The sequence below is a fragment of the Chelonia mydas genome, chromosome 3 (genome assembly GCF_015237465.2).
Source record: "Chelonia mydas isolate rCheMyd1 chromosome 3, rCheMyd1.pri.v2, whole genome shotgun sequence".
Classification (NCBI taxonomy): domain Eukaryota; kingdom Metazoa; phylum Chordata; order Testudines; family Cheloniidae; genus Chelonia; species Chelonia mydas.
Window position 1 is genome coordinate 152760943 of NC_057851.1, and position 250882 is coordinate 153011824.

Below are 250882 nucleotides of genomic sequence, written 5' to 3' on the forward strand. Positions count from 1 at the left end.
GAAAGCTTCACTCAGGGCTGGACTGCTGAGGCTCAGTGCCCGGAAGCTGAATTTGAATAGCCAGAGACTAGGGCTATTAGAGGGGCTGAGCGTGGGGCCATAAGGATCAGGGATGCCTTGAGGCAGCAATTTGAAGCTGAAAGCCACTGATATTTGTTGCTATGCTCAGGAGTGCAGTGCTTGTAATGCTAGGAGGTGATTGTGCTTGGTGCAGACGATGCACTGTGAAGGTTTAAGAAAATTGCTTGTTGCTTTGCAGGGCTCTGTTTGCTTTCAATGAATGGAATAAAGATTGCTTTCAACCCAAAACAATTCTTTTATTAAAAAACAACAACCGGAGGAGAGAGACCAAAAAAACCCAAAAAACCAAATCAGCACTGTGGGGGATGGGGGAAGGAACGGTCCCAGGAGGAGGTGGGGTCCTGGGATGGTTAAAGGTATCATATGCAACCTTGTCCTTTGGAGTACAGTGCAGCAGGTACTGTACTTCAGCAGAGCTAAACTGCAGAGGGATGGGTGTTCAGTGCAGTGGGTACTGGGCGTCTGCAGGGCTCGACTGTGATGGGGCAGGAGTGGAATGCAGCAGGTACAGACTGGAACCAGGAGGTTGATAAGAGTGTGTTGGCCATGAATGGGGGGCACATGGGAAAGAGTTTTACGACAGCGGCTGCAGGGGAGAGCAGGCGCGGAGCTGCTCAGTTTGCAGTGCTAGTAGCGCCTGGAGCGTGTCTGCTTGGCGCTCCGTAACATTTAAGAGCCGTTCGGTGGCTTCATTCTGGCATGCCACGTTCTCTTTTTGGTCCCTCTTCTCGCTGTCCCACCACTCCTTCGATTCTTGTTTTTCGGCCACAGAGTGCATCATGACATCATGCAGAAAGTCCTCTTTAGTTTTTCGTGGTCGCTTTCTAATTCTGCGCAGCCATTCAGCCTGCGATAACAAAGAGGGAGGCTGGGCTCCCAAGGTCATATCTATGAAGCCAAAATGCAACATTTTACAGAAGCAGTGTTGTTTGCAATACACAGACCACTGATTCAGTGATTTAAAAGACAGTCACTATTCACATACCTGTCACTAACTGGCTGACCCCGGGCAAGCACATATGAACCACAAGACCCCCAAAATAGGGGCAGGGGAAATCAGTGTTCCAGGACTGTACTATACACTGGGCACGTGGCTCTTGGGGAGAGCCAGCACTGTAGGTGAGGTCTTATAATCATTACTGTCCCCACATTTTCCACAGGTTGTGTTCATTCTGGAAGATATCTCACTGCTGAGGGTGAGCAGGGAATCAAGGGAGGATCTTCTCCAAGACTGCAGCTTCTGCCCTGGACCTTTTGCGGCTCGCCTGTGTGCAGCAGTGGTCCCTTCCCCCTGCCCCATGACGACAGAGTGGTACGGGAAAGTTACCATTAATTGGGCAAGAAACAAAGCAGCTCTGCCAAAGAATCTGCAGCAGCGGATTGCCCAGTATCTCCATGAGAGTTTCTGTTCTGCCGCTAGACTAGGCATGTGGTGGTAGGTGCATCATCCAGACACAAGCCTGCTTTCTGCAACTCTCCTGCCCCCAACAACTTGCTTTAGCTATTCCCAAAATCAAAGCCACTTACCAGGGGCCTCCTCTCCTGTTTGCGCTTTGGCAAGCTCCGATAGCTGTGACTGGCTAGCCTCCTCCGGGGTAGAGAATAGCTCCTGGCTGCATGCATCTCTGACCTCTGAGTCCCCCTCCACATCCTTGTCCAAGATTTCCTCCTCCTGGCTCAGTCCACTCTCAACTGGCACGTGAGCCACCGAAGTATCCACAGTGGCCTTCTCAGTGGAGGTGGGGTCGCCACCGAGTATCACGTGCAGTTCTTTGTAGAACCGGCAGCTCGTTGGTGCAGCACTAGAGCGGTGGTTTGCCTCCCGCGCCCTGTGGTTGGCATTCTGTAGCTCCTTCACTTTGACCCTGTACTGCAATGTGTTTCAGTCATGGCCCCTTTCTGTCATGCATTGTGAAATCTGTCTGTAGGTATCATAATTCCTAAGTCTGGAGCGCAGCTGGGATTGGACAGCCTCCTCTCCCCAAATGGTGATGAGGTCCAGCGGGGGATCGCCTGGTACATGGAGCAGGCATGGTCACCCGGAAAGATGTGCTGAGACCACTGCATGCCTCACCAAGCAAACAGGAAGAGGACTTTCAAAATTCCCAAGGAATTTAAGGGGTGGGACTCACGGTTGGTCACCTGAGGGCAGGGCAGTAGAGTTCAAACTGATGACCAGAGAGGCAAGAACAGGCATTGTGGGACACTTCCCAGAGGCCAATTGTAGCGGTGTAATCCACCAGGGTGTCTACACTGGCACCACGGCGCTGTAGCCCCAGCGCAGAGAGCTGTACGCCTCTCGTCGGGGTGTTGTTTTTTTTTTTTTTACAGCACTGCAACTGCGCAGTTTCTGCACACTACGTGGCTTGGCAGTATGTACACCTCGGGAATTACACCACAAAAAGCTGCTTTACTATGCAGAAACTTGCCAGTGTAGACAAGGCCTTAGAGTGGTAAAACCAAAGTGATATAGTTATATGGTCTTGCCTGTGTAGACAAGCCTAGGCTGACCCCCCAAGGTTGAGCAGGGCCAGCTCATATTTTCAGACATGACTTGCCCTTTGTAGACTGGGTGCAAAGTCCTGTTTAACCTGTTTTAACTAATATGATTTTAATTGATCCTGGTCAACACTGAAGGGAGTCAGATGGGCATGTTAACTAATGTTTTAAAACATGCCCCTTTTTCCTAATCTCCACATGCTCACAGTCTCACGCACACATTCTCTGAAACCCACCCACATAGCCTCCTGCATGTCCATCTACACTCACAGACATCCGCACACTGACATACACCTCGTCATGTATGCACATTACCTACCTGTGGCTCTCTTTGGCCTGGTCTACACTTAAAAATTAGATCCACTTATCTACGTTGCTCAGGGCTGTGAAAACCTAACCTACACCACCACCACCGATGTGGCTAGGTCCATAGAAGCCTAGCTACTATGAACCTAGCTACCACCTCTCAGAGAGGTGGATTAGGTGTATTGGTGGAAACCCCCCTTTCATCAGTGCAGGAAGCATCTATGCTATCGTGCTACAGCAGCACAGCTGCACCACCCTACCTGTGCTGCTGTAGTGTAGACATACCCTTACACTTCTACAACTCACTCTGTCTCTCATACACAGAGAGAGAGAGAGAGAAAGCGCTTCTACCAGCATAAACCAAGAGTAATTCCAGTGAAATCAATAGAGCCACACTGGTGTGAAATGGCTCGTGGTGAGAAAAGCAGGCCCGCTGTCACACATGCTCTCCCCCAATCTCAAATATATGCTGCACATACAGAAACGCTTAGAGACTGTCTCTCAGACGCTGCACAGCTGGCAAATGGAGATAAGAGAAAGGCAGGGCAGAAAGGTATTTGATTTAATCATTCTGAGGGGGAAATCCATTGCAAAAAAGCACAAAACCACAAAAATAACAAAAACTGATAGCTTTTCATATTAGAAAAAAATTGTTCTTGGGGATGCAGGTAGAGCTGAAAGTTAAACCCACTCATATACTCATTTATTGTCTGCAAAATGTTGCTTTAGGGGGAAAAAAGTGATTCTGAAAATGTAAAAAAAACCTAAATATATGCCCCTTAGAAGTTAATCTGGGTTTCAAAAGGAGTGAAAATATATCTTAGTTTATATCATTAGCATAAGGCCTTTTGTATGGCTGGTGATTACCATTCAGTATGCAGTTTGATGGATGAACTGGTAATAGAAATTGAAGGTATCTGTTGTTGGAAGTGATGACAATGCTGATCATTGCAGACAGTCTTGAGTGAAGACACCAGGGGAAATATCAGCGGCAATAATCACAGTACAAAGTGTAAACGTGACATGCATGTTATATTTCTATGGCAATGATCAATAGAGAATAACCTTTGTGCCACTATACAGTTCAAAGCTGCATTTGCCTTAAGGGTTCTTAAGAATTTTAACCATGACAGCAAAGCTTAAGTGGTTTGTATGTGTAATCGGAACCCTATCTAATGTAAACATACAGTTTAACGATATGATGAGGATCACAGAAATGAGTATGGAGAAGACTGTTAATCTAAATAATCCCATTGCCAGAGCAGGATTATTCCCTACACTGTATTTTCTAGTAACTGTGTAAATTTCAAGTTTGGGTGTTATTTTTCAACTACATGGGCAACAATCCCCCAAAATGTAGACATCCAATGTAAACTCTGACATTATAACCACGTTTGTTAGCTCTTGCTTCGGGAAGTGTATTTGATCTGCAAATTTCTCTCATTTCTTTTGATTAAGTAGCTAATCTGGACATTTTTCTGGACTACAGTAATTGACATTCTTTAGGCATCTAGAATACTTATGGTGACATCATTTATTCGTATCACAGTAGAGCTTGACACCCCACAGGACTTTAAATGCTGTAGATTAGAAGGCTATCTCAGGTATGCACCTGTTTTTAGAAGGATCTACTGGAAATGATTTTTGGATCTATCAATCTCTCCAGTGTCTGGGCAAAAAGATTACATTTACACTGTAAGATCCTCAGGCCAAGAAGATTGTCTAGCTAGGTTGTACACTAGGCTAAGTGCATTCTTGGAACTCAGTCAATAATAATAATAATTAATAATAGTAGTATCATTCTCTTCATTCTCAACCAAGTGATAAACTGCTAACATTTCTGGTATTTGTGGGAGGGTGAGTTTACATTATGTAGACTAAAAATAGGCAAATAGTAAACCATTGTGTTTCATGAAAGAGACTAGATAAAATACAACAACAGGAGCAGAGATCAATTTAAAAAATATTTTATTAATAATATGTTTGTGCTTCTATGGAAGATTTCCTTGGAGAGTCTTGAAGTGCTTTACAAACAGAAATTAATTAAATTTCATAATATTCCTTTGAGATGGGTAAGGAATCTGTAGGGATTACTTTACACACCATTGAAATGCAGCCACTTCTGGAGTGGAATGAATCATTAATTTAGTAGCACCCAGCAACACTACACAACAGATTATTTATTCATGTAGCACCAGTGTGTAGGTGCTTTATGGATGTTTAGGAAAAAAGCTCCCTGCCCTGAAGGGTTTAAAATGAGGAAGGACACAGTATTCAACTGAAAACCTACAGCAGGAATCTAAGAAGAGTGTAATTATTAGAGCTGGAATTTGGCCAGGATAATGGGGGAACATTCTTACTCAGACAAAAGGTGGGATTTTTAATCACCAAAAATTTTACTCAGATTAATAATAAATAGAAGTCTCACTTCATCCTCTCAGCATGGAAACAGCCCTCAGATTTGGTTTAGTTACACACAAAACCATTGCACTATAATCACAAACAGACTGGAGGTGGAAACAGGCCCGTGTTTCAAAGGGGCCCCCAGCTGACAGCACTACCTCCATTGTGCATTGCAGCACAAACATCCCTGTATCAGTGTAGATCTCTTAATCTGTCCCTGACTGGGACTACATCTTCCCTAAACCCTCCCCATCCCCAGACTTTACGGCAGCAGTGCTGTAGAAGGCAAACAATCGAAAATGAAGGTCAGGATTATAGCTTTACTAGAGGGCATGACTTAGCAGTCTAAGCATCAGTCTTAAGATACCTGTTCTCTGTGTTCTTCTTGAATTCTGTTTGTGTGGGCAGACAGTTGTTAAAGGCACTAGGCCGGGTTGGTAGTGGTGCTGGGCCTAAAATGAGACCAAGAGGAGCCAGAGACAAGGCTTCTGTAGTGGTAGGGCCTACTGCAAATTGGGCGGGTGGAGACATGCACTACAGTGGGTCACAAGCTTGTACTTCTACACTCAGACAAGCCAGCAAGCGCATGTTCTGAGGACATACAGGCACATGTCCGAGGGTTTTATGTGTGGATGGGGTATATGTTGGCAGCGGGGCAGGGGAGGGAGATGTCGGGCTTAAGCATGTGGAGACCTGCAGGTGTAGCCATACCTTTGCTTCTGTGTCCTTGATGAGCACAGCAGTCTCAAAGGGCTGTGAATGGAGAGACCATCCCTAAGGGTAGCTTGGTCTGAGTCCATTAAGCGTTTTAAGGATTAAGATTTGAATTGGACTTGCTGGTAGACAGGGAGGCAGCGCAGGGCACAGAGCATTGCAGTGATCTTTTTGTGGTTAGTCCCATTTGTTCCAGTGGCAAGCTGGAGCTTGTGGTTGACCTTGATCAACAACCTAAGGACTGTGCATTAATCATGTCTTGAGGTGTCAGACTGCAATAATGATCCACATGTCAGTAGTCTCCTAGGTAAGTGAAGGCAGGAGAAGGCATTAATTGTTACAGTCATTACCTGGCTCTCAAGGAGCGATGATGAGTCTAGAATTTCTACAGGGCTTTGCACTACTCTGACAACTGGTTTTTTTTTCCCCCCTCTTTCCCATCCTTTTGAGACTCGGAAAGGAAGATAAACTGAACCCCATACATTGTACTGCATGGACCTTTTCAGTGAGACCTCAATTTAAAAAATGGTCCTTTCAGCCTGGGATGGACTTTAAAGATCTAATAGCTGAAGTGCAGGTGTTTGCCCTATCGTTTTTGGCCAAATGTTTTCCATTCCACCCTTGTGCTACCTTCCACCACAGTGATTGCTCTAGTTCAGATGTACCTATGCAGCCAGTCCGTGAAGCATTCTGGGATCCTTGAGAATGAAAGGCACTGTATGTTATACTATTATTAATAGTGAAAGTAGTGCAGTTTGTCTTCTCCTTCTAAGTCAAGGCAAGTGTCAAATCCTAATACCCGTAACTGCTAAGCAAATCTGAAGTGAACAGGGCACTGTTCCTTTAAAATACACCCCCCACACACCACAGAGCTTGAATTCTTTCCACGTCAGTCTTACATACTATAGAAACATTTTTAAGGGAGAGATACAAAAATAGGCCCAAAGACAAATCAAAAGAAGAATGTTATTAACAGGGACACGAAGGGACCCAGCAGAATTCCTGCTCACTAACAAACCCCTGGGGGCAGGAAAACAGCCACAACCCCATTCCGCCCTCAGTTACACTGCCAAAAATCCAGAGTTACTCCATGGATTTGAATAGTTTCTCTGGATTTACACCAGTGTGGCTGAGGGCAGAATTTGGCACCAGGAGTCCAGTTTGCTCCTAATATAAAAAGTCAATTAATTACTACAATGGAGGGGATTATATTCATAGTACACAAACATTACAGTATTGTCAGATAATCAGGCTGGTCAACAGAGAAACTAAGCATAGGGCCCCCAATTTGCCCTGACTTACACAGGTGTTATTCTCCTTGTGCCAAAACCTGCCTCACTCCTGTGCAGACAACCAGCCTCCGGCCTAAGCACCACTTCAGCTCTATGTAAACTTGACTTAAATGGGGCCTAGATGTGAGCTGTCTGCACAGGGGTGAATCTCGCCCAGTCACCCCAGTGTAAGACTAGAGCCTTTCCACTGACACCCATGGGCGCACCATGGTGCAGCTGAAAACAGGAGTTGGCCCACTGACTTCAATACAGGGGCAAATCCTGGTCATTGTGGAGTCCATGTAATAAACAGCAATGGGAGTCGTACATAAAAAACTTCTGGCAGAACTTGGACCAAATCTTGGTCTCCCCAAAGTTATCAGCAAGACCTCCATTGACTTCAAGTGGGGCCAGGATTTGGCCCTATATTTGTAACGTGCTCTTATGTCACATGGTTTGTTTCCATCATTATGACAGAAAACACTGGTTTCCGCCTCAGTTCCAGCTGGCCTACGTGATTTAATGGTGGCATTTGTGGATGTGTTCATCTCTGTTCTAAGAGTGAATGGTGCGAGTGCCACTAAGCTTCAGATTTCTGCTGTCTGTTCTCAGCCAGTTAAATCCTCAGGTCTACGATTTTGAATTATCACTTCACCTTCACTTCCTGTACATATCCAAGCAGTTAAAGGAAGCTGTAGGCTGTTGTCACAAGGCAGGTCCTAGGTTTAATGGGGTCTTCCTGAATTCATGCATCTAGCTGTCCTCCGTACCTGTGACAGGGTCCTGCCATCTCTGGGTATCCACTTCTCCCTCTTACCCACAACAGCTTCTGGCTGTGGCAAATCCCCTCTTCATCTGTTTGTCAGGCTCTGTGGCCTGTTATGTCCCCCTATGTGGACCAGAAAGCCCAGAGAGAAAGGGAGACAAAGCAAAACTGTCCAAGCAGGGAATAGGAGAGGACAGCTAGGAAATTCAGTCTCTTCTGACCTTGGCACCATGGAGGGAGAATCAGAGATGCTATTCTAGCTGGCAGGTCAGGTGTCACAGTGGAGAACTATGCAGATAATAGTTCACATGTAGGCACACTGCTCAGCAATCTCTCCTAGCACAAACCTCTGTGGCTATGCCCGCCCCTAGTTATTGGGGGTGATCCACACTTGCCTTGAAAGATGAACCCACAGTGACAAGCACCCCAGTAACCACCACTCTGATTCCCCACCTAACTGCCCAAATGACATTGCATCCTACAAACATGTGAGGTGAGCCAGTGATGGTTTCCCGGGCCCATCCTGCCTTTCTTCACTTTGCACAGATTCTAGTACCAGCCCTAGGCAGTTCATCTCATATAAGAATTTTACACATGTCAAGCATTCTTTGGGATGAAGAACACCTTCATATTAGTGATAGCTGAAGGTCAAGAGGTTCAGAGTTTGAGGTGAGAGATAAGCACAAGCCAGAGCATTTGGATCAGGTTCTAGATTTTAAACTCTACGGACCGGAGCTGTTCAGACCTAGGGTTTTGGTTTAGTCAAAGGATAAGAGTCCCTTTGTGAAACACAGGTGCAGATCAGGGTTCAGATTCTGGTTCCCTCACCCACAGTCCAGACGTGCTTAAATCCCAGGCTGTCTCTAGTTCAAACACTTTTCTGACTTACCCACAAATCACAAGTTCAGGCTATTGAGATACACAGAGACTTGTTGACAGCCTGTGCTACTCTAAATGACCGATTTAGTGCATTTAGCCTGATCTCCAAATACTCAAACAGATCCACTCTATAATTTACCTGTCACTGTTACAGACTAACAAAGAGGTTAGCTAATGAAACCTACATAAGTGTCAGGGAGAAGAATCACTCAGAATAGAGAGAATAACCTGCACTGGATATCTATCTTTACCGATGTTGTCTACTCATTGCTCTTGCTTGCCAAACAGCCACCTCTAAGGGTATGTCCACACTGCAGTTGGGAGATGTGATTGCAGCACGTGTATACAGATCCAGAACAGCTTTGATCTAGCTAAATCAAAGCTAGCTTGAGAGGAACAATAGCAGTAAAGCTGTGGTAACACAGGCAGCAGCATGGGTTAGCCACTCACGTGGTACCGAGAGTCCCGGGTGGCTGGGTCGAGCCTGTACCACCCCCTGTGCAGCTGCGGCTTCACTGATATTAGTACTAGAGATGTTTGTGACAATGCTGTCAGTGTGAGCCATCCGACACCAGCACAGCCTCTGCCCACAGGATTAAGATCCTGGTTCTCTACTCCTTTTGTTCTCCCTTTTCAGGCAGCTTTTTATTAGAGATGAGCCTGAGTCAAAAAATTCAGTGCTGCTCTTGATCCAGTTCTAAACTACTCCAAACTCAGGTTCAGCAACCCGGCAGTTTGAGTCCATTTCTACTGCAGCTGCAAAAGTCTGCAATTTCACCCTACCCAGATCTCTTCTGCGTTCCCGTGTAACTATCACTATATCACACACAATGTCTGACTTCTTTCAAGAGCACATGGGGAATATCACTGGGATTAAAGATTTTTGTATGTGACACATGCAGCTGCCACTGCCTTGCACAAAGATTCTTGTCTGCACAGCTGATCACTGGGTTCTGTTGAGGTATGGGTCATTCTCATTGCCACTTGCTTATTTTCCAGTAGCCTTGGACATCTTCATCCCTTATTAGGACTCTTGCCATCTGATGCTTGGATGACAATGGAGTGTAGAGGGAGTGATTTAGATATTCTTGTTGACAGTGTTGAAAAGGCCCTTTAACCCTTTTCCCTGCACCTAACCACCTCCTGTCCCCTCTAATTGCCTGCACTGTTCAGGGAAGTGTACCTATTACAGCACTTCACAAACCATTTTGTCCCTCAGCTGACATTCCTATATTCTCTTTTCATGCCACTTGCTTTAAGCAATCTTCTCCTTTCTGCCAAGGCTAGTATGAATCCTTCTGAGATCACAGACCGTATTATATGGTCCTCCCAAGTATTCATTTGCTTGGAAGTATGGAATATACCAGGGTACTAGGGGCTAGATGCTTTAATTATTTGTTTCCTGAATCATTTAGTTCTCTTTACACCACAGTTTGGTTGGGGTTTTTCTTCAGGAAAAGCAGCTGCTGTATTTGGAAGTGTCCTGAGACTCTCTTTCTCTAAACAGTTTGTTTCTTACAGGAGCTTCCCATCAAATCTGTCTTGCTGCTTTCCCAACCTCTTTCCCACCACCCCGTGGTTCCTACTCTCCCTTTCCAGCCAGTCCCAGTCTCCCGTAACCCCACCCCCCAGTCAATTTTCCTCTCTCCTTCCTATCAGCCTCCAGTTCAGTCTCCGGCCCACCTCCCTGGCTCCTTGTCCCAGTCTCTTTTCCCCTCCCATGCCTGGCTCTTGTCCCCTCTGAATTTGATTCAGGCAGCTTCCTCCTCCACACAGCCTGGCCCCAGCAGGATGAGCTTTAAGAGCACACAAGACACAGTCTCCCTTCTCGCATTTCAGGTGCCTGGACCTGGCACAGCTCATAGCAGCCCAGAGCTGCAAGTACAAAGAAAGTCCTGCTCAGACCCAGGCTGGAGCATGCCCATTGCTGATGGAATCTACAGGGGATTAAGCTGTGAAGCTCTAGCTAGTCTCTACTCAGTATGTGTGTACTGCAATTTTTCAAAGGTTTATACCTTGGCCAAATTTGGGCAGATTTTCAGAAGGATGGCAAAAGGCATGACACTGACACAAAGGCCACCCTCACCCCCACAAAATTGCAAGTTCCCACCCCAAAACATGAGGACACTAGAGCTTCTCAAAGAATAGGTCACATAACATCATTTTCCCTAGCCTTGTCCTTGGAAACGGCTGATCTGTTATGGCTGAAATTTTCCAAAAACCTCAGTGTGAAGAAAACACCTGACATGTAAAATTTCAGCCAGAACAGAGAGTTTGGCAAAGTTATAAGCACCCGAAAACACGGTCTTATAATGGGATGTGTCAGATAACACCACCTATTATTAAGGTTATCAGCTTTGCCTATAAATAATAGTCTATAGGCATATTAGTCTTGTGGGTAGGATGCTGGCCTGCTGGGACTCCATCTCAGCCACTGTTTGACTGTGACACCATGGGCAAGTCACTTCATTTCTCTGTCCTGCTGCTCTCCCCTCATCTTTTGTCTGCCTTGCATAGATTGCAAATTCTTTAGGTAAGCCAGAGATTATCCCTTACTATGCATTTGTATTCTGTTTAGCACGGTGGGGCCCAATCTCAGTTGGAGCCCTCTACCATTATTGCACTACATTCTTAGCCTCTTTGCCAGTGAGAGAACCAACTATTGACAGTTGTGACATGAGCACCTGTCCACTACAAACTAAACTGAGATCCCAAACTCATTTCACATCAGACACCAAAAAGGCATCACAGGTTCACAACTATTAATTGTTCACTCCTTAGGCTGAAATCAAGCAGGTGTCTTTTAGATAAATGGCTGTATGTCCCATTACCAATTTCCTCAGCCATTCACTCCTTCACAAGAGCTAGTTCTTAACTGTTTTGTTAATAATGATTTGTAGATTTAGGATGATCCACTGAAGAATGTTGTTGTGCTAGGAGCTGCTGGCTATCTGGTTTCAGATGTGACTATAAGGTGAAATGGAAACCTTTCAAAATTACATTATGAGCCATTTCTCTCAGGATCACATCTGAATTAGCCAAGATACAGGCTGTGGCTTGCACGGCCAGCCCTAGACCAAATGGTGCCCCTGGCAAGGAGCATCTTCAGTGCCCTGCTGCCCATTTGTTAAACTTTTGAATACCTTATTTTTTATTGCATTTGTAGACCATTTCACAACTTTGATGCACGATTTGCACGCATGATTTATCCCTGTCATATCAGGCAATAAATTTGCACACTAGGATCTGTAAATCTTTATTGATTCATGCCATATATAATCAAATAAGCTTACAGAAACTTCTTAAATTTAAGAATAACTGAAATGTACTAACATCAAGAAATTGAACCGTGCACCAACATTGGGTGGTGCAGTATTAAATAGTGTTACGGTAGGTGACAGCCTTAGAATGTTAACACTAGTTCTTTAATTCAAAAGGTTGCTTTTCTCGCCTTTGCCCTTGCGAGCTGAAGCACAGCGTCAAAGAAAGGTCTATAAAGGTCCAGAACATTCTAGGCGGTTGTGCAAAATGAACCCATATACAGAATACCTGAAACATTTTACTTCAAACATTCTATTTTTCCTTTTGCCGCTAACAACAAAAACAGCACCCCACGCTCGGTGCCCTCCAAGCCTGGCACCCCAGGTGGTCGCCTGAGTCACCTGCCCCTAAATCCAGCCCTGGTGGCTTGATAGCAACAGAACCGAGGTCTAGCTGTGAGGTACATTATTAGAGAGCCTTATACCCTACATTAAATGAAACTGTTTCAGTCCAAATTGATTGCCACTTACAAATTACGTGCTCAATATACCAAGTTCCAGACAAGACAAAATGTTTTATTTTATATGGCAGCTCTCTCAGAAAGCTGGGAAACTGAAAAAAGAATGTGTTGCTCTCTTTTTGAACTTGAACCACAGTTCAGTCATTGTCTGTAGATGTGAATGTGTAATGCTGGTGGAAGCTGCCAGTCTGAATGCCTGGTAGGGGGACTGAAGTCCTCTGTTTATCACCACAGGAACTGCCGCAGCGCCCATTTCCCTTATGCTGCTTCACCCCTAATCTGGAGGGACTGGTCTAAGGAATGAGGGAGATGTTTAATAACCAGGAATCAATCCGCGTTTCTCTGCTGAGGCTGCCTACAGGTTTGTAGGGCCTGTTGGACTGTGACCACCAGCTAATTTTATATAAGGTGCTGAACAGGCTTCAATTGGTGGCATTTGGTCACAAACAACCTGGGCTGGATTTCACCCGGCTACCTAGAAATAAAAGTACCTGTAGTGCATTAGCAATCTTCTGAGCCATCTCGTCCCCGTCAGTAAGGAGCCTGAGTAACCTGCTTGTATGTCTTTCTAATCTTAAAAAAAAAAAAAATGGGCAAACGCTCTGACATATTTCACCCACAGGCAGAAGAGCTAAAACCTCTCCGTTCAGTCCCTGCTGCTGTAATCCACAATGATAGAATATGCTCTACTGTGTTCAAACCAGTAGGGTAGATCCTGCAGAATTATGTACTACCAGCAAGGATACCCTTAAATCTAAATATTAAACACTGCAAGGGGGGCTGGATGTCTCAGGGGATTCAAACTGGGATATGGAGCCTTTTCACTGTATTGTAACTGGCTGGGATCTAGCCCAACGGCTGTTTACTGATGTCAGTGACATAGGTTGCTGGATCTCTGTTCCTAGGGACAGGGACTCCACATGACAAATAGAATCGTCTCGACTGGTACCTCTATGGGCATGTTTAGTAGAGATACTAAGGAAGGATGAAGGCTCTTGCCTGAAAGGTGGCTTCTACAAGTCGCTGACAACACAGTGTGTGGAATGATTTCACAGCCACCTATGCTGTGGCCCAATGGACTTGATGGTTTTCAGTCTGAATAAAACTCAGGAACCTTTTGCCCCGTGAACTAAAGGAGCATGTCAGTTGGGTGTGGTAGTAAGACTTGTATGCTCAGCCTCCAGTTAGTAGAGGGCAACATGGTCACAACTGCTAGAGGAAGTCTAACACTTCATTAGAATATTTTCTTGGTATTTCAGCCCCTGTTGCCCCATATCCATTTTTAATTTAAGTTTCCTACCATTTAGATCCATGCTTCTGGTCTGCTGAGGATATAGTCCCTAGAAATATGCACTCATTGTCATCTGATGATTACACTCCCTCTTGGAGTGTTTCCACTGCTCTTGGTGACCAGCATGCTATTGTAAAATGTCATATTTTCTGCCATCTCCTACATTCTGCCTCTTTTGCTGGTCTTGGTGTCTTAGTGTCTTGACACATCTTCCGCAGCTTTTCCAACCTTCTTTCCAACTCAGGTTCTTTGGTCTCCCACTCTCTAGTTGTGCAGTGTTATGTTGTAAATTTGGTCTGACTGATCCTTTCATATTGGTGTTTTTTCTCTTTGCTACTGTGTCAGTATTGTTTGAGGAGGTCTCCCCTGTGCTGCAAGCATGCAAGTCACACAGTTACATTTTTTCTTTTGCTAGTGTTAGATCTGGTCTAGCTGAAGCTATACAGATAAATTCTCTTATACCAACAACTAATCTGTCTCTTATTAGTTCTTCTTTTAACATTCCATATTTGCAATGTTCAGCAAGACTATGAACTGCAGTAATAAAAGTCTCGGCTGTTTCCTCTTGTTCTTGGAATCTCTTATTAAATTTGGCCCTTTTATGTATAATATTCTGTCTGCCTGTGAAATGGGCATTAGCAGTCTCTTTCACTTTGGAGTATTCTTTCTTTTCCGCATCAGTGAGGGGTAGGGCACATACAATATCATCAGCAGCATCACCAGTGACAAATATCAGGGCATTTATCTGCTATTCTTGTGCATTCTCTGCTAAATCAAAAGCCATCTAGAACTGCTCAAATCTATGGATCCAGCAAGGTCAGCTGCCTGAGCTGCCAAAACCAAACTTCTCTAACAGAGCCGTTTGCACTGTGGGCTCCATTGCCTTGCTAAGACAGGGCTGGGCACCTCCTTCCTGCTGTTGCTTTCACAGGTCTCCTCCCTGATTTTCCACTTTGTCCACTCACTTACCAGTCTTGCAGTCTGGGGGTCTCTTTCCTTTCCTTTCCTCCTTCTTTAGGGAGAGGGAGTCACTCACATCACTTCTGACCCTGTGTAGTGTGAGGACATGAACACAAAGGGCCATGCTTTCAGCAGCAACTAAAGAACTCCCTAACCAGGAAATTCCCCCATTTATTAAGCTCCCAGCTTGCCACAGAACCTGGCCCTCTCTGGTAATTGTGCGGGAACAGGAACTCTATAACCACTGCACACTGGCCCTTTTAAAACAAATACCCATGCCCAAAGAGGCTTTTCCTGTGCTAAAAAGCACCTCCTGTGGGCTGTGGAACTGGATTTCTCACAGGGGATCTGTGCTGGACTTGGTACCACAGAAGCGGTCACTCCAGCATACACTTCCACGCTGCCTCACTGGCATCCAGCCTAAGCCAGCTGGAATTCTTCCTGCGACTGCCACCAATGACCTGCTCGTAAAGGCCGTGCTGCCCTGCTCAAGCTGACCGCCAGGGACAGAAAGCCTCAATCTCACCCAAAGCATTAGTGATTTATCTCCTGAAGTTGCTTACAGTTCTCACAATTCCTCTTCTCCTGTATCCAAACCCATTTGCTAGCCCATTGAGCAACACTCAGACCCCTGCCAGGCTTATCTTATGGCATAACCTTTTTATATTAGACTATGTGCATTTGAAAAAGCTTCCCTAAAGTCCAATTAAATTGGAAAATCCATTGTCATCAGATTTGTTAGGTATAATTCTCCAACTATTCATTATCCTTAATGAAGTCATAATTTCCTGAGTGATACTTATTTACCTCTTCTACGCATCTACCCCCTCATTGTGGAAGTCAAGCTGTGGCTTTCTGGTTCTTTTTTAGATCCCTTCATAAATCTAGGCATAACACTAACTTCTCTCCGGCCCGTTAACTTCTCTTCTCCCCTGTTTCCTTTGGGAGTTTTTAAACTGCTCTTGCCACTGAGATATCAAAAACCCTCTTATGAGGCTTCAAGAGGTAATAGGCAATATTGTGGACAGCGGACACCAGTGTTCCCATGGAGTATACATGAGATTAGATTGGGGTGGGCCTGAGGACCACATTGGCATTGCAAAACTGTATGGAGGGCCGGGTAGGGAAGGCTGTGCATCCCCAAACAGCCTGGCCCCTGCCCCCTATCCGCCCCCTTCCATTTCCCATCCCCTGACTACCCCCCTCAGAACTCCCGACCCATCCAACCCCCCTGCTCCTTGTCCCCTGATGACCCCCTCCCAGGACCCCGCCCCTAATCACCTCCCCGCAGGACCCCCCCAGGACAGTGGGGGAGGGGCCAGGAGCTCAGAGGCTGGGCAGGACGGTCCCGTGGGCCAGATGTGAGCTGTAATTTGTCCACCTCTGGATTAGATCCTTTCTTCTTCTTCTTTTTTCTTTCTTTTCTTTCTTTTTTTTATGGTGACTAGCTCACATGCACAGGTTTCAGCTAACTGCCAGACTTAGTCAAAAGTTTTTCCCTGAGATATATTACCAGGAACTTTGGGAGTTTTACCTGCTTCTGAAACATTGATCAGAGTCATTACTCTGATCAGGTAGGGTGTGCAATCATCAGGGTTAGGAATGGGTGAACTTTGGTCTTTCTGGTCTCCTGAGTTCCTTTGCTTAACCATCTGCTGTAATTTTTTAGTTAATTGCTTGATTTTTCTGAGATAGATCCCACCTGGTCCTGATGTTGTGTCAGCTTTGTGACATTCTGAATTTCTTGATCATTACTTCTGGCATGAGCTCAACTACTGACAGTATTTCTACTGTCTCCCTTAGAAAAAGTATGGCTGTTTTTGGCATGGCCTCCATCCCTCCTTGTAAACACAAGGCAAATGATGTTTTACTAAGTAGTCTGCTTCTTCTTTGTCTATTATAATTGACCCATTTATCTCCTGCCTGTCTCCTTAAATGAACTCTTGTTCTCTGTGTAACTGGAACCTTTCTCCTCCATTTAGATTGTTTGCACATTCTTTTGGTTAGTTTCCACCCTTGCTTCTCTCATCATCCTTTCAATCACTTTCAGTTTCTTTGTCTTTCTTGCAGTCTTCTCTTGCCTTTCACGTTTTCTGCAGTACCTCATATGACAGATATGGCAATTTCCTGCGATATCTTTGGGAGTTCTTACTGTGTTAAGTTTATGTATCATTGTGGGCCTGGGGTAGTATGTAATTACATGGGGATATGGTGACCACAGCCCTCCAGGAACCAAGAACAGTGGGAAGTGATTAGACAAATTCACTCAGGTTGTAACACTTCTAGAGAACTACCCTCATCTGGAGAGGTCACATATACTAGTTCAGGCTGGATTCACTAGAGACCAACTGACAAAAAAAGGACATTTGAATAAGTAGCTGGAGTTTAAATAGACTCAAGACCTTCCTTCTGATCCAGCCAACAGACAGAACCTTCTGTCCACAGGGAGGCCCCAATCTTTAGGGAAGGGTTGAAAAGACCAACACCTACCAGAGCCTGAGGCTGGAGTTGAGATGACCTCTGGTAAGCTTTTTAGCATGTGTGTAGATTTTTATTGTTTTTAATATGTTTTCTCTGTAATGCTTTCACCTTAAGAATACATGTGCTTGCTTAGAAAGAGCTGTGTGGTAACTTAACTGTAGAATTACGCTGTTTATAGACTCTGAGGAGAAAGCAAAGCATAGGTGCCGGTTGTCTAGGCAGTCTGGCATAATGGGGAACTCACAATGTACTGGGTAGCCTGGAGAAACCCTGGTCAGGAGGGAGAGAGACGTGGGTCAGCCAAGAGTGGTTATGGTTTGGAGCCAGAAGTCTAATGGTTTGGAGCCAGAAGCCTAAAAGTGGGTGTCCCACAGAGGGAGAATACAGATGCAGTTGTCTTGAACTGTGACACTTCCCATAGGCCCAGATTACCTGCTGTCACATGAAAAGTGGAGAGGTGGGCTAGTGGTTTCTAGTTTTGCAATAACTAGTCTTCCTATGATACCAACTCTAGCATGGTGGATTTACTCCTTAATGCATCTAGGGGCTAGCCTACACGGGCAACGCTAGCACTGCTGCGGTAGCGCTTTAATGTGGCTTGTGTGGTCACAGCAGAGTGCTGGGAGAGAGTTCTTCCAGCGCTTTTAAAAACAAAAAACAAAAAAAACACCTCCATGACGGGCGTAGCTACTGGCGCTGGTGCACTGTCTATCCTGGCGCTTTACAGCGCTGAAACTTGCTGCGCTCAGGGGCGTGTTTTTTCACACCCCTGAGCAAGAAAGTTGCAGTGCTGTAAAGTGCCAGTGTAGATGAGCCCTAGGTTGGAAAGATTCTCAGGCAATTTCATGTTGTCCGCTGAGGCTTCAAGACCTGAGGTTCTGTGGGGACATTAAACTACCTCCTGTTATTGTGCCATATGACATATGCTGTTCGGATTCTGCCCTTCAAACCACAGATGCGGCATCTCTGAAGTGAAGCCATATGTATCCGTGAAGAGCTCTGGGATAAGAGGCCCTATGTGGGCCAATCCTATGAGGTACTGAGCTCCCTCAGCTCCTAGGATCAGGCCCTGTGAAGGTAAGATAGGGCTGTTCGCTCAGACTGGTATTTATTTTATAGCATTTGTTGCCTGCGCATTCATTACATTATCTCCCCACTTCTTCCGGCTGTTTGTCCTCTCAGCCAGCTCATGGCAGGACTAGTTGTATTGCTGACACGGCCTGCATTTTTAAAGCACAGCCATGATTCACTTTGGATTTCAGTTCTAGTGTATTATTGTCATCTGTGGAGCAATTCATTTTGGTCTGTTCCCCTTATTCACCCTCCGGAAAGGCAAAATCAACATAGATGCTCTATTTTACTCACAAAGTTTTAGGCCACAGTGCATAGGATTGCCGATTTTGATTGGAAGTATTCCTGGAGGTTTCATCATGTGACATAAACCCTAATTTAAGATTAATCTTTAACTCCTGGAGACTCCAGGACAATCCTAGAGGGTTGGCAACCCTAATTGCAGCAGCTGTGCCACTGAACCTTTTAAAGTGTAGACACTCACCATAGCAACAGGAGGGGTTCCTTCTGTCACTGTGGTTAATCCATCAACCTAGCACTGTCTACACCGGGTGCTGGATTAGCACAACTATGTTTATCAGGGATGAGGATTTTTCACACTCCTGAGAGACGTAGCCATGCTGATGTAAGTTTTCAGTGTAGACCAGCCCTAACTTTCAGGCATATCTCTGACCCTTAAAACCTGCCAGTGCATGATTCCAGTAGTGTATGACAAATGACCAAAGTGTGGTATTTTGTGCATAATGAACTACAGACAGGAGAGTGTTTTTTTTAATTATTAAACCTGTTTTAAAGGATGTTTTCTTGTTGTGTGAATTAAATAAATCCCCTTTTTCTTTAAAAAGAAAGCAGTGAAAACAAATAAGATCACATGCAACTATGGTTTGAATTGCAAATACACCCAGAGTCTTTTTTTATGCAGAAACAGTAATATTCTTCCTTCGCAATATGATTCTCATAACATCCACTGACACATTCCTCCACTTTCTTTCTTGAGGATTAAGATGAGCTACTATTAGAATCAGCATTCCAATCTATTTAACTTCTGCTTACTTGCAGTACATCAGTATCTGCTTTCATGCAGCTTCTATTATTTCACAGAATGCTCTGGGCACATTTAGGCTCATTTGATCATACTCTACAAGCTATTTGCCTCACGTATTCTCTGGGATTTATACTCAGGCCTGGAGATTTTCTTTTCTCAGTGTTGTTCTCTTTTGTAATCCTTGGCCCTTCCTGAGATCATGCCAAAGTCCTCTCTGCCCCTTCACATTTATTGTCCACCTGGTTTCAATCAGCTGGTTATATCCTACCAGCCTGGTGAAGATTTCAGCAAGGTCTTGGTGGGACTAAACTCCTATGTGTGTATGGGATTGGTGAGGGAAGTGGAAAGGAATGGATATGAGGCCTGAAGGGCTGATCCACTCAAAGGGATGGAGCTGAAATAAAATCATAATTATTTGACAGGGCCTCTAGAGTACAGTAATAGATCTCTTATTCCATCCCCCTACAAGTCGGGACTTGTAACAAACAGATTCTAGGCCCTGCTTTCCAGGTATACTTGTATGAATGTTACAGTTGGCCCATGCCAGGCCTGCTAGTTTTGTGCCAAGATCCTCTGTCTTTTCTGACTCTACTGATTTCTCACAGAAGGGAGAATTATTCAGAAGTGGGTCACCAATATTCACCTAGTGACATATCCACTATTGTAGTGCTTGCCACATGCCAAGGCTTATCACTAGAGCTGACCAGGAAGGGATTCTCACACACACACACATAATTTGGGTTTTCATAAGGGAGGGGGAAAAGTTGGAGGTTTTCAACAAAAAGCTGAATATTTTAATTGAAGATTGATTCTTCACAGAAAATCATTTTGCTGAAATCCTATTTTTCAACAACAGCAAATCTTTCATCAAAAATATTCTGAACAGTTTTTTCTTACAAGGAAAGCCTTCTTCAGTGTCTGAAATGATCTAGGACCAGTATAGCCCTTACCCAATCCCTATGGGATAATTTGTTAGTATTTGTTCATAGGCATCCATTTTTATGGGGGAAGAGAGGTAAGGTTTTTTTTAAATGGCTTTTACAGCTGCATGCCCAGCATCTCATCCCATTTCCAACCAATAGTGTCTCAGCATCACAGACTCACTGAAGTTAAAGATGGAAAAGCCCTTATAAGTTGCTATCATGTACTTGTACACGGTAGGTTGCAAGGCTGCTACTAGCAGGTCAAGCTTCTGCATCAGATATGGACTGACTACAGAGCACACTTCTCAGAGAGAGACACACCAGATGTGTTCACTTTAACAAGGGTTCTCAAACTGGGGGTCGCAAGGTTATTACATTGGGGGTCGTGAACTTTCAGCCTCCACCCCAAACCGCGCTTTGCTTCCAGCATTTATAATGGTGTTAAATATATTAAAAAGTGTTTTAATTTATAAGGGGGAGGTCACACTCAGAGACTTGATATGTGAAAGGGATTACCAGTACAAAAGTTTGAGAACCACTGCACTATAAGATCCTTTAATGCTCTGCCTGGAATGGCTGTTAGCTTATTAGATACAGTATTTATACCTAGTGCCACCTAGCGGCTGAACAGTATAATACAGCTTAACATTCCATTACAGTCACATCTATCCATCCTTTTGCCAAGACAGGATGAAGTGAGCTGTAGCTCACAAAAGCTTATGGTCAAATAAATTGGTTAGTCTCTAAGGTGCCACAAGTCCTCCTTTCCCTACAGTATATTATTCAGAAATTTGTCCAGTTCACTTTTAAATGATCCTAAACATGCAGCTTCAGCCCCTGGTGTGATGGAGAACATATTTAAGATTTGTCTACAGAGCAATCAGAGGTGCAGTTGCAGCTCAGGGAGACATACCAGCACTAGTTTTTAATCAAGCTAGCATTGCTAAAAATCGCAACCAAGATGTGGGGGCACAGACCTGAGGGTGGGTTAGGTTCATGAACACATACTCAGAGTTCTAGGTGGGTTTGTACAGCCCGCACTGAAGCCAGTGCCACTGCGTCTTCTCTGCAATCTGTAGCCATGCTAGCTAGATTAAATCTACCGCAGGTAAGTCTAAACAAGCTGCAATCACACCTTTGATTGCAGTGTAGACACACCCTTAGACTGAAAAAAAACAACATTTACTGTTTTTTTCCTGGCTCTCCCCGGGTTTTATTATTATTATTTATTAACTTGTTAGTGCCACAGTGCCAGGCACTCTAGTGACAAGAATAAAAACAAGATCCCTGCCCGGCAGAGTTTACAATCTAAACCGTATACAAGCATAAGAAGGGGGAATGGGAGGCCATGAACAAACAGTGTAACTGAATAATGAAGAAGGCAGCACTTACATCCAGATCTGAATTAGATTTTGAATAAAGTTTAAGGTTGATTCAGAGCTAAAATTTGGATTTGATGGTGCCAGAACTGCATGATCTGCTCAACCAAGCGAGATCTGGAAGTACCAATGTCAGGAATTTGTTAGGGAAGCGGTGGGGTGGGGGAGAGAAGGAACCATGATGGACAGGGTCTTTCTGTCTTAGCAGCAATTGTGACAGATGGGTATAAAACTACTGAATGTGTACAACTCCTCATTATGAGACAAGAAAGAGATTAAGGGGAAGGGAAAAGTTAACAAACCCATGAACCTTTAACTCAGGAACAGAGTCCCAGGGGAAAAGTCCAAAGGCAGTTACAAAAGATGTTTTTCTTAATCCACAATGACAAATTATTTTATTAGCTGTGGGATGCATTTTAGAAAAGAAATCGTAGGCTTTCTTGAGGAAATATATGTGTGCAATATACTGGTTGCCTCTCTATGGGAAAGGTTCCCAACCTTTCCTATTGCTTCCAACTAAGACTTTTGCCATAGGTAGAGATCATTAATTAATATCAAAGCCACTATTTAACTGGCCCCAGAAACACAGTGCTTGGCCCAGCTGAGATCATGCACCCTGTACTCTGATTAGTGTGCTTTGGGTTTGTTTAACTTTTTTTAGTGAATTTAGTGCTGGTGAAAGTTGCCAGATTAACAGCCCTAGTGATACAAGTCTCCCATTTAACCATAGAACAGGTACAGGATGGGCAATGGCAGTGTACAGAATGGCAAGCTTCCCACATCTACTGCCCTGCCAATGTGCCATAATCCTGATATAGAGCATGTTTTAATGAACTGAGCCCAGCTTTTTTACTGGTTGCTTGTGGGACAGAGCAGGTAATTTCATCTCTGTGTGCCTCAGTTTCTGTAGCAACCATCACCCTGAGTGCGAAGTGTTCTGACTACAGTTGTGACTTTTGTGATGCCATCACGGCTGCTAGAAAATGTACTGAGGCTCACGTTTGCAGAGCACCATCAGCCACTTCCAACCTCTATCTGTTTGCTAAGAAATTGTAACATAGTTAAACATTCTGTCTAACAAGTAGATTGTTTTTCCCCTTCACCTGTTTACAAAGTCCAGAAATCTCAAAGGTAAATTGAGCTGAAAAAAATAGATGAGAGATGTGAGTTAAAAGGTTCTGCTTAAACTCTTTCCTCTAACTGGAATAAATTGGCGTGTTCTTGCCTCTTGATATGTGCCATGTGAATCTTTATAGCTGGTAAGGCATTGTGTTAAGCCATTATGAAACATTACAAATGATGATGGCACAAAAGCAGCACCGTGCGGCTGAGGAGCATCTATTTCACAACAGCCAGGCTGACAATAAATTAAAGCATCTTCGTAATGGAAGGTCTTATTCCCCACCATGTTTTCAAAGCTCTTTCTTCTACTGCTACATTAACACGTAGAATAGGGGGGGAAAAGTATTCTTGATGTCTTCTAATACATCACTAGACTCAGCAACTGACTCTCCCATTAGGAGTAATGGTATGTAAAGTGTTAGGTGAGCCAAAACCAGAACCTTGAAGTCGATTCCTTTTTGAATTTCAAAAAGCTGGGTTCAATTCTTGCTCATATAATTTGGCACTGTCAAACCCAAACCTTAGCTTTGATTCAGACTTGAGCCTTGAACTCTCTCCTAGATCTAATCCAGTTCTAGATCTGAGCTCTCCCTCTCTTGCCATCAGATTTCTTATTCAACATGTTGATGCTTATCTTAGGACCAAAGTTAGTATATGACCATCCCCTGTCCTCACCACTCCCCCTTTCCCCCACCCCAAATTCCCTAAAACATTTTTTCAGTGACGGGATAATGCACTTAGTATAAGACTATAGGGAATAATTCTGCTCTCGCTGGTCAGTGGAGAGGATGAGTAATGATACGATTCCGTCACAGATCCCATGACTTTAATGAACCTCCGTGACTTCTTCAGCCGGAGCTGTCAGCCCCTGGGCGGCAGGGCTGGAGCTGTCAGTCCTTCCCCTCCCATCCCCATGGCAGGGCTCAAGTTTCAGCCTCCCCGCTGCAGTCAGTTCCCCTCCTGCCCACAGATAGGTTGCGGGCTCTTGTGAATTTTTGTTTATTGCCCTGTCTGTGACTTTTTATTGAAAATAACCATAACAAAATTTTACCCTTAACAATGAGCTAGATGACTTAGTACATGAAGGCTGTGTACACACTATAGCTTAAGATGGTATAACTTATGTCACCTCTGGGGGGTGAATAAGCCAGCCCCTGAGCGACATAAGTTATACTCAAAAAGACAAGGAGTACTTGTGGCACCTTAGAGACTAACCAATTTATTTGAGCATGAGCTTTCATGAGCTACAGCTCACTTTATCGGATGCATACTGTGGAAACTGCAGAAGACATTATATACACAGAGACCATGAAACAATACCTCCTCCCACCCCACTCTCCTGCTGGTAATAGCTTATCTAAAGTGATCATCAAGTTGGGCCATTTCCAGCACAAATCCAGGTTTTCTCACCCTCCGCTCCCCCACACACAAACTCACTCTCCTGCTGGTAATAGCCCATCCAAAGTGACCACTCTCTTCACAATGTGTATGATAATCAAGGTGGGCCATTTCCTGCACAAATCCAGGTTCTCTCACCCCCTCACCCCCCTCCAAAAACCACACACACAAACTCACTCTCCTGCTGGTAATAGTCACTTTGGATAGGCTATTACCAGCAGGAGAGTGAGTTTGTGTGTGTATGGGGGTTGGGGGGTGAGAAAACCTGGATTTGTGCTGGAAATGGCCCACCTTGATTATCATGCACATTGTAGGGAGAGTGGTCACTTTGGATAAGCTATTACCAGCAGGAGAGTGAGTTTGTGTGTGTGGTTTTTGGAGGCGGGTGAGAGACCCTGGATTTGTGCAGGAAATGGCCCACCTTGATTATCATACACATTGTGAAGAGAGTGGTCACTTTGGATGGGCTATTACCAGCAGGAGAGTGAGTTTGTGTGTGGGGGAGTGGAGGGTGAGAAAACCTGGATTTGTGCTGGAAATGGCCCAACTTGATGATCACTTTAGATAAGCTATTACCAGCAGGAGAGTGGGGTGGGAGGAGGTATTGTTTCATGGTCTCTGTGTATATAATGTCTTCTGCAGTTTCCACAGTATGCATCCGATGAAGTGAGCTGTAGCTCACGAAAGCTCATGCTCAAATAAATTGGTTAGTCTCTAAGGTGCCACAAGTACTCCTTTTCTTTTTGCGAATACAGACTAACACGGCTGTTACTCTGAAATAAGTTATACTGACCTACATGCCAGTGTGGATGGTGCTATGTTGGCAGGAGAGCATCTGCCGCCGACACAGCTACCACCACTCGCAGGGGCTGGCGTAATTAAGTCGACAGGAGAGCTCTGTCCCATTGACTTGGAGCTTCTGTACTAGCAGCGCTACAGTGGGGCAGCTGTATTGGGGCAGCTGCACCCCACTGTCAGCTCTGTCGTGTAGCCATAGCCTAAGCCTTTCCCAAATCAGTGTCTATGGGATACATTCTCCATTGCTCACCATCTGTGTCTGCAGCCACCACTGACATTAGTGGGAATTGTTTCAGTGTAACTGAGGGTAGAATCTGGCCGACTGAAATGAGATGGGAAAAGACCTATTGTATTAGGTCCTCTAATCCAGGCTCTCCCTGAGCAGTGGTGGATCAGTCCTTGCAGTAAAATCCCAAATGCATTGGCCAGTTCATAATCCAGTGATGAAGCTTTCACTGCTCCCCTGGGTAGCTTGTGCCAGCCGAATAGAGCTCACTACCAGGTTTCAGGTTTAAATTTTCCTTTGGTCAGTTGATCCTGTGATTTACAGCACTGTCAGAGAATGGCGGGGCAAGCGGAACTCTGGGTAATAGTAGGAGTGATGATAAGTCAGGCTAAGATTTTCTCACCGATATCTTTAGTAAAAGAAAAATTCAGATGCTTGTGATCTGTCCCTAATTTTTACTAAATATATCCATGACAAAATGGGGAGCTGCAGAGTCCCCACACAAACCATGGCGGCTGGGCAGCTATGGGGGCCTGGCTGAGAGCTCCAAGGCCCCCACTATCCAAGGTGGCTTGGAGCTCTAGGGTCCCCCCGCTGCCCAGAGTTCCAGGTTCCCACCGCAGCTTGGAGCTCCAGGGGCCCTCACTGCTCGCAGCAGCTGGGAGCTGTGAGGAGGCTCTGCAGTGGGCAAGAGCTGTGGGGTACCCCTGCCATCCACAGCCGCTCAGAGTCCCCCACAGTCATGGGGGGACCCTGCAGCTCCCAGCCACTGCGGGCTGAAGTCACAGAGTTCTCCTGGAAGTCACAGATTCCATGACTTCCACGACCTCCGTGACAAAATCGTAGCCTTAATGATAAGCATGCTACAAAGAAGCAAAAGGATTTCTTTGCATCAGTCTTCACAAGAAAGGATGTTTGGGAGATAGGTATTCTTTTCAGGCAACAAAGGTGAGCCACGATCAGAGGCTGTATCCGATGCATCCGATGAAGTGAGCTGTAGCTCACGAAAGCTTATGCTCAAATAAATTGGTTAGTCTCTAAGGTGCCACAAGTACTCCTTTTCTTTTTGGTCAGAGGCTGGGGTGTCAAAAGAAGTCACAGAAACAAAATGATAAATTTAAAGAGCAACAAGTCACCAGGACAAAGGAGTATTCATGCAAGAGGCTGAGCTGCTAACAAGATGTGCAGCCTGTCATTAAAATCAGCTACTGTGCTGAAAAACAGCAAATGTAGTACCTGTCCTTTTAAAGGCTCTCGGGGTGATCCTGGGAATTACACACCCATAAGGCTTACTTCACTAACAGACAAACTGGTTGAGATACTAATTAAATACTGAATGACAAAACACTGAGCTGAACAAGATATGAGAGTGGGAAAACAGCAAGGAGGAAAGAATCCTGCTTCTAACTCATTGTAAATTGGTGCAGCTCCAAATTACATCAGCAGAGAATTTGGCTCTGATAGAAGCCTGAAGCTCTGACAGTTTAACAAAATGTTGTAAATTGAGAACCTGATCTGAAAACCGCTGTGAGGGAAGGAATATGGAGCCTCACAATTTTTGTTTTGCAGACACTATTCAGAGCATAACTGCACTTTAATGCTTCCTCTGCAACCTGAAGTCAATGGGGCTGTGTCAGTTTACACAACAGAGAATTTGGTCCACAGCCTCAACTCACTTTCTGAGAATCCAGCTGCGTTCTGCCTCTTACACCACCACTTGTAAGAGAGAATCTGCAACTAGAGCTTAAGCAACAATTGTACTGATGATTCATGAGAGAGAATAGAATCTACCTCTCTCTCCTGCAGCTTATCTTTTGTTGGTAGCAGAGATAGTAGAGATGATTAAAAGAAACACATGGAGCATGTATTTTGCGTTAAATTGTTTTAATATTCTCAGATTTCTGACTTGCACTTTACAGGAACTCTAGTGAGCTCTCAGTAGTTACAGTAGCTTTTAGTAGTTACAAGTATTGTGCAGGAAACAGAGAAAAGGTTCTCTATATTGCTTCCATGAGCAAAGGGGAATTTCTCTGATGTAATACAATCTATTCATAAGAGAATGTGAGATCTAACTAATACCTAATGAATATAAAGTAAATTAATACCAAGAGGGAGAATGACCTTTTATTTAAATTCAACACCCACTGGGTCTAACCCTGGAGTCCACACTCGGGCAGAATTCTTACTGAAGTCTGAGTAAGGACTGCTGCAAGGAACACAAAGGACCTCTCTTCACAGTGATGTAACTTTCCATAGACCAGCTTCAGACCCTAAGCCGAGTTTCCTTATCACAGCTAGAGTTGCAATTTTCACATTGTGATGCACTGAAATGATCTGAGATGGTCCCCTTTAAATTAGGCATGGGTCTGAACCAGAACTCTGAATCTTTCTGCACACCCCAGAAATTTGAAGAGGTGTAAAATCCAAACCTGGATTCAGCTCTGCACGTTGCATCTGACATTCCTTCATAGTACACCTTCATTAGCTTCTAAGGTCACAAAGTGGGTGCAACTACATAATGTACAGCTGTGTTTCTCATCTTCTTTCCAGCCTTGGCCATAGATTCAGCCTGGCAACATCTCCAAAACCGTCTGTTGCCATGTAATACATTGCTAAGAAATGCAAGGAGTCCTTTGTATTGTCTCCTCTTACACATAGTGCTCTGTCTGTCTGCATTATTATTGTCAAGCTGGAAGCCTTGAGTTGCTCCTAATTTTGTTCTCCTTTAAAAAAGGTAATTTTAACATAGCATTTCCTCCTTTAAATGAGGAACACAACAATTTGACTTAGTCTCTTTTTAAATACAACAAAAACACTTTTTACCCTTTAAAATACCAACACTGCAGCAGTGTTTAATCTAGATAGCAGCAGTATGTTAACACCCACAGTGCTGGTAGGCATTTGCTCAAACACTGTACATACAAGGTACATTAAAAGGACCACGCTGAGACCAATCTGCTTTTTAAACACTCTTTGGCTCACTCCCCAAAACCCAGAAGATTAAAGGACAGCAGTGGCTTATGATTCTCTACTATGAGGTTTCACAAGACTAGTTTATTTTTTCTTTTTAACTCAACAGCAGTATCTTGCATGGTCTCAGACCTGTCCTGAAATGAACACTTCATCAAGTGAATGCAATTTGTCTGGGAAGTATTTTAAAATAAAATTGATAATGGTGGGGAAAATATGACTGCAGGCTCTGAAGACTCCATGGATTTCATATGGAAGGGAGCCTGCAGCTGAGGAAGGGGAGAATTCTGCCACTTTGGCACGAGCCTTTTTTTGCCCCAACCTGCTCCCATTCATGGGGACTCCATATCTGTTCTATGGAGCTGGAGGAGGTTGCTGCTGGAAGAGGTTGCTCCAGAACCACTCCCCCAGAGCCAAGGAGGGGAAGGAGCACAAGTTAACACAAGTGGCATTCGGTGGCACAAGTGCCCTTTATGCAGATCTCCAGGCATCTAGGTTAGTGGAGAGGACTTTGTGCTGCTTCTGAAGGGGAGACAAATTATCCTAATGGCAAAAGGAGTAGGAAGTTCTAAGAGATGATACAACATTTCCTCTCCCCAATACAGATTGTTTCTTCTCTGTATCCTTCTGGAGGAAATCAGCAGGGATGTAAAAGTGTTACATTTGGTATTTTTGCAACAAAGTTGGAAAGATCTCATTTCATCAGGACATATCTCTGCATGCATGAGGAGATGACAAGCAATACTGGGTATGTTTAGAAGCTGTGCACAAGACAAATGTTAGTGTTCAAGTGCTGTTGTAACAAATTGTCATTGTTTCGCCTGTAGTGAGCACACACCCTGTGAGTAGGGTCTTATCCGATAGGGAACGAGTTACATGGGTTGTGCTGACTTACTGAGGCAGGTAACTCATTACCTCACCTGGATAGAAAGGGGAGCAGGAACTGGGCTATGAGCAGAGCAATACAGCTGGTTGAAATTTTTCCATCAGAACATTTTTTTGATTGAAAAAATGGCTTTTTTGACCAAACTGAAAACTTTTTTGTGACATTTTCATTTTGATTTTTTTTTTAAATCTATTTTATTTTGAAAATGGAAGCTGAAATTTTTCAGCAAATTTTTTTTGGATTTTGGTAAAAATGTTGTTTATTGGCTATTGGAAAAACTAAAACTTTTACCAAAAATACTTTTTAAAAACCAAAACATGTTCCATGTACAGTTTGGGGATTTGGCTTTTCATGAGAAATTTAGGAAGGAATTAAAAAAAAAAATCATTGGTATATTTCAATGGAATCTAGTGAGCAGTCCCAAGGGCCACACCGTAGGAATGTGTGTGCCTAGCTGAGAAGTCTTGAGCTGAATTTAACACCATTTATTGTTAATTTTCTTGTTAATGAAATCAAGTCTCATTGTGACAAACCTGTCTAGCACAGAATTATGTTCTCTACTTATGCATATATGTTGAAAACCTGACCCTATTGAAGTCAATGGGAGTTTTGCCTTGACTTCAATGGGCTCAGGGTCTTACCCATAATCTTTATTATAGGTGACACAGGTAGCATGCAGGCAATAGAGCTTCTCACTGAAAGGGCTGTAAAAAAAAATGTTACATGGACAAAACAATGTATCTTTCTCTAATCTCATTCTTGGAAATGTCTGAACCATATTAGCTGAAACTTTTCAAAAAAATTCAGCTGCAGGCAGACACCTGGCATAGAAAACTCCAGCCTAAACACTTAAAAGTTTGACAAAGTTATAAGCAACTGAAAACAGGGTCTTACAATGGAAAGTGTCAGGCAACCCCAACTATACTATTCCTGTACCCACATGAATGTTCCTCAGCGTTGTCATTCCCTGAATCACACACAGAGATGGGGTGAATTTATTGAAGTTTCAGCAACTCTTTCATCAGTGAAACAGGCTGTGGTTTTCCCAGTTAGTTGATTCTGATCTGAGGAACTGGCAGCTACTGGATCATTGCCTGAAACATGATTTTAAATACGCATGGTTGGAATGACAGAAGTAGCATGCAATATTGTTGTAGTCATGTTGGTCCGAGGATATTAGAGAGAGAATGTGGGACCAAACGCCAGGATCCTGACACCTGGTCACCACACTCCCTTTCTTCTAAATACCCAAGTTAAACAAAGCATAATTTGTCCTTGCACTCTGAGCCAATGACTAGGCTACTGGTGAAAGTGAAGTAGCCTGTACAACAATAAAAAGAACAAGGAGTACTTGTGGCACCTTAGAGACTAACAAATTTATTTGAGCATAAGCCTTCATGGGCTAAACCCCACTTCATCGGATGGATGCAGTGGAAAATACAGTAGGAAGATATATATATACACACAGAGAACATGAAAAAATGGGTGTTGCCATACCCACTATAATGAGAGTGATCAGTTAAGGTGAGCTATTATCAACAGGAGAGAAAAAACAACAACAAAATACCTTTTGTAGTGATAATCAGGATGGCCCATTTCCAACAGTTGACAACAAGGTGTGAGTAACAGTTTGGGGGGGCGGGGGAAATAAGCACGAGGAAATAGTTTTACTTTGTGTAATGACCCATCCACTCCCAGTCTTTATTCAAGCCTAATTTAATGGTGTCCAGTTTGCAAATTAATTCCAATTCAGCAGTTTCTCGTTGGAGTCTGTTTTTGAAGTTTTTTTGTTCTAGTATTGTGACTTTTAGATCTGTAATTGAGTGACCAGGCAGATTGACGTGTTCTCCAACTGGTTTTTGGATGTTGTAATTCTTGATGTCTGATCTGTGTCCATTTATTCTTTTACGTAGAGACTGTCCGGTTTGGCCAATGTACACGGCAGAGGGGCATTGCTGGCACATGATGGCATATATCACATTGGTAGATGTGCAGGTGAACGAGCCTCTGATAGTGTGGCTGATGTGATTAGGTCCTATGATGGTGTCCCCTGAATAGATATGTGGACACAGTTGGCAATGGGCTTTGTTGCAAGAATAGGTTCCTGGGTTAGTGTTTTTGTTGTGTGGTCTGTGGTTGCTGGTGAGTATTTGCTTCAGGTTGGGGGGCTGTCTGTAAGCAAGGACTGGCCTCTCTCCCAAGATCTGTAAGAGTGATGGGTCGTCCTTCAGGACAGGTTGTAGATCCCTGATGATGCACTGGAGAGGTTTTAGTTGGGGGCTGAAGGTGACGGCTAGTGGCGTTCTGTTACTTTCTTTGTTAGGCCTGTCCTGTAGTAGGTACTCTTCTGGCTCTGTCAATCTGTTTCTTCACTTCAGCAGGTGGGTACTGTAGTTGTAAGAATGCTTGATAGAGATCTTGTAGGTGTTTGTCTCTGTCTGAGGGGTTGGAGCAAATGTGGTTGTATCGTAGAGCTTGGCTGTAGACGATGGATCGTGTGGTGTGATCTGGGTGAAAGCTGGAGGCATGTAAGTAAGTATAGCGGTCAGTAGGTTTCCGGTATAGGGTGGTGTTTATGTGACCATCGCTTATTAGCACCGTAGTGTCCAGGAAGTGGATCTCTTGTGTGGACTGGTCCAGGCTGAGGCTGATGGTGGGATGGAAATTGTTGAAATCATGGTGGAATTCCTCAAGAGCTTCTTTTCAATGGATCCAGATGATGAAGATGTCATCAATGTAGCACAAGTAGAGTAGGGGCGTTAGGGGACGAGCGCCAAGGAACCATTGTTTTAAGTCAGCCATAAAAATGTTGGCATACTGTGGGGCCATGCGGGTACCCATAGCAGTGCCGCTGATTTGAAGGTATACATTGTCCCCAAACATGAAATAGTTATGGGTGAGGACAAAGTCACAAAGTTCAGTCACCAGGTTTGCCATGACATTATCGGAGATACTGTTCCTGATGGCTTGTAGTCCATCTTTGTGTGGAATGTTGGTGTAGAGGGCTTCTACATCCATAGTGGCCAGGATGGTGTTTTCTGGAAGATCACCGATGGATTGTAGTTTCCCTCAGGAAGTCAGTGGTGTCGTGAAGATAGCTAGGAATGCTGGCAGCGTAGGACCTGAGGAGGGAGTCTACATAGCCAGACAATCCTGCTGTCAGGGTGCCAATGCCTGAGATGATGGGGCGTCCAGGATTTCCAGGTTTATGGATCTTGGGTAGCAGATAGAATACCCCAGGTCGGGGCTCCAGGGGTGTGTCTGTACGGATTTGTTCTTGTGCTTTTTCAGGGAGTTTCTTGAGCAAATGCTGTAGTTTCTTTTGGTAACCCTCAGTGGGATCAGAGGGTAATGGCTTGTAGAAAGTGGTGTTGGAGAGCTGCCTAGCAGCCTCTTGTTCATATTCTGACCTATTCATGATGACGACAGCACCTCCTCTGTCAGCGTTTTTGATTATGATATCAGAGTTGTTTCTGAGGCTGTGGATGGCATTGTGTTCTGTACGGCTGAGGTTATGGGGCAAGTGATGCTGCTTTTCCACAATTTCAGCCTGTGCACGTCGGCGGAAGTACTCTATGTAGAAGTCCAGTCTGTTTTGACCTTCAGGAGGAGTCCACCCAGAATCTTTCTTTTTGTAGTGTTGGAAGGAAGGTCTCTGTGGGTTAGTATGCTATTCAGAGGTGTGTTGGAAATATTCCGACTCATGCTTATGCTCAAATAAATTTGTTAGTCTCTAAGGTGCCACAAATACTCCTTTTCTTTTTGCTGATACAGACTAACACGGCTATCCCTCTGAAACCTGTACAACCATCATCTTTGTGTTGGTTCATATTCCTGAGCACATGGAATGCCAATACTTGCCTACAATTAGACTTGCCACACTTTCTCATATGAAAGTCTATGAACCATAGAGGGAAGACGGTTAACTCCAGTTTTGTCTTGTTTAACTTGCTCCATTAGATGGAAAACCTATTTTGTAACTCTTCATTCTTCTGTACTATTAAACATCACCCTTTTAGACACTGACCTTTTCTTTGTCTGACTTGGCTGTTTGCCCATGTCAAATTATTTTGATTAGGCATCGTTTTCTTTTGAAGGTGTAATGCCAAAAGAAAAGCAACTTTTTCTAAACATAAAAACATGGCTCCATCAGCATTTGGACCTTCAGTCTTCACTCGGCAGCTTTTGACTATACAGGATTCTGTTACTGTAAGGATTTCAGCCAAACACCAACCAGAAAAGTCAAACTCTATTTCCCTACCAATAATAACACCCTATTGACATTAATTGGTGTGGTAAATCCAGTACTTCATTGGAGTCACACCTCTGGCTTATTGTGTCCAGTCGCCTTATTGCTCTGCATAGGCCCCTCCTTCACACAATTAATTCTACCCGCACCCTCAAATTATAACTTGCCTTTTGCTGTCACAGGCTAGTTATTATAATCATGAATACCACTCCATTTGTACTGCTATAAGGCCTTTCATCTGAGGCTCAGACGACTCTCTAGGAACTTTAATTAATTAAACTTGAAAGTACCTATGTGAGGTGAGTACGTGGATATAGGGAACATTTATCTTGGGTAGAATTCAACAGCTGTTCAATAGCTTTCAGCAATGCTATGCAGGTATGCTACAATGCTATGTAGAACGGGAAGTGAAAAAAATCCTATGTTCACTTGGAACGTCTGGGTGGATTCTTATGCAGAATATCCCATTTATTATAGGTACATCATTAAGGACTGGATCCTACCAACCCATATTCTCATGAATAGTCCCCATTCATAGGAATAGTCCCACTGACTGCTTTCTCAACTATTCATCTATCCAGGTATTTATATGGCCACTATAGAATCTGAACCTTCACAAGTATTTTAAAAAAGAACTAGTCAATAGTTCAATTATTCAGTACTCCTTCAGGGACCATTAACGTCACTAAGGGGTTTGCAAAGTCAAGAATCAAAGACTTGGGGCTTTAATTGGGGAAGGAATTTAGCTTTAGATTTAAGAGTCATCAGTAGACGATCAAACATAAATAATGCACAGCTGAATATTTTGCTTTTCATTGGGTTTGCATAAAAATATATGCACATATTTGATAGGAATTCCAAGAGGGTCAATGAACTGGAAATGGATTCATAATTTTTTTTTTTTTAACAGTAGTGGGCTGAGATGCTCTGCAATTCTTTGCCACTGCCAGTTTGCCTGACTTGGTTCCCTGTCCTTTTGCAAAATGGTTGCAGTGCATTTGACATGCTTTTTCTAAGCTGCTTAGAATCCTAATTTTTTGTCCCAAGGAAAGAAGGGCATACGTAGCGCAGGGGACCTTGCAGAACGTGAGGACATGTCTACTGGCTATTGTACATGGAGTGCCCAAAGGAGGACAAGCTGTTCTGATTTGTCAAGTACAGACACAAAAACGTGCTTTCCTTAACAAGTTAGTGTAATAAACCAAAGGCAGCACTAGCTTCAGACTACATAAGTGCTGCTACTTAAGTGTACATCTTCCTAGTCAAATATTCTTTGACCCTTTGTATAGAAAGCATCATATAGCTGGGTGAGATCTGTGGTGCTGGTCTCCTCTCACTCTCTCCTCCTTCCTACTCCCTTCCCCTCCCCAATTTCTACCTCCTCCCCTTCCTCCGCAAAGATTGTCCTCTGAACAGGCACAGATGAACCATTTTTTTCCTTTACTGAAAATTCTTCTGCACTAGCACAATGGGAAGTGGAAGAACCCAAATCCCAAGAGAGAGGCTGTGATAAATGAAGGAGAGGAGGGAGGATCGTTCCCTTTTATGGACAGCCAGTTGGCTATAAAATCCCTGTTAGTAGCTGTTCTCTACTTGCTTTACCTGTAAAGGGTTAACAAGCCCACAGGTAAAAGGAAGGGAGTGGGCACCTGACCAAAAGAGCCAATGAGAGGGCTAGAACTTTTTAAAATTGGAGGGGGGGGACTTTCCCTTTGTCTGTCTGTGGTGGTTCTCCGGAGAGAGGAGACACATTGCAGCAATGTTATAAGAAGCTTTAAGCCAGGTTTGGAAAATCATCAGATCATATCTAGAACTACTTATTTGAAACCCCAGATATGTAAGTAAATCAGGGAATGTCTAGAAACATGCAATTAGGGTTATTTCTTTTATTTCTTATTAGCTTGTGGACTCCTTGTGCTAACCCCCGAATGCTTTTGTTTTGCTTGTAACCATTAAGCTGGACCTCAAGAAAACCATTCTTGATGCTTATTTTTATATTTGCTCTTTTTATATCTAGCAATAGCCTAAGTTCCAAATGCATTTTCTTTCTTTCTTGTTTTTAATAAAATTTACCTTTTTTAAGAACAGGACTGGGTTTTTGTATCCTAAGAGGTTTGTGCACATGTTGTTTAATTAGCTGGTGGCAACAGCTGATTTCCTTTGTTTTCTTTCTCAGCTCTTCCCGGGAGGGCGGGGGGGGGGGGGGAGGTAAAAGGCTTGAGGGTACCCCACAGGGAGGAACTCCCAAGTACGCCTTCCTGGGTCCAAAGGGGTTTTTTTGCACTTAGGCAGTGGTAACATCTACCCATCTAAGGTCAGAGAGAAGCTTTGACCTTGGGAGTTTAATACCAGCCTGGAGTGGCCAGTATTCATTTTTAGAATCTTTGTGGCCCCCACCTTCTGCACTCAAAGTGCCAGAGTGGGGAATCTGCCTTGACAGAGGCCATCTTTGCTCTATTTCCAGCATGATCAGAAGCAGGAAGCATCAGAATTCACAGGAGAGCCTGTTCCCAGAAGCTGTCCAGCTCAATTTTGAAGGCTCAGTTCAGAGGTTCAGGACTGAGGTTCTGAAACTCAAGAACCTGTGAAACTGAGCTGGAGAGTTTGGATGCTTAGTCAGGGGCAGATCTCAGAAGTTCCAGTTGTTTAATATCTGTGTGGGGCTTCTGAGCTTTTCTGACCTAATTCACTAAGCAGACCAATCCAGCAAGTTGCAAGGGCAGAGGCAGTTAATATCGTTCCAGCTCTAAAGACAAAACCACATTAGAAAAGTATAGGGGGAGTGGGCAGGTAAAACACCCAATCAGTATATAAAATTATATGCTTGGAAGGCATAACCTTTGGTGTGTTTTAAATTTAACAGCCACTTTGCTGTTTCCATAGAAACACTGAGGCGATTTAATAACAATTTGCTGTACAGTCGATAAATCCATGAAGCCCTGAATACAGGCCCCCTGACAGAGTTAGATTTGAAGGTAGAAGGTTGTTTGACTTATTTTAATTTGGGTTTAATTTGTGTCCAAGAGTGGAAGTTTGTACAGCTCTCACATGGAGCAGGGGAGCATTAAATTGGAGCAGGAAAATGCATTTAGCAGAGTGACTCTCAGTTTTTGTGTTACTAGGTCCTTCAGGATGGAATCATTTGCTACAGAGCTTGTCTTCCAATGTCTCAGCATGGCTCAATTAAGACAGGCATAAAGTGTGTCCATTCGGAGCCCCGGATAATTTCCTTACCATTGCAGGCAGGTCATACTTAATCTAGAATATTTAGACCCTCCAAATCATTATTATTATTATTTGTATAGCGTCAGGGGGAAAGGGCTTTGACAGGTTTAATAATAAGATTGTTGCCCGAAAAAGCTTGCGGCCTACACAGATGATAATTCACAAATTCAGAAGAGGGGTGAGAAGCAACAAACGCAATAAAGTTCTGTATGCATTTAGCCTGTGTCAAATCAGTCCTCGCTATCTCTGCTGCGACTGCTGACAAGAGTGCCTATGTGTGATGGTGTTTTTTTGTGATGTGGACATATGTCCACTAGGAACTGGACTGAGATCCCCAAGCTATTTCATATTGACCATTGAACAGATGGGTCTGACATTATTATGATTTATGATGGTAGTGCATAGGGACCGACTAAGATCAGGGCCCCATGGCGCTAGGCACTGAGAATGGTAGATAGTCCTGGCCGCTAAGAGCTTGCAAGCTAAATAGTTACTGACCTGGGCTTGATTTAAACCAGTGATGAAGAAACAAAAGGTTCTCCATCTCTTTATGGCATTGACAACCCTTTGAGTCCTCCAGTCCCCCACTTTCCACCCTACCTTCCCTCTCACAGTATATTTAAGGGACAGCAGTCATGTCAGATGAGTAGAGAAGACAGTAAATATCCTTGGTGAGCAATTTAAAATGCTCAAGCGAAGCTGAGGAACCCAATACCACAAATATTATTCCTGTCAGACAGCAAGATGGAGTCAACAAACAGTTAATATATAAATAAGAAATAATATTTGCCTAGTCTCACAAGGCTTTGATGATGCAGTGCTGCTGCTTCTTCTGGCTTTTCATTCTCTGGCTTTGAGGGTTTGTAGGAAAAAAGTGATAGTCACTTTTTCAGCTGTGTGTTTGATCACCACTGTTTTCCAGGAAAGGCTTGTGCTATATCTCAGCACTGATAAACTATTCTACTAGCAATCAGCCAAACAGCTGTATAAATCCATGTCACAAGCCTATGTCCCCAATGGGTAAGAAACAAACAAAACCCATTATATCTGTGGATGAGAAGAGAGACCAGGGTTGACTTTCATGGCTACAGTAATAGCCAAGTAATGAAGCTGTTAGATATTTTCTCTCAGCCATTGTTTTATCCTAATCCCACTGAAATATTACATTACAGGAGCTGCAAGAGCAGGCTCCCCAGACAAAACTGAGTCATACGTACAAATTAAAGAATAAATTATAAATGCACCATACAGGAACAATGTAATACTTCCCATCAAAGCATTGAATGAACATAGGACAGAATAGTTCCTATGGCTTACATGGATACTTAAAAAGTGAAGGTTAACATTTGTCTGGCTGAAGCAGTAACAAGGGAATATTTCTAGCTGAATTAAGCTTTACTGGTTGACAAGAAGGAACAGCAACCTTGCCTCTTTACACTAGTAATGTGGAAAAATAGAAACAGCCCTTATTTAAAATCCTGAATCCAAAAGCACCTGAACTTCAGATGGCAGCTTTTAGATCCAGCTGTGGACCCACCTATTTCAGCTCAATGGGAATCCTACAGGGCCAGATTTACAAAGGGGCTCACCCTGGTCTCCAAAGGTGGGCATTTAGAAGCGTATGGCTGTGCTTTTGTACACCCACTCTTGGCACCTCTTATGTTCACGCTGGAGCTTGGCTGTGGGTATGGGACTTGTCTGGCTGTGTGTTAGACACCAAAGCCTACATTTAGGTGCCAAAAAGTGAATGCACAAACATAAGCGGACCACTATACGTGTGCAAATTGGAAGGCCACTTCTGAGAATTAGTCCCACACCACGGGCCTGCTTCCAATCCTGCTGATCTCACTGCACGTATTAGGAGCAGAAGGTTCTGTGAATGTTGTAAGAGGCACTCAGCAACTTCCAACACTAGCTCACCTGTGAGCCAAATCAAAAGATGTGTTGGGCCTCTGTATCTCCCATTGTATACTATGGAAGTGGCAGGAGCTCATCAGGTGTTGAGAATTTGGCCCTATGTTAATAATCATCCTTCCAGAATAGCTGGGAGAAATGAAACCTTTAACAGTACACAACAGTTCGGGGCAGGCAGTGGACAAGAATATGGTAGGCCAGTGAAACCACCCTCAGAATGTAATTAGCTCAAAATGGAGCTAATTACATGGGCAAGAGACCAGAGTTAATGCTCCTGCTCTTGTGGGGGGGGAAACAAACCCACAGGCTCTTTAGTGACCACCGACAGTAAGAGCTGCAGCTTAACATCTTTTAAACGTTAACCATTAGCAACATGATCCTGAACACCCAGCTAGGCCACTGCTTCAGAAAGGATTTGGGAGAAGAGTGGGGATTCAGTAGGCAAAAGATTATGTCACACAGCATGTAGACATTCTTCTAAGGCCTCCATCCAGGGATTGCCCTTGCCTAGCTTCTAAGATCTGGCAGCCCTAGGCTGTAAAAATAAATAAATAAAAAGTATGGCATTTATTCACATTTGCCAGACCTCCCACTCCAAATAAAATATACCGGCAATATTCAGATTTCTTACTAACCCTTTGGCTTTTTCAACAATATAATGTAAGTAGGAGAGGGGGGGAATAAATCCAGATTGTATGTTAAAAGTATGCTTGAAAACATCCCCGAAAATTATAATCCAAGGGCAATTTTAGCAAAACCTGAGTTGTTATCGTAATAATTAATAATTCATACTTCCATATATAGCATCCCTCTCTGAGAATGTCAATGCACTTCACAAATTTTAGTTAAGCCTCCCAACCAACACTCCTCTGAAGCAGATAAAATATATTACCCCCATTTTACAGATGGATAAACCAAACCACCAAGAGACAGAAGTGATTTGACCAAGGTCACACAGTTAGGAAGTAGCAGGCGCAGGAACAGAACCCGGGAGTCCTGACAGTCTTTGTGTAGCTGGTCATTTATGGAGAGATTTTTCTATGGTGTCTATTACCACTAATTAATTTAGCCTCACAATACCTTTGTGAGGTAGGGTTATATTATTATGCCCATGTTACTGTTGGGGAAACTGAAGTACACCAATTAAGCGATTTGCCCAGGATCACACAGCAAGTCTGTGGCAGAGGCAGGAATAGAAACTAGTCCACCTGAATGCTAGTCCAGTGGCTTAATGTAATCACAAGACTGTCCTTCCTCTCTGTAATCCATCTAAATACTATAGACGGACTGATTCAGCTCTACTTTTTTCCCCTACCAGTGAAGATTTCCTTCCAGAGTTGCAGTAAGAAATCTCCAGGTGGGGTCACCCTCCTAACATTATGAAACAGAGGTTGTAGATGGACCCAGCTGCCACCAGGTTATAATTTCATGATAACTACTGCCATATCTAAACCCTTTCTTCCCAGTCTATCTGGCTAAAACAAGCTGTTTTGGATAAACACTGTGAAAACCCAGTTCCAGGAGATGAAAGTCTCTGATGGAAACACACAGCTTATAAATGAATGTACTTTTGTGGCACCGAGGGCGCCTATAGAAATTCTAATAGCAAGTTTTTAACAGCCATTACAATACCAGTGTGCGAACAATTTAACTTCAATAATAACAAGGTGACTTCTCAAAAGAACAAATTGTCTCTGCAGCAAGCTATGCCTTACACAAATAACATATTTGCAGAAACCTCACAAACAATTACTTGTCAGAGGAGTAACCCCGTTAGCAAGTACATATGGAGCCCAATGACCCAAAAGCTGAGACATGCACAAATAGGTTTCCTGTTCTTTCTAATTCCTACCTCAATGACTTTTTCCTTTGAGGGAAAAAAATTGGTTCTGAGGAAACTGAGATTATTTGTGATTGGTTATTACACTGCAAAATGGATTTTCTCTAAGCATCTGGTCTAGTTCTCTTTCAAACTAACCATCTAATGGGGATTAGTAATGGGATTTGAATTCCTTCACCGCCAGGCTGCCAGCTAGGATGGCAGTCACTGAATGTTACCTTCTGATGGTGGTTGGGTGGCTTTTGTGAAAGGAGTTGGAGTCTCTCAGCCCAGCTGATGAGTGATGAGTCTATAACAAAATGATGTCCCTAATGTATAGGCATAGAAAGGTAAAGCCTACCGAGTCCTGTACTTCACAGGTGTCAGGTACCATACTGTAATGACGGGCACTCATGTACTTGGCTGATCCATTTTAGCCCAGTGATTTTCTTCTTAAAATGTATTAACTGTTAGTTGTGACTTTTACCCAGATATACAAAATGTGACGGGGGGAAATAAGGGGACAAAATGATAAAATTGTGCAGTCTGCAAATATGCACATTTCTGCTCTCCTTTTCTCTCCCAGTGATTATTGTGCAGCTGCATGAATTTTGATTGCAGTTATAATTTTAAATAACAGAAAGATATGGGTTGTAGTTGTGGGGTTACAGGTTGTTGGAAAACAAAGTTTAACTGAAGGCTATACCAGTTCAGAGCAGATTATAGTATATAGCTATACCTTGTAATAAGGCAGGTCTCACATTTTGGATCAAAATTTCTTTTTCCCTACACATAAGGCTGGTGTTTTCTTCCTGTTTACTTCTGTAAACTATTGACATCAGGAATATTGAATTAGCAAGAGCCAAGTAAATCACTGAAAGTGAATAATTTGTCTGATGTTTTGCCTCTTTTTTGTTCATGAATTGAACAACAATTACATTTGAGAAAAGTGGTGGGGAGGTTCTTGCGACTTATTCACTCATTATTTCTTAGAATGATTCTTGGTATAGAGATTGCTTGTAAGCAATTCTTAGCAAGTATTCAATATTTTAAATTCAGATGAGCTAGTTAGCTCTGACAGGATGCAGAGGTCACATAGCATTTTTGTTCCCTATCTAGATAAGCATAATACTAGGAATCAGGATTCTGGTGCAAGTTATTTCATTTACTGATTCAAAATTCATTTTACTGTAAATATTCTCTAATAATTTAAAATTTCTGTTTCCATGAAAACACCAGACAGGAAGCTTGTTTCCTAGAATATTTATGGTAAAAGAATGAGTCATGAATGCAACCAAATCTAATTTACATTTGTATTCAAGCATATATTTGGGTAATGTTTTAAGCAATTCTCCAAGCGCTCGAATTAAGGATTTACACAGGGTCTAATATTCATTGGCTGTATTCCTGGTCTGTACAGTGCCTAGCATGGTATTGGTGCTCAATAAACGATGAATTGCCTGGGATTGGTACTGGATATATAATTAAAATAGTATGACTGCAACTCTATCAGCCACTGCAGATGGTGTCAGCAACAATTTTATGTGTTTAAATAAGTGGGGAAACGGCTTTCAGACTCTAAAGCAAGAAGGAGCAAACTCATTTTGCTACCCCCACCACTGTAATGGTCCAACCAATTCTTCAGACCCAAATATCCCTAAAACTTTGCTGAAGTTTGGATTTTGAGTTGCATCTAGCTCTGTCTCCAAACTTGAGCCTCTGTCTAGTTTAAACACACCAGTGTAAATCCATTGAGTTGCTCTGGCATAAAGGAGAACAGAATCTGGCCCCATGGCATTACAATGTATAGAAATGAACTGTGATCTTTCACTTACTATAATAGCAATCAAATGATTTCACAGCTTCATATTTGCCATTGTTTTACACTGCGAGTGTTAGATACAAAGGGTAGGTAAGGGTTTATTTAGGGCACTAGTGTAGCATTTGGAAGACCTAGGTTCAAGTCCTTGCTCCGGTGTGGACTTCCTGTGTGACCTTGAGCAAGTCACTTAACTTCTCTGTGCCTCAGTTCCTCATCTGTAACATGGGGATAATAGCTCTGCCCTACCTCATAGGGCGATTGAGGATAAATACATTAAAAACTCTGAGGTGCTCAGACATTGTTATAATGGGTGCAATATAAGTACCTTAGGCCTTGTCTTCATCTTCACTACAGTGTTAACTCAAAGTATAACTCACATTTTGCCTCAACATGACTCCCATCCACACACAAAAATCTCTAGTTTGAGTTATATGGTGCTGCAAGCTCGAGCTGGCTGGCCTATCGAGGAGGTAGGGGGGAGTTGAAGTGCAAGTGTTGCAAATAATGCAGTGGGGATTCTGACGTTTTCTCAGGCCGGTGAGTCACTTTGTTACTCACCCTGCCTCCAGCAAGAATAAGACTTGCTGATGCTTAACTGGGTGGTCATCTCCCTGACGCCGTCAGTCTGTTTACTACCCAGACAACCTCCTAAGGGCTCTGCCAACCCTTACTTTGCCTTGCAGGTTAACAGTCAGTGCACCCCAATCCCACAGTCCTGTTGAAGTGTTCCCCTGAAGTGTCCAGTTACTGGACAGTCACAAAAATTACCAAGTTCACAAATCCCAAGGAGATGATGTACACACAAGTTTGTTTGATTCAACTGAGGGCAGCGCCTATGTAAAAACACAGCACTGAGATATATTTATAGTGAAAACAATCAGAAGTTTATTATCAAAGATTAAGATTTAAAAACTAGTGAGTAAGGATAATTACAAACAAAATGGTTACATATAAATCAAAATATTAAAACACAAACCTGGGTCTACACGAACCAGCAGCTATCTTTCCTATACAATAAAAACAACAAGGAGCCCCTGTGGCACCTTAGATGCCAACACATTTATTTGGGCATAAGCTTTCGTGGGCTATAACCCACTTCAGATGCATGGAGTGGAAAATACTGTAAGCAGGTATAAATATACAACACACAAAAAGATGGGAGTTGTCTTAAGTGGGAGGTTGGGGCTAATGAGGCGAATTCAGTTAGGGTGGATGTGGCCCATTCCCAACAATTGACAAGAAGGTGTGAGTATCAACAGAGGGAAAATTATTTTTTGTAGTGACCCAGCCACTCCCAGTCTTTATTCAGGCCTAATTTGATGGTGTCAAGTTTGCAAATTAATTCCAGTTCTGCAGTTTCTCATTGAAGTCTGTTTTTGAGGGGTTTTTTTGTTGAAGAATGACCACTTTTAAGTCTGTTATTGAGTGCCCAGGGAGATTAAAGTGTTCTCCTACTGTTTTTTTAAATGTTACAATTCTTGATGTCTGATTTGTTTCCATTTATTCTTTTGTGTAGAGACTGTCCAGTTTGGCTAATGTACATGGCAGAAGGGCATTGCTGATGCATGATGGCATATATTACATTGGTAGATGTGCAGGTGAATGAGCCCCTGATGGTGTGGATGATGTGGTTAGGTCCTATGATGGTGTTCCTTGAATAGATATGAATAGATACCACACTGTCCCCACAGCTGGTACCCCTGTTGGTGGTCTCTGCCAAAAGCAGAACAGCCTCAGAAGAGGTCAAAACACTGAACTAAATACTCTGATGGCAACCGGAGCTTTGTCTACACTAAGGCTCCCATCATTTTTGCCACCTGGCGACCCACAATTGTGGAGATTTTGTTTGTTTTGTTTTTGCAAAAATATCCCTTGTGTGGACAAGGCTAAGGAGACTGGCCTATTCTCTCCCCACTAGAAGGGAGTGCAGACTGTATGCAGTGCAGCTCAGGATTTCCCAGAGTGCCTTGCCAATGTGCCTTAATCCTGATCTGGTGGACAGTTTTTAATTTAACAGCAGCCTCTGCACGGCCCATTCAATCCTTGGCCTTTCTTCAACAAAAAGGGTGCCGACTGCAATAATGGTTGTGAGCTATGGATACCTGGCCACTGGAATCCAGACTGAGATCATGCTCCCTTTTCACATCAGCCTGTAGGTGTCAACCTTCCAATCTGAGCCAGATTCAGACATACCCTATGAAATCTTTCACCTCTATGTCTACACGACCACTTCTGTCAGTATAACTTGTCACCGCTTGTTGGGGGTGGATTAATTAAGTCGACCGGAGAGCCCCCTCCAACTGGAATAGAGTGGCTACACCAGAGAGCTTATAGTGGTGCAACTACATTGGTAGTGTAGCCATAGTCCATTCCTGGTTCCCTGAGAGCTGGCTAGTGCCCCGAGTATTATAATTTATCCTCAGCATTTAGGAGTGCTTTATGAAGAAAAATATATTTTTGGCACATTATTCTATCAGCCTAACCATAGGATACAACAGCACTTGTGGTCTGGACATAACTAATGTCTAGTTAAATCTTAGATATGCCTTGGTTACAGCTTTATCCAGCTCATATTAAAATAAAGGCCACTTTTCCTTTCATGCTTTCCTCAAATTAATGAATAAATAAATCTTCCATTTGCCTATTTGCTAGAAACTTTCACTTAAGCAGCTCGTTTAGGAGCATTCAGTTTTATTCTCAGTTAGCACTGGCCAAGAATAAATCAAACCGCATTATGCAGCTCGAGATTGTGCCTTTCATCCAGGCTTTTCCCAGCATACCCTTCCATTTACTAAAAGCACATAATCGCTTGAATAAATCAGAGTTTCACCTTGCTGGTGAGACACACACCCTCTACCAGCAGCAGCAAGCTCCTGCAGAGGCCTTTCGGCAAAAAGCCACATACAAATCCTACCTGGGGATTTTCTTGGCAGCCTCTCCAGGCTCAGTCCTGCAGGAGGCCTTGTTACTCATGATCCAGTAGAGGGAATGTTAGTTGTGGGGAGCTGACACTCCAGACTGAAGGTGCTGCCAAGAATGTGGTGCTCGGCATGTGCCATGCTGCACTGTGTAGCTGGCAGAGAGGGATGCTGTTTCACGGGGAGCATTTCTGTGTCTGGGACAGCCTGTGCTGTCCTTGTCCCCGAAGGGCAGCATTTCTGCACTCTCAAGTAAAGCAGCCTGGAAGGTGTCGGGGAGTTACTTGTGTCAGGCAGCAAGGGAACAGAATACTTGGGGGGCAGCAGGAATATCTTGCAGTGATGGGCATGGTGGCCATTTTCACGTCCAGGATTACAACCCATTGTACCCTGACCACACCCTACCTCTTCCCACCCAGCACCTTCCCACCTCATTCCCTCTGCTGCCCAGTCTCAGCTCAGGGTGGGCTGAGAGGCTGGCTCGTACCCCTCAGCGCTGCACACAGCTCTGCACCGCGCAGCAGCGTCTCTGCAGGGAAATGGTGCGCGCGTGGCTTTGTCTCTCCCAACCTCTTTCCTCACCCCAGTTGTGCTCAGCAGCAGCTAGGTGTTCAGCAATTTCTTCTACCCAGGGCCGGCTCCAGGCGCCAGTGAACCAAGCAGGTGCCTGGGGCGGCAAATGTAAAGGGGCAGCAGGAGGTCGGGCTCTGGGGTGGCAATTCGCCCCCCACGGCGGCGGGAATTCTTTGGTCGCTGGCGGCAATTCGGTGGCCGCACCATTACTCCGCCTCCGTGTTCAGTGGCAAGGTTTTTTGTTTTGTCTTTTTTGCCACTGGGGGCGGCAAAAATGCTGGAGCCGGCACTGCTTCTCCCTCCGGCCAGGGGCAGTGCTGAGAAGCTGCATGTAGAGAGAGCTGAAAACAGGGCCAGTCATCAACACAGAAATGTGTGAAGATTCTGAGGAAAGGGGATCCCTCTTGCCACGTGCTGGGCACAGCGTTCCGGCCAGCCCGTCAGTGTGAAGTGCCCACTCCCTTCAGCTTGCTGTGACTTGACTGAGTGTAACAAATCTCTGGGCTCAGCAGCCTTCCTGCCAGCCACACCCCTGCAGGATCAAGGCCTCACATAGGAGTTGCACCCTCACTCCTGTGGTATCCTAGCAGAGACTGTGGAGATGTTTTCCTACTTGTGGTGCACTGAAGCAGGGATCACCTGTTTAAACTGTTTAGGATAGCCTAGGCTATCAAAGAGTCTATTTCCTCTAATTGCAGTGTGTTGGGGTGGGGAATAAGGTGTGGGTGACTCCGGTCCTTCCAGTATTTCTATCCGAGAAAGCCTGACCAAACCATCTAGATGTATGCGAGCACTCCCAGATTTGGGGGGGGGGGGGGGTTGGATCTGAATTCAGATCTGGAGTCAGACTTGACCCTTAGTAAATCATGACAGAACATCCAGTTGCATAGGTGCTGGAAGCAGGGGTGGTGGGGGTGCTGCCCCACCCCCTGCCTTGAAGTGGTTTCCATTATATACAGCGTTTACAGTTTGGTTCAATGGCTCTCAGCACCCCCGCTATACAAATTGTTCCAGCCCCCCTGTCCAATTCTGCCGCCTTTGTACTGATTATGTTCCTGGCAGCCCTGTGGTCGGGGTTTCTACCAATTATCTGGTGTCTGATCCCAGTGCTTTAGTGCTGCTTCCATGTGGTTTCTCTTTTCCCTCCTCCATGTATGTGGTGCACTATACACTCAGACTGTGGCTGGGGAGCCACAAGTGGCTTTTTAATGTGTCTCCTGCGGCTCTTTGCAGCACATGATATTAAAACAGTGTGTGATTTAATTATTAACCAATCAGGATGCTTTTAGTATTTTATTAACCAATTGTAACTGATATAATAATACTTGGTCAGTCATTTTGCTGTGAGAAAAATATAAACTAAATATTTCCCCATCATAGTTTAAATTTAAATATATAGTGCTATACTAAATGAAACAATGTGTTCACACTACTGTGGCTCTTATAGGTGATGTCAATCACTAATTTGGCTCCTGAACCACTGAGGTCTGAGTATCACTGCTCTAATATCTGTTTAGCATGGCCTGTCATTCTCACTGGTAGTAATGCCTGGTACCATCCCATGCTTTCTCTCTCTTGGACCCCAGCACTCTGCAAACAGTGACACCACAGCTCTGACTGCAGGTTCAAGATCTATGATCTTCAAGCACAAAAAGCTGGATCCTCTTCTTCCTACTGTATTTACTTATGTACATCTACAAGGAGCTGTCTCATGTGTCACAGCCCAAAACAGCTACACAAGATAATGATTTTCACATAAACAAGTGCATCTTTCCTGAAGAGCTTTGCCAAAAAAAAAAAATCGTGTTTCTAGAAATTATAAAGCAGCGGAAAACCCACAGATATTAGAGATTAGCTCATAGGAAAGAAACTTTTGCCCAGATTTCTAAAGATATTTCGATGTTGCTGCACCTAGTGTCACAAGCCCTAACTGGTTGAAAATGAGATTTAGGCTCTTAAAAAGGGATTTAGGCACTTAAGAGTCTAAATCCCATTGACGGTCCTCTTGTTTTAAAATCTCAGGACTGGCTTGCCCCAGAGTTTATCAGGAGCAGCTCAGTAGGATTGAATAGTTCCAATAGTAAAGGGAAAAGAAGACTCAAGCACTCACCTCCTCTGTGGCCCTGTCTCCTCTACCCAAGATAGATTGGAGGAAAGGAGACTAGAAGAGGAGTCAGTTTGTTAGGGTGAGACTGCTCCTTTCTGACTCTCACCATGGCCAGTGGAAGTTTCATGTGTAGAATAACAGCAGAACACACAATAGCAAGGCAGGTAAGAGAAGAGAATTTTGTCCTCAGCCCTAGGACACTGAATACCTTGCGCCAAGTACCCTCTACTGCAGCTTTTCTCCCCAACATAAAATCCACATTCCTCTCCACTGCCAGTCCCTTCTGAGCACCTAGAGGCTACTCATACCTCCACAGCCCCTTAGCCTAGCTCATCCTGTAAGCACCAGAGGACTTCTCTATTTTTGGACCATGTTTAAATAATCGGGTTTGAAGAGCCAGTTTGAAGAGCACATCCCATGGGCTGCTACAAGCCCACCCTTGACAACATACAGATATTCATGGAATGTTCATTCAACACCAAGGGAAAATTTAACCAACTTTTGGGTGCAACATTAAATTAGTGTTAAACCTCAATAACTTCATTAAAACTAGAGCTGGATCTGAACCACACTAGAAAGGAAACCATGCTTGCCTGTAAAGGGGCATGACCAATGCAGATAGGACATGCTGAATCATGCATTCTGGTGGCTTGTGAACCCCAGTGGAACTTACAACTGCCCTTCCTCACTGTGAAAGATAAGGGAGAGCTGCAGTGGAAATACCACCTGTCTTCCCCCAAGGACAGTTTCCTCCCTGGGGTATAGCAGCCCTCACTAGTGCAGGGAGGTGCAAACTATACTCTGTACCAGTGAGGTGAGTCTGTCCTCTGGTTTTAACCTGGGAGATGCAAAGTATAGAAGGGCTGTGACTAAAATCCCTGTGTAGTTGTGAATGCCCACAGTAATTCCCAAATACCTGGCCAACCTGCATGAGCACACTGAACTGGCAGGCTCGCTGGCATCTGGCAGTGGGCAGTCCTCAACCCATCTGTCTCCAACCAGACCTCATGCCAGGATGCCTCTCCTCTCCTTCTAGTACAGAATTGATTCATTTGGCCTCCCAAATGCAGCCGAGCACTATAATCCCTGATTTCATTCTAATAACAAAAGTGGCCTCCTCCTGACTTGGAACAAATCACCAAAGTCAGAAGCATTAACGTGAGTCAGTTCCCTGCTTGTCATAACTATGCCACCTGCGTAGCAAGCCGGCAACTGCGCTCACCCTTAGTTTTGACCTTGTTCTTGAAATGGTGATTAGTGCCAGCTTGTCTCTTTCAGAGGGGAATGAGATCCAGGGAAGAAAGATTCTTCCACCTTCTCTTTGCATTGTTTTTCTTAGCTACGTAGGTACAGTCTGGGGGGTGTATTGCTTGAAACCCGTTCCCTTCCCAAACAGCCATAGATTTAAGGCCAGAAGGGTCTATTATGATCATGTAGTCTGATCTCCTGCATAACACAGGCCATAGAGTCTCACCCAATAATTTCTGCATCGTGGCATTTTGGGTTGCCTTCTGTGACAGGTTTAGCAATTTTCCAATATCCAGGACAAACCTTATTGAATTAATTTTAAATATCTTACTAGTTCATTGTATAAAAAGGAAAATGTTCATGTGGGATTGTATGTAAGGTCTCAGGGAAGGTGGGCGACATGACAGATGTAAACCCTGGTAAGTGGTATGAGTATCAAAGGACTATTTGAAACAATTGGCCAGACAACAATGAACTTTTAAAGTTAAGTGGGTTTCCCAGGAAATCTCTAGAAGAGGCATATGCAAATGTTTCCCTTCCAGTTATGCAAGAGCTCAGCCTTTGGAAGCTTTGCCCTGAGGAGGGGACCTTTGTTCCATGAGGAAGCTTGTTCTGAGTCAAGGATGTTATGACCTTGTGACCACAGAAAAAACCCTGGGTGGGGTTTGAAGGACTGATCACCTTCCAGAGCCCTTGTTACAGTTTGGGGTGATCTCTAGTAAGCTTCATTGTTTTAATATGTCTTCGCTGTAACGCTTAAGAATAAATGTTCTTGCTTAGGAAAAGCGGGGTGGTACCTTACAGCTGTAGGCACTTAGGCTGTTTATAGTCTCTGGAGAGAAAGTAAAGCAGGCCTGCAGAGGCAGTCTGACTCGTTATGGAATTCACAGTTTATGCAGGGAACTGCGCAGCCTGCCAGGAGGGAGTGAGATGCGTATCTCGGCCCAAGAGAGATGACGGCTGGGAGCTGGAAGCCTGAGAGTGGATGCTGTTGGTGGACCATGGATGGGGAGCACAGGTACAATTGCTCTGAACCATGACATCCTCTATGGCATGTACTCCAATGCCCTCTCTATGGCAGAGGCTTTTAGACACAATATTTCACAATATAAATGTTTATTAATAATAATAATAACTCTCAAAGTAGCATTTCATATCAGGCACCCCCTTACCTACAGCTAGAATAACAGCCTCAATTTACAATCCCTTTCTCCTGGATTCCACCCTTATAGACCAGTACCGCTCAGCCAATCGAGCACCTGTTGGAACACACCCCCTGCTCTCTGAGGGCATCAAAATCCTTGGCCCTCTGGGAACAGGCTGGGCAAGGGACGAGGAAGGAGCAGCAGCTCCCTTCCTCTTGCTGCTGCCTTTGCCCCTGTTCCACCCCCTTCAACCCCACCCCCAGGCCCAGAGCAGCTCCTCCGCATCCTCTCCCCTCACAACAGTGGTCCTGGGCAGAAGTGATGCTTAAAGGGTCTGTGAAGCTGGCTTCACAGCCCCTTCTGGTGACCCCTCCCAACCCTGGGAGCTGAGCATTGCACCAGCAGGAAGAGGCTCCCACCCCAGCTAAGATCAGACTCTGACAGGATGGTGGGATACTGTAAGTTAAATGATCGTTTGTTTGGCCATTTGTGGGTTAGGGATCAAAAAAGGCTGAAAACTGCAAGTATAAACAGCCATCCTGTACATGCTGAGGGACAGTCCCAAACCAAACTCTTGGCTCCAGTTTGCCACTTCAGTCCCTGTGGGTGGGGAATTTAGATGCCAAATCCACATTTCACAGCATTTGCTCTCCGTATCGCTCTGAATCAGAACCCTTGCTTCTGACCCCATGAATTTTTTTCAAGGGGCCAACTTTGGATCTGAAATTCATTTTCTAGACCATTTCTGACAGATTTGCTTCCTTCTCATACAAGACTTTTGTTTTCCTTTCCTTCCCCTGCAGACGTGTGGATTTTTAGTATCTCTTCTCCCATCATCCCAGGCTTTTCTTCTGGCTTCTCTGCTCTATGTTGTGCTCAAACTGCTGTCTTTCCCTCACATTAGTTTTCACCCTGAGTCACAGTACTTTACCCTTGGCATGGGGAATGTCCAGTGAGGTGAAATGTGGGTGCAGAGGGGAGTCCCAGTCCCACAGCAGAGGCCTACCGCCCCATCTGAGATACCATGCTATCATATATCAATAGTAGCTTTACAAGGCAGAACATATAGTAAGTACCTTGTTGCACTGTGTTTAGTTATTAGCAATATTTGGATCATAATTTCATGGGGGAAGAAACTGATTAAAATGTACCAAACTGCATCATCTTTAGTGCTTTGCAAAATCCCTGAAGTCGGTGGGTGGGTGGGTGTGGGGGAGGGAATGATTCATGTAAAATGTCCCCTCTCTCCAGGAAATCTTTCTCCCCCACACCCATAATAGTGTTATTTGGTACTTGTATAACATTTTCATCTCTCAGTTTTGAAGGAGGAAGCATAACTAGAGATTAGACCAAGGGACTGGAGTCAAGAGGTCTGGGTTCTGCTCCCAGCTCTTCCACTGACAGATTGCGTGTCCACAGGCAAGTTACTTAACTTTTCTGTGCTACAGTTTTCTCCTCTGTAAAATGGTGATGCAAATGATTTTACCTAGTTCACTGAGCTGATGTGAAACTGAATTAATGTTTGTAGTAAGTGCTTTGAGATCCCCTGATGAAAAGGGATCAATTATTAATGAAGTATTCTCTTCAAAGGGTTTTACAAACATTCCCTAATTAACCCAGGCAAAACATCTGCAAGGGCATATGATTACCTCTGTTTAAGAGATGGAGCAATTGAAGTAGATTCACCCAGCACCACAGAAGGAGTCAATGCTAGGGTGTAACAGGTCAGCAGGACTCTTCTCTTGACGCATGTGGTTAGTACATATTAGAATTCTGTGTAAAGCTAATGAAGCTTGCTGACCAGTCATGGCAGGAGCAACCTCCTAACTGTGGGTGTGGCCTGTATTCCCTGGACATAAGGGAGGTGGGTGTACTTTCTAGGGAGCAGGAACTATGACAAAAGAGGTCCTGGAGGAACCTAGAAACAACCAAGCTTAAGAGAAAACCTAGAGCGAGGCTAATGTTCTGTTGTATGATTATTATTTTACTTACCGGTAAAGTATGGTGACCAGGTGTCCTGTTTTTAAAGGGACAGTCCGTTTTTTTGGGACTTTTTCTTATATAGGTGCCTATTACCCCCCCACCCCTTCCTGTCCCGTTTTTTCACAGTTTCTATCTGGTAACCCTACCCGTAAAGCCATTCCCTTGCTTAGAATATGTGAGAATACTGATATAGAACTGATGGGCCCACTCTTACAGTCAGTATTCAGGCAACATTGATTTTGATTTTGATGGAAGTTTTGCCTGCGTAATGGCTGAGCAATGACTTTGGGCTTTGACCACATGATTCTGGATTTAGTGGTTCTAGACTTCTACCAGACCATGATCCAATTGTTCCGTTATAAGCATGATCATTTAACTCCTGCATCTTCTCCAGACCCTCTGCAGTCTCCTCTTTCTCTGTCCCCTGGAAGATGTGCCCATGTCTCTGTGGCATGTAACCTACAGCTCCTTTCAGGAATAATGAGACTATCCTAGCTATAGCTTCCCACTCATCAGCCCCATCCACACTTGACATTTTGGCATACAAGACCCATTGCAACCCCCAGTGGTATAACACACCTCGGGTGAATCCTGCTCCCACTGAAGTCAATGGGAGTTTTGTCGGTAACTTGAATAGGCCCATGATTCCACCCCTGGTGTCCAAATACAACAGAAGTGCTCGCAATGGGAAGCACACAGATGTTCACACAAGCAGTGGGATCCACAGAACTCCCTTGCCTCCTGTAGATGCTGATTTCCAGGTTTGCAGGTACAGAATACCTCATGCTTTATCTTTATTTACTACTACTTTTTATGACTCCTTTTAAGTTATTCCCATGAACCTTAATCTCACTGGCAATGCAGTGCTACCACTGTGTCTAGAAATCCATACAGTTCACCACCAGTCACATTTGTAGTCACCACGCTTCTCAAAACCAATCTCACCCTTTGCATGTGAAAATACCTGGAGCATGAATTGATCATGGAACACAACTGTTTGTGTAACTTGCACCTTACTGAATTTTTGAGGTTCAGAACTGATCTGGGGAGAATTTTATTTGGCAAGAAAGGCATGGGATTTCCCACACTTGGATTTTTTTTTCCAGCCCATGAGCTTTGGATAAGCTTTCATGGTGTACGGGACAGCATTGAAAGGGTTAAGCTGTTGGCAATGGTGCCACACCCCTTGGGATATGATGAGCCAGAGAGAAGTTGGTCTGATGAAATAAGTCCGTATCCTGCTGGAGAGCTGTGGACCAAGCCAGAACTAGGAAGAATTAATTCTGACCCTGAGATTGCACAGCAGGCAACAGAGTTGAATCAAGATCTGAGTCTTAATAACACTTTATATTTCCATGGGTTAACTATGGAAGAAGTGATGCTTTGAGGTGGGGTGGGAGATTTACTTATTGTGTTGGCCTGATAGTATCATTAGTTTTTGGCAGGCTGAAATAACTTTCTAGAGGTTTAAATTGTGTATGTGATATTTTAATTGATAGAGCCTATTGGATTGGTTTTTGGGTTTTTTTAGAAATTGAAATGTTTAATCTTTCAAATATACCTGTGAGGTAGGTAGATCTGCATTATCCCCATTTCATGGAAGGGAAAACTGAGATACAACAAAGGTTAAGTGACTTGTCCAAAGTCACACACTGAATCAGTGGCAGAGCCAGAACTAGAGCTGTCTATTCTTGGCTCTTAGCACCATTCTAACTATGCTGCAAACTCAACAAACTCACTGTTTATTTTTCTAACTCCCCTCCTGACTTATTAGGGACTTTTACTCATTCTTTGGTGTTTATCTGCCCTAAATCCTTTGATGTTTGCCCATTACTGCTGAAAATGCCATGTCCCCAAAGGTTCTATTAGTTTTCCAGCTGAAATCCTGCTCCAGATCAGCTCTTCCTTTCTGTACAGCTGTAATTCCTCCAGTATCTTCATGCTAAGCATGCACTGCAACTATGAAAAATAATTCCACATCATGTCAGACAGCGTGAGACAACAGCAACAGCTGCACACAAACGGTCCTCAATGAGAAAAGGGTCTATCTACCTCTCAGATACAATTTCTGGTCACCCTTTCATTCTAATCCTGTGCTATAGATTGCATTGACCACATAAGTAATATTTTAATGGATTCATTTTATTTCTGTTTTTAGGTTTTGTAAACATCACTTTTTTTTAAAAAAAAATCAAAAAACCAAAACACTGAATTTTGGCCCTAACCTATTTGATAACATCTCTTCAAATCATGTATATTTGGAAACACTTAGTCTTTTCAATGTAATATGTAAGACAACTTGACTGGAATTTTGCTATGGAAATGCGCACAAATTTGCTTCCTTTTCCTGGTCAGTATATTGTAACCTTCTTGTGATTCATATAGTTTTCCCTTAAAGCTTTTACTTCTTTGTGAGACAGTGAATGTCAATAGGATCCACTTTGAAAGAACATATATGACAGGAGAAGGCGGCAATGGGCCATTGTAGAAAGCAATAAACATCCACTTTTTTTTCTTTTTCTTCCTAGTGGGAATGAGAAAGAGATTTGTGTACTTTGTTTGCAAAAGCCAAACAGGGAACTTAATGAAGGGCCATTGGGCCATACTAGTTATGGGGAAACTGAGTTCTTTGGCCTGTAAAATGCTTTCTGCAATAGTTATGGGAACTAGCATTAACTACCGCACAGGAAGTACTTTTGATCTCACTTTAATAGGAGAATCTCGAGTGCTTACGTTTTTACCTCCGCTCTCCCTCCATCTGTCTCACTGGCCTTTAGTCTGTATTTTAGACATGCAGCAAAAGAGCCTGAGATATAATTAAACCAGGGTTGTATACTGCCTTTGGGTTTTGTATCCTTTGATCCTCGAAAACTCAGACAGATGTCTTCAGCTGCCATCTCCCAAAATAGGGTGACCAGACAGCAAGTGTGAAAAATCGGGACAGGTAATAGGAGCCTATATAAGAAAAGGCCCCAAATATCGGTACTGTCCCTATAAAATCGGGACATCTGGTCACCCTACCCAACAATCAAGATAATAATACTGACAGCTTCTAGATTTAACACATGATGCCTGAAGACAGGGGAGCATTCTCGGAGGAGAGTATCTAGCTGTGGAATGTACCTGCCATCCTGCTCTTCCAGAGTCCGAGTTTGTTGGTGCAAGGCTTGTGTTTCTGCCTAAGTGTTTGCTTGTTTTGAAGTGAAATCCAAAGGTGTTAAAAGATGGATGCAAGTTGGCAAGAGAATGGTGGCTGTTATGAGCAAAATGGCTATAGTTTTGTTTTTCATTATGTAAATGTGCCCAGATTCTTGTGCAAGGCATGTACTATGTGCATTTCTCTATAACTCAATATTATATAATAGAGGCATTTATTCTTTCTCCATTTTAAAATCTCATCTACATACAAAGTAGGGATTGGCTAAGAACATAAGATTAAAATTTGACTCTTGTGTCAGGTCTGCAGCCTGAACTGAACACTAGGGTTTGGAGTTAAACAGCACTGAACAGTTCTAGAACTAAACAAAAGAAATACTATTTTCCCTGCTCCCTTCATGTTCTTGTCTCTAGAAAAGAGGATGTGATAACAGTTGTCAATTCCCCCTCTGTTACCTACATTTCCTTTTTATTAGATACAGAGGATCAAACTCACTTGAACAACTCCAGTGTACCTGCTTACACAAATAGTGAATTTGGGCCAGAGGCTGGTTTTAAAAAAGGAGAGGCCCATTTGTTGGACCATCTTGCCTTCTCTCCTAAAGAATGCTAAGCTTTCAAAAACAGACGTTTATGTTGCGCTGATCTGCAAAATCTGATCACACAGGCACAGCTGGGTGATAACTAAGTGCAAAAGAATGCACTTTTGTGTGCAGAATAGGTAATTGCACTGACAAGTGGGTGTTTTGTGCCTGCAGATTCCTGTTTGCAGCTGTACATTTTGTGGACACAATTTAGGTATCTGTTTTTGAAAATTAGGCCCCCAGAGTACTTCCTAGTGAGCAGGCACCTCCTGGTCTTCTAGGCATAATAGAGTACAGAGAACAAAGCATTAGCCTGAATCCTGCTCTACTTACACTGATGTGAGTCCATTGAAGGCAGTGGAGTTATTCTAGATTTATTCCAGTTGCTGTACTCTAATTTGGCCCACTACAATCACATGGATTTGGAAGAAGGGTCTTGGGGCTCAGGGTGGGGTGAAGAAAGGGATTGTCTTGGGGTGAAGAGTCCCAAGACAAGCCGACTCCTCTCCAGTGCTCATAGTATCACTTTCACCACGAGGTTTGGTCCCTCACAACAAGTACACACAGGTGACAGCCCTATGCTAGATTCATGGTACAACAATGTGTTAACACGATTTAAAATAGAAGAACTGGCAGCTCCTCTGCTGCTGGAAACTGAGCTATTTTGGGCAGGTGGCTGTATTAAAATGTTCTTTCCTGGAGTTACACAGAAAGCTATAACTTAGTAAGTTCCCTAATGCTGAGAAAAATCTTCATGCTTCAGTGTAAACTGATCCCCAGCTAGGGTGAGGAAGAAATCTCTCCTCATTGTGTAGTATTAACCATACTTAGCACTTTATATAGCCAATAATGCTTAACAACTGATCTTGCACAATTCATAATATTTTTGCATTATTATATCATCTTCCACCTAAGACTCTCAAATTAGCCTCACAGCACTCCTAAGAGATACTGAAGTGTAAACATCCCCATTTTACAGATGGGAAAACTGAACCCCAGACAAAGTCACTGTAAAATCTGGGATGACTAGAACCCAGCTCCTCTTAACTGACAGTCATATACTTGAGCAGCCACCCCAAATGTATTAGACAGACATCCCTACCTTCCTCTGAAACATCAGACATTAGCTGCTGTCAGACAGGCAAGTTCTATGTAGCTTTCAGCTGAGTGTAGCTCTTTACAAAATCTGTTTGAGTTTTCTGACAAACTCATGTTCTGTGCAGTACTGTAAAACATGCAGTGTACATTAATAATCAGCAATTACAGCCTTCAGGATGCACATATGTACAGCTTAGAAGAATTCCCAGGGAGGCACAAGGCTGACATATCTACTTCCTTCATCAGATTTATTGTGTTTGGTTTCACAGAGCAAACATTTTTGTGCAGTCTCAGATTGTCACCTTAACACAACGTTTGATATTCCAAGCAGTGTAAGGAATTCAGTAGCGGCTAAGAGCCAATTTCTCTGAGGCAGCTAGCCAACGTCTTTTGAACTTCAGGGAGGTATAAAACCAGGTAAGATGCTGACAATCATCATCTTGTTGGGCTTTTTATTTTATTTATTTTATTTTTGGTAGGTTAGATTATTATTTCATTACCAGATCCAGAAGCAAAATCTGCCTGTAAATCTACAGTAGTTGCTTCATGGGCAGCCCATGCTCTGGTTTGTTCTCACTGTGTTTCTTGGAATTTTACTCTGAACTCTTTGGTGTTTATCTGCCCTAAATCCTTTGACATTCACCCATTACTGCCAAAAAAATCATGTGCCCAAAGGTTCTATTAATTTTCTGGCTGAAATCCTGTTCCAGGTCAGCACTTAACAAAACTTGGGGAAAATTCTGATCTGGATCCCAGCTTTGTAGCTGGGGCTTATCTCTAGTTCTTAGTGTTCTTTCTAAGGGCCCTGCATGGGGCTTGGTCCTGCTTTGAGCAGGGGTTGGACTAGATGACCTCCTGAGGTCCCTTCCAACCCTGATATTCTATGATTATAAGGTTGTGCAAACAGAAAAATAATCAGCCATGCAATAAACTGCAGATTATTATTTATGTCACCATTGCACGTAGTAGCCGCAGTCATGGACAGGACCCCATTGGACTAGGCACTATACAAACAGAACAAAAAATGGTCCCTGCCCCAATGATATGATCTGGGGGGCTGCGGGGAGACGTAAATGTGTTACGGGTGTTTCAAATTGGGATCCAGATCCAAATCTTTCAGCTTAAGTCCCTCTCTACTATAAAGCCATAGGAAGCTCAATGCAAAAAGAGACGTTATAAAAGTCTCAGCTGCCTAAGGATCTGATCTTGCACCAGTGAAATCGAAGGGAGCTCTGTTGTGAATTTGACAGGGGCAGGATCAGGCCCTGATTCAGCAAAGAACTCAAGCATATGCTTAAAGTTAAGTATGTATTTAAGGGCTTAGGGCCAGATTTTCAAAGGTATTTTAGGCACCTAAAGATGCAGATAGGCGCTAGTGGGATTTTTTAAACTTCCTCAGCAGCCTAGGCAACCAGCTCCCATTGATTTCAGACACTTCAGACCCATGGGTTTCAATAGGAGTTAGGGGCCTAATCTGCTTAAGTGCTTTTGAAAATCCCCATAGGCACTTACCTGCATCTTTAGGCATGTAAACACATTTGAAAGGCTAGCACTTAGTTGAACTGGGGTTTAAATAGATTAAACAAGAGACTTGTCATTCCTTTTCTCCTCACAGGGGAGGCCCCATGAATGATCTATGAACCTAGGACAGGGGACATGTACAAGCTAATGACGGTAATAATAACTTACATGTATACGGTTCTTTTCATCCTGCAGGAATCCAAATTGCTTTGCAGTTCATTTTCTGTAACTATTGGCATGACAGCGAAAGCCAATATGAGCATTAGAAAAATTAATGCGTGTCTCTGTCCCCAGAATAGACTTACTGTTGGGGTTTTCTACAGTATGTCCATCTTTGGTGACAGGGCATTTCTGATTTAGGGGCAGACCATCACCTGTTGTGAAGCTGTTAGGGGAAAGGTATTTTTGTGGATCAAGCAAAGAAATGGGAGGCATAAGACCCAGGTTCTCTTCCTGGCTTTGCCAATGATTTCCTGAGTGACACGGGGCAAGATAACTTAAGCCCTCTAAACCTCTGTTTCACCATCTGTAAAATAAGGATAATACCTACGTAATAGGGGTGCTGTGACACTTAATTCATTTAATGTATGTGAAGCTCTTTGTGTCCCTCAGAAAGAGGGTAACGTAGAAGTGCAAAGTCTTCATATTTCTGTTGTCGTCTTCCATTCTCCTGAAGTTTTGGAGTTTGTCCTGCTCATGTTTTAGAGGGCAATCTTTGATCCCTCTCAATTTTATTAATTATTGTACTATAGTATGCCTGTAGGCCCCCAACTAAAATGAATGCTGCATTGTACTAGGCACAGTACATATGTAATGAGAGAGTCTGTCCCAGAACAAGGGTACTGCAGCACAGAGAGATGACTTGCTTAAGATCACACAGGAAGTCAGTGGCAGAGAGAAGAATTGAACATAGACCATCCTTCCTCTTCATAATCTTGCAAACGTATCTTCTGATATATTTTTGTTTGTTTGTATTTTAAGTTTGTCTCAACTTCAGATTCTCTTATTACAAAGCCATTCCTCCTTGGAAAACAGACTCTGGTCTCATTTTCACCAGTGACATTAGTAGAGGTACTTTGGATTTATCCTTATGCAATTATGTTCACAATTTGGCTCTGGTTTTCCAGTGGGTTTTATACACGTTCTATATGCTATGCAACTTATACAAAGGGATCACTTTCCCAGTCTTACTTCACTCTATCTGCATTTACTGTTAAGTTCCCTCTGCAAATCTTCTCTTTCCACGGAAAGGTAGGGCTGGATTGATACTCACGGGTACACTCTACAGCACCAGTACTCTTCCAGTGGCCTCATCAGTTTCTTCTGTTTTATTTTATAAGAATGTTTAAACTATCTAGCCCATGTGGTTGCAAAGAAGCCTTCAAAATGTGAATTGATGCCATGCTAGCTAAAGGAAGCTGCACATCATTATAAAAAAGTAAGATGCAAACCACCCCATTATCGTGTTAACTCTGAAATGTAATGATGGGGCTTTAATAATCAACACTTAACTACAGCACTGGTAGTCATTCCAACAGAAATATCCAAGTATTTAGGAATTGTGTGCAGAGCTCAGGTAGAGCATTATTACTTTGCTTTTCCAATCTGACTACTGTTCCCACCCAATAATAGAACTTGGGTGAAGTGATCAGTCTGAATAGAGTAGTGAGTAGTAATAGAAGTTGCTTTCAGCTTGATGTGAGACCTGTGTCTCTCTGTCTCACTTTTCTTTGCCTCTCATATAAAAAATACAGAGAGGAAGCAGACATTGCAGTCTGACAAATCAGAGCTGCAGTGAATGACAGGCAGAAAGTGGTAAAGTATTGTGCACATGGGTCAGGCAGGCCTTCAATGAAATGGGTTTAACTCACCTTCGTTACCTTTCAAATTTGTTCCTGCATTGCAGTCACCGTTACTCTGTGCAGTTCAGCTCCTAGGGGAGCCCACCGCATTTGCAATATCTTTTTACTTTTCTGAATAGAAGATGTAAAAGGGTTTCACCGAACACAAGAAAACATCTATTGAGGAAACTTAAATAAATGGGAAATAAAAGCCAATCCCTGAGGGCCCCTTTGTGGTGGATGTTTCACTCTGAGGCAGCCTCTGGTTACACAGAGAGGTGCACTGATAGTTCATGGCAAACCAATTCAGAAAGGAATCCCAGAGCAAGCCTGGACTAACCAATGTGCACTAGGTATACTTGCACTGGGTCCATCTCAGGGGGGCCCTGCACTACCAGATTTGGGTTGGTGGCATTGTGACCTGCTGCATGGGGCCATTCACATTTGGTCCTGCCAACCCTCCATTATGGAAGTGGAGGGAGGGCAATTTCCATAGTTCACAGGGCCCCAAAATTCTTTATTCTGGCACTGGGCAATAATTGGTTATTAAAATGAGAAACAACCGGTGCTGAGAATGCCTTGTTCATTACAGTTCTGAAGGCGGCATTGGATCTTCATGACTGGTTTATCTTGTGCTGATTTGTTACTTAATCAAGGTTTTCAGTGGGCATGAGTGAGGACAGAGATCCTTCCCATAAGACACTTCCTAGCCTACATATTCGGGAGATGAATACAACACAGATTTGTTCATCAAAAGATATTAGGAACCTGAAACGGATCAATTCCATTTGAAATCAGGAGAACTGATCTACAAGAATCGCTTCTTATAAATGCGTCAGCTTTGTTTGTGTATAAGGGAACAGTGTGATCGTCAGCTGATTAACATTACAGAAAATCTTGAGTACAGAGATATCTGCTGATGTCCTGACTGAGCAATGAGACTTTGGATGTTGATCTATGTGCTTCCTGATAAGAAACAAAAAGATTCTTTGAACAAGTGAAAACAAAGAAGTTTACACCTCCATCTGAAGCATCCTGAGGGGTTTCCTTTGGATGATCTGCTCTTCCCAGTGCTGTTCATCAAGAGTCTCAGTGTGCTGAGCAGTTTCTGTGGTGGTAAATATACGTATATGTATCGATACAACTTTGTGCTGCCATCATGACTTTCATCTAGAGATGTCAAAGTGTAAAAACTACCTAAATAAGCCTCTCACAACCCACCGGCTCCTTGTATGGAAGGTAACTGTTATTCTTATTTAACAGATGGGGGAAATTGAGCCACAAAGAGATCAGGGGCCAGATAATGCCTACTGGGTATGGGCCCACACCAGAGGTGTGGAGTGATTCTGTGCTAGTTTGAGATCTAGGAGGCATTATTCCTCAAGGAGGCAACATGAAGAAGCAGCACACCCACTGTACAACTCCTTAGGAAGTTGTAGCATGCCCTACTCTCCACTATGTATCAGCTCTGAAAGCGGTTGGTGGGATGGCCCTACCTTCAGCCTGCCCCTCTTCATCTTTCTGAAGTGGACTACACCCTCAGGCACTATCAGGAGCAGAACCTGAGCTGATGAGAATGCAGAGACTGGAACTGTGCTGGCTCCCACACGGAGAACACGTGAGGAAAGGCTCTTTGTGCAGTTGCTAAAGGGTTGGGCAAAATCTAGCCCTGTGGCAAGTGAATGATCTAAATTGCACAGTGGGTCAATGGCAGACCTTGGAACAGAACTCAGGAATTCTAAATTCCAGCCCCCTGCTCTCATTGGCAGATAATAATCCCCTTAGATCAAATGACAGGGAGGACATTTGGCCATACAGAAACACTGAGTCCAAATAATCTCTGGAGTTACCTACACCAGTGATGAGAGCAATAGAAATTCCTTAAATAGAGAGAGAGAGTTACCATAGGGATTAATTTGCTGTTATGTTTGATTGATATCTTTGCTACGACAAGACCACAAAGCCCAAATAAGTGACACCTTTTTCTATGCTTCATAAAAGTGGGATATTTTGTTTTGTAAATTCCCCTAAAAACAGAAACTTCTGAACATAAGAGTGGCCATGCTGGGTCAGACCAATAGTCCATCTAGCCCAGTATCCTGTCTTCCAACCATGGCCACTGCCAGATGCTTCAGAAGCAATGAACAGAACAGGGCAATTTATCGAGTGATCCATCCCCTGTCATTTAGTCCTAGTTTCTGGCTGTCAGAGGCTTAGGGACACTCACAGCATGGAGTTGCATTCCTGACCATCTTGGCTAATAGCCATTGATGGACCTGTCCTCCATGAACTTATCTAATTCTTTTTTGAACTCAGTTATACTTTTGGCCTTCACAATATTCCCTGACAACAAGATCTATATCCACAGGTTGACTGTGCATTGTGTGAAAAAGTACTTCCCTACGTTTGTTTTAAACCTGCGGCCTATTTATTTCATTGGGTGACCCCTGGTTCTTGTTATGTAAAGGAGTAAATAACAATTCGTTATTCACTTTCTCCGTACCACTCTTGATTTTATAGACCTCTATCCTGTTTCCCCCGACCCCCATCATCTTTTCCAAGCTAAACAGTCTCAGTCTTTTTAACAGCTGCCCCATACCCCTACTCATTTTTGTTGCCCATCTCTGTACCTTTTCCAATTTTAATATATCTTTTTTGAGATGCGGCAACCAAACTATATGCAGTATTCAAAGCGTGGGCATACCATGGATTTAGACAACGGCATTATAATATTTACTGTCTTATTATCTATCCCTTTCCTAATGGTTCCTAACATTGTTAGCTTTTTAGATTGCCACTGCACGTTGAGCAGATGTTTTCAGGGAACTATTCATGATGACTCCAAGATCTCTTTCTTGAGTGGTAACCGCTAATTTAGAAACCATCATTTTGTATGTAGAGTTGGGGTTATGTTTTCCAATGTGAATTTATCAATCAACTTCTACTTGAGATCAATGGGAGTTAGGCATTGAAGTACCTTTGAGGATTTGGGCTGTTATGCTTAATGACTTTCCTTCCTTGACCCACCACTAAGGTACCCAAACACTTGAAGGTGATGGAGTTACCTCATGCAACTGGAAGTCTTCACTCAGTGCTGCCCTGTGCTGTTTTGTCACTTGAGGCCATCATTATATCGAGTTGGTCAACATGCTGTCCATCTTATTTAGAATTTATTGAGAGGAAGCAGTGATTAGCCTGAATAGGGTGTGAAGAGTCCAGTGTTTTCTCCTCTGGCACTGTGCGTTCTGTGATTGAGAAGACAAGCTGGTGTTTGTGTCTTTCCTGTGGGAAGAATAATAAGACCAACTGCAATTTGAAACCCCACATGAGAACAATTTTGTGGAGAAAAGCCACCACGAATCAGAGGAACATCCTGAACAGCTGATGCCACTATAATTGCACTTGGAATGGAAGGAATAGAAGGGAAATGACAGTGATTTCAGCCTGTGTTCATAAAGTAACCTTCCTTGTTGTCTTTTGCATGCATTTTGTTTCTCCCAGCAAAAGGATGTTGAGAAGTGCTTTGTCCAGTTCTTTGTTATACTCCATTGTTTGTGACACTCATGCTAAGAGTGGAATACAATAGGCCCACCCCAACTCCCATTGAACTCAAGTGGGAGTTTTGCCATTTAATTTAGTGAGAGCAGGATCATGCGCGATATCCCTTTGTTAGGACTTGATTGTACATAATGATGAATTAGGAGGAATTTGTTGCCAATCTGAAGGTTGAAGGCAATTTGGGTGAAAGTGATCATGAAATGATTTAATTATTCCAAGGAAGGGAAAGAGTTGAGAGCAGGAGAATAAGAACAATGGATATTAAAGTCCCCTGGGAAGAAAATCTAAGGGAAACAGAAGGTCAGGAGAGCTGGCAGTTCCTTCAAGAGACAATATTAAAGGCAGGACTGCAAACTATCCAGATACAAAGAAAAAAGAGGGAGAATAGTATGAGGCTAATATCAGGAGTGCTTGATCTGGAAAGCGAAAAGGGATCCTGCAGCAAGTAGAAGCATGGACAAATTGCTAAGAATGAGTACAGAAGAATAGCACAAGCATGTAGGGACAAAGTCAGAAAGACCAAGGCACCAAAATGAGTTTAACCTAGCAAGTGATGTAAAAGGCAGTAAGAAAAGGTTCTTTAAAAACATTGAAGAGCAAGAATAGATGAAGGAAAGTGTAGGCCCTCTACTTAGGGGGGAAGAAGTGTTAATAATGTATGGCATCAAGAAGGCGGAGGTGTTTAATACCTATTTTACTTCAGTCTTCACTGAAAAGGTAAATTGTGGCCAGACACTTAACACAATCAATATTTGCAATCGAGAATATTTAGGTACGTTAGATGTGTCCAAGTCGGCAAGGCATGATGAAATTCATCCTAAGGTACTTATGGAACTAGATGAAGCAATTATCTTTCAGAACTCATGAAGGACAAGTGAGATCTCAGAGGACTGGAGAAGGGCAAACATAGCGCCTGTTTTTAGTAAGGGGAATAAAGAGGACCCAGTGAATTATGGACCCATCAGCCTAACTTCAACACCTGGAAAGATATGGGAACAAATTATTAAACAATCAGTTTGTAAGCACCTAGAGGATAATAGGGTGATAAGTAAAAGACAACATGGATTTGTCAAGAACAAATCTTGCCTAATTTCCTTCTTGACAAAGGTATTAGCCTAGTGAATAGAGGTGTTTGCTGGGGTTTACGGACCACACACTAAAGCCAATACAAAGATGGGCTGGACCCATCCTTGGCCAGCAAAAGTCTGTTCTTCAGGCACTATCAAGCGTGTTCCTGGGGAGACGACCAGTATAAAGGGAGCTCCAGCAGCAACCCAGACTGTGGAAGGTCGTGTAACGGAGTCACCGGGTGATGCTCTGGAACTACTCCATACGAAGCCAGTCAGGGCTCTGGGGGAGCCTCCTCTCTGTGAGCAGAGTGTCTCCAGGGCAAGAAGCTTCCACAGCTTCCACATTCCTGGGTCTGACCTTGGAGCATTCAGTATCCCCTTCTCACACCGTGTGCTTCCCCCAGCGAGTCCTGGGGAAGCCAGAGGGCCCTGCACCCCAATTCCGCAGTCAGTCGTGACTCTCAGCCAGCTAGTAAAACAGAAGGTTTATTAGATGACAGGAAAACGGTCTAAAACAGAGCTTGTAGGTACAGGAAACAGGACCCCTCAGTCAGGTCCATCTTGGGGGCCAGGGAGCCCAGAGCCCCATCTAGGCCTCCCTCCATTTCTCCAGCCAGCTCCAAACTTGAAACTCTCCCGCCCCTCCTCTGGCCTTTGTCTCTTTCCCAGGCCAGGAGGCCACCTGATCTCTTTGTTCTTCAACACCTTCAGTTGGCACCTTTGCAGAGGAGGGGCCCAGGCCATCAGTTGCCAGGAGACAGGGTGTCGGCCATTTTCTGTGCAGACATCATCACGCTGGCCCTCTAGGGCTCTGCAACAATCACACACCCTTATCCCACCACCTAGATACGTAAGAAATGCCTAGGGGAAGCTGAGGCACCCACACAGTATTCAGAGAGAACATTAAGAACATACCCACTTCGTCACAGGCGGAGAAGGCAATGATAATTTTTAGCTGATCTCTCATTCCTGAGGATAACAAAGGCACAGAGAGCATAGCCACTGCTGACCTCCCAAAGCTGCCCAGGCCTGCATGCTGCTAGTCTGTGTACTGCGATAAAAAGTGTACCTCTCTTTGTTGTACTGTGTGTACTCTTCTAGTGTGAGGAAATTAATGAAAAGTCAATAGCTGTGTCCAGCTCTGCGGGGGGCACCAACACTGTAATGGGAAATAAATTCATACATAAATTCATACCCAAGATTCCTTGCCCTGCATCGGGTTTGCCTGTGCTCAACTGTCAGGGCTGACTGGACTGTGGTGGAATCTCAAACAGGTCCTGGCTCATGACATACCTGGACCCCCCCCCCCCGCAGTTTCATGTCCCCCATCCTCCTCATCTTCCTCCCCCAACTCCCCCTCATCCTTGCTGTTCATGCCAGGGTGTCACGGAGTGCCTCCGTCACTACCTGGTGAACCTCACTCCCTGGCTAGGTCAGCTAGCTTCACAGTCACACACGCACTGGGCAGTTTATCTTTCATCAAGATGTGTATTTATTCCCCTCTTACATAGTGGTACAGGGTAGGCTTCCCTGCAGCCCTCACTCCCCAGCCCAGACTCACCCTCTGAGCTTCCTCCTGAGCTCCTTCTGAGCTACCCCTTACTTCCTGTTTCCTCCCCTTATATTCTCCCCAGTTACTGTGTTAACCCAGTATTGTCACCCTGGTGCTTGCAGTCCCCCACCAGAAAATGTATACTTGCCCTCAACTGGGCCTCCAGCCTTCTTCAGGCTGCAGCAATGTCAGTGCACAGGCTGCTGCTGATAGCGCCCTGTCACACAGGGGCCAGTCACTCAGGTTCCTCAGAGGTATCTGTCAAGGTTCCTTCCCCACCCTGAACTCTAGGGTACAGATGTGGGGACCTGCATGAAAGACCCCCTTCGCTTATTCTTACCAGCTTAGGTTAAAAACTTCCCCAAGGTACAAACTTTGCCTTGTTCTTGAACAGTATGCTGCCACCACCAAGCGTTTTAAACAAAGAACAGGGAAAGAGACCACTTGGAGATGTCTTCCCCCCAAGCCCTACCCCCCCTTTCCTGGGGAAGGCTTGATAATAATCCTCACAAATTGGTACAGGTGAACACAGATCCAAACCCTTGGATCTTAAGAACAATGAAAAATCAATCAGGTTCTTAAAAGAAGAATTTTTAATTAAAGAAAAGGTAAAAGAATCACCTCTGTAAAATCAGGATGGTAAATATGTTACAGGGTTATCCGATTCAAAACACAGAGAATCCCTCTAGGCAAAACCTTAAGTTACAAAAAGACACAAAAACAGGAATACACATTCCCTCCAGCACAGCTTATTTTACAAGCCATTAAACAAAAGAAAATCTAATGCATTTGCTAGCTAGATTACTTACCAACTTAACAGGAGTTGTAAGGCTTGCATTCCTGATCTGTTCCTGACAAAAGCATCACACAGACAGCCCAAACCCTTTGTCCTCCCCCTCCCCTCCAGATTTGAAAGAATCTTGTCCCCTCATTGGCCATTTTGGGTCAGGTGCCAGCGGGGTTACCTAGGCTTCTTAACCCTTTACAGGTGAAAGGATTTTGCCTCTGGCCAGGAGGGATTTTATAGCACTGTATACAGAAAGGTGGTTACCCTTTCCTTTGTATTTATGACGGTATCTATGGTGGTATGTGGTGCAGTGGTGGTGTCTCCACCCAGTACGGCATGCAGCTCTTTGTAAAAAGTGCCAGGTCTGCGACTTGACTGTTGACCTCCCTGGCCTTCTGATATGCCTGCTGCAGTCCCTTCACTTTCGTGTGGCACTGCTGATGATCCCTGCCATACCCCTTCTTCTGCTTCCCTGTGTAATCTGCTCATAGATGTCCACATTTCTAGGGCTGGTCCATAGCTATGCTTGTACAGTCTCTTCTCCACACAAACCCAGGAGATCCAGTATCTCCTGTAGACTCCAGGCTGCAGCGCATCTAGAGCACGTAGCTGGCATGGTCAGCGGGGAAGGTGCACACAACAATGGAGAGCTGTGAGGTGTGCATGCCAATATGGACGATCAGGAAAAGACATTTCAAAAATTCACTGGGTTTTAAGCAGCTGGGGTAGGGGGTGGGGGGCAGGGCGAGGATGGCAGGGCTTCTGGTATGCATGACCCTTGGGCAGTGGAGTTAATAATTGTGACAAGAGCAGTCACTTTCAAGCATTGTCAGATAGGAGCTGGAGGACTGTTAGGGTCAACACAGGTAACCCAGTGCCTACACTCACGCTGTGTCGACCTCAGTGCATCAACCGTGGTCTCCGCCGTGAGGGAGGTGCTGTTACTATATCGGCGTAATGGAGAGCTTACATTGGCGGGAGCTTACATTGGTGGGAGACTAACTTAAATGGCAACACAAGCACAAATAGGTCAACACAAGGCAGCTTACATCAACCTAATTTTGTCATATAGACCAGGCCTTTTAGAGTCTGTCAGGCTTAATGCTGGTAGAATGTTATTAAAATTAAATTGTTAAAACTGAAGTAAAATATGTAGTCTTTGGACTTTCCTAAATGCTGGTGAGTGGATGAGTGTGATACTCATGTGCTAATCTCTGTATTTCTCATATTAAGAGTAATGGCTCTACATTTGTGTTACATAACTCTAATATTTCTGGGACAGACCTCATGATAACAAACCATTAAACATTGCTGAGTCTCACTCACAGAAATGGTTATACCCCTTAGGGGAGAGAATGGTCAATTAGTACCCATTACAAAGCAACATAACAAGAGAAAACTCTTTGACTCTCAGTTCTGTCTGAGGGGTTGGAGCAAATGCGGTTGTATCATAAAGCTTGGCTATAGACAACAGACCGTGTGGTGTGGTCTGGATGAAAGCTGGAGGCATGTAGGTAAGTATAGAGGTCAGTAGGTTTCCGATATAGGGTGGTGTTTATGTGACCATCGCTTATTAGCACCGTAGTGTCCAGGAAGTGGATCTCTTGTGTGGACTGGTCCAGGCTGAGGTTGATGGTGGGATGGAAATTGTTGAAATCATGGTGGAATTCCTCAAGAGCTTCTTTTCCATGGGTCCAGATGATTAAGATGTCATCAATGTAGTGCAAGTAGAGTAGGGACGTTAGGGGACGAGAGCTGAGGAAGCGTTGTTCTAAGTCAGCCAGAAAAATGTTGGCTTACAGACAGCCCCCCAACCTGAAGCAAATACTCACCAGCAACCACACACCACACAACAAAAACACTAACCCAGGAACCTATCCTTGCAAGAAAGCCCATTGCCAACTGTGTCCACATATCTATTCAGGGGACACCATCACAGGACCTAATCACATCAGCCACACTATCAGAGGCTCATTCACGTGCACATTTACCAATGTGATATATGCCATCATGTGCCAGTAATGCCCCTCTGCGATGTACATTGGTCAGACTGGACAGTCTCTACGTAAAAGAATAAATGGACACAAATCAGATGTCAAGAATTATAACATTCAAAAACCAGTCGGAGAACGCTTCAATCTCCCTGGTCACTCGATTACAGACCTAAAAGTTGCAATATTACAACAAAAAAACTTCAAAAACAGACCCCAATGAGAGACTGCTGAATTGGAATTAATTTGCAAACTGGACATCATTAAATTAGGCTTGAATAAAGACTGGGCGTGGATCGGTCATTACACAAAGTAAAACTATTTCCCCTTGCTTATTTCCCCCTCCCCCCAACTGTTACTCTTACCTTCTTGCCAACTGTTGGAAATGGGCCATCCTGATTATCACTACAAAAGGTTTTTTTCTCCTGCTTATAATAGCTCACCTTAATTGATCACTCTCATTATAGAGTGTATGGCAATACCTATTTTTTCATGTTCTTTGTGTGTGTGTCTGTGTCTATCTATCTGTCTATATATCTCTTCCTACTGTATTTTCCATTGCATGCATCTGATGAAGTGGGTTTTAGCCCATGAAAGCTTATGCTCAAATAAATTTGTTAGTCTTTAAGGTGCCACAAGTACTCCTTGTTCTTTTTGCTGATACAGACTAACACGGCTACCACTCTGAAAGACAGGGATGCAGCTCTATGTAAATCCAAGGTAGTATTTGGCATATTGGTTGCCTTTGTCCAGAGCAGCAGTTCTCAACCTGCGGCCCAGTTAGCAAGGCTGCCAGGCTGTGTGGCAGAGTCTGGTTCCCAGCTGCCTGGTGCAGCAGGGCTCCGGGGTCAGGGCTGCCAGCCAGCCCCACGGGATCCAGGATCAGGGCTCCTGGCCCCACAGGGTCTGGGGTCCGAGACTGCAGGCTGGCGGGGTCCAGGGTCACCAGCCGGCCCCACGTGGTGGGGGACCAGGCTGCTGGCTGGCCCCACAGGGTCTGGGGTCCAGGGTTGGTGTTGGGACTGCTGTCCAGATCCAGGGCAGGGTCCGGGGCTGCCGGCCAGGCCTGTGGAGTCTGGGGTTGGCGATGCTGGCCCCGGGGGGCCCAGGTCGTTGTCAGGGACCAGCATGGAGTCCAGCAGGTTGGGGTTGCTGCACAGTGAGGTCCGGTGTCCCTGCCACCTGGCCCCCCAGCCAGGGCTCCGCTCCTGGCCCCACCCTGTGGAGGGGTCTCTGGATGGAAGACACTGGCCATAGGGGTCTGTGGGATGGGGCTCAGGGGAAGGGGGCTCTGTGGTTCTCAGCCTGTGACCCAGGTAACACATTTGTGGGCCCTGGGCCACATATTTAGGTTGAGGTTGAGAACCACTGGTCCAGAAAAATTCATCCACCAAACAATGTATTTACATAACCCTCTTCTCTAATTTATGCCATATATTTTCACTGTGTTGCATAATTTAGCTCTCTAAAATGCTTTATGTATCATTTGAATGGAAAATAATTTTGTTTGCATTTGTGTTGCATTGCATGTGCTTTAATTACAGGGGTACTGGAATATATATCTGGATAGGCATTGTCTAATGGTTAGAGCAGAAGAGGAGGGATCAGGATTCCTGGGTTCTATTTCCAATTTCCCCACTGTCCTACTGTGTGTTCTTGTGCAAATCACTCAAGAGTAGATTTTTAAACTTGCATGTCTAAAGTTAGGCCCTTTAATAAACATTTAGGTAGCTAAATAAGCGGCCTGTTCATTAACAGATTTCTGGACAGATGCAGCGAAGGCTAACCTCAGATTATTTCTTTTCTTTTTTTTGAATTTAGGACAAAATCCAATTAGTCTTTAAGCAAAGCCTTAGTCGTTATTAGTCACGGTGGAATGCTAAGATTTCTTATCAAGAATCCATAAATACAGGAACCCTGTAGAGATAAAAATATAGAGATTTGTTTAAAATGAATGGGGGTGGTATAATAACTAAGGCTGGGCAAAATTTATCACTGCCCTTGGCAATTTGCCTGCAAACAGATCATGATTTTCTGGAATGAAGGAAATTATTTCAATGGAGCTACATCAGTTTACACCAGCAGTATGTATTTAGCTCTTCTACATTCATGTACAGAATGGAAATCCTGGCTGAGCTCTTGATATTTACATAGAATCCTCAGCTTAAGAGGAAGCACCTTTTGGTTTTGATAATGGGGAGGGGGGGGGAATAAGCCTCTAGGTTTCTGGGTCCAAATCGTGGTCACTTTTACAGGCAATTTAGAATGAAATAGCTTGGAAGTGAAGTAAAGTGAGGAGAATTATGCTGACTGCTATATCACAAAGCTCCTCATCAGGGAAACAACTGGTATAAATGATGCTGAAGTGGAGTGTAGCCTAATGAGAGATTAAGTCACATACTAGGTGATTAGCCATAGTCCTGAGGGAGCATCCCACTCCCACTGCTCACCTGGATAGAACTGCAGAGATTCATTAAACAAAATCAAGTACAGCTTTCACCAGATAAAAAGAGCCAATGTACACAGAAGCAAAGAGAGCTCGGTTTTGGCTGAGCTACTGAAGCAAAGTCCTGACCACTGGTGTTTATTAAGATCAGATGGCATCTATATTTGCAAAAGTAAGAGAGTTCGAATTTTGCCAGGACCAACTTGCACAATGACATTCTCCCTCCCTAAATTCCATCTGTAGCTTCACTGAGCACTGTTTAAAAAGTTGCCATGTCCCATCCTAAAGGTGGTTGCATTTCTGTGGCAGGAGTCTGTAGATATAAGCATCATGTTCCTTCATCCAAAGCACATTGTAGTCTATGGAAGTTTTACCTTTCCCATCCTCCCGTGCATTCATTGCCCATTATCAATAGTACCACTAATAGTGACACCAGATAGACTGTCTGCTCTCTTTAGTGCCCTAGCTCATTCTTCTTACCTCTTCTCCTACCACATTCAGAAAGAGAAATGGAAGTCTAACTGACTCTCCCTGCTTCATACCTTGTGCTCACGGAGGTCCAGCCCCTCCGCCCCCAGTACCTTTTGGTGGCCACGATGGGTAAATAAGAATGCCAAGACAGCTGGAGCGTACATGCCAATTGTCTGGCACACTAGCAGCATCTGCTAGTTAAAGCAAATGAGTCATAGTGGACTGGAGCAGAGATGTGCCCCTGACCATGATTCAGTGATTGGTTTTGGCTCATCTTGGAGAGAAGTCTGATCTGAGAGTGGATCTGGGGATTAGGTTCAGGACAATCTCTAATGTTAACTCCCCTTCTCAGCTTCTGATCCTGGCTTTATGTATATTTGAGAAACTGAATATTTCTTATTCTCTCTCCTCTCTTCTCCTGATTCAAGCTTGCAAATGTGTTTCCATGCTGCTGCTTCCTCATTCATATTGATTATTTTTTTACTAGTGGCATCCACACAAGGGGTCATTAGAGGCCACATTGCAGGTGGTGAAGAGGGACACCAATGCTTAAGGAGTGTCACGAGCAGAAAGAATTGGATGAGCTTTGGTTTCCCAATGTTGAGGCTCACAGGACATTGGGTAGAGTCCACACAAAACTTAAGGCTTGCCAGAGATGAAGTTCATTTCCTTTTTTGTGGGTCCTAGTGCTGTAGTTCTAACTGAAGGATGCTACAATGGCTAGCTTGAGAGCTGGGAGAACCAGGTTCAATATCCCGCTCTGTGTGACCTTGGGCAAGCCCTAAAGTCTAGTATTCCATCTCTGACAGTGGCCAGCTTCAGAGGAAGACTTAAGAAAGCAGAGGTGGGATGATCCATTCCTCTATTAGGTCTCATCCTGATCTCTAATGGTTAGAGCTTCTTAAACCCAGAAGCACAAGGTTTAATCCCATCCAAAATTTGTAACTCTAGATAATCTTGATATACGTGTCCAATCCCATTTTTAATCTTAAATTCTTGGTCTCAGTTGCTGCCTCTGGCAGTGAGTTTCAAGGGTTAATTATATAGAGAAGGAAATATTTTTTCACCCAATCAATTTTTAATTCCCCACCTTTTAATTTCATTGAATGTCCCTCTGCCTATGTGTGCCTCAGCTCCCAAACATGTAAAATGGAGATAATAGCACCTCCCTACTTCATTGGTGATTAAAGATCATGAGGGGATTAGTTCTATGGAAAGGGAGAGGCTTAGAAGTGTGATAGTGTGACATTCTATACCTTGGGGGAGCATACTGTAACCCCCATATTCCTCATTTTCATATAATCGTGATCTTACTTATAAAGCATGCCTTGTAAGGTATCAGGGGAAAGGTTATGATCTTCTGAAAGTCATTTTGCTATCCATATATGTGTATCATTAATGCATATGAAGTTATGAAAATTGTGTTGTATGGTTGTCACTAAAACATGCTGTAAATTGGGGAATCACCCAGATATTAGCTCCCCAGAGGCAACAGCAAGGAAAGTAACTAACGCCTGGGCCGGGGGGTCAAACAACCCATCAACAGCCATTGTCCAGCAAGAGAGCTATAATGCAATGACTCATCTGTATGAGGCCACACCAGGGGAATTGCTCAACCTTGCTTGGAGAGACTCAGCAATGCCCCCCACACATGCCTAGACTTGTGCTCCCCAAGCACATGGACTGAGGGTATAAAACAGAGAGAATGGACACATACTTGGCCCTTCTCCTGCCCCCACTTTCTCTGCAAGCATCTAAGACACTGAGAAGAAGACAAAAAGAAAAGGAGTACTTGTGGCACCTTAGAGATTAACAAATTTATTTGAGCATAAGTTTTTGTGAGCTACAGCTCACTTCATCGGATCAGAAAGCTTATGCTCAAATAAATTTGTTAATCTCTAAGGCCACAAGTACTCCTTTTCTTTTTGTGGATACAGACTAACACGGCTGCTACTCTGAGAAGAAGACAAAACTCCAACAGAGGAGATTGGCCCAGGTTTAAGGAACAAACCTGTATATTAAGGACTGCAATATCTACTGGGGTGAGAAAAACTGCTTAATCTAATTGCTGCCCAGTCTAATAGGATTGAGAGTTTAAACTGCGTGCTTATATTGTATTTCTTTTGGTAACTAACTCTGACCTTTTGCCTATCACTTAATATCACTTAAATCTATCTTTGTAGTTAATAAATTTGTTTGTTCTACCTGAAGCAGTGTGTTTGGTTTGAAGAGTGTCAGAGACTCCCCTTGGGATAACAAGCCTGGTACATATCAATTTTTTGTTAAATTGATGAGCTCATATAAGCTTGCTGCATCCAGTGGGCATACCGGACATTGCAAGACGGAGGTTCCTAGGGTTGTGTCTGGGGCTGGAGATATTGACTAGTGTCACTCGGTTGCACAATCCAAGGAGTACCTTACATGCTAGAGGCTGTGCGTGAACAGCCCAGGAGTGGGGGTTCTCACAGCAGAGCAGGGTAAAGCTGGCTCCCAGAGTCAAGGACTGGAGTTACCTAGCAGATCACTGGTCCAAATAACACCAAAGGGGAACGTCAGAGCTAGCTTTGCTTGAGCCGGTGTTATTGACTGCAATGGAAATTGCTTGTACTCAGAGGCTGCACAATCATCCCCCCACCCTGGATGTGTAACTGACGCCACTGTTTACATCATCAGTGAACCTGCTCAACCCGGACTGCAGGGTTAAGCCTTCAGTCGAGAAATTTGAGATGCTTTTGCACCCACACCACCCACCTCCAACTCCATCTCTTCCAACGTCTTCCTCCCCCAACATCAGGAAGACTGAAAGAAACAGGCTGCAGGCGGGAGGAGCTGTCAGAGCTGTTTCTTGGAGCTTTCTGAGCTGGTCTGTAAATGCAGAATTTCCAGTAATTGAGGAGGGCGGAGTCTATTCTTAAGGGTAAAATTCACCCCATCCAAAGGGTCAACAAAAAGCCTGAGCATCATGTAAGTCCGACTTACATTCTTTTCAGGAGGGGCTACTAGAAGAGTGTATTTTTTATCATAGTTTTAGAGTCCAGGTCCTCCCAGAGCGAGGACAGGTGCACCAGTTTATTAAGTGTATAAATCAAACTAAATATAGACATTTAAGTGTGGTAGTGCACACCCAGCCCCAGTTCACCACCAGTAGATTAAAGGCCCCAATTATACAACCCTTACTCACAGGAGTAGTCCCATTGAGATCATTCAGGCTATTCCCATGAGTAAAGAAGTCAGGATCAGGCCCTAGGTGGCTGCTGTCTACTGTTAAACACCTAATTGGTGGCACTGCCTGCAAAATCCATGGTACTGCGAGGGCTGAGAGAGAGAATGAGGCAGCAGCAAAGAGAGGATAATTTGTCAGTGAACTCGTTTGATCCTCCCACTAAAATGAGTTTATATTTAAAAAAATCTCAACCAGGGACCTGTCAAGCTACCTAAGACGAAAGGGTAGGTAAGGGAAACTCTTCTCCAGTGACTCATCCAGGCATAAGAGAGAACAGTTCTGACGCTCCTTTGGGTTACAAGAAGTAATGTCTCACTTCTATCAGATGCTCAGCTGCGTGGAAATGCTGGCGGAAGGCCTCTTTCCCCACATCATAACTTGAGCCCCAAAGCACCCTGGCAGAGCCTGGTTGCTATGACTCTGAAGACACTGTCTGTACAGCACAAGTGGAAGGGCTGAGCTTTGTGTCATTAAGAAAAGCCGCTGTTGTTTACTAACGGCCTGTTGGGGCCTGATTCTCCTCTCATTCAAACCAACAGGATACAATAGGAGGGATTATGGGAGTTTGACCCTTGTCCCATAATTCCCCTGGCCTCCAGGAGGTATCCCGCAATCCAATGAAAAAACTGCCCACAATGCTGTTATACCAGTATAAGATCTGGTCTACAATTAAAACTTAAGTTGACATAGCTACAACGCTCGGGGGTATGAAAAATCTATACTCCTAAACACTGTACGTATGTTGACTTAAATCCTGGTGTAGATGCAGCTAGGCTGATGGAAGAATGCTTCCAGTGATATAGCTACTGTCACTTGGGGAGGTGGAGTTGCTACAGAGAGAGAAAAATCGCCTCTGTCACTGCAGACTGCATCTATACTATGGGTGCCCTAGCCATGCCAGTGTAGCACCCCTAGTATAGACATGGGTGTGAACTTAAAGTGCTATAGTTATACTGCTGTAACTCCCCATGTGGACACACTTATTCCAGGATAAAAGGGCCCTTTCCCAGTTTAGTTTGTCACCTTGAAAGTGACTTATTCCAGAATTAGTGTGTCCAAACATGGAGTTATACTGGTATAACCACAGCAGTGTAACTTTACCAGTGCGGGTATAACTAAGGGCACGTCTTCACTAGCAACGTGGCTGTGTAGTTGCGGCGTAGCGCTGGGAGAGAGCTATAAAAAACCCACCTCCACGAGGGGAAGAGCTCCCAGCACTGGTGCACTGTCTACACTGGCAATTTACAGCGCTGAAACTTGCAGTGCTCAGAGGTGTATATTTTCACACCCCTGAGCGAGACAGTTGCAGCGCTGTAAAGTGCCAGTGAAGACAAGCCCTGAGCATCAGCTGGTATGGCTACACTGCAATTACAGGTGTGATTGCAGCACGTGTACACATACCCAAGCTAGATTTGAGCTAATTATCTTGAATAACAATAGGATGAGAACCTGGCGGCTTGTCCTGTGCTCAGTCCTTTACATAATGCTGCATGTCTTCAGAGAGACAATGGCCATGGAGTTGGGGGAAGCACTAATTATAACAATGAGCTTCTCACTGACTGGCAGCCCTACGGTGTCTAGAGAAGAAACAACAGAGTATTTTCAGAGGATTGAAACCTTATTCTTTTCTGGTTAACTTTTCTGTTCGAAGTGCCTCAGGAGTGAGATGGTGTCACACTTCTTGAAATTGCAAGAAGGCACCGTTAGACTCTGGAATAATTTCCCAAAGGATGTGGTGAAAGCCTCATTGCTTGACACACTTAAAGCTAGACAGGACAAAAGCCATGGGGAATACACTATAGGGGACAATCCTGCTCTGGCTCCTGGTGGGTCTTTTCCATCTCTCTTTCCTATGAATCCACACACTTAGTTTGTGTGTAGATAGGGCCATCTAGTGGATAACAATGTAATTTTTTCCTACCTAAATATAGAATATTCAAAATATGCTAGTATCAAAAATTATCTGTGCTAATGAATACAGTTGAACACTGATTTTTATGAACTAACTGGGGAATGAGAAGTCCATAAAATTTAACATCTCCAAATTACAACAGGTACGGTGCATACGTTAATTTGTTAATCATTCAATGATAACGTACATAACGAATGAATGGTAACAAATGTTCAATGTGCCTCTTACAGTCTTGTCTGTTTGTGTGTACATAGTGTTCCTGTAGCCACTGGTGAAATAATACACCCATGTTTTGAATGTGCATGTCCTCTGCTCAAGTATACATGCATGTACCTTGTTGATCGATGGATAAGATTTTCTTTTCCCTATCAGGAAAAATGATTCATATAACCACTCACTCATAAGAGCAGGGTTCTGCGTAAATATAATAAAATTAAATGACATTTTGTGTTAGATCCTGTTCTTAAGATGTTGCCTGTATTTCTGTTGAACGTCTGAATTCCTCAGAGAAGGAAGACACAAAGTTTGGGGGCATGTTTTAAAACCTTGGACTATATGTTCTTCCTCTGATCCCACTGTGCTACTCGAATTGATGCTGCAGCAGTGCTTTAACGGTGCCAGTGTAGACAAGCCCTAAGCCACCCTTAAGCTCTCCCAGCGCTCTAAAAAAACCCACCTCCATGGCTCCCAGCACTGGTGCACTGTCTACACCGGCGCTTTACAGCGCTGAAACTTGCTGCGCTCAGGGGGGTGTTTATTCACACCTCCGAGTGAGAAAGTTGCAGCGGTGTAAAGTGTCAGTGTAGACAAACCCTCAGTTACACCAACCTAAGCACCAGTGTGGACAGTGCTATGTCAGTGGGAGAGCTTCTTGGTGCAGCTGTGCCGCTATAGCGCTTCTAATGAAGACTAGCCCATAGATTCCCCCTACCCAAGAGGAGACAGCAAACCATATCCTGAAATTTTCTGTTCTTCCTCCCACCCACTCCACCATCTAAACCTCCATCCCATGGGTGTTTACACAGCAGGGGTGAGCATGTGTGTGGGTGACTACATTCTCACTATACTTACCATTTCAATTGCAAATCATAGGGCAGGTCTACACTACGCGGGGATCGACCCTCTGACGTCGATCCACCGGCAGTCGATTTAGTGGGTCTAATAAAGACCCACTAAATTGACTGCAGATCGCTCTCCAGTGCGACTCCTGTACTCTACCCCTGATGAAAAGAGTAAGGTAAGTCGACAGGAGATTTTCTCCCGTCAACCCCCCACGGTGTAGACCCTGCGATAACTTGACCTAAGGTAGCTGGAGTTGCATAGCATAGGTCGACTTACCGCGGTAGGGTAGACGTAGCCTATAGTTTTCACTTCCTGCCCTGCTATTGGATACTGTTGCTATGTGCAACTAATCAGCTTTTAAATTTCACCAGCAGGTGATGCCATTCTTTTCTATATAACACTTTCAGCATTTACTTCAGAGCACAGTACAGACACCAACTAACTAATCCGTACAGTACTCCTAAGCGGCAGGCAAATATCATCCCCATTTGATGATGTGGAAATTTAGATGGATAGATTAAGTAACTTGCAGAAGGCCATGGAGGGAGTAAATTAGGGTGACTAGATAGCCTAGACTAGATAGGGTGACTTCATCCCAGCATGAAAAATTGGGATGGGGGTGGGGAGTAATAGGCACCTATATAAGACAAAACCCGGAATATTGGGACTGTCCCTTTAAAAACGGTACATCTGGTCAACCTAGAGTCAGTGTCAGTCACTAGTTCCTGGCTCAAGCTACGTGACCACACTGCCTGTGTCTGTACAGAGTTTCTGAAGTTCTTCAGGATCCTTTTGAATAAAAGGTGTTACACAGATGGGAAAAAATGTCATGGAACTTGGCATTAAACTGTCGGCGTTAAACTGAGCCCCACTTCCTTAGCAAGTCAATGATAAATTTTATCAGAGTTTGCATGCAAGAATTTACCAGAATTTACATACCTACATTTTTTTAGGTCTCCTACAGAAATTGTAACATGTCTCTTGTTTAGAGCATTCCAGACTTCTAGAGAGGAAAAAGATTGCATTGCTCAGGCATGGCAGTGCCAATGGCCACTGCAGGACTGCACCAAAATTGCCTTTGAAAATATACATAAAATTCTATCAAAACAAGGTCCTGGTGCTGCACCATTAAAGTCAGGGGTTCTTTGCCATTGATTTCAATGAGCCACAGTTACAGTTGGTTGAAATTCCTCAAATTTTTAAATTCAAAATTTGAAACAAAGTCTAGAAAAATTTCAGTAACATTTCCACAAATTATTTCCTTATTCCTTGACCAGCTCTATACCTCAGCAACCTATTTTGAATAATCAAAATTTTGAAAATAAGGGGTGAAACTTCTACAAAATTGTCTTGAAATTCTCCCTCCTACAAGCACACACACTCTCTCCCTGCTTCTGAACCAGCTCTCCCTGTGACCTAATATTTGCTTGATGGCGTATCTTCCTTGATGGAGGCCTAGACTTGCTTCTTAGCTGAATAACAGCCATGTTAGTCTGTACTCGCAAAAAGAAAAGGAGTACTTGTGGCACCTTAGAGACTAACCAATTTATTGCATCCGATGAAGTGAGCTGTAGCTCACGAAAGCTTATGCTCAAATAAATTGGTTAGTCTCTAAGGTGCCACAAGTACTCCTTTTCTTCTTAGCTGAGTTCATCAACACTAAACTTGTTGATCATATAACCCTGCAGTTATATGGATTTTCAGACTGTGGGGAAAGTGTTTGGGCCACAGTTTGGGCACTCCTAGTGGAAGTTTGTGTAGTTAATCTCCAAACATTAACAGATGAAAGGTAACAGCTCGAGGTTAGCTATTCTCAAGTACCATTTTGTTACTAATCATCCATTCATACCATATATAGAACACCAGCAGGACTCAAACAGCTTGGCCAGCAACAAATGTGTCAACAGAGATTCTGGATTTATGGCTCATTACAACAATTTGTAACACATCCCACTGCCTGCTAACCCTGAATTGACCACTTAATTTTAAGTGGTCTCCCACAGCATGTGTTAACTCCTTGTGTTTAACAGTCTGTCCCAATTTGTATTTAGCTCAGACACACTGGTTTCCTTCCCCAAATCTGAATAAGAGCTTTGTGAAGTTTGAAAGCTTGTACCTTCCACCACTTGTCTACCCTGTCTCTCTCATATCCTGGGACCAACACAACCACAACAATACAGCAAACAAATGTATTATTGTTATGTAATGACATTTCCCAGAGTAAAGACCTGCTGATGGACTCATCAAGATCTGTAATGTCTGGCTTTACAAGCTAATATGCCCAGAATCTCCTTCTATTGTTTCTAGTCTGTATTTGTTTCTGATCAGAAGCTGGGATAAAGAAGATGACAGTTGTTCTTTTGGATTTATATATGTATTGACCGGTCTTTTTATTTTTCTTTCAGCACTTGAACACAAATAATGCATAAAGATTATGAGCAAAATTCACTATTGCTGTTAGCAGAAAAACCTGTGAAATAATGGATTTCTCCAGTTTACTGTAACAGTATATTTTGACTTGGTTACTGAAACCTGGTCTACATTAGAAAATTAAATCAGATTAACTAAATCCCTTGGGGTGTGAAAAATCCACACTCCTGAGCAGCATAGTTAAGCCAACCTAACCCCCGTGTAGACACTACTAAATTGACAAAATAATTCTTCTGTTGACCTAGCTATTGCCTTTCGGGAAGGTGCAATATCTACAGCGATGGAAGAAGCCTTCCCATTGGTGTTGGCAGCGTCTACACTGAAGCGGTGCAGCGGTGCTGCTGTAGCATTTCAAATGTAGACAAGCTCTGAGCAATCCACAGCCACCACATAAAATTCTCACTCATGCTGCAGCTGCCATTGTCAGACCATATTCTGAGACAGGTCTGAATGACGCATAAATGGCATCTGAATGAGTTAGCAGCATATGCCTTCTTGATAGACGTAGAGGGCACTGCTCCCCTCCAAATTTGACTTTGCCTCACCCACTCCAGCGCCATGAATAAACAGGAAAAAATAAATATCTTGTTCTTCCTAAGTGGCTGTTTCTCCATTCTGCTGCCTGCCTACAACACCACTGCTGTTCTCAGAGCTCCCACTCCCCAGAACTTCCATCTGTTGTCTGCCTACTGCATCAATGATGGCCCCAGAGTGCTTGCACCTCAGATCTTCCACCCACAGAACCAATAATGTCCCCAGAGCTGCTGTTCTCTATAGAGCTTTCATCTGTTGCCTGCCATGCTCCCACGGATGCTCCTAGAGCACCTGCTTACTAGCATTCCCATCCACTGGGCGACTGTACCTTTCCTGCCCTCAGAGCTTTATTCTGCCTGCTCTTGGTCCACGGTACCACAAATATCTCTTGAGCTCCAAGTCCCCACTGCATCTGTTCACCTATCCTGACCCTTCTGTTCAAGCTGTGACAGATATTGCAACCACATGTAATATCTTTGGAGACCATATTGTATTAAATGTATGTATCTTTGTGGCCCAGGGATTGTATGTAACTCCAGGAAGGAGAGTTATCACAGTTCCTCCAGGAACCAAAAACAGTGGGGAGACAATTAAGGTGAATCACTTAGATTGTAAACATCTCTAGAGAGGTGCCACACCCTGGGGAGGTTTGCATGTACTGGTTCACGCTGGGTTTTCCTGAGACCAATAGACAAAGCAAGGGCCTTTGATATCAAAAGGCTAGGTTTAACTGGCTCAGGGCCTTCTTTCTCATCCACCAAGTGGACAGGGCCTTCTGTCCAAGGGGGGCCCCACCTCTTACAGAAGGGTTGGAAAGACTTTGGCCTACTAAGGGCCCCATAAGACTGATGCATGACTTCTGGGAAGCTTTTAGCATGCATATGGAATATTTTATTATATGTTTTATATGTAACTTGTTTATATGTTTTATCTGTAATACTTTTACCTTAAGAACACATGTGCTTGTTTAGAAGGACCTGTGTTAACTTGTAACTGCTGGCAATATGCTGTTCACAGCCCTTGGAGAGAAAGCAAAGCACAGGTGCTGGCTTTTAGGCAGACTGGTTTGTTGGGGATATCACAATGTAGGCAGGGAACTGTGCAGCCTTAAAACCCCTGGTGAGAGGGGAGAGAGACATGGGTCTCCACCCAAGACAGGTGACAACTGGGAGCTGGAAACTTTAAGTGGGTGCCCTCGCGGAATCATGGAGAGGGGAATACAGGTACAGCTACTCTGAAACTGTGACACAAACCACTTACAGATAGTCCTTCTCAGTTACTTCCTGAACACTTGTATGTTATTTGCCATTGTGCTTCAAGAGAAGAGCTAGGCTCTGCTCTTCTTTAAAGGAAGAGTGCCATGACTTATAAGACACACTTAGCATCTGATGAGCAACCAGTTGCAAGTAACTAGGCAAATCTGTGTTTGTGCTAGAGACCGGAGAATGAGAGATGACCCAAAGGATGGAAACTGCTGACGTGTACAGTACAGTTTCACGCACAACTTGAAGTAATGGCCCTTTTGGCAGCTCCCAGATTTTATGGCTATGCCTGCAGCTTTACAAGCTATGTTGTCATCTTCTCAGATCACAAAGCAATCAATGGTTGGATACGTGCTTTTGAAACCCCATATCTTTTTATTTTGTTACTGAAGCATCTTAGACTCTGCAGCATTTTGACTCTGCAGCAGTCCTGTATATCTCCTGGGTGTTGGATGAATACCAAATGACATTGTTTCCTCTTTTCCATAATATATGCATTCTGGAATTTGCTTCTTGTGTAAAGTTCTTGGTAAATAGGTCAATATCTACTAAATATAGGTCACCTTATCAGCTAAAATCATATTCCTGCACCTTTGGCAACTGATTCCCTTCCCAGAAGTATACTGAACATACAGTGCCATATCAGGTTTCTGTGATGTCAAGCTTAGGGATATTTAATAAAATAATGCTGTAGTGTAGTGTGAAGGGCAGAAATCGTATATAAATTTAACTTCAGCAGCAAAGTTCTGCAGTAGAACCCCGATTTTACGACACTGATGTTATGAACAACCGGTTGCATAAATCATTTTTCCTGGTGGAAAAAAAACTGTATCCCTCGATCAAGAAGCTACACATATGTACTTGGCAGTGAGTAGAAGGCATGTGCACTCAGAACAGAAGTGTATTATTTCACCAGTGGCTACAGGTACACTATGTTCATATAAGATTGTAAGATACACTGCATACATTTGTTACCATTCACTATGTACATTGTCACTGAATGATTTGCACATTAAGTTACACACTGTACTTACTGTAATTTTTAAATGTTCAAATTTTTGAACTTTTTGATTTTTTGAACACCGCTCTGCAATGCCCAGTTAGTTCATGACATTGGGATTCTTCTGTAATGATCTCAGTCACGGTGGAATTTACAGCAAGTTATGTAAGTTACATACTGACCTAATTAACTATAGTTCCACATTGACTGTACATGCAGGTGTCTACAACAGAGATCAAACCTGGGAGCTTCAGCAACCTTGTTAATTAGGGAGAATGCTAAGATTATAGTCTGTGCCCAGAAGGATAAGGATGATCTGTGCATTCACTACAGAGCCACTATATTGCAAGTGGACACTACCTGAGCTAAACTGAAAGACCTGTCGTACAAGTCAGCAGAGACTACAGGATTTTGTCCATTCGCATCTGCACTCAAGTGACTTTCTGTGATCTAGTCTGGCGTTTACACACACAGAGAGAGATCACACAGGATCAGATTATGCTCCTGAGATATATGGACAGAAGTGCTTCGCTACCTGCAGATTTCCCCTGAATTCTGTGGCGGTTAACATCGAAACACCACCACCCTGGGGCAGCTCGGAGGGGGCTCTCTGCATGTTTAGGTTCCATATGGGGAAAGGAAGCTGAGAATGTGTGGGTGGATGGGTCACGCCAGATCCTAGGACACACATACTCCATCCAACTTGCTTTACTGGCTCTGATGAGTTTCACAGAGACTGTATTAACTCCCCCTGTAAGAGGAACGGGGGAACAGCTGTAGCCATTGGGACCATGCTGGCAGGGAGCTGGGAGAGGGGTTTTGGTTCCCTAAAGCCACCCATGTAGAGGCACAAAGCTGTGATGTGGATGCCACTGGTCTGCTGTGGGATAATGTGGAGAGTGGGGACTGGTAAAGTGTGGAAGGACCTCTCTGGAACCCAGTGCAATTTTCCTCCTCCTGTGAGTTTTACCCCAGGAGGGGCTTGCTGGGACAGTTATAATGGCACATCTATGCACTGGTCTAGAAGATAAGGGTATAAAGAGCCTCAGCCGCTTTAACGTCAAGGTTAAACCTCTCTAGAGCCTGGAAGTGAACAAGCAGGCAATGGGCTGACCTGACTAGATGCCAGCAGACGTTCCCCAGCCTTAGGTGCCCCTGGACTGCAGCGACTCGCCCAGCAGCGCCGCCAAGGAGCGGTATATGCGGGGGGCCGCCCTCCCCCTATTATACAGCGCGGCTCGGGCAGGGGACGCCACGTGACACCCTCTCTTCCCCCGCCCGCCTCTGGCTACGTCCTTCCTCCCACTGATACACCGTAGCGAGCCGGAACGCCCCGAGCCCCGCCAGGCAGCCTCAGTCGATCGCCGAACGGCGGCTCGGGCGGCTGGGCTGAGCCCGGGTGGATCGCGCGGCACTCGGCTCGCGCGGGGGGCGGTCGGTCGGTCGCTGTCTCTCGGCGCTGCTGTTGCTGCTGCGCTGCCCGCGCCCCCGGCCGCCATGGCGGAGCCGGCGGACAAGCTGTACCGGGCCGAGTACGCCAAGAGCGGCCGCGCCTCCTGCAAGAAATGCGGGGAGAGCATCGCCAAGGACTCGCTGCGCCTGGCCATCATGGTGCAGGTACCGCGTGGGCACAGGGGAGCCGGCCCCGCCCACGGGCCCCGCGGCTGCCGCGCCGCCTGCCTGGCAGCCCCCCGGGGGGGGGCCGCGCGGCCCCGGCCGCCACGTGCCGCTTTCCGCCGGGGGCGCGGGGCCCGCCCCATTCGCCCCCCCCCCCGGGCCGCGCGGGCTGCAGAGCGGCCCGGGTGCGGCACGCGCCGGGCCAGTGCAGCTCTTCGCGGCACGTGGAGCGGCGGCGGCGGCCCGCGGGGCTGGCCCTCCCCGGCACGGCGCTGGGCAGCTCCGGCGCGGGGCGGGGCTCGTGCGGGTTCCCAGTCCGCTCGGTCGCCCTGCGTTGTCCGCCGCCGTCGTGGTGGCCGGGATTAGTGCCCGCGGGCCAGATGGCGGCTCCCTGGGTGGTTGTGCGGGGGAGTTTTGGGGGGCGGTGCCGGAGAGAATTCCGACTCGACTCCGGCCGAGTTGCGGCAGGTCGCTCAAGCGCGGGGAGTCGGTAGCGTGTGTGCGGGCCTGCGTTTGCTTGCAAGCTCGCGTGAAGCCCCCTATGCTCGTAAGGAGGGGGCGCTGATGTGGTGGGATGTTGTGCTCTGTGCACATCGGGCAGAAAAAAGAACAGGAGGACTTGTGGCACCTTAGAGACTAGCACATTTGTTTGAGCATAAGCGTCCGATGAAGTGAGCTGTAGCTCACGAAAGCTTATGCTCAAATAAATTGGTTAGTCTCTGAGGTGCCGCAAGTCCTCCTGTTCTTTTTGCGGATACAGACTAACACGGCTGCTATTCTGAAATTTGTCATCAGGCAGAAGAAATGACTTGATTTCCCACTACCCTTACAAGGGTGTATTCGAAGTGCATCGGCTGAAGGGAGCAAGAATACAATGCAATATAAAAGGCAGACAGCATATTAAAATCTCGCAAATTATTGCGTTGTCACAGCTTTATTTTGCTGTGGCTGTTTGATGGAATAAAACAAAGAAAACCTTAAATTGTGTATTAGATGGCTTCCATTTTAATTTCATCGCCCTGTTTGTTTGAATTGAATTAGTTAAATTGAGTTTGTTAGCAGATTTCGCAGGAAGATGTGATTTATTGAGTTGGGGGAAAGCAATAGAAATTCTATCCCTTGTTCTCACAGTCCATGTGATCCTGGACACTTAACTGTTCATTAACTTCCTGACTGGGCAATATTTGTGCTTTTCTCCTCAATATTATTGTTTTGTGAGTTGCTTATCATTTGCTGAACACATTACAATGCTCTGTTTACCTCAGTCTGCAGCTTGGAGACATTTATGTGGAGACAAATAATTGGAGATGGGGAGGGCTGGAGATTAAAACGATGCATACAGTTGAAGTGTAAGCTCAGTCTCCTGAAGAGCTGTGGAGGTTTTTTCACTTACATTCTTTCCTTTTCCTGGGCAGCTTAATGTATGTGTTTAACAATGTTGTTTGTTACTGGCCTAAATCTTCCCTCCTGACAATCTGTAGATGAGTTTAATCTATTTATAGTGGCAGCTTGCATCTCCGTGCCCTCCCTCCCCCATTTCTGCATTTTTAATGAAGTCTGTATCGCCACCCTAGCAGTGCATTCTCACACCTTGCTCTGCTTTTCCCCATGGTCTGATGAAAAGTGTGGTGTTCAGGGAAACTTGTGTTTGACTAGTGTGGTTTAAAAAACAAAACAAAACTGTAACCAGCCTTTCATCTCAGACCCTGTCTGTACTTTTAAACATAACCATGTTTAAATACGGCTTGCCCTCCGCTGCCTTATAGAACATTGCTTCTTACCTGTCTGGAAAGGAAAGAAACCTGTTGGATAAAGAAGTTTTAGCTTAGGGCTTCTAGCCTACGACTTTTAGTGTAGTGCAAGCGTAGGCCCAGTACAGTACTAGTATTATAAGCACTGCCTCCTCTAGTCTTGGTTGGAGGAGTTTAGTGGTGATGAAAACACTAGTGGCAGCTGATGCCTTGTCTACCAAAGTGCTGGTACAGACAGACAGGAATTTACCAAGGTTAAAATGTGCTTATGATGCCTCATGACTTTTTTTCAGTCCACACAGGCAGGAGGAATACATATTATAAGGGCTGTCAAGTGATGAAAAAAATTAATCACGATTAATCGCGCTGTTAAACAACAATAGAATACCATTTATTTTAAATATTTTTGGATGTTTACTACATTTTCAAGTATATTAATTTCAATTACAACACAAAATACAAAGTGTACAGTGCTCATTTTATATTTTTATTACAAATATTTGCACTGTAAAAAAACAAACAAAAAAGATTTTTCAGTTCACCTCATACAAGTACTGTAGTGAAATCTCTTTATCATGAAAGTTGAACTTACAAATGTAGAATTGTTTTTTAAAAAAAACTGCATTCTATTCTCTTAAAGTTTTACGTTGTTTTATTTTAGAAGTCCACTCAGTCCTATTTCTTGGTCAGCCAATCACTCAGACAAACAAGGTTGGTTACAATTTGCAGGAGCTAATGCTGCCTGCTTCTTGTTTACAATGTCACCTGAAAGTGAGAACAGGTGTTCACATGGCACTGTTGTAACTGGTGTTTCGAGATATTTATGTGCCAGACAGGGTGGATTTGGTTTAAATCAAATTGATTTAAATCATGACTCGATTTAATCATGGATTTCTACATAAAAGTGCATTCTTGTTGGTTGTTACCAACCTGAAGATCCTGCATGTTCAGACATGATCCTTTCATCATCTTCAATGCAGCTTCCTCCTGAGAGGGAACACTTCTCATGATGTTGTTTCATTTGGGCTACCAGGCCTTGCATTTTTTTGTTGCACTGTTTGCATTTTGCTCGCATGCCTGTCTTACCCACAGGTAGAGGAACTTCATTAAAATATTCCCAAACTGGGTCTCTTTTACGGCCTGCTGCCATTACAGGTTTTTCCTTCTAGTGAGAAAATGGTATGGTAGATCTCAAATCAATGAAGGCTATACTCAGAAAGACCTCAAGACTTCTGGAGTATGCTGCTCAAACAGTTTCACTTTTGTTTCTACTGCCTATCCCTCTCTTCTCACATTTATCTCCAGACTTCTTCTCCTTGTCCAGATCTATTCCGCACCTAACAATCTTCTATTCATTAAAGTTTTTGAAACTTTGCACTTTTAGAGAGAGGTAAGGGATTGACACTGTGTACACAAATTTGCAGAGGGACAATAGGGTTGAGGTCTGTTATTTCTCACCTCTATATATTATATTATTTATTTATTTAAAAACATTTTTGCTGTTTAACAAGCATGTTATCTCTGGAGACACAACTCCACAGTTTGAGAACTGCAAAACTAAGCATCTCTGATGGTATCTTCTCGACTGAGCACTGAGTCCCATTGGGTAGATAGAAAGATTAACCTAAATAATGTATACAGAAGCTGCTGGAACCCTATAAGGTTGGGTCCCTAATCCATGAACTATTGGACTCATTTACAAACTTTTCTTAAAAAGAAAAGGAGTACTTCTGGCACCTTAGAGACTAACCAATTTATTTGAGCATAAGCTTTCGTGAGCTACAGCTCCGATGAAGTGAGCTGTAGCTCACGAACGCTTATGCTCAAATAAATTGGTTAGTCTCTAAGGTGCCACAAGTACTCCTTTTCTTTTTGCGAATACAGACTAACACAGCTGTTACTCTGAAACTTTTCTTAGACATTACATGAATATATTGTCTCATACTATAGAATTAGAATTTATAATCTCTATTCCATGATGAGATACATTATAGCTCAAAGATATCTTAATTAAAACTATTTTTAGATAGGTTTTTTCCTATAAAAAGCATTTTATAAAAAAATCCAATTGAAATTTTAAAAAATCCGATTTTTAGGTTTTTTTAAAAAAATCATTGATTTTTATCCACCCTGGTGCCAGATGCGCTAAAGTTTCATATGTCCCTTTGTGCTTCAACCACATTCCAGAGGACATGCTTCCATGCTGAGATGGGTTCTGCTTGATAACGATCCAAAGCAGTGCGGACCCACGCATGTTCATTTTCATCATCTGAGTCAGATGTCACCAGCAGAAGGTTGATTTTCTTTTTTGGTGGTTTGGGTTCTGTAGTTTCCTCATCAGAGTGTTGCTCTCTTAAGACTTCCAAAAGCATGCTCCACACCTTGTCCCTTTCAGATTTTGGACGGCACTTCAGATTCTTAAACCTTGGGTAGAGTGCTGTAGCTATTTTTAGAAATCTCAGTTTGGTACTTTATTTGAGTTTTGTCAAATCTGCTGTGAAAGTGTTCTTAAAATGAAATGTGCTGGGTCATCATCCGAGACTACTATATAACATGAAATATATGCAGAAAGCAGGTAAAACAGAGCAGGAGAAATACAATTCTCCCCTCAAGGAGTACAGTCACTAATTAAATTGACGTATTATTTTTTTTAATGAGCATTATCAGCATGGAAGCATGTCCTTTGGAATGGTGGCCGAAGCATGAAGGGGCGTATGAATGTTTAGCATATCTGGCATGTAAATACCTTGCAACGCTGGTTACAAAAATGCCGTGCATACGCCTGTTCTCACTTTCAGGTGACACTGTAAATAAGAAGTGGGCAGCAGTATCTCCCATCAATGTAAACAAACTTGTATGTCTTAGCGATTGGCAGAATAAGAAGTAGGACTGAGTGGACTTGTGGGCTCTAAAGTTTTACACTGCTTTGTTTTTGAGTGGAGTTCTGTAACCAAAAAAAATCTGCATTTGTAAGTTATACTTTCACGATAAAGAGATTGCACTTCAGTACTTGTATGAAGTGAACAGAAAAATACTATTTCTTTTATCATTTTGACAGTTCATATATTTGTAATAAAAAATAATATAAAGTGAGCGCTGTGCACTTTGTATTCTGTGTTGTAATTGAAATCAATATTGAAAATGTAGAAAAACATCCAAAATATTTAACACATTTTAATTGGTATTCTATTGTTATAAGTGCGATTAATCGCAATTAATTTTTTTGAGTTAATCTCGTGAGTTAACTACGATTAATTGACAGTCCTACATATTATGTCATAATCATAGTTTGGCCACATCCATGATTAAACCTGGTTATTTTTGTAGCATAGAGGTATTTTATTCTTCTTTTCTTGGAATGAACTCATTCCTAAATGGCTCTTCGTTCCTTATTTTTTCCTTGATACCAAGTTCTATCTGTAGGCTTGGACAAGGCTGCCTTCTGAAATTAATACTGTGTAATATGCACAGTTAAGTTTCATATTAGAATATTATTGAAATTTGGAGGTCTTTTGCAGGGCACTAATACAAGGGCTCTTTCATCTTTTTGAGAGCTAGGAGGAGGCATTGGGGATAGGATTAAACACATTTAATTAATTTGACATTTTTGCACTATGGAACAAATACATCAGACTTTTGTATTCTGGCCTCCTCCGCTAAAGTGTCTAGGTAACTTATAGTAATTGGAACTTACAATAAAACCTTACTAATTGGGACACTGGATAATTCACAGACAAATTAGTATTCTCCCTTCACGCCTCAGCAGAGATTTAATAATGCCATAGCAAAGTCTCAATCTTAGTAATTAAGACTAGTGTTTTACAGAACACTCACTGGTGTAACAGAGCATTGCAAATAATTAGAACTAAACTGCAATGATCAGATTACATGAACGTTATTTTGTAAAGGACTGTCCTCTTAAATTTATTTGCTTAGTTGGTAAGGGCTTTGTCAAACTCCCATTAAAGTCAAGGCAAAGAGTCTTGTTGACTTCAGTGGAAGTTGGATCAGGCAAAATCCACTAATTCATATTAGGCTTCTAATCATTAGTGGGGGTTAATGAGGTTCTACCATATATGAGGATCTTAGATTATGAACACTATTGCTCACAATAACTCTGAGGTGGAGTGTTGTTCCCATTTTGCAGTTGGGGAAACTGAGGCACAAGGGATGAGGGTAAGTGACAAGGGGGATGGGGGCCATGGCCCTCCCACTTTTTGAAGTGGAGGGACGAGGCCTGTCCATTTTTTGCCATGGGACTCTACCCCCTGAGGCCCAACTCCCCAGCCAGGCCAACAGCTGGTGGAGCTTGGCCAGAGAGTCCGGGAAGTTGTGGGTAGCCGCGCAGACCCTCCACCTGCCTGGGGTGTGGAGGGAGACCGAGAACAGTCCCCGACCCGTGTTCCCGCCCCCCCAGGCTCCCTGCCCAGGGCAGGTGGAGGGTCCGTGCTGGCTCCCCACACTTGCCTGGCTGCACGGCTCTTATCATGACTGGGCTACAGCTCCAAGGCTCCACCCCTCGGCTGGAGTGGGGTTGGGATAAGAGCCTCGCTGGTAGTTGTGAGGAACCTGGGTCCCTCCACCTGCCCTGGGCGGCTGGCTGAGGGGTGGGGCCTCCAGGGGAAGAGTGGGGGGGGGCAGGGCCTCTGGGGGAAGAGAATTGGCCTTGAGGGGTGCTGGGGCCTCCCCCCACTTTTGGGAAGGCTCTGCCACCGTCGTAAGTGATTTGTCCAAAATGTTGCAGCAAGCCAGTGGTAGAACTGGGAATAGAACCCCAGAGTCGGCTGCTAGACTCAGACCCCCGTGCCTCTGCTGGAAAAACAGTGGTATAAAAGGCTGAAAAGGTTCTAAGAGCCTTTTGGCCACCCAAGGTGGCAGAAGTTGGTCAGATTTGGCATGTTTTGCCAAAATACAGAGGGGTAGGAAAGGCCTGGTATGAAAAGCACCATGACAAAAAGGCAGCTGTTTGCTTTGTAACTCACAGGACATTTTAAAAATCGTTCTGATGATTAATTTTTTTGAAAATGTACTGTTACGCTGTGCAGCTTTCTTGGCTCTCTCAGCCCCGTTGTGGAGAGAGGCCTAATTTCTGTTGCTGAGGCCACGCCTTTGCTTCCACTAAGTAAGGTTACATTCCAGAGTTGAGCACTTCACAAATTCCTCAACAGGAGACGTTTCAGATAAGTGCCAACTACCCTAGCTATTGCTAGTGTGATTGCATTCTGATCCAATGGAAGTAGCACAATAAGGAGATCTCTTCTCATTAGGGCATTGCTTGAAAAATCTGCCCTACACCCTCTAGCCTGAGGACTGAGCCTTTTAGCCACTGTGAGAAATACTTGCAGCCTTCTCCCGCTTCCTAAGAGGCACTGATACACTTCTAGTTGTTTCCATTAGATATGCATATCTTGTTTTGTTCCCATAATAGGGATATTTGTATTTATTTAGCTCTGTAAAATACAAAACCTCAGTTTATTAAACTTCCTTTGCATTTTTTCTTCCTTCCTTTCCCCTTCACTCCTCTTCTTTCACTCCTACCACAATATAGCTTGGTATCTTTTTTCCACCAGCTCTTTGATGTCTGCTCTGTTTCCTCTCTTGCCCCCACTTTATACCATTCCTTTCTCATTTTCTGCCATTGTTTGATGTACCCCCACCTTCCTCCATGTTGTTTTTCAATCTTTCCCTCTTCCCCATGCTGTTACTCTCCCCACCATGCTCTCAGCTTACCACCATATGCATGTAACTTATTCACCAGCTCCATATTCTGCTCCACCTCCCCCCCACAGCAAAAGGTTCTTGCTTCCCCTTCAGCAAAACAACTATCAGAGCCCTGCTCCTCAGCAGCTCTTCCAGGGTCCCATCTCCTTCAAAGCTCTCCAGCCTGGACATCTTCTGGTTCCTGCACTTGTAGGGTTCCTTCTCCTGAGCAGCCCTACATTTTCCTTCCTAGCTCTTCCATCAGCCTGGGAGAGAGGGAGGCAGGCAGGCATTTACGCTGCTCTGTGTCAATGCAGCCTGGTCATGTGCCCCATCTAGAACTTGCACCCTGGACCAAGTGAGCTTTTTATCCTGTGCATTAGAACGGTGCTACAGTAGGAACTTTTGTGGTTCATTCAAGAAGGGCTGCATTGAGATGCGGTGTGCAACCAGCCCTAAGATTTCATTTCCCTTCATCTTCAGAATGGAAACTACATATTACTCCGTGCTTCAGTCTGAGCCCACCTGTGATTAGCTCATACTTGTGACATCTCCAGATGAGATGCAAATCCTCAGTGTATCGTATGAGACGTGCCCGTTACTTAGCTTTCCCTTCTTGCTGAAGGGAACATTCTGAGTGAGAAATGAAAGGAATTTAGGGAGGAGAACCAAGTCAGTATCAGCATCAGCACTTCTCCCATTGCAAGAAGTTCCCTACCATCTTAACCATAACAGGACAGAATCTTAATTGCACATCCCATCCACAAATAGCAGCTCCAGAGCATTACATCTCATATCAACAGGATACAGGTTGGTTCACAGGCCTAGAAAACATGACCTATGAGGGAAGATTGAAAAAACTGGGTTTATTTAGTCTGGAGAAGAGAAGACTGAGAGGGACATAACAGTTTTCAAGTACATAAAAGGTTGTTACAAGGAGGAGGGAGGTAAACTGTTCTTGTTAACCTCTGAAGCTAGGACAAGAAGTAATGGACTTAAATAGCAGCAAGAGTGGTTTCGGCTGGACATTAGGGAAGAACTTCCTAATTGTCAGGGTGGTTAAGCATTGGAGTAGCTTGCCTAGGGAGGTTGTGGAATCTCTGTCACTGGAGATTTTTAAGAGCAGGTTAGACAAACACCTGTCAAGGATGGTCTAGATAATATTTAGTCCTGCCATGAGTGCAGGGGACTGAACTAGATGTCCTCTTGAGGTCCCTTCCAGTCCTATGATTCTGTGATTCCTAACTCACATAGAGAAGCACTCACTGACTCCTACAGTGGTTCCTTAGACTCAGAGGACTTTCTGTTTAAGCACTGACCTGGCCTGACCCTGCTTAGCAGTCAGACAGTTTGTCTGGCTGAAAGTAAGAGACACACACACCAGCTGATTAAGAAAAAATCCACAGTGATTATAATATGACTGCTATGGATGATATAAAAATAGTGACATCAAGAAGAGAGCTCTGTGTCCCCTGTAGAGATGGGAAGGGAATTCACTACTTTTACTGCCAGGAGGGAGGTGTGTAGAACAAGTGGAAAGAGGGAACAGAGTCTGTCTGATGAAGGCAGGGACAATGGGAGTCAGGAGTCCTAGGTTCTATTCCTGATTCTACCACTAATTCACCGTGTAGCTTTAAGTTCGGTGCCTCCATGCCCCATGAGGAAAACAGTGGGCTCTGTTTTACAATACCGGTGCTGCGTCTGTAAAAGGGTAATGAAACACATTTCTCTCCTCCCTACCCCCCACATACATACAGCATGAAAAGCCCTAAGGACAGTAAATTCAAAGCATTACTGAGCTGATAGTGATGTAGTCTGATGGTTTTAATTGGAAATTAAAGCTAATGTTTGCAGACGGATGAGACACCGTCCTTCTCAGATGTAAACCTCTCAGGTTAGGGATTACCTGCCAAACATCACACGTCCATTTTGCATATTAAAAATCAATGTTACCTAAAAGTGAGAGATCACACTCTCCTCTTCCCAAGGCTGCAAATGTTGCCAAAGCATCCTCTTCAGTACTTAGCAGGGGGCCCTCCGGTGCTTAACAGTGCTGCTCTGGCAGAGTGTGTGGGGTAAAACCAAAGGGCTCTGAGATGGAGCCCTCTTCTTCAAATGCAAAATAATTCTGGGAGTGAAGGTGTGATTATAAGGGAGCTGGGTTGAAACCTCAAGGCACCCTTGGAAAAGGGAAAAGTGTCACTGATTGGTGTGAAGATCTGAAGTATATTTCTTATCCGAATACATACAAAATACTCCCCATTCACCTACCCCTGCACACAAGCTTGGAAAAACAGGACCCTCACAGGTCACTTTATGGGCACATATGCAGTTAAGGCAAGTTGTAACCTCCCAGCTAAAATTAAGATCTCCCTGTTCACGTAGAGCTTGTTTTCAGATGGCTGTGCTGAACACTCCTCCAGGCGCCGTTTCTCACTTAGAATAGTGCTGTCATGATTCTGTCAGTGTTTTGTTTTGAGTAATGTGGGAAAGGGAAGAAAGTTAAGAGCTAGTTGTAACATGGGTGAAGTTCTCCCTCTGTAAAGCCCCCTTGTGACCCTGCTCTTAGTGGCAGGTCAGTTTAGTGGTACTGCCATAGGATTCTGAATTCTTGTACCTTGTCCCAAATCCCTGCGTGTGGTTAGAAAGAAAGTGTCTAGGGAAATATACAGAAGTGACTTTTTTCCTTTTGAGAAAAGGAGGACTTGCGGCACCTTAGAGACTAACAAATTTATTTGAGCATAAGCTTTTGTGAGCTCATGCTCAAATAAATTTGTTCATCTCTGAGGTGCCACAAGTACTCCTTTCCTTTTTGCGGATACAGACTAACACAGCTGCTACTCTGAAACCATTTTTCCTTTTGGGTATATCTGAATTTCCTCATCTTATCCTAATGTTGCTTTCTTCCTAGTCACCCATGTTTGATGGTAAAGTCCCCCATTGGCATCATTATACTTGTTTCTGGAAGCGGGCCCGACTCGTGTCCCATGCAGATGTTGATGGCTTCCCTGAGCTCCGATGGGAAGATCAGGAGAAAATCAAAAAAGCAATTGAAACTGGGGGAGCCGCAGCAGGTAAGTGACGCAAAAGTGATATTTACAGAGATTCAAGAGATTTAGAACCATCCTATCTATACTTGAGGGGATGTGATTATGGGTACTGGTTTTTTTGCTCACTGGCTGTGATGTCCCTTCAGATGGTGAAATCAGAACAATCACTGGAACTTTCTGGATTCTCAGTAATGACTAGGAGACTGACTGTATATACTGAACCCTGTGAGATAGTTAGAAAGTGACCAAACAGTGGAAAAAGCAAGGACATTGCATCACTAAATATACTTTTATTCACTTACTTGACTAGTGTAGTTTAGCTTCAATTAGCTGATACTAGTAAATGATCTGTAATGCACTGTGGAAAAGTAGTGATGATTTCACAGTAGGTCTCAGGTTACTAAGACATCACACCTACCAATATATCAGATCCAGAAAACATTAATAAAGATTGTATAAGCGCTGTATTAAGAGTTCAGTGCAATTAACTAAATGGTCAGGGAAATGACCAGATCCAGATTGGAAGTGGTTGGGTGAGTATAGGGTGCCTAGATGTTACAGTAATATGAATAATTTAATAAGAGTGCGGACTCAAACCATCAGTGTCCATACAACACAGGAATTGTGGGAGATTTGTAGATTGACGTCAGCCTCTCTGGCATATAACATATCAAAGAAAATGCATCCTGTATATGGAAAGGGGAGTTCTGTTTGAGGTGTGGCTATTTGGTTGACTCCAGTTCTGGTCAGGTCTTCAATAGCAATGTTTATTTATTTTATTTAATTTTATACTACTTCTAGAACAGACAGACAATGAAGCAATGAATTTTCACTACTGTGGCTCTTTTGGGTATTGTTGATCACTAATGTGGCTCCCAAACCACTGAGGGGCTGAGTATAACTGTTCTAAAATATACAGTTACATAAGCAGACTTCCACAATTCCTCCTTGCACACATACAGAACACTTGACTTTTTCCAAGTGCTTTTTAAACGTTAACTGGTTAATCCTCACAGTATGCATGTGAGCTATAGTTAAGCTATATCCCCTCATGACATATGGGGATACTGAAGCACAGAGGTGGTGATTTACCTCAGAGCAGCATATCAGCTCAGTGACAGAGCTGGAATCGAGCTTGAGTCCTCACTTTACACCTCTGACAGATCAGGCTTGTGTTCTTCAGAGTAGAAAGTTCATCTCTCATAGGGGTTGTTTTGTAAATGTGAAGTTGCAGGAACTAGTGTTGCAGCGTTATATGCTTTTTGACAAGTGCAGGTGAGAGATTGAGATTGTCTTCCCTAGTAGTGAAGACTGAGGTATAGGTGAGTAACCTTAGAAGTTGATTATGAGTCTACAGAGTTCCTAACGCTTCCTGTAGGATTCTGAATCGCAGAGAGGGCATTGTGGGTTTTGTCACTGTACCTATTTCTCTAAGTGTACTAGGCTGTGGTTGATTTGGCTTTGTTTCACGGCTAGTCTCTCACTATGTTTGTGCTGATTGTGGGGGATGATAAACAGTTGGGGAGACTTTTTAAAGAAATAAAATGAACAACTTTAGACGTTTAATAGTATTTTTGCTTCTGTTCTCCAGGTAAAGGCATTGACCAGGAGGGAGGTGGCAAGGCTGAGAAGAGTTTAAATGACTTCGCTGCAGAATATGCCAAGTCTAACAGAAGTACCTGCAAAGGTTGTGCACAGAAAATAGAAAAGGTAGAGACATACAGTTATTGGGTTTTTCCCCTTCCGGTCCAGGGCAACACAATTAATTCCATGAGTTCTGAACTATTGTTCTTTCTGTTGTTCTCTTTTTATATTATGGGTTTAAAAGATGCAGTACTTTCTCAGAAGAAATGCTCTGTTCTGAACAATTTGTCAACCCAAAGCTCTTGCACCGCAGTAGGGTCTCAAATCTGACCTCTTCAGAGCCTGGAAATTAGACCTGCTGACTTTTCCTTCTGTAAAGGAAAGAAAATATTTAATCAGTCCAGGCATTGGAGCTGATTGGCAGATTACTGCTGGTGTTTCTGCAGAGGAAAAGCCTGGAGAGAAGTTTTGGCTTCCCATTGTGGTACTGTAAATGTGTTTTTGTTCAGGAAGGCCAGGGGGTACTGCAGTTCTCCACTGACCCATCCCATCACTGTTTTGTAGGGTATGTCCTGCTCCTCCATATATAGGTATTTAAGAAATGCTAGCAAAATAAGGCTCTGAACCTGCAAGCACTATTTAATGTGAATAATCCCACCGATTACTCATATGCATAAATTTTCATGTGTGTTTGCAGGATTGGAGTCCAAATTTGCTTTTGAAATGAGGATTTCTGAGTGATTGTTTTGAATAGTATAGGCTGAACTGTAATTCAGAATACGATCTGGTCAGAAATCAGGCTGACTTCATTAGTTCTCACACGTTAATTTCTGGAGAACCAAAGTTTTATAATTTAAAATTCCTTGCATGGAGCCTGATCCTGCAGGGTTTGCTTGCTTGACCTCTGTAGGGCTACTTGCATGAGTGAACGTTGTTGGATTGGATCCAAAATGTAATTAGCTATTGTTGAGTTATTACTGAGCAAAAATTACTTGATTGAATTTTATTCTTTGCTTAGACTGGTTATGGGATTTCCCACAATTTTTTTTAAAGAAGTAGTAAGTATGGCCTGAGACTAAAAGAGAAAAGTTTAACTCAAAAAAGGAATTTTCAGAGCATGGGAAACCAGGGGGATTAGAATGAAAGTACTGGTGTAAATTTCAGCATGTGACTGCTAGCAGGTGATTGGTGGAACAGTTTCTACTACTCTACTATTTAAGAAGCATTACTTTTATAAAATCACCAGCCTATTTCTCTGAATTAACATTCAGGTCCTTCCCAGAGTGGCATCACAGCCACGCTTGTACTGTTGGTTTTTCTCTACTTCAGGGGCAGATCAGAATTTCCAAGAAGATGGTGCATCCCGAAAAGCCCCAACTGGGAATGATAGATAATTGGTACCATCCAAACTGCTTTGTGAGCCACCGAGCAGAACTGGGCTTTCTCCCTGCATTTGGAGCCAGTCAGCTCCAGGGCTTTGGGATGTTGAAAGCAGAGGATAAAGAAGATTTGAAAAAGCAGCTGCCTGCCATGAAGAGTGAAGGGTATGTGGGGGATGTAAGAGAGCCTGCTGGCTAGAAGATCCATGAAGACACACTGCATGTCTTCACAAATTCCGTGTTTTATATAGATAGGACTTTTTAATCTGTCTTAATCATTTATTGTTTGTATAGCAGTAGTGCCTAGAGGCCATAATCGGGGATTTAGAGCCTTGTTGTGCTAGGCACTGTGCACAGATAAAACAAGACACACCCTTGCCCTTAGGAGCTTGCAATCTAAATATCTCCCTTGGAAATACAGAGAGAGTGCAACCAAGGAACCATGACTTTCAAAACCGATCTAATATTTTGTGCCATAAAGTAGCAATCATGGGAGTGAGCAATAGGGAATGGATCACTTTCTGATTACCTGTTCTGTTCAATCCCTCTGGGGCACCTGGTATTGGCCGCTGTCGGAAGACAGGATGCTGGGCTAGATGGACCTTTGGTCTGACCCAGCATGGCCATTCTTATGCTCTCATGAGTTCAGTTGTAAAGACTCTGTGCTGCACTGTCTGGTGGTGGGGGTGGTAATGTTGTTCTCTTTATTTCTGATCTGTTGATTGAGAAGTGATTCCTTAGACTTTCGTTCCTCCTGTGCCACTGACTCATTGGGCTGTCCAGTTCCTCCATTGATTAAGTTACTCATTAGTTGTGGTACTTTTCAGGTGATGCCAGTGCATTCAGTATCTTCTTCACTGTCATATGCCCACTCTTCCTTGGCCTTCCTTCCTTAGGCACCGTGCTTGCTTAGCATGTTTTCCACCTTCCATAGGGTGTATGTCTCCCAGCTACCCGAGCTTGCTTTGATATATTCTAATGTGCCCTGCTCTGTCAGCTCCCTTGCTCTCGCATTTGTTGTTTTGTCTTTCCATGAAATGTGTAGCATCTTCCTCAGCTCTGTCTGAGACCTCCAGTCTCTTCTTAATAGCCACCGTCATTGGCCAAGCCTCTGTGCTATACAGTAGCATGCTCGGTACAGTCACATGGTACGATCTGACCGTTAGTTTGGTGTGGAGACCTCTGTTTGACCAGATGTTTCACCTTTCAGAAGTGGTGTTTGCTTTTCCTAATCTTGTATGAATATCATTATCGCACCCACCTTCAAATGTATTCACACTTCCCAGGTAGCGGAACTCTTCTACCTGTTGGACTTCTTTTCCATCCATGTAGGCCTTTGCATCTGCTGCCCACTTTTCTACCTTCATAATCTGGTTTTCTCTGTATTTACTTTCAATTCAATTGTTGCTGTTTCCTGTTCTACCTCTGGTATAAGGCAATCATTCCATTCCACATCCTATTTATTAAAGCATTGTTACTGGGAAAGCGACGGTCGTGTAACTCATTTTACACCACCTGCAATGTCTTTTGTTACCTGCGTCATCACCCAACCTATGGCAAATGCAAACAGGATTGGTGATAAGGCGTACCCTTGCCTAACTCCAGTCACAATATCGAACCACTCCCCCGGTCTGTATCTGACCTTACTGTGCATCTACTTCTGTCATATAAACTCCTTATTATGTTGATCAGTTTGTCTGGTATCCCATGGTTTCTAGCAATATTCCCTGGGGTGTCTCTGTGGGTATTATCAAAAACTTTCTTGAAGTCGATGAAGTTACGATGGATTTTTGCCAAGCAGTAACTTTTTCAATGAACTGTTGAAGAGTGAATATCTGTTCACAGCATGATCTACCTGGATGGAACCCACTCTGTACTCCTGGTAATATTTTATCCACTACCTTCTTAATTCTATTCAGCATAACAGTAGCCAATACTTGGCACTGTTATCAATCCCAGGCAATATCTTGCCAGTTCATGCACTGAGTAAGATCACCTTTTTTGGCAATGCCATGCTGATACCATCTGTCCAGTCTTGTAGAACTTGTTCTTTCACTCATATTTCGTTAGTTTTGTTAGCTGCTCAGTCAGAATTTCACCTCCCACCTCTAATTCCTCTGCTTGAATTCTGTCAACCCTAGGAGCTTTCCGCTGTTTGAGACCTTAGATGATTGCTTTAATTTCATCAGCTGTGTTTGGTCTCTCTTCTATTTTTAACTTAGCATTGGCATTTCTCTTGACCCTGTGCACGATCACTGGCCCTGGAGAGTTTAATATGGAATGAAAATGTTCCTTTTGTCATCTGGCTTGTTCTTCATGTGTTTTCAGCATCTGTCCATGAGAATCTCTGTGATGGTTGGATTCTTCGAGAGGTCTTTCATTATTCTATAGAGCTGCTTGAAATCTCCTCTCTGTGCTGCATCTTCTGCTTCTGCAGCCTTCTCCTGAACCCAGGCATTTCTGTCTTGCCTGCATCTTGTCTTTTTTGTCCTTTTCTTTGTTTCTTGCATATGCCTCTAAGAGTTCTTCCTGTGTCTTGCACTGTTCCTTTTTTGCCCTCAGAGCTTTCTGGTTCTCTGTCGTTGCCCATGTTCCAGATGTAAACCATGCATCTTTCTTTCTTCCTCTCCAGTGGTCCACTACTTCCTCTGCTGTCTCAACTACCATCTTCTTCCACTTTGATCATCTGTCTTCCAGACTTTCGTCAGGCTGGTCGTCTAAAACACTGGAATGGCTACTATATTGAGTCTGGAGTCTGATACGCATTTTTGTCCTTGAATGTCTCTGTTGCTGTAACACTCTCTTTATCCATCTTCCTGCTCTTTTTAAGTTTAAGTTGTAATTTGGCCGCTAAAAGATAATGGTCTGAGCCAACATCTGCTCTAACATTCCTCAAAGAAGGTGTCCCATCTCCTAGATATAAACACGGTCTGTCTGGTTGACAGTCGCATTGTCTGGTGATCTTCATGTAAACTTATGAATCTTCTTGTGCTGGAAATGACTGCCTCCTGTTTTAGGGTGTTTGTGCGAGAGAGATTCAAGAGCTTGTTTGCCATTATTAGTTCAGATGCCTTCTGCTACTGTGGCTGTGACTTCTTCCCAGACAGTAGCGATGTTGCCAAATTATGCAACAAAGTTGTCTGTCATCAACTTGGAAGTGCCAAACTATGACATCAAGACTTACATTCTATGAACAGGTGCAGCATCCTTTTCACTGTCACCTGCTGCATTTTGTTGGTGCATGTTCTTGGATTATTGTACATTTGGCATGTCACGTTTGCAGCCTGGCTCTTGTTGTTCTGTCATTCACTGGCTTCCACGCCAACAGAGTCTTCGCTGTGATTTTATCCAACACAATTCCTGCACCTCTTTCATGTGTTGCTCCTCCTGAGCATAAGATTACAGCACTTCAGACACAATCTTGCTACTCCCTGCTCATCTCGTCTCACTGACACCAAGTATGTTCAGGTGGTATTTTTTCATTCTTATTTCTTGCGTAACCTGTGCCAGCTTTCCCATGTAAAGGTACGTTCATTCTACATGCCTACTCTTGTTTCAGATTTAGTTGTCACGATTTGAGATCTCAAGATCTCTGCTTCCTTCCAGCTTTCCTTGAGATCTGTCATACTTGTGTCTTGGGCTCCATCTACACCAACTGCCCTCAAGTTTTGGTTTCACTGAACTGTTTCTGTTGTGGATAGGTTTTACCTGAGTGTGTCAGAAACTCAACTGCAGAACCCCCTCCTCTTTTATCAGGCTTGGAGTCATCACTGTTGCCAACAGAGGCAGAGTAGGAATTGATTGTCAGTCTTTTTTTTTTTTTTTTCCCTTCACCACTGATCTGTGTGACAGAAATTGAATCTAATTAAATTATAACTTATCTTGGGAACCCTCAGGGGGTCGCGAGGTTATTACGTGGGAGGTCTTGAGCTGTCAGCCTTCACCGCAAACCCCGCTTTGCCTCCAGCATGTATAGTGGTATTAAATGTATTTAAAAGTGTTTTTAATTTTTAAGGGGGGGTCGCACTCAGAGGATTGCTATGTGAAAGGGGTCACCAGTACAAAAGTTTGAGAACCACTGGTCTATGCTATACATTACAAAAGTCCCTCTCACACCAGTCTGCTCACCTTCCTAACCAACGCTTTCCCAGATGCAGTGAATTTGCAGAGTATCTGAGTTACAGCTGTTACAGGCCATTGATTGTAATGAATGCAGTTATTGCTGGGTAGTGCCAGGGAATTGGCCATCTTTACCCTTACCAGCTATTACCATTCTCAGGTGCAGAGAGCTGAAAGTCTATTATTGCATGCAGAGTAACACGTAAATCTAGTTGGATCAGTATATGACGGGTTTCCTTAGTTCCTTTGGAAGAGCATAAGAAGTTTCACTATGTAAATATTTCCTCTTGTCTGCTTTGGCTCTCCTTTCCAGGGGATTTTGGTGATTCTACTTGAACTGTGAAGCATTTACAATCAGAGGCCATGGATTTGTTTGCCAAGTTGCTGTATAAATAAAACATGAACCTAGAATCACAGTGCCTGGTGATATAGAGTGCAGCAGACTGAGGTCGCATACCAAGGTTTCTGGCCCTGTTGTCTTTGCTCATGTACAGGTTGGAAAGCAGCAAACGCAGTGGGCATGAAGGTGCCACATCCAGCTAGTGTGCCAGCTAGTCTTTCAACTCCAGTACCTTTTCTCCTGCTGTTTATGCTCGGTGGTCAAGCTACGGGTGCTAAGGATCAGCCAAGAAAGTAGCTGTGCATGTAGAAAAGGAGTCTAGCAAGCATTGGGAGTAATGTAGAATTCCCCTGCTTCCTCACTGCTGGCCTTTTGCAAAGAGAGAGGAAGAAATTCTCTTGAAGCCCAAAACTGGCTTGATTGACTGGAGAAGCTAATGTCCCAGAAGACTTGCCTCACACATTAGCTCATGCAGGAGAAATGAACTGAACGTCTTTTGTCTCCGATGCACCTTTTATTAAACCAGATGAGATTTTAACAATGAGCTTCAAAGATGCCTTTGGCTTCCCTTTTCAGAGCTCTGTTTGGACCCAAATGTTGTGTCTGTGACTGGAATACTGCATGCATCCTTCGCGCTTCCATCACACCCTCCATTGAGGAGCTCAAGGAGCATTGCACACATTCTGGAACTAAGTCTTGCAGCAGTTCTTGTAAGGGAGACAATCATAGATTGTGGGGTGGGGGACTGAGTAACAGAGAGTTTATAGCAAGAACTGGCTGGGAGTCTTCCATCAAAATAAAATGTGTATCAAAAATGGGAGGAAAACTTGATGCAACTGTTCCCTGTCTTTCTAGTCTGCCATAGTTGAGACTTGCCCATGGTCACACAATGATTCAGTGGCAGTGTTGGAGCTGGAACCCAGATCTCCTGAGTCCCAGCCCAGTACAATCTAGGCACAACACCCAATTTTCCTGTATGTGCTCTGGGTTTTCATCCCTAGTCTTAGGGGTGTAAAGTAGGTAGATGGATTTGCTGGACACTTTGCCTGACAATACCATATTGCAACAGCACAAGAAAAAGGTCGTGGCTATGTGCTGAAAGGTTCACCTTGTAGGGAGCACTGATGCGTGGTGCTGAGGGCTACATTGGCAACTTGCCGAAAGTCTAAAGGCTGCACCTCGTTTGAATATCAACTAGCGTATGCTCTAAAAATAAAGAGTAAATGTCTATAGCCCTAGAATTCTCTTATACGTTTATCTTTGTAGAGTAGAAATTGCTGTTTATTTGAGGCAGCTTTTACTGGGGAAAGAGAGGCTGTCCTCTCGATACCACTATCATACAGGGTTGGTTTAACTGCAGTGTTATATTAACCTGCAGGGGAATACCACTCACGCAAGGAACAAGAACAATCAGTTAATGCTTTGAAGAGGAGAGACTGAGGTGATGGTCTTTGCATTTCTCCCTTTTCAGACTGGCTGCTGGTTTTGCACCAGAATCTCCACTGCTGTTAGTATTTTTCATATGTTCTTCTTTCCGCAAGGAAGATCTGAGCTTGGATGCCTGATGTGGTGATCAGAAGACTCAGGATACACTACGCCAGTCCTCAGCCCTCTTCCCCTATCAGCTTTCTAAAAGTTTAAATAAACCCCATAGCTTAGATCCGGTAGGAAGGTGAGGAGAAAGTGGAACATTTCTGGTGGTGGCCTATGTCAGTTGGTCATAGGCCCCAGGCTTTTTAAGCAAGCCTTTTGCTATCTGCTGCCCAGATGTTAACTTACGACATACATTACTACTTCTGCCAGGAGAGAGTAATCCAGTGCTGCATATGGAGAGGAGAACCATCCAAAGACTTCATTAGCTGATGGGATGTGTGGGCACAGTGCCTTTCAGTGGTGTATTAGGCTTCTGGCTATTCATGTGCTGATTCTGTTTGCAGGGGAAAGTCTGATTACTACATAAGAGTGCTGCTTAACTTTCCCCTTGCCAAAAAGGAGGCATTTTAGGTACTAGCATGCTGATTCAACAAAGCACTTGAGCATATCCCTTAAAGTTCAACATATACTTCTTCCCTAGTCAATTAATGTAATGAACTGAAGCACAAAGTGCTTTGCTGAACTGGGCTTAAGTCGATAACCTTTTGCACAGGGTAGGTTTGGTGCAGGTGACAAATTTTGCAGAACTTCCAAAAGACTTCAATCGTTACAGCTAGTACGCAAAACCTACTCCCAAGTAGGAGGTCACCAGAGAGGTTCCTGGCGTGGCTCACTTGGTGAAGGGGCTGGATGGACTCATTCACTCTGCAAAAAAAAACCGAGGAGTACTTGTGGCACCTTAGAGACTAACAAATTTATTTGGTCATAAGCTTTCGTGGGCTAAAACCCACTTCATTGGATGCATGCAGTGGAAAATACCGTAGGAAGATATATATATATATATATATACACAAAGAACATGACAAAATGGGTGTTGCCATACCAGCTGTAATGAGACTAATCAATTAAGGTGGGCTGTTATCAGCAGGAGGAAAAAAAACTTTTGTAGTGATAATCAGGATGGCCCATTTCAAATAGTTGACAAGAAGGTGTGAGTAACAGTAGGGGGAAAAATTAGCATGGGGAAATAGTTTTTACTTTGTGTAATGACCCATCCACTCCCAGTCTTTATTCAAGCCTAATTTAATGGTGTCCAGTTCGCTAATTAATTCCAATTCTGTAGTTTCTCGTTGGAGTCTGTTTTTGAATTTTTTTTGTTGGAGAATTGTGACTTTTAGGTCTGAAATTGAATGACCAGGGAGCTTGAAGAGTTCTCTGACTGGTTTTTGAATGTTATAATTCTTGACATCTGATTTGTGTCCATTTATCCTTTTGCGTAGAGATTGTCTGGTTTGGCCAATGTACACGGCAGAGGGGCATTGCTGGCACATGATGGCATATATCACATTGGTAGATGTGCAGGTGAACGAGCCTCTGATAGTGTGGCTGATGTGATTAGTTCCTATGATGGTGTCCCTTGAATAGATATGTGGACAGAGTTGGCAGCGGGCTTTGTTGCAAGGATAGGTTCCTGGGTTCGTGTTTTTGTTGTGTGGTTGCTGGTGAGTATTTGCTTCAGGTTGGGGGGCTGTCTGTAAGCAAGGACTGGCCTGTCTCCCAAGATCTGTGAGAGTGAGGGATAATCTTTCAGGATAGGTTGTAGATCCTTGATGATGTGCTGGAGAGGTTTTAGTTGGGGGCTGAAGTTGACGGTTACCCCTCTGAAACCTGTCATTCATTCTGGTGGCAGTTGAAGGCCAGACTCTCTTAGCTTGTGCTTTTCTTGATATTCAGCTGCCCAGGTGAGTGAGTTGCAGGGGTGTTGGAAGGAACATGTGGCTTCTTTTGTGAAAAAAGTGATCTCCAGAATGTGGTGCAGCTTTTCTGCCTCATTCTGGGCCTCCCAGCTGGAGGTGATGGTTAGTGTGCGGGCATTTTACTGTGTAGCCATCTTATGAGGCCATCAAACCCTAGTCAGACTAATGGCCTCACTTATCTGAACAGGCAACTCAGTTGGAGAGAGATTGAGAGGAAGTGAATGCTTTCACATGCTAATTTGGTAGATGCTGTTGAGGGCTCTGGGGATTAGCCATTTCCCCCACAAGTGTGATTCCTAATTAGTAACAAATGCTTTTTAAAGGGCGGCTGCTGAGTCATAGTAAGTGAAACCAAAGTTTGGCTAAACTCTAGACCCTTGGCAGGTTTTATAAAGTCTAAATGCAATGGAAATATTTCTACAAATCTTTGAATTTTCATGAAAATGGATCCTTTAATATAAACATTTCCCTGCACTATTTAGACCCCAAACACTTCAAGATTGGGCTAGTTTATTTCCATTGTCAAAGCTGATAGAAGTGCAAAAAGGGTAAACCATGTAAAATGGTGATAAGTAGTTTCATAGGGAATGTTATTTTCACAATCTAAGGTGGTGGTAGAAACACAGGTACGGTCATTTTGTTCTTAAAAATACAACAAATGTGGCCTTGAATGGTAGGGAACCCGGAAGAATTAACCAGAGGTCAAAAGTACTGTGTATATGCATCCTATCTTGAGCTCTGGGTTAGTGTGGGTCCCTCTCCCTTGAGCTTTGTGAAATTCCCCCTTTCTCCCCAAAAGAGCGAAAACACTCTGAATTTTGGAACATATGTCAAGGCCACCATGGCCAAGAAAATGATCTGGAAATTTGTAAATTGTCTTCTGTGGGATCCCTTGTCCTTTTTGAAGTCCCCCCTTTTATTGGCTTTCTGAGCCAACGTTTTATACTAGAACTCCCAACAGCCAGTGCAGCTCCAGCCAACTTCAGTTAAACTGTTTGTGCAGAATTGTGCCCTAACACTGTGAGAATAGTGTCAACTTAAAACCAGGGGGCTGATATAAACTTTTCTCCTGTCTGATACTACATGGGTTTTAATCGAGGCCCTTGAAAGAAAACTGGCCTACCAAGGTCATTGTGTTTGCCACCCTTGACACTTCAAATTCAAGCAAAGTCTAAAATGAAAAGCCAGGTATTACTGATACATTATCCACTGATGTCCCTACTGTAAGGACTTGTATCTGTGCCAGCCATTACATTGATCTGAGAAAATGTATTGATTCCTACTGACTTTTTATTTTTTAAGTTAAGATGTTTCAAATAGTTAATACAGCCCCAGATTAATATCTCCTGAGGCTCTTGGGTGATGCAATTAATTTTTTTATATATACTTTTGCCAGTCTGTACAGGTCTCCAGTGGAAAACTGTTTTAAACAGGCATAGTCTGGTCATGATTTTCCATTATGGAGTCAAGAATTTTTGAGCAGATAATGCATTTATGTTGCATATTTAAGATCTAGCAGGAAGGAAATTTTTAAAATGAACTAGGGTTGCACAAATCAAAAGGTTAGTCTGTACGAAGTGTTCAGTTTCAATCTGCTGTAATCACAGTTGCTGCCAAACACTTGAATGACTTCCCTTCTGTGTGTTTCTCCGTTAGAAAGAGAAAAGGAGATGAAGTGGACGGAAATGTGACCTCAAAAAAGAAACAGAAAAAAGAAAAAGACAGAGAATCCAAGCAGGAGAAGCTGTTAAAGGTTTGTTGTTTGAGCTATCCCAAACTTTTAAAACTTTCTTTCCAAAATTTAGTGCTGTTGAAGGGTGCTGGGTTGACAGCCATGGCACGTAGAGTCCTATTTATTCACAGCTACAGGATCTAGAGTCTTATTGATTCACACAAGTACAGTGTGAACTGCAGCAATGCAAGCATCCCTGATGCTGCCCTGTTAGTATGCTTCATCTGTAAAGTGGTGAGACGCTAGTTCACTATGCAAGCCCGTTCAGACCTTGGCCCCTCAGAGAAGTTAAGACACTTGTGCTGTGGAACCTTTTTTGCCCCTGATAAGAGAGCACATCATTTCAAACAGGTCACCAAAAAGGTATTGGATGGTAGCGCTTTAAGTCCTCGCTGTTGGTGGCTGGATTTGAACGGGTGACCTAGAGGTGAAAGTCTCATCTTTCAGATAACTTGTTTTAGTCCTTTCTATGCCACTTTCTGGCTCCAGGGATGCTATTAAAACTGAATGTTGTTGCCTAAGATCTTGGAGCATATAAAATGTGAGAAGTTGAACAGAGACAAGGTGTGGAACTAGGTCAATGAGAAATAATATCACTTGCTCAGTTGCACCCTTTTGTGACTTACCTGTCCAGTTCTTCAGTATAAACTTTTGATAAATCCTAGCTTTGTGTATTTGGTTTAGGAAAGGCAGTGGAAAGACTTTCTGATTTGGTTTCAAGAATTTTATAGACATTAAACGTTTGGCGTAGATATCTTTTTCAAGAAAAAATTACCTACAGCTTTTCCTGAAATTGAAGTCTTAATAGTATGGCTATCACACAGCTTACATAGAGCAGAAAGGCCTTTTAGTTTTCTGCTGCTTTATTTTGCGATTTTAACTTGTTACATCCTTAGCAGAGCACACTGTTCACAATCTACAGATCCGGAAGGTTTCAACTGCTACAATTTATCATTCTGAGAATCAGGGTTGGTTTGGGGTTAAACTCTTAAATTCATCATGGTTTTTTGTTTTTGTTTTTTTTCTTAGTATGATGAACTCATTTGTCTTTTCTACTGAAACTAGAAATTACACTGTTTAACGTACATATCTGCTACCCATTATCGCCATGGTACAGAGAAAACCACACCTAAACACACACATGACAAATACATGTGCATTATTAGAAATGTCTCAAGTGATATTTTAGTGTCCAACATTCTGTCATTATCCTTCCCTTTTCTCCCTCTCAATGGAAAGTCCCAAAAGAAGAGTTTCTATATTTTTCCCTTTTTGCTGGATGTCTGACCTTTATAGTTCCTTTTTATAGGGGAGTGTGTGTATGTGGCCTCGTAGCTTAAAACTGGCAGTACGAGTCAGGATTTGTGGGCTCTACTTCTATCATGTGACCTGTTGTATTAATTTAGATGGAATATGTGGGCCTAAAGAGTCAGTGGTGTTTAACATGACCCCATCACTGTGCAACATTAAACAGAGTTAAACAAGGTTCAGGATTTGGTTTGCAGAGACCTCCGCCTACTGAGTACTGCTACAAACCTCATAAACATATTTTTGACCTTTTATTACAGGTACAGAAAAGAAGGAAAAACAGTTAAAGCATTTGAAATGTAAAATATTAAGTAAGATTTTCATTTGAACATTTATTGTTCCCTTTCCCTCCAACTGGATTTTTAAAAGGACTCCCCCAAGTCCCCAATTTGAGAATCTCTTAGATGGTATTAAAGATGGTAATAACTGTCCTTCCAAGGAAAAGAGAAGTTAGTTGAAATGGGCTGGAGCAGTTGTTGTTAAAGTCTGATCCCATTTCCTAGAAGACAAAACAAGACAAACACATACTAGGGGAGAGAAAAGCACAGCAGAGGGAGAAAATGCATCTTGTCTCTCTGGTGCTGACTTTCACTTGCAGCCTCACAGCTGGAAAAACACAGGTACAGCACACAATCTCATCAGTCACACCGAAACCTGACAGCTTGTAACCGCATTGGGCTGTTTGCAAGTGTTCCTTTTAGTTGCCTCTTTCTGGTTTGTTGGAAGCCTGACAGTAGCCTGCTACTTCAGGATTGCTCTTCTTGGACAGTGATTGCAAATATCCAAGCTACCAGGTTTTCCTCAACAGGAGCAGACAGAGTTGATTTGGAGCATCAAAGACGAGCTGAGAAAAGTCTGTTCCACTAATGACCTGAAAGAGCTGCTGATAGCCAACAAACAGGAAGTGCCTTCTGGGGAATCTGCTGTGAGTTGAGGTTTTATTTCTTTTATGAAAGTGACTGTCTGAATCCGTGAGGTTCATTCAGAGTGATGTTGCTAATGACAGCCAAAGGTCTGAAGCGAAATCCTATTGTAAAATCTCAAGAACAGAAAAATCAGTTGGATTGAACACTTGGCAGAGGTTTGCAAACTGCTCCATGCCCTTCTGGCATCAGATCTACTCTTTCTTCCCAGCAGCTTAATTACACTGAAAGAAGCTAAAACTACATTTAAGCCTTTCCTAATGTTACTTATTCACATAAGTAATTACTGTAGTTGCCACAGTGTTGTGAATGGGATAGGAAGTGGCCTTTGCAATCTGCGTTGGAAGGTGTGAGCCATCTCTGACTTGGAGTATTTACATTTCCTAAAGCAGTGCTAAAGCCTCACGGGTGTTGGGGGGGATGGAGAGGGGCGGGGGGGACCAGGGATGGGATGGGGTAGGATGGCTACAGTAGGTCTCTAGGATTAAAATGGTCAAGGACCATTTTCCAGGGAGGAAGATTGGATTATTATGGACTATGCACTGACAGCTAAATACTGTGTAACCAAATGTAACACCCATCCTCCAGCAACATTTTTAACTTATTCCAGTGGAAGTGTGCTTAGCACTTTACAATAAACATGCTGTCTCAGACACAGAGCAGAAGCCTGGTCCTGAGGAGACGACAGTCCAAAGGCACAAGTGGGTGCCTGTGTGTGGACAGGCAAACTTAGTGACATATGGTCAAGGCTTTGTGCCACAAGTAGTTTTGAGGAATGTGTTTTTATTTATAAGCTAGTTATAGATTCAGCAAGTAACTCTGTCTTCAGGCCAAGGTATTCAGATGTGTGTGAGTTTGCTGGATTCTCTGACACAGTATACTATGTGCTTGCTGTGTGTGCTTCCACTGTTACCCTGGCGTGATTTGTTTGCGTCCCTGTTGCTTTAGCTCTTGGACCGAGTAGCAGATGGGATGGCATTCGGAGCTCTGCTTCCCTGTGAGGAGTGCAAGGGGCAGTTTGTGTTCAAGAGTGATGCATACTACTGCTCAGGGGATATCACTGCCTGGACGAAATGTGTTGCCAAAACACAGACTCCCAACAGGAAGGAATGGATAATCCCAAAGGTAGACGCAGCAAACTTAACTATCTGAAACTCAGGCTTTTAATTCTTAAATTACTCTATTGCTCGTGGAAGGGAAGAATAAATATTAATGCCACAACTTGGTATTAGTGGGCAGGGCATACTGCAGCTTCTGTGCACCTCTGCCTCTGAGAATGGGAAGAGCTGCTCATAGCTAATGCACAGGGGAGATTGTTTTACAGTAGCAGTGGGATGGAGAGATGTCATTTCTTCCATTCCAGAACTTTGGGCCTCTCCAATTTGTCCCGCTGTTGCAAGAGTGACTTGTGGTTTGGGTCTGTGATTTTTAGTGTAATTCCTAATAACTGGCTCATTTTGCTGTTTTAATTTTTCCTTTCTAACTGAGACAAGTGATTCTAATTCTGTGCTCTCAGAATTTCAGATGCTAATGTCTGAATGCCAGAACACTGTAAGCAATTATCGTCTTAAAATAAACGGCTATGCAGTTTCCTCTGATTTCCCTCTGAATTGGAAAAAGCATTTTCAGAGACCGTGTTCATGACTTTTAATGACTTTTTAATCAGGGCGTTTAAAAAAAAAAATTGCAACTCCTGCAGCAGAAATGTTGGTGAAATATCAACTGAAAAAACCAAGGTTTTTCCTCCAGTTTGTTTTAAACACTACACTGAGGAGAAAGAGCAAATGTGTCTGGGGAATTAGGTTCTTATGTAACAGGAGGCAGAGTTCTCTAATAGTTAGGGAAGGGGAAGTGCTAGGACTCCTGATTCTATTCCTGACTGTCACTAAATTGCTGTTTTGACCTTGAGCAAGTCACTTAACCTTTCTGTGCCTTAGTTTCTCAATCAGTAAAATGGGATAATTACCAACTTTGCATGGGAGGTTGTGTGGCTTATATAATGAATTGACTGTGAACCACGTTGAGATCCATGTAAGAATCTTTCAGTAGTAAATGCCAAGATCTGACCAATACTGAATTTAGTCTTTTAACTCTGTAACAGTATTAGTAGGTTTTAAAGTCTTCTTATAATGCTGCCCCCCAGGAGTTCCGGGAAATCTCCTACCTGAAGAAATTTAAGTGTAAAAAGCAAGACAGAGCATTCCCTCCAGAGTCTGTGGCTGTGAATGCAGTGCTTCCAGCAACAGCTTCTGCTCCTTTGACAGAGAAGGCGTCTGTGCCAGCAGGTACATGACTCGCTAGGTGGTGTTCAGAGCCAGGAGAGACTGGTTTGAATGGGAATACGTGTCTATCCAGTTGTTGGAGACAAATAACATTCACTTTATGCTTTCCCTAGTGTGGCAATGGGGAGGGGAATGGCAGGTGTCAGTGCTGCCTATGGGATTTCTCCTGACACTCTACTGGCAAGGAGGCATTGATTGGTCTTTTGAGAAGCCATGGCTTCAGTGTGCGACCTGCTCCCCGAGCTCACTCCACAAAGCTCCTTCCTGTTGCTCCACTCAGTCACTTGTCTGCTGTACTGCACTTCAGGAAGGGGAACGTGGATGGCCAATCACATGGTGTCCCTGAAGTGCACTGCAGTATATTGTACTCCTCCTTCTGCTCCAACATCAGGCTGAATCACCATGGTGAGAAGCAGAGGCAGTCTCTTCTGTTCCTCACCCCTGATGTGGATAGATCCCAGCTTCAGTCTGTGGACAAATGTATTTGAGATCCAGGTTATGCTTTAACAAGTCACCTAGGAGTTTTAAAGGTTGAACTGCCCCTTGGGATCCCCTTTCCCTGCCACGTTTATAACTGTGTTTGTGGAGAGCTCATACAACTCCTTGGGCAGTGTGACTAGGGTTCAAATGAAACATTTAATTGGGTGGCTTCTTGCTTGATTTTGTAAGGAGCATCCATAGACCTTTGAATCACATATTCCACATCCAGAATTAAACTGTTAGGGCAGTAGCTTGTTTGAAATCATCACTTATTTGCATTTGGCTTACCAGTCATTGGCTTCTCTCACTTAATGGTTATTACCTCTACCCTCTTGATCCCAGACTCCTCCAACATTACCCATCTACTTATCAATAGGAGCTACTTTGATTTATTCAGCCCTCAGCACTTGTAACAGTCTTCAGTGTTACTGTGATATGTTTCAGTGTTTGTGGCTGTCTAGACTGCAAAATCTATTACAGGTGTGTTTGATCTATAACATGATAGTGCTCCAGCTGTGTTACCACTTCGATCCTGAGCGGTTACAGAGCTAAGACAGCTCAGTATCATATCTGTTTCACAGTCTGGTCTCATCTAGACATCCTCCCTCTCCAGTTCCCCCAAAGCAGCTTTTCAATGAAGGAGGTGCCCTTTGTGGCTTAAATGTTACCTTTTGGTTTCTCTTGGGTCCTCCCTTCACTGTACATGGGAAAGGGAAGCTATGTTAGCACTTCATAGCCAACAGTATGCAAGCAGTGTCTGCTGGGAAGGTGCCAGTGCCAGGGTAAAACCCTTTTCATTTCTCCGCCCCTCTTCCCAGGAAGCTTACTGTACATTGAGTTATGCTGGCTTGTAGGTGCTCTGTACTAGGGGAGGATGAACTCTTGTGACAGTTGCTCAGAGTATCAGATTCAGGATCTGTGGGTTTGGTGCTCAGTGCTCTTTACTTACATGATGTTTTTATTTCTGAACAACTAGATAAGCCATTATCCAGCATGAAGATTTTGACCCTTGGAAAATTATCCAGGAACAAGGAAGAAGTGAAGGCTATAATTGAGGACCTGGGCGGAAAGGTGACAGGGACAGCAAACAAGGCTACCCTGTGCATCAGCACACAAAGTGAGGAACAGTGCTATATCAACAGCAGCCTTAGGACTTGGGAGTTAGGAGATTATAGAGGCCATAGTTAAATTCCTGTGTAAAGGCTGGAGGTGACATTCTGTTGAACCATGTTTGGATAGTGTTTTTTTTTTCATATTCTTGGAAAAGTGAATAAAAGTATACTTTGTAAGCATGACTTTCTATAGCGCTCTTAGTTCTGAGTGGTGATCTAGCGTTTTCCTGACTCTGCAGTAGAACTGATGTCTACTGGAATAGGTATATTTCTGTTTTGGATTTGAAAGGACTAGACTGTGTTTTAATTGTGAGGTGACTTCTTTTATGTAACTGGTAGCTGAGGTTGATATAGGTATCTACATGTCAAATTTGAGGTGGGGCGTAACTATTTAATAGCATTCATTCACGGCCTCGTTGTGACTATTTCAATGTTAGGTCCTGCTCCCACTGAAGTAATAGCAAAACTGTTGACTTCAAAGGTGCAATATCAGGCCCTTATGGTGTAGGGGAGAAATGTCCCTGATAGACAGTTGGCCTGTAGAATGCTACCACAGGCCTCATCGGAGCAGCTCCCACCAAGCCCCTGGCCCAGCTGGGAGGTGAGGCAGGGTTTGAAATCCAGAAAGTCACTGTGCAACAGGTAACTTTGTTTTAGCCTAGACAAGGCTGTTGGGGATTTTGTTTGGGGCAGGGTGTGGAACATGCAAAGCGCCTCTTTAAAACATTACAAAGCCTGGACCAGCACAGCAGGGCTAGAATCCGAGCGTCTCAGAAGGGCTCCGCGCTGTCTTTGTCACTGTAACGTTTGCTCCAGGAAACTTGGATTACAGTTTCGCTGACTCTTATCCCCCTCCTTGCAGAGGAAATTGAGAAAATGACCAAGAAGATGGAAGAAGTGAAGGAGGCCAAAGTCCGAGTGGTCTCAGAACAGTTTCTGCAGGATGTGAAATCCTCCAGCAAGGGCTTCCAGGAGCTCCTGTCGCTGCATGCGCTCTCGCCTTGGGGTGCAGAGGTGAAGCAGGAGCACACGGAGACGTCCCTGGGAGGAAAGTCCAGCGGGCTCCCAAACATGAAGAGTGCTGGGAAGGTCAAGGAAGAGCAAGGTGAGAAACACAATGACTCTTATCTCCACAGGAGCGTTTGTTACCGTGTGTTTAAGCATTGCTTTACCCTTCCATAGCGTGCCTCTTGTGTGAGGGTCTGAGGAGAATGGGTGGGCTCCTCACACAGCATAGGTACCCTGGCTATAGTCCAAACTCATCCCTTTCCCAAAATTGGGCCCTTATTCTTTCTTCGAGTAACAAAGCCCCAAGGCCAGACCAGCCTCAATGTCCAAACTCCCTCCTGAACGGGCTGTTCGTAGAGTTTCTCCCTGCCATACTACCTCTCCCTTTTCTAGCTCACTCTTGCCTGGGAGAGAGAGAGACGGCCTCTGGTATTCCTTAGTTTGAAATAACACTGGGGGAGCCAATGACATAACTCTGCTTCTCTATCCTTATACCCTGAGATACTCTGCTGGTATAAATCCACACACCCCTATGCTCTGTGACTTACTCTGGGTCATATATTGAGTGGCAGAACCCAAGATTCCTGGGTTCTCAGTCCCATGCTCTACCAGACACCCAAAATATAGTGATTCTTTCAACAAAATAAATCTGTTAATACTGGTGACAGTCCCCATCTGAGCAATAGGCAAGCTCAGGTACAAACATAGGCTTTTACATAGGGTCCAAGATGAGTAGGTAAGTTCAATGTATATAAATTAAACTTCAGAAACAATTGCACTGAGTTCAGCCTTGTGAATTTATCATCATTCTAGCTAATGTGCAAAAGTTGTACACACACATTGTAGAGAGACCACTACCCTGTGATGCTGAGTTCATGGGGCACATTTGAGACTGTTAAGGAGGCCTGTATAATGTCTCTGTCTAGAGACAGCCAGTGCTACACAATAGCTTCCTCTTCCATCCATTTCTCTGGTGTGTGAATGTGCTGTCTCCATGGATCCTTCCAACCTTTGATTGCTCAGAGGTGAGGAACAGAGTTCATGACCCCCAAAATTAAATTTTCACCACATGTTGTATGTTGCATTAACAGCCTGGCCCACAGCAGCAGAATCTGAATGTTTCGTTCATAAACAATTGTCCGGGTTTTAATTTATGGAGGCAACTCTCACCAAAATTCTAGCAGGATAACTAACACATTCCACCTGTTTGGTGGGGGCAGGGGAGAAGACAGGATGGCCAGTTCCCAGGTTAGATCACGTAAAGTGCAGTGTAGCTGGAAGTCAAAGTGCAGTGACTTTCTAACATTGCTTTAGAAGAGCAGTGTGCTTTATAGAGGTGGAACCTGTCAGTGTGAATCCAGACAGGATGAAAACTACTCTACTGCTTTTAAAGAACTTGAGCATTGATTCAAGGAGAGTTCTTCAGACAATCCTGCTTTATCTGATTAAAAATGTAAGTCTTCCCATCTCTTTCTTCAGGAACCAGCAAGTCTGAAAAGAAAATGAAGTTAACAGTTAAAGGAGGAGCAGCAGTGGATCCTGATTCAGGTGAGTGCTGAAAACCAGCTGTGCCTCCAACCATCCTAGCCAGAGTCTGATCAGTTTGAATCCATGTGTTCACATCGCAGTCCCCATCAATACCCAGCCCTAGCCGGGGAAGCTACTGATCCAATCAGTGGACCAAATTCTATGTTTTAAATTCTCCTCTGCAAAAGAACCATGATGGCCCACACCTGAGATTTGAGTGCTCTTTGGTTCCCAGTGAGGTACCTAGGAGTTGTGGATTCTCAGCACCTTTCGCGCTGCCTACCCCATAGAAGAAACATTTGCTTGGTGAAATGTTTAATGCTGGTGCTCATCCTGCATATGCATAGAAATAACAATGGCTTTTCCATTGTCTTCATGCATAAGAACGGCCATAATGGATCAGACCAAAGGTCCATCTAGCCCAGTATCCTGTCTTCTGACAGTGACCAGTTCCAGATGTCCCAGAGGGAATGAACAGAACAGGGTTCTTTTTTGAACCCTGTTATAGTGTTGGCCTTCACAACATCCTCTGGCAAGGAGTTCCACAGGTTGACTGTGTGTTGTGTAAAAAAATACTTCCTTTTGTTTGTGTTAAACCTGCTGCCTATTAATTTCATTTGGTGACCCCTAGTTCTTGTGTTCTGAGAAGGAGTAAATAACACTTCCTTATTTACTTTCTCCATGACAGTCCATGATTTTATAGACCTCTATCGTATCCCCCATTAGTCGTCTCTTTTCCAAGCTGAAAAGTCCCAGTCTTATTAATCTTTTCTCATATGGAAGCCGTTCCATACCTCTAATAATTTTTGTTGCCCTTTTTCTGAACCTCTTCCAATTCCAATATATCTTTTTTGAGATGGGGCGACCACATCTGCACACAGTATTCAAGATGTGGGTGTACCATGGATTTATATAGAGGCAATATGATATTTTCTGTCTTATTATCTATCCTTAATGATTCACAGCCTTCTGTTTGTTTTTCTGACTGCCGCTGCACATTGAGTGGATGTTTTCAGTGAACTATCCACAGTGACTCCAAGATCTCTTTCTTTAGATCCTGTCATTTTATATGTATAGTTTGGATTATGTTTTCCAATGTGCATTACTTTGCACTTACCAACACTGAATTTAATCTGTCATTTTGTTGCCCAGTCACCCAGTTTTGTGCCCGTGTGTCTTAATATTTCTTGGTTAAGTCTGCATACACAAAATTAGTCTGAATAAGGAAAGGAGATACAAAATGACTACCCCACCCTGGCTCTAATTCACTACCTCTCTTCGTAGGTTTGGAGGACTCTGCTCATGTCTTTGAAAAGAGTGGTAAAATATTCAGTGCCACGCTCGGCTTGGTAGATATTGTCAGAGGAACCAATTCCTATTATAAACTGCAGCTACTGGAGGATGACAGAGAGATCAGGTGGGTTTAATTTCCCATGGAAATGTGGGGGTTTTTACAGTAAATTTTTTTTTTTAACAACTGCCAGATATAAATAGAAATGTCTTCATGGCTTCTTTTAAAAATTTCTGTGATGTTTGTTTTGTTCTGTATGGAAAAGTTCCTTTGTAGTTCTGGAAACCCAACTACATCAACATCGCGTAAGTGCATGAGAACATGGAAGTGAAACTGACCAATGCAGTTTCATTTTTGCCAAATAAACTGAGATGAGAAAAAAAGTAAACCTACAGGGTGAAATGGAAATTAGGAATTGATAAGCACCTGAGCAAGTGTGGTTTGTGCTCAGTTCCACTGACAGTGAAAACATCCCAGATTGAGCAGTTGGGGTTTTTCAGATATAGAATTAGGGTTAATTAAATGATGTACACCCAAACTATAATGTCCTGGGACCGGTGTCTCAGCATTCAAGAGCAGCAAGGCAGGATTTGGCACAAGTATGCCCATTTTATTTTGGGACATTGTTTATGAAGAGACGTGCAGGTTGCATTTTTTTTCCCTCTAACTCCTGTTTGGTGCAAGATGACTGTGAAGCCTCTGGAGGCCAGCTCAGTTTCAGGCTTCTCCACATCTGTGTAAGCATGTAGAAATCAGTACCCTGAGGTTTGGCAAGGTGTATTGAAATGGGCCAGGAAGCATCATGCCCCGTCTCGGTCAAGCATACATCAGAATTGTGCACATGCTATACTGTTGAAGAAGGTGCAGTCAAGAGGGCCTTGGGGAAAATTGATTCTCTAGGAGCAGAGAGAATGCACAATAGGGCTGCAGATAAGCTGCCTAGTTCAGCTGTGGATGACTTATACTTTAAATTGGACTCTTGTTACCAGTTCCCATATCTGGATTTGTGATTGGTATGGGATGAAATTTCAGGGCTGGTATTCAGTGCTGACAAATCAGAAAAATTGATTAACCGTATGTCTACAAATCATGCAAAAACTCTTTTAAGATGGTGCCAGTACCACAGCTGGACTTGTAAATGATTGTATTTTGACAGTTTCTCTCTTTAAATTTAGACCATGATTTGGAGTCTTGCCTAGTTAGTGAATAGTTTAAAGTTGTGCATGCTTAACAAGGATTTCCTAGCGGCTGTTTTGAAAATGTCTGACCACAGTAAGCTGAAATTTGCGTTATTCTGTTCAGTTTCCACATTACACAAAGCAAAAATTAGCCATAGCAGTGACTGGATATAGGCAGTGGAGTTGTAGCGCCATAAAATATGACATTGGGCAACCACACAAATGGGAATTTTGGGCTTTCCACTTGCTCGCTTCATTCTGGGTTGCTACTTTGACTATTGAATTCCTTGTTTCTCTCCTTTTATGTGTCAGACACTTTGGATCCTTTGTCTGTGCAGTCACGAGAGTTGATTCTGTCTCTCCCCCTGAACCCCAAGAGCCGTCAGAATCTCTTTGAATAACTGTCTCATCTGGCTCCACTATAGACCAGTTCAGCCTTGGTGTAAGCAGGCACAACTCTGACTCTCTCAAATGGAAGTTGAACCCTCTTACAGTGCTGCTGCTTATGGCAAACACTTAATGATTAGTGGTGAAATCTGACATTTGTAGCCATGCCCCCTATGTTTTTGAATGTGATGTAAAGTTGGGCATTGATAACAAAAGAGCACTGAAATCCTAATTAATCTTACTCTGCAGTATTGTCTTCTTTAGCCCGCAGTAGAGCCCAAACATGTTAGTTGATTGCAAGATAGAGGCTGATCCCTTTCCCAAAGACATGTAATGTAAAATGACAGATGAGTAAAGGGTGGGGAGAAAGGGATACAGCACACAAGCAAAGCAATCAGACTAGTGTATCGATGTTAAAGGTTTTCTGGGTGTGTAGGTGGGAGGACTGGATGGCACAGGTGACTAGTGACGGACTATAGAGCTGAACTGGCAGACTAGAGATGAGAGGTTCACGTTGGTAGTGAGCAAAATATGTTGTACCGTTTGGTTGCTGTTGTTGGGCGTCAATGATGAAACAAGGTTAGTTTTAATCCAGGTCCCATAGGTAGGGCCCTACCAAATTCACCACCATGAAAAACACGTCACAGACCGTGAAATCAGATCTCCCCCATTAAATCTAGTTATTGTAGGAGAGGGGCAGGGCTGGAGGTGCCCCAACTGGGGTCTCCTACTGTGCACCAGGCTCTAGTGGCTAGTCCCAGCAGGGCTGGGGAGAGACGGGACGACTTCTTCCCCTGTACGGCCGCACTCCAGGAGAGATCAGACCTACCTCCAGGTACCTCCCTCAGCTTCAGGAAACTCCACTGCTGTGCTGTCTTTAGTGCCCAGATCTGAAGGCAGCGCAGAAGTGAGGGTGGCAATCCTGCGAACCCCCTACAACAGCTTTAGCAACCCTCTTTTGGGTCAGGATCCCCCACGGTTACAACACCATGAAATTTCAGATGTGAACATCTGAAACCATGAAACAGACTATTTTTAAAATCCCACGGCCCTGAAATTGACCAAAATGGACTGTGAATTTGGTAGGGCCCAAGTGCCAGCATCTCAGCCACAATGGACACCAGGTGGCACCTTTGTTGGCGTCTCCTGAGATTGCAAAGGGTTGCCTGGCTCTCTGCCATAGGGCTTGTCTATACACAGAAGTAGCCCTATTTTAACTATACCAGTATTGCTAAAGCAGTACAATCCTCCTAGTGTGGACATTGTTATACCAGTATAAAGGCTCCTTTGTAATATAACAATGTACTCCTTTTGATTATTTCAGTAAAAAATCAGCCCCAACTGAAATAGTGAAATTAGTACAAAAAACTGCATTAGACCAGGCCTTGGAGACGGTCCCTCCAGGTCGAAGTTGAAGCATGACGATAGGACAGTAAAGGAAAGCTTTCGCTGCTACCCTCACCTTTGCCTCCAGAGCTGTTAATCTAGTGGCCTTCAGTACTACATTCACACATCAAATTCAATATTGGTGCCTAAATAGTGTGCACACCGTTCTGTGGCAGCCACTTTTTGCCTGTAGGCATTGATATATAAAAACTTGGCCCATTTTGTGTGTGTGTTTGTGTAGTCATTCCAAAACTAGAGAGCCTTCCATTTAATGATAACGCAGATGGATGATTCTGATACTATGCTTATGTCCATGCAGTCTTTATCGCGGGATCAGATTCATTTAGAACTGGGATCCAGAGATCTTACTTGTGTCCCCTTTTCCTGTTTTGTTTGCTTCTAGGTACTGGGTTTTCAGATCTTGGGGTCGTGTTGGCACTGTGATTGGGAGTAACAAACTGGAGCAGATGCCGTCTAAAGATGATGCCATTGAGCACTTCTTGAATTTGTATGAAGAGAAAACGGGCAACTCGTGGCATTCCAAGAACTTCACTAAATATCCAAAAAAATTCTACCCTCTGGAAATAGACTATGGACAGGTAACTCCCTAATCGTCCTGTGCTGGGAAGATAATTCTTTCTTACACAAAGGAAAATGCTTATCCTGCACTATCTTATCTGCTTTTTGAATGCATTAGTTCAACAAACGGATAAGGTGCAGGAATCCGGATATTTTGCATTAGGCTGAGTGCTAAACTGTGCTCAGTGCTCTGCAAACGTAAGATGATACTGTGCCTACCCTACGTGATTTACCGTGCAGATCAGATGCGAACAATAGTGCATTTAAATAGATAACGAGTCACGTTAGAAAAGTGTTAAAGCTAAAGTTAGCTCCGATGCCTTTAAGTTGACGCTGTGTGTCCACTTTTGGGACCTCTCAATTGGGGAAGTTAAAAGGACACCAATTTGAAAAGTTGTCATTTAAAATAAGTCAAAAGTCGTTTCATGTACTACCCAGATCCCCGAGACCCAGGCCAGTTGTACATCACAGTGTCATTTTCCTATTTTTAAAAAAGTACTGCTCTGCCCTTCCCCTGTATGAGTGACCCATCCACACAGAGGAAACACTAAAACTGGCTCTTCCCCAGAGTTCTGTCAAATGCACATACTGAACAGACTGAAAAAGAGAAATCAGCCATTGCAGAAAAGTCAGCTGTTTAAATAGTAAAACAAGAATTCTCCCTCTTCTGGCCCATGAAAACTTCTGAGAGTTTACTTAAAGGGATATCCTCAACTTTAATTCTACTTCTGAGCATTTTTAAACCTACAGTTGTTGAACATAGCCCCTAAGATAGCAGTAACAAAAAAATTAGAAAATATTTTCTAGCTATTGCATATTCATATGGCCAAATTGTTGGATGTCAACTAAAATGTTTGAATATAAAAATACATAACTTTAGCGAAGTGGTCTGCATTAATTCAGAATGTTACACTGATGAACTGTTAATAAAATTACAACCTCAATGCACACAGAACTCTGTTTTGAAGTACAAGGCAGATGCTTTATTGATCAGGCTACAGCATCTTTGATCTATATCCAGGAGAACACACAGATTACATTGTGGTCCACAGAAGACTACTGGACTGTTCCATGAATAGAGAAAATTTACCATAGAAATGTATTGAAAATTATTAGTATATTTTTTAAGTAGTTGACCTTACAGGCTGTGAAGTTCAAACAAAGTACAGTCCCCTAGTTCAGACCAGGATCTACATACATGCTAAGCATTGTTGAAAAAGAAAATCTATTTAATATTGCTTTGGGTGAAGCAGCAATACAGGTGTGAAGATGAAAAATATGTTCTTCTAAATTTAACTTGCATTTACATGGAGCACCTCTTGAAATCATGTATGTCAAGTTAATGGTGATTCAGTTTTTATTAATGCAGACTTAACGTCCCTTTGCTTTGTATTGTCAGAGCAATACTCCCTATTTCCCACCAAATTTAGTCTTGTGTGCAATAGTGTGCCCTCTCTAACTTGGTCTTGAGTTGTTACCACGACAATCAGTCCATTTTCTTTATCCCTTGGTGTGTTGGTATTTACTCTTTCTAGGATGAAGAAGCTGTGAGGAAACTGACCGTTAGTGCTGGGACCAAGTCAAAGCTTCCTAAGCCAGTCCAGGACCTTATTAAGATGATCTTTGATGTGGAGAGCATGAAGAAAGCCATGGTGGAATTTGAGGTACTTGCACTTTTGCTTGTTTCTCGTCACTCCTTCCCACTAGACACCATAGTTATGCCGGCAGTAACAGGCCGTTCGCACTGTGGATCTGATCCAGCACTGTCAATGGGAATCCTTCATTGACTTTGGAGGACATTGAAACAGGCCCTACGATGGGCGGGGGGGTGTCTAACCAGCCTTTATCCCTAGTTTGAAGTATCATTTATAGTTTTTTTTTAAATCATAACTGTACAAATGTCATCTTGGTGCATCTTTTTCATTAGTGACTGCTGTATCGAATGTTCTCAGCTTGTAAATCTAAAGGGGACTTTTCTGTCTGCTCATCTTGTAAGCTCAGCCTAGGATCAGGAAACTCATTCTGTGCTATGGATATCATCACCATTGGTAGAAGTTTTGGAATCTTAACTCAGATGGCCACCGGTACATGAGGCAAGAAACACCCTTCTGGGTCTGCAGCACTGACACCAGTAAAACTATTATTAGTAAATTTAAGTAACAGAGACTCTGGAGGTACACAGAAAGCTGATATGTGCAGTAAGGTGATGTTTAGATAAAGCCTATTTCCTCCTCTTAGTCATGTTAAATACCGGATTCTTGTGTAATGTTTCTAAGGCTTGCTCTACACTACAGAGTTAGGTTGACATGAGGCAGCTTATATCAACCTAACTATATCCGTGTCTACTCTACAGCCTTGCTCATGCTGATGTAAGTTACCCTCCTACACCAACGACATAAGTCCACCTCCATGAGAGGCATAGCGCTTATATCTGTGTAGTTAGGGTGACACAGTGTCTGTGTAGACACTGCGTTCCTTACATCAGCTGTGAAATTGACCAGAAAGCTGGTTCCTGGCTCCCCAGCTGGGCTGCTGCGGGTTCTCCACTCCAAATTGGGCTGCTACCCAGACTCCCCACTCCCTGCTGCCCCTGGGGTCCCGACACCCACCCAGGAACATAGCAGCTGACTGGACTCTGGGTGTAGATCTCCCCGCCAGAGGCGAGAGGCCCCAGGCGGCTGCTTCCGGCTGATGGGAGGCAAGAAGCCCCAAGCGGCTGCCCCCCTGCTCCCGACTGGGAGCTGTGCAGACCTGAGAGCCCTGGCTCTCAGCCCCCACCCCACACTGCCCCTCTTCAGTTAAGATGTGCACCACTAGCAGAAGAGGAAGATAGTAATTACTGTGGTGGCTGTAAGTCGACCTAATATAGGTCGACTTAAGATTGTAGTGTAGATGTGGTCAATGGCTCACCACTCTCAGTTGTGGGGAAAAAAGCGCTGTGATCCACCCTTCTTCCCATGTCTTTAGTATAACCTATAGCTATGAATCCAAACAGGTGGGGCTAAGAATGGTCTGGTAGTGCCTGCCTAAGGCCCTACTTAACTTGCAATATTGCAGAAATTGCGGATTCCATAATATTACGCTTCCACCGCAATTAGACAGCGGGAGCCCAGTCTGCGCTGACAGAGGAGGCCCTGGGCGGCCCACAGTGGAAAATCATGGAAAAATAATAATGGGCTTTATTATCGCAAATAATAAGGTCCATTATTACTTTTCTGCAATTTTTCATGGCTTGTCCACAATTCAGCCACTATTTTTTGATGATCATCCCACAATTCAAGTAGGGCCATATGCCTGCCTCGCTCCATATAAACGTGTGTACTAACATTCATCTGCAGTCTCCAAATCTATTTTTAATGTTTAATGTTTAATGCTGCATGTCACGGCATCTGTAATGTTAAACAACTTTTCTCTCTGGCTTTCTTTGGTCAGCCTATAAAGGTAGTTTAATTTACCTAGCATAAAATTGCATATTGAAAGAGGTGTTGCTTGCTCTCTGTGACGTACAGATTAATTTGCACACCACCTTTTCTACAACTACACTGCAGTTTGTCATGTGCAGTGAAACTCTGTATACCTGAAGTCCTTTTAATGTGCAAGCACATTCTGAAGCATCTATGAGAAGAGGTTTTCCTGTATATTCTGTGGCTTTTGAAAGCACAGATTTTGGATTAAAGCCCCTAAAATAAATGCTAATGATCCTCCATTTCCAGTACTGTCCAGATCATCTGGAGAAAATTAGCTCCATTGGACCCATGCTAATTTGTGCCATCTGAGGATCTGTATGGCCCTTAGAGCTAGAATGGAGACTTGCTCTTCCCATTAGATTCTGGCTTCAGTATTATCCCATGCACGGGAGCAGCATCTCTTTCCAACGAGGGAAGAATATTTGCCTCTGCTAGGGAGCCAAAAACTATCTGCAGTCTCCCCAAGGGGTTTATGAGGTCCTTTCATCCACCTGATTTCATGTGCTTTTATTTACTGCACCGTATCCAGGCACTCCCAATGTGTGTAGATAGCTTTGGCAGGTTCAGGCTTTTTCCCGGTAGATTTACTGTGATGTAAAGGTTTTTTTCCATATTGGGTTGGTGATCTGAAGACTCTCTTCAGCTTTGTAATTCTGTAAAGACTTCCCCTCACTTAACCCTATCCCAGGCCTGTTACAGTTCTTCCCACCATTGCCTTGTAGTAAACACCTGCTAGGTGGACTAGGACCTGAACTACCCAAGTACTGTCCCTTCTCATTCCTGGATGGAGACATCGAGCACTGGGGCGAAGTACTACATTACCCCTTTGCGAAGCATTGGTGTATTAACTGTTTTGCTGCTGGTACTCCATATGTCTGCAGCTTCCGCGTTGCTTTGTCATCATGTCCCACCTGGTGCTTGTGACTGCACTGGAAGTGATTCTGACAATATACCTGATGCATTTGGCAGCATCAAAGTGGTTATATTATTGATCTAGACCTGATCCTTCATGATCTCTGTGCTGTTTTGTCCAAAATTAAACAGATCAGATCAATGTAGCTTTGCAGCTTAAAATCATAGTTGTACATCTCATTTGCCACTTTACTTCCTATATAGCAATTGGAGATGGAAGTTATATTGGGGCATTTAGTCCAGTCCACCCTGGTAATGCTAGTTTTAAGTGACTCTAGGAAGGGGCTTCCAGCACTTCAGCCCAGACCTGGCCTCTTGGGAGGCTACATAACAGTCTAATGTGTATTGGTCTAGGTAGTGGCTAGCCTAAATCGTCATCACTGAGAATGCTTTGTCTGATTTCTCCTGAAAGTGCATGTGTCCCTCTACATGAGTGTCCCCAAGATATCATAAGTTGCACTCTGTCACATCTGAGGCTGTGACTTCTATCTCTCCATCCAACTTGTTTTTTTCTTTATTGCTGGATTTCATCATGTTGTAGATGCAGCGGGAGGGGGAAGCAAATCTCTGATACAAGGTGCAAATTGCCATGCAAATTACTTCAGAACTTGGGTGGCAAGGCTCACTGGTTCAGAAGAGCTTCTCAAGCTCCTGTGCAGAAGGGGTGTGCATGTAGCTGGGAATTTTAATTTCACTTTAATGAATAAAATAGAATTTATCCAACAGGAAAAGATTTGTGGAGTTTCCTGGAGGGTTCTGCCATTGAATCCTGTTTGGAACCAGCCGCCCTACAGTTTTCCTCTCTGCAATGAGGATTTTGGACCTGGTGCCTGTCAGTCAGTGATCTAACTACACAAATAGTTCTGACCTGATGAGCTGAGGTGTGTTCTGTGAGGACTGCTAATGTCCAGAGCATATCCATAACCTCTCGTAAAACTTTCAATTAAAATGGAGCTTTGTTAAATGCTGCCACATACAGAGCTGCTTCATTACAAAGCTGGTGCATGAACAGGTCTAGTTTTAAGCTAAAACTCCCAAGTTCCAGCTGTTCAAAAGACACTCTTATCAAAAGTGTGCTGCCAGACCAGAGAGAGATCTGGGAAGGTCTTGAGAAAGAATTAATATCGGGGGCGGAGGTGGGGTAATTAGTTTGCCCAAAAAGTGGGGAGGGTGAGATAGGTGGGGGTGCCAGGCAACATCTATTTCTAAAATATTTTAGTAAATAAAATGTGGAAAACAGAAGCGTAATTTGTACTGTGAGATTACACTTTTAGTTAGCATGTGCCTTGATGGGGCACTCTGTATGCAAAATACAGAATACAACTTCCTCATGCTTTACTCTGTAGTTTTGTACAGGTGCCAAGTGCAAATGCTGAAAATGGAGTACGCTTGGACTGTTATTGCAATCAAAACACTGGGTACATTATGTGATCTCCTGAAGGATATTTTATTCTGTTCAAACTGCCATTTTATATTAGTTTCTCCAGCAGCAGACTTAATTGTAAAGGGTCATGAATGCTTATGGCATTAGGTAAATGTTAAACCTTAGACTGAAATGCTTATTTTGTTCAGGCCAAGTACTGCACATTGTCTTAAGTTACAGACATAATTTTGTCTCAGTGGGAGATAACGTGTCCATATTCTGGCTGCACTGCTCTAGTCATTCTTCAACCTGTGCAGATAAGTGCTAGCTCTGAAATGTTTTAATTTTTATATAATGTATTCTGTCTGGAGACTCAAATCTTTCTGATGGCCAGATGAGAGGAACTATGGGGGTTTCATTGTAATGGAGTCCTGTTTTAATTGCTTCAACAAATCTCCTTGTCAGATTGACCTCCAGAAGATGCCACTGGGAAAGCTGAGCAAGAGGCAAATCCAGAGTGCATACTCCATCCTTAATGAGGTTCAGCAGGTGAGCAAGAAACAGACTTAACAGCCAGCAAGGGAATTCAGAAGTCATTCTGGGCTCAGAACGCGACTGGATTCCTTGCTGCATTTGTGCTTTACAGAGCTTACACTTGTTTTGATCAACTAAAAGTTAATGGAGGAAGGGTACATACTTTATGTTGCAGTAAAGGAGCTGCTTCATTCTTCTTGAATTAACCCGTGGTGTCTGTATCTGAGGCTGTCTACACTTAAGATGCTACGGTGACACAGCTGCAGTGCTTCAGTGTAGACACTCACTACAGCAACGGGAGGGGTTCTTTCATCACTGTAGTTAATCCACTTTCCCAAGGGGCAGTAGCTAGGACAACAGAAGAATTTTTTGTCTACCTTGTGCTGCCTATACCGGGATTAGGTCGGCATAGCTACATCTCTCAGGCGTGCATTTTTCACACACACGAGACACAGCTCTGCCAATGTAAGTTTCCAGTGCAGACCAGCCCTACGAGGACATAGTGTGAATATGCAACTAATTACAGTGTTATAGTGTAAATAGACCTGATTTGTTCTTTAGGAAGAAGAGCATTTTAAGCATGTGGTAGAGGAGTATGTAAAGTTAAACCTGGTCTACACTTAAAACATAGCTGCAGCGCTTGGGGTATAAAAAAATCCACTTTCCTGAACACCATATCTATGCTGACCTAACCCCTGGTGTAGATGCAGCTAGGTTGACAGAAGAATGCCTCTGACGACCTAACTGCTGTGTCTCAGGGAAGTGGAGTTCCTACACCAATAGAAAAGCCCCTTCAATCACCATAGTCTGTGTCTACACTACAGGGTTACAAGAGGCCTAGCTGTGATGCCGTAGCTATGCCGCTGGAGCGCCTCTGGTGTAGACATGGCCTAAAACAGGACCAAATCCGCTGCTGGTGTAAATGCGGGATTAATCCACTGAAGTTTGTGGAGTTACTCCTGTTCACTGCATTCCAAGATGAGGTTCTAAGCTGTTTACTTAATAATACATTTAGATGTGCTGTAGTGCTCATCTGTTCTGGGTGCTGTAAGGCACTGTTGCTAATGATTTGGAGCATTGCAAGGATCGCTAGTCGGTATTGCCCAGAGAGCTCACAAAAGTCCTCTGTATGGTACCCAAAAGAGGCATGCAGAGGGGCACTTCCAGACTTCATATAAATGCACGTCGGCTGCTTGCTGCAACAAAATGACTCATTCAGTTGTTCTCTGGTTCACTCAGTCAGCACGTCTGCACTTATGGTTTTATTGCAGTTTGTTTTAGTGTACCAGAACCTGTTTTTTTTGTTTTTTTTTTCCCCGAACAAGCTTATTCCTTTATCAGTTGTTCCTTTACCAGATTGTATTGCTGTAGGTATTTTGATTTGGAACATGGAAAGTGATTTAACAGGACTGTCCCTTTATTCATTTAAGTCGGTTTCAGCATTAAAATCACTTTGGTTATGTTTCGCTGTTCTTGTATTGTTAACGTTTCTTTTTTCTAGCCTTTCCGAACAAGTACCTTGAATGCATCTATTGTTGCATGGATCTTTCCCAGAATTCGTTTCTCTTCTTCTCATTTAGGCAGTGTCTGATGGTGGCAGTGATTCTCAGATACTGGATCTCTCCAATCGCTTCTATACCCTGATACCTCATGACTTTGGGATGAAGAAACCACCTCTCTTAAATAACCTAGAACATATCCAGGTATCAATGAAACTTAGGATATTTATTGTGGAAAGCAGCTCTGGCACCTGATATTCAAATGAAGAAGGTTTGCATTTTAAGTGTGAATGAGGAAACACTTTCTTCTAGGAATTTAACTAAGTCAACTTAAAAGTGACCGTTGCTTCATTGTTTGGAACAGAACTGTTCGCAATCCTATTTGACACTGCAAGGCTGTGACTATAATAGTGTAGCTTTGTGTTTTAAGTATGTAGGCTTCTTTCTGTGCTGTTTAAGTTGGCTTAGCTGTTATCCAGAAATGTCTGAAGAATTGTCCCCTGTGCTTTGCATAACAAAGGCTGAACTAGCTCTTAACCATCACTTCATAGGCTTTGTGGCTTATATACAGCTAAAGAGATTCTGGGCCAAATTCATCCTCTGCATGAGTGGGATAGCTTTAGGTTTTCAGGCCTGACTCCCGCCCATATTCCGTTGCATATCTTTGCCAAAGGATCTACTGATGTAAAGTTTTAAAGTAGCAAAACTGAATGAAAAGGGGAAAACTGAGGGGATTTGTTTTTAGCTTTGTGAAAGCAGAGAAAGATGTAGAGCTTGACCTTAAAGTAGGAATTGCAGGTTTTAATGTAGGTTCTACACAATCCTCATGGATACTGAAATGCTTTTGACATCACAGCCTTGGATCCACTTGTCTGCGAAATTGCTTATCTCCCCATGACCCTCTGCAGAGGATGAAGAAACTTGCCAGTTTGCTTGAGCTCTCTGTTCTGGAGCTTAAAATCTCCATAGCTGGCAGCAGAACAGGGGAGGGCTTCTGAAATCTGCACCCTCCTTTGGAGCCTGGGGTGGGTAGCTTAAAGAAAAGTGTCAGATCCATTTGCCTAGGTGCTGTATTGATTTTATAATAGAGATAGGTGGGTTTTTGTTAACAGGAAAGTTCTATAGATAGCTTGGGTGAGCCACCCAAGTGTTGTGGCAGTGGTGCACAGACATTTATAAATATCTCGGCATTAACATGCTCATAGCAACTGCAGGACAAGGTCTTAAGGCTGTAAAGACTTTCCTATGGCAAGAAAAATAACCTCTTCAAATTATCCAGGCCAAAGTGCAGATGTTAGACAACCTGCTTGATATTGAGGTCGCTTACAGCCTTCTCAGAGGTGGAAATGAAGATGGGGATAAAGACCCAATTGACATCAACTACGAAAAGCTCAAAACTAACATTAAGGTAAATGAAATAGAATAGTAGACTGTGGTCACTGGCTGTGAATAAGAACTTGGCACCCATTCGTATGGAGTATAACAGATGAATAAGGTACTGCTGGTAAACTAAAAATACAGCTTTCCACTCTAGCAGGGAACAAACCATGCCCCATGTTGAGCTCCCAGTATACCATTGTATATGTCTGTATTCACTCCACCATCTATACAAAAAAAGTCTCTTAATTCTAATCCCGTTTGTGTTCCTGAAGGGTGGAATGGGAAAGCCCATATATCCCTGTCTCTCCAAAGCCTCCAGTACCAGATTGTGTCACCCTTCAACTCACACAGAGAGGATCCTTTGATTTTGGCCAAAAAACGTCTTACGATGCCCTAGACATGTCTTTCCTAGTGATAAATAAGAGATTTAGTCGGGGGAGCCACCAACTGCAGGATGAATTTTTCAGTCCCCAAAATGACCTAACAGGCTCACATTAATCTGCATTTTTAAAGGAAACCTTTTGTGTTCTGCTCTTTCCTCCCAGGTTATTGATAAAGATTCAGAAGAAGCCAAGATCATAAAGCAGTATGTGAAGAATACACATGCCTCTACCCATAATGCATATGATCTGAAAGTTGTGGATGTAAGTTTTGAAGGGGTGGGGAGTTAGGTGTATAAAATTGGTTTATACACTTTTGCTTTCTTCCATGGCTCTTTTGTGTGTTGATTAACTACTGAGCTTCTGTTATAGAAAGTACTTGTTACATGAGTGAATACAACAAAATCTCAAGGTGAGCTGGGGAGGAATTTTCAAATCTAAGTTTTTAGACATTTCTTGCTGTCAAAATGTCTTTATTTTCATTTGTCTCTTAATAAATCCAGGGGGAAAATCACCTTTTGCCCTGAAAGCTGGAAAATTTCAGCCCCAAAGGAGAATTATTCAGAATGTTGTGAGCAATAAAAAGTAGAGGGGGTTGGGGAACAGAGGTGGTGCTAGCCCACTCGGAGCCCTACGAAGGAATATTTTGGTGACCCCTTTCCCCCAACACATTCTAAAAAAGCAAAGGGGGGCCCCCTTGAGTCTGCTTATGCCTAGCACTTAGGGGAAATAACGTGTAATGAAATGTCCTGGTGTAACCTTTGCTATAGATAACTGGCTGCTGGAGTTAGATTATGACAGTATGAAAACAGTATGAAGTTTGCTTCTCTTAGTATGTTAACTTTCCTAGCACAGATTAACCCATTTTCAAGATCAGACCATCTTGCCATGCGCCAATTAACCATGAGATTTTTATTTTCCTTTCTCTCTCTTTAAAATGGTAAAGATCTTCAAGATTGAACGTGAAGGAGAAAATCAGCGTTACAAACCGTTCAGGCAGCTTCATAATCGCCAGCTGCTCTGGCATGGCTCCCGCGCTACCAACTTTGCTGGCATCTTCTCGCAGGGTCTCCGAATAGCTCCACCTGAAGCTCCTGTGGTATGTAAAATGCTACTTGTTAAACAAGTGCATAAAAATGATTGTTGTGCCACTCATCCTGTTCCTCTTGACACCTTTTGCCCCCTCCATCCATCTGGTCTCCTGGGGCCACTATTGGTAAGAGCCTAAAGAAGAGAATGTCTAGATAAGGAGGGGCCAGATGACCTTTGTGAACATGTAATGCTATTCAAGCTGTCCAGAAAGAATGATTGCTGAGCAACATGTCTATAAGTTTGCCAATAAGTTACACCTCAAACAGTGCTTGGGAGTTGTTTTGTAGCATTACTCTTCTAGTTAATACAGAGAGAATTCTAGGCAGATGGTTTCAACATCAACTTGGTCTTTGAAGCTGGGATTTTATTTTGATAACCTTTTTCCTTTCCCACTCCCAGACTGGTTACATGTTCGGTAAAGGTATCTATTTTGCGGACATGGTGTCCAAGAGTGCCAACTACTGTCACACATCTCAGACTGATCCAATAGGCTTAATTTTACTGGGAGAGGTTGCCCTTGGAAACATGTAAGTAACTTGTATGTTATTAACTGGCTCAGAGTTGTAGAAGGTAGCACCTAAGCTGCAAACTTCTACATCCAAGTGACAATGAGAAGCTGTTGCAGTTTGCTTGGAAATAATTAAAAGCATTCTTAAATCAGGAAAATTTTGGAAACTCCTGAAATAAGCAAATAATTTGAGTAAAATTTGTGTTGTAGATAGAGAATATTGCCTTAAAAAGAAACAGCATAAATAGTAATAACCATGATAAGGAAGGAAGTTGTGATGGTGTTGCCTTCTAAAGGCATAGTATGTAAAATAACTTCATAGTATTGTAACAAAATGTCTTTATTTTTCATTAAGAAAGTTCTCTGCAACTCCTCTAGAAATGTTGTTCTTTCTGCTTTCTAGGCATGAGCTAAAGAATGCTTCCCACATAACTAAGTTGCCCAAGGGAAAACACAGTGTCAAAGGTAAAGCTTCGTTGAGAAATTATCAGGGTGACGGTAACTGTAACAAACTTTGACAGCTTTTGCTTGGTGAAAAGAATAGTCTAGTCTTGTGCTATGGCTGTATCTTTTAAAAGGATTGGATAATATTACCTTCAATAATGTATTTTATGTATTTTCAGATGGGGAGGGATTTCGTGCTTCATAGTATGCTAGCTGGCTGTCTAACGGTTCAGGCAGGAATTTCCCCCCAAGTGTAGCACTGAACAATAAAGTAGGTGTGTTTGGGGGCTTTGTACTTGCCTCTAAAGTATCTGGTATTGGGCATTGCTGGAGGTAGGATGTTACTTGATAGACCAATAGTGTAAAGGATTTTGTAGAACACTTTCAAAATGTCTTGCCAGAAACTGGGAATGGATCACTTGGTGATTACCTGTTCTGTTCATTCCCTCTGGGGCACCTGGCACTAGCCACTGTCAGAAGACAGGATACTGGGCTAGATGGACCTTTGGTCTGACCCAGTAGAGCCATTCTTATGTTCTTATGTCTTTAATATTCAGGGAATAAATAGCTGGTTTTGTCTGTTACTGATAAAAGCTGGAATTGGAACGACTGCTGTTCTTACAATGCTACTTTAAAAAAAAAAAAAAAAAAAGAGTTTTTGTTTTCTGGGGGATTTGTAGAGGAGAATTTAGAGGGAATTAATGAATTTTGAGAATTATCTGCACAAAGTTGGGGGAATAGTAACATTTGGCAAATGCCCCTGATAAAACAAAGTGCTTCACGTGGATCTGATAGGCATCTTTGATCCTTAAAGATATAAGCTCTAGTAAAGATCTGACGTAAGTGTTCATTTAAGTATACAGTATACATTAGGCCCCAAATTAACTGTATGTCAAGGAGGAGCTTATACAGAAGAACAGGAATTAGTTCATTATTTTAATTTCATTTAAATTTTACAATATAAACATACTCTGTATTGGGAATGGTATGAGAGACTGGAAAGTGAATCTGACCCATCAGTTTTAAGTGTCCAAGATGTGTGAAATTAAACCAAGCAGCCAGCACAAATGGAAAAATAAATTAAATTTTGAATTATTTCAGTCATAACAATCTAATGGACTATTAGTGCCAAAAGTGAGGTGATAGTATATTTAATATAGTCTGTACACTGTCAGTGTCACTTTTAAGATCTCTTGGGATATAAATCTGTAGTTTACAGCAGTGGTTCTCAACCAGAGGTCTGGGGTCTCCTGCAGGGCTGTGAGAAGGTTTCAGAGGGACCGCCAAGTGTGGCCAGCATTAGACTCGCTAGGGCCCAGGGCAGAAAGCCAAAGTCCTGCTGCACCGGACTGCAGCCCGGGGCACTGAAGCCCATCACCCAGGGCTGAAGCCAAAGCCTGAGCAACTTAGTTTCATAGTGTCCTTGGTGTGGGGCCTCAGGCACTTGCCCTGCTTGCTACCCCCTAACGCCGGTCCTGGCTTTTCTATGCAGAAAACCAATTGTTTTGGCACAGCTGGGCCAGGGAGTTTTTATAGCGTGGGTGGGGGGGAGGGTTGCTCAGAAAGAAAAAGGTTAAGAATCCCTGGCTTACAGTACAAGTGAGGCTGTGCTGAAGCTGAAGTGCTTGATTTCCAGTGGACATACATGGGAACTGGATAAGATCCCTCTGACTTCAATGCAAGCAGAAATGGGCTCTTCGTGTGAATGGGCAATCTGGCAATTGTACACGCTTTCCTTTGAAGAAATAAGAAAACTTAAACTACATGCCAGAGAGACTGGACATACCATAGGTCACCTAAAGTGCCACAAGTCCTCCTTTTCTTTTTGGACATACCATACGATTCCCCAAATGTCTTTTATGACAAGCCATTGTGAGTAGGGGTATGTGCTTGTAATGGTCTGTAAAGTATCATACGCATCTATTGCACTGTATAAATGACTGTAACACTGTCATTAGTGAGAATTTTTCTAATACTAAGCAAACAAGATTTTGCCTACATTTCAGACTTATAATTAACACTGTCTTTCTCTTTCATAGGTTTGGGCAAAACTGCACCTGATCCTTCAGCCACCATCACTCTAGATGGTGTAGATATTCCTTTAGGGAATGGGATTCCATCTGGAATTAGTGATACCTGTCTTCTATATAATGAGTATCCTTTACTATCGTTCCACTTTAACTGGAAAGCATTTCTCTGTATTATAACATGCAGAATTATTAGCAAGTACCATTATGTAGAGGAAGTTTAGCTACAGAAGCCTTTTCTTTTAGATCTTTCATGGAGTGGTTAGCAAGCTACAATTTGCAGAGTCCCTCTTACAAGGGGAACAATTTTAGAATGATGTTTAAAGAAACTCTCATTATCAACCCTGCATAAAAAGAAATCGTACACACAGTGAGTAGTTATGTTAACTACAGGACTTTGCACTTCTGTAGCACTTACAGAACTCTTTGTAAACAAGTTTAAATTTAAACTTCACAGCACTTTGGGGGGGAATTAGCCTTTTACTATTTCTAGATGGATGGATAAACTGAGACCTAGAATTCATTTGTCCACACTCATGGTATGTCAGTGTTCGAACCAGGGATAGCACCTGTGTGTCTTGATTCCCAAATAGATGATCTAACTACTAGATACACTTCCTCCCATCCTACTAAGCAAATAACTTCTTAAATTAACAATCTCTAGACCGGTCAGAAACTCAGCTGACTGCTCTTGGGTGAATTGTTTCACCACAAGGCTGTCTATCTTAAGAGCTGGCAGCAGGGAGCATATGGCAACTTTGGCTTTTAATATCGCTCCTGTCTTAGTTCAGTTGACAACATGAAATGGAATTGTAACTTTATTCAAGTCAACTAATGTGCTACTCATTCAGCTCGTCACTATTAGTTTTAATCTACATCAGATTTAGTGAGAATTTGTTTAATCTAGCATAGGGCAGGTCTATGCTACAGCCTAAATCGATATAATTTACATTGCTATGGGGTGTGAAGAAGCACCTCCAGTTTTGTGCTGTCCATACCAGTGCTATGTCGGCGGGAGATGCTCTCCTGCCAACGAAGCTTCCACTTCTCAACAAGGATGAAGTAATTATGCCAACAGGAGAGCGCTCTCCCATCGGCATAGCGTGTCTTCACCAGGCGTGTAGTGCTGTGGTGTAGACTTGCCCTTAGGAGCTATCATCTTAGAAGTAGGTTTGTAGCATTAAGAGTTGAGAAAATTAACAGACAAGGTGAACTGCCTTATTTTTCTAATGAAACTTAGTAACATAATAACTATGATACAGGCTGTGTCAGTCCATTGTAGCAATGCCAACAATTGCACTGTTTTTCATTTTCAGTCCCTCTGTGAGGCCAGCAAGTATTCTCTGTTTTTATAGATGGGGAACTGAGACAGATTAAATGGCTGGCTTCACACTGGAAAATAGTAAGAGAGTTATGATTAGTATTCAGGAATTCCTGATCCCTAGTCCCATGTTCAGACCACACCTTTTTCTTTGTCCCTGATATTTGGACTGAGCGTGTGACTTGGCACCATGAGGTCCCGGCAGACAAGAATGGCATTGGCTAAACAGGTTTCAGAGTAACAGCCGTGTTAGTCTGTATTCGCAAAAAGAAAAGGAGTACTTGTGGCACCTTAGAGACTAACCAATTTATTTGAGCATAAGCTTTCATGAGCTACAGCTCACTTCATCGGATGCATACTTGCATAAACCGAGCCGCTCAGCTCCTTCCTCAGTAAAGTAAGCTTGGTTTCCTGTAGGACCTACAGGAAACCAAGCCAGCCATAGGACCTACAGGAAACCAAGCTTACTTTACCGAGGAAGGAGCTGAGCGGCTCGGTTTATGCAAGTATGCGTGCAATGAAGTGAGCTGTAGCTCACGAAAGCTTATGCTCAAATAAATTGGTTAGTCTCTAAGGTGCCACAAGTACTCCTTTTCTACTGGCTAAACATAATCTTCAGCAAACGCAGTCCCTGGTCAAAGTCAGTTTGTCTCTTGAGATTCCCATCACACTTTCTTTAGTGCTTCTCCTGTCTGGTAACTCTGCCTATTCCTGATTTTGGATCAGAGCTCTGAAGTAAGCAATTAACATAATATACTCTGATTCAGAGAGGGGAATAAGGTTGTGTGGGGTCAGGAAATTAGGTGTGCCTAATTTTGGTGTTCGTTTCTGCTTTTCTGAGTTCATGATTCAGTTTAGGCTGATGCTGATTTTCCTATAGTATTTGCAGAGTCTAGCACTGTTCCTTTTGTTGATATTGTCAGAATTTTATAGAACATAGACTTCTGTTTCACACATTGCAAACTAAAAAGGAAACAAAGTGTGGGGTGGGGGTGTGGAATGTTCTAATACATAAGCAGGAATACTGGCAAATACCTTGAATTTGACATCAGGAGCTTGCTTTTACATTCAGATCTGCATAGGGCAAGACTCAAATACTGTTGAAGTCCAAGTTATGTTTATATTGTTATTTTATAGTAGCTGTTCCTTAACTCACTGTTTCCTTCCCAGATATATTGTCTATGATGTTGCTCAGGTAAATCTGAAGTACCTGCTGAAACTGAAGTTCAACTATAAAACATCACTCTGGTGAACCCTATTTAGAAGCCCTGTTAACGAGTTATTATGTAGTTACATTCTAGTGCTGACTTCTGACCTGCTTAAGCATTGACTTCCCTTATCAAGGTATCAAAGAGCTAAGTTGCAGAAGAGGTTACTAAATCCAGATTTAGTAAATCACTTTAGTAAGAGGTTTTTATATAAATATGTGGCAGCACATGGAACTGAGTTCTGATGAGAATGAATACCTGGTTTTGTTTTAAGCCACTTCTAATTTTTTGGGCTATCAAGTGTGTCTTGGAATTGAGGGTAGACCAAAAAACAGAAAAGGAAGGGGATTTTAGCCAAATGGAGTTGGGGAGGAAAAGGAATTTATGGATGTTTACAAATAGTTGCGCTATTTAAAAAAAGGTTGCCCTCTTGTTTAAAATATCCTCTTCCTGTTTTGATTTTGAATAAATGTTAAACGTCCATTTATTTTGAGGTAAAAATAAAAGCTAATTTCATATTAACAACTTTTATTTTTATGTTGCAAAATGATTGAATTGCTTTAATTGTTTCAATGTATTCTTTTGTAATGCTTTTAAACACGCCATGTCTCTCTAAATATAAACACTGAACATTAAAACCTGTGGACGCATCTCACAATCCACGTTGGAATGAAAATTTGGACTGCCCATTGAGATTTTTTTTCCCGTGAACAGTCGGTGGTGGTGGTAGTAAGCAGTTTCTGATTAATCCAAGACCAAATGTGGTGAATGTCCATGGAAAGCACCAACACATGTTGCTATGTTTTGTTCAGTGTTAGCCTCAACAAACCTCCTTAAATACCAATTTTTCATGTGATTTAGGGTGTGTGGTCATTCTTGCAGACCAGTGGTTCCCAAACTTTAACAACCTGTGAACCCCTTTCACTAAAATGTCAAGTCTCGCGAACCCCCTCCTAAAAATGAATATTTCCAGGGATTTTCTCCTTTACCTAAGTATAAATTATAAAAGCAGTGATCTTGGAAATATAAAATTTGTTTTTATGACATGCTTATTACACACTATTATTAATTATCATTACAGTATTTGTATTACATTATGAAAATAGCAACACTCTTGCAAAACCTCACTTTTGTAGCTTGTATCACTTTTAATAAGCCTGTTATAAGACACGGCTTCTACGTTTCATCAAGGAGTATTAGATGCGAAACAGCATGAAGGTATTTAAGAAGGCAGCTCAAAGAGTTCCTCCTACACAAGGATTCAGGTCTTGAGCAATCCAGGCAAACAACACATGTTACAACAAAGCTTAAACTTGTTCCTCATAGTAATTTTAAAAACAATACTAGCTGCCTATTTAATTTTAAAAACAAAAAATATCCACCTCCCTTTGTTTGTTTCTTAGAAGGAGCCTTGAAGTTTAAATCTCCTCAGTGTGATAGATATGCTTGCTTTGATCTGCTTAGCTCTTGGAAATCCAGGGGCTCCGGGATGCTGGCCCTGTGCTGCCTGGGGTCCCTAGTGACAGTTCTGTCCACCATTAGGGATTTTTTTCCCGAGAAACCCCCTGTAATAGTTCACGAACCCCAGTTTGAGAACCACTGCTGTAGACTGATGTTCTTTTGATCCACAGAACAAATGGTTGCATGGGTACAGCAGGCTTCACTTGTCCTGACCTCAGCTGAAATGCAGGTTCAGTCTCCATGGCCAATTTTGTCCTTGACCACTCTTGAGCGACTGTAAACAGAAGATGCCTTTAGTTCTAAATATGGTAGTTTTTGTGATGTGGGTATTTCTCTTGAATCCAGGGAGAGACCAACTCACTTCCCATAGACCACAAAACAACCTGGCATGATTTTTGATCATGGTGACTTAGTGTTGAAATGTTGCTTACGTAATATCCTGAGCTATCCATTTCTGCATTGTTTTGATATATGCAGCGTAAAACATGGAGTAAATAACTAATAACCCTGTTTCTGTGACTCATTCACAAACTACACATGTTGTGGGCTAAAATACATACATTTTAAATTTGCTGAATCTCAACAGAGGAAAATCCATATTCAGGGCAGTGTTCTACTATGTATATCATAATGCCTGCAGCCACAGTAATGATAAAATGCTTGATTTTTAGAGTGTGGACCAGATTTTTACATAATGAAGTTGGTGTGATTGCAATTAGTGTTCTAAGAACAGTGGCAGTTGCTAATGCAACAAGCAAGGCAAATTATATTAATTGCTGCCTCTGACTTATTGGGGTTCCATGCACAATGGTTCTGAGTAGAATTGTAAAACTGGATTATCCACTGGGATTTTCAACTGCTTGCTGGTGGGAGATTTTTTTTTCTGAAGTATGTTTGTATTGGAGCCCTTACCTGCAACTCAAAATCAGGGGCGTGGGGCAGTGCTGCATGGGCAGTGAGATCCATCCCTGCCCCACAGTGAAAGAAAAACCAGCAGAGGCAGAGTACAGTTCCCGTTGGGTTTGTTGCATTCCAGTCATTAGATACTTGTGTGGAAACCGCAGATCCACTTCCTAACGCATGGGGTGTCCCACTGCCTTTGAAAGAGGAGTTTCAAGGCTGATGGCTGCCTACATGGCTGTTCTGCTGGAGCTGGGACTGAATGAATAAGGGGAATGAAGAGCCAATAGAGGGAACACAGAGCTGCTGTTGCTCTATGGGAAGGAAATGTCAAAGGAAATAAGAGGAGCTGGTACTGTAAGATTTTTTTTTTTGAGAGAGAGAGAGAGAGAGGCCCCTGATTGGTTGCTCCTTTCAGAAAAGGAGATGGGGAACAGAGCGCAGGTACATGAGGAACTGGGAAGCCAAGGGCATCCTCTGGGTGCAGCAGCAGCCTCTTCCCCCTTCCAGGGTAAGAGGAGTATTGCAAAGAGTTAAGGGAATAGGGGGGGAAACTGATTATGACAAACACTGCAGTTCCTTTATTGTAAGTCTTTGTTAGCAGGTTGCAGTCCAATGAAATCTACATTACAGAATGGAATTTGAGTTTGAAAATATTTCTCTAGTGCATATTCTGTTTAATAATTAAAGACTTACAGTGTATCCCAACTATCATAAGCTTGAACACAGTGATTGTATTTTACCTTGCAACTTCCTATAGGTCAAATCAAATGAACCGAACCCCTGAACACTGGTATGTTTCTGCTCTGAATAATTGGCTTTGTGGGGTTTTATGTTGACTGTCTTAACTTCAAGCCAAAGTTGTTCAGTTGACAAGTTTTTTTAAAAAAATCCTAAATGTCAGCCTTGTATACCCAACCTGGAATCAGAAAATTATTGTGATTTTTGGGCTTATATCACCATCAGTGATAAAAAGCTCTGCGCCTCATTCTCTCAAAGTTCCTTTTACTTCCAGAGCAATGTGAAGGGCCTTAATGTGGGTATACATGTAATTCTATTGCCAGCGTGGCATAAGAGTGCCTTAGTGTAAATGATAATCAGCCCCTCTTTGACCGTGTAGACCAGAGTAAATCATTTTCCTGTAACTGTACTGGCTGTGCAGGACTAACATGAGAGGAAAAACATAGCAGACCTATTTTGTCACTAAAATACCAGATAAGACTTGGAATATATGCAGGGAACAGACTTGTTGAGTAAGTACAGGGCAGCACTTGACCATAATACTCTCAAAGAAGTAACTGTAGAGTTAAATAAGATTGTTTTTTGGAGGGTTAAGGAGTTTAGATCAAAATAGGAATGATTCCAATTTAAATATGCTGGGAAGAAATTATGCAAGTATTACCAAATGAAGAATTTTCTGAATTAGGAGAACTATAGCAGAAGCAATTTAAGAATAAATCTGGTATTTATTTGTATTATGGTAGTGCTAGAGGGCCCAGCTGAGACCGGTCATTGTACAGTGCCTAGCTTAAACACATGGTAAGAGAGATTCTCTGCCTTTAAGAGTTTATAATCTAAATGGACAAGGCAGAAAGGGAAATATGTCCCTTTTACAGATGGAAACTAGACTACAGAGGGTAAATGACTTGCCCACATTCCCTTGGGAAGTCTCCGGCTGAGACAGGAATTAGAATCCAGTTCTCTTAAGTGCGCCAGGTTGATACCTTAACCACACTTTCATCCTTCCCCTTTAAACCACTTTAGTATTAAAGCCTATGGACAAAGTTTTGTTTTTGTTTTGTTTTTTAAAGAAAATCATCACTGTGTACATAAATGAAAGGGAAAATACTTGTGTGACTAAAGGGCCTCCAACTCTGAGTTATTATATTTCTTTTCTACATCTTGCATCTCTTCTGCTATGTCTTTGACTATAACGAACGATGTTTCCACTGTGATGGACTACATCGGGGTTCTCAAACTTCACTGCACCGCGACCCCCTCCTGACGACAAAAATTACTACATGACCCCAGGAGGGGGGTGACCAAAGCCTGAGCCCCACCACTCCTGGTGACCTCACTTTGGGGTCCCGAGCCACAGTTTGAGAATCCCTGGACTACATACATCTGGCCAGCAGCTTGCTTGGGTTTCTGCCTTTTGAACAAATACTGGGCTACCTCCCAAAAAGTATTTCCATTTCATTCATACACTGGCATGTAGAAGACTGGTAACATCTTCTGGTGTGACTAAACTAACATTGCTATGGCAGTTTTCCTGCGGGCTGCTCTAATTTAAAAGCATGGAAAATCCATTTCACCCAAAGCCTGATCCTGCAAGGTGCCAATATCACTGAAATCTATGAAACACAGAGGGTACTCTGCTTTTTGCAGGATTGACCCCTGAAACAAGTGGTTTTTTGCTTTCGAAGTTTTGGGCACTAAGTTCAATATACTACTGATTTGGGAGTAAGAAAAGGGAAAGTTAGATCTGCTCAGCTGTCTTCCCCACTCCTAAAATAACAAGATTAAAATATAAATAAATTTAAGATCTAGCTATAAAGACATGATTTGCTATTTTTGTCCTGAAGTTTTTTGTTTTGTTTTTTTGTGTCTACCTTCATGCACTGTAGTCTAAAATTTACTGTCTGGCTATTTTTTCTTGGCTTTATAAAGCATCTACTACTGTAGTTTCTAGGTGGCATAAGCATAACACCAACAAAGAGCTAGATTTCATATCCTGTGCTTGTTTTAGTTGCTATTCTGAGTAGCAGAACCACTTTGTATCTCAATTGTGGAGGAAAAAGAGACCCTATGAAAACAGATGAAGCTAAAGTACAGAGATAATTTAGGAGGGGGAATTCTACAGCTTGAAGCCTTCTACCAAGAATTCAGTGCCTACAGACAACCAGCAGCAATTTTCCTATTAACTGCAGGTACTTGAGGGAGAGGTAATCAGAGATACTTGTCCCTAATTCATTCAAAGCTTTAGAGATCAGGGTCCAACACCTTGAAGTACATCTGGAATTGGATCAGGCGCCACTAAAAAGTGGAGCACTGGTCTTATCTATCCCAATTCTGAGGCAGGATGCTGAATGATGAAGTGGCTTCAGTTACTGTATGGCCATTGCATTCATTTCCACTGAGAATGTGGCGTAGTAGTCCTAGAGGTGGCAAGCCTCTCCAGGAAAAGAGCATGGTCTCCTGGCTAGTCACAAGTGAAACAAAGTATTTCTAGCCTCCGTTGAATGGCCTAGAACAGTGGTGAATACAGCAGGATAAAGAGCTTGCATTAGAATGTCCATCAAGAGTACTGTTACTGACCAGAGAGCATTCAGTTCCTGACATGAAGTGTGGTGTTCCTCCCATCGTCGCCATCTTCCCTAGGATAAGTGTTGAGCTAATTTTTTTCAGCCCCCAGGAAATATCATCTGCACTATATGCAAAAGAGATGCAGAACACATTGGTAATAGTCGAAATACAGGGATTTACATTATCTCAGTGTCTTGCATCGTTGAAAAATAGGGCTGATGAGCGGGCTCCGGGGGACTTCAGGATGATGCTCAGGCCATTAAGTGCAATAAGCCTGTTATGACTCTTTATAGCCTCTTAAAGGAATGAGCAAAGCCAATTTATACAGAATCTCCCATCTGTATCAGGTAGGTGGTCAGCAACATCTAATGATGGACTGGTAGGTTGCTAGTACTGTGGACATCTGTTTTTCACTATAATTTGTGTGTCAGTACAAATGGGGCCATTGTCATGCCAAAAAGCTTGAATCTGAAATCTTCCTTCAGGTTTTCCCCTTTCCTCTCTATGACCACACGTGGTACCATTTGAATGTAAGCTGCTGGCATTTTTTAAATGCTATAAAAGGACATGAACAGTCAAAACAAATAGCTCAGGTGTGGGGCCTAAGAACTGTGATCATCAAATGCCGGCAGAAACTACACCTGACCTGACTGATAGTATTTTTCTGTGTATGTAGCATTTTGTAGAAAATACCATATACACAAGAAATGAAAAGGCATAAAATGCTTGAATGCACTAGTATAGTAGCTTTCTTGAAAGGCCAAAAGGTAAAAACTTGTTAATGCTGGAATCCAAATTATAAAGTAGTTATTCTTTACTCTTGTGACATACTGCGTAACAGGGATGTGTTTTACAAAATCTGTAACAGCAGCAACTGCAGCTGAAGGAATGGAACATTATAGAAATGTCCAGCTGATTCGTAGCCTGTGATCTAATAACTTAAAGATGACCAGCAAAGGGGGATGTGGAAACTCTGCAAGTGTGTTTTTGTTTGTTTTTTTTAAAAAGGGTTTTATTGTACTATTTTTTTATATTAGAAATTTAATGTCCTAACAACAGTTGTTGACCATTTGGCTGTGTCTACAGTAGGCTTTCCCCCCTAAAATTTCCCTCCAGTCTAGCTCCAGTGAGGGCTGGCAACTGCTGGTGTCTTTGCCACCAAGATCCAATGGGACAGACTTAATAGAGGCCACCCCAGCTAGTCCAAAACCAGAGTTGGCAGGTTGATATTTCTAAGATGGCAAAACAAGTGGGGGGAGGGGGGACCCTTCTTTATAAAAGAGAGGAGCAAAAACAAAAATTACAGGTTACCTTTTAAAATGTCAGTTGGAATGTGCAAGTCCATGCCTTCATTTTTAAAAAAACACATATGGCACTTTTAGTTGCCTTGTAATTGTCTCCTGGGGGGCTGGATGTTCATAAACAAATATTATTTTCCCTATCTGCAATAGCAGGGAATATCATGCATAGATGGCCTATCTGTGTGCGCCTTTACACTTGGATTAAGTGTAGTAGAAGAGAATACAGAGCCCTTTTAACATGTACAGGAGACTAAGTTCTAGCACCAATGTCCCCGTCAAACAAGTTACTAGTCGCCTTTTTCCACTCCTGGGAATACAAATTCCTACTTCCATGAAAAATTTTGCCAGAAGGCAAGCTAAATTTTTATATTGGAAACTGCCAAGTAGATGACTTCTTCACTTAAGGCATGGCTACCAGCTGCAACTTAGAATTATGTTTCAACTGAAGTTTTTTCAAGATATTTAATTGTCATTAATCAAACATCTTATCTGTGTGAAGCAGTCAAACACTCTGCCACAATTTCAGTTGTCACTCTTTTGGTACAAAATCCAAGCCCCCATAGCATCTTTTAAAGAAAATTAACAATTAAAAAAAAGGGGGGGGGATGAGAATTGAAAAGTAGCTAAAAGCATAACTTAGCCCACACAACCAAGGAAATCCTACATTTAAAGTATACCCTTCATAGAATCCATTTTGCTTAAAAATTACATGTTTTACCAAACAGGGAACAATTTCATATTCCACACTTACTATAATAAGGAGGGGAAATGGTGAGGTATGGACAGTTTCAACTTTAATTCTGAATTTCTTTGGTTCCAGGACAACATAAGGTATGTCTACACAGCTAGAAGCAGGCTGCTAGGCTTCAGAGCCTGCACCTGAACGTGTAACACAGTTATTTTTAACACTGTTGTGTGAGCCTGAGTCTGTAGATCCAGAGTCTGTGATTCACCACCATGGGCTGTCCCTCACTGCATAGACTAACCCATAGTCTAAAATCAAAGACTCTTGGTATCCTAAACAAGCAAACATCCATGCAGTGATTGTCCTAGAATGTCTTGACCTGCAGGGCTTTGTGAACCTCAACTCAACATTTAATAGTGAAAATATTCTTACAACAAATAAAATAAAGCTGAACAGTTTTTCGACTCAAAATATTGCTGCTGTTTGTGCACTTATTTCTATATTACTCAAGGTGAGTCATTTGATGAAAAGTATTCTCTTCCGTAATAACCAGTGTAACTATAATGATCAGATGTTCTCTATTGATATATTTGATGCAAACACTTTATAAAACAATGCAGTTAAACTAACCATCTCCATTTGCATCTCCCGGCTGCAATCGCTTCATTTCATACTGTGCAATGTGGAATGTTTGTGTTGATACATCTCAGTCACTGGAAGATAAAAGGAAGAATGGCTGCTAAATACTTCTCTTTGTAGATAATAATTTTTCTGAATTATTAGATGGAGACTGGATGCTAAGTTTCAGACTGTTGTGCCTGTCCTGCTAATGATGTTTATTCTGTTCAACTAAACTGCTTTTAAGCACACGGTTTGTTGGAAAAACCCCTTCTATCTTCTTCCCAAAACACATAGATCACAGTAGTTACTCTTACATACTGCAGAATTTTTCATAACTTCAGCTATTTAAGCCTCACATATAAAGGATCCAAATGTGTGAAATTAGGCAAACAGTACAAATCTACCTTTCTTTTTCAAGTGAGGATTCCTACTGTATTCCACTGAGGGGTATGCGCATGCACCCGGAGCCAGAGCTTTTTCAAAACAGTACAGTATTGCTCATCAATCTACGCAGGCACCCTTGTACTGCCTCATGGTTTCGCCCAAGGTGATAAAGAGCAGGGCAGACAGAACACGTCTCCAGTTCCTTCTCACCACTGCGTCAGAGCTTCTGCTGAGTTCCTTCTCACAGTCTGCATCAGAGCTTCTGCTGTCCTCTTGCCCATTTTCCAAACTTTATAGAAAAACTGATTTTACTCTTGTTCAGAGTTAGGATTTTATTGTTTTTACAGTAATTTTCTAGTTCCTAGAAATTTTATAGGATTAAGGACTTGGGATGCCGCTTTGGCAGTTTTCCAGCCAAACAATTCCCACCCTTCCCCCTTTCCAGCATTAGGATCTGGGTACTGGATTATGTCGAAGACATTGGGATTCAAAGTCTGCACTTCCTGCCCTTGCATGTTTCCCATGAGCAACGAGCTCCAACACTCTATGGTTTAGGGGAAGCCCACACTGCATCCATGTTCAGTATCTGCCTCTTCCTCCCTGCTCGTACATGGGAAGGCTGAGCTCTTTGCCTCAAACAGCACCTCATGGAGGTTACTATGGGTCGCAATCAGATCCTGGCCGGGGGGAACCCCCCACCCCGTACGTCAGTCTGAACAATTTAAGAGCACTCCCCCTACCATGGAGCCTCTGTTCAGCTCCGTTAGTACCAGTGCTATGGACCCCACAGTAAGTCTTCCTCCAAATCCAAGAAGGACGCTGCATCATCCATGATGATGATGGATCTGGCCACTGAGGAGCAATGTATTCCAAGGCTCACAAGAGCAGTAAGAGGCCGCTTATCTGTTCACTGGATCCACCAGTCCTGGTTCCGGAACCATGTACCTCTCCTGCTTCAGCTCTACCAGCAGCCTGTGAATTGTTGGTCCAGCGACACATCCCTTACCCAGTTTCTGGCTGGGACCAGGACTGGTAATCACTAACTCTGGGAAGACTTGGCAGTGATCCCGGACCTCAGAAAACTGTTGGCCCTGGAAAGAGTGAGGTCTCCCTGTGTTCCGGTGTGCTCACCTGCTCAGAGGGCCCCCTCTCCTGCACTGGCCATACCCCTTTAATGCATCCCCTTCCGACCGCTCCATTGGCACCACAGTTCGTGCAGACTCCGGTTTTTCTGAGTCTGAGGATTTGGCTGTTTGACATAGTCTGCCGTTTCCATTCTGGAGCCAGTACTACCAGAGGTTTCCGATGGCACTGTGGCAGTTCCCTCCTTTACCTCAGCCAAGGAGACATTGGTATCCAGTTCCTTAGGCACTGACACAACAGGATCAACCAGGTTGGCCATACTAGAGCTTATGCCCTCACTATTTCAACACAGGAGGACTCTCCTCTATTACCACCCCATCCTTCGTAGAGCAAACACTTGGAACCGGGGGTAGACAGTGCCAACGGACCTGGGGAGATTCCCTTCGTTGGCCCTAGACGTGGCTGTGTCATCAACATTCTCCTCCTCACCAGATGACTATGGTCAGTTTCAAGAGCTACTAGGCAGGATCACCAATGCTCTTGAGATCCTACCAGAAGTGCAGGACAGTCTGTACCACTTACTATAGACATCCTGCACACATGGATATGGGCAAGCAGAGTCAACTAGATGAGGTTGAGAGTAGGCCCTAGAGCAGGAGTTCTCAACCTGTGTGTTGGGACCCCAAATTGGGTGACAACCCCATTTCAATGGGGGCGCCAGGGCTACCCTTAGACTTGCTGGGAGCCAGGACTGAAGCTGAAGCCCGAGCTCTACCCTCACTCAGGGCGATGGGGCTCGGGATCGGGCTCTTCTCCCCCGCGGGGGCCAGGTAGTAATTTTGGTGTCAGAAGGGAGTCATGGTGCAATGAAGTTTGAGAGCCGCTGCCCTAGGTGGACCGTTAGGCTGACCTAGTAGGGCCACTCTCATGTTCTAAAAACTAAATTGATTCGATTGCCCCTGCAGTGCCAAGCAGCAGCGTCACCTGCCAGCCTCATGTCACCAGCTCGCTGGGAGGAGGGCAAATAAGCTGGGTGGGGAACCGTTTGGAGAGGGGGGAGGGAGCATTATTTGGAAAACCAAGGAATAAGGAGGGATGCTTAGAACAGGACCGTGGTTCTTTAACGATAACAGTACGAAAAGCGGCTCCTGTCTCCCTAAATTCAGGGTGCCCAGCTCCAAGGCACCCTCCCCCTACAATAAAACGGGGGGGGGGGAACAGACCCCAGCAAATTGTTAAGCGTGGGGAGAGGGATGGTGCTTACCAATAATAAGGGTGCAGAGCCCTGCAGCTGCTGTGACGCGCTCAGGCTGAGAGCGGTGCGCGCTGCCTGGAACAGGAGACTCCGGGGCTGCCGTAGCCGGCTCCGCTGCCCCCCGAGCCCAGCCCTCTGGTCTCGCCCCGCGCGCCGCCTCCGCCGCGGCAGCAGCCCGGCCGGCGGCACAAGCGCTTCTCGACGCGTTCGAGCAGCCCGGGCCGCCAGCGCCGCCTCGCGCACGGCCCAGACCCCTCCCCACAATGCACCGCGACAGGCAGCCTTTGAAAAAGCGGCGCGGCTCGTTCAAGATGGCGGAGCTGGATCAGCTGCCCGACGAGAGTGAGTAGCGACCCGCGCCCGCTCCCCGCCCGGCCCGGCGCCCACTCCCCCTCCCCGCGGGGCACAGCCGCTCCTGGGCTCAGCTCGCCCCGGCCTGGCCGCCTCCCCCGGGCCGGACCCGGCTGCTGCGGGCGCTGCTCGGGCCGGAGCCCGAGTCTCCTCCTCTTCCTCTGTAACCGGCCCGGCCCCCACCCCGTCCCGCCACCCCCTGCCCCGCGCAGGCGGGAGGGGCCGCCCAGGGAGCGGGGCAGGGAGACCCGCGGGTTCCCGCCCCTCCCCTCCGGCGGGAGGGGACCTGCACCCCGAGTTCGGGCGCAGCCTGACAGGCCGGGGCCACGGCCGCACCGGGGCCACGGCCGGGCCGCACCCGAGCCAGGGCGCTGCCTGTCAACAGACAGGGACGCACCGAACAGCTGTGAGCATCGATACTGCCCCTGGGGCTCGGGAAGCTGCTCCTGGACGGTGGTGCTCAGCGCCTGGGGCAGGAGCGCTGCACTGGGGGGACGGGACTCGGCCCAGGTAGAAAGGGGGGGCACAATGAGTGCCGTGCATTGAACAGGCCATTGCTGTGCCCTGTATCTTGGGAGGTACTAATAGTGCACTTGGGGAGAGGGTGACAGAAGCAAGTGCACAGCCCCTAGGGAGGCTTGTGGGTGGGACATAATGACATGCATATTGTACTGGGGGCACTAAAATGACCCAGGGAGATGCGGGGCGGGGGGTGCGCAAAGGCACACAAACATACACTAAACGCTGTCTGACAGGCACCAGAGAAATGGGGGTCATGGAGACATGTAAACTGCATCCAGGGCCATGCCAAGAACGGGGATACACATGCTGCACAGTGTCACGCGCTGCATGTGGGGACAGATGCAAACTAAACATAGTATGATGGGGATATGAAGGCACACGCAGTTACACTGTGTACAAAGGCACAGACATGCACTGTATATGTGGACACAAATCAACGTACAGAGAGGTTGATACATGTGCTGTACACAGTCAGAGACTTGCAGCATGTGAGGTAATACCACATAAGGTGTGTGAGGTAATATCTTATTGGACCAACTTGTGTTGGTAAGAAGAGCTCTGTTACTCTGAAGAAGAGCGCTGTGTTAGCCTGAAAGCTTGTCTCTCTCACCAACATAAATAAGCGATATATCTTCCCCCTCTATTGTCTCTCTATATCCTGGGACCAACATGGTTACAACACCACTCCATATACAGATTGTGGACAAACAAAACTACAAATACAGACAAATAGAAATGTATGCTCGTTCATGGGAGTTATGCAAGCTATACGCGTACAGACATGCATACTATACATAAATATACAAATAGACACTGAAGAAAGAAAGTAGAAAGGCACAGAAAAATGGTAGGGCTAATTGAAAAGGCACAAGAGTCTATTCAAGCTAAAACATGTAAGTCTCTGTAAAGTGTATCCATTGAAAAGGAGCATATGATACAGCATGTAAAGCATATAATTGAAACTAGGAGGGCTATTTGAGAATTAGAAGCACAAATCAAAGATATACCTAAATAATTTCTTGTTTATATGAGAAACAGAGAGACAGTGGGAGGATAGAGATTGCAAAGAAGCATTTGGACAACAGGCTGGCAGATTAAGTCCGTGTAGAGAAGTACAGGGAATGTACATCGGAAATAACCATTTGAACTACTTGTACGCACTAATGTGTTCTAAATGAACTGTAACAATGCAAGGTAAAATCCTAAATGGGTTCATTTAGAACAACCTGATGAAAACTGATGCACAGTGATGCTCAACCAAATAAGCACAAATTTAGATTGAATTAAAACAAGGACAGAGCAATGGTTTTCAACCTTTTCCCTCCGGGAACCCTTTCTTACAACAGAAAAAGTTTAGGACCCACCTCCCACTTAGCCAGAAGAAAAGGAGGATGTTCATGACCTCCAGATTGAGAACCCATGGGATAGAAAACAATATAAAATATTATAATGCAACTGTAGAAGTCTATGGCCTCACCTTCAATACATTGTTCAAGTTCCCCTATCTGAAAACATACAGCTTATGCAAGGTTACTACAGACAGTCAGGAATGGAACCCATGTTTCCAACATGGCAAACTACACAGTCATATCTACTGCACCACATTGCCTTTCTGACTGACTGACTGCCAACTTTGCTTATCCTATTTCTAACCAATATAAACCATACTCCTCTGCCAGCTGGTAATTACTCCAGTACGTGAAATATTTAAGTTCTGAGCTGAGGATCTGAAGGTCACAGCATTCAAATCCTGCTGCTCGCCTATGTGAGAGGATGGCATGGTTGTGTATAAGTCACACATTAAGAAGACTTCTTTAAAACTGATTTTGCACTTTAAGAACTAGGATAATCTGTAAATTAGAGTGTAAATTGCCAAAATATGTTTCACGTTTCAGTCGTGTCACATATTTTGTTTATTTAACCCGGGGTGGTCAATAGGTGGGCTGTGGGCCAAATCCGAACCACCAGACACTTCTGAATGACCCAGAAATCTTTTTATTTACTTTTCATTGTTTTTTTTATTATTTTCTCTGGAATGTGCGTGAGAGAGAGACACACACACCTCCCATTTGTATCTGATTCACATAGGGTTAAAGCAGGAGTTCTCAAACTGGCGGTTGGGACCCCTCAGGGAGTCACGAGGTTATTACATGGGAGGTTGCGAGCTGTCAGCCTCCACTCCAAACCCCGCTTTGCATCCAGCATTTATAATGGTGTTAAATATATAAAAAAGTGTTTTTAATTTATAAAGGGGGGTCGCATTCAGAGGTTTGCTATTTGAAAGGGGTCACCAATACAAAAGTTTGAGAACCAAAGGGTTAGAGCCTGTGACAGCTCCCAACTTGAAAGCATGGCTCTTTAGCACAAGCTGTAAAAACTCATGCTTTTAGCTCTGGAAACCTTGGGTTAGTCTCTGGTGTCAGCCAAGGTGGTGGCTGTCACATACTGTCAGGTTTGAAGATGGAGAATTATGTTTTATAGTGTTAAGGATGCGAGACCGAAGGGAGGGGAAAGCACAATAGGCAGACCTGCTGCTGCAGCAGTTCCTGAATATATCTAATTTCCAGAAGTCCATGAGAGGCAGAAGAAGTATGTTTCAAGGAGTAGGCAGCGGTACAAACTCCTTCATAGAGGTTCTCTCCAGCTGTTTGGTTTTGTAGCCACTACTAAATATGGTGGGTTGCTCTTGGCCTACTTACTTTTTAACAGGTATAAAATTATTATACAAGATACAGAACTTTCTAAGGCTTGTTACAGTTTCTTACACCCTTCAGAAGGGTCATTGCAGTTACGAAGGGTTGTGCAGTGCAGTGCAGTTTCTCCTTCTGATTCCCAGGCAGGCACAGCTCTCCTTCTCCCTGACCCTTGGGAGCTATCCACTGATGAGTTAAAAAAAAAATACAAAAAACAAAAAACTGCTTTTAGTGGATAGTTAAGCTTGCATTGGTACACACACCATCCATCCAAAACCTTAAAAGTTTGAAAATAACAAATTAAGGGAGAATTCTTCTGTATTCCTTGCCACCTTTATATTGCCTACAACACTGTCAATAACACATTTTAGCACTTCATAAGACTTTCACTTCCATCTCCAGCATAAACTGAAAAACAATATGTACCTCAGCTTCATCAAACTTGCACAAATCTTATTGGCAGTGTGGCACATTGGTGTGTATTTTATGTGACTAGACTGGCACATCTGACTGTTGCACAATCCACATATTTGTCAAGTTAATATGCTTTATATAAGAGCTAGGTATTATTAATAGTGCTGAGGTCACCATTAAGGTTTTGGGTTAGAGTGGAAGTTTGAAGTTGGGATATTTTTTTGCTTTTCAGTATCTGTTGAAGATGGAAGTGAAAGCTTTATGGAGTGTTAGAATGTGTTATTGACAGGGTTGTAGGCAATATGAAGATAGCAAGAAATGCAGGAAGCTTTTTTCTTAATACTTCTTTCTGTGTTCTTTGGATTTTGTTGGCTGGGGTGTCACTTTAAGTGTTACTAAACATAGTTTTTGTTTGTGAATTAAGTATGAGACTGGAGGTGAAGAAACAGATGTTAAGAGTCCTGGTTCTGACACTGATTTTCTGTATAACTTTGGGTATGTCACTTAACCTTTCTGAGCTTCAGATTCTCAATCTGTAAAATGGAAGTAACAGTACCTACAAAATATTCTGGTAAATTGCTATAACAGTGCAAAGGATTACATGAGTCAGTGTCCGATAGAGGTAGAATATAGGACCCCTGTGCTTTCCGTCTTCTGCATAGCCCATTAACCCAAGTGGATTTTCAGGAACATTACATTTTGTTAGCTTTTTTCAGAATTTATCATTGTGAATTTTTATATAAAAAAGGTTGTAGTTAAACCCCTTGTTCACTATGGCAAGATGGACCTGGATTCTACTTCATGATTACCAGTTTTTGCACTAGATGAGAAATTGTGCAGCAGCTTCATTTTTTTTGTAGAAATTTTTTTAATTGATTTAAATGTGACATTGAATGCAGCTGATAACCCTGTTATTTATTTGATACGTTCAGTTTATTATACACTATCCTGACATTTTTCAGTTTTTAATATGCCAAAGATTGTTATCTTGACAATGCCTAATTGCATTCTAGAATTTGTCAGGGGGCTGGGATAAGTGGGCAGGAAACATTTGGGACTCCTAACATCTGGAGATGGGGGGGGAGGCAGTTTGAAATTGTAGGATGAACACACTAGGTGTATGCTTCTGCTAGAATTATCATAGGTGAAGTAGTTAAACTATTACCTTCAGGTTTTAGACTTAATATCCCGTTGAAATTAATATAGGGAAATTCACACTTCTGATTCATTGGTTCAGACTGCAGACTCAGGAAGACAATAATGAAGCGGTTTATACTCATTTAATGTTTTCAAGGCTTCACAGCTGGGAGGGTTAGAATCATTTTTTAAGTGCAAATGGAGAATGTGGCTCACATTTCTGTGACAAGAGGTAGGTAGGGTCAATGGCAGATCCCATAGCTGAAGAATCACAGAATACAAAGGGCCCTTATTATATTTCCCTGAAGATTCTGATCTGTAGCAGTAAAAGTATTTCAGGCATAGCAGTCATTGGATTTGTATATTTAAGACTGTGTTGTGCGCATAGTATGGCTGCTACCCAGGGAATTATTGTGCTAATTTTACTAAATGAATGCATTTGTTTTTATTTTATATCCTGGTAAATTTGGAACTCTGAGGTAAATGGTTGATGATTTTGCAGTTCTGAATGTGGCATCAATTTCTGGTTTTTTTGAGAAGTAAGATTAAAAATAGCTGTACTCTTTAGTATGATTGCTACACCTCTTGTGTTAGACTGGCTAGCACTGGCAGCATAATTTGTAGAATACTGTATACATATACTTGTGGCTGAGTGAATTGGATGTCTTTTATAACTGGGGTCCTCAAGCTGATGTTGCAGTCTCTTGGCTGGAAACTGTGGCAATTCATGAAAAAAAACAATTTTATGCTACCAGAAAGTATGAGACATTACTGCCAAGGGGACAAGTGCTACAAAAATAAATAAAATTTTACAATATTCTAAAATTGTGTAGTTTATTTAGGAAAATTTAAGACAATGTTGGCGTGTGGTTCCAAGTAGTTTTCTTTCAGTCCTTGTAAATACATTTAGTAAACAGTTTTTAGGAAGACACTTACAATCCCTTACATGCTATTATTAATATATTGATTAATTTGATTAAAATTTGATCTATGTAAACATTGATTATAATATGATTGGGAATGTCCAGACTCTACATAAATATTTTTGTTTGATCCACCACACCTGTCAAGGTTCCTTCCCCACTCTGAACTCTAGGGTACAGATGTGGGGACCTGCATGAAAAACCCCCTAAGCTTATTTTTACCAGCTTAGGTTAAAACTTCCCCAAGGTACAAACTATTTTACCTTTTGCCCCTGGACTTTATTGCTGCCACCACCAAGCGTCCAACAAATATATAACAGGGAAAGAGCCCGCTTGGATACATCTTTGCCCCCAAAGTCCTCCCAAACCCTACACCCCCTTTCCTGGGGAAGGCTTGATAAAAATCCTCACCAATTTGCATAGGTGAACACAGACCCAAACCCTTGGATTTTAAGAACAATGAAAAAGCAATCAGGTTCTTAAAAGAAGAATTTTAATTGAAGAAAAAGTAAAAGAATCACCTCTGTAAAATCAGGATGGTAAATACCTTACAGGGTAATCAGATTCAAAACATAGAGAATCCCTCTAGGCAAAATCTTAAGTTACAAAAAGATACAAAAACAGGAATATACATTCCGTTCAGCACAACTTATTTTATCAGCCATTTAAACAAAACAGAATCTAATGCATATCTAACTAGATTGCTTATTAGCCCTTTACAGGAGTTCTGACCTGCATTCCTGCTCTGGTCCCGGCAAAAGCAACAGACAGAGAGAACCCTTTGTTCCGCCTCCCGCCACTCCAGCTTTGAAAGTATCTTGTCTCCTCATTGGTCATTTTGGTCAGGTGCCAGCGAGGTTATCTTCTGCTTCTTAACCCTTTACAGGTGAAAGGGTTTTTTCCTCTGGCCAGGAGGGATTTAAAGGTGGTTAGCCTTCCCTTTATATTTATGACAACTCTGTCAAATAATTTTAAAAGATACTATATTTGAAAAGTCTACGTAAAACTTGTTTTAATGCACTTGTTGCTTGCTCTTCTGACTTTGAGTAGCAGCCGCAAAGTAACAAAGGCTGTTCTCAGAGCTGTGAATAGTTCTGATGGCGTTTCTATAGCGCGATGCATAAGCAAGGAAGTTGTGTACTGTCAACTTCTGTATTTTTCACAATGAATTTATTGCTTTTTAAGTATGGTGGTGTGACAGTCTTATTCATCCTCCATATAGGTATACCACCAGGAGCAGTATTACAGCATCCATGTTCCTCAGCCACTTCTGGGTGAGATCATAGTTCAGTTTCCAGGTCTATTCAGGCTTGGTATGTCTATTGAGACTAGCCAAAAGTGGTTATAATTAGTATTGACAGTGATGATTGTTTGAAGAAATGGCCATCAGTAGTATATACCAGTAATAACTGAACTGACACCACCTAGCTACAGGTTACTTTCCAGCCGTCAAATTGTAATAACTTTTGCCTCTGTCTACAGTACAAGCACAACCATGTTTTTCTAACTCTTTCTTTGATCAGCTTATAACACATATGACTGAGTTTTGTTCATATACTGTACACTGCTTTTCACAAGACAACTGTATCAACCCCGTTTGCATGTGCATTGCTGCCACGCTGCCTGTTTTTGTGTCCGTGCATTCTGGGGAAATCTGGGCAGCTATCCCATCTTGCATCACTAAGGCATAGGACTTGGAGGACATGACATACTAACAGAGTGACACCAACAGTACATAGAACAATGCACTTTGGTATATCCTCCTGCACAGAGAACAGGGAGAAAGGATAAGCCAAACTAGTTGCACTGATGTGATTAGGGGATCCCATCTCTGATGTGGGGAAAAAAGCATGCCCACTTAATTACAGGAAGAGATACATCTGAGGCCACTGGCAGGAATGAAACTCTCGGAGCTATCCTGGTTACTCCTAGAGTATTACCATGTTGTATGTGGACAAAAAACATCTAAAGGCAACCATGACATTGATTACAAACCTATTTGAAAGTTGTAATATAATCAGTTTCAAAGTCACTGCTGGTCAGGGCTGGATTCAAACAGGTTAGCAACCTAGAAGGGGAAAGGCTTTGCATCCTTCTGTCCCTCATCTGAATCATATAGTCCCCCTTTTGGATTGTGTACGCATGTTATGTTAGGTTTGCTAAACAAGGAAGAACAAAAGCTGTAGATATTAAAAAGTTTATTTTCAAAGTCTCAATTGGATATTACAAATGATACAGAGTTAAAAAACACTGGGGCGGGTCCCCAAAAACTATTTTTAAACAAGGGCTCATCAGTATTCTTATTTTAAATAAACATGTAGGACCAGTTGTGAAAATGGCATAATTTAAACTTCAGATGCACTAGTTTGTTTTACATGGGTATATGTAGAAAATTGTGTCAAAGCTTCCACAATCACTGGTATTAAGTCACATTTGCTACACTTTATGAACCTTCTTAGTTCAGTTTTAGGTCAAAAGGAGGGGAAGGATAATCACTATCGAAACTGTACTTTTTGAATGGGGGAGAAGTAGTTTTAAGCAAGTCCTTTGTGTGCCTCTTGGAATCTCAAAGACCTCTACCCCACATTAGATCTGTCTTTCTTTCATAGAAGATGGTGCAGTTTCCTTCTGAGCTCATTAATGTTGCTCACAAATCAGCTAGAGGAGATGCTTCAGATCATCTTCATTGTAAGCCTTCTTAAGTGATTTCCTGGGCTGAGAGCAAAAGATTGGACCTAGAAACTGAACCTTGGTGCTGCATGTGGTATCTGAGATCACTAACTTCAGTACTAATGGACCTGCCCATGAGCCCCATCCTGAATATAGGAACTGCCATGCTGGATCAGACTAATAGTCCATCTCATCTAGTATTCTGTCTCCAATAGTGGCCAGTACCAAATGTTTCAGAGGAAAGTGCAAGAAACTTCATAGTGGCCATTAGGGAATAGTCCTCAGAGGAATTTTTTTTCTAACTTCCCTGTTAGTAGTTGGTTGAGTGAATAAAAACTGATGATTTAAAAACTAAAAATTGGATTTTTTACATTTATTTTTAAAAAGAAAAATGTATTTAATTTAAAGTTATTTAAAATTAAATTTGAAATTATGACAATCTATGTTAAGGCCAAAAAAGTCAAACTGCTGTACTGATGGAAATCGCTGACTAAGTGCCTGTAACCAGAGTTTGTTGAAATGCAACCAGCTTTTAACAACAGTAGCCTCTTCTGCAGATGAAGAGAGAATATTTTCTTCCTTTCATTTTATTCAGCTAATTCTGTTCTGTGATTTGTTGTTCAATGTTAAGATACCATTTGGGAGTTGGAAAAGCAGGAAAACTTGTTAAAACTTGTTAGCAGGAAAACTTATTCCAATCTATGAATAAAAGCTAAATGTTGAGAGGATGAGATCTACTAGTTTTAAAATTGTGAAGAACATGGTGACCAGAAACAGTCACTTCAATTCACTATTGTTTAATACATCAGTTAGTTTTAAATGCAAAGCATGTTTTGATAAACTTCCTTTTTTTCTTATGTATCCAGCATATTTAAGATAGTTTTATTTAACTAATAAAAAACAAATTTAAAATACTGTTTTGTGCATTAATTGACTTGCAATTTTCATCCAAGAGTTTGACATTAATTTTTTATTAGTGATTTTATCACTTAGTAAATAAGTACATAATAAAAAATGTAAATTAAAACTCTGAATAAATGTTAAGCTATATAATTACTTGAATAAATGTATATAGACATAGCATAAACACTTGGATAACAACAACAACAAAAAAGGAAGCTGCTAAATTTAGATGAAAAATCTAAATATTTAGGAAAATACCAAAAAGTACAAATGCAAAACAATATTAAAATTGATTATTTTGAATTATATCAAGGTTTCTTGCTTGCTGATTTAAATCAATCTACCTGATGATTGGCTTAGGGCCCGAAGTATGAGCATTCATATCCACTACTGAAAAATATTATATATGATGTAACTTCTCATCATCCACATTAATGCCTAATCCCTTTTGAAATCCTGCAAGCTCTTGATCTCAGTGATTTCTTGTGTTAGTGAGTTCCAGAGATGAATTATGCTTCTTGATGTTTTTTTAATTCAGATATTTCACCTGGTTTAAATTTGTTCTCTTTCAGTTTTTTGAATGTTTGTTCCCTTGTTCTCATGTTGTTAGAGAGGATAAATGGGAGTGCCCCATCTACCTTTTCTGCGTGACTGCTGCAGTATGGCAGCTAGTGTCTTGGACCTTTTACTCTAGTGACTTGTTGCTCTTTAATTTAACAGAGGGCCGGTTTGGACAAGATTGTTTAAAAAAAAAAAATCCCCTCTGGAACCACAAATGAATCCTGTTTCCTCTTCCTCCTCTTGCCCACCTTAAAAAAAAATTCCTCCATTGGAGCTGCCCATTCCCTGTTGGAATCCATCTCTGTAACCTATATGAATGAAACTATGAATATACTTCAAAAATAAAGAACTGAAAAAGTATGGAGATTCACATCTCTTTTCTATTATAGATTGCTCTTAGACACATTCTCCATGTTGCATCTCCTATCTATGTTCAAGGTATGGGGGCGGGGGGGGAAATATCTACAATAAAAAGTAATGGTCTCGTATTGAGAGAGCTTTTCAACCATTACATTTCTCTGAGCTTTTAGTTCACCTTCCTAGAATAGGCAGAGCTGGCAATGCTGCCTGTAGTTAAGGTTGCCTAACAGTTCCCATTTTATAAAAACCTGTCTTCAGTTACTTATAACTTTGCCAGACTTTAACCATTTGGATAAAATTTCCAATACCAAGTGTCTGCCTCAAGCTTATTTTTGGAGGGAAAGTTTCAGCAAAAACTGTTCAGTCATTTCCAAGAACTAGGTTAGGGGAAAGTTGTTATTTTGCCAGTATTTTTTTTTTAAAAAAATACTTTTTACAGTTGCACTGAGAAACTCTAGTACTTCCATGTTTTGGAGCAGTGACTAGAAATTTGGAAAGGAGATGACACTGGTGAATGAGAAATGACTTTTCTTTCCTCATGAAAATCTACCCAAATTTGGCTGAATTAATAGCCTCTGAAAATCACACATGATCATTATAGGCATCTTAGAGTCTGAGAGCAAAATATAGTATAATGTTTGGAGAATGCTGTTTCACCACTCTTTGTCCCAGTTATACTGAGCATGCTCCATCCTGGGGCTGAGCAGGACTTCTACAGTTGCTGCTCCTGGCAGCTATAGGCCACTGTGGCAACACGTACCAGAATTGAAAGTAGGGAGTCTCTCTCCTGTGCTGGCCATGCTCCCCCTGTTGGTATTGTGGCACTATAGAAGAGAAGAGAACACCCAGATTCAACTGAAGAAGCATGACAAGTTTATTGGGGGAGCTGAGGGGGCAGAGGCATGGTGCCAGCATTGGAGCAGGGATAGAAGAAAGGGGAATAGGGACAGGTTGGGGTGGGAATGGGAGACAGAAGCAGAGAAATAGGCTCTGGTGAGAACATGCTAAAGGATGGGTGCGAAAGGGGACAGGCTGTGGGGAACAAGAGCAGAAAGGTTTGTAACCACTAAAAACTACTCATTTCCAAAACGTGGAACAGAATCTAGAATTCCTGAACCCCAACATTTCTCTTTTGCCAGCAAATAGCTGTAAATCCACTGGCAAAATGTGTATCTCAGACCCTTCTAGTGACTGCTCTCTATGGTGGAAAACTAAAGGCTCCAGCATGTTGATGACTCGTGGGGGTCAGTATAGTTAGATATGATGGAAATACTATTCGATTTTTGTTGTTTTTTCTTTTTTTTAATGTAGAAAATTTACATATAAAATCCCCTACATTTAAATGATGTTAACATTGCAAAGTCAAGCAATAGGTGCAACGTTAATTTGGTTCTTTTGTGTGTATGCACTATGATACTGTCACACTTTCTGGAGTGGCTCATAACTGTGAGTGCCTACCTCACGCAAACTGTCAAAAAGCAGGACAGAGCCCCCCAAAAAAACTGGTAGTATTTTCTGTAATTAGATTTCACCAAACTAGTAACAAATGTGCACTCCTGGATCAGTATACCAATCTTACTGTGGAGTCACAGACAGTCCCCTAGACTCTCCAGTCTATCTTGCCACCCAGGCAAACTGGACTTTGTGATAAACCAGAAACCATATCACATCAGATTGCTCCCAGTCCCAAGGGATCAGTCACCTACCCCAGATCAATTGGTACTCCAGTTCTTACATCAAAGACAATTGCTGGCAGCCAATTCTATAGTAAACTAACTATAGGTTTATTAGCTAAGAAAAGGAAATGAGAGTTATTGAGAGGTTAAAGCATGTAAAATATGTTAACAGGTAAATCACAGTTTGTAATTCCAAATGGTAGCAGTGATGTAATAAAATGCCATTTTCCCAAAAGTGTTTTCAGGGTACCCAGATTATCTCTGGGGATCTCTGCTTTGCGTCTGGTACACTGCCCTGTAAGAATCCAAATAGAGAGAAAGGATCTTTCCATGAATCCAATTTATAGCTGCTTCTCACAAAAACCAAGCAGTGTCATTACCCACATGGGCTTTTCCTTTGACGACAATGAGTGAGGAATGCACTTAGAGTCCTAAGTCATCACACACAATGACCGCTTGCTTTGAAATTAGCTTTTTATGTTAAAGTTCTTCATTCCAAAAGATTTTTCTCCTTTGATGAGTTATTTAGTTACAGGGGTGTATACACAATGTAAAAGTTTGCCATTCCATTATAACAAGATATAGATAAGTGAACACAATACAAGTAACATTCCACTAGTTTTCATGAAGTTTAAACATCTGAATACACACTTACTCATTTAATGCTTTGATCTATACTAACACCCAAGTGAATTGGCCAGGGTTCTGACCTAGCTGACACCTGGTTTGCCAGTGTCGCAGATACCATCTTTAATTACAAGAACATATTACACTGTTTTTTTTTCCATCAACCCCATCCTCTTTTAGTTGGGATGAACAGTGTTTCAGGGTTTTGTGTAGTGGATGAGACTGTTTTCTTTAGAACCTCTGTCTCATCTGTTGAAGAAGTTGGAAGGTGTATCGCTAATAAGGCATGGGATTTCAGAAAGAGAAAGGATAGTTTGTGGTTAAGGCAGTTGAAGCCATCGTTGAGAATTTAATTCTATCCCTGCCTCTGCCACTGAATTCCTGTGTGATTTTGGGCAAGTCCCTTGAAACAGATTTTTACAGTTGGCCACAAATTGAGTGTTCCTCATTTTTTTGAGTTCCTAACTTGAGACGTGACGTGATTTGTAGAAGCGCTCTTCAAGTCCCTTCTGGGCTTTAAAATCTGTGAATCTACTGGATATCTGTGGGGGGAGCATTGCACCACAGAGACAACCTTCCATCCCATTGTCCCCCACTTGTACCCCAAGATTGAAGAAGCAAAAGAAATTCCGCCCCCCCCCCTTTTTTTTTTAAATTTCATTGTGGAACCTTGGTAGACTACATTCTACCACAAAATGGTGACACTTAAATAATGTTTACATGTCCTAATTAAAACAGTATCAAATATGTGAATCCACATAGAAATGTGTATTTCAGAGGTAAAGTTTGCCTAGAGTTGGCTACATTCATTTATATAGCTCTAGGTTCAAGGAGCATTGTGGATGTAAAACTAAAGGGCATAATTAAAATTTAAATATATGTCTTCAGTGCTTACTGGGCCACATCTTACACAATACTGCACATTGTGTTGTGGAGAGTATACTGGATTCACCCACTCAGTAGTTAAGGGGTTAATTTCAGAATAGTTCCCTGCCTCTGAAGAAAAATATATAATTGATATGTAGCTATTGCACCAGTTGTGAACCAACTTTGAAAAATTTGATGTATATGGACTTTTTTTTTTTTTTTTTTTTTTAAATAAATTGCAGGTTCTTCAGCAAAAGCACTTGTGAGCTTGAAAGGTAAGAAATAAATACAATGTATTCTTTACGTGTGGTATAAATGAGAGATGTAAATTGACTTCAGATCATAACTAGAGTTTCTGATTTCAGAAAGCCTCTCCAAAGGAAAATTATGAAGATAGTTTTTATAAAATATATGCTGATAATTGTTTTATTTTAGATATCTGTAGACTGAGTAGTTTGGTACTCACTAGTCAAACTCTACTTATATTGCAGCTTCTTTGGATGCTGCTTTTGAAAATGAGACCCTTTGGAGTGCCATTTCTGAAATAGGTGCTTCCACTTTAAGTACTGCCTAGGCATCAGGTCTGACATGAAATTTGAGGTAATTTTTCCTTTCTTGGGGGTGAGATAGGATTACCAGTGGGACCTTTACTTATGATGAAATTTATATTGTAAAGGAAATTTGTAATCTCACTGTCTTCTACCAATAACTAGTGGGCCAACGCAACAGAGCTGTTGCTTATATTGTCTTAACACTGGAGAAAAATTCTATTCATGCATATTGCATCAACATTTAGAATCCTTCTGCTCTGCCTGGTGCCAGAAATTTTGTTATGTATTATAAGATCCCCATTTACACTGGGGAGAAAACCTGTTTACTGAACCAGTTTTGAACGGTCTAAATTTTGGTGCAGGCTATTTAGATCACTCAGTTTTATTGTGCAGCTCATGTCCATTCAAAAATCATTTTCTAGAGCACATTTTGTAACAGTCATGCTAGGCAAATTGTTTTTATAGCCTAAAAAGTTCTAAACCGTTTAAAAGCAATTTTATTCCCAGCATAGATTAAAGCTATTTTATTGGCAAATGGAATGCCTAAACATACTAATTTCAAACTGACGTGTTCAAAATGGATTCCATATGTTTGCTGGAATACTGTCCTTGGAAGAAATAAATTCTATAGTCAAATATCTTCTGGAAGAGCTTAACTTTAAAGGGAAAATGTCAATTAGTTACAAGCCAAATATTTATCTGTCTTAAAATTATTATAATCAAATGTGAAATGTTCTCTGAATTCTAAATATTTCTTTAAAAATAAATGCACCTAACTGTCCTATAGAAATTTAAGTAATAAAACAATGCCATCACCATTCATTATATAAGGCCCACAGTATATTAAATGGTGCTTCAAAAGTTAACAAACTATATTCCAAGAGCTATTATGCTGTTCTAATTGATGAGCATAAACAAGGTAATAGTGGAAACATAGTCACATACAAAGGAGAGGCATCTTTCTGGTAAAGATACCATCTGTGTAGGAGTATCACTCCTGGATCTCAGTTTTCTGGTGTAGGATAGGTAGAATTTCCAATATTTGGAAGATTATTTTTTGGCCCCCTAAGGAGCATGGTAGAAGATAGAAGCATGAATCAGAATCCTACTCCTCCTTTACTAGTGATGTATGATCAACAATGTGTGTGGGGAGACAGAAGGGCCTGGTTCATTCTCCTTCCTGTTACTGGTGCCCTTATTGAGCCAAAATTTTCAGAGCTTGGTAAGCTTTTAAAAGGTAATTTTAAAAAAGACTAATCTATATAAACTGGCTTTATACTCCAGTGTGGTTCTGTGGTAGCTGCAACATAGCTATCTAGATGGGTGTCACAAGGGAGTTGAAGCTAGATAGACTTCATGAGAGACAAACATTGTGGTGGGAAGAAATGGTCTGAATGTCTCTTATAGCCTGGTTAGTGGAGGTGTTCACCATAATTGACTGAAGATGATGGAATTTTAAACCCATTTGCATTGCCATTTAAGAAGGCATTACAAACAGCGAAGGGGAAAAAAAACATTAAGGTAGTGTTTAAGAGTATGGTGCTGCCATTTCGACAATAGTTAGATTAAAAAAATGCATTAATAGTATGTGACTGTTCATGACAGAGGGAAGTTTATCCAGCACATGGAATGAAAAGTACAGTTCTCTACAGAAAACGCCTATTTGGAAAAGCAAGAACGCTGGTTCTGCTGTAGAAATGGTAAGAAGTAAATATTGATATGCTTGTGATAAAAAAGTCAATTAAGTTTAGGGTTCATGTAGTAATGGCATAAAATCATTCATAGTCACAGATCAAGTGATCTGCTTAAAAATGTATTTATTTCACAATTTGTGAATATCTAAATGAATATCCTTTATGAATAAAGCAGTGTATACAACTCTAATGTGAAATGAAAGCATGTTTTATAAATAAATAAGTATGAAAATTACATTGGTAACCAGTTTCACATTTTAATGAACCAGTTTTAATGATTTGCTACCTTTTTACAAGTGTTATATGGAATGTGTTTATTTTGCACTATAAAGAACATAAGAATTGCCACTCCAGATCAGACCATCTGTTCTGCCTAGTCCAATATTCTGCCTCTGGCAGTGGCTGGTTACTGGTGCTTTAGGAAAAGGTGGGAAAATCCTGTGATGCACTTACATTATTGTGCCATTCTATGGGGGATATTCTAATAACAATGAATGCATAGAAGTAGAGTTTCCTGCAATATTCTGGGGATGGGGGAATATTGGGAGAAGTTAAACAAGTTAAAAAAGAACTGCCATTTAAAACAAAAAAGCAAAACTGTGTTTATGAAATGTTTTGCAGCCTATAAAGTGATTTCCCTTTCTTTTGATCCGACCACATCTTCCGCTTTTTAAATCTTCTCCATTGCATCAGGTTCAAGCTTCTTGTGATCACCATCAGCTTCCTATATAACCTACTTATTTTGTTGTGTACAGCATTGTCTCCTAACCCCTCTCAGTTGGCAAAGTTCATTCTGCCAATGTTATCAGTCTTGATTCCCTGTTTGTCCACTTTTTCCGTAACTGTGTCTGTGCTTTTTCCATGGCACCTCCCATATACACAGAACACCCTTTGTGAACTGGTGTGCAGAGCCTCTTCTCTCTGAACTCCCTCCTGAACACCACTTCTTCCACAACACCCACAAGAAACTAGCTGATTACATTATTTATTTATTTGCTTTATTTTATGAGTGAAGTGCTCATTTATCTTGAGGGGAGTGATGTATTGTTAGGAGGAATTCTGTTCAATTCTATGTAGATACTTATATCACTCTACCTATCATAGTAGGTCAAAAATGCACCTTATTCTTGGAATGGAAAGTGGTGAGGTTTGTGATAGTCCTTCGTTCCAGGGGCAGTTCATTCCACAGTCTCAGGCAGCCCCTGAAGAAGCTGCGTCTCCTGCACAGATAAAATTTGCACTTATTGTGGAAAGTACCATTCTGCCAGATGAGCAAAAGTTGTTGACCCTCATCTTTATCCTGGGGCTTCAGGTGAACTTTTAGATACCCTGGACCCAGGCCATTGAACACCTAAGAAGAAAAGGACTGAGACCTTGAACTTGACTCAATATTCTATGGAAGGTCAGTGTAGAAAGCGGAGAACAGGTTTGATGTGCTCACGGTAGCCTGTGTTGCAGAGGAGATGTGCTGCAGCATTCTGTACTAGTTGCGGTTTCCTAAGCACTGAAGGGTTTATGCCAACAACATAGTTCAGTTGAGAGGTGATGAAGGCATCAATAATAATTGAGGTCAGGTCGTCTTCCTCCAGGATGAGATGGAGTCTCCTTGCCAACCAAAGATGGTAGAAAGCATTATTCACAAATGCTGTTACGCAAGAGCTTAGCATCAGTGAGGAATCAGAGCTGACTCCTAAACTATTAACTGAATCAGCCAATGGTGGGTGTGTGCCATCAACCAAAGGAGACTGCACTATGGCTGCAAACTCTTAAATACTTTCCTCTGTCCATCAGCATAACTTCTGTCTCGGTCAGGTTCACCTTCAACCAGCTGTTCTTCATCCATTAGCTAATCTCATCCAAGCACTGGGACATCTTGGTGATAGTTAGGGCCATACCAAATTCACAGCCATGAAAAACGCATCACGGACCATGAAATCACGGACCATGATACTAAACTGGGAGGAGTGATACTAAACTGGGAGGAGTGGTAGATACGCTGGAGGGGAGGGATAGGATACAGAAGGACCTAGACAAATTGGAGGTTTGGGCCAAAAGAAATCTGATGAGGTTCAATAAGGATAAGTGCAGGGTCCTACACTTAGGATGGAAGAATCCAATGCACCGCTACAGACTAGGGACCGAATGGCTAGGCAGCAGTTCTGCGGAAAAGGACCTAGGGGTGACAGTGGACGAGAAGCTGGATATGAGTCAGCAGTGTGCCCTTGTTGCCAAGAAGGCCAATGGCATTTTGGGATGTATAAGTAGGGGCATAGCGAGCAGATCGAGGGACGTGATCGTTCCCCTCTATTCGACACTGGTGAGGCCTCATCTGGAGTACTGTGTCCAGTTTTGGGCCCCACACTACAAGAAGGATGTGGATAAATTGGAGAGAGTCCAGCGAAGGGCAACAAAAATGATTAGGGGTCTAGAGCACATGACTTATGAGGAGAGGCTGAGGGAGCTGGGGTTGTTTAGTCTGCAGAAGAGAAGAATGAGGGGGGATTTGATAGCTGCTTTCAACTACCTGAAAGGGGGTTCCAAAGAGGATGGCTCTAGACTGTTCTCAATGGTAGCAGATGACAGAACGAGGAGTAATGGTCTCAAGTTGCAATGGGGGAGGTTTAGATTGGATATTAGGAAAAACTTTTTCACTAAGAGGGTGGTGAAACACTGGAATGCGTTACCTAGGGAGGTGGTAGAATCTCCTTCCTTAGAGGTTTTTAAGGTCAGGCTTGACAAAGCCCTGGCTGGGATGATTTAACTGGGAATTGGTCCTGCTTCGAGCAGGGGGTTGGACTAGATGACCTTCTGGGGTCCCTTCCAACCCTGATATTCTATGATTCTATGAAATCCAGTCTCCCCCTGTGCAATCTGGTCTTTTGTGTGCTTTTACCCTATACTATACAGCTTTCATGGGGGAGACTAGCATTTCTTAAATTCGGGGTCCTGACCCAAAAGGGAGTTGCAGGGGGGTCACAAGATTGTTTTAGAGGGGTCACGGTATTGCCACCCTTACTTCTGTATTGCCTTCAGAGCTGGGTGGCCAGAGAGCAGCGGCTGTTGGCCAGGTGCCCAGCTCTGAAGACAGCACCCCGCCAGCAGCACAAAAGTACAAAAAAGCAGTACAAAAGTAAGGGTGGCAGTGTCCCAGCACTGGGAGCTATGCCCCTCGTGGAGGTGGGTTTTTTTACAGTGCTGGGAGAGCTCTTGCCCAGCGCTGGAGCCTTGATTACAACGGGGCTGTGTAGACAAAGCCTCAGGTGTAGTTTTGTTTATTTACAAAGAATGTACCTTTGTCTCTGAACACAGAAGGAATCAAATAGCAGGAAACAGCTTCTTTGGCTCCCAGCAGAAAGAACACTCTTTTCAGCCACACCTCTGAGCCAAAGAACCATTCCCCAGATTTCATTCAGGGTCACACACTGTTTTCAGCTGCTCCTACAGGCTAGCTCTCTGGTCCCCAGTGTTCTGCGTACTAACTCACTCACAGACAGACTGATTTACCCAGAACGATACACAGCTAAGGCCCTCCACGCACACAAAACTCCTGGGTGTGTTCACAAAACCCTTTTATCTCAGGTAAGGACTTTTGATTAATTTATCCTTACAGTTATGTTAACTGAAGGGTGAGTTCACACTCCTCAATCTCAGATTGATTTTAACTTTGAAGTTTTAAATTGACCCATAAAAGGTTTCACCCAACTCATAACAGTATCATCTGACCAGTTCACTAGATGGCTGCATGTACTTGTTGAATAGGATTGGAGAAAGAATTGATTCTTGTGGACTCCACAAGTGAAAGGTCTAGTGGTGGAAGTACAATTTCCCATCACTGTTCATTGAGTGTGTCCCTTTAGGAAAGACACAAACCACTGTAGTGTATTATGTTGGACTCCAGCCAGCTCTCTTCAACAAGACAGCAATATCTGATGGTCAGCGGTGACATGTGCTGCAGAGAGGTCCTAGGGCTTGTCTACACTGGAAAGTTTTGGTGACAAAAACTTTTGGCGACAAAACAGCAAGAGCGTACACACTACAATGGGACTTTTTTGTCACCAAAACTGGGCATTTTTCACAACAAAAGTCCACCCCTACGAGAGACTTTTGTCTTTTCCCCTCCCTTTATTGTCGACAAAGAGCCAGTGTAGACACTGCTGATTGTTTTGTCGACAGAACTATCTTCCACCAGTATCCCACAATGCCTGCCCTGAGTGCTCTGCTCAGTGTTTTGATCTCTGCTGCCCTGGAGGCATGTGCTCCTCCCCTTTCAAAGCTCCAGGAAGTATCTGTGTGCTGCTCCATTTGGGGAACAAACAAAGAGCAAATAATTGGTATGCCCCTGTTCTGCCTTGCACTAGAAACACAGCAGCAGGCAGACTGCTGCTGCAGGGGGAGGGGGACAAACTGCTGTGCTGCTTTGCCATTCCTCAGCATGGAGAGCTCACAGAGCTACTCATGATGCTGCTCTTGGGAGCTGAGGGGGCTGTGGGAGAATTCAGAGAGAATCTTAAGAGGTGCAGCGATCAGCTCTTCCTTCCCATAACACTGCACTGTGGGATACATACCCATGGTGCATTGCTCACCCTGTCGATGATGGCGTCCCCAGTGTGGACATGATCTGTCGACAGAGGGAGCAAGTGTGAACACCCTTTGGCAGTTTTTGTTTTGTCAACTTTTGGGTGTTGACATAAGTTTTGTCAACAAAACTCGGTAGTGTAGACAAGCCCATAGAAGATGAGAATGGATGTTTGCCCTCCGATCTATTGATAGCAGGAGATTATCCATCACTGCCACTAAAATAGTTTAGATTCCATATCCTGACTGGAATCCAGATTGTGCCAGGTCTAGGATATTAACTTCAATTAGGCTAGCTTCTCTCTGAATTTGCTCAGGAACAGGAAGTTTGACAATGGGTAGTGGATGACTAAAGCCAGTGTATCCAGAGTGGGTTTCTTCAGTGTTGGTCAGACTATTGCATATTTGAAGGAGGAAAGAAAAGTTCCTTCCCTGAATGAGGCATTGGCTCTTTCAGTCATGAGAGGCCCCAGTTGCTCATGCCTCTCTTTCGCAAGCCAGGAAAGATGAGGGTCAGATTCATGGGTCTTGAGTCAAGACTCCTTTAGGGTGTGCAGAATTTCTCGATGAGTGAGTGTATTGAACTCCACATGGGAGGATTATTAGTTGGTGGGTGTAGGCAAAGCAGATCCATGTTGTTCGAAAAATCCTTCTCAAATATGCACAGTTTTTTCAGCAAAGCATGATGATAGTTCGCAGCATTCAGCACCCTGTTCTGATGCAGACTGTAGACACTCAGGATTGAGGAAACAGTTTACTGCTCTGGACAGCTCCTTGGTAGCATTAGTGAAAGATGGTGATAGGAAGGTTCTCTTGGCCTGGAATACAGCCTCATCATAATAGTGTTGCCATTTTGGGTTGGAGGTATTCCTGGAGGTTTTATGTCATGACATAGCCTTTAATTAAAGGTTTCAGAGTAACAGCCATGTTAGTCTGTATTCGCAAAAAGAAAAGGAGTACTTGTGGCACCTTAGAGACTAACCAATTAATTTGAGCATAAGCTTTCGTGAGCTCACGAAAGCTTATGCTCAAATAAATTGGTTAGTCTCTAAGGTGCCACAAGTACTCTTTTTCTTTAATTAAAGGTTCATCTTTAATTCCTGGGGACTCCAGGACAATCCTGGAGGCTTGGCAACCATATACAACTTGGAGGAATTTGTTGTTTCATCTGGTCTGTATCAACTTTTGTTTTCTGCCATTGGCCCTCAAGTTTCTGGCTCTCTCTCTTCATCTGGCACAGGGTGTCAGAAAACCATGGAAATCATTGAGATCTGAATCCAGCTCAATCTCTTCCTCTGTAAGTAGTTTGCATTCTAGGAGAAGCTAGCAGGGTTCAGTCCCTGTGCTAGGTAGAGTGCAGGGACTTGCACCCGTATTGGGTCACAAGGTGTGTGAGAAGAAAGCTCTTTGCACTCCTCACTCCCATGCAAGAGTGAGCCAGAATTTGTCCTTCAATCTTCAATTATGACAATTTTCTTTGACATATGAAGAAATTTTGTAAAGAAATATCTAAAATTTAAGTGTGTGAAAACTTCATGCCACAAATTTGCAATATATGATTTTCTACTTTTTTTTTTTCAGCAAACTCCACTAATTTTATTGCAGCTGTAGTATCTTAGCACAGGAAAGGGTTACAGTTAGCATTGAACAGCCTTAAATTTGAAAGTCCTTCCTCTCTCATGTTAGATCTTTACATAAATTGAACATTTGATGGTTCAATTTCCTCAGTTTTTTGGCATTTTAGGGTGTGAGGGAAGTTTTTATGGTATGAGTTTTAAAAATTATCAAAATACTTTGATACATAAGTGATCCTTGAAACATCATCATGAAGTGTAGTTGTAATAATTTAAAGTGTGATACCATTATGAATGACATTACATATAGTAGTGTCCATTACACAAAGACACATCCATTACAGTCCTGGGCAGTAGCACATGTTAAAAATACTAGTAGATTAATGTACTTCTGTAAGTAACTGTTCTATCCAGCTTGGCTTTTTAATGAGAATTTATCAAAATAAATAGATTGTTTGAAGGCCCTTCCTTTTTATTTTTAAGTTAAGGGCAAGCTGTTTAAAAGACGTTTTATAAACAAAGAAATAATTAAATGATTGAATCTTTGACCATAACTGTGTTAGGAGGCACTTCAAGTGTCCAAGGTATCTAGCTGGGAAAGGAAAATAGATTATATTTGTGTTATCATGGGTTCTGGATATCAAAGGAAGAAATGAGCTTTTTTGTTTAATTACTTCCTAATTTTGATATATGTAGCCCTTCAGAAATTCAAAACGGAGTCGTCTCTTTTGTGAAGAAGAAGACAGACAGTTAAATACAAGGTCCCCCAAAAGAAATCAGAAGATTGCAATGGTTCCACAGGTATGTATGTGTTATGCAGAGACCATTACCAAAAGCAAAAGCAAGCCTTTAAAATATATTGTGTTTTCTTCTCAATTTGCATAATAAGTTTATGAATTTTGGGTGGGGGGACCTATTCCTAGGTAAAGGCTGTGGCTCAGAATACATCCTTTTTCCTCCCCACAAGTGGGTCCCTCAGTGACATAGAGAGCTCTGTTCATGCTGATCCTCTACCATTGAGTCTATTGGGGAAAATGCTGACTGGTGCTCCACCATACCTAAGCACAGGCAGAACTATTGGAATACTCATCTCATTAGCACTCTCTGCTGTATCAGGCAGAGTAGGGAACACTGACTAAATGGACCCAGCAATGTAGGAGCTGCCATGGGGTGTAAAAAAAAAAAAAAACCACCAGGAGCTGCAGGCACCTTATAGTTCTTGTAGTGTAGGTAGGATCTAAGGTCTTGTCCTTACTATATCTTGTAAAACAGTTTTCAAACAAAACCTAACATGGTTTGTGTCTACACCAAGCATGGTTATCAGTTGTTAAAAACTTATTTAGAAACTGTGCTCAAGAAGGCATTGTCTATATTATGCTTACTTCATTAAAATTTCTGGTTCAGTTTGAGTGATGGTAGCACTTAGCCAGCATGTTCATGTAGCCCTGCATGGAGCGAAGTTAGATTAACCTTAACACATCAGCGGTTACCTGGAGTCCTGTCTATATGAGTGCACCACCACTGGAGCTGAACTGCTAGTGGGAAATTTTCACAAAAAGGCCTAGTGTAGAGACCCTGACCTGCTAATAGTTTGTGGCATTATCTCTGCTAGCTCTTGGCATCAGTTGTGTGTTTTATTGTATAGTTATAATATTTGCCATTTTATATTAGTATTATCTTTGAAATAAAAATTAAAGAAACCATGGAACAATACATTTGAATTAAAACATTGCAATTGCTAATGTATTCATTTTTATCAAGAAAATGAACTTTGTTTATCTAGTTAAAGGATTCTGAATATTTAATAAACAACTGAAGAATTTGAGAAGGCTCCTGTTTGTTTGATTAATTTTACTGTTTAGCACATTTAATGCTGCAAATGCTTTCATTTTCACTTTGGAAGTTCAGCTCCTAGTAACCTCTCCTTTATTTTATTGCTTAGAAGTTTACTGCAACAATGCCAACGCCAGACAAAAAAGCATCACAGAAGATTGGATTACGGTTACGTAATCTACTCAAACTTCCCAAAGCACACAAATGGTGCATATATGAATGGTTCTACTCAAATATAGATAAGTACGTACTATTTCTTTATGTATTATTTTTATTTATTACTGTAGAAACTAAAGTTACTCCCTGGAATTGACACTTTCTCATAGTGGGGCAGCCTTTGGGTCCCTGATTGCCCAAGAATGTGAAGGGGATGCTGAGTGGCCAGAGTTCCCTTCACTGGGATCCTCTTTTTCCCGAAGCCCTACCAGTTTTATTGGTTCCAAGTCAGCACTACCCTCGGTCTCCAAGGTTCCTTCCAACAAGTGATCAGCCCAACACTTCTACGAAGGATTCCCAATCCTGGCATAGGATGACTGGATAAGCAAGACTTGGGGTCAATCCTACCAGTAGAGATCTACTGTCAGCTCAATCCACTGGATGGAGTAAACTTCATATACCCACGGACACAATGGGGGGGAGGAGGGAAGTTCTCTGGGACCTCCTCTGAGCCAATCAGGTGGTCGCAGACCACAGTCTGGCTGTCAGTGACCGGGATGTGGGCAGTCATGCCTAGTGGTCAGAGAAGGAGTCATGTATAATAGTCGGAGAAGGAGTCAATAACCAGATATCAGAGTGCAGGGTCAGAGCTGGAGTCAGAAGCCAGATATCAGAGCCTCAGGTCAGGGCTAGAGGCAGGAATTGGAGCCCAGAGTTAGAATTGGGTGAGGCAACACAGGAGCAGGGCTGGGTCCAGGTAGGAGCTATCGCAGCTATGGGTGAATCCTTTGAATAGATGGAATAGAACAGACTTCTACCTCTGCTCAAGAGCAGGTCTGCTCATCCTTTCAGCCAATCAGTTAGCCTACTACAGTAAAATGCACTCATTAGATTACCCAGAGTCTGGCTCTGCTGCAGGGCCTAATTCCTGATACTGATTACAACTGAAGTCCAACATCTCCACCACTTCCATTCACCTGCAATTTAGCCCGGCTTTGCTTGCAGGCCCACAGTCCACACCTCTCCATATGCACAGTCCATAGAGCCCCTGTCATGTTGAGGGATTGTTGTATCATCTGCGCCTTCTGCATCAATCTCTGCCGATAAGAACCACTTGCATCTTCCAGTACAGCTATACTAGCTGCTGCAACAACTGCAGTTGTCCCTCATGGAAATGAGTCCAGATTTGACTGTCTTCTAGACTCCGCCTCAACCTTGTTAAGGGGCATAAGGCTTTTTTTTTTTTTTTAATGTCACACCCTTTAGCAGGGCTGCACAGATGCCTACGTTCTCCATCACTTGTGGTAAGGTGACTTACCTGCCTGTGGGCCACTTTGTGGCTAGGAGAAACATTGCTGGGTTTTGTTCTTTGTAGTCCTGCTGCCGAAGTCTGCTATTGGTCCCCTCTTGCCTTGTGATGTGGCCCTCTTTGGTCTCACCCCTTTTGGGGTAAATCAGGGTTTTCACCCAGTAGTCCCAGGCCTTCACACCAGGTTGACAGTTCTGGCCCAGGCCCAATAGTCCTTCTGGGCCCTTGTGCCTGGGGTCTTCTGGCTAGTCCTTATGGTGAGGCTGTAGGAGAATCCAGTCCCTCCCTCTACCTAGGTTCCAGCTGAGGGACCCTTGCGGCAAGTGGTTGCAAGCAGTTAAGGTCTGTCTCATCAGACCTCTTGTTTCTTCCCTGAGCTGCTTCCTACAATGTGGCTACCTTCTCCTCAAAGGGCTCATATTCACAACCCCCTGGTCTCAATCCTCAAGGTAACAATGGAAGAGAAAATAAATTAACAGAAATAAAGAGCTCCTCCAGATTCTGTGGCCCACCTGGATCCTCCAGCTGTCTGTCCTGCTTTTCTGTGTTCACAGTCAATACAGCTTAGTTCTCTGTCGTGGGGACTGAGGATTAGAGCTCCGTCCCCCGCTCCAGGCTAGGCCTTCTGAATTGAAAAGAGAGAAATTCAGGTCTTCTCCAAGATTGGCATACCTCGCAGGGGCAGTGGGGCAGGGCTGCGTGAGCCCAAAGCTGCTCTTTAACCCCTTCTTGCCCACTGTGTGGTTTGTATATCCCGTCACAGATTTGTAACAGTTCAAATCTAAATGCAAGACCATTGGAAAATTGGTCAGTAGCAGCTCAGAGTTGTTCAAAAACTGGTGTGATCCATCAGTGAAATACAATACAAGCCAGAACCATACTTTGCCACTTTTATTTTAAAAGATCACATCATTGTTAACCAATATTTTTCCTTAGCATTTGTTCAGGATACATAAATGTATTCCAGTGTTCAATCAGAATAGCTTCTGTCAGGATTGTTGAAACAATATTCTCTGAACTCAGCAGATAGGCACAGCAGAGAAAAAGAATTATGTATATGCCTGTCATGGGTATAAAAATTACACTTAATTTGCTTTAAATTCACAGCATACAGGGGGGTTGTTGAGTTTTTTTTTCAACAAATGGTCTTGTTAAATGTATTACTAGGATACTGGGAACAAATTACTGTTATATTTTTGCATAAGTAACATTTGTATTCCACCATCCTTGACTACGTCCGTTTAAGAACTTTTTAGCTTATACTAGTAATAATAATGTATATAATTATTCAGTCCGTTAGTTAACTGAAATGTGAGGTATGTAGTAGGTAATTCTCAAAGTCTTCTAGCTCTGAAAATTGTGATCTTTCAAAGTAAATTTGTCACAGTTTGAAATAAATACTAATAAGATATATGACCATCCTGTAAATTGCAGTTTATTTAGAAACAACATATCTTTTAACAAACTGTTTAGAATGAGCTATTTTGTTATGAATCATATCATCTAGACCTTTCTTTTACATAATAAATACTAATATAAATATTTTATATGAAACAGAATTAGAAATTGCACAGATGTATTCGTCAAGTACCAATGTTACTCAGTATACAACCATTGTTAGTTATTTTAATCTAACTATTGTAAAATATTTCTACTTTGATATGGGTTACAATGGGTTTAATATTGACTACATCAATTTAAAAATCATATTTCTGTTTGAAAATTTTTACTTTTTATTGATACAAGAAACACCTAAGATTACAATAATTCAGTCGTTCTCAATTTTCTCATACCACCCATGACCCCACATTACAATAGATAACCCTTTTTGGCTAACCATAGAAAAAAGCAGGGTAGTCTCAGCCCTTTTGGACCTATTTGTGACCCCAAGTTGAGAATCCATGCTCTATTTGAAACAGATTGGAATACAAATATATTTTCTTTATCAGTTTATTTACTTAGTGCATATGACAGCACCTTCTGCATAGACATTTTCACACCTCTTTTGTGTAAGTCACTCATTTTCCTCTAAAATCTCACTCCTTTACTGTGATTTGTGCAGGTAGACTGATGTACCTGTATGGAGTCTCATTGACTTCAGTGGGGGTCCACCCAGATGCAGCAGCCCACGTGCATGGGTCACAATGTATGTTCAGGGCCTCCATTTCTGTGGGTTTTTCCACACAGCAACAAGGGAGAGAGAAACATTTTAAAAGGAGAGAGAAAATGTGATTCATTGTAACCCATATCTATTGGTAGGAGGATTCAAGTGCAAATGTAGCTCCTAAAACTATTTTATACACTTTATTTTTTTTAATTAACTTAATTTCAAGTTGATAGTGACCCTTGCAGTGCAATTTATACTTTAACATTTTCAGTAATTTTGTTCCACACATTTCTTATTGTGAGGATGGAGATTTCTTAGCTCCTCATGACAGAGATTTTCTGGATGTAGTTAACAGGTTTGTAATTAACAGAGTGTCACTTGTGTTTAACAGACCATTATTTGAGGGAGATAATGATTTCTGTGTATGCCTGAAAGAGTCTTTTCCAAACCTGAAAACCCGAAAATTAACAAGAGTGGAATGGGGAAAAATCAGACGACTAATGGGAAAACCACGAAGGTAAAAAATATATCTATCTATATATAGAGAGAGAATTTTATTTTACTTTTAATGCATTTTTCTGAGGATTAATATTGTTTTCTTAATCGTTTCTGGATCATCTTACTAAAATATGGTTGCATTTATTTTGAATACAGGTATCACTGAGAATAAAGCAACATGCCTTTACTTGTGTCTGTATGAAATGGATATAGGAATTGTATTTTTTTAAATTCCAAGTAAGTTACTTGAGTATGGCCAGCCCATACAATGCTGCCAAACCTACAGATCATTGGGCCCTTCCGAAACAGGATGAAAAAATAGTGGAATAATTATCTCTCATGTTCCAGTGTCATCTGGTAATGGAACCCAAGCTGTTTTCCACAGCATAACTTCTTAAATCTCTCCATATATGTGTATTTTCAGTGCTGACTTTAACTATGATGCTAAACAGCAGCCACTGAAGTTAGACATTTTTAAGTCAGAAAGTCCGAATAACTTGTATCCAAGAGTTTTAAAAGAGCTGGCTGGGGAACTCATTGGACCATTAATAATGATTTTCAATAAGTATAGGAATACTGGGGAAGTTCCAGAAGACTGGAGGAAATCTTATGTTGTACCAATATTTAAAAAGGGTAAACAGGATGACCTGGGTAATTATCAGCCTATCAGTCTGACTTAGCCCCTGGGCAAAATAATAGAGTAGCTCATACAGGATTTGATTAATAAAAAATTAAAGGAGGGTAATATAATAAATGCCAATCAACATGGGTTTTTGAAAAATACATCTTGCCAAAGTAACTTGATAACTTTTTTTGGTGAGATTACAAGTTTGGTCGCTAAAGATAATAGTATTGATGTAATATTCTTAGATTTCTGTAAGGTATTTGATTTGGTACTGCATAACATTTGATTAAAAAACTATAATGACAGTTAAATGCTGGCTAACTGTTAGATCTCAAAATATAAATGGAAAATCATCGTTGAGCAGGTGTGTTTCTAAAGGGGTTCCACAAGTATTGGTGCTTGGCCCTATGCTATTTAACCTTTTTATCCAAAGACCTGAAAGAAAACATAAAGTCATCACTGATGAAGTTTGCAGATGACAAAAAAATTGGGAGAGTGATAAATAACTGCTTCAGTGCAATCTGGAAAAAGAAAAGGAGTACTTGTGGCACCTTAGAGACTAACCAATTTATTTGAGCATAAGCTTTCGTGAGCTACAGCTCACTTCATCGGATGTATGCATCCGATGAAGTGAGCTGTAGCTCACGAAAGCTTATGCTCAAATAAACTGGTTAGTCTCTAAGGTGCCACAAGTACTCCTTTTCTTTTTGCGAATACAGACTAACACGACTGTCACTCTGAAACCAGTGCAATCTGGATCACTTAGTAAGCTAAACACAAGCAGATAACATATTATGGCTAACTGCAAATGTATACATCTAGGAACAAAGAGTGCAGGTCATACTTACACACTGGGGACTCTATCCTGGAAAGCAGTAACTCTGTAAAAGATTTGGGCGTTGTGGAGGGTAATCAGGTAAACATGACTCCTCAGTGTGATGCTGTGACCACAAGGGCAAATGTGATCCTTGGATGCATAAACATGGGAATTTTGAGTTGGAAAACAGAGGTTCTTCTTCGAGTGCTGGTTTATGTCAATTCCAGTCAGGTGTGTGTGTGCACGGCAGCCACAAGAATTTTCCCCTAGCCGTATCTATTGGGTCAGTCCACACACCCCCTAGAGTGGCACCTTCCTGGCGCTCAATATAGGGCCCTACCGACCCGCCACCCCCTCAGTTCCTTCTTACCGCCAGTGACAGTTAGCTGGAACTTCCCCTTGCTCTTGTCGTGACAAGCACATTTGACAGTCTATATATAGTTAATCAGTTTTTGTAGTTAGTGTTAAGTAGTTAATAGGTACTTCACTTAGTTTTTAAGTTTCCTTTGGGGGTGGGGGTTTCCCCTCTAGTACTATCCCGGTGCTAGGGCATGCTGTGGTCTCCTGGCTTCAAAGCCTGTGAAGTCTGCGGCAAGTGTATGACCAGAAGCGATCCTCACATTTCATGTTTGAAATGTTTTTGTGGAGAGCCATCAAAAGGATCACTGTAGGATCTACAGGGCGTTTCGCCCCAGGACACTGAAAGATAGAGATCAGCACCTGAAGATCCTACTAATGGAAGCAGTATCTGGCACCAGTCTGACCCCGGATCGGCAGACCCAGCGCCAAGTATCTCCTCCTCAATACACAATGCCCCGGCACTATCGGCACAGGGATCGGTGCCAAGTAAACACAAGGACTCTCTGCACCATCATGGCTCCACTTGCACCTTACATGCCACAGGCAGGCACCGGTCTCAATCGCCAGTGCCGCAAAACAAGAGGAGGCCGGAGGGGGGTCGTTCCCCCACAGCTAGACCCAAGGAGCCATCCGTTGTGAGACCTGAGTCAGGCCACACTACTTCAGCCCCACTGCCAGAGGCGGTCATGTCAACTCCTGCCCCCATGGAAGGGCAGTCAAGTCCGGACCCTTCTCGCTCACCAAGACCGAGCCAATAACTACACCTCCTGTCAACCCCGGAGGCATTCAAGGGAGCCCGGGACCTGCTCCAGCTCATGGCACCATTCTCCCTGCCTAGATGGGATAGATCACCGGCACCGGTCGCTCCCCCGGCATTATCAGTGGGAAAACCCGCAATGATGTCCTGATGGTCTCATTCCCGGGGCACCTCTCCCCGGTGCCAGAACAGGGTCAGCAGCCCCATCAGTCCCCGAGCCCTCTGCATGGACTCTCGGCGCCTTGAAGTACCGCTCCTCCGTGGTCCTCCTTTTCGGAGACGTCGGAGTTGGACTGCTACCAATCCCAGACCGCTGGGTGCTCCGCATGGTAGAGAGGGGATACTCCCTCCAATTCTCTGCCCTCCCACCCCCTTCTCTATCCCTCTTCAGGGACCCTTCTCATGAGCAACTCCTTATACAGGAGGTGCATTCACTCCTAATGCTAGGAGCAGTGGAAGAGGCTCCTCGGGAGCTGAAGGGCAAGAGCTTCTATTCCCGATATTTCCTAATACCGAAAGTCAAAGGTGGGCTCATAGACCTGCAAGAGCTCAACAGGTTCATGAAGAAATTGAAGTTCAACATGGTCTCCTTGGCCTCCATCATCCCTTCCTTGGATCCAGGGGACTGGTATGCCACCCTCGACTTGAAGGACGCATACTTTCATATAGCAATTACACCATCCCGCAGAAGGTACCTCAGGTTTGTGGTGAGCAACAACCACTAGCAGTTCACAGTCCTCCCTTTTGGCCTGTCAGCGGCGCCTCATGTGTTTACAAAGTGCTTGGCAGTCATGGCCACATTTCTACGCTGGGACCAGGTACAGGTGTTCCTGTACCTTGACAACTGGCTGATGAAGGGCCGCTCCAGGGCTCAAATGGAGGCACAAGTCGACTTCATAAGAATGCCATTTGAGGAATTGGGCCTTCTCCTCAACATGGGGAAATCGACTCTGTCCCCGGTTCAGCGGATAGAGTTCATAGGGGCAGTGTTGGACTCGACACAGGCCAGGGCATACCTCCCAGAAGTGAGGTTTCAGGCACCGGGCGACATCATTCGAAGGCTCAGGCGGTTTCCCACCACCACAGCAAGGAATTGCCTTAAACTTCTAGGGCACATGTCCACTTGTACCTATGTGGTGCAACACGCCGGACTCACACTCTGGCCTCTCCAATTGTGGCTAGCCTCAGTGTATCGGCCAGCTCGGGACAGTTTGGACAGGGTCATGACTCTGCCTCACCAGGTCCTCAACTCCCTCCAGTGGTGGCTCGACCCACAGGTAGTGTGTGCAGGGGTCCCTTTCACCAGTGCTCAGCCATCCCTCTCACTAGTGATGGATGTGTCAGCCTTGGGCTGGGGAGCACATCTGGGAGACCTCAGGACACAAGGCCTCTGATCTCAGGCCGAACTCGCTCTCCACATCAGTGTCAGAGAGCTGAGAGCAGTGCGTCTGCCATGCCAGACTTTCTGAGCCCACTTGACAGGGAGATGTGTATCAGTCATGACAGACAACACCACGGCGATGTTCTATGTCAACAAATCGCACAATCCTCTCTCCTGTGCCAGGAAGCCCTCACGTTGTGGGACTTCTGCGTAGAGCATTCAATACACCTGAAAGCATCGTACCTCCCCGGGGTGCAGAACAAGTTGGCAGACTGTCTCAACAGGTTGTTCCACGGCCACAAGTGGTCCTTACGCCAAGACATTGCAAACTCAATCTTCCAATGGTGGGGCTTTCCCCAGATAGACCTGTTTGCCACACGACACAACAGGAAGTGCCAGCAGTCTTGCTCCTTCCTGAATTGCAGCCCAGGCTCCATCGTGGACGCGTTCCTCCTCCCATGAGTAGGCCTTCTCCTCTACGCGTTCCTGCCCATCTCTCTCATTCACAAAGTGCTCCTCAAGATACGGAGGGAAGAGGCTTCAGTGATATTGATAGCTCCAGCTTCGTCCTGCCAGCACTGGTATGCATCTCTACTGGAAATTTCCATGGAAGCCCCAATCACCTTGTCGTTCCTCCCAGACTTAATAACTCAGCTGTCTCCAGCATCCGAACCTCGAGTCATTGCACCTCACAGCATGGAAGCTCCATGTCTGAACCCCATGGAGCTCTCCTGCTAGGACCCGGTTAGACAAGTCCTCCTTGGCAGCAGGAAACCCTCCACCAGGGCTACCTACCTTGCCAAGTGGAAGAGATTCTCCATCTGGTCAGCGCAGCGTCATTCGTCCCTGTCGCTCACCTCTTTACCACTCATACTGGACTACCTTCTCCACTTCAAGAACCAAGGACTGTCCATGTTGTCAGTAAGGGTTCACTTGGCTGCCATCTCTGCCTTCCATCCAGGCACAGACAGCTGGTCGGTCTTTGCCAACCATATGGTTAGCCGTTTCCTGAAAGGTCTCAACAGGCTATACCCACATGTCCGACAACCGGTCCTGGCCTGGGGCCTTAATCTGATCCTTTCTAGACTGACGGGACCACCCTTCGAACCACTGGCAACGTGCTCCCTGCTCTATCTCTCATACGAGGTGGCGTTTCTTGTAGCAGTAACCTCAGCCACAAGGGTGTCTGAGCTCAAGGCCCTAACATCAGAGCCTCCTTACACCATGTTCTATAAGAACAAGGTTCAGCTCAGGCCGCACCCAGCTTTCCTCCCAAAGGTTGTTTCCCAATTTCACATCAACCAGGACATCTTCCTCCCAGTGTTCTATTCTAAGCCGCACTTGAGCAGCAGGGAACAGAGGCTTCACTCATTGGATATCTGCAGAGCACTAGTCTTTTACGTTGAAAGAACAAAACCGTTTAAGAAGTCCAGTCAACTGTTTGTAGCCATGGCAGACAGGATGAAGGATCTCCCAGACTCCTCCCAACGAATTTTGTCATGGATCACATCCTGCATCCATGAATGATATAACCTGGCAGAGGTGCCTGCCCCTCTGCTCACAGTGCACTCCACTAGGGTGTAGGCTTCTTCAGCAGCATTCCTGGCGCAAGTTCCAACCCAGGAAATATGCAGAGTGGCGACATGGTCCTCCATACATACTTTCACTGCACATTATGCAATTACCGAGCAGGCCAGAGACGATGCAGCCTTTGGCAGAGCAGTGCTCCAATCAGTAGACATCTGAACTCCAACCCTGCCTCTGGAACCTGGGCTTGGGAGTCCCTGATTGGAATTGACATGAACAAGCATTCGAAGAAGAAAAAATGGTTACTCACTTTCTCGTAACTGTTGTTCTTTGAGATGTGTTTCTCATGTCCATTCCAATACCCACCCACCTACCCCTCTGTTGGAATAGCCGTCAAGAAGGAACTGAGGGGGTGGCGGGTTAGTAGGGCCCTATATTGAGCGCTAGGAAGGCGCCACTCCAGGGGGCACATGGACTGACCCGAAGGATAATGCTAGGGGAAAAATCTTCTAGCTGCCATGCACGTGCGCACACACACACCTGATTGAATGGACATGAACATCTCGAAGAACAACAGTTACAAGAAGGTGAGTAACCATTTTTTATTTTACTGCTGTATTTGGTACTGATGCAACTGCTGCTGGAATACTGTGTCCAGTTCTGTTGTCCACAACACAAGAGGATGTTGATAAGTTGGAGAGAGTTCAGAAAAGAGCCACAAGAATGAGTAAAAGATTAGAAATCTGCCTTATAGTTATGCACTCAAGTAGCTCAATCTATTTAGCTTAACAAAGATAAAGTTATGGGGTGATTGATTATGGTCTATAAGTACCTACATGGGGAACAAAAATTTGATAATGGTCTCTTCAGTGTAGCAGAGAAAGGTATAACACACTCCAAAGGCTGGAAGTTAAAGCTAGACAAGTTCAGACTGGAAATAAGGTGTAAATATTTAACTGTAAGGGTATTTAACCACTGGAACAGTTTTTAGCAAAGATCGTGGTGTATTTTAGATTACTGGAAATTTTTAAATCAATATTGGATGTTTTTCTAAATATGCTCTAAGAATTAGTTAGAGAATTATATGGGCCTATATTATACAGGAGGTCAGACTAGATGATCACAATGGTCCCATCTGGCCTTGGAATCTATAAATATATGGTTTTCTCTTATTGTGTATTATAGATGTTCTTCTGCATTCTTTGAGGAGGAGAGGTCAGCATTAAAACAGAAACGGCAGAAAATCCGACTTTTACAACAACGGAAAGTTGCAGATATTTCACAATTTAAGGATCTTCCAGATGAAATTCCATTACCACTTGTTATAGGAACAAAAGTTACAGGTAATTTTAAAAACAAATATTTTTGCAAATATATCAGTAAATACTGCACACTAACATATAGCTCAGATAAGTTAATTATTTCATTTTTTGAGTGAAGATTTTATGTTTTTACCTTTCTTAATTCACTGCGGGAAGTTTTGAGGATTAGTTAATGTTTCTAAAGAAGTAGCATGCTTTGAAGATTTAAACATCATATAACTAATAATTTTATTACTACTACTATGTCAGTTGTAAGTGATCTAATTTATTAAAAATCCAGACAGTTCATCAAATCCTGAAAAGACAACAGTTTAAATACATATATCTCTGCAGTCCCTAATCTGGACCTTAAACATTAAATCTTAAACAATCCTTTACTAGGTGTCGTTGTCCAAACACTGACTCTTGTTGAAGAGCAGGCACACAAGCACCAATATAACACCCTTGGGAGGCGTTTGCATAAACATCTACAAAGCTCCTTCATTATCTACCTTCAGATCCCTCTACAAAACTCTCCTTTGCCATGATACCTACAAAAACTTTTTCCATAAAATCAGAGTAGTAGATGGTACTGGTTATGAAGCAAAATTTCTTTTCAAATTGATTCCTGTGGTGATGATTTTGTTTTTTTAAATATTACATTTGACCTGTAAAGATAAATTATGATTAAAGCTTGACAGTATTTCTGTTATATAGAATTCTTTTTCTGAGTTTACAGTGTTTTTCATTAATGTGTATGTGTTATAATGAATATGCCATCTGAGGTATTCTGTATATTGCCAGTGCTTGCAAAAGACTTCCTAACATTTATCTTCCTCAAATAAGTATTTTTGATATTTGTGTTTCATTTCTTAGCACGGTTGCGTGGTGTACATGATGGACTGTTCACTGGACAGATAGATGCTGTAGACACACTTAATGCTACTTACAGAGTAACTTTTGACAGGGCAGGGCTTGGAACACATACAGTCCCAGATTATGAAGTTCTTGTAAGTATTATTTACCCATTTGTGAAACTAGCTGGAATGTAAAATGATTTTTTCCAAAATATACCAATGTGTATATTTAAATTAAGCAAAAGATGGTACAGGAATAAAATCCAGATGCTATTGGCCATAAAGCAGAAAAAAGACAAATCAAACACATAGAAAATGGCCATAAAAGTATCCTTTTGTAAATAAATACTTGATATTTTAATATCTTTATTGAGAGTTGCACATATATATTTGAGGGGAGAATTTGATCTTTAATATCATTTCAGGTTCCCCATTTCCCTGCTGTCTGTCTTATGGCCGTCCTTGCCCAGGGAAATGTGCACAAACCTTCAGGTTGAGACAGTTGTGTGGAAAGGCTATAACCTTGACCTGCATGGAAGGTCAACAGTTTTTCCTTTAAACTTCCTCTTACCCCATTGTAATAGGGCACTGGGCCTTGGGGCAGATGCTTGCATCCCAGTGTACCTGTTACAGTCCTTAGGTCCTTTAAGACCAGGCATTCCAGGAACTGTAGTTCCCAGGAAGGGTCTGAACATACTGTAGTCATGTGACCATGAATCAGGTGATCACATTTGGGAACTATGGGTTATCCTAAGCTCAGTATGAAGCAATATAAGGGTTACAATAATGAGCGGCGGGTATACTAGGCATGGGGGAAGCTAAGCATCCCCTGATGCAGCCGCCATGAACCCCACTGCCGGACGCCTGGGCTGTGGTGGCCCCACCTGGGCTCTGCCTCTTCCCCTCCCTGCTCCGCCTCTTCCTTGAGGCCCCCACTGCCTGGTGAGTCCTTTCTCCCCCATGAGACCTTCCCCCCTACCCCCAACTCACCACATCCCTGCTCCACCCAACACCCCTGCAAAACCCCCTGCTGCCCACCACGTCCCTCCACTTTCCTGCCCAATGAGGCTGCCCACTGCGTCCCTCCTCACCCCCATCTTCCTGGAGCTTGGGACTTGGGCCACTGCTTGGGCAGGCCCTGGGGTTGAGCCGTGGGTCGGGGCAGTTCAGCTGGGGCACCTCCAGCCACAGGGAGGGGGTGGGCCTCTGGGCTCCAACGGGTGAGGGGTGGGGCCTGGGCTAGCCTCCCCGAATGGGGGTTTCACCCATCGCCCATGGTTACAATAAAACCTCAAAGGGAGTTCTTCCATGGGGTACTGGCAGATGTCCTGGAGGGTATTCAGGAAAGGCTACCCAGTGGAAAGGCTGTGTCCTGTCCTCTCCTAATTTGCTGAAAACTGGAAATGCCTCTGATGACTGGGACCAAGTGTTATGAGTTGTTTCGCTCTTGTTTCAGATCCTTTTGTCACAATAAAAGTGCCTTGGACTGAAACTTAATTCGGGGATTATCTTACCTTACCTGGCTGGTTTACCTGCAATTAAAGGAATTCTCCTGCCTTATGAGTTAGAGCAGGAGCCAGGTTTTCTTCTGTATCCTCTAAAGTGTCAAACGCAACTGTAGGTGCTTAACAGATCAGGTTCCGTTCTGGCAGTCTTGAGCATCTTCCTGCTTGTTATCAGTGTTGATCTACGACAGCTCCAATGAGGAAAGTGGAGCATCCTTTCAAAATATTATTGCATTCCCTGATGCAATGCCACATATCCCCTTTTATTGGGGGGCAGGTTATTTAAGTGATGTTCTCCATCCATGGTAGCCTGGAAGCAAAGGGTTGAGGAAAGGGAGTATCTTAAGCTTGATCTTTCTAAAGCAGTGTATTACATTAATGCTAGCCTACCCAACCCTCTTAACATGTTTTAGTCTGAAATATAAATCCATGGGTTTCTGATGTTCAAGAGGTGTGTAAAACTTTAGTTTTTTCTTCATTTTTCTGTCTCAACAGAGCAATGAGCCTCATGAAACTATGCCAATTACTGCTTTTGGACAAAAACAACGGCCTTCTAGATTTTTCATGACCCCTCCTCGATTACACTACACACCTTCTCTCCAGTCTCCAATTACAGTAAGTAATATGTACCAGAAAATGTGTCATTGCTTAATTATTCAATATGATATGAAACATTAATATAGTAATTCAGTATATTATTGAAATGAATTACCTGAGGATATTTAACAAGATAAAAGTTTTTTAAAAATCTTTCTAGAAATAAGTTGTTAAATGCAGCTTTCTTTCTTGTATAGGACAGTGATCCTTTATTAGGACAATCCTCTTGGAAAAACAAAATTTCAGGCTCAGATAGCGAAACACTAGGTGGTTTTCCAGTAGAATTTCTTATCCAAGTGGTGAGTGTTAACTGCTCTTCTTTTAATTTTATGTGCATTGGCCTTTTTACATCTATTGTGTTGAACTCTTATGTGGTTAACTCACACTAGATATTAATTCATAAGAGGCTTGCTAATATAAAAAAGGAACTTGTCATGAATTGTTAGTCAAAATCTTTGTTTTGACATGTTGAGGGTTCTTTTTCCCTATATGTAGAACTTCTGTGTATGTATGTTTTGTCAGTTACTGCTTTTTAAGATTTTAATTTTCACATTGCATGGTACTGATATATCCTTTTTTTAAGAAAGTATTTGACACATCCCATCCACTAAGCCACGGCAACTAGTGGGATGTCCTGCTTACTTTGAGAACAAGAGAGGCAGCTCTGCATTCCCAAAATCAAAGGGAGGTGAAAAAGATACGTCTAAACCAAACACTTCCTATCCCTCAAGATATAAATTCTAGTGTTCCAAATCTATCTTTATCCTCCTCTTATGTGTTTGAAGATAATAGTTTAGCTTATTCTGAGAATGTGTTCAACGAAGTGTGAAAATGTAATACTGGGAAGTCGAGATCCAGGAAGCACAGAAACTAATCTAAGCAAGTTGTTATTCTAGATGACAAAACAATATCATTAGTAATGTCAACTTGATAATGAAAGAAGTTAAATTCCATTATAATTTTTGCAAAAACTAGCATAAAGCAGAATCAAAACAGGCTATTCTCGAATAAGAACTGAAGGATGTTCTGACAAAGTTCTTAAAGATTACTTAAAATTCAGTTCTTTAATCTGTTATCTTCAATTCATATAAAATATATTTCTGTTTTGGCCATTCAACTTATGGTGCGTATTACTTGCAGTAAATATTGCTTGTCAGAGAGCTTAATAAAACTGATAAAGGCAGGGGTTCTCAACCTTTTTCTTTCTGAGACACTCCCCCCCCCCACACACACACCTGCTATTAAAAATGCCGGGGCCCAGCGGGGATAGGACATTGGGCATAGGCGCAGGGGACTTGGGCATAGGCGTAGTTTGACGTCTATTTTGGGAGAGCAGGAGCCAGCGGGGCTCAAGCCAGCTCCACATGGTGAGTCCAGGGAGGGAGTGGCACCTCCACCCCCTGACTCACCTCAGCAGGTCACTCAGCCTGTCGGGGGCAGGAAACCAACAATTATAACTCAAAGGTGGAGGGGTTACCTCAAAAAGTTTGAAAACAGCTCAGGGTGCAGGCAGGGGGATAGCTAGGGGCTGTGTGCAAATGGGGTAGCTAAGGGTGCAGGGAGGGGGGTAGCTAGAGGCTGTGTGCCAGGAGGGCTCCCCTGCAGTCCGTGTTCCCTGAGGGCTCTGCCAGCCACAGGGCCAGGTCCCCCAGCCCAGGCAGCTCTTACTGGATGCGTGAGCAAAGGGGGCTGGAAGCTGAGGAGCAGTTTCAACCCGGGCACCAACAGGAGACAAGGGAACGCTGCAGCTGCCTGCTCCATGGCACCAGCCAGAGCAGCAGCTGCCCCGCACTCACTGCCCAGTCCCAGCTTCCTGCTTCTGACCTGGCGGGGTGGGGAAAGAAGGATGTGGTGGGGAGGTGTGGAGCTGCCCCCAGAACTGTCCTGTGCTTGCACTGCAGTTTGGTGGGGGGAGGGGGCAAAGCCCTTCATGTCCCCAACTCTGCCCATGGGCTCAGGGCTTCTGCCCCACAGGGAGCACTAGGGCTCGGGGCTCCGGGATTCAGCCCCGTGCCTCCCGGCTTCAGCCCCGTGGGGGGCACCAGGGATTGGGGCTTCAGCCTGGTGCCTCCCAGCTTCAACCCCGCGGGGGGTGCCGGGGATCAGGGCTTCAGCCCCACACCTCCCAGCTTCAGCTCCGTGATTGGCTCTGCGGATCAGGGCTTCAGCCTCCACTCCTGACTTCAGCCTGCGGGGGGGCGCTGGGGCTCGGGCTCTAGGTTTCAGCCATAGAGCCCCGTGGCCCCCTTGAAAGAGATTGCAGACCCCCAGGGGCCACAGACCTCCGTTGAGAACCACTGGATTAAGGGAAATTTAATGGCCAAAAATAGTAAGAAGTAGGGTAAGATAGTGTTTAGTAAGGTCAAGAGCATTACATTAAATACAATTATAGTAAAAATAAGGCAATAATATATGAAGATTCATTAATTGCAAAGCATGAGATTTGTTTCTACTGCTACACTTGATCTAGAGTTATCCTCTCAGTCTGATTCGTCAAACATAGTCGGGAGAATGATCTGCAAAACTGATAAGACCAAACTGACCAAGAAACTGAAGAGCCAATAAATCTCAGTTACCCAATCACAGTTGATTTGTGTGATGTTGATGCTGTATTTTAAATCAGAAAACTTTCAAATTTCAACCTATATTTGGTTATATTCACCTACTCACATTAAGTAAACTGAGCTTACAAAGCATGGGCTTCTTGCCTGTGATGCTTCTGACTGCATTTTTCAAGGACACCGAGCAAGCAAAAATTGCCAAAATGTGCCTGAACAAAATCAGAGCAAAGATTTCCAGTGTGGACTCTTGTATGGTTATTTCAGGCCTACCCAATTCATGTTTCTAATAAAGGAATGAGAGAAGGATGCAAAAAAAAACTCTGCTTAAAGGCCACACATTATATTTAAGCCTAGAGTATGAATTATTTTTATTTGAAGACATTTGAAGCAGTGTTGCTGAGCTTAGGTGTTGCTATGAAAAAGCTAACACTGGTTGTATTGTAAGTGAATCATCTCTTTCACCTGATGGCCAGCACTGTTGTGAGAGTAACAGAAACATATTGTCTAGGTACTGTAATATTATTATGTTAAAGGTTGATTACCATTTTATGGCTGGATCTTGGACTGAGAAGTTATTACAGCCTTGCTGCAAAAATGGAATTTCCCCTTTGCTCTTCTTCCTGAAATTATTGCTTTTTTCAGGCTATAATTACAATGTTTTAGTCATGTGCAAAGGAAAAATGTGTCCTCTTCAGTTCATAGAAAAGCCCAAAGAAGCTTTAAGAACATGCTCAGGGCTTATAAACTGCTGAAATTTCCTCAGACATGACAACAATCAAAAGTTTCATTTGCACTTTATATGGAAAGTCAGACATGAGAGTCATGACTAATACATGATTTGATAAGACAAAAGAAAGTACCAGATAATTAGAGATCTCCTTTAGAGAATCTTATGCTGTGACCCAAAACTTTTACCTTCATGAAAACCACAACTAGTAGAGAAAATCAGGTATACAGTCTGTGGCACTGGTCTGGAAGAATACTGACATACTAGATCCTGACACATGAGATTTTATCAAGTTCCATCCAAAGGGCAATGGGTGGGTACATAAGGAAGGTCAGCATATTTTAATGTGGTTTGTAGACCAGATTCCTCAAGAAATTTATATGGAGCTTGATGGAACTATGCTTCACATTGATGGTGGTTATATCTATCATTTTGATTACCTAATGATTCAAAATCTAACACATCAGAAATTGGAATGTGTTTACAGAAATGAAGTATCACTGTTAACATTATGCATTTATTACATAGTGGTTATACAAGTATTCAAGACAAGTTATTTGGTAACATTTATTTAATTCATTGAAAGATTTCAGTTTGAAAAAAATAAATATAATAGGTTATATATCTTCAAAGGGGTTTCCACCCAGCCTCTAATTTTGTGCCTGTAATTAATTGTGGGAACTAATTATAATGTTTAGAAGTCTAACAGTTGATTTGTGGTCACGAGATGATTAGATGTGAAGACATCATGATCTGCACCAGTAATTTTGCACCCTCAATTGATTGTAAGCAAAAATTTAGTTAGTATTCTAAAAGAAATTTGGTCCAAAATCAGGCCTTGTAAGACTGATTTTTACCATAATTTATCAGTGAAGACTGACAGGTCCCACTTTATAAAATCAATATGTTCATTGACCTTTCTTCTTTTGGTATCTAAATGATCTTTCTAGTTCTTCTTCACAGATTGTCCCTGTGGGTGCTCCACTTTAGGTGTCTCGGTGCCCTGCGCTTATAATCGGAGATTTGTAGTAACAGTGCCCCGGTTGATCGCACATGTCAGCCGTCTCCCGCTGCTCTGAGTGGCTACCTCGCACGCGCAGCCAACCGACCCCCAGTTCTTTTGGCTTGAATCACAGCAATAGCAGCACCCCTGTCTATTTTGTAAATTGTTTATAGTCCCATCTTTATTTATCCTTATTTGTTGGTTTTCTTCCATTTTCCCATCATTTACCCACTTTAAAAAAAAAAATTTTTAGTTTGCTTCCCTCCGCCACCGGCGGGTCTCTGCCGACAGTGACTAAACTACGACTGTTTTCTATAGACTTGGACCTCCTCAGGCATGCCCGGTTCCCCTGACTTTAAACGTTGCCTGACCTGCGCACTATCAATTCCTGTATCGGATGGTCATGCTCAGTCCATCTGCTGTCTCAGGGAAACCCATGTACCACAGAAGTGTCCACACTGCAAGAATTTATCTGCCAGGACACTGAAAGCCAGGGACCTCCAACTAAAATTATTAATGATGGAGAAATCCCTCAGGCCAGCCTCCAACCCAGAGTCCAGAACTCCTCCTGGCCAATGGTCTCCAGCAGCAGCCTCAGACAAGGGCTCTACACAAACCGTGTCTAAGGACGCTGCACCTAAGTAGGCGACCAAACATCGGTTGCAGTCATCCACCACAGAGAGGTCCTCCTAAAAAGAAGCGGTCTCCTGGCAAGAAATCTTCTCCGGTACCAACGGCACCAAGAACCTCGGACCGAGAGATACCGGGAATGTCCAGTACCGAGACATCCCGAGGACCCAAGGCACTGACACGGCCAGGCTCTGACTCCGGTGCACAAGCTAAAGCTAAGCTCCCTAGCTTGGTGCCAATAGTACCGAAGAACATCTCAGCACCGGCTAGTGTAATGGCACCACCTGCTGCATATACACAGCCTAACACAGTGGTTCTCAAACTATTGTACTGGTGACCCCTTTCACATAGCAAGCCTCTGTGTGCGACCCGCCTCCTCCCCCCCCCCCTTTTTTTTTAACTAAAAACACTTTTTAACATATTTAACACCATTATAAATGCTGGAGGCAAAGTAGGGTTTGGGGTGGAGGCTGACAGCTCGTGACCCCCCAAGTAATAACCTCATGACCCCTGAGGGGTCCCGACCCCCAGTTTGAGAACCCCTGGCCTAAAAAGACCTCTGCACCGTCAGAGCACACTACGCTGCCATCTGTGGCACCGAGCTTTCCAGTACCGCAAGCCTTTACCAGACAGGCAGACCTGGCAATCTCCTCCACGCCAGGAATGCCCTCTTCGGCAACAATGGTACCCTAGTCAGACCAGGATCGAGCCGAATAGGCACTCCTAGTGGATCTGCACTATCTAGTAATGAGGATGAAGAGAATGATTCCTCATCATCCCTCCCCAAAACCGGGACCCTCTCACCAACAGCCACCTATGCAAGGGCAAAGCTGGCAGGCACAGCCATGGATGCCACCACCTGTTGTTATGCCACCCAATTGGCCATACTGGGACACACGGGCAATCTACAGAGCCCAAAATCTTAAACCCCACAACCCACCAGCCTCAAGGGCCACCCGGTCCCCTTCACCCACGAACCCACCACCATCGGAGGCCCAGGAGAAAGAGGGAGAAGAGCCAGAAGAAGCTCCTGAAGGCAACACATTGCCGCTCACCCATATTTTGTCCTTGTCCCAGGACAAAATAATTATGCCACTGCCTCCCACCATAGGAGATGATTTAAGTCCTTCCAGGACTTATTCAAAAGAGTTGCAGAATCCCTGGACATCTCTTTAGCAGAGCTGCCAGAGACCCAGCACAAACTTACTGAAATCTTGCAGGCATCCCCATCAGCAAAGATAGCTCTGCCCATCAACGCTGCTATAATGGATCCTGCAAAGACAATATGGCAGACACCTGCCACTGACCCACCCTCCTGTAAACGGAGACAGAAAATATTATGTACCAGCGAAAGGGCTGAGTTCTTATTTACTCACCCAGCTCCAAATTCACTGGTCATATGGGCAGTAAACCAAAGGGGAAAACAGCACTAGTCAAAAACCACCCCTTATGACAAAGACTGGAAAAGGCTTGACCTCTTTGGATGCAAAGCCTGTTCCTTGGCCTCACTGCAATTTTGCGTAGCAAACTACTCTGCTCTGTTGGCAAAATACACTTACAACTTGTTTAATAAAATGACATATATTTTATTGAACAAATGCTGGAGGAGTCAAAGGAGCAATACAAAGCTAACATTGCAGAGGGCTCCTTAATTGCCAAAACAGCCCTGCAGACCTCCCTTGATTCCGCTGACATGGCAGCTCGTTCTATCACCACATCCGTGGTCATGAATCGAGCATCATGGCTCCACCTCTGTGGATTTCCTAGGAAAGTACAAGTCACAGTTGAGGACCTGCCCTTTGAGGGACAAAAAGTATTTGCGGAACGCACAGATGCATCTCTACATACCTTAAAGGACTCAAGAACCACCACAAGAAAAAACAGGGCAGATTATATACCCAAAGAACTACAGACAAATGAGTGCTGGAAATTGTCCAAAAGGGTTACTCTCTCCCATTTATTTCTATCCCCCTACCCACCCACCTTCCCCATCCCTCTTCAGGCCCCCATCTCACGAGACCCTGTTGCAGCAGGAAATAAACCATCTCCTGCAACTAGGAGCCATGGAAATAGTACTTCTCCAACACAGGGGAAGAGGGTTTTATTCCCTTTATTTTTCTCACACAGAAAAAGAATGGTGGCTGGAGACCCATTCTGGACTTACGCAAACTCAACAAGTTCATAAGGACACAGCCCTTCAAAATGGTTACCCTGGCAGCCATAATTCTGGCATTAGAGAAAGGAGATTGGCTCTTGTCCCTAAACCTACAAGACGCATACTTTCCTGTCAGGATTCTTCCAGCACACAGATGATTTCTGCACTTCACACTAGGCCATCAATATTACCAATACAAGGTACTACCCTTCGGCTTATCGACAACCCCAAGGGTATTTTCCAAAGTCCTAGCCGTCGCTGCAGCTCACCTCCACGGGCTAGGGATAATGATCTTCCCATACTTGGACAACTGCCTCATAAGAACACCAACTCAGCAGATGGCAGTACAAGCTACACAAACCATTATAACCCTCTTCACCAACCTTGGGTTTCAAATAAACGACCAAAAGTCCACCTTGGTCCCTGTCCAGCAACTAGAGTTTATAGGGGCCTATCTCGACTGCCTCTCAGCACAAGTGAGATTACCCTGACAGCGATTCCTCAACCTAACCAGGCTGATGATAACAAACTCAGATAGCCCCCAAACATCCTCCAGGGCCTGTCTACAACTCCTTAGGCATATGACTGCTACAACTTATGTAGTCAAACATGCCAGACTGCATATGGGATGCCTACAGGCTTGGCTCTGCACCTGCTATATACCAGACAAGCATTCCCTCCACAAACGGCTCACTATGCCCCGCAGAGTGAAGGACTCCCTCAAGCGTTGGATGCAACCGCAAAACATCTGCTCGGGGTCCCATTTCAACAAAAAGCTCGCACTATAACAATCACCACAGATGCCTCCCTCGTGGGATGGTGAGCCCATCTGGACAACACCACCATCCAGGGTCGCTGGTCCGCAGCGGAAACCAACCTACACATAAACATTCTAGAGCTCCAAGCGGTTAGAAAAGCATGTGAACACTTCCTTCCCCTTATCTGCAACAATACCATCAGAGTCCTCGTGGACAACACAACTTGCATGTTTTATATAAACAGACAGGGTGGAGCACTCTCTGCTCCCTGCATCATACACTCCCTGCATCGAGACACTACACCTATGGAAATGGTTCATCTTCAACAAGATAGACATTTCTGCAGCTTACCTTCCAGGACTTCAGAACACCACAGCAGACCATCTGAGCAGACACTTCTCACAAACCCACAAGTGAGAGATGGACTGCCCAACCCTCGAATATTCAACCAAACCCCCATATTCAACTAGTGGGGGTTCCCTACTGTAGATTTATTTGCAACAGCTCACAATAGAAAATGCCCTTAATATTGCTCCCGAGCAGGGCTCGGGCACCACTCACTGGGCAATGCCCTCCTCACAGAATGGGAAGCACCACTAATGTACATGTGGTTCCCCACCGCCACCCCGCTGATTTCTCTACTGAGCTGGGTTTTACACAAAATCAGACAGGACAAGGCCAGGGTCATACTCATCGCACCCACGTGGCCCAGACAGACGTGGTTCCCATACCTAATACAGATGGCAGTGAAACCTCCTCAAACCCTTCCAAAACTTCCTCACCTCCTGACACAGGACACCGGCCATGTCATTCACCCCAACCTAGTGGTTCTCCGCCTCAAGGCCTGGTTACTCCATGGCTAATGGGGCTGGATCAGGATTACTCTGAGGAGGTTAAAGACATTCTCTTGAATAGTCGCAAACCAAGCACACACAAAACATGTGCTCCTAAGTGGGTATGTTTCTGCATCTGGTGCGAGGCTCACCATATGTTTCCTCATTCTGCCCCTCTACCCAGAGTCCTGGACTATATATTACGCCTTAAAAAGGCAGGCCTCTCCAATAGCTCCGTAAAGGTACACTTAGCAGCTATCACCTCACTACATGATGAGGTAGATGGAACCATGATCTTTGCTCATTCAACAATTAAACGATTCTTAAAGGGCATGACCAACATCTACTCTCCCCTAAAACACCTTACTCCTATATGGGACCTTAACCTCGTGCTGTGTACCCTCATGGGCAACCCCTTGCGACTTGCTCATTGCTACATCTATCGATGAAGGTCTCCTTTCTTATTGCGATCACTTCAGCAAGAAGAGTAGGGGAACTAGGGGCCCTAATGGCACACCCACCATATACCACATTCCATAAAGTGATCCTAAGAGCCCACCCTAAATTTATACCTAAAGTAGCCTCCTCATTTCATTTAAACCAACCCATTTACTTACTTATGTTTTTTTCCAAAATCCCACGCCGATGCCAGGGAGGCATCCCTTCACACACTCAATGTCTGTAGAGCTCTGGCCTTCTACCTAGAAAGAACAAAGACATTTAGAAAATCGTCATGTCTCTTTCTGTCAGTCACAGAGTGATCGAAGGGTGAGGCCATCTCCAAACAAAGACTATCTAAGTGGATTTCTGGCTATATCCACCTCTGCTATCATCAGAGCAATATCCCAGCTCAAGCTGTGATTTGTACACACTCTACCAGAGAGCTATTCACGTCAGTAGGGTTTCTCAATAATGTACCCATTGTAGACATTTGCAGGGCAGCTACCTGAGCCTCGGCCCACTCGTTTACCAAACACTATGCCCTGGAACAACATTCCTCTGCCGACGCTAAGTTCAGACTCTCGGTGCTATCTACCCTCAACAAAGATACTCTGAAGCCCCTCCTTCCACCAAGGGGTACTGCTCCATAGTCACCTAAAGTGGAGCACCCCCAGGGACACTCCTCAAAGAAGAAGAAGAGAAGGTTACTCACCCTGTGCAGTAACTCAGATTCTTCAAGATGGTTGTCCCTGTGGGAGCTCCATTATGCACCCTCCTCACCTCTACTTCGGAGCTTCACACTGATCCTCTGGGGTAGAGAAGGAACTGGGGGTCAGTTGGCTGCGCATGCGAGGTAGCCGCTCAGAGCAGCGAGAGAAGGCTGCCACACGTGCACAGCGAACCGGGGCATTGCTGCTACAAATCTCCAATTGTAAGCACAGGGCGCCAAGACACCTAAAGTGGAGCACCCACAGGGACAACCATCTCAAAGAACTTTAGTTACTGCACAAGGTGAGTAACTTTCTCTTTTATTAAGGACAAAGTTATGCATATTAGAGAAATGATAGCTCCAAAAGGAATTTGCTATATCAGTTGACCATCTCTTGTACATTAATATTTACATCCAAGCTAAATGGAATACTGACAAAAATCATGAAAATATTTTATCCTCACATACAAGATTAAATGTTTCTGGGGATACTGGATTCAATTTAAAATATATTACATTTTAGTTCAAAACTGATGGATGGGATTCCCTTTGTATGGGGTCCCAGTTTGTCAGCTGTGTTAGAATCTAGTTTTCCAAATGATTAGCAGTATCTTTCTTTTTTTGAGGATGAGTTAAAAATTAAGATATAATAAAAACAGAATGTAGACAGAAATGACTTTTTTTTTTTACTGTGCTCCTGCATGTCCAGTAGAGGGAGCATGTTAACTAATGCAGTATTTTCCCAGAACTGTGCACGTTTTCCTCACTAGTGTAAATTAAATACAAAGAAATAAATCTAAATTCTAGTTTAAATGGTGAGGGGGGAAAGAGAGGAGAGATGTGTAAAACAAATAGAAAAATACAAAATTGGTAGGAAAAAATGTATGTTTTACAAACTTCTCAGAAGATACTACAAACAATATAGAGTAAAATATTTAAACACTAAAAGTACTTCGGTGTCCCTATAGATGTTTTGTAGTAACTCAAATTCAAGTATAAATTGCTAACTTAAACAAACATACACTAATTCAGCCTGTTCCTGCGTTCCTTTCCTTAATTTCAGTGGTAGTTCTGCCTGCATGAAGAGGACTACAAGATTGGGAACTGAAAGTAGCTAGTTTCTATAATAAACTGTTTAGTACTAACTTTCATTTAGTCTTCAATTATAACATATCACTGTGAAAATTCTAGTATACCTTGTTCCCAACTGCACTGAATTCCGGTATAGGTACCCTCATCATACTGGAGGAAATTCTGGCCCTACAGAAATCAATGGCTCAATTCCTATTGACTGCAGTGGCACTAGGATTACACCCATCCGTCCCAGCTGACATCCACACTTCAAGTAGTTAGATGCATGTTGGACAAAATCTAGCAGACCTTTCTATGGGCACATTACACCCCAAATGCAGCAGATACAGAGCACTTCTGTTTTGAAGGAAGAGCCCAAGAAGTGAAAAACCTCCAGAGCCCTCTTGTTTGCTGCAAACCCATGTTGTGTTTCAGCTGTTGTTGCAGGAGTGCACACAATGGGTTTGTGTCCAGTCTGGGACATGACAAGTGAGTCCATCAACAGGGTGAAAACCTTATGGGGAAGGCGATAGTGAAACAGCTGATCTCTACTGTAGCCCACGATAATTACATCCACAGCGTTGCTGTGCAAAAGTCCTATATTATATCTTCACGCTGTAGGGAGGGAAGGATTCTGTTCCCTTCATCCTCAAAATATGTCCACAAATCCTATTTACTCAGTCTTTGTGTAGGGAATTTCAACCATTGTGCTTTGGCTTCATAGAGGTAAGGCTCCCTGAAAGTACTGTTTATAATTTCTGTGGGAAAAAAATATATTTAATTTATACATCTTAATTTGTAGTCAGTCTGAGAAATATCTTTACACTTTTAGCAAAAAGTGTCTGATATTTTTCAATAATTTTATCATTCATTTTAAAACTGTTTAAAGATGTTTGTCCTAAAAAAAAAAAAAAATTTCCTCTTTGTCTATAGACTAGGTTATCAAAAATCCTTATGATTAAGAAGGAGCACATCAAGCAGTTAAGGGAGATGAACACAGAAGCGGAAAAGCTGGTAAAAACATGTTATTTTTTCAGTTCTTGAATGGGTTTTGATATCCTGTTTTATAGGTATCTGCTACAATCAAAAAATAATCTTCATACAAACAGAGACAGTAGTACTAATAATCAGTGAGGAATGGATTATCTTGTGGTTAAAGTACAGGTTTGGGTTCTGTTCCCACCTGGGGTATGACTTTATGCAAATCACTACGGTCAACATTTTCAAAATGTGTTTATCGTTAAATAAAACTTCCTGAGCTTACAAAGGCTGCCTAACTCCACACAAAATGATGATCTGGAAGAGGAGCAGCAGCTCCCATTTAAGCTTTAACCTAGTGGTCAGGGTACTCACATGAGATACCACTGGCTTAGGTCACCCCACTGCCTGATGGAAAAGGGATTTGAACAAGTATCTACAGCCTCTCAAGGGAGTGTTCTAACCACTAGACTATGGGATATCCTGATGTGGGGCTATCTCAGTCTTGCCTGTTGAAGTTGTTTCACCTTAGCTGAATAATTAGATATTAACTGGGCCAGAGAGCAAGTGAGAATGGATCTATAGTCCAGTGGTTCAGGCACTTGCCTGAGAGGTGGCAGATCCCTGTTCAGATCCCTTCTCCTCATGAGGGCAGAGTGGGGACTTGATCTAGTGCTCTCTTACATTCTAGGTGAAGACCCTATATGTTGCCGTATAGGTTATATGGGAGGGCCTCCTTCAGCTGGTTTGTGTAAATCTAAGCAGCCTCTGAGCATGCCTCCTGGATCAGGCCCAGCATATGAGGTATGCAGAGGGGCTGATGATACACCGTTCTCATTAGCATCTCTCATTTGCTAGCTTAGGCAGCTCCCACCTAGCATGCTGGCTTTTGTATACCACATTCTAGGCCACCTATCACTCCATTTGCATTGTGTAGGGAGCCTAGACACCTAATTCCGGCTTTGGTGATCAAAACGTTATCCCTATGATTAGCTAGGTGCCTAAAAGTTAAGCATTGTAGTGCTCTGCATTGTAACGCCTAAGTCCCTTTGGGGACCCAGATCTAAGTGCTTAAAATTTTTCACAAAGCATTTAAATTTTTTAATATGGATAAAATATTTCTTCTCTCTGCCCCCCGTGGCCACCTGTGGGCGCATGTATGCTCACTCTTTCTCTCCACTCTCTGCTTCCCCATTCCCATGTCCCCCGTCCCCTTCTCCTACCCCATACCCACATCCCATTCTTCAATGCTGGCATTATTATTTCACTCTCCTGTGCATTAACTGTGCTTTCTCTTAATTTTTTTAAAGAAAATTGTTTCAGCTGTACAGTTTAATCATTAAAATCTATGCAACTATAGCAAAAAAGGGATTAAAATAAATTACATATAAAGTTTGTCACAGATTTTAAATCTAATGCTGAAAAATATGCCGCTTTTTAAAAGTTTGTTTTTAAAATTTAACTAAAAGTCTAAGTATGACACTTATACAAAAATAAACTATAAAACAGGTTGGGATTATAGAAAGCCTTCTCTCTTTACAAGGAGATGACTGCCTTAAAATATGAACGAAACTTAAATACTAAATCACAAATTAAACTTAATGAGGAAAGGAGAAATGAGAAGCATCAGAAGGAAAATAAAGAATATTGGGACAAACAAAGAAGCAACAGGAGGGAAGGGGAACAAGGATATATATTCAATTTGATATATTTAGGTCTGTTTAGCTTAGTTAGGGATATGAGATATTTTGAATCTCCTCTGTTATTCATTACTTTGTAAATAAGCCTCTTATACAGTAACTTTTGTGAATGCTCATGGCTATTCTGATAAAACTACAGGAGGTGATACCTTTCCAGGGGGTTATGTTCTTAGCCTGTCTTCAGTCAGTTTCTGCCTTTAAAATGTATTTCATTTAATCAAAAATATTTTCTCAAACACTTGCCTCTCTTGAACATGACCAAAATAATATACAGATTTAAATACATTTGTGAATTCTTTAAAGATTTTATCAATTAGCTAATGTTGATACAATAATTTTTGGTTAAAGTGAAACAGAGTGACATTTTTGGTTTTGGTTAAAGGGGAATCCTTTTGTGACCATGTTATAAGTTAGTGACCAGTTTAGTATTTAGTAAGTGGAACTGCTTAACCATACTCAAAGCAGATCCTAAATTAGTACATTAGTGTCTGGCAATAATATTAGTTTCTAATGACAAAATGCAGAGGGTTCCTTAACAGGGGTTACTAATACACACAATTGTACATTTTTAGTTTCATTTTTTTGAAGGGAACAGTTAGTGTTCTTTAGAGGTTTTGTCTTCAGTATATTATTCCTATTTGAGGTCTGTAAAAAAAGTTGTATCTGCCACAGTTATCTAAGCAATGAATAAGCCAATTAAATTCATTTAGCTAAGTAGTGGTTTTCAACCTGTGGTCCGCAGTTCATGTCTAGGAGGTCCGCGAAAGGTTACTGTTACCATAGAACAGTGATTTTCAACCTGTGGTCCGCAGACCCCTGGGGGTCTTCAGACTATGCCTAACATTTCCAAAGGGGTCCAAACCTCCATGTGAAATTTTTTTAGGGGTCCGCAAATGAAAAAAGGTTGAAAACCACTGAGCTAAGTCATTTGTATTTTGGAGAAATAGCAGAACAAATCTGGGTGAAAAGAATTGGTGTATAAACTCTCTACTTAAAATTTCACAAGAAGGACAAGATAAAGGTGATACTAGTCATCCAAGGAAAGCATCTAGACAGTAAAGTGCAACTTTAGTAAATAAAGATGTATAGTGTTTGTGATTTATAAACTTTATATGCTTTATTGTCTTCTTCACAGAAATCCTATTCTATGCCCATCAGCATTGAGTTTCAGAGAAGATATGCAACTATTGTTCTAGATCTAGAACAACTGAATAAGGACCTAAACAAAGTTTTGCATAAGGTTCAACAGTACTGTTATGAGGTAATATGTTGCTAACCTCTTAGTTTATTTGGCATTGTGTTTAACATATAAATAAGTCAACTGAAATTTCATATATAGAAAAGGACCATTTAGACACAAATGCCAAACTTTAAGTAACTGGGGCCATATATGCTTTCACTTCTCTCTTTCCGAATATCAGTAACTCTCATTGATGTCAATGGACAGTTTTGGTTAACAGTATGAGGGCCTGGTTATTTCTGCAGGCTCTTCACTTATGAAACTCCCTTTAAAGTTGACTACCAGTTCACCCGCACACCAGCTGTAGAATCAGACCCTTAATCTTTACTTCTAATTATATCTGTGTAGCTTGCTCCAGACCAAGGCCTCCAGCCTGCAGACCAGCCAACAGATCTGAGGCGCCGATGTGAAGAAGAAGCTCAGGAGATTGTTAGACAAGCAAATGCATCGACAACAGGACATCTTTGTGTGGAAAATGAAAACCTGACGGATCTGATCTCTAGACTTACAGCAATATTACTGCAGATTAAGGTAAATTGTTTACTAAAAATTTCTAATGTTTCCTCACACATAATACACAACATTTTAAAGCCCTGGCAACCCATAGGCATCAGTCAAATTTCTGTGTTGAACTAAGTCAAAACATGTATTTGAATAGAAATTAAAATTATGTAGTAGAATTGTAGAGTCAATTCTAAATTTGTTTCTTAATTTCTTGTAGTGTCTAGCAGAAGGAGGTGACCTGAATTCCTTTGAATTTAAATCACTAACAGATTCATTAAATGACATCAAGAATTCAATAGATTCTTCCAATATCAGGTATTAACTTTTAATAATGATACATACATATTTTTGTTCCTACATGCATCTTTCATGATTACATATTCTTAACACACTTCAGAGCTGAAATGTTTATTTATTTATATAATTGAGTCTAATTCTGCAGTTCTTATAGGAATAGTCCTATTGAAAAAGGCTACCTAACTTCAGTAGATATAAAAAGAATATTAAAATATATATTTAAATTAATCCAGTATAAACTAGAATCTCCTTTGCCATTCAGTCTTTCAAAATGTATCTTTAATTTGAACAAGTAGTTATTGATGTATGTAATTGTTTTTAAAGAAGATTTAAATTAGGGCTGTCAGGCGGTAAAAACATTAATCGCACTGTTAATAATAGAATACAATTTAAATATTTTTGGATGTTTTCTACATTTTCAAATATATTGATTTCAATTACAACACAGAATACAAAGTGTTCAGTGCTCACTTTACATTTATTTTTTATTACAAATATTGGCACTGTAAAAAACAAAAGAAATAGTATATTTCAGTTCACCAAATACAAGTACTGTAGTGCAATCTCTTTTTATCATGAAAGTTGAACTTACAAATGTTGAATTATGTACAAAGAATAACTGCATTCTAAAATAAAACCATGTAAATCTTTAGAACCTACAAGTCTACTCAGTCCTACTTCAGCCAATCGCTCAGACAAACAAGTTTGGTTACAATTTGCAGGAAATACTGCTGCCCACGTCTTGTTTACAATGTCACCTGAAAGTGAGAACAGGCATTTGCATGGCACTATTGTAGCCAGCATCGCAAGATATTTACGTGCCAGATGCGCTAAAGATACGTATGTCCCTTCATGCTTCAACCACTATTCTAGAATATATGCGTCCATACTGATGGCAGGTTCTGCTTGATAACGATCCAAAGCAGAGTGGACTGACACATGTTCATTTTCATCATCTGTCAGATGCCACCAGCAGAAGGTTGATTTTCTTTTTTGGTGGTTCGGGTTCTGTAGTTTCTGCAGCGGAGTGTTGCTCTTTTAAGACATTTAAAAGCATTCTCCACACCTCATCCCTCTCAGATTTTCGAAGGCACTTCAGATTCTTAAACCTTGGGTCAACTGCTGTATCTATCCTTAGAAATCTCACATTGGTACCTTCTTTGGGTTTTGTCAGATCTGCTGGGTCATCATCCGAGACTGTTATAACATGAAACATATGGCAGAATGTGGGTAAAACAGGAGTTCAGTCACAAATTTAATTAAGACATTATTTTTTTAATGAGCATCATCAGCATGGAAGCATGTCCTCTGGAATGGTGGCTGAAGCATGAAGGGGCGTATAAATGTTGAGCATATATGGCACGTAAATACCTTGCCTGCATAATACCTGCAAAAGTGCCATGCAAATGCCTGTTCTTACTTTCAGGTGACACTGTAAATAAGAAGCCGGCAGCATTATCTCCCGTAAATGTGAACAAACTTGTTTGTCTTAGCAATTGGCTGAACAAGAAGTAGGACTGAGTGGACTTGTAGCCTCTAAAGTTTTACATTGTTTTGTTTTTGAGTGCAGTTATGTAACCAAAAATCTGCATGTGTAAGTTACACTTTCACGACAAAGAGATTGCACTACAGTACTTGTCTGAGGTGAATTGAAAAATACTATTTCTTTTTATCATTTTTACAGTGCAAAAATATTTGTAATCAAAATAATACTATAAAGTGAGTACTGTAAACTTTGTATTCTGTGTTGTAATAGAAATCAATATATTTGAAAATGTAGAAAAACATCCAAAAATATTTAATAAATTTCAATTGGTATTCTATTGTTTAACAGTGCAATTAACCGTGATTAATTTTTTTAATCACAGTTAATTTTTTGAGTTAATCGCGTGAGTTAACTGTGAATAATGAACAGCCATAATTTAAATATTAAAAGAAAAATTATCATTTTTTTTCCAACTAGTAAATGTATTCTAAATTATCCAAAGCATAGAACATAGTACAGTGGTGGCATCATTTATTATAGCAGTTTTTTCCCCTTTGGAAAAACTCCACTCTTAACTAAACTTCACTATATGCAGAATTACAAATCACACATTGCAGTGGATTTAAATAATTTGAGGCTTTCCTTCTTTATACTTAATCATCGGAGACCATGATATTCATATATTTCTGTGAACTTCAATCATGCAAAACCTATACACTGGCATGTAGGTATAGGAACCTTTCTACTAGCTTCATAGGGCTGTAGCCCAGATAATGTTTTTTGCTCTTTTCTCTTACAGTAACAGAATTTGATAAAGAGATCTTGCTCTCTGGCATGTTGGCCCTTCTAAACTTTTACTACTTCCTATGTTCATACCTTGTCTTGAAGGCAGTTGGTGTTCATTATAGTCATGTTCAGGTGTGATAAGTTAATAAATTGAGTCTTAAAATATGAGATTTAACCGTTCTTTCTTTTCTTTAGTTGTTTTCAGAATAATGTTGAGATCCATGTTGCACATATTCAGAGTGGCCTGAGCCAGATGGGAAATTTACATGCCTTTGCAGCCAATAACACCAACAGAGACTGAAAACGATGTCTATTTCAAGTGTACAGCATGTAATTCTGTGAAATCCTCTTCTTTAACATAGGCTTCACCAAATATCCTAACTGCGGGGAGATAAGGGAGAAGAAACCTCTAAAAAGGCCATTTTAGGTAAACTGTACTGCTTCTTAAGAAACCAGCATTACTGGCCTGCGTACATTAGATTTTTCCATTTGTTATATACATACAGTAGTTTTGCTAAGAGCTAACTTCTATTAGTAACTACCGTTTTTATTTTAAACTGGAAGTATATGAATATGCTTTCATGCAATTTCAACTAAGAATATATCAACTTTATTTTTAAAAGTTTGGGTAAATTTTGCCCAATTCATGCAGATTGCTTTATTGATGTGTTAAAGACAATGAAGAGGAAATGGTACAAATCAGTGGCTGTATGGCAGTCCTTTGTTCTTGAAAGCTACAGTTCTATTACCTGAGAGTCACCATCTCAGACTTTAGTCTACAGTGTGGTGAAGCAGTATGTATATTCCTGACCTTACAAAACAGCAGCAGAATATGGACAGAAAATAGATGAGAGTGAATAGATAGATATTGTACACTTGGATACCGGCTGCTCTATAAATCAGTTAATATCTTTTTGGAATGTTTAATTTATCATAACTTATATAAGGAGTCTAATGAAGGAATAGAAAAACATAACTGCTAAATTCCCAGGAACATATTTGCTATGGCTTTTTCCCTCCATACAGGGCAAAAAGTCCTGTAATTGATATTTTATACAAATGACTGATAACATATTGGTTTTCCATTTTTTATTGTTTGCACAACTTTCAATTTAGATAACTGGTTATTCAACAGTACCCAACATATATAAATAAAAAGATTTTGATAATAAATGAGATAACCAGTGTTGTGAACTGTTTTTTAAAAATGCCTCCAAGTGTATTCTGGAATGTTAATCTTGTAAAAAGTGGTTATTGGATTGTTTGTTTAATAGTCTTGTAAAGCTTCAGTGTAATAAATTGTTTCCAGATTTGAATTTTCAGAGATAGCTGTAGAGATGTTTTGATTCTTTTGGATGCCTCATGAAATGAGGTCTTTTATATGTTCATGTATAAAGAAAATGTAAACGTTATTTTCAATTTTGGAATTTTGTATAGTTTAAAAAATGCTTCTGTATTGTGATGGTATTGTGCCACTGCAAAACTTTAGTGCAGAGTTTATATTTACCTAAACTTGTTCTGTTAATTAAGAAATCCATAAATCTTTTATTCTCAATGACATTTCTAATTCTAAATAAATTGACCTATGAGAGTTGATATATTTTACAAAAATGCAAACTTCTTGCACTGAAAGGCAGGTCCAATTTCATTTGAACAGAAAAAGTGTGCATAATTAATTTATAAAAATGAAGCATTTTGCTTGCTTGGCAAGGTGAGTGTTTTAGGAGAGATTTTAAAAACAACAAGGGAAATTACAGAATAGTACTAAGTGGTAATCCTAATGAGTTGCATATGGTAATCTACAAATCTAAACCTAAATTTGTCATTTTGTGAGGATTGACCCTAGAATATTTTTATATGCTTCCCCTTTCCACCCTACTTCCCTGTTACTTTGTGGTGTTATCTTCCATCTGGTAAAGAGAACGGAATGTGTCCTCTGCCAGAACCAATCAGCCATATTCTTTGAATTGACAGTAGGGTTAACCACAGGGTGCTCAGTCTTTCCCACTGCATCAAGGTACTGAGGTACTGACTGATGTCAGTGGGACTGCTTGCATGCTCGGATCAGGACTTTAGTGTACTAATATCAGGCTGCCAGATAGGCCAATGTCTACATAATACACATGCTCTTATCAAATATAAAGAGAGACATATTTTCATCACCATACCACAATCTTATCTCTGAGTGATGGTAGCAGTGTTTTTGTATATATTATCTTGATTTTGATATCTAAATATGTTCTTTCAAAGAATACTCTTAAACAGAAAATATCAATTGAAAGTTGCTGAGATTTTTTGTTGAAATTACCTATAATTACTGTAGGAAAAACTGCATAATATTGATTTTTATGGTAAAACTACACGTGTGCACTTGTATTTGAGGGTAGAACAATACGTGTATTTAATGTGAACTTAAATGAATTTTTTACATTGCTCTTCCAAAAGGATGTCATGTTTAAATCTTGAGATCACTAATATAAGAATAATGTTTATGTACGGTCAGATTGTTGTGTTGTGATGAAATATGCATCCTAGAATTCTCCCACAATCAGTAAGAAATGATAGTGCCTCTTCCCTGTAGAGTTTGGAGGTGGTCATGTGTTGTTGTTGGGGGCTCTGGCCCTAAGACCTACCACACTTTCCACCACTTTAAGTTCTCCCTTCAGCAGTGGAACAAGTTAGTAGTTTGGAACAAATCAACCAGTTTGCTTTATATATTTTATTTGTATTCAATTTTCAGGCAGTAATGATCCCATTTCAATTTCTAGTCCTCCTCTTTCCCTCTTCTCCATTGTAGGATTGCCTGTGCATTGAGGCTTCAACCCTCTGGGTCCTCCAGTTCAGTACCTTTGCTGGGCTCTCTCTGCCCTCCACTAAAGAGGAGAGTACACAGCAGCAGAGAAGCACCCAGGCTCAGTCAAGGCCAACAGAGCCACATACTTTTCTTCCTTTGCATGTTTTTATACTATAGCTGCAAGGCTGATAAGGCAAAACAGAGGAAGAAGGTCCCAAAACTAAGGGAAAATATCTGTCCTCCAAACAGACTTAGAAGCTGGGCTTCTCATACTCTCCTCTTTAGTGGACCTCATGCGATATGTATTGGAACTGCCAGTAACACTAAAATGTTAAGTTAAGCCACAAGGAAAGCTCATAAATTACAGGAACCATCATCGCTGGTACCAAAGGGTGGTACAGCAGTTGCCCCAAAGATGAAAGACACAGTCACCCTTTTAGAAGGGGACTCATGCCCAAAAGATCCCATAGTCCCCGAGACTAAGGGCAGTCGGTAAAGTTTCCCAAGCTTTGTACGCAGGTAAGCAGGCATAATTAGCAACAGGGATCAAACTTGACCAAGGGGGAGTGGTATTCTTCTGAGTTCTGTCCACTTAAGATTTCAAAGTGAAATGCCACTTAGATCATGCAGATGTTTAAAATATTATTAAGTGGCCACTGCTGGGCTCATCTTCCTCTCTGAGTGACTCAGATTACCCGCTGGTCTCCTCGGCTTAGCTTATCCTTACAAGTACTTTACAGGGCTTTACTGGATCCCCTTGCTTCACTTCTCCTTGGTGGGACTTGGATGCACTGCTGGGCTCTGCAGGATTGGCTATCCGTTGGTAGTGCTCATATTATTTCCTGGGCCCCTGCTTTTGCCCTCTGACTTGTTGGAACCACAGGTCAGACTGTGGGGTAAATGTAAGGCTTATCTACAGAATTTAACTATATTGGTTAGAAAGTGAAATAGTTGCAACCTCTAATGTGGAAATAGCAATAGAAAAGTGCTTATTGATATAGCTTATTTCAGTAAATGTACTGAAATTTAAATATTTTTATACTGGTATAACTACATCTACAATAGGGGGTTCAACTGATTTAAGTATATCAAAGAGTCTATGCACAGTTTTTGTACTGATTTAATTGTTGCAGTCCAGTATAGTTACATCAATACAAAAAGTGCATTCAGACCAGCCCTAAGTGGTGGTACTCTACCAAGTGCAGTCCACTCCTGATGCCAAAAAAGTTCTTTCCCAGTACTGCAGTTCTTCACATGACCACTTTTCTCTTTTTCTGACATGCTTTGACCAGCAAGGAAATAGCAATGTTCCCATTTAAATTGTCATCTTTGAACATCTGAGTTAACACCTAAGTGAAATTAAAATTAAATGACGTGAAAGAGCTCTTAGAGTTATTGTTTCAGGCTCTCTGACAAACTCAGGTAGGCATTACTCCTTCAGTTTACATTTAGTTCACATTTGGAAAAATATCTCTTCAATCATGAAGGCTAGAGTCTTTTTTTCAAGAAAGTCTAGATTCAGGAGCACAACATAGCCACATCAAAAATGTATTGGGACACCAAGCCTTTGCAAGCCCCTAATTCAAGCCCTGATTAAAAGCCTCATATCTTTCAAGAAGAACTATACCATGGAGTGACCATCTAAAGACCAAGAATTAGACTTGTCATGGGTAAAGAAGATCTGCTTGGTGGAAACCAAATAGCTTGGTTGCTTCCAAGTAGCTTGCTTGGTCTACAAGTCTGATTCTCACTTTATGTACAAGAGGCTCCAGGTTCAAATGCTTGACAACTCCTCTTTATATACATATTGGTCATGTTGATCTCATTCCATCCAAAACACCAGGCCCTCATAGCCTCAAAATCATTCAATACGTTTATTGAACTCTAGAAAGGAGGTTTCTCTTCTTCTGCAGAGGCATCCTTTGCTAGAAAGGAGCTGCATATGGTGGTTACCAAATAATTGCTTAATTTTAAAAAGTGTCTTATGAAGGAATTTATATCTTTTATTCTACCTTAATGTAAACAAAATAATTCTGCCTTACTCCTTCCCTCCTCGCTTACGTGATATACTGTTACATTCCACTTGCTATGGGATGTGCTCTATAGTAGAATGGAAAATTCCTTACCCAGCAATTTCCTTTCTGGTAGTTCCATCTCAATCTGATCCACCCTAGCAGTTGTCTTGATTGCCAGAATGTGTTTTAGGTTTCCAAACTGTGATGAAATTGTGTAAAGGTAAGTGCATTAGTGATGATGATCATATTGTGCTTGAGTATCTCTGCAGCTTTGGAAGAACTCTTCTGGTGGTAGGAAGTGAGGGACAGATTTTATTCCTGGAGCCTCTGACAACAAAAGCTCAGAATTCTGCAGGAAAAAGGCTTAGTCCATTCGTTATAGATTCTGGGGGATATTACTACTAGAAAGAAATGTTTGGGTAAGAAATCTTCCATTTCTTTATACTTAATAAAACACACATGTGGGAAGTATAAGTTTTATGATGTCCTAACTTACTAATTTAATTACTTTTAAGTGCCTGGGCTTTCTAAATGATGTGATAGGTTACTATAATATTGTCACTTAGCAATTGTTACTGGTATTTTAAACAAAGTTAATTGATTTTGGAATTTCCACAGATTTTTTTGACATCCTTCATTTTCTCCTGCTAGGTAAGTAAATGAAGACCATATAAAATAGATGGAATGCATACTAAATTAAATTAGCTCGGTTTCCCAAACTAGTAATGGCTCCTAAAGAGACCTGCCTCATTCAGTCTACACTGTACAAAGCATGTTACTATGGAACTCAGGCCTTGTCCATACTGCTTTCCAGCCATGAACAGCCAGCAAAAATATCTATTAGTGTAGATGTTAATAAGCCACAATTTTTACCCAGGTGGTTTACCCCTGCTTGAAACTGGGGTAAGTGGTACCATTGTAAATTGCTGTTTATAGTAGCTGTACCTGTGTAGCCTCAACTGGTGATTTTTTTTTAAATCGAGATTGAATGTTTTTATAAAAGTTATACTCTGGTTCAAACAGGAATTATTCCAGGGAAGTTCTATGGACTGTTATACAGAAAGAGCCGATGATCACAGATGTCCCTTTGGACATGGAATCTGTAATCATTTACATAGCACAGCTACGCTGGCCGGCTGGCCATCAATGGCTACAGCCAGGACAAATTACCTCTGTCAACAAGTCCTTAGTCACCCCCTCAACAAATATCTCTAATAATGCTCTGTATTTACACACGGGTTTTCCATCTGTAGATTTCAGAGTGTTAGGTAAGCATTATTATTTTAATTTGACCTAATTAGGTACAAAAATTTGAAGTAGTTGTACAAGCAGCACCATGGTCTAGTGGATAATTATGGGTCTTAGAACTGATTTCTCAGGAGGTGTTATTAGCTCTGCCACCACCTGCATGTGTAGCCTTTAGCAAGTCACTTAAAAATGTAGGCCCACATTCTTTCTTTAGCAGGACTACCACATGTCACAGCAGAGGAGGGAGTCATCCGAGAGCCAGTTGTAACTCCTTGATTCCCTGTCTAGTTCTATGCTAGCCCCAACCTCAGTGTAGTTTAGAGCAACCCAGGAGCCTCTAAACTATGCCACCTAGCAATAGTTCCCAAAGAGTCATCAGCCCTCCAGGGTTTGTTTGAATGTAGCATGCTACAGAAATACTACTTCCCCTTGGTCCAAGAATGGGATTGCCATAGGAGCTATCTATGCTGGCAACAGAGTCATTAGGGGTCCCCCCACAAGAGGATCAAGGCCTCTTTGTGCCAAAAGAGTGGTGGCAAAGCAAAGGGGACAAAGTGCAAGAGAGAATCTAGCCCTTTATTCCTCACTTACTCCAGCTGGAAAATGAACCTTGTCCACAGTCACCCTAGGCCAGGGGTGGCCAAACTGGCTCTCAAGCCACATGTGGCTCTTTTATCATTAAAGTGCAGCTAGTGAAGCCCCCTCCCCATTTTCCACCTATTAGACTGGTGGAGGGGAGCTCAGGACCTCTGCCTTGCAGCAGGGTGGTGGGGTAGAGGCTTCTGCCTGGGGGGGGCGGGGGAGGTTGGGGTTTCAGCCCAATGGGGTGCACCTGCTGAGTTATGGGGCTTCAACAGCAGTGGGGCTGAAACCCCAAGCCCTGTCAGGCACCTCCTGCAGGGCTGAAGTCCTGACAGGTGTGTCCCAGCTCTCAAACTTCTGAAGATTGGTGTAAGTGGCTTGGAGGACCAGTAAGTCTGGCCACCCCTGCCCTAGGCCAAGATATTATTTGGGTGGGGAATGTAATGTTATGTGATCCTGGAGTTTTGTTTCACTTTTGAAAAGCTCCTCCAGGCCAGTTTGGAGGAAAGACAGGAGACAAAATTCCCAGTCACCTCATCTGAGGTAACAGGAACAGTTGGTTGACCTGGCTAGCTATTATTACATACCTCTTGTGGTAAATCTTCATTAATTATTGAAGATATTCTAATGTTTAACATTTTAAAGTCAGAATAAGCATAGGTTCAGTTTACACTGGCTTTTCACCTGTGGGAATTTTCCCCATATTAGTTGAACCCCAGTTTAGGTTTCAAGACACTAAATCTGAAAATTATATAGTCACATGAAAGCAGCTGAATAGCACTATTGGAATAAATGGGACTATTCAGATGCTTAAAACTTAGCTAAATACGTGTAAGTATTTGCAAGAGGTTAGGGCCTTCTGAAAAGGAATTTTGTAGAGTGCCTTGCAAAGAGAGTTTACTATCTAGCCCTGTTAAGAGGACACTAACAGAAGAAAGATTGATGTATTTTTGTGTCATTTTGGTTAACATCTAAGCTAATTCATGGGGTGGTAGGGCACTTTAGATTTACATAGTCTGCTGGCTCAATCAAAGTTTCAAAACTTTTTTTTTTTTTTGCACTGCTAGAAGGGCAGTTAGGATTTACTCTCCTTCCCCACCCCCCAGCAACATTTATGCTAATCAAATTATGACTGAGGTAAATTAACACATTTTGTTGCCTATTGTTCAAACCTGCTATTTAATTCAATCTTGAGCTGCAACCTATCAAAGCTGATGTTTCTTGACCTGATTTAGCAACAGAAGCTGCAGATTGGATACTCCAGTACCTCTCCCCTTTTAGACTGGGTCTGCTCTACACTATAAATGCAACATAGTGGAGGAGTTGATCCCTGCTTTCAGGAATTTACGAAATGGCACATTAAGAAAAAGCAAGATAGTATAACAAATGATTGTTTTATTTTTCTTCTCAAAAAGAAATGTCACAGGTTTTCCAAAACATAGAACCAGGAGTTTCCTAATTCTTTTACACAAGGTTAAATAAAGATGCAAAAATAAATAAGCTAGTAGAATTTTTAAAAAGCTAGCCAGTTTATCTTCCTTGCTAGGTCAACTGAGTATCATAGTCTGTTCTTATTTTAAAAGCCAAGCTGTATTTTCATCTGAAGGCAGTTTTACAAGACACACACACACACCTTACTTAAAATAAATAGGTAACATTAAAAAGTTTTACTATTGCACTTAATTTCATCCTCGAGAGGATGTTTTGGAGTTTTGTATCCATCATGGTCATTTTTGCTACACACACTTTCACTGTATTCAAATAACACTTGTATGTCTCTTAAGGGGGTTGGAGGGGGAAAACCACCCAGAAATATTAGGTCTTCTGTACGCTCTAACATTTGTGATATTGGGTGTATTCTTAACTATGCAATAATCTAAAGTCTTACACATTTAAGAAGACTAAATGTCATTTAATTACAAATAAGAGAACATTGCACATGGTACTTTCCTCTCCCTCCACCACTGTTTATGCCTTTACTAACCCTAGCCCACACACAGCTGTAGTCATATTTACACCAAACTAGGCAGTCATATTCTTATGTGGCTCTTAATAGTGCAACTCTAAAACCTTGTGATTAAGTTACAGTGCAGCGATCTGCGAAGATGCTTTATTTTAGAAGCTTTCAATGGCTCAGTACATCCATGCATCTATTACACACACCGGTGATCCTGGGTGTGACTCACTCCCTCCCGACAGGCAGCAAAAGGAGTTTTAGGAACCTCTTAGGGTTCAGTGAAAGCAACATGTTATTCAACAGCTGCTAGGAAACTTTTAGGAAGAGAGGTGAGAGGGAAGTGGGGTTTAAAATATTATGCCATTTCTAGGATTATGGTAACCTCCAGCTTCCCTCTTGGTTAGTTTCACCAGTGACCTCTTAATGGCTTTGTGTTAAGAAAGTGTGGAGTTGGGCGATAGTCGCTCCCCTTTGTCTATTAGGCTACAGTAAAAAACCAAACAAGTGTTGTTTATACATACAAGTTATTTAAAAAGAAGAAAACTAAGAACTTGCTTTCTAATTGCTTCCCTGTCACTAGCACGGACTTAATTCTTGCTATGGCTCCCTTTCCTAGGTAAAATATTTTTGATGAGGTGGAGGTCGTCTGGCTGATAAAATTACACCAGGTGGTGGGTTGGCAGTTTTGTTTGCTGGACACCTGAGCTCACAAATAAATGCCCTTTTCATAAGGGGCCTGTGACTTACAAGACTTATTCCTAGCACTCTAAAAGATACCCCCGAAATTCGCCGTTTGGAGAACTCCATGGTTACAAAAAGTTGCTTAAAAATTAACTTTTACACGTGTTTCCTTTTGCCTTCCCCTACCCCCTGCGGATCTTGAATGGTCCCTTCAGATTCCTCGGAAGGCACTTAGGGTGCTCTCTTCCCACTCGGAGCCTGACTCGGAATAGCTGCTGGTGTCTTCTGCATCAGAGATGGGCGAATATTGTCCACACATGGTCTGGGGCGTTTGGGAGCGAGGACCACACAGCTTCCCCATACCGCCATATCTACCCGCACCAGCTGAAAGGGGCAGGGAGGGCACTAGAAAATTCATTTCAGGTCCGACCGTCCTATTCGGAGGGACGCTCTCAAAGTCCACCCCGAGCCCAGGCTGGAAGGGCAGGTTGGAGGGCCACTGGTACGGACTCGCGTTTTCTTCTTTTATTTGAATGATCTGGGCTACTCCGGACAGCGCGTAATGCGGTGGATAACCCTCCAGCGCCTTCCCGCTAGTGCTCGCGTGGTTGCTGGGAAAAGGCGGCCGGGTAGCGCAGGCAGCCCCTGAAGGGCCCACGGGGGCCTGGGAGTAACCGTGCCGCTCTGTGCGGGAGGGGTGCTGCCGGATGCCCACCGGTGGATATGCATTTTTGGCAGGAGCCTTGGGGCCGGGGAAAGGCTCCGCGGCTCCCGGACTGCTGCAAGGTTTCCCTCGCTGCCGCCGGGACTTGGCCCGTCTGTTCTGGAACCAGACCTGGGAAGAGATCGGTTGTTAGCCGTGGGTTACCGGGCGGTGTGAGGAACCCGAGCGGGCGGTGGCGGGGAGCTGGCAGGGGCAGGCCCAGAGAATAAGCGTGCTCGCCGCTGCAAAGCGCTGGTCACCGGAGGGCTTAGTTAGCCCAGCAGGGTTTGGCCGGATGGCGAGTGAGCGAGCCATTTTGTTCCAGCCTTAGACGGGAGCAGCGTCCCGGGTCTCCGGGCGGAGGAGCGAGGCCCAGGGGCCGAGCCCCGTGCGGCAGGGCAAGCCGCGGAGGCAGGGAAGAGCGCGCAGGCAGCGCCTGGCGCCTTTGGAGGCAGACAGTTCGCGGGATCCTTGGCCTCACCCTCACCCCCGACACCGGCGCCCCAGTCGCCCACTCACCTGGATCCTGGACTCCGGGATCTGGGTCATGGCCGCCAGCTTCTCCCGCAGGTAGATATCGGGGTACATGGTGTCGCTGAAGACCAGCTCCAGCGTCTCCAGCTGAGCCGCGGTGAAGTTGGTCCTTTTCCTGCGCTGGGAGATGGAAGGCACCAGCTCAGCCGCGTCCGGGGGGAACGGGGCGGGCGGGCTGAGATCCGGGGACAGGGAAGGGCAGCCACCTCCGGCCCCTTCGCTCCTGGCTGCGGAGAGACAACGCGAGTCAGCCACGCGCGCCTAGGCCGAGCTAGCGCTGGGGCGCAGCGGGGATGCGACGCGCACGGCGCTGGGACCTACCTGTGGGGAAGTTGCCGGGGAAGCGGCCCTCCGGCGGGGCCCGGCCCCCCCCGTGGGCTGCATGCTGGGTGGGGTAGAGATCCATGGGGCTCCGCCCAGCGTGCGGCTTGCGCTGGAGAGACTGGCGCCTTCGGGTTCCCCTTCCGAGAGGCCGCCTCGCCACGCTCCTCTTTATACTGGGAGCGCAGAGGCCAGCCGCCCCGGGGGTGGATGGGGGTTGGTCTCCGGCGATCAAAGGCTTCCCGAGCCAGCCGGTCTCTTTAGGATGCACGCGGGGGGGGGGACAGATAATAGTCGCTTCCTTAGGACGGAGATGGACTCAGGAGGGGGAAAGTGCGAATCTTTGCTGCGCCCGCCCCCATCCCCGGGGAGCTTTATTCCCCGGGGTCTTCTCAGCAACCCACGCTGCTGGCGCTGGCGTGTGGCTGGGATGGGCAGGAGGGATGGGGCGCCTGGACGCGGGCAAGTCAAGAGAAACAGGGAGAGACGTGTCGGGTTACCAGGCTGCCCTGTGTTCGGCGCTCCCGCCCCACGGGGCGCTCGGGAAGGGCTGCGGAAGAAAATGTTTCAATGGCTTTAACGCGCAATTGGTTGGGGGGGGGGGTTATTAGGGGAAACAAAACCCTTCGGCTGGTGACTGAACGATCCGAACGGCGCGTCGTGCCGAAAACAGCTTCCCGCTTAATAAAAGAACCGATTGGAAAGCAAGTTCTCTGGGGCGGAAATTCACAGGGGACACTCTGATTTCCGGGGAGGGAATCCCACACGGGGGCTGGCCCGATACAAAGAGGGGCCCGTATGCAAAACATTAGAAAGCTGGACAATCCTCAGGTGGAAGATGCCAATCATTATTGGATGGAGTCCCTTTCTTTATATCATGATGCGCCGGACTTTCCCCTCTCCTGTCGTTACAGGCATTTGAAAGACACTGGCTAGAATCCTTCCTAAGTTTCAGAGTGACAGCCGTGTTAGTCTGTATTCACAAAAAGAAAAGGAGTACTTGTGGCACCTTAGAGACTAACCAATTTATTTGAGCATAAGCTTTCGTGAGCTACAGCTCACTTCATTGGATGCATCTAAGTGAGCTGTAGCTCACGAAAGCTCATGCTCAAATAAATTGGTTAGTCTCTAAGGTGCCACAAGTCCTCCTTTTCTTTTTGTAAATAAAGGTGATAACCCGAAAGCGTAGTCACCTGGTGGTTGTTTGGTGGAGTGCGGGGGAAGGCAGTCCTCACAAAAACCACCAGAACACTTGGCTTGTGTGGTGGTGGCGATGGGTTTGTTTGTTTTGTTGTTGTTTGTTGTAATTAATAGTTAGGGATTCTCCTTAGACCATTTGGTTCACATGATATGCCTTTGCCTTCCTTTGGAAGGGGACTCCCTGAATAAAATAGTTCTCAGGTCTTGGAGGATTGGTACTGCACTATTGCTGAGCAATGTACTTTTCCCATTAAAGTACAGGGTGACCCTTCTTGACCGGGAAGCTGGGGGGTCGCTCTGGATGTGCATTCCTCTTTGAATCTTAAAAAGAACAGGAGGACTAGTGGCACCTTAGAGACTAACACATTTATTTGAGCATAAGCTTTCGTGAGCTACAGCTCACTTCATCGGCTGTAGCTCATGAAAGCTTACGCTCAAATACATTTGTTAGTCTCTAGGGTGCCACTAGTCCTCCTGTTCTTTTTGCGGATACAGACTAACATGGCTGCTACTCTGAAACCTATCTTTGAATCTTGCAGTTTGGGCCATGCCCGTACTGGGCTGTTAACTATTTAAACCACAGCTCCAGCTAAATAGGCATCAGTAACCATTTATAGCATTCCCAGTAGCAGCCGTGTTAGTCTGTATTCGCAAAAAGAAAAGGAGGACTTGTGGCACCTTAGAGACTAACAAATTCATCATGCATCCGATGAAGTGAGCTGTAGCTCACGAAAGCTCATGCTCAAATAAATTTGTTAGTCTCTGAGGTGCCACAAGTCCTCCTTTTCCATTTATGGCATTGTTTGCCTCTATGTACATTGACCAGCAAAACTGTGTGGCTTGTTTCAAAGACTGTAAACACTGTTCCCTAACAGGCATGGTGTGTTTATATTCTGTGTCTTTTAGCATAGCTTTCCTTTCCTTTCCTTGCTTATTGATTACAGGCATTTCTTTGCAATCAACTAATCTATTCAGTCATTTGATTTAATGCCCTGGTGTCCCCAACCCCAGGTCCTCATCGATAAATTGCCGAAGAGCCATGCATCTTTGTAATAGGTGTGTGTTCAACTGCAGTTTCATTGCTGGTGATCAGCTGTGTCCTTGCTTTGCAGTTATTACAGAGAGGAGGGCAGGGGCTTCATTTTAAAGCTCTATGAACAACAGTATGGGCACTCATTATGGGCTCAGTCCTGCAAATGCAAACAAGCACCATATACAGCGTTCTCACAGGGCTGGGCCTTTAATGAGTCCCTGTCAAGTTTGTTAGGCCAGACACCTTGGCACTTATCCCCTCTCAAAACAGTCTCCTGGAATTCTTAAAGGATGTAGCTTTTCTTTTCCTACCAGTCTTTAGTGCTTCAGTGTAGACACTGAAGGTATATAGCACTTTAGTGGTGTGGAAGGACCTTATGTACCTTACTGACTGAGAAATGGTAAATAAAGTTATCTCCTATCAATCTTCTCTCCTATTTTGTTTAGGGAGTATCTCACAGTAAATTGTGCTTGTGGGTTTATAACATACCTGCTGCAGCAAAGATTTGCTCTCTGTTTTTAAGATATAGGTTACACACATCTGGAAATTCCTATAGGTAGATATTAAGCAGAGGCCCATACCACTAAAACATCTCCTCTCCCACCCACTCCAACTAATGGATGTAATTCCTCACAGTTGAATACAAGGAGCGGGGACATCTGTGATAAATGCTTCCCAAATGGAGGGGATCTATGTAGATTTAATGCCAAAAATATTGAAAGTTGCTTCACATGTATACTGCTTACTCAGGTTTCAGAGTAACAGCTGTGTTAGTCTGTATTCGCAAAAAGAAAAGGAGTACTTCTGGCACCTTAGAGCCTAACCAATTTATTTGTTAGTCTCTAAGGTGCCACAAGTACTCCTTTTCTTACTGCTTACTCAGTTATCTGGGAACAAAGAATGGAGGCCATATTTACAGGATGAGGGACTGTACCCTGGGAAGCTGTGACTCTGAAAACGATTTGAGGGTTGTGGTGAATAATCAGCTGAATGTGAACTCCCACTGTGATGCTATGGCCAGAAAAACTAATACAATCCTGAGATACATAAATAAGGGCATCTCAAAGAGGTCATTTCACCTTAGTATTCTGCACTAGTGGGACCGCTGTTGGAATACTGTGTCTAGTTCTGGTACCCACAATTTAAGACAGAGGTTGATAAATTGGAGAGGGTTCAGAGAAGAACCACAAGAATGATTAAAGGATTAAAAAAATGCCTTATGGTGATAGACTAGAGCTCAATCTATTGAGCTTAACAAAGAAAAGGTTAAGGGGAGACTTGATTACAGCCTGTAAGTACCTACATGAGGAACAAATATTTAATAATGGGCCCTTCAGTCTAGCAGAGAAAGGTATAACAATGCCTGGAAGTTGAAGCTAGACAAATTCAGACTGTAGATAAGGCATGAATTTTTAATTGTGAGGGAAATTAACCACTGAAACAATTTACCAAGCATTGTGGTGAATTCTCATGGACTCATAGACTTTAAGGTCAGAAGTCTATATTTGGGGCAAGGGGCTTAATACTATTAACAATAGGTATAGGTCTAACTTCCAGAGTTACTGATTGTTAGTGGTACTTAAATTACAGTGTACTTAATGAGTGAGTCAGGGATGGAAGTGGTGCTCCTTCCCTGATCCCCCCTGTCTGGGACTGGCCCAAGCCTCCCCTCCCTCTTCCCCCATGGGGCTGGCCCAAGTCACCTGGCTTTGCTACTTGCCCCCCTGAACGTATACTAGAGGTTTTCACACTGTGGGGTGTGCTCCCCTATGGGGACACAGAGGAACATTTAGGGGGGCAAGCAGCAATGCCTGGCAGCATGGGCCAGCCATGCACAACAAGGCTCATCCCTCTAAACATTCCTCCTCACCCCCTTTAGGGGGGCATGCCCCACAGTGTGAAAACCTATGGTATACAGTTGGGAGGGTGGCACCCCTACATGCTACCCCCAATCTCCACCCATGCCAGAAGGTACCATTATGATCATCTAGTCTGACCTGCACATCACAGGCCACAGAATCTCACTCACCCATTCCTGTAGTAAGCTCTGGCTGAGTTACTGAAGTTCTTAAATACTGATTTAAAGACTTAATGTTACAGAGAATTCACCATTTACTGTAATTCAAACCAGCACCTGACCCATGCCTCATGCTGCAGTAGAAGGCAAAAAATCCCACAGCCTGGACCTCTGCCAGTCGGACCTGGGAAAATTCCTTCAAATACGGTGATCAGTTAGACCCACCAAACATGTGGGCAAGATCCATCAGCCAGACACCTGGGAAAGAATCGTCTGTAGTAACTCAGAGCCCTCCCCATCTAGAGTCCCATCTCAGGCTGTTAGGGATAGGTGGGCCATATGCCATTGTAGGAAATCTCATCATACCATCCCCTCCATAAACTTATCAAGCTCAATCCTGAAACAAGTTAGTTTTTTCTTCCCCCAATGCTCCCCTTGGACGGCTGTTCCATCACTTCATTCCTCTGACGGTTAGTAACCTTTGTCTAATTTCAAGCCTAAACTTATGATGGCTAGTTTATATCCATTTGTTCTTGTGCTAACATTGGGTCTTCATTTAAATAACTCCTCTCTCTTGCTGCTGTTTATCCCTCTGATGTATTTATAGAGACCAATCGTATCTCCCCTCAGCCTTTGTTTTGTTAGGCTGAACAAGCCAAGATCATTAAGTCTCATTCTGGTAGGTTTTCCATTTCTCTGATCATCCTAGTAGCCCTCCTCTGCATCTGTTCCAGTTTTAAATCTCCATCACTGATAATTTTTAAATCAAGATTGGATATTTTTTCTAAAAGATATACTCTAGGAATTATTTTGGAGATGTTCTATGGTCTCTCCTATACAAGGGGTCAGAGTAGATAATCACAATGGTCCCCTTTGGCCTTAGCATCTCTGGATTTATGACAACACCAAGGCATAATTTAAAAACAGTACTTCAGTTTCCTCAGTGCAGTTACATAAAAACTCCTTTTACCAATGATACAAAATAAAGGAGGGACTAAATTCTGTTCACATCTTTAATATACAAATTGTACCTCCCCCCATAGTCATGCAGGCCCACTGGTTCCAGAATAAGAGTGCCCTCACAAAGTGTTATTCTGGAATAACTAGAGTACTTTAAATCAACATCCTACCTTATTCTGGAATAATTTCCCTGTTTAGACAGACCCTAACTGATTAAAAGACATTCTACCTCAACTTGCAAAGAACATGAAACAATTGTTGAGAGATGTGCTAACTGCCCCATTCATCTAAATGGGTTGTTAACTTCCAACCCTGCTGCTCAAGGGGAGATGACTGGGAGAAATGGAAAGAGTCTTGCTGCCACCTCTCATCCTGCTCGTGTCAAGGGGTGGGGCTGAGTCTTCCTCTGGGATGGACACTAACTTGCCTGGTAACTGGGAGAGATAGTTTCGAGTTGGGGGAGGCCCAGCTTCTTCACCAGCCCAGCAGATTTATGAATTTTACCCTTGTCACTATTAATCCCAGTCATGGACCAGAGTGCCAGTGTGCAAGCAGAGGCAGGGCCACAAGGGTGTGGGGGAGAGAGCCGTGGGGGACTCACATGGGAGTGTGCCTACATCCCCATCTGCCTTAATCCAGCTCTGCTTTTCCAGGTCAGACTTCCCATTAAGACAGACATTCTATCAATGTATATTGAAAACAAACCCAGGAAAGAGCTAGTATTGGGAGATAATGGACCTATTCCCAACCTGTAGATTTGGAAATGGGCTCAGGTCTTTGATCTTTCAGCACTTCCAGTTGTAAACTGTCATGTGTGTGACATCCTTAGGGCAACAGAGATTCCATGGGTTCTCTTGCACTTTACTGTATCTTGATATTGAAAGGGGGAGGGAGGAGCTCCAATAACTAGCTTGTAATGATTAATATACTTTTCCTAAAAAATGAAATTATGAGGGACCCTGCACAGACTTCAAAACTTTAATTAGGAGACATAGATAGAGGATATTTATATAGACTATAAAAAGAGGGGAAGGCAAATAGAAGAAATAATAGAAGAAAGATGGAACAGAATACATTATATTCTAGGTTTGGCACATTTTGTAGTCTGGCTGCTACTTGGCTGCTATCTCTGCTGTAGTTAAGAATAACTCAGCATTTCTTTTATAAAGTGCTGTTTTCACATCTTAATAACATCCTATAACATGAAAAGGAGTACTTGTGGCACCTTAAAGACTAACCAATTTATTTGAGCATAAGCTCAAATAGCTCACGAAAGCTTATGCTCAAATAAATAGGTTAGTCTCTAAGGTGCCACAAGTACTCCTTTTCTTTTTGCAAATACAGACTAACACGGCTGTTACTCTGAATCCTATAACATACAACTCAGTAACTTGGGCCCTGATCCTGTAATGAGCTTTGTCTACAGGGTCTCTGCCAATCAGAGCTGGGGGGAAATTCCTTCCTGACTACAAATATGGCCATTAAAACTCCTCTCTCCTGCCACCCACCACTGCTCATCTTTCATGATTTTGAACCTGGTTCCCACCAGAGACACTTCTTTGCTGTGGTCCCTGTGATTGATCTAGTTGGAAGGGGAGAAGGGGACATTTAAATCTAGTTCCTGATGCTTCCCTCTAGAGCTGTCTAATTACTAGATCCCAGTTCTGTAAACCTAGCTTCCCCTGCTCCAGCCATTGCTGCTTTCCACTAAAATCATTCTTCACTGTGACCGCAATCCCAGCAGCTCTGGCTAGGGAGAAAACAACTGGCTTATTGAAGGGCAGGAAAATGCTAAGGGGTTTCACTTTTATGTAACATTATTGCACTGGAAGAGTGTAGTGTATTTCTTTCCTTCTGTTTTGGTGGCAGTCTCCAGTTTATTATAAAGATGTTCCATAAGCAAGCAGAACACCAACAAAAACTGATGGAGTCTTCTTTGCAATCCTGAATAGATCCAAGGAGAGGTTCTACAACTGTAGATGCACATGTAAAATCTGTAATGTAATCTTGCAATATTTTTTCATTCTCTTACGCTTACACGACTTTTATTGTCCTAACGGTCTGATGTGAATTTATTGACAGCCTTCTTTACGTAAGTGCTTTTCTCTTAAAGGTATGTATTTTAATTTTTTTTTTTTTTTGCCACCACCTGTGCTGTGCGCTATATAATTAGGTCTGATTCAAGAGGTAAGGCAAATATCAATGAAGTTAGCTAACTGGTGAACTTTGGCTTATGGCCAAAAGAATTTCACTATTACCCTATATTAGTCTAACATGTAAAGTTTACTGTGTAATTTTTATAGATATTACTTTCATGGATCATCCGGCATCCAGAGTGCAGTACATGGCTACAAAATGCTACGCACATTATTGGATGTAGAAACAACTGTGGGATAAGGCAATAGCATGTGAACCTGTAACTAAAGACTGTACCATAAACAAGTGCCAGCACCAGATGAGTTCTGTGATATCTCACAGGGCCCACAGAGATATCCCACAATGTCTGCCAAGATCTCTCAAAATGCACTGTGCTGGGAACAGTGGTAGAGGTTGCCAGAAATCATTGCAGCTGAATTGGTCTAGCTGACTACTAATGCAAGCACAGGCCAAAACTGCAAGTGTCATTAACATGATAACAGCATGATGAGTGTGGATGGACTTAATCATTTGTGCTTCAGTTAGCGTAAAGCCATTGATGAATTCATTTACAAATGATTGAGCTTTCCAGCCTAGTTGAGGCAGTTTAACCATGATCGGCTGATACAATTCTACGCAGCCTTTATGTGCACTGAGTGGTACCACATATTCGATGTGGACCTCGGGTGAGTCATTCCCCTTCTCTGTGCCTCAGTTTCTCCTTCTGTAAAATGCAGATTATGATATCTCCTTTATAAAGCATGTTGAGCTCTAATGACAAAAAGTGCTATGTGAGAACTCAAGGGGGTTTATAACTATGTATAATATATACAACAATGCCATTTCCCAACACTGGCAAACCCTCCTAGCGTAGGTGAAGCTTATACTGCCAAAAGAGCGTTTGCCAGTATACCAATTCCCCAAATGAAATAAGCAATACCAGCAAAAGCTCTCTTTTGCCAGCACAACGGCACCTATAGTAGGGCTTTTGTCAGTATAAAAATGTTGTAAACAATCGTCCCTAACCAACATTGTTGTAGCAGCAAAAGTTTCTAGTGTAGAACTGGCCTTAGTTTTCCTCTTCTACCTAAGGATTCAGTTGGATGCTAAGGACTTCCTCTTCTTAATTTCTATCCCATGACTCCTAGTTACTATATAACACCACAAACAATGCTGCTTACTACCTTCAAACACTTGCAGGTGGTTATCAGATTCTCCTAACAGAGACACACATCTCTAAGGTGCCACAAGTACCCCTTTTCTTTTTGTTAATACAGACTAACACAACTGCTACTCTGAAACCATACATAGGGCTATAGATTGAGGCATAGGTACTATAGGCTTGTAGATAGGGTCCTGGCTCCGGGAAGCTCATGATGTCATGCTTCTGACTGTAAGCTTTAATTTAAAAATATTTATGTTTTGAACCTTATCACTGTGAAGAAGAAAACGTGACTTCAATATAACAGAGAGGGTGACCCCTGCCTGAGTTTGCAACATCCTGAAGCAATAGTTCTGAGAGTGTGAACAGTTCTGTCCTTCTTGATGGACTGTTTACTCTGCAACTGACTGTTTGTGGTGGGTCACCAGCCTTCATTCTTAAAGAAAAAGTAAGTAAGTTTCTAGCCCTCGTGGGTTAGAATGTGACCCCAGTGCAGACCCCGAAAGGCTCAAAAAGCAGAAGGCCAATAAAAAGAACACCCAAGTCTATTATTGTTACATAAGCACATGGTTTTAAAGCCAACCTCATAATTTTTGGTGAGCCTGACTCTCATGATTTTTGAACATTTAAGGTTGGCACTTCTGCTACTTGGTCATCTGGGATCAATAAGGTGCTTTATTTGGATGAAAAGCACAATGAGCTAAGAACACTTGGACTCACAGCTCTGACTCTGACCTGTTTTCTGTTCTTGGACAAGTCACTTCTCCATATACCCCAGCTGCAAAATGGAAATAATTATGTTTACCCACCCCCCTTTACAAAGTGCTTTGAGAGCTACAGACAAAGAGCACTCCAGAAAAGCCAAGAATTGTGGTTGCTTGCAGCTAAAACTATGCCATCAGCACCTGATGACTACAATGACACAATCCACTCTCAGATACCAATACAAGAGACTGCCTTCTCATGTAACCTTGCACAGTTGTTGCAGTGTCAAGCACCATTACAGCTCACAAAGCATAGGCACAATTCTGCCAACCAGTGATGTCCAGGGCGGCACATATGCAGAATAAAATAAAGTGTATCAAGTATTCATGCCCTTTCCAAAAGGTGGAGACTTGATCTCCGTTGGTTAGAGCTTGAATATATCTTGCTTCCATGCATAATTCAAAACTCTTGAATAAGATTTAGTCATTTATTTTTTTTAATTTTGTTCTTTGGCCTTAGCAGTAAGGAACAAGTAGAATCTTGTGACTTGAGCCTTCTGCTTAGAAAGCAGATGTGACCTGGGACCCAGGAGGTGTGAGACATGACATCAGTCTCCCACGGTACCATTAGTGTATTCTGTTCCAAAGAGTTGATAAGAGCTTCAGACATAAGGAAGACCTTAAAAAAAACAACAGTGGGGGAGGCATAAGAATCCAAGAGATGCATATGAAAAGATCAAGGAGCAGCATTTTCTAAACCCCAACAGGGACAGATTTGAGATCCCAGGTTTGGAGGGGACCCAGGCGGAGCAAGAAGGCAGGAGCAAAGTACAGTCTGATTGCTGACAGCTGGCTCCCTGCTTCACTTGTGAGGAAGATGAATGACTCAGGAGTAGGAGGAAGATCAGAGCATATGATGGGGAGGAGTACCAGTAGGAAGCTGTCTTGAGGTGGAAGGGGGTTAGGTTAAAGGGAAGAGTCTGTCTAGAGTGAAGGGGATTTTTGGTGAATCTGGGCTCTATTAAACCTTATTCTGGCTTTGAAGTTTGAGATGCTTTCAGGAAGACAGAATGTACATAACTGACATCTTGTTCCTACTGAAGTCTATGGCCAGAATCCCATTGACTTCAGTGTCAACAGGCTTTGGCCTTTGGGCACTTAAAGTGGGTTTACCCACGGCCCATCCTTAGACAGTGATTTTTAAGTATTAGTCCTGTATCCAGCTCTCTAATTGTATAGGACACAAAACTGAGAGAACCAGCTCCCACCACTTAAAATGGATAAACTACATTGCTTGGCTCATTACTATGGTTTGCAGATGGAATACAGGATCTTTCCAATAACGTATTTTATGGGTGTTTTCTTTAAAAGGGGCTATTGTAATAACTATCAATCTAAGATACTTATAAGATCCCCATGATCATAGTACCCAAGCACCTCACAGTTCTTAATGTGTTTAGCCTCCAAACGTCCCTGTGAGGTAGGGAAGTAACTGGGTCCCAGTAAAAGAATTACGAGGGAAGTAAAAACAGAAGAACTAAGGAAAAGGACAAGGATCTTGTCTTTTTTGTGCAGAGGCCGCCACAATATAAATACTAGATAATAAATATTCAGACCACATCTGGAAATTTGAGGGGGTTAAGGCAGCTCTCAGACGCTGTATTCGGGCTGAGACTTGCATAGATACTAAATTCAGTTTTAATTAAATATCAGAATGAAAAGTTCCAATCCTACTGATTCATTCACGGTCTGTCCTAGAATCAAGAATGGTGAGGAGAAAGAGAATGGGGAAGTGTTATTTACCCCTTCACATAACACAAGAACAAGTGGTCACCCTGAGAAATTAATAACCAGCAGGTTTAAAACAAATATAAGGAACTATTTCTGCACACAACACAGACTCAACCTATGGAACTCGTTGCCAGGGCATGTAGTGAAGGCCGAGAGTAAAACTGGGTTAAAAAAAAATTAGACTAATTCATGGAGGATAGGTCCATCAGTGGTATGGGATGAAAGCCCATGCTCTGGGTGTCCTTAAACCTCCGATTGCCAGATGCTGGGGCTGGACAACAGGGGATGGATCACTCAATAATTGTCCTGTTCTGTTCATTCTCTCTGAAGTAGCTGGCACCATCCATGGTCGGAACAAAGGATACTGGACTAGATAGACCATTGGTCTGACCTAGTATGGCCCATTCTTATGTTCTTAGTCAAAGCCTTTTAGTGAGCGGCACTGAGTCTTGGTTTATATTGTTTTTTAGGGGGTAGGAATTTGCACTGCTATGGATATACCAGTAAAAATTTCCCTACTCTAGATAAACTCTGAATTACTATAGAAAATAATTATATTACTCCGTATGTAGCCCTCACACATATGCAGTCAATCTAATAATCCCTCCAGCTGCACCCTAACCCCGTGGTCCTCAACCTTTTTTCATTTGCAAACCCCTAAAAAATTTCAAATGGGGGTGTGGACCCCTTTGGAAATCTTTGACATAGTCCGAGGACCCCCAGGTCCTGGGGATCACAGGTTGAGAACCACTAACCTAACCCACTCTTCCCCCCAATGCCAACCAGCTGTATCTGATACTGATACTGTATCTGATACTTCCATTCAGCTTCCAAATTTTCCTGCTATTCCCATCATCTGACAAACCAGGTGGTTTTAGCACAAGTCTCACGATATTTGGTGTGCATCTTAAAGCCACAGCTGCTGGAATCAGTGGATTGCATGAGCGGCTCAGCTATCGTTTAAAAAAAAGAAAAAGAAAAAAAAGCAGCAGCCATCCTGGTTGTGGAGAAAGCTTGATCATGTGGAGTGAATGCACCGTGAAGGTTCAGAAACCAGACAGAACCCACCATGTGGGTTTTTTTTTTTCACTATCTCACAATTTTAAGCCAGTGTCATGATTTTTGTACGAGTCTGGCAAAATCTCCATCTGTTCCATGCACATTTGCATAGAAAAGCAGCCCCATCCTCCCACCCCACCTCCGTCTCTCCAGACAAGCAATATGATCCTTCCCCTCCACAAACACCCAGTCTGTAGCATCTACCCACTACCTCCCCACCACACACACCCGACGGAATCAGGTGCCCCATCCAGATGTCATGTTTTCTCCATCTGGAAGCATTAGGAGCTAATTACGACAAAAATGCTTCAACTCTGATCATTCCTTTGAAGTGCCTCTCTTTATTCCCCCCTCCCATTTGAAATGATTCCCCATTATTCATTCTCTTCTCCTCTCTTTTTATTTCTGTTGTGCTTATTGTTATCTGTTTTGGCCCTGACTTGTCAAAGGAACACCATTATCACCTCTTTAGTCTAATCCACTCCTTTGTTGTCTGAAGTTTCCCATCTCCCTCTCCCTCTATTTACTATTTATAATCTCATTCCCCTCTAGTGCTCCGGCCCCCCCTGATTCTTTCCAGTGGCTTCTGTGTGTGACCAAGGCTAGCCCATCTTCCACCCACTTTTTGTGTGCCTCAGGGGGAAACCAAGAATCCTGAGTTTTCTCCCCTTTTCCCCAAGTTTTCATCTGCCACTTGACACAAGTCCAAATTATCATCAAATGCATTTATTATTCTAAATCAGAAGAATAACAATCCCAAATCCTGAGCCGATACAGACCCAAGAACTGTTTTCTACAGCTAGCTTAGAAAGGATCCTTCTCCCTATTGAACACAGTTTTGTGATAGTACTGCCAAATGCAGAGTTTGGGGAGGGCTGTGGGATAAAACAGAGTGCAGGGGCTTTGCCAGAGTTAGATATAAAAACCTCAGTGCTCTGTCTACATTAACACATCCACTATTGCTAGCACCTGGGCTGTCCCATGATTACACCATTAGTGGCTAAAGTGCCCATGTGAGAGGCCTTGTCACTAGTTAAGTAGCAGGAATCTACAGAACTGAATAGCAGATGAGTTGGCTGCACTATTACCTGGCTGTTTTGTAACACATGACTCGGTCAGGGCCAAAATAGTGTCATTCAAGGTGTTCATTTTACAGCATTTCAGAAGGCCGTATTCCATGCTGCATTACAAGGACGGAAAAACACATGCTCTTCAAAGGAAGAATTTAAGAAGATGAGGAATTTCCCACTGGTGTTTGCTCCTTGGCTGAGATACCTTCACATTTAGGCCTTCCCCATTGGATGAAACAACAGAAATTCAGGTGGTGGGGAGGCAGCAGGGAAATTAGAGTAATTCTAGGGTTTACTTGCAGAACTCACCTTCCATGTTTAAGGGCTTGATCATGCTCCCATTCAAGTTAATAGTGAAACTCCCATTGACTTCAATGGAGCAGGCTCAAGCTCACCGAGAGTTTCTAGCTCTCAGCTTATAAGAAGGACATACAATATAATTCAGTGCACTGTGGTCTTGTTCACTTCTCATATTAACAGTAGGAGCTGTGAACTCTAACCATTTTAATGGCCTACTTAAACTTTCCACAACTGGGCTTCCTTATTAATAATGACAACCATTCAATTGCTGGCCAACTAGATGCATCAATTACCAAAGTAATCTTCATGTGCTAATATTACAACTGTACAAGGAGTTCATAGCACCCTGGAAGATCCACATTTGGTCACGTCTAGTTTGTTCCAGTGCAAGATAGTTCCCTACAGCCTGTTTTTTAGCACTTTATCCAGTCTAGATAGAAATGACTGACATGATGTGTTTCAGAGTAGCAGCCGTGTTAGTCTGTATTCGCAAAAAGAAAAGGAGGACTAGTGGCACCTCAGAGACTAACCAATGTATTTGAGCATAAGCTTTCGTGAGCTACAGCTCGATGAAGTGAGCTGTAGCTCACAAAAGCTTATGCTCAAATAAATTGGTTAGTCTCTAAGGTGCCACTGGTACTCCTTTTCTTTTGACATGATGTGGCTCCCCTTTGGTTAAATAAACAAGCTGGGAAAGCTATTTTCATTTCTGGTTTTGATTTAGGACTATGCAAAAACTACAGACCCAATAGCTAATGGAAACTCAGTGGTGGTATTTCTGAGCTGCCTTTTCTAACCTACATCATATTTAACAGGTTTAATGCTTAAACTGCTGTCAATGATGCAGATGCAGAACCCTCTGAGCAAACTATATAAGAGTGAATGGTTTTTTTCTCCCTAAAAAGGAGATTCTTGCATAGATTTTCTTCCACTTTTGTAGTTCTGCATTGCCTTTATTTTAACTCTCCACATTATTCAAACTTTTTTTCTTGAGATATATATAGATATATATACACACGATTAAAAGTCCTGCAAAATTAGTTATATCTACACACGCTAATGCAACCAAATCACATAGAGAAGTCCAAGGGCAAATATTTTTTCAGCACTGCTGCCTGTGTGTTCAGAGAAAGCACATAGGGAACATATGTATTTAATAATTACATAAGCAAAGGGGTCACTGTGAAAGGTAAATAGATTTAAGTGGAAGCATATTTGAAAATTTCTCCAAGTCCCCCTCAAACTCTTTCCTACTTTCCTGGAAAATGTTTGTTTGCTGAAAGTTTAATTTTTCCACAAGGGGGCAATCTGTTTCTGAGACTGTTGTCTTAGGAACATTGCCCAAGGGCTTTGTTAATGCAGAGTTAAGGTTGACTGACAGTGCCTAGTAAAGTTCCAAAATGTTGAATGTACCTATACTTAAACCGCTGAAAAAACAGGAAATAAAGAGTTAAGATACATGCTAACTCTAACCTTAGCTCTGCCCCCTGGAGCTGGCTAGTGTCAACCAGGACTGCCTTCCAATAAGCAGACATAAGGAATGGTGTCACTTTATGTTCTGTGTTGGGTTTGTGGGCAGTGAATTTCCCTTATTTTCTGAGGAAGTAGCAGTAATGAGAGGAGCACCTGGGGTGGCACCAGGAGGATTCCTGGGAACACCTGCCTGCCACTCAACTACTAGATCTGCCAACCTTCTGGCCCCTTCTTGCTCCCAACAAGGCTGAAGGGGCCATAAGGAGGAAGGAATGGGGTAGTTGCTGGGCTATGAGGTGTGCATCTACCAGCTATGGTGCATATGGCTATGCAGTGCATATCTACCAGCAGCAAGGGGGAGTGGAGGGGAACTTAAGGGCAGGTCTACACTTAAAACACTGCATTGGAGCTGCTGCACTGATGCAGCTGGGCCATCTAAATGCTTTAATGAAGACAATGAGTCTTGATTACATTATATTACGCAAATGCAAAGCTTACTTGAGTCTTTCATCTTCCCTCCATGTAATTAATGCTCTTTTCTTTGACAAAGTTGAAATCTGAGCTCGAGCGGCTCCCGCTGAGTTGGCTGGCATGAGCCAGCTGCGGGTGTCTAGCTGCTGTATAGACATACCTGAAGTGTGTATGTGGACTTTAGGGCCCTTGAAATACCAGCTCTTAAACCTGAAACTTTGGTCTCATGGCAAAAATTACGGAAGGGGCCCTTGGAGAATGCAATTAATGTGCACAACACACACTCTGAGAAAGCCGCCACAGGTAGGACTCAGAATCATGGTACATGGCCAGTGCTTGTGTTCAGTGACCACAGCATTTCACCTTCCTCTGTAGCATGGGGCACAGGTCACTTGCTGGAGGATTCTCTGCTCCTTGAAGTCTTTAAACCACTATTTGAGGACTTCAATAGCTCAGACATAGGTGAGAGGTTTATCGCAGGAGTGGGTGGGTGAGATTCTCTGGCCTGCGTTGTGCAGGAGGTCGGACTAGATGATCATAATGGTCCCTTCTGACCTTAATATCTATGAATCTATGAAAACCTTGAGTCACCCACTTACTCTGACATCAGGTTACCTGCACACCCTCTGGCTTGTAATCGGGCCCCAGTCCTGCTACACTGTGCACAGATGACTTTCTCCAGCACAGCAGCTTGGCTTAAGCCTCACTGCAGATCCAAATTTTATTCTGAATAACCTTTTAAATATTGTCTTTCAAAAGGGGCAGTGGATGCTGGATCCTAGCTGAGCTCAGTCCTGAGCAGGTGATATCAATTTTGGGAGGATCAGAGTCTTAGTCTGAGCCCCAGGTATGTACCAAAAAAAAAGTGATAAGAACGATAACATGTTGGCATCACATGATTTTTAAGGAAGGGTATGGCTGTATTGCAAGAACCCCTGCTCAGACAGCCCCAGGTATGGATCACTACACCGCCCCCCGATTCCCATGAGACACAGCAATTTGAGAGACAATAATCAATGTGGATTTTAGAGCAGGTAGGAAAACCAGCTGTTAAGTAGTGAACTAGTCTCACCCTTAACTATAGTGGTTTATTAGCCCACCCTGATCTAGCCATAAAAAGGTCCAGATTTCTTCATTTAGAGCCTGGAAAAAGTGCAGGAAGATGTTCAAGTATCAGTTACTTAAACACAAAGGCTGAAAAATTGTTCTTATAGAAAGAGTAATATACATTTTCCAATGGAAAAATCAGCTAGAAAGAATAGCTTAGGGGTTTAGAAATTAGATGCAGAGTTTTTCACTGAGCCAAACCCACACAAGATAGTCAGTGACCAAAACTTGTCTGTATTTTCTGGGGGTTCAGTGGTCTGTATAGAAAGTGGATTGGTCTCAATCCAGTTCCCAGTGGAAAAGTGTCTGCATATCATACCCCCAACATCCCCAATGACACCCATTGGCTGGGCTGGCTGATGCCAGCCCTACTGTGGCTCTTGCAAAGAGGACTTCTCTCTCCAGGCCTATCAGTCCCACCAGCAAGAAATTCACTTTTAAAAAACTGACTAATTAAGTGAGAGGACACCAAGAAACCACAACAAGCTGATGGTTAGTCAGGAATAAAGGCCTTGTCTACAGTGGGAATTTTCCCCAATTCCAGCAGTCAATGACTAACCGGTTGAGCCCACCCTGTTTCACACAGCGTTAACCAGAGCCATCTAACATGTCTCTAAACAACGCTTTCTTTGCCAATATTAAGGGCAAAATCATGTTTACCATAATGCTACTTGTGTGTCGGTTTAGCTTTTGAACTCGAAGCGTTTGTCCAACATAGACGGGCCATGTGTTCCACGCCGTTTACTGGTTAGCTCCGTGAAATGGTGTCTTAAAACTCAAGGCTCTTTGGACATTGGCAGCACATTTTCTAGGAGTGGTTGGGGCCAAAACAAAACTCCTTCTCCCCATGCTGCAGCCCAAGCTCACACAGAAAGTGGTGCTGCTGCACCTGAGCGTGGATATACGTCAGAGTCCTTCAGTATGTTCTGTACCTGTCATAGAACTCTCCCTCGCTGCCTTAAAACTGGAGTGTGACATAGAGCAGGTCGGGAGCCCGGTGTCACCTGGGCATTTTCACTGCGGCGATGTCTGCTCGAACTTCAAAGTCGACTGTAGCTGAAAACAGATCGGTCTTTGATTAGAAACTCAAAAGGGGAAGAACAGGAGGACTTGTGGCACCTTAGAGACTAATACATTTATTTGAGCATAAGCTTTCGTAAGCTACAGTGGATGCATTCAGTGGAATGCATCCAATGAAGTGAGCTGTAGCTCACGAAAGCTTATGCTCAAATAAATTGGTTAGTCTCTAAGGTGCCACAAGTCCTCCTGTTCTTTTTGCGGCTGCAGACAAACACGGCTGCTACTCTGAAAAGGGGAAGAGTGATACATGTTTCCACCTTGGAAAGTACCTCAGCAAGCCCAGGGCACTTATACAAGAATTGTGCAACAATGTATTAAGTTAGGTATTTGCAATATTCTCACTTTCCCAGCTCATCACCGTCTGGCAGGTATACACCTTGGCCACCATTTTTTTTTGATGAAGTGGCCAGCTAATCAGATGTTTGTAGCCCCCTAAGGTTTGACACATTCATCCCCACCTCCCACCAGCTCTCCTCTGTTGTGGAATGTGTGGGTATCCCCTCTCTGCCTGGATATAGTCAAGGCTAGATCACATAATGCCAGCATGCCCAAATCACTGCTCTGTGTCTTATTCAGCAACATTTCAGTCTATGATATTTTGATGCAATTGCATTGTTGCTCCAGTTATTACATGTGCTGTTCAGAAAATAATACAAACAGGAGGGAAAAGAACTAACTAGAGGGTGTCTTGAATTTTCTCCCAGAAGAGACTCACTTTAAAAAGGGGGAAGGTTGTTCTTAAGTCTCTGTTCTCAGTGAACAAATGGAATGATAGAAACTGAAATGGGAAGCAGGGGATGGATCACATGGTGATGACCTGTTCTGTTCATTCCCTCTGGGGCACCTGGCATTGGCCACTGTCGGAAGACAGGATACTGGGCCAGACAGACCTTTGCTCTGACCCAGTATGGCCACTCATGTTCTTATGCTCTTACAATGAGATTTTGAAGAGATGTTAGCAACAGTTTATATACTTGCCAAAAAACCCCAACAACATCCTATTTGATTACTATGCGCCATTTCAACCCTGTGGACCACATCCCTATCAGTGCTTAATTGTTAATGAAAGAGGTGCTGGGGCTCAAACAATTAGGTTTTGGGGCTCAAGCAATTTTTTTTTTACTTTCATAACTGACACGGCAAGCCCAGAGGTGCCAGGGCTATGAACTGCCAAGCCTAGAGCTGTCAGGGCTCAGCCCTGATCCCCACCCTGATGCAGGAGCAAGGGGGAAGCAGCTTGTGCCTCCTCTATCCAGGGGACTGCCCTAACTTGCACCCCTGCTTCAGTGAGCTCTACTGGGCTTTGTAGGAGGACAGGTCTGCTGCCCTGGCCCCACTCCCCCTTCCCTAATGTGCCCTCCTGAGTTCCCTAGAAGGGGTGGTGAAGAGCTGTCAGAGGCCATTTTGCATCTGAATGGCATTAGAGGTATTGCACTTGTCCTGTGGCCTCTTTGTGCCAGCCAAGCTGATGTAAAGGGGCCCAAGGCAATACTAAATCAAGCCCTATGGGCTTAAGTGGTGCACAGGCCTTGTGCAGATGCTCTGTAAAGTGGTTCATTCACCATCTATGAAAATTATTCCGTTACCCCAAGTGCATCTGAGCCCCACATGAGCCCCAAACCCAGCACCATTATTTTTCAAGCTGTGAACACCCTGTTAGTAAACAAGACCAGCCCGACTGTCCTGGAAACTGACCGACTGAGCATCTCCGCAAGGCAGCTACAGCCTGGGCAGCAGCCATTCACGCTTCCCTGTCAATGGCTCTGACTCTGCTAGACACCATTTTTTACAAGCCTTCCAGCGTAGCCAGGAATTCAGGGCACAGACATTAGGGCTGACAGTGTAAAGGGTCTCATGTGTTTCCAGCCTATTGTCACCTGGACCAGCCATATACTGGGAGCTAACAAAACCTCCTAGTCATTACACTACCAAATGGGAACAACTTTTGGTCACGGCTGACAAGGCCTGCCTTGAACCACACTCTAGAGATGAAAGACTTTACTCCTATTGCTAATTCCCTGAGGCAACCAGTCTCCCTGGATAAGTCTTTCACACTGCTAATCAGAAGATGCAGACCCTGAGTGCGGGGAAGAGAAAGGAACAAATACATAAATGTTACTAGCCTATGTCACCATACAGAGGCTTCCTATCAACCTCCTTCCTGCTAGCAATGCATGAAGGTTGCATGTTGTGGATAGAATTTATCTGAGAACTTGAATCTATTCATCAGTGATGTCAATCTGCAGCCAGGCTTTAAAAAGATCAGTAATGCTCTTTGAAAGCACAGCGCAGCTGCTGCTCCACACACACTCTGGTGCATTATCAATCAGGTCTACTTCATGTGAACACAAGCAACAGAAAATAGTATAGCAATCATCTTATTATATAACTCAGGGAATTTAGAACACAGACGTCTCTTTGACAAGCAGGAATCCAAGGTTATATCATGTCAATCCAAAAATAATTTCTTCTAGATTTGCATAAATCCTCCGATTTTACCTGTGATCTGGGCATATGGTATAAGCAATTCCTGTGTAGTAACACAGAGGCCAGCAAATGTATCATTTCTGTAGCTTTGCTGACTGTTAATACTGGACAAGTATAAACTCATTTAGGCCTTGTTTACACTGGGGAAAATCCATTATGTTAGAAAACATGTTAACAAACATGTTCAACAGGATTTTGCCCATAAAGTAGACAAGGACAATTGTGTTTAAAAACGTTACCTGATCACGGTTAAACCTAGGCTTCCCCTAGTAGCAGGATCTTAGAAGAACTTGTTCATTTCTGAAATAGAATTTATTGATTTACAGTCAACGTACTAGTTCCATGCATTTGGAATTCTGCTAGCTGTGAATACCACACATAGAAACGTTTCAGAGTAGCAGCCGTGTTAGTCTGTATCTGCAAAAAGAAAAGGAGGACTTGTGGCACCTTAGAGACTAACACATTTATTTGAGCATAAGCTTTTGTAAGCTACAGTAGCTCACGAAAGCTTATGCTCAAATAAATTTGTTAGTCTCTAAAGTGCCACAAGTCCTCCTTTTCTTTTTACACATAGAAACAAATTCTTGTCTCGAGTAGGTAGCTGATCTCTAACTAACGAAGCTGGAGAAGACCCAGTTCTCTATATGCTGTAGTAAAGCTCATTCTTTTATAAATCTGAACAAACATTTGGCTAGGGAAGGTGTTAGTCCCCAGGATTTAAGATGATCTCTTAACAATTATTTCACTTATATGGCAGCTTTTAGCTGAGGATCTCAAAGTATTTTCCAAAGGTGGCTATGTATTATTATCCCCATTTGGCATATGGGGAAATTGAGGCACAGAGGGTTTAAGTGACTTGCCCAAAGTTGCACAAAAAAGTCAATGGCAGAGCTAGGACTAGAACCCGTGTGTCCTGATTCCTAGCCTCTTGTTCTAGCCACTAGATATCACTGCCTGATGTCCTGCTATTACAGGGCCTGTAGCTGCTTGATGATGGAATTTTATTAGTTCATAATCAAATGGTGAGGCCCAAACAATGTGCAAATATTTTTGTAAAGCTATTGCTTCTTTGGAGGGGGCAGGAAAATGTTTTCAATAGAAATAGCATGAGAACTAAGATGAAATGCTTCCAATTAGCCCATTGGGAAACACATCTAACTATCAGTTGCTTACTGGCCAGATTAAAGGCTCCAAACTGTGACTCATTAGCAAGGAATAAGATGATCAAGAAACCCCTGAGTTCATATTGATAAACCCACAAGTTTTGTTTGTAACCTGAAATGCAAACACAACCAATGCCCAGTGCACAACTCCCATGCTCTACTATGTGTGTTATGGCTCCATGGGAGGGTGGGTATGGAATCTTGAAAAGATCAGGTTTCAGAGTAGCAGCCGTGTTAGTCTGTATCCGCAAAAAGAAAAGGAGGACTTGTGGCCCCTTAGTCTCTAAGGGGCCACAAGTCCTCCTTTTCTTTTTGAAAAGACCAGGTAACTTACAGGAGAATATCCTGGGGGAGGGGAGTGACTGATGCTGTGTTCTGCATTTAACCAGAAAGCACAGCAAACTTGGCCAGATCATTGCCAGATGATTGACCTACCTCAGAGCTAGTTTGCCTTTGGGGGATGGAGCTGCAACCCAGCCTGCTATACACCATCTCCCCCAGCCATAAGCAAGATTCAAAGAAACATGCTGTAGCAGTTGAAAAGAGGGAGTCCATCTCCAGTCAGCCACGTGTCTGTCTATATTAAGCATCTTAAGGCCCCAATCAACTTGCGATCTACGCACCAGTGTGAATTAGATAAAGCGCTGGCTCTCTGACCTTGCAGTGCAGAATGAGAACAGACCGAACCATGTCCCTGAACCATGCTAAAGCCATGAACAACCTGCACGACAGAGCTGTGTCGAAGGACAGAGGTGTTGTGTCCAGGTTGGTTTTGTTTTTGTGTAGCATAGATAGGGCCTTTGGAGTATGGCTGGAAAATGGTGCTGCCAATGTCTAAGCAGCATGTGAAGTCCTTTGACAGGGTCTGAAGGGGTGGAATGCTCACAGGGTTTGAGAGGAAATGGTCAGGTGACAAATACTAAAGCAGCCCGAGGTGACGGGGCAGTTAGGCAAAGAGAGAAATGATTATATGCGAAACAAGGAGATCCAGAATGTGACCGGACACGCTGTGATCCTATCTACATTACATCTTGGGCTGTGCTAAGCAGGGGTGTGCGCTTATTGAGTTGTCTCTTACAACACGGTGGCGCCATTGGAGTGGCTGAGGTACGACTGCCCCTGTAGTAGTGGTCTATAGTCAGATTCTGCTCTCAGCCACATCAGTGGAACTGTGACAGTATAATTATCTTGGGATAGCTGAATTTGGCTCCCTAATCTTTAGAATGGTATTGATTTTACTTGAAGGGATTTCTATTGTGCTTACCTACCTGTAGCCAGAGTGTGTCTGTGTGCCTAACACAAGAATGGATGGGGAAACTGAGGCACAGAACAATCTTACATAAGGTCTTACCTTACACAAGGTCACATAGGAAGCCTGTGGTAGAGCCAGAATTGAACCGAGGTCTCCTGCATCCCAGTTCACTGCTTTAAACACAAGGCCATCCTTCCTCTCATATGTTGGAAACCATTTTAAAAACGTCAGCCCCTCCTCACCACCTCTCCAGCACAATCATTTACATTTTTCAGAACTGTTTGTTATCCCTGCTGGAAATGTCACGAGGGCAGGGCTGGGCTATTGCAAAGCTCATTCCTGTGCGAATGGACAAAATATAACCAGTTATCCTCTTCCTGCATGGTTACCATGTGCATTAAAGGGGGCAAAGGGAGGTTGGGGTTTTTTTGTTTTGTTTTGTTTTTTAAATGAACGACTTTGTCCAGGGCTCTGCCTCTCTCTCTACCATGGTACAAATGGTAGACAGGACTGTGTGGCACCATAGTTCTACATAAGGTGCTGATCTGCTCTCAAAGTCATGCTGTTAAAATGGCATTATGGCATTCTGTTCATCTTCAGATCCAATGTTCTTAGTGTAAGAGTAAAGAGATTGTCTCCCTCCCCGCCCCCCGCCCCAGTAATCTCTGTAAACTCCTGCTGGGATCTGAGAGTTGAGCTTGGTTCTTTCTGCTTCCTGCACCATCACCAGTAAATGAGTCCTTCTCAGGATCAGAGATGTTATAAGTGGGGTTTACTGGACAGTTCTCTTGATGCATGAGCCAACTCCCTAAGCCGCTGTGAGTCTGAGTATACACAAGGAAGGTGCCATTTTCACACAGCCACTTTCGGACCACCGCTACACTCACCAAAGTCAAGACAGGGCTGCTGGAATTCTGCATCACACTACAGGGCTTGTCTCTTTGATGGGACAGGAGTAACAGAAGCACCCTGGGTGTTATGGATGCACTTGGCAGAGCTTAAAACCCAAGCTCTGTTCTGCTCTGGGTGGATGTTAAAACCCCCATAACACTATCAATGAGAGCAGATAAAGGGCTTGTCTACACACAAAAGTTGTACTGCTTTAAGTACTCTGGTAAAGTTAAAGCGGTACAACCCCTCTAGTGTGGACGCAATTATACTGGGAAAAGGTGCTTTTATATTGGCCAGTGGTTCTCACAGTGGTACTGCTGACCCCTTTCACACAGCAAGCATCGGAGTGCGACCTCACCTTTATAAATTGAAAACACTTTTTTATATTTAACACTAGAGGCTGGCAGCTCGCGACTCCCTGAGGGGGTCACACAACCCCCAGTTTGAGAACGCATAGCTATTCCCATATGGGAAGGGCAATAAGCAGTACCAGTAGGCACATTTATACCAATATAATTGCATCTACACTTGGTATCACTATTTGGGTAAAAAAAGCACACCCCTGACCAAAACGGTTATACTGACACAAAAAACTATAGACTAGGCTGAATAATGCAATAGCATGGATTTGCACCAATATCTTTGGTCAGCATTCTCCCTTCCTGCACTATGGTGCAGCAGACAGCTGTATTCCTCCCCAGACGTGGCTGCATTTCAATGGTCTTCTATGTATATAATTTAGGAGGTGCTTTAGGATCCTTGAGCTGAAGGGTGCTAGAGAAAGGTAATGCTATCAAAAAGCAATTACACCCTTTGCACAGCAGATAAGGTCTTGTTCCCAAGAAAACAACAGACTGCTGCCAGAGAAAAGTGTGTCTTATGTGGTGGGATCTTGTTAGCACAGCCCCGTAAAGGAGATTTAGAGTAAAATTTTCAAAATCACCTAAGCGGTTTAGGAGCCTGTGTTCCAGTGTCTTTTGATGAGATTTAGGCTCGTAAGTGCCTAAGTCACTTTTGAAAATAGGATTTAGGCTCCTTAGTTACCCATTGGCCTTATCTACGCTGGGATTTTAGCCACCGGTGTGGCTGCAACAATGTATGATTTACACCAGTGGCTAAAATCCCTGCATAGATAAGGTCTAAATGGAAGGCAATGAAAGTGCAACTGACCCTCATAGAACTCAATCCTGACACTCTTGTTCACACTGAGAAGTATTTATTCCACCCGAAGTTCCAATAATAAGCTCTTTCATATGAGTTTGGCAGAATCAGGGGATGGACACACACACAAGGATAAGGGTGCTAGATTAAAACTCTGAGTTTGTAGCCACATGCTCTCAGGGGAACTGGTGCATTGCTGGGGTCCAGTGATCCATACATAATAGGATGGGAGGGGAAGCTGGGTTGCTGTAGAACATGGGTTTTTTTAGGACCCTGGAAATAAGTTTTGTGCATTCAATAACCTCCCAGCCAGAGACTGTTTTCATCCTCCCATCTTCTGTAGATTGTTCTGAGGCTGGCATTACCCTCTGACAAACAGGCGATGCGCTCTCTCTCCGTTCTAGTCCCACACCTGGCAAAAATAGGGCCCTGTACTACGATGCTCCTCCATTTACCTCCGTCTCAAGCACTGAGGCACCAGAATGACTTCCACACTCCTCAATATGTGACGAGTAAATGATTGCCCATGGGGGCTGGTTGTCCTGAGAAGGGAAGACAACTCTCTTGCCATTCTGCAGCAGTGATAAGGGGAGGGTGTCTGTCTAGTACAATGGCCACAGAATGCCAGGAGCCTTGGCTTCTGATCCCATGTCCACACTAAAGGAAAAGGAGGACTTGTGGCACCTTAGAGACTAACCAATTTATTTGAGCATAAGCTTTCGTGAGCTACAGCTCAAAGTGAGCTGTAGCTCACGAAAGCTTATGCTCAAATAAATTGGTTAGTCTCTAAGGTGCCACAAGTACTCCTTTTCTTTTTGCGAATACAGACTAACACGGCTGCTACTCTGAAACATGTCCACACTGATTAGGGAACCTATTTAACACTTTCCGTGCTCTTATATAGGCTTTGTATGTAAATTGGGGATTCAGAAGGATGGTCAGATTAATCCTATTTAGGTATGTCTACACTGTAGTTGGGAACGTGCCTCCCAGCCCTGCTAATAGGGTTCAACTATCATGCTAGAAATAGCATTGTGGATGTTATGGCATGGGCAGCGGCTTGGTCTAGGGGCATGAGGCCAAGTGCACTGTCAAGGTTCCTTCCCCACTCTGAACTCTAGGGTACAGATGTGGGGACCTGCATGAAAGACCCCCTTCGCTTATTTTTACCAGCTTAGGTTAAACGCTGCCACCACCAAAGCGTTACACAAAGAACAGAGGAAGTGCCCGCTTGGAAACGTCTCCCCTTCAAAATATCCCCCCAACCACTACATCCCCTTTCCTGGGGAAGGCTTGATAAATCCTCACCAATTTGCCTAGGTGAACACAGACCCAAACCCTTGGATCTTAAGAACAATGAAAAAGCAATCAGGTTCTTAAAAGAGAATTTTAAATAAAGAAAAAGTAAAAGAATCACCTCTGTAAAATCAGGATGGTAAATACCTTACAGGGTAATCAGATTCAAAACATAGAGAATCCCTCTAGGCAAAACCTTAAGTTACAAAAAGACACAAAAACAGGACTATACATTCCATTCAGCCCAACTTATTTTATCAGCCATTTAAACAAAACAGAATCCAACGCATATCTAACTAGACTGCTTATTAGCCCTTTACAGGAGTTCTGACCTGCATTCCTGCTCTGGTCCCGGCAAAAGCATCACACAGACAGAGACAACCCTTTGTTTTCCCCCCTCCAGCTTTGAAAGTATCTTGTCTCCTCATTGGTCATTGTGGTCAGGTGCCAGCGAGGTTACCTTTAGCTTCTTAACCCTTTACAGGTGAGAGGGTTTTTCCTCTGGCCAGGAGGGATTTAAAGGTGTTTACCCATCCCTCTATATCTATGACACGCCCCCAATCCCCTGGATCCTAGTTCAGGTGGCAAGCCTGAGCCACCACCTGTGCCGCAACATTCACACTGCTCTTTTTAGCACACTACCAGTGCTTCTTTGTGGCTTCAGCGGTTCCCGGTTTGTTCTATTCTGTACGGCTTCTCAACTGTCCTAATCACTGTAGTACTTGAGCACCTTCCAGTAGCATATGAAATAACATGGCAAAGGCCATGTCAATACTAGGAGTACTGTACTGGTGTTCTACACAGGCAAAGTGCCCCTAGGGTGGATGTACCTATAGTAAAACCATCCCCTGTGAGCAAAACAAGACAGTTTTGCCAGTATAGCTGCATCTACACGAGAGTCTTCTGCTGGCACCGCTATGCCAGCCAGGAATCGCAGCTCATCACATTCCTGATCAACATCGCTATGGCAGCAGAAGTCTGTAGTTTAGACTTGGCCTAACACTTGTCAGTTGTGGTTCATTCACAACAAAATGAAATTCAACAGACAAATGTGAGGAGCTACACTTGGGGAAGAAAAATTGGTAGCAGCACTGCTGAGAAGGATCTGGGAGTTGTGGTGGAGCACAGCCTCAACATGAGTCTGCAATGTGATGCTGTTGCAAACATGGAAATGCAATTTTAGGTTGCATTAACCGAAGCATAGCATGCAAGTCACGGGAGCGGATAGTACCACTCTACTTGGTGCTGGTTAGGCCTCAGCTGGAGTATTGCATCCAATTTTGGTCACCAAAGTATAGAAGAGACCTGGAGAAACTGGAAAGGATCCAGAGGCGAGTGACAAAGATGATCAAAAGGATGGAATGAAAGCCATATGAGTAAAGGCTGAGGGAACTGGGTATGTTTAGTTTGAAAAAGAGATTAAGAGGGGCATGATAGCAGTCTTCAAATATTTGAAAGGCTGCCATAAAAAAGATGGAGAAAAGTTGTTTTGTCTTGCCACAGAGGGCAAAGCAAGCGTCCATGAGTTCAAATTACAGCCTAGAAGATTTAGATTAAATCTCAGGAAAAACTTCCTAACTGTAAGAGCAGTAGGACAATGGAAAAGACTGCTTCCGGAGGTGGTGGAAGCTCCTTCACTGGAGGTTTTCAAAAGGAGGCTGGATAGGCATCTGCCTTGGATGGTTTAGACACAACAAATCCTGCATCTCGGCAAGGGGTTAGACTAGATGACCCTTGCAGTTCTGTCTAACCCTTTGATTCTATGATGCTTTCTAGCTTACAGTCCCCAGGGAGAGAATTGTGTGTGCAGTGTAGGGTTTTGTTTTAATAGCGTTTTTTAAAAATTTGTGCAGGAGTTGCTAGTTCAGACTGCTGATGTGCTCTACCACTCAGATACAAGGAGAGCGGTAGATGTGTTGTGCTCTAATGCCATGCTGGGAGGGGGAGCCTTGTTCTCTTAAAGAGGGACATCTGCTGGCCAGTGAAGGGCAGGGTTAATGGAGCAGCATGCACATACATACGGAGGTGACCACACATCTTTCAAGTGAGGACCTCAAATCACTTTGCAAACATTATTTCACTAAGTCTCGTAATACCTGTGTGAGATAGGTATCATTATCTCCATTTCACAGATGGAGAAACTAGAGAGCACTGGGTGGTTAACTAACTTGCCAAGGCCACTCAATGGGTCAGGAACAGAACCCAGGTGATCTGACTCTTTTTGGTTCCCTGCTTTAATCACGCAGCATGTTGCCTCTTCCCACCTTGTTGTCAGTGCTCTTTGATGGGAGGGGAATTTCTGATCCTTTAAGAAGGAAAAGGTGAGTCTTGTCAAATGCTTAGGGTCCTTCATTTTTATTTTATTTACTGTTTCCCAGGAATTTATTGGTGTTTATTACTGCAACAACAAAAATAGATGAAAGTTGGTGGAAAAAACTATTCATGATTCTTCTGGGTAAATATCGGGGTCTATTTTAGTGGCCGGAAGGACAGGGGCAAAACTATTCAATAGATTAATGCTTTGATTAATAGAATTCAACGTGGTTCACTGCAGAGCTAAAACAGGACTCAAAACACACTGCCACCTCTGAGTTTAAAGAAAACAATACATCTCTAATCCCCACATAAAACTTTTCATTTGAATAAACAGTTTACTATTGCAGACTTAGAACTATTCGACTATAAATATTTACATTTAATAATTGGGCCACACCGTTTGCAGCACATACACTCAACTCCATCCTTTTCTCCTGGGTTTTTTTTTAAACTTTCGAATACTTCCTTGTGTTCTGAAACGTATTCTGATAAGATTTTCATTTCCTTCCCATTTTAGTGTGTCAGATCTTTAAACCGTTATCCACTCACAGCTTGAAATGTGTACGTGGTGGACGTGAGATTCATCAGTACCTTCAGATATGCACACACTTCAGAGCTTGTGTGCATGCCTGTTTGGTTTTTGTGTGTATCTTCTAGACTAATCCATTGTCTACTTCAACAGGCAGCTTTGCATATACACACAGACTAATGTATTATCAGAATACATATATCTCATGCAATGTATTGTATTTTCCAAATAAAACAAGTTTGGTTTTTTTATATATTTGAATGATACAAAAGAAGGGTGAAAACTGGAAGAAATAAAACAAACAAATAATACTTTTTGTAAAACCTGGGATTTTTTCGGTAAAAATTGGTTTAAACTAAAAATGAAAGGACTTACTAATGCTGTAACTGTGGAGGAGGAAGAGGGGGGGAAAAAATGCTGGTGTCAATTGCCTGATGAGTGGGATGGAACTACCTGGTACTTGACTCATTGAAGTTCTCCTGCTGCATTTCCAAAATTTTACTGCTAGCTCCAAGATCTTCTTGTCATGTCCTCATGCTGCTTTCCATCACATTGGCGCACATGCAATTGCCCAATCATTGCACTCCACCAAGTCACTCAAGCAGCTGGCATTGCAGGAGAAGCTTCATCTTTTGAGGCGCTCTGCCACAGTCCCAGATATTGGGGCTAATGAAGTAGCCCACTTGATCATCGCGTCTCTAGACTGGCCAACTCCAGTGTGGAGTCAATTAAAGCAATGCCTTATAGGCCAGGGCTGGTCTGCACCAGGTGGTGGATGCTTGACTGGGAGCTGGAGCGCACAAGCTACAGGACCTTGTTTGGATTAACTGAACCCTTGTCTGTTTGTGTGACAAATTGAGGGGTTTAACCGTGGCAGGAGAACTTTGTCATGACTTCAGTCAACTCAGTGTCAATGTTATATCAGATGTCTTGGATCTGTGCATTGCCTTATGTGCTCAATTCTATTAGCAACTTCCCAGCGTATATCAGGAGGAGCAATACCTGCAAGGATGTAGAGGCTGTTGATGTGGACAGACTTAAGGCGTCCTGTAATGTAACAGCAGGCAGTGGTAAGTACAGGGTCTAGCTTCTTTGCATGAGGGGGGATCATGCTTCTTTGCATGAGGTGTATTCAGCAGAGGAGCAGCAAAGTGCTAATGCTGTTGATCACAGAGTGAGTGGCTAACCAGTTTGCTGAGAATGTTGCTTTGCATTCTAACTTTCACTTTCTCAATGTGGGCTCTAAAGGAGAATGTGCGGTTGAGAGTAACACCAAGATATTCGGGATTTGTGGAATGAGTAAGTTTTGGCCCAGCCCAGCTGATAATGAGTTTGCATTTGGCCTTTCTGTTTTTGAGCTGGAATGCACTGACTTGCGTCTTTGCTGGGTTTGCACGTTGTTGCTTGGCTGCGTAATACCTCTCTAGGGTGTTATGTGCATTCACCAGAGTACTCTCTCTCACACCAAACTCCTTGTGCTGTGTGGTGATGCACAGATCATCTGCAGAGATAATGCACCTTGTGCCAGGGTAGCTTGGCTGGTCGTTTGTGTCTATGTTGAATAATGTAGATGCTAAGACACTATCTTGTGGGTGGCCATCCTTCTGTCATTGTCATCAGCTCTGGTTTCCACAAAAGTTCATGAAGAATTTTCTGTTCTCTAGCGTGGTCTGCATTAGATTCATGAACTGGGGTAGTTCTTTGTCACCGTTAGTACCTTGGCAAGAAGCTTACAATGATTGACTGAATCATAGGTGGCTGAGAGATCAACAAACACAGCTCCCGTAATCAACCAGCCTTCAATATGTTGTGTCAAGTTCAGAAGCTGTCCAGTCCATCACTGACATAGGTGAAAGCCAGCCTGTTCACTGATAAGCAGTGGTTCAATAACTTGGGTAAGGTGACATGACCGCAACCACTCAGACAATTTTAAAATATCACACAGGAGTGAAATAGGTCAAAAGTTTTTTGGGCTGGATGGTTCCATACCAGGCTACAAAAGGGCCACTAGCTTTGTTTGTCACCAGATTTTTGGTATCTTGAGCTGGATGAGAGAAGTATTGAATGTATTTAGAAGCCACTTCCATGTGTGAGGAGCCGACATTTTTGATCTGTTTGGTTCGGATGTCATCTAGGCCTGCTGCTTTCCCCATTTTCAGGGCATTGATGCCAGCATCCAGTTCCTCCATGGTGGAGGGTGTTGTAAGATCTAGATTGCTGGATGTATCCAGGGGCATTTGCTGAAGTGATGACCAGTTGGTAGTAGTCTGCTTAACCTGCCCATTGGTGGGCAATCTGACCAGTCAAGATGTTGAAATGTCCACCCATCTTTGTATTGTCAGAGAGTCTGCATATGGTCAACCAGGCTTTTTTGCTGTGTGTGTGGAGTGATGCTGAGAAGCACTTTTATTTCCTTCTGGTGAGAACATGGCCATCTATGGCTGACAAAATACTGTGGGGAGAGCAAAATGTTTAGTAACTTGACTATGTAAATACAGTAATTGAAGGATAACGAGTCAGGTGAAGACACTTCTCAGGCTTTGTCTGCACCAGTGTTTCTCAACCCGTGATTTGTTTTATAATTATATGGTCAAAATGAGAAAGTTAGCCATTTGTCAGTAATAGTGTGCTGTGACACCTTTGCATTTTTAAGTCTGATTTTGTAAGCAAGTCGTTTTTAAGTGAGGTGCAACTTGGGAGTACACAAAGCAAATCAGCCTCCTGAAAGGGGTACAGTAGTCTGGAAAGGTTGACAACCACTGGTCTACTCTACAGAGCCTTGGCTGGAATAGCTATGTTGGCAGAGCCCCCTAATGGAGATGCAATGTATATCAACAGAAACACTTTTCTGTCAGCATAGTTGTCTACTCTGGCGGTTTTGCTGGCATAGCTATGTCAGCTCTGTGTGTGTGTGTGTGCTTGATGACGTAGCTATGTCGGCTAAACGTTACAGTGTAGAACAGGCCTCAGTTTACTCTAAGACAGAGAAGAAACAGAGCTAGTGTCGAATGGATGGGAGCCAGGACTGGTTGTACTATCTATCTCCATTGAAAATAACGAGGAGTCCACATGCCCTTGCAGTCTTTTTATTGGAGATGTAAGAGCTGCTAGGGCCCCAGTCAAAGGAGAAGAGAGAGGTTCACTGCAGTAGCTAAAAAAATGTTTGCTCACTTTTACTTGCCTGAAAGATAGGTGTGTATAGTATCAAGCACTATTGCCCAAAAGCTTCCAAGAGAGGAGGGTGGGAAAGCCACTAAATTATCACTTAGCCATATTACTTATACTTACATAGTGCTTTGCAGTCGACTATAAAGAAAAAATCTCTATCCTGCAGAGTTTATAATCTGAATTTAATTAAAAAGAAAAGGCTACAAAAAAGAGAGTACAGGAGAAAAGAAGAAGCAGGTGCAAAGAAAAGAGTAGGGAAGATATGTTTGAAAGCTGCTGTGTTTGGCACCAGGTGTTGTGTGGAGACCCCAGAAACTAATATCCTGTTGCCATGCAATCTAGGAATGGACCCCAAAGTCTCTGAAACTTTTCAGCACTGGCCAGCACCAGAGAAGTGAGCATCTCCCAGGAGACTATGCAAGCCAAGGACCTAATGAAAGAGGAGCTGTCTGCACTTGATACCAGTCAGCTCTGTGTTCTTGGGGAACCAGGGCACAGTATCTAGCCTCTCTGACTCATGAAAGACACCCCCACACCAGCCTCTGCTTAAATCAAAACCAATCAGAGAAAAGACTTGCAGAGAGCAATGAATGGTGGATGGGAGACACACCTAGACTCCTCCTGACAAGAGTGACAAGATGAAGACATCTCCATTAGCATACAGAATGGACAACAGAGAACTGCACTGAACTCTGGGACCAGAAAAAGAGGGAAGCACTGCATCATGGGGAATCTCTGCTCCAGATGTTAATGAACCTACTCCTGCACACACCCAGCTCAGCAGTTATTAGACCAATTGTAGTAATGAATCCTTGATTGATATCCAAAATACTGAAGCAGCCTAGTTGCACTGTGAGGTCCCTGGAAGAAAACACTACCCATAGCCAAGAGTGATCAGCTCCTACTGTCTAACCTAAAGAAAACTCTTGAGTCATCAGTTTATCCATAAACAAATCTAGTGTTCTCCCTTGAATCATTGTATTTTCTCTACAAAAACCCCTACCTATGCCCAAGTAAGTGTTCTGTTGCATGGACCCAAACTCTGCAGCAGTTCCAATGGGACTCCATCTCCTGACTGATCATGCTGGGGGCTCTGCCTATCTCCAGCACTCAGGACCCTGAGCTACCGCCATCACCTGGGAACCCTGACCAGTTCAATCTCCATGGAGTAGGTGAGATTCCTCTCTCTCTTCTCTCTCTCTGTTTTCTTTTCTACCTCGGTATTAACCTTTAATAATGTAACTGTTATGTTGGTTCAGGCTCTCCTTGTGTAGTTATCACTATTATTCAATAAATAACTTTTATGGTTAAGCTGGTTGCTTCTCTCTCTCTGAACTTTACTCTTTTTGTGCTTTCAGCTCCTCCTCATTTACTCTGCAGCAACGCTTCTTTTACCTAAGCTAAAGATCCCTGCAGTGCCCAAAATATTGTGAGATTTGCTCATCAAGTGGGTTACTACCAGTACAATTGTGACACGAAAGTGGAGATAGGGACGTGTTAAACCTGTGGCACATAAGGGTGGCAGCTGAAAGTGCTGCTCGGCCCGGCCTATTGAGACCAGGGGCACATAAGGGTGACAGCTTGAAAGTGCTGCTTGACACAGCCCATTGAATACAGGGACATATAAGGGGGGTCAGCTTAAGAGTGCTGATTGACCCGGTCTGCTCAGACTTGCTCTGTTAGTGTGTGTGTGTGTGTCTGTGTGCGCATGTTCATCTGGTTCTAGGGCTGGAAGAACCCGGTCCTGGGGAACCTAGGTCCTGCAGGATAGCTCCACTGGGAGGGGACTTGCAGAAGGAAGGGTAGAGCTCCATATGAACACACAAGTGACATGAGCAGTACATTAATAGAATTACAGAACCCCCCCGAAGAGTAACCTTAATAAATGAACATACCCCAAAGTAACAGGCACATCTGGTAACACATTTACCATGGAGGAGATTACAATAGTGTTGTCCCAGCAAAGCCACCTTAGATGTTCTCTTGACAGCACTTTTCAAATCTTGTTGATGGATGCTGTAAAAACCCTGCCATACAATCTTCCTTGATGGGCCCCACTCCTCCTCAAATTACGACCGGAGCCCTTTATTCAGGTCTTTCAGGGCACAAACATGAAATTCAGGTTTAGTCAATGAAAACAAGTGGAGGTGTCACACCCCTTCTCAAGCTAACCCTGAGCCAGCACAAATGTGCCTTAAATCAGCAACTATAGGTGCTAAAGACTTCAAGGGTATTTCCCTGGCTATTGATTCACAGAGTTGTTTCTGGGACAGATAGCCAAACCATGCATTTGCTAACAATATTCATGGTAGTACCCTCTACTCTGTAAAGTCAACTCTATCAGAGGAGCTGGTTACCTTATGGGAGTGTCCCAATGTGGTTAAAACATTGTTTGATCTTGTACTGTTTAGCAAACTTCCCACCAGTACTGTCAACCTAGGGCTTGACTACTCTAAACGCTACAGTGGCACAGCTTCCCTGCCGCAGCTGTGCCGCTATAGTAATTCATTGCAAACACTACTACGTACGCTGGCAGGAAGGGTTCTTCTGTCAGCATAAAGTAATCCACCTCCCTGACAGGTAGTAGCTAGGGTAAACGTAAGAACGTCAGTCAAACTAGCACTGTCTCCGTGGAGACTTTAATTGGTTTAACAATACTGCTCGGGGTGTGGATTTTTCACACCCCTGACTTACGTAGTTAAACTGACCAAGTTTTTAGCATAGATCAGGCCATAGGAAAGTTTTACCAAAATGACTATGTCAATAAGAGGTGTGGTTGTTTACTGACTTAGTTATGCCAGCAAAAGCCAGTGTAGAGCTTATTTCACGTGGCCAAAGCAGACTAAGCATAAACAACGAGGAGTACTTGTGGCACCTTAGAGACTAACAAATTTATTGGGGCGTAAGTTTTCGTGGGCTAAAACCCACTTCATCAGATGCATGGAGTGGAAAATACAGTAGGCAGGTATATATACACATGAAAAAATAGGCATTTTTCTACTGTTGTAACTTTGTCTACACTAGGGTTCTTTTAAGAAAGGCCTTAGTGTAGACAGTTCTCCAGCTCCAGCAGCCACGTGCTGCACTGTGTTAATTTACCCCATCTGTCTGTGTTAATGGACGTGGTATTGAAAACTGTTGCCAGAGTCTGAAAGTCATCTACATAACAATGGTGATTCTTCTGCACCTTGTGAGACCATTTTCACAAGGGCAAAGTGATAGGGTTACCATATGTCTGGGTTTTCCCAGACATTGCCTCTTTTTTGAGGCTCCGAACGGGCAGATTTTTCAAGTAACAGAAAATGTCTTGGATTTTTGCAGAGCAGTCGCTGCAGCTCAGAAAGAGCTCCTCTTGGTCTGCTTCCCGATTAGTCCCTCCCCCTGAATTGGCAGCTGATTGGTCCATTCTCCTGAAGCTATAGCTGCTGGATCCCACCCACCCAGGCCCCAGCTCCCAGCCCTGGGGAGGGGATCCCGCAGGTAGGTGCCGACTGGTGGCTGCCACTGCATCCTGGGCTTGCGCCAGCTGCCCTGCCACCATGACAGGGAATGACACTGCCTCCCACATCCAGTGAGTACCCCTGCTGCAGGCATCCCCTCCAGCTCCCCCTTCTCCCCTTCAGCTTCCCTCCTCCCATACTGTCCTCTT

The 250882-nt window shown here is 43.0% G+C and overlaps 3 protein-coding genes and 3 long non-coding RNA genes across 10 annotated transcripts; 4 read left to right on the plus strand and 2 right to left on the minus strand.

Moving 5' to 3' along the window:
• The first annotated feature begins 16255 nt into the window (after positions 1–16255).
• LOC122465168 lies at positions 16256–51689 on the plus strand. The gene is made up of 5 exons (XR_006289792.1): positions 16256–17474; positions 18388–18509; positions 33977–34080; positions 50016–50143; positions 51588–51689. It is a non-coding gene; the product is annotated as an uncharacterized LOC122465168 (long non-coding RNA).
• A 33321-nt stretch (positions 51690–85010) lies between these two features.
• Positions 85011–138645, plus strand: PARP1 (poly(ADP-ribose) polymerase 1). The gene is made up of 23 exons (XM_037895618.2): positions 85011–85368; positions 95731–95893; positions 97461–97579; positions 98783–98997; positions 108298–108394; positions 110490–110606; positions 111553–111729; positions 112748–112889; positions 114343–114483; positions 115341–115583; positions 116966–117034; positions 118298–118430; positions 121659–121854; positions 123370–123498; positions 128042–128125; positions 129691–129813; positions 130889–131017; positions 131535–131633; positions 132316–132468; positions 132861–132988; positions 133373–133434; positions 135453–135567; positions 137932–138645. The coding sequence occupies exons 1-23, from the start codon at positions 85249–85251 to the stop codon at positions 138011–138013; spliced, it is 3036 nt and encodes a 1011-aa protein (XP_037751546.1). The 5' UTR covers positions 85011–85248; the 3' UTR covers positions 138014–138645.
• On the plus strand, positions 85629–86350 carry LOC119565834. Its single transcript, XR_005224836.2, has 2 exons — positions 85629–85915; positions 86164–86350. It is a non-coding gene; the product is annotated as an uncharacterized LOC119565834 (long non-coding RNA).
• LOC114022355 lies at positions 116608–149099 on the minus strand. The gene is made up of 3 exons (XR_006289793.1): positions 148975–149099; positions 128274–132593; positions 116608–116977 (listed from the first exon to the last, which is right to left on the minus strand). It is a non-coding gene; the product is annotated as an uncharacterized LOC114022355 (long non-coding RNA).
• On the plus strand, positions 148933–206177 carry LIN9 (lin-9 DREAM MuvB core complex component). 4 transcript variants are annotated; one of them, XM_043543560.1, is made up of 16 exons: positions 148935–149063; positions 149109–149307; positions 162912–162944; positions 164826–164920; positions 171760–171864; positions 173006–173139; positions 176860–176985; positions 183619–183776; positions 184611–184744; positions 186592–186711; positions 186891–186992; positions 198515–198595; positions 201395–201520; positions 201848–202030; positions 202221–202318; positions 204768–206177. In XM_043543560.1, exons 2-16 carry the CDS (start codon positions 149229–149231, stop codon positions 204871–204873), a joined length of 1680 nt encoding a protein of 559 aa, XP_043399495.1. In that variant the 5' UTR covers positions 148935–149063; positions 149109–149228; the 3' UTR covers positions 204874–206177. The 4 variants fall into 4 exon arrangements, with proteins under 4 accessions (XP_037751547.1, XP_043399495.1, XP_037751549.1 ...); XM_037895621.2 differs by lacking the exon at positions 148935–149063 and adding an exon at positions 163161–163269 and having other exon boundaries at positions 149215–149307; XM_037895619.2 differs by lacking the exon at positions 198515–198595 and having other exon boundaries at positions 148933–149063.
• A 6407-nt stretch (positions 206178–212584) lies between these two features.
• Positions 212585–215741, minus strand: MIXL1 (Mix paired-like homeobox). Of its 2 annotated transcripts, none has more exons than XM_043543561.1 (3): positions 215408–215741; positions 215072–215206; positions 212585–214684 (listed from the first exon to the last, which is right to left on the minus strand). In XM_043543561.1, the coding sequence occupies exons 1-3, from the start codon at positions 215468–215470 to the stop codon at positions 214061–214063; spliced, it is 822 nt and encodes a 273-aa protein (XP_043399496.1). In that variant the 5' UTR covers positions 215471–215741; the 3' UTR covers positions 212585–214060. The 2 variants fall into 2 exon arrangements, with proteins under 2 accessions (XP_043399496.1, XP_007071822.2); XM_007071760.4 differs by having other exon boundaries at positions 215072–215313; positions 215408–215708.
• Between the last annotated feature and the right edge of the window lie 35141 nt (positions 215742–250882).

What these genes read in the sequence shown, in the direction of transcription:
- PARP1 (XM_037895618.2), top strand. Translation starts at nt 85,249, where the DNA reads ATGGCGGAGCCGGCGGACAAGCTGTACCGGGCCGAGTACGCCAAGAGC. An exon ending in TGGAAATAGACTATGGACAG is followed by an intron (nt 121,855 to 123,369) that starts GTAACTCCCTAA and finishes TACTCTTTCTAG; the next exon opens with GATGAAGAAGCTGTGAGGAA. An exon ending in GAGGTTGCCCTTGGAAACAT is followed by an intron (nt 132,989 to 133,372) that starts GTAAGTAACTTG and finishes TCTGCTTTCTAG; the next exon opens with GCATGAGCTAAAGAATGCTT.
- LIN9 (XM_043543560.1), top strand. Translation starts at nt 149,229, where the DNA reads ATGCACCGCGACAGGCAGCCTTTGAAAAAGCGGCGCGGCTCGTTCAAG. An exon ending in AGCACTTGTGAGCTTGAAAG is followed by an intron (nt 162,945 to 164,825) that starts GTAAGAAATAAA and finishes TGTTCATGACAG; the next exon opens with AGGGAAGTTTATCCAGCACA. An exon ending in CTAATGGGAAAACCACGAAG is followed by an intron (nt 176,986 to 183,618) that starts GTAAAAAATATA and finishes TGTGTATTATAG; the next exon opens with ATGTTCTTCTGCATTCTTTG.
- MIXL1 (XM_007071760.4), bottom strand. Translation starts at nt 215,492, where the DNA reads ATGGATCTCTACCCCACCCAGCATGCAGCCCACGGGGGGGGCCGGGCC. An exon ending in CCCCGGCAACTTCCCCACAG is followed by an intron (nt 215,314 to 215,407) that starts GTAGGTCCCAGC and finishes GTCTCTCCGCAG; the next exon opens with CCAGGAGCGAAGGGGCCGGA. An exon ending in TCCCGGAGTCCAGGATCCAG is followed by an intron (nt 214,685 to 215,071) that starts GTGAGTGGGCGA and finishes ATCTCTTCCCAG; the next exon opens with GTCTGGTTCCAGAACAGACG.